This window comes from Loxodonta africana, chromosome 25, assembly GCF_030014295.1.
Source record: "Loxodonta africana isolate mLoxAfr1 chromosome 25, mLoxAfr1.hap2, whole genome shotgun sequence".
NCBI lineage: Eukaryota > Metazoa > Chordata > Mammalia > Proboscidea > Elephantidae > Loxodonta > Loxodonta africana.
Window position 1 is genome coordinate 41375339 of NC_087366.1, and position 288358 is coordinate 41663696.

The window sequence follows — 288358 nt, forward strand, 5'->3', positions numbered from 1 at the left end:
GAGGACTCAAGAGGTTCACATATAAAACATTTTTCAGCCCTTTCCCAAGAAAAATAAAATAGGACAAGTAAAGATAACTTAATTCATACTTGTGACATCAAAAACCACTGTCCTGATGGACGGTGAGGGAGAACTGGCAGCATAAAAGGCTAGAAAGAGAAGATGACTAAATTTGCCATCCCTGGCTTTATGCAGTCCAGAAATGGAGAATGAAATATTCAAGCACAGGAACAATTAAAAAGAAAAGATTTCCAGGAAGAAATGACAAACCAGGATTGTCAAATTCATTTTATAAAAACAGGCATTAAGAGGTAATTATTATTTTGTAGGAACGTGCACCATGACAGGCCTTATGAATGCTCTGATGTCTGTACTTGCCATTACTACATAATTAAGAATAGATTATTTCAGTTCTTCAGAAATCACTCTCCTATTTCCTCCTCAAAGGCCATTATTCCTAAGTCATCAATCTAAAATGAAATATTACAGCACTTGTATAGCATCTATGAAAGTACCTTGAAATTTTAAATTGGATTTATTCTTTATATCCTGGCACGACTTAAGTTTCATTGTTATCCCTCAAAGGGCAGATCCAAGCCTACTTAATGCACCTCACATTCAAGAGTTCTACTCAACACTTCATTGACTATTTCTTTTCTTGAAGGTGAAATACACATCACTTCGAGGCTATTAAATTGTTCAGCAGTATATATGATTTAAAACATAATAATAATAATTGACTTCCAGTCAAGTATACACACATTTGGCCAAAGTTAATTTTTCCGAGGAGGAGAGCCTAAGTAACTAAAGCACAGAGTCTTGTTAGAGTGGAATCCTACTGATTTCACCATTGTCCACAGTAGCCCTGAGCCATTGAGCTCAACAAGCTTTTACTTACTGTGTGTGGACTGTGGTATCGAACTCCGCAGATAACCAGTTCTGGCTGTCCATGTCTTTCTTGCCCTCTAGGACCAATTGTATCACAAATTGTATCAGTTCCTCTTGATGGTTAATTAGCGGACAGGTTCCCACAAACTTAATTCTTCAAATGCAGTTTTAAAACTGTACATATACACTTACTGAAATCTAAACAAAATGTTTAAAAAGAAAAAAGACAAAAATGAAAACCATCCACAGCCTTATCACGCTCAGACAACCACAGTTAGCATTTTGGCAGCTTCCTTTGAAGAGTTTTTGTTGTTGTTCGCTCTTATGTCTAACATTTTTTACCATTATTTTAATAATGTGTAAGTTTTGCATCCTCTTTTAATTAATGTATCAAATAAATTCTACTTTATCACATAGTCTTTGTAAAACTTACTACCTAATGGCTATAACATATGTCAATGGTTCATTTCTCATTATTCACAGCAATTAATATCATTGATACACTTGTATGTAAAGTGTTTTTCTGCATTTCACATTACTTCCTTTATATAGATTCTTAGAAGTGAAATTATTTGATCAGTCACTGACAAGACCGCTTGCTAAGTGTTTTACAAATCGGTCCTACCAAATTACATAACCAAAGAAACTACAGACATAGCACTGAACATGTAAACATGACCACAACTCTCTGAACAATAACTAGAAATTTACAACTGTTTGTAACCTTAGAAAATAGGGATGAGCTTTACATTTACTTTCTGTTATCTTTCCTTTCTCCTACCTCAGATTTCTTCCCATTTGACAGGACTGCATTTTCTTTCATTCCAGAGGGAGAATAAAACCCAGATCCCTACGCCTTTGGGTTTTTACATTCTTTCTTTCAAGTAAGGAAGTTGATATCTGATAAGCAGTTTGTCCTGAAAGAAACGTTAAATAACAGCTACCCGGGGGCTCTCTCCTCATCAACCTCTGTACATTTCTGTCAGGGTACCCAGGTTCTCTTTCATCCCTCCTCACTTGAAACCTTGAAATTATCCAATCTTATAATCTGAGATTTGGAAAGGATCTTATAACCAATCACCCTAATTTCCCATCTAATATGTATTATTCCCTTTATAACATCTCCCACAAGTGTTTATTTAATCTCAGCATGATCACCTTTGGTGATAGGGAACTTTTATCTCACAAGTCAGTCTTATTTGCTGATATCCATCTCTGGCTGTTGGGAAATTTCCCCAAATAAAAAGTCCAATACTCTGAAGCTTCTACCCGTGAATACTGGTACTGCCCTCTGGTGGGATCGTGGAGAAAAAATCCAATTCCACTATCCCTTGGTAACTCCTCAGAAATTTGAAAAGAGCTGTCAAGTGAGCCTTCTCCCAGGTAAATGCTGTCAGTCCATCTCCAGTCCCCTGTGTGATGTGGTTTTGAGTACCATTACTGTCCTGCACATCCAGAATGCTGCCATTGTGGGGATGTCCCAACAGAAGCTGAGATCATAAGCTTGTAGTCAGCAGCCTCCTTCTTGGTCCTCGAGTGTTCCGGATGAAAAAAGGAAGAAGCTGAAAGACTTTTTTCCTTTAGTTTAGCACACCTCTAACCCATCTCCTATTTTATTTCTCCTGGAAGTTTTTACTCATCTAAGTCACCTGACTCCTGGAAGCATTTCAGCTTTTCTTAAAAGGCAGCTCCTTCTGCTGAACACTGTACTGTAGGCATGATCGGAACAGCTTGGAGTAAGAGAGCGGACTCATCCTTTATTCTAATTACATTCCACTAGGCTACATTAAATTGATACTTTTAGCAACCATTTTTATGCTTGACTTTTATTTATCTTTCTGTTGTCTTAATAATAGTTAAAGTGCCTGTGTTTTTTTTTGCACTTTTAAACAATCCTGGTCAGTCATTTTCATTATCTTTTGTTTGTACAGTTCATTTGTTGAATCTAAGAGTAGTACAGTTTGTCATACTGTGGGGGCTTGCATGTTGCTGTGATGCTGGAAGCTAGGCCACAGGTGTTCAGATACCAGCAGGGTCTCCTATGGAGGACAGTTTTCAGCTGAGCTTCCAGACTAAGACAGACTTGGAAGAAGGACCCAGCAGTCTACTTCTGAAAAGCACTAGCCAGTGAAAACCTTATGAATACCAGTGAAACATTGTCTGATATAGTGCTGGAAGATGAGCCCCCCAGGTTGGAAGGCACTCAAAAGATGACTGGGGAAGAGCTGCCTCCTCAAAGTAGAGTCGACCTTCATGACGTGGATGGAGTAAAGCTTTCGGGACCTTCATTCGCTGATGTGGCACGACTCAAAATGAGAAGAAACAGCTGCAAACATCCATTAATAATCAGAACCTGGAATGTACAAAGTATGAATCTAGGAAAATTGGAAATCATCAAAAATGAAATGGAACGCATAAACATCGATATCCTAGGCATTAGTGAGCTGAAATGGACTGGTATTGGCCATTTTGAATCAGACTGGGAATGACAACTTCAAGAGGAATGGTGTTGCATTCATCGTCAAAAAGAACGTTTCATGATCTATCCTGAAGTACAACGCTGTCAGTGATAGGATAATATCCATACGCCTACAAGGAAGACCAGTTAATACGAATTATTATTCAAATTTACACACCATCCACTAGGGCCAAAGATGAAGAAATAGAACATTTTTATCAGCTGCTGCAGTCTGAAACTGATCTAACATGCAATCAAGAGGCATTCATAATTTCTGGGGATTGGAATGCAAAAGTTGGAAACAAAGTTGGAAAATATGGCCTTGGTGATAGAAACAATGCCAGAGATCAAATGATAGAATTTTGCAAGACTTCTTCATTGTAAACACCTTCTTTCACTAACATAAACAGGGAGTATACACATGGACCTCACAGATGGAACACACAGAAATCAAATTGACTACATCTGTGGAAAGAGACAATGGAAAAGCTCAATATCACCAGTCAGAACAAGGTCAGGGGCCGACTGTGGAACAGACCATCAATTGCTCATATACAAGTTCAAGCTGAAACTGAAAAAAATCAGAGCAAGTCCACAAGAGCCAAAATATGACCATGAGTGCATTCCCACCTGAATTTAGAGACCATCTGAAGAATAGATTGACGCATTGAACACTAGTGACCGAAAACCAGACGAGTTGTGGAATGACATCAAGGATATCATACATGAAGAAAACAAGAGGTCACTGAAAAGACAAGAAAGAAAGAAAAGACCAAGGTGGATGTCAGAGGAGACTCTGAAACTTGCTCTCAAACGCCAAGCAGCTAAAGCAAAAGGAAGAATTGATGAAGTAAAAGAACTGAACAGAAGATTTCAAAGGGCCTCTCGAGAAGACAAAGTAAAGTATTGTAATCACATGTGCAAATAGCTGGAGATGGAAAACAAAAAGGGGAGAACATGCGTGGTGTTTCTCAAGCTGAAAGAACTGAAGAAAAAATTCAAGCCTCGAGTGGCAATAGTGAAGGATTCCATGGGGAAAATATTAAATGATGCAGCAAGCATCAAAAGAAGATGGAAGGAATACACAGAGTCATTATACCAAAAAAGAATTAGTCGATGTTAAACCATTTCAAGAGGTGGCATATGGCCAGGAACCGATGGTACTGAAGGAAGAAGTCCGAGCTGCTCTGAAGGCACTGGCGAAAAACAAGGCTCCAGGAATTGATGGAATACGAATTGAGATGTTTCAACAAACAGATGCAGCGCTGGAAGTGCTCACTCATTTATGCCAAGAAATATGGAAGAGAGCTTCCTGGCCAACTGACTGGAAGAGATCCGTGTTTATGCCTAGTCCCAATAAAGGTGATCCCACTGAATGTAGAAATTATAGAACAATATCATTAATATCACATCCAAGCAAAATTTTGCTGAAGATCATTCAAAAACATCTGCAGCAGTATATCGACAGGGAACTCAGGGCAGAAATTCAGGGCAGTTTCAGAAGAGGACCTGGAACCAGGAATATCATTGCTGATGTCAGATGGATCCTGGCTGAAAGCAGAGAATACCAGTAAGATGTTTACCTGTGTTTTATTGACTATGAAAAAGGCCTTCGACTGTGTGAATCATAACAAATTATAGATAACGTTGTGAAGAATGGGAATTCCAGAACACTTAATTGTGCTCATGAGGAACCTTTACATAGATCAAGAGGCAGTCGTTCAGACAGAACAAGGGGATACTGATTGGTTTAAAGTCCAGAAAGGTGCGCATCAGGGTTGTATTCTTTCACCATACCTATTCAATCTGTATGCTGAGCAAATAATACAAGAAGCTAGACTATATGAAGAAGAATGGGGCATCAGGGTCAGAGGAAGACTCATTAACAACCTGCGTTATGCAGATGACACAACCTTGCTTGCTGAAAGTGAAGAGGACTTGAAGCACTTACTAATGAAGATCAAAGACCACAGCCTTCAGTATGGATTGCACCTCAACATAAAGAAAATAAAAATCCTCACAAATGGACCAATAAGCAATGTCAATGTCATGATAAACAGAGAAAAGATTGAAGTTGTCAAGGATTTCATTTTACTTGGATCCACAATCAACAGCCATGGAAGCAGTAGTCGAAAAATCAAGAAACGCATTGCATTGGGTAAATCTGCTGCAAAGGACCTCTTTAAAGTGTTGAAGAGCAAAGATGTCACCTTGAAGACTAAGGTGCACCTGGCCCAAGCCATGGCATTTTCAGTTGCATCATATGCCTTTGAAAGCTGGACAATGAATAAGGAAGACTGAGGAAGAATTGCCGCCTTTGAATTGTGGTGTTGGCGAAGAATATTGAATATACCATGGACTGCCAAAAGAACGAACAAATCTGTCTTAGAAAAAGTACAACCAGAATGCTCCTTAGAAGCAAGGATGACGAGACTATGTCTTACATACTTTGGACATGTTGTCAGGAGGGATTAGTCCCTGGAGAAGGACATCATGCTTGGCAGAGTACAGGGTCAGCGGAAAAGAGGAAGACCCTCAACGAGGTGGATTGACATAGTGGCTGCAACAATGAGCTCAAGCATAACAACGATTGTAAGGAAGGCGCAGGACCAGGCAGTGTTTCGTTCTGTTGTGTGTAGGGTCGCTATGAATTGGAACCCACTCGATGGCACTTAACAACAACAACAAGAGTAGTACTTTGTACATATGACTAATGAGCATATTCGTTCTAAAATCAGGCCACCAAGACAGAACTTTGAGAACTTGTGTGTGTCCTTGTTCTGTCAGTCCTTTTCAGGACAATGATGTCTGTGGAAGGTTTTCAGTCTCCATCATGTCTTGATACACTGATGTACCGGAGGTGCCAGAGGCAGGTTCTGGAAGCCCTCCTCCTCCCTCTGGGTTCTCCATGCTCCTGCCTCCTCTTTGATTCTTCTTTCCCCAGGACCTGTTACCATGGTCTGCAAGGTCTGACTTTAAAATGTCTATCAGGTTCTCCTCTTCATTCTCATGGTAGAGAGCTGTCCCTCATCTAGTTAGGCCAAGAGTTTTGCCAGTAATCACCTAGCTCTTCTAGTGGCTCTTATCTCTGACTTCTACTCCATTTTGCAAAACACTGCCAGTTCATTTTCCTCAAATACCACATTCATCATGTCTGTTCTACTCATGATATCTTCATAGTTTCCTCCCTATGGAGGGCATAACCTCAATCATCTCATTCCTTCTTAACCCATCCCGTGTTCTCTGCTGCCCCAGATAACCTGACCTCTTCTAGCCTGATACATACTTGCTTGTTTTCATCCCATCCCTTGATCATGCTGTTACTTCCACCTAGGACATTCTTCATTCCCCTTATTAACTATCCAAATCTTGTGCATTCTTTAAGGAAAAAATTCAATCCTTTTTCCTCTGTCATTTATTCACTCTGGTATACGCTAATCAACCTTAGTCAACTTCTGATGTCCAAGTAATAATTATTCTATTACCACTTCCTCAGTTTTAATTGTTCTAGTTGTGTTAGAATAGTTAGCTTCGGGGCTGCAGGGTAATCTCCTTGAGAATGGGTCATGCCAGTTAATGCTGTGGTGTAAACCACTTTTCCTGAAATAACATTAAATGCATGTTGATGCTTGGTAAATATTGCCCTCTAGTTGATATAAACCAGTTGCTATGGAATCATTTGACTCGTGGTGACCACATGTGTGTCAGAGTAGAACTGTACTCCACAGGGTTTTCAGTAGCTGATTTTTCAAAAGTAGATTGCTTCTGGGTGCCTCTGGTAGACTCAAAACACCAACTTTGTGGTTAGTAGCCAGATGTGCTAACGGTACCATCCAGTGACCCCTTGGTTGGTATGTTCGCCTTTAAAGGAAGATGGTGTGGAAACCCTGGTGCCGTAGTGGTTAAGAGCTACAGCTGCTCAGCAAAAGGTTGGCAGTTCAAATCCACCAGGTGCTCCTTGGAAACCCTGTGGAGCAGTTCTACTTTGTCCTGTAGGGTCACTATGAGTCGGAATTGACTCGACAGCAACAGGTTTGGTTTTTTTGGTTTTTGGGTTGGTGGGGAAATTAGTCAGTGATGGTGGAATTTCAGGCTGAGGATAATATTCTAGGGCAATCAAATTACGTCCAGCCCTTCTAACAATACTTCTGCAGAACCGCCTGCTTAGCCCATAAATGTGGCTATCTCCGATTCAGTTCTGGCATTTCGAACAAGGAGTACACTACAGGTAGTTCTTGTTTTTTTTAAAAAAAAAAAAAAAACCCTCTGTACATAAATTCTTCCCTTTTCTGAATAAATCCCACTGTGGTGTTTACTCTGAACTAACTCAGAAATGCTCCTTTGCAACATGTCTCACATGTTTTCACTTTAAGTCTAGAAAAGCAAACATTGGCTTTTGCTCTTTGAGTTCTCGTTTTTCACTTTAATTCCATAACAAGAATACCATTTTTTTTTATTAGTATTATAACAGGAAAGCTGGATGAGTGGAAATGGGTAACCCAAGATCTAGAAGAGGGGAGTGTTGACATGTCATAGAGTTGGCAACCAATGTCACAAAACAATATGTGTATTAATTATTTAAGGAGAAACTAACTTACTCTGTAAACCTTCATTTAAAGCACAATTAAAAAATAGTAATGCTACGTTAACACATAGGTACAAAATCTCAGTGGCATCCAATAATAAACATTTGTCATGTGTCTAAGGGCAAAAAAATTAGTATTATAATAGCAGAAATCTGCATTGTGTATTAAATACAATGTTTAACATTTACAAAAATAAAATCCACCACATTTTCCTACATAGTAACATCTTAAGAGTCAAACGGAATCCATTTAGTGGTAGATCTCTAAGAAGACCTTAACCTCCATTCAAAGGAAGTAACCTGTATCAGGTAAACTTGTTACCCTGCGTCATACTTTATTTTAGCAATGGTTATATGTGAACTGGTAACATTTCAGAACGCTTCCAAAATTCTACATGTTATCTCATTCTCCTATATCACATTTTGTTTAATTTAATTTAAAGTTGTATCATCACCCAAAAATATATTGATTCGGTTCCTAGTTATGCACTACATGGGGCCCAAGGTCAAATAAAGAGAGCAACGTGGGTAAGCCATACTTGTACTCTCCTGGGAATTCCTTTCTGCTGTCTTCTCTTGCAAGTTTGCATCAGTCCCTGGTTCCTCAGATGACAGAGGAAGTTCTTAAATGGCCTGGAGATTACATGTTCCCACATGTGGAAATCCTCAGAGCTGGATAGTTGAGTTTTCACTATCGCTGTGTCTATGGGCAAAAAGCAAAATGGGAGTCACTTCCAAGGGCTCAGTCATGTTTGAGAAGTGTCGTATTAAGGGAAACATTCATAAATGAATATTCCTTAAACTGTTTTAATTTTTGTTTTGGAGAGAAGTGTGGGAAATAACCACAGTACAAATAAAGAGAGTCCTAAAGGCAACCAGCTGATGACTGTTACCTGGTCATCCGCCGTCTTCTTTTTGCGCTGAGACATATGCCCTCTTATGCTTGTGAGAAAAGACAGGCAGTTTACAGTAGTGGGGAGCAGAGACTCTGAGGTCTGGTAAGCCAACTGACATATGAGCCTACACACTATTTTCTGGGTAGCTGTGGACAAATGATGGAGGCCCTGGGTTTGTAAACAGTAACACACTCAGGCTACTAACCAAAAGGTTAGTGATTGGAGTCCACCCAAAGACAGCTCAGAAGAAAGGCCTGGTGACCTACTTCCAAAAAATCAGCCATTGAAATCCCCGTGCAGCGCAGTTCTACTCTGACACACGTGGGATCCCCAAAAGTTAGAGTCAACTCAATAACAACTATCTTGGTTTGGGTTTTTGGTGGACAGATGAACTATTCATACAAACAAATGGTTAAAGTGGGATGTAAGGTGGACATAAATATATCATGTAGTTGTCTTGAGGATTAGATGAAATAAGGTATATAAAGATCACAATTAATGATGCGTATCCCTTTCATTACTATAAATTCTGATTTTAATAACCAAAAGAATTCTAGAAGTGTCTCCCCATAGATTCAAGCATACACTTATGCACATACTAATTTGCTATTTTATTCGTAAGTTGAAAAAAGTTAGATAATAAAAAATAAGTCAGAATTTCTACAGAGAGAAAGCCACAACTATTTCCTTGAGACTGTGATACATCTCAAAAAGCTGGCAGCTGCTGTTGGATAAAGTTTCTTTCAAACTTGTTTGGTTATGTAAACCTGGATGTTCTGAATAATGAGATATCTGTTTTGGAGTTAAATAAAAGTCTGCATTTTCAAATGAATATACTGTGTTGGTTAAAAGTAAATTTAAGGCACAGTTCTAACCTTTTATGCAAATGCATGATACTGGGCCTGCAAAAACATGTGATAACACTAAAGGGTGATTTAGAAATAGGATGTAAGTAAAACATTCAACTTTTTTTCCTTGACTTTTTTTTTTTTTTTTTGCACTCACTTATTCCAGTAGACATTTTCTGGGCAAAAAGGTTTGCCAGCAATTATTCTGTAGAGAATATAAAAAAGAAAACAGTAATTAAATACCTTCACTTATCCTATTTTATCCCTGTCTCTGTAACTAAACGGAAGCACAGATTGAAAATAAACATACCTTGAGATAACTTAATATAGAAAAATATGGGGTATCCTTGGCCTTGAAGCAATCTTTTACACTGTGATGGACTTTAAATGCCTTTATGTGTATTATCCTGGCTCTTCAATCTGTCTCTATCTTGGTAAATAAATATTCTGGAATATTTCACGAAGAGAATTACCCACTCACCTCCCTAGTGGCTGCCTATCGCAGTAACTGAAGGTAGTAATTCTGCAACATGGGAGAGGATGTTGTCTGCAGTATACTGAGTCTATGTGATAACACTTCATGGGTTAAAAAAAAAAAACTGTGTGAACAATATGACAACACTACACATCTTTTAGAAAACAGAAAAGAAATACTCCCAATTTTATTCCGTTATTAACATTTTAACCTTTTTTTCCTGTTTATAATCAGAGTATAAAATTTTACATTATAGTTTTCAAACTTAAATTTTACATTTAGCATCATGACTTGAACTTTTATTTAAGCAAATAAAAAGTCTTTTATTTAATTAAATATTTCTCTGTGGTTGGGCATTTATAATAAAGCTCTGTGTTTCAATATTTTCGTTGAGTTCCTATTATATGTATCAATTTAGAGTAAAATCCGTTGTGTTGGATTATTCAGGTTTCTACATCTCAGAATCAAGAAAGAAAATATATTTCAAAGTATACAGATATCTTGGCAGAGTTAATATGAATGTGTGCGGGTTTTTTTTTAAAAAAAATGTGATTGCGTTCTATAGTAAAAGACTCATATTTGTTGAAATAAAGAATGAATGAAATCCTTCTTATAGCCATTGAGCTGCCAAAAGGGATATACAGATCCCTTTAGCCTGCTCTGGCTTCTGAGCTCTCTGACCTATGAGGCAATTTCTAACAGTTTCTTATAACTTTTGAAGGTCTAGTTAAATAACTAAATCCCAAATAAGTTGAAATAGAAAAACAAAGGTATATCTAAAGTCTTTATTACTGGCAAATGTTACTTGATAACCTTATTTTATATGACCTGTAAAGCTGGAATGTTTTCGGGAAAAAAAAAAGAAGAAGATATCATAAGTCTCAAAAATACCCACATTGTAAAAGTTAAAAATGATACTGCCATTTGACATGAAATGTCACTGTGTCATCAAACACTGCTGTAAAGAAACTCACAGATTGTGATGCTTAAAATGGCAATTTCTTTTTGCCAACATTGACTCTAGAGGCTAGTTCGTGTTGTTGAATTGGCCGCGGAAGCCCAGAAACAAATCATTATGAATTAAACAACTGAATAGCCCAATGAAAGATGAAAAGATAAAAAAAAAATTCTATTGATATCTGTCTCAGTCGATATATTATCTATCTATAATGATACTCATATAAGTGGAGAGCAGTCATTGCATGATTTCCTGAGCTAAGTTGAACAAACATTTCATAGAAGTTGAGTAATTTCTTATCAGTGGGGAAGTTGATAATGCAAGGAAAGGCATTATGACAATCTAAATAGTATCAGAGCATTATAAAATATTAAGGTTGTTAAAACCATAGAGATAGATGTCTTATGGATCTGTGTATGTGATATATAAGGAGGGGATATGAAAGGGCCTGTGGTTTACTTCAGACATAAGCTGCAATTAAGAACTTAATTTGCTGAGACCTGAAACTAAAAATATCCCTTGAAGTCTTCTTTAAACTAAACAACTGTTTAGCTTGATTAGTAAAGAATGTCTGCCCCAAGCGTTGTGCTTTTTTAAAATTTATCTATATGGGATCAATTGACAATAACAACTCGAAAGGTTAGACAAGAAGCTTGGGGGTGGGTGGGGCAGTGAGTTTATGTTAATGGGGGAGGAACAACTCAGAAAAAGACGGTGAGAATGGTTACACAACTGGAAGAATGTAACCAATGTCGCTAAATTGCACATATGAAAATTGTTGAATTGGTTTATGTTTTGCTGTGAATATTTTCAACAATTAAAAAGGAAGAAGAAGAAAATGGACTGAGAAGTCACAATAATCTGGTTCAAATTCTGTTCTGTTGTGACTTTAACTTTCTAGCTTTCATTTTCCTCTTCTAGAAAACAGATTATAGTCACCCCACAGAGTTGTTATCAACAGTAAGTAAAATAATGTTTGTATTGTGAAAAAAAAAATAATTTACTGAGTACCGTTTAGTCATTAAGCCAGGTGTAGTGCAGATAAGCAAAGATGTCACCTTGAAGAGTAAGGTACGCCTGACGTAAGCCGTGGTGTTTTCAGTTGCCTCTTATGCATGTGAAAGCTGGACAAGGAATAAGGAAGACTGAAGAACTGACAAGTTTGAATTGTGGTGTTGGCCAAGAATTTTGAATATACCATGGACTGCCAATGAACAAACCTGTCTTGGAAGAAGTACAACCAGAATGTTCCTTAGAAGCAAGGATGGTAAGACTTTGTCTCACATACTTTGGATATGTTATTAGGAGGGATCAGTCCCTGGAGAAGGATGTCATGCTTGGTAAAGTAGAGGGTCAGTGAAAAAAAGGAAGATCCTCAGCAAGATGGATTGACCCAGTGGCTGTAACAATGGGCTCAAGCTTAACAAGAATTGTGAGGATGGCACATAACTGGGCAATATTTAGGTCTCTTGTACATGGGGCTGCTATGAGTCAGAACCAACTTGACGGCACCTAACAAGGAACAGCAGTGCAGATAATTTGATGACTATACCAAATTTAGATTTTAAGTGATTTAAGAAATTCTTCTTATCGATCCTTGAGAATTAGCTTCTTCCTGGGCATAAAGAGAACACATACAGCATTTAAGTGTCACCTCTGACCAGTCCTCATCTGCGCACCCTGTACCTCTCTCTGTTCCCAAACAGCTTGTGGGTTCCTGGATGACTTCATGCTGCGCGTACCACCTAGAAAGCCCGTGTCCTTGTTCTCCAGTTTTCCTCAGCCACATTTTAGGAAACTGAAAGGAAATTGTCATGAGTTCCAAAACTATCTGACCACTCATTCTCATTCTGCAAGACCTAATGAAAGTGCCACCTTCCCTGTGACAGCCCCCTGAATCCCCAGGTGGAATAAGCTAATCCTTCTCGGGTGCTCCCGTTACACTGTGCTCACACAGCTGCTGTGGCACAGGGCAGGTTACATAGGTTTGGGTAATTGTTCGCTCATCTGTCTCCCACCACATTGTGAGGTTTGGGGGTTATATGCGAATAGTGTTGTAACCCAGATGACATGGAGTTTCCCTGCTCTTCTGAGATTTGGTAAAATTTATTCACCTCCATTCAATTGTTCATCCTGTTAAGAGTACAGGGCTCTCCCCACAAGTCCTGAAAATTACTCAAGAGTATATTTGTATGCAGCCACCGATGTCACAACTCCTACTTCCATATGTCTCAGCCCTGCTGTGCCACCCACACCTAGAACTGAACCTCTGCACAATTTTCTGGGAAAATATCTACTTTCTCCACATTTTGATAAGTTTATTGATTAACAGAAACTTAAAAGATTCTGAGAAGGGGGCCACAAGCACAACAAACCTCCTTCCACCTTATCTTCAGTCCTCGCCACTCGCCTTTTCTGTCTTCCCAATACCCTCCTTCCCCTCTTAAAAGATTCAGCCAGACTCTTCCCAGTCACTCACACAAGCCAGATCTCCCAGGATTAGGCTCCTAAACATCTCAGCATAGCTTAGCCATAGCAAGCCTACACAGAAATGTTCTCAACGAAGAAAGGTCTCCTGTATGATAAACCTGCAGATTACCCAAAAAGAGAATAGTTTTTTTCCATCTCAATTGCACTTTGTCATGAGCACAGGACCAAGAATTTGGTAGATGTTAGTAAAAACAAAAACAAAGAAACTTTTATGGACTGCTATTGTCTCAGTTATCTCAATCTCTAATCTCTTTCTGTGATTGTGGTTTGCACACCTTAATTCGATTTGTGTGCTATTTCAATTCTCCTTTTGTCCTTTACAAAAGTCTTCTCAGATCAGAGGAGAAAAAAAAAAAAAAAAGATTATGTGCAAGTCATCTCTTATTTAGGAAATATTTCTCTAAAATAAGTGAAATGCATTAAAGCCCAGTGCCATCAAGTTGATTCCGACTCATAGCGACCCTATAGGACAGAGTAGAACTGCCCCATAGAGTTTCCAAGGAGCGCCCGGCAGATTCGAACTGCCGACCGTTTGGTTAGCAGCTGTAGCACTTAACCACTATGCCACCAGGGTTTCCGTATTACTGCATTACTGAAAAGCATTACTTAAAATTAAAAAAAAAAACGAAGGTCTCAAAACTCACTTTTGAGTTTTATCAATAAGATCTTACATTAATAGATCCATGTAGTCAGAATGAATGAAAACCCAGAGGTCTTTGTAACTTGGTGTATGCTTGACTAGTGAAAATAACATTTTAATGAGCTCTTCTTGTCAGCATTTAGGAGGATATAAGCATGATGGCACATTCCCATTAACACTCTAATTGAAACCTCAGCAACCATTTCCCTTAAGAACCAGAGAACAGTGATTAATCTATTTTGTAAAGACTGAAAAAGGATCCCAAAGCAGTGATAAATTAAATTCATCTGCTAATGGTAAAGTAAAATGCTCCACCATGGCTAATATCCATCTTCTGCATGGTAGAGATGGCCTGTTATCCCTGGGAAGATAATGACCATATCTGGACTATTTCATTACTCCTCTGAAGTGGAATTTGACTATAAAGTAAAAGGACATATTTCTGGCCTTCTGATTTACCCCAGATCTAAACATAGGTATGATACAATGACGAGCCAATCAGAGAGCCACAGATGTGGTTGGCATTCTAAAACTCCTTCGGAATCCTTGTCACTGGGCCAGCTCACAGTGCCTAAAAAGGAAGTCCACACGGGCAGCACAAACACTGCCTGCTGAGCCTGGGCACAGCCTGCTTCTGCTGAGATCTTATAAACGTACTTCACAGGCTTGTCTGCGTGGCAGTAGACAAGAGCATAAAACACATTTAAGTGTGTCATCTCCACTTAGGGAAGCGGCTGAGTGAAATGAACTAACTGAACTGAAAGTCAGGAGATCTGAATTCCTATGCCATTTTTTGTCTGAATCATCTTCACCAAAACATTTATGAGTTTGGGGTGTCAGTTTCCTCGTCTACATACGGATAGCATTACTTGTCTCATAAATAGACTGTATAGTCTCTGCTGTTGTTAGTTGCCCTCAAGTCAATTTTGACTCATGGTGACCCTACATGTGCAGAATAGAACTGCCCTGCATGGTTTTCAAGGCTGTAACCTTTTGGAAGCAGATCACTAGACCCGTCTTCCCAGGTGTCTCTGCATGAGTTTGAACCACCAGCCTTTTGGCTAGTAGTCGAACGCTTAACAATTTACACCACCCAAGGATTTCTGTAGATTGTCTACAGATGGCCTGTATGTTTTTCTTCCTTCAGTTGTGCAGTTGTGCTTGGCCCAGTGCTCAAAAAATGCCTTTTGAGTAATTTAGTTTTATTATGGAGATCAAGTAAAGTGATAAATGGGACAAGTGCCACCAACTATAGTTCCCCATGGACAGAGAATTTTGCATTTACCTATTTCTTTCTGCTATGTCAGCCAAAGCTACCATGTGACCCAGTTTGCTGGGGACCTCCACGCTTTCCCTCTGTCTTCCTACCATCATTGTTAATAGCAGCACCCCCTTTCACTGACAGGCATGAGGCAGTTTGGATGATAAATTGTGTGGTCACCTTATTTAAGTATAGATAATGACATTCTCTTCTAGCTTTTATAGAGGGGAGACAAAGTATGAAACTAGAGAAATAGATATACCCCTTTAAGGTTTTAAACTTTGCTCTTTAAACTAGACATAATGTTAAGACAACAGATTTCCTCTTGTATCATTTGGGTAGCTCAGCTGTCTATTCCTAACCAGCAGTGCTTACAAAATCAGGTCATATTTCTATCACAGCCTTGATTTCCTGGCTTAGCACTGCTTTGTGTTGCCTGCAATAAATCTAGTCCTCTACGAGTTTCCCTACAGAGGAAATTCCCAGAATGTGCATTCATTCATTTAGCAAATATTTAAGGGCCTACTGTGTGCTAACACAGCATGAGCCTTCAGGTGCAGTGGTGAGTAAGAACTGATAGGTGTGTCCCCCATGGAGCCCAGCATCTAGCGATAGAAACAGATTTTAATAATCATAGAAACACAAAGCTGCACCTCTGATAATGCTTCAGAACAGAAATGGAAGTATATGGTGGTCTGAGAGGCAGTAATGGAGAGAGGCGAGCAGGTCAAGAATGCTCAGGGAAAGTTTCTTTGTGGAAGATCCAACTGAGCTGAGATCAGAAAGATAAATCACAATTACCTGAGTGAAGAGGGCAGAGTAGAAGAAGAAGACAGCTTGTGCAAATGCCCTGTGGTAGGAGGGAGCATGGGCACAGAACTGTAAATATGGACACTATTGCTTGCCTACTAAATAGACTGTAGTAGATTCTCTCCTCTGTTGTTATTTGCTCAGAAAAGGCCACTGTCGCTGTCACACAGCAGGTGGGGAAAGCCTCGTGGGAAATGAGGCTGTAGAATTACCTAGATAAATAGGAAAGCAACTGCAGTGTTTTCAGCCAGGAGTGATGCGATCAGATTTGTGCTAGGAAAATAGCAGCTCAGATTAGGCAAGGTGACAAGGTAGGCGGCTTTCATGGGAAGTTCTTACTGGAGATGCACAAGGAGGAAAGATTTCAAAAGGAGAGAAGTAGACTTATTTTGACACTCAAGAGGTAAACTCTGCATGTCATGATGATGGATTAGATCAGAGGTAAAGAAGTGGGAGGGGCACAACATGACTTCTGATGACTACCTTGAGCGTTTTCATAGTTCACAAATGCATCCTGGCTGCCTGTCACCTTCCCCCTTGGCAGCCATCTGATGCCAGCCTTTTGGTCACTCTGCTGTAAGGCATCCAGTGGGGTCCCAAGAGGGGACAGGATGATAGCTGAGACATACCTCTTTCCTTTACAAGACTATACTGAAGTTCAGGGAAAATAGAAGAGATTTATAACACAGAGAGTAACTTAAAAGTACCTATATAGGTTGTATGACAAGGTACTTCCCAGCTTGCCTAGAAAATGCCACCATGTTATAAGGGTCGCCTTACCTTATCCGTGAGGAGCGACCGCATGTATGTAGATGCTTCTTTAAGTTAAGGTCCAATTATCCAAAATTCTGCAGGAAGACAATGTCTTTCTCCCCCATTACAAAGTTCTCAGCCGTCATTTACTTTCCCAGAATCACCCTTTTCCCATAATTGATTATGCAAATAAACACTTCCATCAAGGAAAAACTAACCACCCAGCCATAGGGGCATGACCTTGTCTTATGACAATTAGATGAGAACAGGACATCAAAATAGTTTGGGATGTTGAGACTTAAGTAATACCTTGTAGTTGAGTCTTGCAATTTTGTGCGTCATGATCAAATTTGCTTTTCATAAAGCTTTCTTTGGCTGAAATGTAGAAGATGGTCTGGAGAGGGACAAGGCTACATGTACGGAAATCAATAAGAGACTTCTATACCAATCCTAGCAAGAGAACATGAGAACCTGAACCAAGACAGGCTAGTGGTGGTGAAGAGATGCAGTAAAAAACAGAATCATTAAGGCTTAATGAAGGCAGTACATCATAATAATTAACAGTCAAGACTTTGGAGACAACAAATCTGGTCTCCAGATATGGTTTATTACATTCTAGCAACATGACTTGAAAAAATATTTAATTCTGCTAAACCCCAGTTATCTAATCTGTAAAGTGAGGATGATAATACCTACTTCATTAGATTGTTGGGAAAATTGAATGAGATAATTTTACAAAGCGCACTTTGACGGGAGATTAATAAATAATATTTTGAGGATGTGATGAAGTAAGTGATGACATTGGTGGTTCGGTGGTAGAATTATCATCTTTCACGTGGGAGACTCTAGTGTGATTCCCAACCAATGCACCTCATACGCAGCCACCACCCATCTGTCAATGGAGGCTTGTGTGTTTCTATGATGTTGAACAGGTTTTAGAGAATCTTCCAGACTAAGACAAACTCAGAAGAAAGGCCTGGTGATCTACTTCTGAAAATTAGCCATTGAAAATCCTATGGATCACAAAGGTCTGATCCACAACCTATCAGGTGGATGGCACAGGACCAGGCACCATTCCATTCTGTTGTGCGTGGAGTTTGCACAAGTCAGGGCTGGCTCAAAGGTAGCTAACAGCAACAAGGAAGAAATCCAACCAGTGAGTGCTGTGGTAGTGGGGTGGTGGGGCTTAAAAAACTGAATAGCCTGTACTTTAAAAAACATTCATAGATGCTTAAGGAAAAGCACAGATCAGCTATGATAGAGAAAGGGGGGGAATGAAAATATACGAGAGGGTGTGTATGTATGTGTGTGTCTTGGTTTAGATTCATTGGTTTGTTTGGATTTGAATCACACATACCAGTAAATCTGAAGACTTTATGTTTCAGAAGACAGTTATCGAATGACACATTTTTAAGGAAAAATAATCAAAATGTCTTCAGTTCCAGAAAAGCATAGGTGTTTTTAAACATCTTCATTTATTGCCTAAAAAAAAGGTGCCATGAGTACACCTTCCAGAAAAGAAAAAGTGCAAGTGTGAGATCGAGGTCAATTGTGAGGTGCTCAAATAGTATTTTTGAATTCACTTCTCAACTGCAAACAAATGGGACCCTGTATGAGGCTTATACTACATGTGTTAAACCTGTATCCTTGCTGAGGAAGCAGCCTTGGTCAGTGGCTGGCCTTGAAAGCACCCAGCTGTGTTGACTTTGTTATGCTGGCACCAGAAAAGTGTCTAGCAGAACCTGTTGAGTAACTGGAGTCTTACTGGACAGCCAGTGTTACAAAGGGGAGTAGAGACTATTTCTTTTGCAGAAACTGAAATATTTTTCTTAAGAGATTGTTCCATCACCATTGGAATATACTAATACAGGACATGAGAAAGAATGCACACACATTTTTTACTGTTGTTATGTTAGAAAAACAATGACTTTAACATCAATTGGCTAAGGGATTGGACTTACGATTCCTCAGATCTAAGTAGTGACTTATGTGGCAAGATTCTTGTAAGACAAAAATTTGGGTAAGGGCGCTTATCTTGCTTTCTGAAGGTATGGTTTACTCTTTAATGGATCCTGTCATTTCTGGCTTAAACTCTGTCCAGGAAACTCATCCACACTGAACAAAGCTTCCTTACTTGAGTTTTATCTTTCCTCCTCTAGAACTGACATTCCTGGAGACCATGTTCGGAAGTGACTTGTCTTGCACTAACTAAATGGTAGCAATCTGTTTTTAACTCCAGCAGTTGATCTGTCTCATTTTGACTGGGCAGTGTTTCGTTCTGTTGTACATAGTGTTACTATGAGTCAGAACCAACTCGATGGCACCTAACAACAACAAATATATAGAGTATGGCATAAGATGCAGCAGGATACCAAACCAAACCCGCTGCCACTTAGTCAATTCTGACCCATAGTGACCCTATAATACAGAGTAGAACTGCCCTGTAGGGTTTCCAAAGCTATAAGTCTTTATGAAAGCAAATTGCCACATCCTCCTTTCATAGAGCAGCTGGTGGATTCATACTCCCAACCCTTTGATTACCTGAATGCTTTAACCACTGTGCCACGAGGGCTCCCATGCAACAGGATAGGGAAGTTGATTTCTCTGCATTTGAAACTTGATGTGTTCATTTGATTTTGTTTGCTGGCAAGTCAATAATATAGGTGTGGGGGAAGAGTAGCAACCATCATAATGCTTTTCCAGATTTATGTTACAGTCTCAAAAAATGACAGTGCATATTATAATGCCCATTTCAAGAAATAGCAAAACTTTAATCAGCTGATTCACAGATGCCTTTGGGATTGAAATGCAGCCTACCGGGGCAAAACATGACATATGTGGTTCATTGAACACTGCACAGAAGGTAAATGAAGTGTGTATTTTCCAATCGCAATTGGAATTTTAAGTGAGTGGAATGGAATAAACTCAGTTTGGAATCTGAAATAAATTCAGTTTGGAATGTGTCTTAGAGACCAAGGTTTACACAAGAGCTGTACAAACTTCTCAATGTGAAACATGACACAATGTGAAATTTTCCTGGCATCCTAGAGCCAGATATGGATTTCTGAAGGACCGGGGCACAGACATTTGGTAAAAAGCTATTTGTTTCTACTTGGGAAAGGAAATGTAAATGTTTATATAATACCCTGGATTGAAAGTAATGTTCCACCTGGTAGATGGACTTGTGTACACTTTTTCAGAACCTGGTATTTTCAGTTTGATGTTATCAATAACATATTTTCATCTAATTCCCCTTTTTTTGCCTCTTAATTTCTGCTTCTGTAGTTCTAGGAAGATTCATATATCACACAGAATAGTACTGATTAGTAAAAGTGGGAAGTGGTTGAAGGAAAGAGTCCTCGTCTAGTAATTCAGAAGGAAACACTAGCTGCAACTTGCCTACAGGGTTACCAAAGCTGTTTTTCAAATTATGGATTCTCATGAACCAGTAACTTTAAAGGGGGATCATGAAGAGGAATAGGCTGTGTATGCAAAGCTCAGGAAGCAAGTGAAGACATCTTTTTCTAAGGTAAGCTTAAGGGTATAAGGTGACTTTTAATCTGCAGAAAGTTGGAAAAAAAAATTGGCTAAGAAATATTGGGTTAGTTGGGTCTCCAGGGAGATGCAAGGTACTAGACTCCAAAGAAGAGATCTATAGATTAACAACCTGGAGAGAGGGGATGGCTTGGGAACAGAAAAGAAAGTAAAATGGGTACAGGACTGTGGATCAGACATTCAGAGTGAGAGAGCGTGAGCGTTCATGAAATAGTGAAGCAGGCTGGCTCTGGGGATGCAGGATCTATTGAACTAGTAACCAGGTTTAGTGGTTTGTTTGTTCCGAGTTGTTGGAAGTGGGGTGAATTGAATTAGTCCTCTGTACTACGTGTTACACTTTTCCACTTTAAACGGCACCTGGTGAATATTTAGCCCTAGTTTTCATTGAGGTAAAACCAAGATAAACCCAAACCAAAACCCATTACTATTGAGTTGAATTCCAACTCATAGTGGCCCTTTAGGACAGAGTAGAACTGCCCCCACAGAGTTTCCAAAGCTGTAAATCTTCACAGAAGCAGACTGCCATATCTTTCTCCCATAGGGCAGCTGGTAGGTTCGAACCACTGACCTCTTGGTTAGCAGGAGAGTGCTTACGCACTGTGCCATCAGGGCTCCTAAAACCATGATCCACCCTGAAAACCCCGTTTCTATAGAGTCAGTTCTGACTCATAGTGACCCTATATGACAGAGTAGAACCACCCCATTGGGTTTCCAAGGCTATAATCTTTACAGGAGCAGATTATCGTATCTTCTTCCTGCAGAGCAGCTGGTAGATTCGAGTCACCAATCTTTCGGTTAGCAGCTGAGCCCTTTAACTGCTGTGCCACCAGTATCTCTTAAAGCCAAGATAGTGTCCCATAATTCAGCAAATATTTATTTTCCTGGCAGTGACAAACCTGCCAGTATTACAGTTTTGGGGGTAGTTCTACAATGTTTACAGTTTCCATTGCTTGGAGCTTTCTGTATATTTATCCCTGGATTAGACTCAAAGTAAGCTGATTTTATCAAGCCACTGGGTAATTCTGACCATTTCATCTGGTGATTTTAGTACAGTCTTGTTGCAACTGACCTGTATACGTAAAGAATTACTGGGTCATCAGCTCGCGGAAATGTCTTTTAATTATGAACACGCTTTCAGCATGTGTCCACTGAAGGTAAGGGGAAAAGAAGAATTGCATGCTTTACTTTAATACCATATTCCGTTAAATGAAAAGGGACATGGCCAGGTTGTATCTTCTTAAACGTACGTAGCGTAGCAGCAACTCGGCGTAGAGACAAGAGGCCTTTGAGGAACAACTAAACATTCAGATGAAGCAAGCGTGTCCTTCAAACCACATCCTTCCTGTTGCCTGTGGGAAAGGGATGGTATTTGTGTTGCATGCTGAGCACATGCAGAGTAGATCTGTGTGTGTATTTCTGTAAATAAAAGGACATTGTGTGTGTGTTTGGCACCCATAAGGGCAAGAGCAATGGATTGCTTCTGAAAGCTTTTGTTCCAGCTCAGGGATCAGCAGCATTGTTAAGAATGGTGCTAGGAAGTGGGCTCTAAAAATACATCTGGAGGAGACCTACGATAGCACCAAGTTTTGAAGAGCAGAGCTGACACTTGCAGACCGTGTTGTATCTGTGTCGTTATTCTAATTACTGTGGATCAGTGGAAGGGTTTGGCGTGCCGTATGTCCAAGCCTGTAGCCTAATGAGCCACGCTTATTCATATTTTGAGATATTTTGTGTTGCTTCAATCAGGATCATCCAGAATACATAGGGTAAGAACATATGTTGCACTAAAACTGAAACTTTCCCCCAGCCTATTTCCTTTGCTTGTATTGTTCGTATCTTATTCATATTGCCAAGTTAATAAATTCACTGATGATGAATAATTTTGTCACTTATTCAGAGACAAAAAACAAAAAAGCTTAAAAATAGAATAGGAAATTGTATGAAAGATTAAGCTCGGATTATTAAAATGAAACAGTAATGCTGTCGGGCCATGTAACTCCCCACCTTCAGCAAGTCGGAATATTTCTACGTTGCAAATAGCTACCAAGCAAACAAAGACTTAAGCATGAACATATTTTAAATGCTCCTGATATTTTCAATTGCTGAATTCCAAACTGAAAGGGATTTTGTCTGTAGAAATATGGGAAACTTTCATGTTTTGTTTTGTTTTGCTTTTTTAGATTTTTCTATTAAATTTAAAGAGGAACCAAAGTTTTTGTAATTTATGTTAAAAATGAGCATATTAAGTCTCCTGTCATACAATCAACTGGTCATCTCCTTGAACATAATGAAAACAAAAATAACTGATACCAGCTTAGGTCTCTCTGAGTACACTTTTTTCTGGGTGAATAACGTTTCCTTCTTTTTGAAATTTTAAATAACCATAATTTTATTCAAGTGAATCAATTAAAGGGGTGCTCCATTAAAAGTTGGAAATGTAACAAAAATCCAGAGTCAATGCGGGTTAATGATGACTGTTTCTCAGAAACCCCAGTCAGTTTTTAGTGCTTAGAACCAGTACAGTTTTTAGTTCTTAGAACCGGCACTTACCTACTTCTGTGAGTGAAATTCTCTTTCGAGGAAACACCGAATACAGAAGATGAGATTGGTGATAGATATGAAAGAAATACCGTTCTCCAGTTCACCTTACTGTGGGAGTCACCTTCCCCCCAGCTCAGATACCTCTGTGTGGATCAGAATCCCATGTATTTCAAGATCAAGTAGAATCTAACACATTCAAGTGCTAGGAATAGCATTAAACACGATGCATGACATTTTAACTGCATAATTATTGTCTTCACGGCTTCTAAGACATAACAAAGAATTTGTATTGGAATGGATAATATAAATGCATTTTTCATTAACAGGCTGTTGAAACATTCAGGCTAAAGTAAGCAAAAAAGAAGTTTATATTTTAATGAAGTGAAAAAAAGAAAACAAAAAACAACCTTTCTAGCAGGCTACAAAGGACAGAAAAATTATTTTTACATAGTGTCAATCCAAATGAAGGACATTTCACTGAAATGGTCCCTTTATTATAAATTCATCAAGCAATAGAAAGTGTGTAATATCTTTCTACAGTGTGGGAAGTTCAAAAGGAGTGTTAAGTGTATAATTTGGTTGAGGAAATGGGGATTGCACTCATGAAACAATTAGAAAAAATATGAAATAGGACAAAATAATATAACAGTGTGGCATGAAAAAAATAAACATTGCAGAGGATGAGGAAGGGAACCAGAGCTGATAAGAGGGGACTCCAGAATGATGAGATACGTTTAAGATGGACTTTGAAGATGAGTAAAATTTGTCTCCTCAACAAAGGGTAGGGAAAGGGATTTCAGACCGTGGAATCATAGAAGAAAATGAACAAATAATTAATTTGGCAATTCACATTCAGCTTTTGGTTCAAGGGACAAGCATTTAGATACATGCAACTCATTTGCTGTTCTCCTGCATAAATCATTCCATTTCTTTAATGTTTTAGCCAAAATCTGTGAAGCAATGCAACCACTTGGTTTTGCCAGGGGATTTTATGAAGATGTAGTCACCTGGAAAATGCTAAAAGGATTGACTGAAATCAATTTTCTTCCACTCTTGTGAAATGTGCCTTTGTTTCCATCAGGTTCACTTGGTCGCTAACAAAACCAATAGACCTGAAGATCATGTTACTTAAATCCCATTGGCCCTATGTGCCCATCCACTCGCTTACACCCCGTTAGTTGCATGAACAGATAGTATTATTATTTTTACAAATTTAAGTGTCATTCTTACCAACTTACAGAATCTTTCCTCTTATATTTTAGTAGTTAAAATGACACAAATAACAAAACTTGGAGACTTGGATTCTAGTCTTGGCTTCATTGTCTACACGATTTGTGACTTTGGTCAAGTCAGTTAACATCTTGTCTTATGTTAAAGTATTAATTAGAACTGTGTACAAATGATACATTTTATTCAGATCTAAACTAACATATTCAAGAGTGACATTTATATTGACCAAGTCAACACTTCCTGGCCTGGACAAACTATGCATTTATTGTGAGAACTTTCATAAATATGTTTGTGCCTTATTGAAACTCATCTTTGTTTTATGTTGGTTTCTTAAGCATCTTGAAGGGTAAGTATAGCGATATCAATTAGGGATTACAAAAATTAAAAGGGAAATAAAAGCAAAGTTACGTTGATTGTGTCATAACTGTATTAATTTGTTTTAATTAAAACTTGACAGTTCCTTGTTGATATGTGTATCACATTTAGATTAGCACTCAGAGTCAATAGAGACTTATGAATTTGGTCAATATCCTCTACTTTCTAACTCTTATTTCCTCGGTGTAATGCGAGAAATATTACTTAGTTGGAATGTCAATGATATTTAAATCTGCTTTCAGAAGGATGAGACCATTACTTCAATTTATTTATCCCTATACAAGGCATCCTCACTAACTTACATGCCAGAAATGCTAAACGCATGAAACAGCTCCCTTGAGTAAGCATAAAACAGTGCTTAAGTTATTTCTATAAATATTCTGTTATGAGACTAAAAGGGAAAAATAAGTGTTTTCTAAAGTATAATTGAATTGTAGCTTTTATTTATTTATTTTTTTAATGTACTGTCTTGTGAATATTTTTCTCTTAAAGGTCAATATTTTATATTATCTTTAATAGATGCTATACAAATAGAATTAGATTTCCCTTATTTTGGAGCTGCTGTTTTCCACTTTTTCTTTAAAATGAATAATTGTTCAGTAAGGCCTGGCAAGGTCAACAATTTAGCAAACGTTCTGTAAGCTCCCGTATTGGCACTGCAACTAATAACAGTAACAGCTAGCATATGTTGAACGATTCCTGTGTTTTAGGCACTGTGCTTAGTACTTCATACGCTCTGTCTCACTACACCAATCATTTGTAGGATTTAAGGTGACTAAATATGATCCCTGTTCTTTGGGGAAAATTGTATAAGATATTTCTACAGCTGGATTGGAAGTTACCATGGATCAACTTAATTGACCCAGGACTAAAATAGCTTTTTTGGGGACCATTGACTTCTCAACACTGAGCCTCTGGTGGCTTTAGAATTTTTCATTTTGCATCCTGGCAGCACCATTTCAATTGAGTGCCAGGTTGTGGATGCTGCCAAAAACCCGGAGATTTTCACCACAAGAAGTTGGGGAACAAACTCCACTTTATGAATGGGTATATTTTGGCCCTGAGTTAATATTCACTGCAGCCAAGCTATATAGCCTTGGTTACTTTCAAACATGGCTGAAAACCCACAAATCTGCCCCTTTGTCTGTTCCCAAATTGATATTGACCCAAAGCCAGAGCCTTGCTTTTGCTGGCCATGTTGTACGTGTTGGATCACGGTCAAGTTGGCAAGAATGTTGACTTAGGAGGACTTGAACACATCCGGGGCCTTATAAACCTCCCAAACTTAGATGTTAGTGAAATGAAGAAAGTGTAATGCCCTCTGTCAAGTCTTCTATTGAGCAAAGACACGTGATGAAGGCCAAATAGTATTGACAAAAGCAATGATTTTTTTTTTTTGTAGTATTCTTCAGATTGAGCCTTTTTCTTTTTTTTTTTTTTTTCTGTAGCAATATATGACAGTGGTTAAGAGTCCATTTTATAATTATGAATTAACGAGTTCAAATCCAGGCTTTGCCATTAAATGTGTATACTTTGAAGTTACTTTAACCTCCCCTCTGAGGGCAAAAGTTAGGATTCAATGAGATGATACATATAAAGTGCTTAGCACAGTGTCTGATATGTAGAACACATGTAATAAATGCTGAATTTTAGAATAATTTAATAGTGATTCACATATCTAGCATTTCCTCCACATGGATATTCCAAACACACTTCAAACCTAATCCTTACAAAGAAATCTCCTTAATCTTCTCCCTCCCCCAAATCCTTTTGATCTTCAGCATTTCACCAAATCATCTAAGCTAGAATTTGTAGTTGCTTATTTTTCATTCCCTATGCCCTGGTGGCACAGTGGTTAGGTGCTCAGCTGCCAGTCAAAAATTGGCAATCCAAACCCACCAGCCACTTCAAGGGAGAAAGATGTAGCACTCTGCTTCCGTAAAGATTACAGCCTTGGAAACCTATGGGGCAGTCCTGCTCTGTCCTGTAGGGTCACTATGAGTTGGAGTTGACTGGAGGGCAGTGGGCTTAGTTTTTGGTTTTGGTTTTATGCCTCACATATAATTAATTACCACGATCTGATTCTGATCATGAGTATGTAAATATTCTTAATTCTATTTTATTTCTGCATTCTTATTTCAGGCCCTTATCATCTCTGGGCCTGATTTTTTAACAGCCAACTACTTATTCATTCAACTAATCTTGCCTAACATACTCCAGCCCCCCACCCCCCCCATCAATACTGTCTTCCAGAAGCAGTGTCCATTCTGTCAGTCTTCTTGGCATCTAGAAGTGGAAGCCTCAGTGCCTACCTTAGGGTGGTATATTCTTGACTTAGCTGCAGCCCCCTCGCCAACTGATTTCCTCCCACAGCCTACTTTACACTTTGGAAGGTAGTTAGTATATGATTATTTTTAGATTATTTTACTTTTAGAAAAATTCTAGCCTTATCCAGTGGCAATGTATTTCCCTGTATTTTTTGTGGTATGATATTGGTATACTTTACCAAGTGACTATGCCCTTTGCTACCATCATAAAGGTTAATGAAAGCCTGGAAAAGAAACAAACAGAAAACCCAACCAGTTATCATGGAACCCAATCTGGTGACCCCACATGGGCCAGAGTAGAACTGTGCTCCGTAGGTTCTTCAGTGGCTGATTTTTTGAAAGTAGATTGCCAGGCCTTTCTTTTGAGGCGCCTCTGGGTAGACTCAAACCTCCAACCTTTCAGTTGGCAGCTGAGCACTTAACTATTTGTGCCACCCAGGGACTCCAGAAGCTTGGAAAACTAATATTAAATAAGAACCTGAAATCAGTAAATTATTGGTCATTTGTTTCCAAAATATTCTAAGTCCAATAAGTAAGCATATTAAACATAACCTGTAACCGTAACCTGTTGCTGTCAAGTTGATTCTGACTCATAGCAACCCTACTGGACAGAATAGAACTGTTCCACAGGCTTGCCAAGGCTGTAAATCTTTATGGAAGCACACTGCTATATTTTTCTCCCATGGAGCGGCTGGTGGGTTCGAACCACTGACAGTTCAGTTAGCAGCTTAGTGCTTAACCGCTGTGCCACCAGGGCTTCTAATACTAAATAAAGCATATTAGGTGGAGATAGATAGATAGATAGACAGACAGACAGACAGACATATATACGTACTTACACATATACTAAAGTTGAATGTACTTCTATTGAAAATAGGTGCAGTGAAGATTTTTACCACCCTGTGCAACGTGGTAGTTCTTTGTTTCTTGTTACTGGACATGCTGGTTGTTTTATGGCTGCTCTTTTTGTGCCCAGTGTTTCGCCACATAAATAAAATCAATCCAGTTGCCTCATCTATTAGATTTTAGCTTCTCGGACAGCAGGAAAACTGCCTGACAGGTGTGAATCCCCACTGTGCTGATAACAAGGCAATGTACTTTGTAACCGGTTTGTAAATGCTTGTTAATTGACTGATTGATGGTCAGGTCATGAATTTTGAATTGTTTAACCAACAAGGGTGAGAGTTTTGCTGGCTAGCTGAATATTTTATACGGATTCCTTGCCCTGAAACTTGGCCTTAATTTGCAGATTATTTCAAAGGGAGAAAGGTAGATTGAGTGAAAAAATAGCTGATAGTTTGAGTTCAAGTGAGCTAATGTGTAGCTTGATTGATGAGATGTGTACATTTTCTCCTTTTAAAATTTGTTGTTAAACACTATTATAAAATATTACTAGAAACACTAGTGTAAATGTCTTTAAATTCCTTCAGAATCTACTATTCTAGCATAGGAGTCAGCAAACCATGGCCCTCAGTCCAAATCGGATCCTCCGAATGTTTTTGTAAATAAAGTTTTATTGAGACACAGTCACACTCATTTATTTACATATGGTCTATGACTCTTTTTGTGCTACTATACCAACACTGAGTAGTTACAACAGACACTGTAAAACATTAACTCCCAGAGTGTTTATGGAAAACATTGCTGACTTCTTATCTAGAACATTAACTATTGTAACTATTTTTGTTTAGGTGTAGTTATATTAATTTGTAATTTTGGTGAATTGTGAGTTTTACTTATGTATTACAAATAATTTCCATGTTGTTACTGGGTGTTTAAATAAAAAGTGATGATTAATTCATAATATGAAGTTAATGTGCCACGTATTACTAAACAAGGCTGCATTTATTTTTTTCCCCTTCTTTTCTTATATTTTCACTGATCCTAATTTGCCTTTTTAAAAAATTAATCATCGTTTGTCTTATGGCTGGGTTAAAGTGTAAAGTATTAAAGTAGCTTCCCTATCTAGAGAGGTCTATCAAGTGGTTGTACCAGGTTCTTTTGGGCTCTTTATATCCTCAAATGATACTTTCTTGGCCCCCCAGAAGACATATGGTGAGGTCTAGTGGACAGAACACTTGCTGAAATCAATGGACAGTAATTCTGCTTTCCACTGAGTGTCAAGTCCTAGACATCCCCTATTGTAGTTTTCCTTCTGTGAAAAGAGCCATGACAATAAATATCTTACCAAACCAATTCCAAGAAATGATGTGCTGATGAGACAGACTGTTTATTGAGGGTAAGAACTATTTCTTGTTCATATACTGGCAATATCTAGCAGTACCTGATACCTAGCAGTAGTAGATATTTATTGTCTAAATTAATAACAAAGCAATAGAATATCATAGAAGTTCTAGGAAGCTACTATAAGAATGTAGTTTCTAGAATTAGGGATTCTGGGTTTGGATACTGTCTCCACCATGTTTGTTGCTGTTGTTAGCTGTCATTGAGTTGGCCCCTGACTCATGGCAACCCCAAGCACAATGGGATCAGACTGGTTGTGATCCATATGGTTTTCATGGCCTGATTTTTGGAAGTAGATAGCCAGGCCTTTCTTCCTAGTCCATCTTAGTCTGGAAGCTCCTCTGAAATCTGTCCTGCATCAGAGTAATTTAATGCCTTAATAACTTCAGGCAAATTCTATAAACTATAAGGCATAGTTTTCTCATCTGTATGTTAGGAATAATAATGCCTACCTCATAGAGTTATTGTGAAAATCAAATGATAAAATTCAAATAAAGCACTGAGTATGTACTTGGCACATAGTCAACAGTCAGAAAATACAAGTTATTATCGTGCATTAATATGAACATTTAGAGGAGGGCTATACCCTGCTTTGAAGGTAATTCTTCCTGGAAGTTCTTCATCTTCTGTTTGGATATAATTATTATTCTGAGTCGCCTGCCCCTGACCCCAAAAGAATGAATATTAAAATGTTCTCTCATTTCAGAATGTCAGCTTCATAATTTCTCTGCCGATTGAACCCTGCACCATGAGGCACTCTGTCTGACCTTTTTTGGTATCACCAATTGTCTAAAAGTCTCCATTTAATTTTAAAAAGCTTTTGTGCGGCTTTTCCTTGGTGCTTATTATAGGTTTAGAGCCGCGTGCTATAAAAAGTATTTGGCTGTATGTGCTTTTATAATGAAAGTAATTTAATTGGGCACTCTGCCTCCACAGATCAGCAAGGGTCAAAACGACTTTTTTAAGAGTACATGAGAGAAGTATTACAGAAGGGGGGGAGAAAACCAACCTCGCCGTTTGCTTTCAGCACCGAATTATGCAAGCTTCATTAAGGCCAATGGCAAATCTCACTTCTCCTCCCTTTGCAAACAGGTTTCACTGACAGACAAGTTCTCCACATGTGTTCTCCTAGAGAGGATGGCTGATCACCTCACATCTGTTTAGTTTGTACCTGGACAGTTTGGCAATCATGGTCCAAGGGCACCTAAGCGCCCTGCACAAAACATACTTACTCTATTGTCAGGAATCCTTGTTGTCCTTGAAGTTTCCTTGTTGAACTTTTTCAAGTTTACACTTGTCATGCTACCAGGATACAAGTTAAGAAACACACCTTTCGGAAAGAGAGGCTACACCAGCCATGTTAATTTACGTAATCCACTTCCTTTTCACACAGTGTCAATGGGATTGCAGAGCTAACCACTTCTCCACCCAGTGCTGATGAGGATTTTCCACCGGTGGAATAAGCACTATGCTTTCCTCTGATTGTGCACACACTTTATGGCACACGTACAGACAGAAAGAAGCTGGAGTTAGCATTAACGTTTGGGCTTGTATGGCATTAGAATGAGATTAGGATATAAGCAAATGAGGCCTCAGGGTTGCTGGCCAAAGTTCTGCATTTCTGTGTCATATAAGGTTTTAGGACATAGCTACTCTGTGGCCTAATCTTTGATAAAGGAACGAATACAGATAGGCTTATTAGGGGGTAGGAGACTGGATCTCCAGAGGACACACCATGTCCGTCCTTCAATATTCCTGACTCAATTTGGTTTAGTAGAGTCATTTTAAAACTTTGAATCTTTGGTTGTCCCTTATGTCATCGATGCACAAGGGTAAACCCAGTGCCGTCAAGTCGATTCCGACTCATAGAGATCCTATAGGGCAGAGTAGAACTGCCCTATAGAGTTTCCAAGGAGCGCCTGGTGGATTCAAACTGCCAACTCTTTGGTTAACAGCCGTAGTACTTAACCACTACACCACCAGGGTTTCCATGCAATGGTAGTTCAGTTAAATATTGTGTAGACTAAGTAGTTGCTCATGGAAACCCTGTTGGCATAGTGGTAAAGAACTACGGCTGCTGACTAAAAGGTGAGCAGTTCAAACCCACCAGGCACTTCTTGGAAACCCTGTGGGGCAGTTCTACTCTACCCTATAGGGTTGCTATGAGTCAGAATTGACTCAACAGCAGTGGGTTTGGTTTTGGGTTTTAAGTAGTTGCTCTTCAAAATTATTAAAGTAACCTCAATTAATAGGTCTCTCTAAAATGAAGCAAAATGTTATGATAATCCCTTGAAGGTGGTGCAGTTAATGGAATAACTTGATCTTTTCTCTTTGGGCTTCCATTGTATATTCCCAAATCAAAATGGAAATTTTGGGCACTAAATCTTTTTTTATTATTATTATTATGACTTTTGAATCAAGGGTCTGCTAAACCTTCTCATTAAGCAGGTGAGATCTTCATTGTGTGTAGACACACATACACACAGAGAACATGCAGTCTATCTACCTACCTATCTATTCTTTAAACCATCAAAAGGCGTATCGTTATTGCTATAGCTGAAATCAATATGGATGCATTCATTCAATACTTTATTCAAAATGTTTTAGGCCTGCATGATGTTTTAGGCATTGTCTAGATCAGCATTTCTGGAACTGTGGTTTCTTGAACCCTGTTTCCAAGACTCTTTCAAGGAGTACATGAGGTCAAATTGTTTTCGTGATAATACTAAGACTATACACGCTGTGTTGATATTTGCACTGGTGTAAAGGCAAAAGTAAGTAAAGCTGCTGATTCCTTAGCAGGAGTCAAGGCAGTGACACAAAACTGTACTAGAGGTCATTATATCCTTCACCGATACACACCTACTCATGTTTCACTTTAGAATTTTCTTGATAAAGCAGCAAGAAAACTAATTTAGTTCATTAATTTTATTAAATCTCAGTCCTTGAGTTCACATCTTTTTAATATTCTACCTGTACAATGTGAAGTAAGCATGAACTTCTCTTTCATACTGAAGTTCAATGATTGCCTTGAAGAAAAGTACTTGTGTGATTATTTGACCTGCAAGCTGAACTTTTTCCATGCCACACGATTAAGTACTTGAAAGACCAAACACTCGTTACTCAGACTTGGATATCTGGCATACATTTTCTCAAAAATAAATGAAGTGAGCTGTCATTATAAGAAAGACAGTTGACAATATTTGGTGCCAATGATGAAATTAGAGTTTTCAAGCAAAAATTAGAATTTTTGGAAAAGTTGTATTCCTCGTCATCAGCTTTACAATTTTCTTATATTTGAAGAGTTTCCTGATGAGATTGGTGGGGCAATGAATGTTATTTTTTTATATTATATAATGAAATGTGACAAAATTTGGAATATCTGAGTGACTCTGTAAACCATTATTTTCCAGAAAAAATTTTTTTGGTGTTACAAAATCATATATGGATAAATGATTCATTCAAAACAAAAGGTAGTCCAGTGCATTGTAATAAAGCGTAGTTTGAAAACTTTATACATTCCACATTGCATCTCATATATAAAAAACTTTATTTTGAGTTTGGGTATATTTTCAAAGTAAAATATACACAATTATTTTTAAAGAATATTAAAATATTCATCTCCTTTCAACTGTATATCTGTATGAAGCTGGATTTCCTTCATTTATACCAACCAAAACAAGACATTTCATAACATTGAATTCAGAAACAAAAATGAGAATCTAGCAGTCTTCGATTAAGCCAGATGTTAAACAGATTTGCAAAAACTAAAACAATACCACTCCTCTCATTAAATTTTTGTTTTAGAAAATATAGGTACTTTTCATTAAAAAGGAGCCCTAGTGGCATAGTAGTTAAGAGCTCGGCTTCCAACCAAAAGGTCAGGAGTTCAAATCCTCCAGACACTCCTTGGAAACCCTATGGGGCAGTTCTACTCTGTCCTATAGTGTTGCTATGAGTTGCAATTGACTCAAAGACACCAGGTTTTCTCATTAAAAATGAGTTATTTGTGTTAACATGCTAATAAGTTTGCTGTTGTTATTTTAAAATATCATCTTAAATTCTGTTTTAATTTTTAACATCTTAATATTGATATACATAGCCCCACAAACAAAAGCTCTTTAGGGCTCTCAATAATTTTAATAGTGTAAAGAGGACTTGAGATGAAAAACTTTTGAGAATCAGAGTTTTAGATAGTGGGAATGCAAAGTCAAAGACACGGTCTCCTCTCTCACAGTTTAATAGGAGGAGGCAGAACAGACAGTGCAAGAATACAATCTGTGGGGTTGTATGATGGCAGTCTACAAAGGGGGCTATGGAAGACAGAGGCAGAAATTAACAACTCACCAAGGTTGGACAGGGAAGGTTTCTTAAAGGAAATATTGTTATATCTGAATCTTGAAGTTTATCTGAACCTTGAAGTTCAGGTACATATTAGGCCAGTACTCTTCTAGAGAGAACAGTCTGTTCAAAGAAACTGATTATAAGACAGCGTACCATGTTCTGGGAACTGCAGATTTGTGTTGCATGAGCTACTCATGGGTGCTGAGTGTGGAGCAGTAGACTGAGAGCTGTGGAACTTGCACATGGCCGTAATGACAGGGAGCCACTGAAAGATCCCTATTTAAGAGCAATGATTCTAGCAGTAATATAGAGGTCCATATGGGGGTTGGGAAGGTCTGGAAGAGAGAAGTAATTTAGGATTCTATAGCAATGGTCTTAGTGAATATTGTTGAAAGCTTGCGCAAAGGCAGTAGCATTGGGGAGGAAAATGAAGGAGTGGATTTGAGCAATGTTACTAAGGCAGAATTTGTGGGACTTGGTGGCAAACTGAATGCAGAGTATGAATAAGATGGAGAAAAAGAATAGCTTTATGTTGTTGGCTTAGATGGCTGGCTGAATGGTGCCATTCTCTGAGTGAGAGTAGAGAAGATGGAACAAACTAGAAAATGAGGATGCTGATAAATTTGCTTAAACATTTTGAGCTTTCTGTAACTGTGAGTCATTGAGTAAAGATAGCCAGTGGGCAACTCAATGCACAGATTTGTTAGTGAAGAGAAACCCAGAGGCTAAAACATAGAGATTTGGGAGTCATCAGTATAGAGATGTCAGCTGAAGCCACGGGTCTGATTGAGAGTACCCAGGCAGTGGGTGTACAATGAGAACGTAGCAAGGCTGAGGATATTGACAGTGCACAGATGCACAGGAGAAGAGAATTATATTGCAAGTGATATTATAATGGTTATTGTAATGCACATAATCTTATTTTTTTCAATATCACATAACCACTATATTTATTTTAAGTAGATAACTAGTTCAAAAGATTTTGAAGATAATGCCTTAAAATATAATGCCTTTCTGACAAGACACAATACAGGGGAGGTCAGCACAACTGGAATAAACCAAAACCAAAGAAGTTTCCTGAATAAGCTGAATGCTTCAAAGGCCAGTGTAGCAGGGGCAGGGGTTTGGGGACCATGATTTCAAGGGACATCTAAGTCAATTGGCATAATAAAATCTATTAAGAAAATATTCTGCATCCCACTTTGAAGAGTGGCATCTGGGGTCTTAAACGCTAGCAAGCAGACACCTAAGATGCATCAATTGGTCTCAGCCCACCTGGATCAAAGGAGAATGAAGAACACCAACAACACGAGGTAATTATGAGCCCAAGAGACAGAAAGGGCCACATGAACCAGAGACTATATCATCCTGAGACCAGAAGAACTAGATGGTGCCCAGCTACAACCGATGACTGCCCTGACAGGGAACACAACAGAGAACCCCTGAGGGAGCAGGAGAGCAGTGGGATGCAAACTCCAAATTCTCATAAAAAGACCAGACTTAATGGTCTGACTGAGACTGGAAGGACCCTGGTGGTCATGGCCCCCAGACCTTCTGTTGGCCCAGGACAGGAACCATTCCCGAAGCCAACTCCTCAGACATGGATTGGACTGGACAATGGGTTGGAGAGGGATGCTGGTGAGGAGTGAGCTTCTTGGATCAGGTGGACACTTGAGACTGTGTTGGCATCTCCTGCCTGAAGGGTGGATGTGAGGGTAGGGAGGGTTAGAAGTTGGCAAAATGGACACGAAAAGAGAGAGTGGAGGGAGAGAGTGAGCTGTCTCATTAGGGGGAGAGTAATTGGGAGTGTGTAGCAAGGTGTATATAAGTTTTTATGTGAGAGACTGACTTGATTTGTAAACTTTCACTTAAAGCACAATAAAAATAATTTTAAAAAATGCCTTTCCCTAAAGTAATGACTAAAAGACGTGTGTTTTTCCTCTATCGTTTCTATAAGGCACCTTGAGTGAAAGAACAGAGAGCATTTCCAGGGGAAATGGCAAGGTGTCCAGGAAAGCGTTTACTGCGACTGAGCACAAGGCCCTTACACATCCAAACATGCCCCCCAAGACACATTTAATAGTTGTGTGACCTGAACTAATTATGTGGCTCAATTTTCTCATCTGCAGAATGGAGATAATAGTAGTCCCTATCTCATGGGCTGATGTGAGGATCAAGTGAATTAATGTATGCAAAGTGCTTAGAACAGACCTACATGGAAATCACTCGATATGTGTTAGCTGAAATAATGCATTTTTTCAAGGCCTTTGTACACGGAGCGTTATTTAAAGTACGGTGTTTTTTTTGTTTTGTTTTTCCCAAATGTCAGTTAATATAATGTGAGCTTAGGGAAGATCTCAGTTGATGGCCTGGTCATTACTGAAGAATTCGATGACAGATTCTCTGTCACAGCTAGTTGTCATATGGTGTTACCATACTGGTGTTCATGCGGTTTTGTATGTGAGTAAGGGGACAGGGGAGGGAGGAGAGCATGCAGAGAGTGTGAATGTATATGGAAACTGAATATTTTCTAGTACAAGCCTTCCCGTTTTTAAATATCTGGCAGCATTTAGATAATTGAAAACATTTTAATTTTGGTTTAGACTCAAATGCATCTTTTGCCAACCATTTACGGTCTAAAAATACCCATTAAGATTGTTCTCTCAAAATCACTAAAAAATCTTTACTGCTGGCCTCGATGGCTTGGCAGAGAAATGACAGTCCAGAACTGAAAAATTAACCAGTAATTAGCCATACGGCTTTGTGTTCTGTATTTTAAAATATGCATGAAACTGTTCTATGAGAATTGTGTTTCTAAAAATCTAAACAGTAAATGTAAGTAATTAGGCACAAATACAATTATTTAGCAAACTGTAATTTTTAGCTCTAATTTAGAAGACTCTCAGAGTCTATAAAATGCTCAGTGACAGTGATGAGACAGCTTGCTTGAGTAGAGGGCTGTCTTCCATAGATTGTCCACTTGGTCTACCTTCTACCCATGTACTGGTGAAATTCAATGATTCAAATAAACAGTTGTTTAAAATGTATAATGTTTAAAAAAAAAAATTAGGCAGCCATAATTAATCTCTCCATTTTTGTTGCATTCTGTTTGTTTGATAAGGCTGGCATTATTCAAAAAGAGGATCAAATGTCACTTTAACATTGTTTATATTCTTAGGAGGGATATTTTTTCTCCAGATGTCTTCATTGCTTAGATGCCATTTTATTCAATAAAGATTTTATGGCACCTTATCCCTTTACTTTCTGTTGTCTTGGTCATTTAATCAGGGTAATCAAATTATTCTGATCCCTCATCTCTCATACTTTTTGAGCTACAGACTTCTTTGTGTCCTCTGATCCCAAACATTGCTACCAATCACCTCTATCAGCATTGAGCCAAACTGGAGGCTGGGTCCAGTTCCAGCATCTGGACAGCTCCCTGAAGACATTATATTGCCTAGCGGCTCCAAGGGTAAGAAAGTATGCAGAGATTAGAAATGAAAACTTCAAAAGTTTCCCCAGCTCTGTCTCAAAGGAGAGCAAATACCTCCTTGAAAAGGCTTAAGAACAAAAGGGGAGAATTTAGACAGAAAAGTTCTGTGAACAAGTGGCTGTTTGTAAATATATGTCTGACTTACATAAGTATCCAAGACATGTTACATAATTATCATTACTATTATTGTTAGGTAGTAATTTAAAAATTAATTTTTCATAAGTTAGAGATTATTTATATTTTCTTGTTTTGCTATCAGCCTCTGTAGGGGCATATAAAACTACTGTAGCCTTATTGCAAAGAAAATTTATTTTCATTTTAGAGAAAAACATAATTTGAAATACAATTGAAGGACAAGGATTAAATAGGAATTACAGGTTTTGGGTTCAGTAGGCAAGTATAAACAAATGGTAGTTTATGATTTCACTACATTTTCCACATGTAGTGGGAGGGGAAAGGGAAGGAAAGGAAGTAAACTCTTAATAAGCATATATTATGTGTCAGCTACTCCTAGATCGTTTACATATCTTATTTCACGTAATTCAATTTAATATAAAGTATTTCCTTTCAAGAAGCCCTGTTGGCACAGTGGTTAAGCACTAGGCTGCTAAATGAAAGGTCAGCAGTTCGAATCCACCAGCCACTTCATGGGAGAAAAATGGGGCAGGCAGTCTGTTTCCATAAAAATGTACAGCCTTGGAAACCCTATGGGGCAGCTCTACCCTGCCCTATAGTGTTGCTATGAGTCGTAATCGACTTGATGGCAATGGGTATATAAGTTGTACTAAATTGTACAGAATTTTATTCTAGACATTGTAGATCCAAATTTTATTTTTATTGAAGATGTTTTACAAATGACAGCAATTATTGTACACTAGAGACGTTTGACAAACTTTTACTCAGTATGAAAGGTTTTAGCCAGTTATCATTTTCATCCATAGCACTATCGTTACCTCCATATCTGACTGTGCAAAGTGAAATTTATATTCAAGAAAGACAACCAACCTAGTAGCCATGAGCATCCCAAACATTCAGTCCATCTCATTGTGGGCCTTCCTCTTGTTTTGTTGACCCTCTACTTTACCAAGCTTGATGCCCTTCTCTAGGGACTGGTCCCTCCGGATAACATGTCCAAAGTACATGAGACAAAGTCTCGCCATCCGCACTTCTAAGGAGCATTCTGGCTGTACTTCTAAAAACCATTTACCATTTAAAGGAAATAGGTCTTCTTGGGAAAATAGCTGTCTCCAAGTCTAGGACAGGAAATATTCAAGGTCCAGAAAACAAGGACTCAGAGCCATCCAGAAATGACTTCCATCAATGGAAGCTGGAACAATTGGAAAACCAAAACAAATATTGACACTGTATCCAGGCACATTAAATATGTTGAGATTCTATAAATAATAACACAAGAAAATGAGTAACCTTTGTAGAATACTAGGAAACCAACTCAATAGAAAACTGGTAAATAAAGGGAAAGAACTGATCATTTTTTCCTGCCTTTCCTTTGCAAACTGTACCTCAGGCTGTACTAGGTTATCGTTGAGAAAACATCTCCCTTTTAGAAGAATTCCAATTAATAAATGGTGAAAAAAATTATAGACTCAGAATACCACACTTTCTAAGCCTTAAGTAAAAGAATGAGCCTGGGCCATGACCATCGATCACTGTCAAAGCCATTAGCAGGAAAGCTAATGAGAGACTTACACATGATAAATAGATCAGGACTTTCAACAAAGGGAGAAAAGAAGAAGGACTTATAGATTAAAAGAGAACTAAGAAATATGTCCAAAAATGCAATGTGTAGACCCTATTTTGATCCCTATTTGAACAAACCAGCTATAAAATACCATCACGTAACCAGAAAAATTTTATTAGTGAATCTTTGTTAGCTTTTTTAGCTGTTATACTGGTATGTTGTTGTTGTTGTTAGATGCCATCAAGTCGGTTGCAACTCCTAGGGACCCTCTGTACAACAGAACGAAACACCCTCCGCCCACGCGATCCTCATAATTGTTGTTATGCTTGAGCCCATTGTTGCAGCAGCTGTGTCCTTCCATCTAATTGTGGATCTTCCTCTTTTTTGTTGACCCTCTACCAATTGATGTCCTTCTCCAGGGACTGGTGCCTCCTGATAACATGTCCAAAGTACTTGAGATGAGGTCTCACCATCCGCATTTCTAAGGAGCATTCTGGCTGTACTTCTTCCGAGACAGATTTGTTCGTTCTTTCGGCAGTCCATGGTATATTCAATATTATTCATCAACACCATAATTCAAAGGCATCAATTCTTCAGTATTCCTTATTCATTATACAGCTTTCGCATGCATATGAGGCGATTGAAAATACCACAGCTTGGGTGAGATGCACCTTAGTCCTCAAAGTGACATCTTTGCTTTTTAACACCAGACTCACCCAAAGCAATGCATCTACCTTCTATCCATGGTGTAGTAGTCATGTATTTTTAAGACAGCCCTTATCTTTTAGAGATACGTACTTAAGAATTGGCAGATAAAATAATGTGATATCTGGGATTAGCTTCAAAACAACTCGAAGTGGAGAAATGTAGGTGGGAACTGAGATGAAAAAGTTGGACTAAGATGGTCATATGTTGGAAACTGCTGAAGCTGAGTGATAAAGAGTTCATTACAAAATTCTGTGTACATTTGTGTATGTTGAAGATTTTTCATTATTTAAGTTCTTCACTATTCTAGCTACTCCTTTGAAATATGGAGCATTTGTATTTGCTCCAAACGTATTGTTATGTTAGAACAGGAAAAGAATTATCATACATTTTATTTAGCTATTCTTGTTGGTGAGAAAATGGTCTGGTTATATGTGAATATCTGTGTTCAGAGACAGAAACAGAAAAATACATTATAAAATCAATGTAACTCGAGTTTTTCATCTTTAATGTCAACTTGGCTAAGATCAGTGTGAGTGAAGTATAATTCTAGTTGCCTTGCATGGATCTTCTTTTTTTTTTTTTCTTTACTGAAATTTAGATGAAGGTTTACAGGACAAACTAGTTTCTCATCAAACAGTTAGTACACACATTGTTGTAAAACATTGGTTAACAACCCCACAACATGTCAACACTCTCCCTTCTCAACCCTGGCTTCCATATTACCAGTTTTCCTGTTCCCTCCTACCTTCCAGTCCCTGCCCCCAGGCTGGTACGCCCCTTTAGTCTTGTTTTGTTCCATGGGTCTGTTCAGTCTTCGGTTGAAGGGTGAACCTCAGGAGTGACCTCATTACTGAGCTGAAAAGGTGTCCAGGGGCCATACTCTCAGGTTTTCTCCAGTCTCTATCAGGCCAGCAAGTCTGGTCTTTCTTTTTAAGTTAAAATATTGTTCCACAATTTTCTCCAGCTCTGTCTGGGACCTTCTATTGTGATCCCTGTCAGAGCAGTCAGTGGTGGTAGCCGGGCACCATCTAGTTGTACTGGTCTCAGTCTGTTGGAGGCTGTGGTAGATATGGTCCATTAGTCCTTTGGACTAATCTTTCCCTTGTGTCTTTAGTTTTCTTCATTATTCCTTGTTCCCAAAGGGTTGAAACCAGTGGAGTATCCTAGATGGCCACTCACAAGCTTTTAAGACCACAGACACTACTCACCAAAGTAGAATGTAGAACATTTTCTTTATAAACTATGTTATGCCGATTAACCTAGATGTTCACCGAGACCATGGTCCCCACAGCCCTCACCCCAGCAATTCTACCCCTCAGGGAGTTCGGATGTGTCTATGGAGCTACCATGACCTTGCCTTATACAGTTTGTGCTGGCTTCCCCAATATTGTGTACTGTCTTAGCATGGGTCTTCTTTCAAAGCCAAAGTCAGATGGTTTCTAGCGCTCATATTTAGATGGTGCTCCTTTGCTCAGTGCATAAATAGGGTATTCAGAGCACGTTGCCTTGACCGTTTCTGGCACTGCTAAAGGACCATGTTCAGCAGTTGCCTCTGTGACCGTCTGCTACAACTGCAAATGTTTCATGTAGCTGACAAGTTTTATATGAGAGGTGAATTTTTCCTGCTTCTATTATCCTTTTAAAAGTGGCAAGCCAACTCTAAAATCATAGAATAATTTTGACCGTTTTTGTCAAAAAAGGTCACTGTCAAACTTTTGCTTTCCAGACACGAATTCATTATTTTTGGATCAAATAAAGGTGGTGAATAAAAACAGTAAATAATAGATGAAGCAGTACTTCGTCTAGAGGTATAAATTGCTGTCACATTTTCATTTTTTGACCAAATGTAGTACATTATGTGATCTTTGCCTCTTGAAGACTGAATTGGGTTCAATTATGTCTTTGGTCCTTGAGAATGTGCCATCCAGAGAAAATCACCCTCTCCCTCCCACTCAAAAGAATGCTGACAAATTAACATTATTCTACAATATATGGGAGCCCTGGTGGTGCAGTGGCTAAAGCACTCAGCTGCTAACCGAAAGGTCAGCCTTTCCAACCCACCAGCTGCTCCACAGGAGAAAGATGTGGCAGTTTGCTTCTGTAAAGATTTACAGCCTTGGAAACCCTATGGGGCCGTTCTGCTCTGTCCTGTTAGGTTGCACACTATGAGCTGGAATCAACTCCATGACAGTGGGTTTTATACAATTTTTTTACACTAACAGGAACGCATTAGAAAAGCAGTGTTGCTGAAATAATTTAACAACCAAGACCACACAGGAGAGTTTTCTTGGAGATACATGGATGAGTCATAATACTTTCATGTCACATGCCTCGGCAGTAAGGGGTCCTCCTATAAACACTGAGGAAAATCAATTAATGATAACGTAATTCCCATCTTCACTACTCCCATCCACGAGATTTGAGCCTAGAGGGCAAGAAAAAATTAAACTGACTAGCCTATTATTTATTATTGTAGGTGTGTCTGTCCTACAAGGAACTGGTAGCATAGAAAGGAAATGAATTTCCCCAAAACCCACAAACTAGTAGATCAAAGTCGAACCAGGGTTTGAACCCTGTAGTCTGATCTGAACCCTACAGTGTCAATCTCTTCTCAATACTGTCAACCAAAGAACAACAAATTAAATAAATAAATAATTTTTAAGAAACCTAACTAATCGCCAAATAATAACAGTCATTTAAAACATGTTTACATATTTAAATTCCTCTCTATTTTTAATACTGGCCTGAAAACAAGTGACGCTTGCTTCAATTGCATTAAACATAGGAGGCGTTGGTGTTTGCACAGTTATTGCTGTGGGACTGAAGTATTTATTTTAGGGTATGTTGTCAGGTGTTGAACGTAATGACCAAAAAAAAAAAAAAAAAAAAATGCAGAATGCTACAGATTTGGTGTTAACATCATGGGGTTGCAATTCCATCCGAACTTTCCTTTGAAATTTTTCCAAGATTAATTGCTGATCTTGTTGATGTTAGTTCCACAACCAAAACCAAAAAACCAAACTCATTGCTGTCAAGTCGATTCCGACTCATAGCGACCCTATAGCACAGAGTAGAACTGCCCCATAGGGTTTCCCAGGAGCACCTTGTGGATTCAAACTGCCGACATTCTGGTTAGCAGCCGTAGCTCTTAACCACTATGCCACCAGGGTTTCCATAGGTGCGTAACAGATGATGCCAATAAAATTCACAGTTCTAGTATTGCGTTGTTTTTGTCTGGGTTAGTATTGTATTGACAGCATTATGGTGTTAATGTTTTGTTTCCTTAAATACAACAAGGTGTAATAAAGTAACTCTTTTTTAAAGAATTTGCCTATAAAAAATGGTTGTAACTTAGAATTCATTTAAAATATCCCATTAGGTAATCACAGAAATTGATTCTCTGCTCTTGGTTTAGTTTTGCCTGAAAGTTAAATCTTGCTGAAAATGTGTGAATATACTTATATAGCACATTTGTATTTGTATGGAATACTGCCACTGCAGAAATATTTTAAAATAGTTTATTGTTTTAGGTTTATTTCAGGGATTTTTTTTTTTTTTGCCCCAGAAATTAACTTCTAGGCAAATTAGTATATATTTAACTTAATATCTACCTTTTCCACATATAGGTTACTTTCTAAATGTATCACACTAAAATATACATATTTAGACTGATGGTCCTAAAGCCACTTAATATCACTAGTCATCCAGGTCTTAGTCACTTTAGTACATTATTTACCAGAGTTTTCTACCACATTTTAGTAAAATGACAGAATAACTTTTATGGTTTAATTATTATCCCATATCACCATAACTGAGTAAAGCCACTTTGCAATGACCTGTTTTAACCAATTAACTTTCCATAAAAAATTTTGAGCAAACCACTGTATCCAAGATCAGATGTAGAAAGTGTGGTAATGTTACTGTTGGGATTGTTGCTATAAATCCTTTAAAGAAAATACAAAATACCCTTAAGCAGAGCTACAGGTTTTCAGATATCTCAAATGCCATTTTTTTCCAAGTTCCAAACATGTATTTAAAAAAAAAAAAAACCTCTTCTATGTCCTTGGTGCCTTGCTTGCTTTTTCAGATGCTCTCTGCTGCTGACTGTTAACGTATACCCACTCTCTTCCCGCACCTTTGTGTCGCTGTGTCTTTGCTGTTTAGATCTGCCGCTGAGGGTTGACCTGGGGCAGAGAAGTGCTTTCCAGAGTAGAGCTGGCACTGTTTGCAATGCAGTGCTGCCCTCTCTGTTTTTGTGATTTGTTTGAACTCATGGATTACTCAGATTCCCTAAAATATACTGGCTAGGAGAGAGTCGTGATGGATTGCAAAGACACCTGTTAGGGTACCTTTGGGATCACACCTCAAAGAGCCAGTTGATGAAGTAAGCTGGACTTTCAAAACATATGGGAAAATAGCCTGTATTTTCTTCTCAGGCAATTAAAAAAAAGTAACAACCCGGAAACTGTTGGCAGTCGATTCGATTGACTACTTCCTTTTGTTCCTGTGATACAAATCTCTGAGTGACAACAAAGAACAGAAATAATTACTCATGGATGTAGCTTCTTTGTCTATTTTATTAGCAAGAATTATGAAAACTACCTTTAAATACTGCAATGGTGTTTGAGGTCACATGTATTGTTCCCTGGCATTTTTTTTTTTTTTTTTTGGCAGAGAAGCCTCAGAGTGGTTAATTTTTTTTTTCTTTGACTAGACCTCGTATCTACATTTTGGAAATAAGCTTTTGGTCCCATCTCTCAGCCCCCACCTCATCCCTAGCACCTCCACACGCTTCCTTTCTCACTGTGAACACCTTTTTAATTGGGGGACCCACCTCTGTTTGTACAGGATTAGGGAGAAGCTGGATGGGCATCTGAGCCCGTCTCTCTATTTGAAAAGGCTTGGCTTGCAGTCAGCTCTGGGGCTTAGTGACCATGACAGCAGGTGATCCCAGCTGCCAGATGGGGATTTCATTCCCCAGGGTCAGGCTCAGAGAAAGATTCAGAGCCCAGAGACCTGTATAAATGGGAGATTGGGGATAGCCTAATCCCAGGGTGGCCAAAAAACCTCATCCTCATTGGGAAACTGAGACTGATCTTGGGTAAGTGAATGTACCTGGTTTAAATGGATGGTTAGACAAGAATAGTAAATTGAGAGAGTAAGCAAAAGTCAATTGGACCAGATTGTGATTTCCTTTTCCCAGTTCTTGTGCACTGGGAGCAACATAAAATTAATTTTTGCACCTTTTCTTCTCTCAGAGGGTCCATAGGGTATACCCTGTACACTTGGGAAAAAGAAAACAAAACCTGTTGCCATTGGGTCAATTCCAACTCATGGTGACCATGTATGCAAAGTAGAACTGTACTCCATAGGGTTTTCAAGGTTCTGACCCTTCAGAAGCAGATCACCAGGCCTGTTTTCTGAGACACCTCTGGATGGATTTGAACCACCAACCTTTCAGTTAGTAGTTGAGTGCTTAACTGTTTACACTACCCAGGGACTCTCGTGTTCTTGGAAAAGCACTGTGTAAATAATAGATATTATTCAGAGAGCCGGATATCTATTAGAAAATAATTAACATGAATCCATACATCTATGGCCCTGGAAAGGATGAGTCTCATCTAAGATTTCCTTCTGCGCACAGCATTGATAAAGCACGATGCATATAATGTCTCTTCTGAGGTTGTCCCTGGGAGATTTAGGCACCTCCCAACACACACACACACACACACACACACACACAGGTGCACATACACACCATTCCTACCTGTTTTCATAGATTTCAATAGTTTTGCTCATGTTCACTCCAGGAAACGCCTAAGAATAGACTTGCTGCTCTGAGCAGATTCTATCTTGAGACTTCATGGGTGGAAAATGACCAAGAACATTGAAGCAAATAGATGCCTAGTCGGGCTTTTCAATATTATGTGTTTGACAGGGCACAGAAGCACCAGCATGCATCGGTATTGGAAAAATGCACTGCCCAGTTGTGTTTGAAAGTTCACTGTCATTTCAGAATCACTTGAAAACGGGCATGCACCAGGCTTTGCTACTGCACTGGCAGGGACTATTAATAGGAGTTCAAGATTTGTACTTGGCATTGCCCTTTTTATCAGAGAAAAAAATCTGAAAGATTTTTTGTTCCACAACAGTACCAATCAAAGCAATGGTAGCAATCTTTCAACGTAACAGCACATAGCTGCTAAAACTTTAGTCAGGTGAGCTAAATCACAGTGACTTTTAGGCATGAAGCTTCCTTCTTGTACAGGGTGTTATAGGATTCATAGCGAATGAAGACGGTGAATGCTGAGGTTCCCTACCCAGCCTGGGAAAGAGCCAACAGCCAACGCAACCCTGATGCCTGCATTGTATTATTCTGAAGAGCTCAGCATTGTGTTATATACTCAGACAGCCACAGTCATATGCAGGAGGAATTTTGGGGGGGCCGGTTGTAAATACTATACTGAAAAAATAGGGCATGTCCCAATCACCAGTGAAAATCATGAAAACTGTGTCAGAAAACTTAGTGTCTATTTTCTTTAGCAATGTAATGTGTTTCAAAGATATTGATACATTCAATTTCTCTTGTACCCTGCTGCTAGCTGGTGGGTGCTTGGCACCTGGAGGCCATATGGCTTGGCTGTTTGTCTTTGAGCTTAATGAAAGGACTTGAGATACTTTGTATTGAGAGAGTTGTCCAAGGAGATGTGTGTTTGTGTGGGGCTTCACTCTTTGTGGTCATTGATGTGGCTTGAACTATGTCCCCCAAAACGTATATTGGAATTCTAACCCCATTACTGTGGATGTGACCTGGTTTGGAAATAGATCTTTCTTTGGTAAGTTAATTAGATCATGCTCAAGTAGTTTTTGTTGTTGTTGGGTGCTCTGGAGTCGATTGCAACTCATTGTGGCCCCATGTGACAGAGGAAAACTGCCCCATAAGCTTTTCTTGGCTGTAATCCTTGCTGAAGATGGCCAGGTCTTTCTCCTACAGAGTGACCGTGTGGGTTCAAATCACTAACCTTTTGGTTAACAGCGGAGCACTTAGCCGTTTGCGCCACCAGGGCTCCTTCACCCAGGAGGATCACTTTGTAGTTATAAAAAGAGCAGATGAGACACAGAGCCATGCACACACTGAAAATAGAAGTGATGTGAGGATCATCTACAGACCAAGGACCCAAGGAAAGCCAGGGATTACCTAGAAGGAAGGATTTGGCATGACTGAGTCCTTGATCTGGACCTTTAACCTCTAGAACTAGGAAAAGATAAAATTCTGTTCTTTAAGGCCACCCAGTGGTGACATTTGTGTTACAGCAGTACTAGTAAACTAAAACCAAAAAACCAAACCCACCACCGTTGAGTCGATTACGACGCATAGCGACCCTATAGGACAGGGTAGAACTGCCCCATAGAGTTTCCAAGGAGTGCCTGGTGGATTCGAACTGCCGACCCTTTGGTTAGCAGCCGTAGCACTTAACCACTATGCCACCAGGGTTTCGATAGTCATTAATACAATAAAAGTACTAGCTGCAATAGTAGCAACAGAGAAATAAAATATTCCAAAAGGTACAGAACACGATGGGATAGCTGTCAAGGAGAATTGTCGGCCTGCTTCAGGGCATTTGGGACATTCCTTGCAGGGTCACTTTCTGTCACACAACCTTCTGCTTCCCGTCAGGGTAAAAATAATTCAAAAGAATAGGATGTACTCTAGTCCAAGAATTTTAGAGGTTGAAACTGAAGTTAAGAAAATTATTATCTTTTAACACAATTGGAAATGTCTCCAAAATAATACTGTGAAGTACCTAGGATTTTATAAAAGATAATTTTTTTTTTCCTTACTGTTGTTTACTGATTTTCAAAGCTGAACATTTTGAATTTTGACAAGATGTTCCAGGCTCAAAATGAGCTTCGTAAGCAGGAAACGTGAGAGCTGCTTGCTCTGAGGTACCTCTGTCTACCAAGGAAGTTAACCTTGAGGATGTTTTTACAAACATGCACTGAGGTGAGGGCGAAGGTTACGTTTGGTTAAATAAATCATTGTTATTTTTTAAAACCATGTCCCCCGCTTCATCTTATTATCATTCCCTGATTGTCTTTTTTTCTGATGTATTCACGTATTTTCTTCTCGGTTGTTTGTATGTTGTTGTAAGTCATCTCATATCCTTTTAGTAAGGCATCTGGTTTGAAAAAACAAATGAACAGAATTCCATTACTGAAGCCAATTAAATATTGGCTGAATTCACTCAGTTAAGACCTTTCTATATTTTTAAGATTAAGAGCCCCCCCCACACACACACAAAAGTTGCCATCAAGTCAATTCTGACTCATGGAGACCCCATGTGTGTAGAGTAGAACGGTGCTAAAGGGTTTCCGAGGCTGTGACCTTTCCGAAACAGGTCACCATCCCTTTCTTCCAAAGCACCCCTGAGTAGGTTCGAGCATCAACCTTTCAGTTAGTAGTCAGTGGCTTAACAATTTGTGACACTCAGGGACTTCAGCACCCACACTACACACATGCATACTGTATACACACACACACACGCACACACAGAGACATACAAGTGCACACACTCATACATTTTATATTCAGAAGCTACATTTGCTTTTGTCTTTAACAAAGACAGAGTTTATTAGCGTTGTGGTAGATTAGAAGCAAGTAAGCCCTGTTGGTTGAAAATGAATCTGATTTCATTTTCCCCACCAACCTCACTTTCAGCTATTCCCCAAACACCCTTCATAACAGGCGACGTCATTCCCATACACTGTGGTAGTTCTGGCTTCTGCACATCTTTTAATCCTTTGCCTTCCTCCCATCAAGGTTCTATCACCTTGCCATCCTTTTCAGCCACCCTTGCTGTGACTAAAGCTTTCTCACACTGCTCCAATCCCTACGGCGTTCATTCTTCTGAAAGTTTCCTGCATTTAGGTTTTGACCATTGGGCCCTAGCTGTTAGCATCATTTATTCCTGTGATAATGAGATAGTGCCTTCTAATTGGAGTCCCTCGGTAGTGCGAATAGTTAATACACTTGCCTGCTAACCAGAAGGTTGGAGGCTTCAATCCACCCAGAAGCGCCTCCGAAGAAAGGCCTGATGATCTACTTCTGAAAAATAAATCATCGAAAACCCTGTGGAGCACAGTTCTACTCTGACACACGTGGGGTCGTCATGAGCTGGGATCCATTCGACAGCAACTGTACTTTTATTTTCTTTCTTATTATCATGTGGAAAAGTATGCACAAATTCTGTCTTATGCTTCTTAGGTCAAGGTACACTACCAGGTACCTAAAAGGTACTTAACAATTTCAATTAGTTGAGAACAAATAAAAAAGTTGGCTTTATGGTGCACTCCTGGAAAATTTTCTCCAGTGTGTTTAATTTCTTCGGTGATGTGGTGAATCCATTTTTTTCCTGAAAAAAAGGAAAAAGGATAATAGATCAAAACAGTTGCCATATGTATTTGTCCTGAACAGAATGTTACGATGCTTACCTTACCACTGAAGCATGCATACGTTTTTACTCCTAAAAAAAAAAAAAAAATGTTTTTTTTTTTTTTATTTATGTAGCTTGGGCTGAACTTGATACTAGGGAAATTTGATATCAAAATGACATAATTATGTTAGAAAACATTTATGACATTGAATGCATAAATTACTCAGAAGTGTTGACATCTCAATCATCTGTTGATGCCTAACAAATCACCCCCACAATTTAGTACCTTAAAGCAAAAGCCGTTCATTTGCTCACATTTCTGCAATTTGGGCTGAGCTCAGCTGGGCAGGTCTTGTGCTGATCTTACCTGGTGTCACACACGCAGCTGCAGGCATCTAGAGATCCAGCTGGGATCAGATGGTCTAAGGTGATCTCATGAACCTGCACAGCAGTTATGGGGCCGTCTGTGGGTGGTTCAGTTCTCCTCCACAAAGCTCAACCAGCAGGATATCTGGGTTTCTGAGGGTTTTCTGGCAGCGCCAGAGGATGAGAACAGAAGTTACAGACCTCTTGAAAGCCAGGATTGGAAGTCACATATCTCATGTCCTTCAAATCCCGTTGGACACATCACAGCAAGCCATGTATTTATTTGCTGAGAAGCGTTTTTCCCCCTCTCACCACCAAATTAAAGGTGTTCTTGATTATAAATTTATTACTTCAGTCCAACTGAAAAAAAGCCAAACCCGTTGCCTTCGATTCCGACTCATAGCTACCCTATCAGACAGAGCAGAAGTGCCCCATAGGGTTTCCAAGGAATGCCTGGTGGATTTGAACTGCTGACCTTTTGGTTAGCAGCCATAGCTCTTAATCACTACACCACCAGGGTTTCCTACTTTAGTCCAGATAAGTAAGAAGTCATTTCAAGTCAGTAAAAAATCTGAATATTTTATCTTAAATCTGAATAATTAGGGAGAATGTTCTTAGAGAAATAACATTGTATTATATTCATTTCATTCAATAACCAAGAAAACTGCACAGAGCTATTGCCAAGGAATCTCTGCTTCATTCAACCACGTCTATTGAGAGCCCACCATGGGCCAGACTCTGAACATGGTGCTTTCCTTGCATCCTACAATTAACTTAGATTGACACAGCCAGCCTGGGAAGAACCATTACCATCCTGTGATTCAGATGAGAACACTGAGCCTCAGTGTCACCAAGTAACTTGCTCTATGTCCCGAGCCAGTATGTGATCGATGGACTAGGATCTTAACTCAGGCATATCTTTTCCACCAAAGCTGTATGTCACAGTTCTAACCTTTTACTTTTCAAGGTTTATCCATATGTTCCCTTCCTAAAATGCACTTGCTTTTATTGCTATATGGTATGACAACTATTCGATGTCCTTCTATCCAAGTCCCTCCTTCCTTGAATTTTTTGGAAGGAATAAGCCTGCTTAATTAACATCACAAACAATTGTGCTTTGAGCATCCAGACATGACAGACCCTTAAGGAAAAAACAGTTTGTTAGAGACAGCTGAACAAGTAAGTCTGGATCTGTTCCCCTAAGTTCTTCTTTTCTCACTTCTCTTTTCTTTTAACCCTGACCCAGGCTACAGTGGTTTTGTTCATAAACTCTTTCCTGTTTCTTTCTTAAAGGAATTTCAGTTTCATTTATTTAAGGTTTTATTAACTTAGCTAATGATGAAAACAATAACAATGGCTTCTATTGCAGCTAATGTTTATTAGGTATCTACTCATCATCAGCTGACTTTAGAATAGCAAGGGGTTAGGTGATCACTCCTTAAATAGGTGGTGCATTGGTTAAGAGCTCGGCTGCTAACCAACAGGTTAGCAGTTCAAATCCAGCAGCCGCTCCTTGGAAATCCTATGAGTCAGTTCTACTCTGTCCTATAGGCTTGCTAAAAGTGGGAATTGACTCAGTGGCAACAGGTTTGATTTTTAGTTCATTGTACTTTCAAAAGGAGCCCTGGTGGTGCAGTGGTTAAAGCAATCGACTGCTAATTGAAAGATCAGTGATTTGAAACCACCAGTGGCTCTGCGGGAGAAAGACATGGAAGTCTGCATCGATAGAGATTTATAGACTTGGAAGCTTATATTTTGAGTTGGAATCAACTCCAAGGCAGTGGGCTTGTTTTTTTTTTTTTTTGGATTGCACTTTCAACCAGTTAACCCATTTAGCCAAAGTTTGCAGAAGAAGAATCTTGAGGATCATAAAAGTGATGAAATTTTTTCAGGGATATGCAGAGCCTAGATATGGACCTGCTACTCACTTCTAAGACATAAGGTCCAGCAACACACCTTCCAATAGACTTCCTCTACCATCCCTTCCTGGATTTTCATTATGTGCCTAACTGCCATGGCACCCTGCTCCAATTGTTGGTTTGTTTGTTGGTCTTTGCCATTGTCTAATGTCAGCTTTCTGAGGGCAGGGTCATTTCTCACCTGAATTTTAGTTTCCAACATCTAACAACTGATTTATGTTACACTTGTTACCAGTTGCCATCGAGTTGACTCTGACTCGTGGTGACCCTATGTGTCTCAGAGTAGAACTGTGCCCCGCAGGATTCTCAATGGCTGATTTTTCAGAAAGGAATCACCAGGACTTTATTCCAAGTTGCCTCTTGGTGGACTCCATCCTCCAACCTTTTGGTTGGCAGCCAAATGCATTAACCGTTTGCACCCCAGGACTTCCTCCTTAATAGTAGAACAATAGAAATAGATAGCATGGTTACAATGGGGGAGGCCAGAAAATAAGAGTCCTGGGAGCCAATTGTGATCATATAAAAGCTGGCATTGACTGAGCACTTACTTTGTACCAGGCTTCATGTGGGCACTTTACACATATATCCCACACAACCCTCCAAATGAGGTACTATTATTTCACCCACTTCACACATGAGCAAACAGAGGCACTGAAGCTAAGTCACATGCATAGGGTCATAGATCTAGTATGTGGCAGAGCCAGGATTGAAATCCAGATATAAACCTAGACTCTTAATCACCATGTTTTACTCTTTTTTGGGGGGGGGTGGGGATAGTCATTACTAAGAATAACTCAATTTCTACCTACCTTGGTTCCCTCCGTTTTAATGGCAAAGTTACTGAACATATATTCTTTGAGAAACTGTATGTCTAAGGCATTATTTTAGGCCCTGGGGATTCATAAGTAAACAAAAGTGACCTAGCCCCGACATCAAGAAGCTTATATTCTAATGGAGAATACAAACAAAAAACAAGTCAGTAAGTAAACTATATAGTACATAAGTAAATGACAAAGATCAAGGGGAAAAATAGGAAAAGGGAATAAGCATGGGGTGGGGTAGGGGAATCAGTGGATTGCTGATTAGATAAGGAGGCCAAGAAGAGCTTCACTGGGAAGGTGACAGATGAGAGCAACCTGGAAGAGGGAGGAGCCTTGTGACTATGGAGGAAGGATGTTCCAGGCAGAGGGAAAGACAGGTGCAAATGTCCTGAGGCAGGAGCGTGAAGGGCTTGTTCAAAAAAGAATAAAGATACCAGTGGTTGGAAGATAGCCACCAAGGGGAGATTTACTGAGACTAGGAGAGAACAGGTTGGGAGAATATTTCAATTTTGAGATGCTTATTAAACATCCATGTAGAGATGTTGAGGGAGGCACATAGATAGATATGAGAATTTGGAAGGCAGGATGATGTCTGGACTAATGTGCATGTCAAAGCCATACTCTTACATGAAGAGTATTTAAAGCTCTGTAAAGTCAGAGAGGAAATAAAATAACAAATTTAGGGGGGAAGTGTGCATAAAGATGATATTTGGGCTAGATCCTAAAGAACTTGCATCAATTCAAAGAGCAGAAATTGGGTAAGAGGACATTGCAAGCAAAGAGATAATCTTTGTGCAGCAACACTGGATGAGGAATGGTTTGGTGTTGAAGGAGCAGGGAGTAGCTAGAGGTGACTGTGCTGCAGGACACAGAGGAGAAGAAAGGGCATGGGAGAGGGGGTGGTGATAAGGCTGGAGAAACAAATTGGAGAGACAGATTGCTAACATCTTTGTATGACATGCTTCGGAATTTCGGATGGGAGTCACTGAAGGTTTTTAAGCAGGGATGTGACATGATCATTTAGAAAATTAATTGGCAGTGAGGGGAAGGTTAAATTGGAGTGGAGAAAAGACCTGAGTCATGTACATAACTGTCGACAAGGTTGAAAGTGATGGCCACAAAGATGTGTAGGTCAAGTGCTATGGAAAATGTATATGTGCCTCTTCCTATTGAAAAAAATGTTCCTAAAGGACAGATAGTGGTGTGTGCTTAATGTTCTTTCTCTTAGAGTTTGGTTACAGCATCATCTGATATGACTGCCTTCCTTTTCTTGACTGCCTCTCTTATCCTGGTAACTTTCCTTCTAAAGTTATAATCTACTTTGGAATGTGAGGGCATCATAAATATTCACATCTGCTAACCCCAAAGCTGGAGACTCAGGTGTCCCAGTAACTCATCATTTAGCTTGGTTCCTAAAGAAAGAGATCAACCTTACTTTGATTAAATCCTATTTTAATATAATATGTGAAAAAGAAAAATGGCAGCCCTCCTGTTCTCCATTCTGGAACAACATTGCCTGTGTAATAGTGATCAAATTGCTGCCTCCCATTTTGGAAAAACAGTGAAACATTCAGCCCCAAAACAAGCTGTGGGGACAAGGAACCTGCACACCTGAACACTTGCTAACAGGAATTCCTCATAATTCAAACATGAATTTATTCTTGGTGTTGATAGAGACCGAGTGGAACACCGTATTTCTCACGTGTCTACTCTGTCAGACACTGAGACACGAGTTTTCACTGAATTTTCAAAATCCTATGATACAGGTATAATTTTACAAGTGACAAAAAAATTGAGGCTCAGAGGGTTCAATAACTTGCCTAAGGACAAGCACATATCTTCCCCGAAGAGACTGTTACTTCAATTTTACCTTTGCTTAGAAGCCCTGGTAGTACAGTGGTTAAGACCTCAGGCTTCTGAGCAAAAGGTCGGCAGTTTGAGTCCTTAGAAACCCTGTGGGGCAATTCTACTCTCTCCTATAGGGTCACTATGAGTTGGAATCAACTGAGTGGCAACAGGTTTGGTGTTTTTTGTTGTTGTTGTTATTGTTTTTTTTTTGTTTTTTTAAGTAGCTTGTTTTAGGAAAATTTACTTGATATATATATATATAGACAGGTAGAGGGCTCCTATCGGGTTTTTTCCCCCATAGAAAGTTTTGAATACTGTTATGAAGACTTATTTATCTCTTAATTCTTAATATTTATATTAAGTAATAAGTATTTCTTTCTGTCCCTGGTCAGGCTACAGGTATTGGTACAAAGGATCAAAAAAACATATTTTAATAAGATTACTTCTCTCTCTGTGCCTTCCTAGATTTTAAAAGCCTTGCTATGGCTTAGCCTCTATTACTGTGAATATTTCTATCCATTAATAAAGTATTTGGTTAGTTTTGGTGAATCATTGATAAAATTAAAACATAAATTAACTCTTGAGCCCATTTTTACTGTTGTTTTCTTTTTTTTTTTCTTATAAAAGAACTCAGTAATTTGTTTGTTTGTTTGACAAATGTTTATTGTGCTCCTCATGTCTGCCCCATACTCTTCGGGGAGCGAGGTAGAGAACAGTAAACAACATAAGCAAAAATCTCTGCCTTTTTGGAGGATACGTGTAGTTTACACTTGCGGTATGTCCAACCAAAGATATACATCAGAATCACCCAAGAAGCATTTTAAAGCTGCAGAAAACGTCCCATCAGAATCCTAGGACACTTGTATGTTTTTTTTTAAAAGCATCACAGACGATTATGATTAGGAATCTCTGAGTGAGAAATTTTTGTAGGAAGATATGGCAGCTGCTCAATTCCTCCCTCCATTAAAACCATGCTTGGACCAGAATGACTAGTTTAAGCTCTTTTCTTATCAAATCTCTTCCTTTTGGTCAAACCAGAAAGCAACTTGAGAAAATTTAGAGCAGAGAATTCTTGCTTTGAGGGTATGTGGTTTGCTCTGCATTTTAAGTGTGTTCATAAAATATTTTAATTTTATGAGTAGAATAATGCTTTTCATCCATTAGAAAGTGATGTTTAAAGGAACACTATCGAAACAGGACCAAGGAAAAGATCTTATTACAGTTTGCATAGGCACTTATAGAATTCACCGTTTTGTAAAATTGGCCTGGATTATCAAATGTTGGGATGTTTTAGAATCAGTTTTCAAGAAAAAAGCGTATACTCACTATCTTAGGTAATTTAGGGTGTACTGGGTATCACCTTTTGTTTTTGGGTATTACCTACTTTTTACCAGTAATTTCCATTTTGGGAATCACATTCCTCATTTTTCATTTTATTTTGGTTTTTCAAACATCGATACTCTCTTATTGAACTATAAGGGTATAGTTGACTGGCACTTCTTTCTAATTCTGACCATTCCTCCATCACTGCCACTCCATGGTGGAAAAAGAGTAAGTCATAATACCCATCTGCACTTGGCTCTTTTTAATTCCATAGAATTTTAAAAATATGCAGTGCTTTGCAATTAATGAAATGTCTGGACTGTTGAGTAGTAAATTCTGTGCAGAAGTCATTTTCTAGGTCAGAAAATTTTCAGCTATGAACTTATTGACTAGAATCAATCTGGATATATCTTGATTCTTTTGCAGATAGGAGGAAGGAAGGAAGGAATAGCCAGGGAATATGGGATTAATTCAGAATGAATGGATTTAATTCAGTTGATAAATATAATTAGTCTTTAAACACCAACTTAATGTAACAAGGAATAATTTGTAGAAGACAAAGGAGGTTATACAAATTCTGGACTGCCTTCTACTTTATAGGTTAGCTCTTCTCTAGATTTATGCAGGCCTGAGATTATTTGACCTTCATATTGAGGGAATGTTTTTAAAAATGTCTTTAGTGAGGGATAATTATTTCTGTGAACCACAAGGGCTTTACATAACTCCTTTACGTAACTTTCTGTGAAGATATTTGAATCTGTGATCCTGGTGCTGAAATGAACATCAATACTGAAATAGTAAAGATGGCTTCTCATTAAGATGCAGGTAGGGAAACCCTGAGGAAATGAGCAATGTAGTTACCAAGACCACTGCCTCTCTAGTGCCTCCAACTAGTTCAGAAGGTCAAATACAGACTGATTTTTCTCTCCTCAATGTCTGCTTTCTTTTTTGGTAAAATTTGGGTTAAGCACTATTTGGTAAAGAATGAGGGATCATCACCAGTGGTAAAACCTACCTTTTGAAGCTTGCAGTACTTTGTATTAGTGAATTTAAACTGAATCTTTTTTTTTGTGTTGTTTTTCTTTTGAAAGACTGATTGTGTTCAGACTATGGTACTTGGCTTAGCTTCCAGATCAATTCAGACAGCAGAAGTATTCCCCTTGTCACTCTAAACTCTGGAGAGCTCTGCACGAAGTTTTGAGGGTCTCTCTGCATCTTGTGTGAGCTTCAGGGTGCTGAATGCTCCTTTTTACAAGGGCAGTCTAATCACTAACCAGAATTACTGTATTTGGTTAAATGAGAGTTTCTGTTGTAAGCACATTAAAACTAGGTCATGAATCCCAATCTCAAAGTATAAAATAGTCCCTTTAGGGTACTGAAGATGTTCTTTGGCCATATGGTAGAAGATACTTGAGTTTTAACCAGTTGTGTAAATTTGATAGTGATGGCATGCCTCTGAGTCTCAGTTAAGAGCTTAGGATACTCCGTAGCTGATGCTTAAGAGATGATCATAGATTGAATCTTGGGAGGATTTTTGTTTTGGTTTGTTTTCTCCTTTCTTAATGGGGATAATCTCATTCTGTTCCATCAACTTTTATCTTAAACATTATCTATTTCATGATGCCTCCTCTTACAACTTGCCCTCTTTCCTACTACTCTGAACTATATATATACCTTCATCATTGTACCTGTAACTCAGCATGGAACTTGCAACCTTCTTGATGGGTTGGCACAGGATTTGGTAAATGTGTATAGCCTGGCTGGTGGAATAATGATAGACAGATACATATAAATGCATTTGGAAGAATGTTCATGAGAGGCTATAACAACAAAATAAAAATTATATCGTATATAGGCCCTATGATGAGTGAATGCTCTAGGAAATTTCCAATGACAGGTATTTATTGTAGTTAAATTTATTTTTGAAATTTATCTAGAACTTTCTTTGCCTGCCAACTTGTCATGCTTCCATCATTTAGTCAACTCTTCACATTCCATTTCCATGAGAAGACTTTTCCCTGGAGAAATGTATATCACCACTACCCCAAAAATGTTCTTCTCGCCAATTATCTCCTGATGGATGCTTCATCTTACCCTTCACAAAGGATGAACGGGCCCTTTTGGAAGTTCTTCTGACATCCAGATTTATCATGTTGTCTGATTATTCCTTGAAGAGATAGTTATGGATGTGATATTCATTACCATATCCAATATGCATCATTTATGTTGTTCTAGGGCAAAACAAAAGTAAAGTTTCTGAGCTAAAGGTGGCAACATACCAGTATTGCTCTGCAACTTAAACCTACATCAGTCATCTAAACCTGACTTGTACCGCTGAGTGGACAGTGATCATCTAACTAAAGTTCATATTGTACTGGAAGTCTTATGAACATTTTTTTTAAATGTTTTTACACATAATATTGTTTCTTTTAGATCCTGGACCTGTGGACCACTGATCCTTTGCACAACTAGCTAATGTAACTGCAGAGAAACAAAGAATTAGCAGGTCAAAACACAGAGCCTAGGTACTCAGATTGACTCCACCAAGTTATTCAAAATAGGGATGTTCTCATCTGCAAAATGGGTATAACAGTAGGATCAGGTTTGTAGTGATTAATAAGATGATCCAAGTAAAGTGCTAAGCATTGGGTGTAGCGCAGTCTAAAGCATTTAAAAAATAGGAGCTATAATAATGTTAATATATTATTATTTTAAAGGTACGTGAGAAGATTCAAAATAGAATTAATTTGCTGAAGAGCTCATTAGGATTATATATTAAATAGGGAACACTAAGCTGCTTTAACAAAGATGCTCAGTAGTTTAGTAACTTAAGGAATACAGTAGTGTATGTATTATTCACTTAATATTCCTCAGTAGGTGTTCTAGGTTCATGAGTTCTGCTCCCTGTGGTCATCTTCAAGGTCTCTGGTTAGTGTCATTCCAGCTCATGGGAAGGGCAAAAGAGCAAGAAGGAGCAAATCTGGGGGTCAGGCATGGAAGTAACACCTGCCATGTCACTCGGATTGCACTTGGGAAAAACACACACAACTGCAAGGGAGGCTGGGAAAAGGCATGTTGCTGGGCAGCCATATACCCAGCCATAGTTCTGTTTCCATGGGAGGAGAATGGATTTCCTGGGCTTTTAGCCATCAAAGAGAGATTGCCAGAGCATATACAGGTCTTACAAAAATGCCCTGCTTTCAGAGTTTATGAGCCAATCCTGTCTACGGTTCTTAATCTTATGGTTTTCATTTTATTAAATGAGGAAGTAGGAGTACACAGTTTCCAAAATCACCTCCGGTTATCAGTACTGTAGAATTAGATAATACTGACTGGTTAGAAAAATACCACCACGGATAAATATTTTTCCCAATTGAAAAAAACTGACTACACAAACATAGGGTAAGTTCTTTGTAGATTCATTTTTTGTTTCCTTTAAAATATTAATAACATTAAATCAGGTTATGAGAAACAACTGCCAAGTATATTCATTCAAACATTTTTAAACACATAGACTATTTTAATTATGGAGGTTTTCTTAAACTGCTTTTCTGATACCGAAGCTCCTGAAATCTGCATAATTATCTATTGAATGTGACACATATACCCTTTTTAATATTTTTTTCCATTAGGTTTTAACTATTGTGCAATTCACATTAGAAGTCAAAGAAAAAGGATTCTAAAATTTAGCCTTTTCATATCTTGTCAAAAACAGTATGATGCTTTGAGAGATATATCATTTTTATTGCTATTTCCCAAAAGCCAAAACCAAACCCAGTGCTGTCGAGTCGATTCTGACTCATAGCGACCCTACAGAACAGAGTAGAACTGCGCCGTAGAGTTTCCAAGGAGCGCCAGGCGAATTCAAACTGCCGACCTTTTGGTTAGCTGCCATAGTAGTTAACCACTACACCACCAGGGTTTCCTTATTGCTATTTAAGGATAAGAATATAGGTGATTTCTTTAAATTCCTCTTTGGGCAGCACAGTATTTGTTTGGAAGATCTATTTTGAGAAATTGCTTAAAGTAGAGGGCAAGACTTCAAAGACATAAACTTGTATGCAGAAGATTAAAATTATTTACATGCTTTCTGAAATCTGCTAGAGTGAGAGCATGAACCTCTCCCAATAAGATTAGCACCTGCCATGACCTTGAGTCGAAAGTATAGAAAAGTCATTATAGCTCCCTGAGGACTAGAGTATACCTGTCGCTAAGGTATAGCCCCAGGATTGGGAGGGATGCCTGACATAAATATAGATTATAGATATAGATATATAGAGTTAGAGATAAGATATATAGATGTAGACATAGACATAAGCATAGACATAGATATAGATGATATAGAGATATATGTATATGTGTATATATGTACACTAGGGCTCTGCATATATGCATACATGCAGAGCCCTAGTGTAAGTCATTAAAAGCTCATCTGCTAACCAAAAGGTTGGCAGTTCAAATCCACAAGCTGCTTCTTGGAAACCCTATGAGGCAGTTCTACTCTGTCCTATAGGGTCACTATGAGTCAGAATCGATTTGATGGTGATGGTTTTGGTTTTGGGTTTGTGTGTGTGTGTGTGTGTGTATGCATGTATATGTGTGTGTGTGTACATGTATATGTGTGTATGTGTATATATATATATAGTAATTCCTCATATTTTGTTGAATGAATATATGCAGAATTCTGAGCCTCAGAGAGGCCTCAGCTGACACCTAGTTTATAAAAGCAAGCTGCCAAATGGGAAGATATTTAGTAAGTGACCATAGTAGCCCCAACATGGATATTTCCCAAGAGACAGAGTAAGAAAAGTAACTCAATATAAGTAGACAATTTCATGTGCTTATCTTTGCACACCATAAATCATGTGTGACAGAGCCTGTTCCTATTGTATTTTAGGCATTTTGGATAGTAGAGACCTTGCTTTATTCATTTACTTATTTATTGGCTTTTTCAATATTTATTTATGCCAGACACTATGCTGAGTACTGTGATTGCATTGGAAAACAGAAGAGACAAGGACCCTGGCCTCATGGAACACACAGTTTAGAGAGAAATACTGATAGGTCACCAAGCAATTATGTATGTGTAAACTATGTAATACAGAGGCTCTAAGGAAATTTCTTTCAATAAAATGCCTCTGATGACCACAGAGTGTAAGTATTTGTGTTGCACATGAACAAATAACTTACAACTTGAACATCTTCTGCGTATTAACTAAGCAACTATTGAATGGGATTTCCATCAGTGCTGGCCTTGTTTTTACCTGTATATTTCTGTTGGGGAGATAGTGATTGTTGTTTCTCTAGATGTTTCAGTGCAGTGTCTAAAACCAAACCCACTGCTGTCGGGTTGATTCTGACTCATAGCAACCCTATAGGACAGAGTAGAACTGCCCCATAGAGTTTCCAAGGAGCCAAGTTGCGCCTGGTGGATTCAAACTGCCTACCTTTTGGCTAGCAGCTGTAGCACTTAACCATAATGCCACCAGGGTTTCTAAGTGTCTAAGGTGGTTTTCAATTGATGGCAGTACCATCCTCTAGCTGGGATTTGGAAATATGTTGGGGTATTTTCTATTCTCACAATGACACCTGGGCAAGGGGCCATGATTCCTATATGCCCTACGGCACACAGGGCAGCACGGTACCAGGGAGGGTTGTTCTAGTGCAAATATCATTAGTCCTCCTACTAAGAAGCACTGGAAGAGCCCAAGTCATTTTTTTTTTTTTTTTTCCATTCAGTGTGTTTTGAAGATCTTGCTTTAGACATTCACCCTGGGCTGTCATTAGCTGCCATTGAGTCCACTTTGACTAATGGTGACCTTAGGTACCAGCAGAACAAAATGTTGCCCGATCCTGCATCATCCTCACAATCGCCAACATATTTGAGTCCATTGTTGATGCCGCTTTGCCAATCCATCTCACCAAGGGCCTCCCTCACCCTCCTGGCCCTTCACTTACTAAGTGCGATGTCCTCCTCCAGTGATAAATCCTTTCTGACGATGTGTCCACATCAAGCAAGTCAGACAATGCTCTGTTGTGATCCATAGAGTTTTCATTGGCTAGAGATCACTCAGCCTTTCTCCCTAGCCTGTCTTAGTCTGCAATCTCCACTGAAACCTGTCCACCGCAGGTGTCCATGCGGTGTTCAAAATACCAGTGGTATAGCTTCTAGATTCACAGCAACACATAAGCCACCGCAGTACAACAAACTGACAGATGGTGGTGGTAGCCTGGGCTAAAAAAAAAAAAACTGGGCTAGGCTTGTAAAAAGGCAATCCACTCACAAAGTAGCACACGACAAAAAGACCCACACCAGAATCTATGATAACTAGCACTGTGTTCATATAAAAAAGAAAAAAAAAAAACACTGCCTTCAAGTCGATTCATAGGATAGTGGTAATCCTTGGTTTAACCATACCCAGAAGACAGTGAGAAAGAAAAAACTTCAATCCAAATTTTTAATCCTCCAGAGGCTGTAAGAGACTGAAGGTAGGACAGGAGATTTGTTTGGATAATTTGTCTGATTTCTGGAAAAAATACTCAACCCAATTCTCATGTTAAGATCATGAATTAATTAAAAATGTACAGACCCAAAGCTGTCCTATCCTGATTTAAGAAGATTATGGATTGGATTAAGGGACTTTTCCATTTCATCAAAGCTTGTAAGAGCTTTCCTATTTTATTGAGGTAGAATTCTCTTTCCTTTTAATGAGATCTGTCCATTTTTTGTTCTCTTAAAACTGAATTCAAAGCATGGCCTTATCAATGCTTCTATTGCCCAGGTTTTAAGTATTCCAGAGGACTCTATCCTCCTGTTTTTTAAAGGAAATCTGTCCAAAGCCACTGGGGATGTTATGATAAACATTCTGAAAGATTTCATTTACCTTCAGTGTGTCAGACAGCCGCAGGCTAAATTTTTAAACCATTGTGCTTTATTTCAGTAACACAATAAAACCTCACTTATCAGGAAGTGACTTATCTGTGAACCTCAAATATCTAGGACACAGTAAACCCAAGCAACAAAGTTCCTGATGTTAATGCCAAAAATGGAAAGGCTTCAGGCACTTTGGGAAGTCTATTTATTCGTTTACATACAGGTCTAAGAAACTGGGTTAGCTGGTTCTCTAGCTCACAGCAGATGGAAAAAGACCAGCTGGAGACTTACTTAGTTCCAGTTGACCACAGGACCAGGAGACTGTCTGTAGCCCAGCCATAGTTATGTCTCTATGGAAAAAAAAAAAAAAAAGCCCAAAACCAAACCTGTTGCTGTCGAGTCGACCCTACAGGACAGAGTAGAACTGCCCCCATAGAGTTTCCAAGGAGTGCCTGGTGGATTTGAATTGCTGACCTTTTGTTTAGCAGTCGTAGCACTTAACCACTACTGCCACCAGGGTTCCTGTTTCTACGGAAGGTAGAGAGAAAAGGTACTGGACATTTGGACATTTATTTGAAAACAGTAGAGGTGCCTCAAAACCATAAGCGTCTCAGACCAGCTCATTAAGAGTCCATCCAACTTGGTGGTCCCTGAGAGCACTGCTGATTCCCACTCAGAGACAGTCATTGATTCTCATCATATTCACAGTGTAAGGAGCAAGAGAGGTTTGTAGCACATTTCAAAAGGTTTCCCTCAAAATTAAAAGAATTAACAAAACCTTAAAAAATTACAAGCTTGAGTGAAACCTTGGGAAATGAAAACTGTGAGGAAAAAATCACTTGTTTAGAATACCTAGAATATGCTAATAAAACTATAAATTAGGTAGTTGTAAGAGATTCAGTTCAGAAATTCAGCTCTGAAAGTTGAAAAAGCAGAAAACAGCAAAATCTGTATTTCATTTTGCCCCCAAAAGCATGTGTCTCTCTGTCCTGCAGACCTCTCTGCCTATCCATTTGTTTCACAGAGGGATTGATCAATGTTGATGACATAAAATGTTTTTATATACTGGACAAAGGACCCAACTACTAGCCAAAAGGTTGGTGGTTCAAACCCACCCAGAGGCACCTCAGGAGACAGGCCTGGCCATCTGCTTCCAAAAGGACACACAGCTTTGAAAATGCTATGGCGCAGTTCTTCACACATGGGGTCACCATTAATCAGAATCAACTTGATGGCAACTACCAACAACAACAGCTATTGTTTTAAAATTTAGTGAGGAAGAGGAGTCCCTGGTGTGCAAATGGCTAAGTGCTCAACTGCCACCTAAAGGGTTGGAAGGTCGAGTCCACCCAGAGGCACCTCCGAAGAAAGACCTGGTGATCTATCTCCAAAAAATCAGCCATAGAAAACCTTAGAGAGCATAGATCTACTCCGATGTACCTGGGTCGCCATGAGTAAAAATTGACTGGGCAGCAACTGGCTGTTTAAGAGATGTAATGAGGAAGAAAAGTGGAATAGTTACTGAAGTCATGATAAACCACAGAAGTGTTCAGAGGAAATGAACGGGGTCCTATAAGAGCAAAACATGTTGAAGAAGGAGCTGACCTGTTTTCTGTATGAAGCTCTGTGTTATAGAGTCATCCCGTTGTAATTAAAATTTTGATACCCACAGTGGGCGGTGTAGGTGATCTGGTCTCCTTACCCAACGCCGCCTCTTCTTTCTTATTATTTCCCGAGTTTGTTACATGACATGTCTGCCCTTTTACCACACTGAAGTAAATTTTAGGGATTATTTATATTAGGTTTATGAGAGAATCCTGAGATATCTGTTATCATTTCAGTTTTTAAGCGTTAAATAACTTGTAGTTGTCTAAGTCTTATGATTACGCATAGTCTATTTAATTAAATCTAAAATAGACCACATATGTTTCATTTGAGAATAAAATTTACTTACCATTTTACTCTCACATTACAATGTTGCAAATATTATGTGTAAAAAGCTTTCAAGACAAAGGTGCTGTAGGTTTTTAGTACAAAAGTAAGTGTAGTTATAATTTTTTATTTACCTCCCTCATCCATGAAATAGTTATAAAGTAGTATTTATACCCAAACCTCATCTACTTGTTAAACCAAGGAGTGAAATGCTGCGAGTTCAACTGTTTACATTTCTTATCTTTTCTTGTCTTATTAAGGAATGTATATTACATTTATACTTGGTATATAAAACCCATTTTAAAATAGCTATAGGGAAGCTAGAGGAATGGAAGTGGGGAACCCAAGGTTCAAGAAGGGGAGTGTTGACACACAAAAACAATATGTGTACTAATTGTTTAATTAGAAACTGATTTGCTCTGTAAAACTTCATCTAAAGGACAATAAAAAAAATAAAACAGCTATAGGGAAGACATCAGTATTAAGAATGTCTGAATCTGAAAGCATTTTTTATGCACTTGCCAGTGGCTGTGTGAAGTAGAAGTTCAACATAAGCGATCCATTTTTATCCTTTGCTTTCCTTACTTTAATGCTCAATAAACATTTGGTAAATGAATGTTGAATGTTAATGCATTCTGTTTGCCCATCTCATGAAACAGACAAAAGGAATCAGGAACCTTAACAAAAGCAGCAGTGATTTAAGCCCTTAATCCTGGTGGTACGAAGATAGTGAAATGCAACTCACTCTTCTTGAGTGACTGTAGGGCAGAAGCAGTCAACTTCAGACATCTTACGTGTGGTTAAGAAATGCAGTTAATATGCAGAATTAAATAATTCCCAACGTGCCTACCAAAGCAGTACTAGATCTTAGCAGTTGGTTGTGTAAACAGCAATTACTGATATTGGTTTATAACCTTGAGTCTCTTACACAACTGTCCTTAACTTACCATACATGCCTGAAACCGCCCGGTCTCATTGGTCATTATATTCAAGAATGATAAATTTCAAAGCAATCCTTGCCCTTGCATATCACCAATATAACTTTAGGCTCTGACTACATTTTCAAAATACCCAAAAAATGAATACAAAAATGTAGCAAATTATGTAGATTTTTTTTCTAAATATAAAAAAGTCAAATATCTGGATTTGAGTCCCCAGTGGGGACGGGGAGGTCAGGGAACTTGCCTTGACCTACTGAAATTATTTCAAAGGATTATAGCTCTTAAAACTTTAGGTAAATAACTAAAAGTATTAATTAGGCAAGAGCCTCTTATATCCAATATTTTTAATAAATGTCTGCTTATCATTTGAGTTTATCTCAGCATGGTAAAAGGGCAGACATGTCATGTAACACTCAGGCAGGAAGTGTATTTTCTTCATCTTCCTATTTCTCTGCAGCGTCTAGCTCTGCGCTTGCATGTTACCAAAGCCAAAACCCAACCAGTTGCCACCTAGGAGACTCAGACTCACATTGACCCCGGGCGTGTCACAGTAAAGCTGTTATCCGTAGGATTTTCAAGGCTGTGAATTTTCAGAAGCAGATCACCAGGCCTTTCTTCCAAGGTGTCTCTGGATGGGATTGAACAGCTAATCTTTCACTATTTGTACCGCCCAGGGATTCCTTTGCACATAAAACAGCTCTACTTAAATGGGTGTTGAACGAATCCCTGAACAGTCAGGCGCAATGGTGTCTCCCATCCTCACGGCCAGCAAGTAAGGTTGTATCTAATGATTTTAATGCTATCGTATGGAAACCCTGGTGGTGTCGTGATCAAGTGCTATGGCTGCTAACCAAAAGGTCAGCAGTTCAGATCCACCAGGCACTCCTTGGAAACTCTATGGGGCAGTTCTACTCTGTCTATAGGGTCTCTATGAGTCGGAATTGACTCAACGGCAATTGGTTTGGTTTTTGGTTTTGGTAGGAGAAGCAGCATATTTACGTTAAAATTGTTGGCAATTGCTTATCGGAATACAGCAATATAAATAGCAGATATGTAAATGATTCCAAATTTATCCAACATTTTAGGAGTTGTTTTCATGCTTCATAATTTTTGAGTTAACTGAAATTTTAAATGTCTGAACATTTATGTTTTTTCGATTGGCTTGTCTATTAAAAGCAGTGCTGAATATAACTGGCTTAAAGAAGAGATAATTTTTTATAGTACTTTGATTTTTTCTTTCTTTTAGTCAGCAAAACTCTTCGTTTGCAGAACCTATTGACTCTTTTGGTGAATTATCGTGGATATTAATGAATTTCCAAAGTAGACAGCTTTGGTTTATGGATCTTCACGTGGTGTAGCCTGGACTTCATGAAAATAAAGTGGGAGAGTGAGGTGATGTCTGATTTTGTGCATCTGGTTTTGTAAGGCCTCCTGCCAGGAAACTCAAATCCTGAGGCATCTTTTCTAAGAAGCCGGGGAATCCGCAGTACAGATTGGTCTTATCAGCAGGTACTTGACTCTTATATTTGTGAGTTTTTCTACAGTGTTTGGAGTCAAGCGTCCAGATTTATTAAATGGCTCCATACCTAAATCACCAAGACAGAGATGGAAGACCAACCAGAACTTGGGCATTTTCCTTCTGAACTCTATGTTTAGTTTAAAAGGATTATCGAGAATGTCTGCAGGCTTTAGCAGAGAGGAAACTCATATTTTAAAATATATGCATATACACTTTTGGCTGAATTTAAACTCAGTACAAGTATGTTATTGTGGAACAAGCCCTTTAAGGTATGATCTGTTTAATTTTACCTAGGATTTCAGTTTTAGATTAATTTATCAAAGTGCAAGTGGGGGAGAATATGAATGCCATTCATACTTTGAGAGAGAACTTCAGCAAAAGTAATAACAGGCTTTTTGGTATACCACATAAATCTTAACCATACAGCGTCAGAATGAAAGAGACTAAAGAATTAAACTGCCGAGTTAGACGGCCCGTTTATCACCTAAGTGGCACTGACCATGTCTATTCAGATTTACTAAATTTGTACTTCAGTCTGTGTACAAAAATACTTAGCAAAAATAATCATATTGTTATCTTAAATTTGTTTTGACATAAATTGTAAAGTTACAAGATTTGGGAACTGAAAAATGGGTGTGGCTCTGCCATGTTCTGCGCGTTATCGCACAGCCAGTAAGTAGCAGAGCAAATGAGTGCAGGGCCCCTGCCCTTTCTACTGACAATAAAAAGTTGTGTATTAGCTATTTAAGGAGTAAAAACATTGTTTTTTTAAAGCACTCGGACAGGCTAAGTTGAATAATTTATAATCAACTTCTTCCTTTAATATCTATTAGTATATTTGCACTTAACGCTTATATTTTAAATAATTTTGTAATTCTTCTGTCCAAAATTGACCTCACCAACCAGCTCTCCCTTCTTTATTCAGAACAGAAAAAATTTTAAAAAAACAGAGATTTAAAAAATACTGGGGATCATATCACTCCATTTAAAAATTTTCACTGACATGTCCATTTTGCCTGGAAAAAAAATTAAGTTTCTGTACGGTGGCAGTGGGTTTTTTAGTGGTATTGTAGAAGGAGCTCTGGTGATGTGCTAGTTAAGAAGAGCTCAGCTGCTAACCAAAAGATTGGCAATCCAAATCCAACAACTGTTCCTTGGAAACCCTATAGGGTGGTTCTACTCTGTCCTATAGGGTCGCTATGAATCAGAATCAACTCAGTGGCAGTGGGTGTTGTAGAAGAATAGTCAATAACCTCTTTGATCTGCTGCTAATTTATCATTCCAGCCTCACACCCAATCCTGTCCCTCCATTTACTCCATTCACTGCCAGTCTTCTCCTGGTTTCCTGTCTCCTGCCTGAATTCATAGTGCCTTTTCCCACCTCCATATCTTCTCTTAGACTCTCCCCTTCGACTGTGAATTCCTTTTCATCTCTATTTTGTCTTTATTTTTGAAGTATGTTTATTTTCTCTAGGCATAGAACTCTATCTAGGTTGACAGTTTTTTTTCTTTCTTTCTTTCTTTCTTTGAATAGTTTAAAGATGTTACTCTACTAAATTGTGGTTTGCATTGTTTCCAACAAAAGACCTCTGTTACCTTTGGTCCTCTGTACCTATGTTTGTGATTTTTTTTTTTCTCTGACTGGCATGTTTTCTCTTTATCACTAGTTTTAAACAAATTGATGAGGCTCTTCCTTGGTATAGTTTTCTTAATGTTTCTTCTCCTTGGCATTCATTGAGAATTTGTGGGTTTGTAGTTTTATCGAATTTGGAAAATGTTTAGCCATTATTTTTTTCAAATATTTTGTCTCTTTCACTTCCCCTCCCCTATCCCTGTCCTCTCCAGTTACTCATATAGTTGGCCACTAGATATTGTCCCACTGTTCACTGGAAGCTGTATTCCTCTTTTTTTTTCTCCCCCAATCCTTTTCTCTCTGGTTTGATTGGGGTAGTTAATAGTGCTGTGTCTCCAGTAAACATTTCTTGTATACTTTTTAATCTGCAGCGGATCCCAAACAGTGTTTTTGTTTGTTTTTTATCTCAGACACTGTATATTTCATTTCTAGAAGTTTAAGTCAGTTCTTTTCATTTTCTCCTTGCCTTTACCTTCTGTGAATACACAAAGTGCCTAGAGTAATACCTCTTTTAGTGTGCATGTCTGCTAATGTTGTCGTCTATGTCATGACAGGGCTCCTGCCTCCTGATTATCGGTTGTTTTCCTTCTTGTTTGCATGTCTGGAGATTTTTTTTTTTTTTTTCTATTCATTATTCGATGCCAGACATTGTGATTTTTATGTTGTCAGGTACTGGATTTCTTCTTCTTTTTTTTTTTTAACATAAGCTCAAGATTTTATTTTCTTGATAATAAAACAAGATGAAGCTTAGAACTGGATCACTTGGCCCTTTCTCTTCTTATCTCCTTCCAGTTCAAAATGTTTGCATCTCTTAATAGTTAGCATTCTCTTAGATCTGCAGTTGGGCTCGACACATTCAAGCCTCAATGTAATCTTCTTTATAGTTTTATCCTTCTTCTGGGAAATCACCTTAGTCTGCCCATGATATCCACTTTGCTTCCTGTCATAACACTTCCTCTGGGCATATAGAGAATCTTTTCCCTTCTTGTACTGTGTCCACTTTGTGAGGTTGGTACTTGCCACACTTCTTAAAAAATGTCTGCCAGATTTTAGGAGCATTCACCATGATTGGGGGAGCACCACCAGAAGGAAAAAGCTACTGGATTTTTTTTTTTTTTTTTAATTTTCCGGTCTTTGTTCTGGGATGTAGCTAGGCTAAAAACAGTTCAGTCTTTTTAAGTCTTGCTTTTAATTGTTGTTGCTGTTTTTAGTTGCCATCATGTTGGCCCCCAACTCATGGCGACCCCACGCACAATGTGATCAGACCATCATAATTAATAGAAATTGCATTGGCTGTTTTTTCAGAAGCAGATGACCAGGCCTTTCTTCCTAGTTAAGCTTTGTTAAAACCAAAAAAAAAAAAAAAAACTCTGTGCCGTCGAGTCGATTCCGACTCATAGCGACCCTATAGGACAGAGTAGAGCTGCCCCATAAGCTTTGTTAGGAGGGACCTAAAAGCCTTTAATCTAAGGCTAACTTGGCCCTACTTCTGATGCAGTGCTTTTCAGAGCACTCTACCTGATGTCATGTGTGTAAGGCAGTATTCCACTCTGGCCGGTGGAAATCCAAACTATTCCTGTCTTGTGTGAGCTCTGGGGTTGTTCTTGCTGTTCCATCCCAGCGGATCTGTCTTGGCTTCAGGTAATCTCCTCACGGGGTTCACTGATGAGTCACAGCTGAAGTCTGGAGGGGACTTCGGACAGTTTTCTGGAACTCCTTCTCTCTTTGCAACTCTCCCCTCTCTGGTGCTGTGCCTTGCAAATTCTAGCTGCCGTGGCCTCAGGATTCTCAACTCCATCTCCAGGCAGGATGCTGAGGCCATCGTAGGGCTCTTCTCTTGGCGGTTACTGTCCCGTACTATCTATAGTCCAGTGCCTGAAAACCATTGTTTCATATATTTTGTCCAGTTATTTAAGGCAGGAGAATAAATCCAGACTATCTTAATCCATTGTGGCCAAAAGTAGAACTTTAACTTATCTTTTTCATATTTTTAAATCCTAGTTCAACTACCACATCCCTAACGAAAGTTTGTAAACTCCTCACCTCCCCAGTAGAATTATTACTTCATCTACAGTCCTTCAGTTTTTCACTTCCTCTAGCATTATAGCACATCTCCATTCTATCTAGCCTTATAGCACATTTTCGTTCTATTTTGTGTTATTCCTTGAGGCCTGCAGGTTCTATCTCTCTACATTGCAAGCCTTTTGAGAGCAGTGGCCATGCTAAACCCCCTACTGCAGAGTATGTGGTACATAGACTGTCTCTAATAGATGTCAGTTGAATGAATGAATAAAATACCTCAAAACTTATTTATTATATGATAAAATTAATTAATATGAGAGAATCTGCATCTGTTTTTAACACTGCAGACAAATGAAATACGTTTGCCTCCATTTGCATTGGCTCTGCTTTTCCCCTTTATTCTTTCTGCACAGTTTTACCAGTGACAGGAATGACGGAATAATAAATAAACGTGTTAATTAAAACTTTAGATGATACCAAAATCCAAAGGGTATCATAATCCCAAAACATAGGATTAGAGCTAATTATATCCTTGGCCAGCAGGATGAGTGATCACAAATAAAGTAAGTAAAATTCAATGAAACTAGAAGGTTTTAAATTTTAGAAGGAAACTAAGCCCCATGTCGTGATAGATATGGTTGGGTTTAAGTAAGATTGTAGGAACCATAATGCATCACAAGTTGAAAAAAAAAAAAAGTTGAAAGTGAGTCAAAAATGAGATTTCCTGCTGTTATAAGATGCTGGGTAAGAACAGCAAAGGTGATTGTCTTTTAATAGTCATCACTGAAAAATCCTTATAAAATGCTGTGGTTTGGAAGTCCATTTTATTTAGTATTAGGACATACAGGGTTCTGAGAGGAAAGCTATTAAAATGCTGCAAACAGAGCCCATGAGGAAACCTTATTCCTTTCTTCTTTTTCATTTGTCTGTGAGAAAAAGGTGCATATGAGAAAATTAGCAAGTTGTAGCAAAGAAAAAAAAAAGCAAAAGAGAAAGAACAACCACTGGCTTAAACTGAAAAAGAAGCAAGAGCCTTAGTATTGAGAATCAGTAAATGAAAAACATGACAAATGGTTATTAACGTTCACTAGGTCTCCAATGGGCACTGTTCTCACTGCTGTTGAGGCGTGCAAAAGAATGACTAGCATTCAAAGCCCTTTTGACTTTTCAGTGAGTCATGAATCTAGAGTATCATCCAAATCTCACAGCTATTCTAGGAAATATTACTTCCATTGTACAGATGATAAAAATGAGTCCGAGAGAAGTTAACTCATTTGTTTCAAGTTGGGCAGTTAATTAGTAGCAAAGCCTAGACAAATGTAGAGGTCTTTAGAATATTATGTAGAGCAAGCAGTGATCCCATATGCATGACTATATGGAGAGTGCTTTGAAAGCACCAATGTGCTATAAAATGTAAGGTCGTGAATATCATTATCTGTGCTCTGGAGGTCTCCCTCTCCTGAAAAAGTGCTGTTGTGAACTCCCAGGAATTCGTTCAATATTTAGGGGGAATAAAAGCACTTATTATTTTCCATGTTCTGGCAATAGGAACAGAAAAGATCATCTGAGACCTTTGCCCTCAGTGAGCTTGTATCTCATTAAATCTTTTGAGGGAATAGGGATAAGATGGCATTCATATAAGCCGATGATGCTGCTAACTCCTTTGTCGTTGCACAAGAATTAGTAGTTTACATCATCAGGCTACCTCCACTGGTTTATTGATTTTTACACTACTTTGTATTTCTCTTAAAAAATTCTAAGTTACTAAGAGGGTCCCTTGAAGTAGATGTTGGAAATTTGAGCAAGAAAATGTACAAATGATGCTGAGTTGGAAAAATTGTCCTTAGCATGAAGAAGGGTCTCCTCTTCCATGGAAAGGAAGGGACAGAGGAAAGAGCACAGAAGCTATGTGGCAGATGGACGTTGAGCAAGTCCCCATTTGTGGTCTTTGCTTTCTCAGTGATTACAAGGGGAGGCACCTGGTCAGAATGTATGTGTTGGGCTTAGGATATGGGTGTGGGCAAAGTGAGAAGTTGAATAGTGGTTGCGGGAAATCCAGTGGAGTTCTAAATAACTGCTGGGGAAAACCCCGTATCTCTGAACTGCTTTATCTCCTTTCCCTGTTTACATACAGATACTTATTGCAGTGTTTCATAACCAAAAGTAATTATGTGAACATCTATTTATCCAACTGTAGGGTGACGGCTAGATACATTAGACTACATTAAGTTAACAGAATAATTGTGACAAAAAAGGTTTAGAGGCTCGTCCCTAGCCACTTCTTATCATATTTATCTCTTGACTTGACAAACTCTGAGATGGTAAAGACATCTTCCATATAATTACTGTTTGGGCCAGTGAGCTAGAAATTGCCTTTTGTTTGATAATAAGCATGATCATGTGAAGGAATATAGTTATGAAGTTGACTGGCAATGCCTCAGGTGAAGTTACATGGCTGTAGGAAGCCTGCTCTACCTTTTCCATGTTCTGCAACTCAGGATACTCCAGAAGGAAAGAAAATTACCAGGTCTGTCTGGAATCAGAGACTTACAACATTCTGGGAATGAAAGGTACCTCTAACCAACTTGGTGTCGCTGAGTTAATTCTGACTCATGGTGACCCCATATGTGTCAGAGTGGAACTGTGCTCCATAGAGTTTTCATTGGCTGATTTTTTTGGAAGTAGTTTGCTGGGTTTTTCTTCCAAAAGGACACCTCAGAAATTATCGTGTTAGACACGAGGAACTGTGCCAGGCAGGGGGCACCTGAATCTGAGTATTTCAGAAGGCCCGAGTGGTGTTTCAGTTCTACCGTCCAGTCTTCTCATGTATAGAGGTTAATCTTGCTCTGTGAACGCCAGCAAGTATCTTTGCAGATCTCTCCCGTGGGAAGAGCCTAGGAATCTTCTCTGTCCTCCCCCTTGCTCTCCGTTGCCTCCCAGGCCACACTGGCGGTCCGTTTGTCACTGGTCCCTATGCTACGCCTGCTGTTTAAGGCCTCATCACTATGGCAGTAAGTCCTGCTCCGGGTCAGGTCTGGTTAATGCTTTATTATTTTCTAGTTATGTTGTTTGTAATGATAATGTTCATAGCAACGGACGGTAGGAACCTGTGCAGACTTTATCTTCACAGTCTGTGAAGTATAACAGAAATAAACTGAACACAGGCTATTAGGACAAAAGACCAGTAGCTGAATCTCTTGATGTTGTGAGCATCAGATTGGTAATTAAAATTGAATCCTCCTTCCTTCTTTAACAAGAAATGGCTTTGTAGGGGAAAAGCCCAACTCCATAATGTTACCTATTTCATTGGATCCAAGAATGTGTGACACATGTAAAAAGGCCCTTGAGAGGTCAGTATATTTAGCATGCATTTATATGGTCAAACTGGGATAAATGATGAAATATAAACTTATGAATTGAATGAGTATCTTCTTAAAAAAAAAAAAAGTTGGGAATAAGAGAGATACGTAAGAAGAAATGGGATGTGTAAATAAGTGAAGCCCTGAGGGCTTATCGTGAAATGTAAGATTACCGTAGATAGACGTTATGCCATATGAGAAAAATAAAATGGAGGGAAAACAAGAGCAACTTGTAGATGTCTCGGAGTGTGGTGTGTCACAAGGCTTGGTGAAGTACAAGATGAATAACAAGGGTCACTTAAGCATAATAAGTAAAAATAAACGAACAATACTGTGGATGAAGAAGTGTAAAATATTGCCCTGTTAATTTAGGATGTTGTAAACTCTTGATGTCATTTTTTTTCACTTGACATTTATTACACATATATAGGAAGCTGTAGAGAGCTTATAAAATAGCAGGCCGTTCTTCTCACAGAGTGTGATCTCTCTGTGATATTGGGTATGGAAAATCCAGAAGGAAGAACACCTGTGCTCCTGTAGACATGAATTAACTGTCGTCGTTGGGTGTATGAGCAAACGGTTTGTATATAATGTGGTCAAGCTTCCAACCATGTAGGCTACCAGACTCCTACACTTCAGAATCAAAACTTTTCAAAGACATAATGTTGATGGAGTAGTAGGTTTAGCAAAGGAATGGAATGCCAAAAAAAAAAAAAAAAAACCTAAATTCTTATCCTGGCTTTGCTTGTAAAACGTTGTGTGTTCCCTAGCAAAGCACTTAATCCTCCCAGGCCTCTGGTTTGCCCTATTAAAAAAAAAAAATGCTATACGTTTCTGCTACCTCTAGGGAATACTGTGAGATTTAAAGAAAAGTAATTGTGAAAGAAACTTCTGAGCATTTAAAAAATATATGTGTGTTTATGTATATTAATACACACATATACTGTACACAAATATATAGGTGTGTTATATGTATATGCATATATGATATAACATGTTGTTCTTAGGTGGCATCCAGTTGGTTCTGACTCATAGTGACCCTATGTACAACGAATGAAACACTACCCAGCTCTGCACCATCTTCACAGTCATTGCTATGTTTGAGCTCATTGTTGCAGCCACTGTATCAATCCATCTTGTTGACGGTCTTCCTCTTTTTTGCTGATCCTCTACTTTACCAAGCATAATGTCCTCCAGACACTGGTCCCTCCTGATAACATATCCAAAGTATGTGATATGAAGTCTTGCCATCCTCACGTCTAGGGCGCATCCAGGCTGTACATCTTCCAAGACAGATTGGTTTGCTCTTCTGGCTGTCTGTGGTATATTCAGTATTCTTCGCCAACGCTATAATTCAAATGCATCAGCCCCTCTTCAGTCTTCCTTATATATAACGTATGTTTAGCTAATGTAGAGAAAAGATTACATAAAGTATAGCACATAATTTCTAGAACTTTATTTATAATCTTAAGAAAAAATGTGGTTTGGCCATTTAAAGCATTTATGGGTACAAAATACAAATGAAGTTCAAGGATAAATGGCAAACAATATAGTGAAAATACAAGATGTAGACAGAAAGGACTTTTGCTTGCTAGTCAAATGATGTTTTCGTCTCATTTACTTTCACCTCTTCCCCAGCAGACTTTTGTATTTTTTCTTTCGGATAATAGTTCAGTGAATCTCTGCTACATGCAACATGGAAATCAGGCTGGTGTGATTTTTAAAAAAATGGATATTGTTTATACATGCCTAAGACAAATTGAAAGGTGAATTGCTAATTAAATATAAGGATATTAATTTTATGGCATAAAATGTGTGGTCCTCAGGAATCTGAACATTTCAGACGTGAGACTTGAATTCCTTTCTGTGTTCTCCATTGCTATTACAGCAGAAAAGGGGAAAACTACCAAAAGAGAAACATTCTGCGATTTCCTGTTTCTCTAAAAAGGAGCCCTGAGGGCGTAATGGTTAATTCCTAGGCTGCTAACCAAAAGGTTTGGCAGTTCGAACCCACCCAGCAGCTCTTTGGGAGCTGCTCCCTTAAAGATTACAGGAAACTCAATGAGGCAGTTCTGTTCCATCACATGGGGTCACTGTGAGTCAAAATCAACTCCAGGGCACCCAACAACAACGCTCCTCTAAAATTTAAGTCCCTACAAAGAAAACAACTCCTTCGAAGCCCTTTCAACCATACCAGAGTTTCTTTAAGAGCGTTCTGCAAACTTTGATGTGTGCATGAGTTCCCCGGGGATCTCGTTAGAGTGCAAGCTCTGATTCAGGAGGTCTAGGGCGAGGCCAGAGATTCTTCATTTCTCACAAGCTCCTGGAGGGTGACAATGTTGCTGGTCCACAGGCCACACTTTGAGTAGCAACGTTTAAGAAAACAGTAATTCCAGAGTATGTCAATAACCCAAACCAAACTCATTGCCTTCGAGTCGATTCTGACTCATAACAACCCTATAGGACAGAGCAGAACTGCCCCATACAGTTTTCAAGGAGTGGCTGGTGTATTCGTATTGCCAGACCTTTTGGTTAGCAGCCCAGCTCTTAACCACTGCACCACCAGGGCTCCAAGTATGTCAGTAGAAATGACTGAAATCAAGAAGTGTTCCTGTTCAACATAGTAGGAAAGTCTGAGCTAAGCAGGGTTGAAGTGCTTCCTTATTGCAGGTCTTCTCAGAGCCTTTAATTTGCTAATGTGCATTGTGACTCTCCAGCAGGAGAATACAGTGTGCTCCATTTTTCAAATCTACTTGACAATAGAACTTTTTTCCCATAAATTATATCTCAGGATTATTGTTCACTTTGGAAGCATCACACTTGATCATGCTGGCTGTTTAAAGGTAGTACTTTTTTGGGGGAAAGAACTGACATAAAGACTTAGAAGAGTTCAGGCAGGGTAAAATTATATAACTGTTAGTGTGCCTAGTATATGCCAGGTAGATACTGGAGTTGGGATGAAGTGAGTGGATAGTGGATACAAAAATGCATAAAAACAGAACTGCTGCCTCAATGACAGCTCAATCTACTGGTGAAAACAAACAGGTAAAAAATCATCTGTGGGACTGAATTAAATAAATTGTAAATGCAGGCAGAGAAAAACATGCTGTAAGCAGTGGAGGGAGAAATGGGTAATTCTAAGCACTTGTTGGTAGTTTGGAATTCTCCTTTTCCTTTATCTGACTCTTCCTTTTTTGAAGTTCTTAGGCCTGTGGTGATTGCTGGTGCAGAGATTTAGTGGGCTGAAAATATTTTCCAGATTTCTCCCATATTATAAGTGTGTTCTTTAGCTTCTTTGCCTTACTTCCCCATTGGGGCCAGGCTAGAAAGTCAGCGATTTTTCTTTTTTGCCTTAGAATATGGTCTGCATGATTTTCCACATGCATGCTTTGAATTTGTTCTTTAATTCAATATGCTTTATGGAAACTGTGATACATTTGCTTTCCCCTCCCAGGATAAGGAGAACCACAGGCAACCAGAGGCAGACGACTGCTGCGTGTGGCCACCTTGGCTAGCCTAATAGAATTTCGGTTGGCCCCATCTGCAGTTCTGTCTAGTTTGTACCCCTGCTGAGAATTTGCATCTCTAACAAGTTCCCTGCTGAGAATTTGCGTTTTCACCCAGATATACTGAATCAGAATCTGCATTTTAACAAGACCCCCAAGTGATTCTTATGTATAACTTCCTGGAAACTTGTTAGAATTGCGAATTCTCAGCCGGGGTTCAAACCTGAACATGCTCGAAGCTCTGCCTGGATCTGATCTCCAAGGTTTCAGGCGAAAGCATCAACGAAATTGTTATGTCAAACCTGAAAGTCTTGTCCCCATAGTTAAGAATTTTACTATTGAAGTTGCTGGATCTCGTAGAGTAAAAGAACCCTAAGATGTTCTTTTGCTTTAGAATGTGAAATTTGGTAGTGTGGTCACAGCCTAGGGAACAGTTGTCTAAGCACCATGTTCCAAGGAGGATCGTGACATTTTGCTACCAGCTGTGTTGTGCTACCTCTTCCCCTTCTAGCCTACTCCGTTAGTCCATTGTGCCTTCTCCTCAGAAAATTTGTTTAGGATCCACCTATCCATTTCATGGCCACACTTAGGTTTTTTGTTTTTGTTTTTTGTCAAATTCTGTTATAGGCTATCCTTTCCTCTTAAAAAATTACAGTGAATACATGAATACAAATGAAGTAATATTACCTTATATTTGAATACTTTTTTGGATTTTAGCGCAGTCTGGTTTAATACCCACAAGAACCGTATATTAAAACACTTTGAATATGCCGCTGTGGAAAATTCTACAGCACTTGAGGAAAACAGCTGACCTATGGCATTTCCAGATTTATTAGCTGAAACTACATTTTGCTGTTCTCAAAATTAATGGCACTTAAGGTTATGGAAGCCTGAATCTAAATGGCATGGGCTTCACGACTAACAGGTACGATTAGATGGTGTCCATGTTTGCATCTCCGTGTGGCTTCATGGCTCTCTGATAGTCTTTGCTAAACCAGCCATACCTCTGGCATGGCAAATTTACTTCTTTATGGAAACTGGCCATCAAGCAAAAGGGATGATTTTAGGGAAATATGTAAATATGTGTAACCTGTGGTGTGAGGATATACACAGGAAATTTGTGACTTTCCATGGAAACACGATTCAGAAGAAAGCAAGGAGCCTGTATAAGCATTTCAATAATCATGAATTTAAGCATTCAAGGATGTTGCCTCAGGCATGTAGTCTGCTGTTAGAGTGGACGAGAGGAAGGAAGGTATGAAATGTGCCTGCCAGGGTGGCCAAGGAAGGGCACACGGGGCACAGGAAAGTGGGGAGGACAGCAGGATCGTGAGGTCAAATCTGGAACTATTGCAACTAAAATGTAAACACTAACATTGGTAATATAAAGGATCAAGAACCTCTGTTCACAGCCATCCTACCTCATAAATAAATTGCAAAGTACAAGTACTCACATGAGTCAAAAAAAGTGACATTCATGTGAAATATCCCTTACTTTCACATTTCTGATAGTCTTTATCCTTTTCTTCCGGTGGGCAAAATTCCTCAAGCTTTTGATCTCAGAATCATGTTTACCTTCTCCTTCCCTTGTTGATGTCATCCTCAGTATTTCTTCCTGAATATCTCTTCAATTCTAGCACCTCTGCCCATTCTCACCTTTAAGGTTTCCTCGTCTCTAGCCTAGATTATAGAAATAGCCTCCTAATTGATCTGTTTGTCCTCAGGTTGCTTGCTCCAGGTCGTGTCCACACTGCCACCAGGATGCTATCCCAAAAAAGAAAAAGTTTGTTAATACAGCAAATCCACTTCTGGGAAACTCTCCTACAGAACTATGTAGGAGCACAGAGTTATATGTATCAAGGTGTTCATTGCAGCTGTATTTATGCCAAAGCAATTGGATGACCTCAATGTCCATCAATCCAGAAATAATGAAGTTTATTCTAGTACATAGACCAAGGGTTGGCAAACTTGTCCTGTAAAGGGCCAGGTAGTAATATTTTAAGCTTTTCAGGCCATACAGTCTCACAACTACTCAGCTCTGCTCTTGTAGAGAGAAAGCACTGTATCCAGTACATAAATAAATTGATGCAACTATGTTCCAGTAGAGCTTTAATTATAAAACCAGCATGCTGGATCTGGCCAAGTGAAATGTGCAGGTTTAAGAATAATGAGGTATATCTGTGTGTGCTGACAAGGAAGGGTATCTATAATATACTCTTAGATAAAGCAGTTATCATTTGCTGCCCTTCGGTTGGCCCCCAATTCATGGTGATCCCAACCAAGCATGATGGAACAAAATGCTGCCAGGTCCTTCACCATCCCCATGATCGAGTTACACAAATGATCCATAGATTTTTGTTAGCTGATTTTCAAAAGGAGATCACCGGGCCTTTCTTCTACTTCATTTTCGTCTGGAAGCTCTGCTGAAATCTGTTCAGCATTACAGCAGTACGCAGGCCTCCAATGACAGACAGGTCGTGTTTGCACATAAGGTACATTGGTCAGAAATTGAACCTAAGTCGCCAGCACAGAAGGCAAGCATTCCAACAGCGGACCACCACTACCCCCAAATAAAACAGTGTGCCGCAAAAATGCCCCGTATTTGTGATCCTGTCTTTCTTTGTCATTCTATCTTTGGTAAAAAGATATAAAAACATAGACTGACAGAGATAGAGATATGAATAAATAGAATAGATGGATAAAATAGATGATACAGTATGCATAAAAAAAATCAGAAATTAATGTTAACCAATTATTAACAGGAGTTATCGCAGGGATAGGGTAGGTGTGAAGGCATAGAGCTGTCCACGTTTGTGTATATGTACCACATGGAACCCCTGGTGGTGTAGTGGTATATAGTCAGTTCACTGGCATCACTGTTTTTTGTATAGTTGTGGCTGGATCAGTTAGACATAAATCAGTTGTTTTTAAAATGCTAAGAATATATTTAAATAGTGAGAATAGGGATACTCAGGCAATGTGTATATTCAGAAACAGGGCCTAGGTGCTCGAAACACACAACAGTTCCTGTGTTGCTTAACCACAACAGCCAAATAACCTTTCATGGTGGGGAAAAGAAAGATGGGCATGATCAGGATGTAGAAAAAGGAAATTTAATTTAGAAACCGAAGAAAAATGAAATCTCTTTTCGGGTTGAAGCCCTTGCATGAATAAAAAAAAAATGGATGAATAGCTTGGATAAAATAAATTTCTTCTATTCATCAGTAATGACAGGCATTGTATTAAATAAAATAATGAGTCTGTGGGATTGTATTATGTTTCTGAATAGTGTTGACAATCCTGAGCAGTCCATCCAAACAAAGAGAATGGCAGGATTCTCCAGAACCTGGGATTTCATTGCATCATGGAAGGGTGTGGAGGAAGTCCCTCAATATGGAAATAGGAATTATCTCACTCCCACTTTGGCAGATATTTCCGCTACTCAAAAGGATCAGGCAGTTTTTCCTTCCACGAGGTAAGGGACACCATTTATCAATACCAAGCATTTCCTCATAGCTACTGTAGCTGCTAACCACAAGGTCAGCAGTTTAAATCCACCAGCCACTCCTTGGAAACCCTATGAGGCAGTTCTGCTTTGTCCTGTAAGGTCACTATGAGTCAGAATCAACTTAACAAACAGCAACAGGTTTGTTTATTTTTCTTTTCTTTAAACTCTGGGATGCAGAGAGTAAAGGATTTGGGCGAAGGGAAAAGGGCTCCCTTAAAACTTAGTGTAGACATGGAGCCCTTCTTGTCATAGGAGAGATAGTGAAGTTCCATGGAGAAAAAGAATCTGAAAAAACCAAATACCTACTCTTCTGGGTGGAATTGTGTCCCCTAAAAAGATATGTTGCCGTCCTATCCCCCAGTACTTGTGAATGTGAGCTTGTTTGGAAATAGGGTGTTTGAAGGTGTTATTAGTTAACACGAGATCACACTGGAGTAAAACCAAACCCTTTGCATTTGAGTTGATTCTGACTCACAGCGACCCTCTAGGACAGAGAGGAACTGCCTCATAGGGTTTCCAAGGCTGTAATCTCTACAGAAGCAGACTGCCACATCTTTCCCCCAAAGAGAGGCTGGTGGGTTCAAACAGCAGACCTTTTGGTTAGCAGCCGAGTGCTTAACCACTGCACCAGTAGGGCTCCTGATAGTGGAGTAAACCCAAACCAAATCAAACCCATGGCCATTGAGTCAGTTCCAACCCATAGTGACCCTACAGGATAGAGTAGGCCTGCCCCATAGGGTTTCTAAGGAGCGGCTGGTGGATTCAAGCTGCCGAACCTTGTGATGGGCAGCAAAACTCTTAACCATTGTGCTAGAGTAAGGTGGGTCTTAATCCAGTATGACTAGTCCCTATAAAGACTGCAAGAGACATAATGAGACAGACAAATGCAGTAGGCCATGTGAAGACTTATGTAACAAGCAACTGAAGAGTTCGGATTAGTTTTGAGAATTACTCACATTTCAAAGAGTAGTTTTATCTTTGATATCTACATTACTAATCCAGTAACGGAAATCCTGGTGGCGTATTGGTTAAGTGCTACGGCTGCTAACCATAAGGTCAGCAGTTGAACCCACCAGGCACCCCTTGGAAACTCTATGGGGCAGTTCTACTCTGTCCTACAGTGTCGCTATGAGTCAGAATCTGACTCGATGGCAACGGGTTTGTTTTTTGGTTTAATCTAGTAACATTTTTATACTTACTGTTGAAGAAGTTGTTGGGGGCTTGAAAGTTTTCCCACTTAACATCGAGAATATTTGAGCTGCAGTGTTGCAGTTAGGTGTTAATCTCTGGAAAGCACTTACCTGGGAAACTCCAGGTACTCTTTATGTTTAATACACTCAGCTTTTCAAGAGGTGCAGGATTGTCAGTGAAAATGTTCAAGATTCTATCCAGATGAAAGGGATTTTTCAGTTTTCAAAATGTTAACCTGAAAGAATTCTGCTATGAAAAAGGTTTAAAAACACATTTTATCTTTTGTAATATGAATAGAGAACTGCCATGGGGTCTCCTTAAACAGACAATACAGTTCAACTTTAACTTGCTCTTTAAGAACTACCAAATCTCAGCGCAGAGTCACCGTTGCTGCTTTCCTGGGGCTGGTGCATAACTGTGGCAGAGCCCGGAGCGCTTGATCCAGATTCCGTTTTAGGCTGCCTGATGGAAGGACACACAAGGTATTGTGAAAAATAAATCGTAGAGTAGCATCGTGTTATGAGACAAAGGAGCCTGTGGCATGTTGCAGGAGTCATTATATAATCCAGTGAAATGGAGGGGAGAAACAAACTCTTTTATGGCAGGGTTGGAAGAGAAGCAGCCTGAGGCTTAAGGCTGCTGCTAGTGATGACTGAAGTGGCAGAAAAGGACATTTCTCATTCAGTACAGGTAAGATTATAAGAACACTTTCTAGGAAAGATTGATCTGGCTGTACTCTCCTGTTGCTACATCTAGTCCTAGGGAGAGATTTTGTTTCTGTAGGTATTTCTAGACCTGAAGTCCTGTAATGTTTTCTAGAAATACAGATCTAATGGGTTTTTAATATCCTTGCTTTCTTTTTTGTTTGTTTGCTTGTTCCCTTCTTTGTATCGTCGTCTCTGTCGAGAGAGGTATCAAATGGAGGTTTGACCCCTGTGGACTTTTTTTCTATTACTTCCATAGCAGCCTAGTACAGTGGCTAAAAGCACAGACCCTAGAGGCAGGCTTCATGGGTTTTAATTCAGGCTCCACCACTTAGCAATTGTGTGGGACCTAGGGAAGTCACTTTCATTTGTTTGTGCCACAGTCTTCTCATCTGTAAAATGGGAATAATAATTGTGCCTACCTCATAAGGATTACATGAATCTATGACTGTAAAGTCCTTAAAATAATGTCTAGCTCATAGTAAGCATTATATAAGTGAATATTAAATAAATTTGATAAAACACAGCACCAATTATTAAATAGGATAATATAAAGGATTGTTCAATATATTCTCATCTCCCTCAATGTGACTATTCAGAACTAAATGCCATACTCCATATTTCTCACCCTTCACAAAAAGTTTGTAGGAGGAAGGGAGGGAAAAGGAAAGGAAGGGAATGAGAGGAAGGAAAGAATCTGCCCCTGGAAAAAAGGATCCACTAAATGAGAACCATGCCAGGGCACTGATCATAGAGCGAAATAATGTAATGTAGCAGATCCTTCATCCATGAGCTACAGCAATTAAACAAATAATTTCTTTTATAAGAATCAGCACAAAGCTAATTCCTATGAAACAGAGATTAAAGATGTCCCAAATGTCTAACTTTTCCAAGCTGTTCTACCATTCCACCATCTCTAACATCAGCTACACCCTCTCACCTCAGTACTCTCCCTCCTGTCTTTGGCTTCCCTAATTTCTTACAAACTTCTCACGGAACTCACAGACCATAAAAAGGAAGTGGTGCATGAGGATTTGGAGGCTGGCAAGTCCCAAATTCTTAGGTCAGGTGTAGACTTCCCCTAGCCCTTGGTTTCTGCCCAAAGGCACTCAGCTTTCTCACTCCGTGGCCTGGGAAGCCCACTGTACCATCTCCTGAGGGTCTCTTCTTCTTTGGTGGCGGTAGGCTCTCCTCTTTGCTCTGAAATTGGCTCTCTTTTAAGGCAAAACTGACCAATCCTTTCGGTAGGCCACAATTACCCTATCACACAATCACCTGGGTGGGAGTTATAAGACCCCAGCTATAAATGCCACACACAAAAGTAATTAATCCACCACAGCTATTATTCACTCAAAGCCAAGATTTTTCACCAGCTACTCTATGTAATGCACTGTGCTATTTGTATTCTAGAAAAGGTTATTGAACAGGTGGTTGTGAACAATGAAAAAATGAAAGATGTACCTAGAGACCACCAAAAGAAAGTCAAACCAAACCAACATCATCATCTATTTGACAGAGCAGACAAGTAGAGTTGAACATTGCTATAGACAAGTACATCTTGATTTTTGAAATACATTTGGTGAAGTTTCTCAGTGTACCATGATTGGGAAAATGTGGGATGCTTAGGAATGCAGTGAGGTAGATATTTAGCTCAGTAACTATTTAAAAAATAAATAAAAAGAATGCTAAGATGATTCTGCAAATCTCTGTTATGGCATCTATGTTATTAGGGGTGGAATAGTTACAACCAACTGAATAGCACTGAAGACTTCAAGTAGATAAAACATTAAATCTATCATATTTAAGTCAGTAAACATTAAGACCCCAATTTGGACAAAGCATAAAGCTTTAATTTAAAGCAGTTCCAAAAAACCAAACCCATTGCCATCTAGTTAATTCCAACTCATGGCCACCTCACGTGTTACAGAGTAGAACTGCTCCATAGGGTTTTCTTGACTGGAATCTTTATGGAAGCAGTTCACCAGGCCTTTCTTCTACAGAGCGTCTGGGTGGGTTCAATCCACCAACCTTTGATTAGTAGCTGATGGCAAACCAATTACACCACCTAGGCTCCTCTTAGAAGTTAAGGGAGCAAAAAACAAGGGAACAAAAAAAATAACAAACTAATTGCCAGTGAATCAATTCCAACTCGTGATAGCCCTGTGTGTGTTAGAGTAGAACTGTCCTCTGTAAGGCTTTTAATGGCTCTTATCTTGTGCCTTTGGGTAGACTTAAACAGCCAACCTTTCAGTAAGTGTGGGCTTAACCGTACAGCTTTCTCCTATTCTTTGCCCAGACAGACAGTCTATACAGCTGTCTTAGTCATCCAGTCCTGGTATGACAGAAATACTATAAGTGGATGGCTTTGACAAAGAGAAATTTGTTTCTTCACAGTAAAGCAGGCTAAAAGTCCAAATTCAGGGCATCAGCTCCAGGGGAAGACATCCTCTCTCTGTTGGCCTTCTCATCAATCTTCCCCCAGACTAGGAACTTCTGTGCATGCGGACCCTGGGTCCAAAGAACATGCCCTGCTCCTGGCACTGCTTTCTTGGTGATAAGAGGCCCCCCCTCCACCCCCCTCATCTCTCTGCTCACTTCTTTCTTTTGTATCTCAAGAGATTGCCTCAAGATACAATCCAATCTTATAGCCTGAGTCCTGCCTCACTAACACAACTGCTGCCCATCCTCCCTCATTAACATCATAGACGCAGAGTTTACAACATATAGGAAAATCACACAATACCGGGAAACATGGCCCAGCCAAATTAATACAGATATTTGGTGGGGGAGGAACATAATTCAGTCCATGACAACAGCTGACTAATGATTTCTTTTATTCAAATACAAATGAAGTACTGGAAAACAAACATATCCTGGATTGTGTATAAGACATTAAGAAAAATCTCAATCCTTCCAATAGTTGCAGGGTTGTATTTCTGGATACCTATATAATATGCCTTTGGCCAGTTTCTTTTCTTCAGGGAAATAAATATAAAAAAGGCTGAGCTGGGTTTGACCTTCGGCGTCTATCCCAGTATTCTCCTTAACAGCAGCATACTGAGCAAGACCAAATCCCTAAACTCAAAAGTATAGGCATAGAGTCTCAAAACTACTTTGCCTTAAAAATAAAACATGCTATAATGTGACAACTCAGAAAAAGAGGGTGAGAATGATTGCACAACTCGAAGAACGTTACTGACGCCACTGAATTGTACATGGAGAAACGCTTGAGTTGATGCATGTTTTGCTGTGTATACTCTCAACAACAAAATAAATGAATAAAATTTTAAAAAATTAATTGAAGCATTAGAATTGATCTTATCCAAATCATCTTTTGGCGTGCTTAATATTTTCAATTTGTACCAATTCTTGAGGTAATGAGTGACAAAAGTGTGCTCCATATTGATTCAGTAGTACTTTGATTTGTCTTCAATTTACTTCTGAATTCTCCAAGACATCACCTCACCTCCCTCTCCCTCAACTCCTGGATCTGACGAAACAGCATATGACTGAAAGGCCTGTGTTTACCCTACCTGTGCCCTTTGATTTCAGAGACTTCCACCATCTCCCTCCTCCACATTCATCTTGCCAGACGAGAGTTGATATAGGTTTAACAGGCCCAGCCTGGTCATGATCTATTCACCTGCCTTGCTCTGGCCCTGCTCCAGCAACATTATAGCTCTCTCTTGGGGCAATAACAAGAAACACATGTCCTTTGCTCTGAGGTAGATGATCGTGAATCTGTTGGTTCGCATACAGTGTTTTCCCAATAGCAGCAAAGGGCCTTGGATTTGGTTCAGAAAGGATTTGGACATTACCCACACGCAATCCTGTAATTCCTCTCTTTAAAGCCACAATTACAGGGGATGCCAGGTCCTATCCATTTTGGCCTTTTTTGTCCAACTTTTCCTTCACTGATTATAAACACTTGCAATGACCATATAAAGTCCTATCCTTAAAAGAGACTCACTTATAGTTTCAGGAAGGTGATGTTTCTGCTGGTGGTTCCATGTCCCTTCTTATTCCTTTAAAAGGGTAGTCTAGCATTATTTTCTTGTCACGACTTGGGTGGAAAGAAGGAGAAGCAGACTTTTTTCTTTCGTTCTTCATATTTATAGTGTTTTCTTACTAATGAATCTTGATTTGTGGGTTGTTGGCTTTTTTTTTTTTTTTTTTTGCATTCAACGTGTTTATATTTTTAGTAACTGAATTAACTTATTAGCAATAAGACCTTATACAAGTCGTTTGAGCCTCTCTACCTCTTTCTTCTCCCTGGATAAATTGGGAAGACTAAATGATCTCTAATGTCCCTTCCAGCTCTACTTTTCAGTGATTTTAGTTTAGTTTTTCTTTTATTGCTTGCAAGATCCACATGCTAAATTGTTCATTAAAGCCAAGTGGCTTAGTGTCCTCCAATTGTCTAGCATTTCCATTGTCTCCGACATTCCCTTGTGCTCTTTCAATTTGCCATCTGTCAGTTTGCTGATTTGGCAATATCTTCACTGTCCATGTGGCAGCTTCGCAACCTCTCAGCAAGCCCCACTGCTCCTTCTGCACGATTTGAGGGTCTGGGTATAAATAGGACCGGGGGTGGGGGAAGGGCCAAGGGAAGACTTCCAGCTCCTGCAGCGTGCTCCTTCCCCTGGGAAGCCAAGGCCCACTTGCCATGATTATAGATGAACTCCCTGTGACTTAATTTAGGAGGGTTTCATTTATCCAGCTCAGTGAAGATACGAAACATAAAGCCTAGTTATGCGACTTCTTAAAGTTAAATTCTGAGCTATGAGGGCGGCCTTATTTTAAGTAGATTTGGAATTTAGTTGAGATGAGTATTTGAGGACTTAAACGTAGACAAATAAACCATTTGTACCCCTGGCTTCTGTCGGCTTGCAGGCTTGCAGGAAGATCACATAGAAGGCTTGTTTTCTTCTGCTGCCAACTCAGTGACTTCTCTCTTCTCCTTAATTTTTCTCTCCAGGTTTGCCCTGCTCCTTTCTCTTCTTTCTTTACTTTTGATGTCCATCTCCTTTCTTCTTATCTCTATTGATGTTTTCTGGATTTCTCAGCTCCTTTTTCCCATAGATAGCTTCCCCTAAGCCCACGTGCACCATCTGGGATTGACCAGGGTTTGTTTCTTCATGAAGAAATGGGTACTAAACTGATGGGTAGAAGCAGTGCCATCAGTAGGCTGTGGGTTTTGTTTGTAGATCCTCCCTGCCTTGAGACTTAGGAGCCTTTCCTGTGCAAAGGAGTGAAAATGTTTTCTTTGGATAAAATTATACATATTTTAAAAATACTATGGAGTGTGTGTGTGTGTGTGTGTGTGTGTGAACATGTAGGTATAAATGGTCTTAAGAAGTACATTCAAGTAGCTTAATGATATTGACCTATCGAATATTTTGAATATTTTATCCCAGGTGATGTACTTGAGTACACTGTAATCGAAAGGCTCATTGTCTACACTTGTAATCCATTTTCTCCTCTTTCATCTACAGTAGCATGTCTGTAGTTTTGCTGATGTCCATTTAATTTCAGGAGGACTGGATATTACTTTAGTCAAGATGCCATCTGATTTCATTTTTTTTATTTAATACGAAACCTAACGACACTCCCCTAGCTGTGTATAATGTCTTAATATTTCCTGTTCAGGGTGCTAGGCTATGGTGAGGCAAAGACCAAGTTTAATTACTACCAATATTTGCAAAGCACTAACCATGTGCAAAACACACCATTTTAATTCTTTTATAAGTATCTCATTTAATCCTCACAAACATTCCTATGAGGTAAATACTGTTATTATTCCCATTTTGTAGATAAGGAAACTGAGATACAGAAAGAATAATTGATTTGCTCAAGGTCACACAGCTAATGAGTAGTAGATGAAGAATCCAGGCTGTCTAGCTTGGAAATATGTGCCTAATCTCTAAACTAAAGTGCTACTGAATGGTTCTCAGATGGGTTTTGTCTAAGAAACTCAGCAAGGAGGCCAGTGCCTGTGACCATTGTTCTTACAGAGATGTGCTAAGAGTACAGAGGGCCCCCAGGTGCAGAGGCCTTCCCACACAGGGTGATACTACTATAGGAAGTGGCAGGCCAAGCAAAAAGAATAAGGCTTTTGAGGGAAAAGACACAACACTATAGTGTAGTTTGACTTCAGGGAGTCATTTTGCAAAATGGAAGGAAGTGAATGGAGTGGCAGGAGGAGAATTTGAAGAGGAATGCCAGGTCATGGAAATCTTGTAGCTAAACCAGGGAGCTTGACGTTATAGGGGGCCATTGAAGGAGATTACTCAAGCAAATCCTATGACAAGATATATATTTTAGAAAGATCCTTCTGGCTTCAGTGTGGAGAATGATTGCCAGGCAGGAAAACTAGTTACTGGGTGATAGGAGTAAACCAGGGGGAATACCAAAAAAAAAAACCCACTGCAGTCGAGTCAATTCCGACTCAACTACCCCACAGGGTTTCCAAGGAGCGCCTGGTGGATTTGACCTGCCAACCTTTTGGTTAGCAGCTTTAGCACTTAACCACTATACCACCAGGGTTTCCACCAGGGGGAATATGAGGAGAAAATTCATATCCAGGCTATCACCCATCATTTTGGCTTTTGTAAATAGGTGTATCATACAACCCATAGAGAGGACACAGGAAGACAGGTTAAAAAGGAAGGATTGCGTGTTCCATTTTGGATTCCTAGAGCCTTAAGTGCCAGAGTCGTCAAATAACAGTGTCCACCAGGCAGCTAAAGAGCCATGTCTGGAACTCAGAGGACACCTGATTTAAAGACGCAGAGTTCCACCTAGAGGTGGTTGGTAAAGGCGTGGATACATGCACACATGTATGCAGTGAGAAGTCCAAAAGAGTAGAGAATGGCGCCTTGAGCAGTGAGGATACAGCAGACACTGTATAGAAGCTTGAAAGAAGTCTGATCGGAGGAAGGAAAACCAGTAGGGAATCATGTCTTAGATACGAAAACAAGAGAGAGTTTGCAGTGGAGGACATGATCAATAATTGAGATTCTTGAGAGAGAGGTAAAATATAGAAAAAAGTTTCTGTTAAATTTGGCCATTCAGAGCCCCTTGTGATGTTAGACTAGGTCAGTGGAGTGAAATAGACAGAATCCAGATTGTAGCATGCAAGCACATGGTGAGAAGAAGTGGGAACCATGATATCAGACTGTTCTTTTTATGGGAATAGACGCGATAATTGCATTCACGTCACAGCTCTGTCATTTATGAGTTGTCTGATTTTAGAGAAATGACGTAACACACCTTGTTCGTAGTCTTCCAACAGGAAAGTTAATAATTTGTACCTCAAAGAATATTTTGAGCATCAAATGTGACAATGTATGTAAAAGAATCATGTACACATACATAAAGTACATTGTTAAAGTGAACAGTTGTTATTTTCGCTGTAAAGTCTTAAATAGCTAAGTGCTTCTTTTGCCTTGAATCCCAAGCCGGGCAAATATTTTAATATTGGGAAATCAGACAGCCACTGAGCTCCAGCCACTGGCCCTTTTTTTTTTTTAATTTGGATTCCCATGCCATTTTGTATGTCAACAGGTTTTATTCTAATCTCCTCTAATGTCTGCTTTGACTGTCCTTTCAAGGGAATGAATGTTTCAAGTGATCCTGAATGAAAGATACTGTAGTACACATTAAATCACCAAAGAAAGAGGAAATTTCCTTCTATTGCAAAGTACATTCATTTTATTTAACTTCTTCGGAAATGATATTGAATATGTATTACTTATGGTAATTCTAGCTGATGCAACTGATATGCTCCAAAATCTCAGCAAATTACAATAGAATTAGCTTATATTTTGTTCATGTAAGGGAGTCCATTTTAGGTCTTCCTGGTGGGGCATCTCTTCTCTGAGCAATGATTTGAAGATCTTTCCCTTTTCTGGCTCTGCCGTTGCAAATATGGTATCCAAGATGGCTCTAGAGGGTATCTCCACCGCACCATTTGGCATAGGAAAACAGCATGTAAGATTGGTCATGGGAGAGTGCTATGGGCTAGGCCTTGGGGTGAAGCACATGACTCTTCCCCACATCCCACTGTTCAGCACTCTGGCCACACTTAGTTACAAAGGAATCTGGGAAATGTAGTCTACTGCATACTCAGGACAAAGAGAAAATAAATTGGGTGAAGATTAGCCAATCTACACCACAATAGGTAAGTGATAAGAATTAGGGTGCATATTTTTACTGTCATTAACCAGAATACCACATTCCCAGCCACACTGGAAAAATAGAGTTAGTTCCATTTTGCAGATTTTTTATTAGTCTTTTGAGGATTGCTGGAGATGAATATCCTTTCTCTAGCCTAGCAATTATAGAAAAGAAAGCAGAGGCAACCACAAAATGGTTAGGAGCAGAACTGAAGGTGAAAGTTAATTCCCTGATATCAAGATATTAGTGGCTAAAGTCACATTAACCTCCTAGAGCACAAACATGGTAGAACTGGGTCTGGGCTTGTGCCTCAAACTATAGCTCTCCTGATGTCGTAGTCAATCACAGGGTAAAGCCTCGTCTACTCTGTACTGCACTAAACATGTAATTTTGAAAAAAACTGTTAAAAAGAAAATGCACTGTGCAGTTATGCACAGATTAACTACACAGGTTTGGTTTCAATTTTGTTTGTTTGTACTAGCAAAATTCCACCAAAAAAATACAGGAAAATATCCACAAGCATCTCTCCTGAAGAAGAGCAGAAGATAGCATGGTCCTACAGCTCATCAAGATCGATAGCAATTTCTTTAAAAGGAGCAAGTTGAGCAATTTCAGTAATATCATTAAAGGATCTGCTGAGCAAGGAGAATTGAGAAAAGTGACAAGGCTGGGCATCTTTGCATCTTTAGCAGCCATAGAAATGCTATGCAGAAATGCATTTCAGTTTTTCTAATCATTTTTATTTTCTGATGTCTGAGGCAATGATACATTGTCTCTGCCATCCTATGGCTTGCTTTGTCCTGGGAGATCAAAACTGAAGAGAAGGCCCAAACCCAATACAATCTCTACCAGTTCTGAGAGTTTGAGGGAAGAAACAAAAACAAAGTACTGAATTGGGTAAAAACACTAAGACGGTGTGGGGGAAAGAGGAAACAGACCCTCGTGGAGTTAGGTAATAAGAGAGAATGAAAAAGACTATGGATTCCGCTGTGAACATAAGAAGGTGATGGGGGTACGTGGATGGATACCAGAACCACAGTTACAAGTAGGCAGGTACAAGGACTCGTAGGTAACATGAGTATGTGTGTATAAACATATGTCTTCTGTCTGATAAATCCTCCTCAGAATACTGGTTTAAAAACTGAGTTCGGTGAGAAGGAGAGGCACTTGTCTGGGTCAGGGTGCAGAAGAGGTTCCCCCGCCCCAACGTGCACCTCACAGCCGCTGCCGTCCCCAGCTCACACTGTGTCCTCCAGCATCTCTCACTGAGTTTCTTAGCCTCGGTGTTTCAAGGTTAATGGGAAGAACATCCCATTTCTTTCTGGGCCCTTTCTTCCTCCCTGACTTGCCTTGCCAGGGAGAAGTGGAGGGGGAAGTGAAAGTGGAGGGGTGAAAGCGCCCCTATATTTGTTTGTTTATTATTGAGTCCCTATTATGTGCTGGGCATTGTAGAAAACACCAGAGAAACAATGATGAATGAGCTGAAAGTCCCTCCCCACTGAGGACTTGCAGTCTATTCATCAAAAAGCTTCCAAAAGGACAAATATCGTATGATCCCACCTATATGAAATACCTAGAATAGGCAAATGTATATAGAGACCATGAAATCTATTAGTGGTTCCCAGGGGTGGGAGTGAGGGGAAAGAGATAGTCATTGCTTGGGGAACCCTGAGCTTCTATTAAGGGTGATAGAAAAATTTGGAAATGGATAGTGGTGATAGTGGCACAACATAATGGAAGTAATGGTCCCTGAATTGTACATGGAAAAATGTTGAAATGGCAAATTTTTGCTATTTATATACACACCGCAAAAAGTTACTAGTCAGTTAATTTTTTTTTTTTTAGTTTCAAGTTGCAGAATTAATTTCCATGCATCAGCTAAAGAAAGCCTATCTGCCAGGCTTTGGCCGAGGGTTTGGGGTATTCAGAGACAAAGTCACTTTCTTGCCCTTAAGAATTTCCAGTCAAGACAAATGCTGAGCAACTTTCAATATTAACAAATATTTTACTGTTGACAGATGAATGACGTTGTTTTATTGAGGTGTCCACGCATTCAACATACTATGAATGAAATGACTTCCGAATTCATTGTTCTCTCTTTTGTAGCAATTTGTTAAAACCAAAATGTATTCATACAGTGTCACAGGGTGTTGAATGGGTTTTAAAGATGGTAAAGTTCAAGGCTCAGAGAGGCTAAATGGCTCTTCCCAAGGCCATTTATCTGATGGACAAGAGGATCAAGTTAAAACCCAAGCCTCGGAGTGGAGGCTTGAGGTTTTCTCATCATTTTATGTGTTGCTAGCGCCTTCAAAAAATTATGACATACTTGAATGATACATCTGTGATTTGCATTTTATAGCAAGAATCTAGTCTTTGTATGTGAATGGCCTAATTACAGATGTATTTAAATATAAAATGTTTATCTTTTATTAAAAAAAAAAAAGTATCAATAGGAAAATAAATCCTGAACTTGCTGGCTGTTCTTCCCTGCTAGATACAGAGTTTGATTGGCCTCAGAATTATTTTTCAAGAAATACTACAAGTGCCCATGAATCACTTCTCATTATATGTCGCATATTTGGATCTTTTCCCTATATTAGAGTGATATAAGTTATTGAACTTCAGTAAACCACTATTAGTTTTTTCTTTGCTCTTTTAAAATAAATAACCATACTAAAAGGTATAGTACTATAATACCAGTTTCTAGATTCTCTAGGGATTAATTTAGGTTTGTTTATTTAAGATAGTTTTGTCTTTTATTTCAAGAGGCGAAGATTTTGCCTGCCCCTGGAAGAGTGAAGACATAAAATCCCAATGACCCCATCACTCGCCAGGATAAAGTGGTCAGGAAGGGTACCAGCAAGAGCTGCGGGCTTCCTTTTGATGGCAACTGCCCCCTCTGATTCTTCACCAAGTTCTCCTTCCAGATAATAATGAGAAGGAGCATGTCTCCATTGGAGAGATTTTGAAAATGAATAGTAATCCGTAAGTCCGTAAATTTGAAAAAAAATTGATTCCTAGTACATCCAATTTTTATCTAAGTGCTCAGGCAGAAGAATTACACATATCAGATTAAGAGCCATAGAGTCAAAGCTGCTGGAGCTGCTCTTCCCATGTTTTGAACTTATAAGCACAATAACATTTCATCAGCTGTCAATAAAGCCCAACACTAAAATGGCGGGGAATTGGCATATCTCCTCAGCTTTTTTGAGGAGTTCAGGGAATTTTCACTTTGCCACAATCTTTTGTTTTAGAAGTAAGCAGTGTATACTTCGGAGATTACCCGCTGTCACTGTAAGGTGTTTAGGTCAGAAAATTTGTATTTTCTGCAGGGCAAATACTTCTGAATGGAGCATATAGAGATTACAGGAAAATCAATTCACTCTAAGATTTCTGCCTAGAGATAGTACATCACACAGTGGAATAAACGATGTGCTAACTTTTTGCTCTAACAATGGCATGGACATGGTTAGGGAAAATATCTCAAGTATAGCATACCTCTTAGAATAAACTATTGTTTTGCCTCTTCCACTTATTAGCTTGTTCCTTTTGTGTCTTTTTCCCTTGGGCTGACCTGTAATTTGTATTTGATTTGTTGCATCTCATGTAACCAAAGGGATCTACCAATAATATGCAAGATCTCAGACTTTAGAGGAAGAGAAGCAAAAACCAAAAATCATGCATTATATGCACCTGTCTTTTGTTTAAATTAGCATCACTTGGACACTGCATACTCAATATGTCTGTATTTTTATTTTCCCACAAATAAAATGTGGGAGTTGGGCTCAATGGATCCAGAGATTTCTTTTGGCTCTGCATTTAATTACCACCTTTTGAGTAAGTAGGAGTGTTTATGAACTTGGATGTTCCATTGAATGTTAAACCACCTTTGGTATTAACTAAGTAATTAACTTTACATTGATCAATCTCACTTCCTTCACAGTTTTCCTCCTTTACATATTCTTGAGATCTTGCTGACAGTGATATTAGTAGGTCTTTAGAACAGTAGAATAGCCAGTATGTTGGCCATATAACAGGCCATATAACAGTATTTACTTTGTTATCACATCTCTGTAAATATCTGATATTGGATGATTTCCAAGGGTACTTATGTTATCCATGCATGAGAATAGATTATTAAATCATCATTTAACTCATACTTGAGAACTATTGATGCTCAAAATCTTTACAATATTATTATTTTGGTTATTCTTAAGAGGATGGAATTGTCTTTTTTAATTTTTTTTGTCTTTTTTTCTGTGAAAACAAATTAATATACATATTTGCTGCAGCAGCTACATTTTGTTTTGCTGAAAGTTAAGGAAATATTAGCTTTTCTGGAGTTAACGTGTTTAAAGTCTTCTGACTGATTTGTTGAGTAGCATTTTGAAAATGAGCTGCCATAAAAAGTAGGTGGGGGATAATGGAGATTTTTATTGATGATCTTAAAAGTGATTTTTTCTCACAATGTCCAAGAGAATATTTGTCTTTGACTCGTGTGACTTTAAATCTGATCCACTAATGGAGTTCAATTGCATTGAGAGTCCTGTGTACAATTGCTTGTCATTTCAATCCCTTTTGCTGTAAGTTAGTACATCAGTGTCTCAGGGAACGTTTTCTGATTAATCTTTTGTGAGCCAGATTTCCTCCATGTGCCTAAGTTGGCCGTCTTTCAGGCCTTGTTAACTATCCAAATACATGCTTGATGAGAGGCAGGCAGGAACAACTGCCCATTTCAGAATAAAAATGAAGGTCTTTCCCTTAATTCCTGCGTATGGTTCCATCTTGCTATGATGCACTTTATTAATCTGTGATGATAATATACCTCTTGAATGAATTTCCAGTAGCTTTAAAAGTTGGGAAAATGTTGAAATGACTCACAGTTTTTATTGGAAGTCAGTCATCCTTATGTTTATGTAGACAGGAGGTATTTCTTTCTGATTCGGAGGAATCGTGTTTTGAAATAACTGATTTTTTTTTCATTTGCCTACCAGACAACACATTAAACCCACTGCCTCCGAGCTGGTTCTGACTCATAGCGACGCTATAGGACAGAGTAGAACTGTCCCATAGGGCTTCCTGGGCTGAAATATTACGGGAACAGATCACTAGGTCTTTCTTCTGTAGAGCAACTGGTGGGTTCAAATCACCAACCTTTCGGTTAGCAGCCTAGAGCTTAACCATTATGCCACCACGGCTGCTTGGGGGAGAGCGAGACTACCAAAATGTACTTCCAATATTCCTAGTAAGTGACTAGTCTATTTAGCCAAAAAGAAAAAAAAAAAAAAAAACTAGTTGCCTTCAAGTCAATTCTGACTGATAGCAACCCTATAGGACAGCGTAGAGCTGCCCCATAGGATTTCCAAGGAGCAGCTGGTAGATTCAAACTGCCAACTTTTTGGTTAGCAGCTGAGATCTTAACCACTGAGCCACGAGGGCTCTGACAACACATTAGATCCAACGAATTCATCTTAGTCTGGGCTGAGTATAAATAAACTGTCATCTCCCACATGATTAGGGGAGTTTGTGCTGACATTTTTACATTGACTGTTCTTGGTGATATTTGCACTCTGGCGTGGAGAACACAAAGAAGGTATTTCTTAGATTCTTTTGGCTAAGTTTTTATTATTATTATTATTATGCTTTAGGTGAAAGTTTACAGCACAAATTAGTTTCTCATTCAAAAACTTAGGTAGAAATTGTTTTGTGACATTGGTTGCAATCCCCGCATTGTGTCAGCACTCTCCCCTTTTTCCCTTTCCAGTCCAAGTTCCCTGTGTCCGTTCATCCAGTTTTTCTGTCCCTTTCTGCCTTCTAGTCTTTGCTTTGGGGCTGGTGTTGCTCATTTGATCTCATATACGTGATTGAACTAAGAAGCACGTTCCTCATGTGTGTTACTGTCTGTTTTATAGGCCTGTCTAATCTTTGACTGGAAGGTAGACTCCAGGAGCAGGATATTCAGGGGCCATAGTCTTGGGGGATCTTCCAGTCTCTGTCAGACCAGTAACTCTGATTTTTTTTTTTTTTGTCTGTGTGTGTGTGATTTTAATTTTGTTCTACATTTTTCTTCCACTCTGTCTGAGACTATTTTGTTCCCTGTCAGAGTGGTCAGCGGTGGTAGCACCATCTAGTTCTTCTAGGCTCAGGCTGGTGGAGGCTGTGGTTCATGTGGTCCATTAGTCCTTTGGACTAACATTTTCCATCCGTCTTTGGTTTTCTTCATTCTTCTTTGCTCCAGTTAGGATGGAACAAACAGATGTATCTTAGATGGCTGCTCGCAAGCTTTTAAGACCCCAGATGCTACTCACCAAAGTAGGGTGTAGAACATATTCTTTATGAACTATGTTATGCCAGTTGACCCAGGTGTCCTGCGAGGCCGTGTTCCCCAGCCTTCAGACCCAGCAACTCAGTCCCTCAAGGTGTTTGGACATATCTAGGAAGCTTCTATGACATTGCCTTGGTCAAGTTGTACTGACTTCCCCTGTGTTGTCCTTCTCTTCACCAAAGTTAACACTTCTCTACTACCTAGTGATTTCCCCTCTCCACCCCTCCTCTCCCTCATAGCCGTCAAAGTTTTTTTTTTCTGTGGGAAATCTTTTCTTGGGTTTTTATAATAGTGGTCTCATACAATATTAGTCTTTTTGCGAATGACTTATTTCACTCAACATTATGCCCTGCAGATTCATCCATGTTGTGAGATATTTCACGGATTCATCATTGTTCTTTATTGTTGTGTAGTATTCCATTGTGTACCATATGTACCTATTCCATAAGGTACCATAATTTGTTTATCCATTCATCTGTTGACAGGCACTTAAGTTGTTGGTGTCTTTTTGCTATCGTGAATAATGCTGCAATAAACGTGGGTGTTCAAATGTCTATTTGTACGACAGCTCTTATTTCTCTAGGATATATTCCTAGTAGTGGGACTGCTGGATCATATGGTATTTCTATTTCTAGTTTTTTAAGGAGGTGTCATATCGTTTTCCACAGTGGTTGTACCATTTTTCACTCCCACCAGCAGTGCATAAGTGTTCCAGTCTCCCCACAACCTCTCTAACATCTGTTATTTTCTGTTTCTTTATAGTGTCGGTAATATAAGGGTAAGATGATAATGTCATGGTAGTTTTGATTTGCATTTCTCTATCGGCTAATGATTGTGAGCGTTTCCTCATGTGTCAGCCACTTGAATGTCTTCTTTGGTGAAGTGTCACTCCATATCCTTTGCCCATTTTCTAATTGGATTATTTGTCTTTTTGTTCTTGAGACTGGCTAAGCACATTTTTAGCTTCATCGAAGAAATGCAAAATATTGAAAATCCTTTTTTTTTTTAGTTCTATTATAGCTCCTTCTAGAACACTTGTTAATGTCACTGCTTTAAGCAAATATATATTAAACATGCACCTGAATGGAACCTCATTTTACTACAATAGTAACAAACACTGCATTTATATATGTTGTTGTTGTTAGGTGCCATCAACTCAGTTCCAGCTCATGGTAACCGTATGTACAACAGAATGAAACACTGCCTGGTCCTGTACCATCCTCACAGTCATTGCTGTGCTTGAGCCCATTGTTGCAGCCACTGTGTCAGTTCATCCCCTTGACGGTCTTCCTCTCTTTTGCTGACCCTCTACTTTACCAAGCATGATGTCCTTCTCCAGGGACTGATCCATCCTGATAACATGTATAAAGAACATGAGATGAAGTCTCGCCAACCTCACTTCCAAGGAGCACTTCAGCTGTACTTCTTTGAAAACAGACTTGTTCGTTCTTCTGGCAGTCCATGGTATATTAAATATTTTTCACCTTTTACATATAAGGTGCTGGATTTTTTTATGTTTTGTTCCTTCCTCTCTATTCCAGCTTTCCTATGAGCATTGAAGAAAGAAAATAGAATAATAATGAAGTTAAATGGACGGTAGTCACAGAGAAAAAGGGATGTGGTTAACCATGATTTTACCAGTATGTATGTCACATGGGAGAGAAAAATCACAACAATTTTTAAGGGGACAGAGGTCTCCTAAGTGAACATATATCAGATATGCAGAGTTTCAATGTAACTTCCTAATAATTTAATAAATAATAAATGAAAACTAGAAGTCCCTGGGTGGCACAAACTGTTAAGCACTGGACTACTAGCTGAAAGGTTGGTGGTTTGAGTCCACTCAAGAGCTGCCTTGAAAAACAGGCCTAGTGATCTGCTTACAAAAAGTAACACAGCCTTGAAAACCCTATGGAGCAGTTTTTGCATGTGCATTTTGGTACAAGTAGTTCTCTAAGTGAGACTCTAGCCTGTACTAGCAGATGGCCAGGGTCAGAACGTTGGACTCATCCACTTCGCAGAGGCCTCCTCTTGATTGTTGTAGAGAAGATGTGCTCCCAGTATGCTTCAGCCATTTCAGAGTTGGAGGTATCACCAATTAAAGCATGTCATCTGCTATTGTTTGCAAACAAAATAAATGCATTTATGGACTATATGAGTATTTCTGGAAACCCTGGTGGCGTAGTGGTTAAGTGCTCCGGCTGCTAACCAAAGGGTCGGCAGTTCAAATCCACCAGGCGCTCCTTGGAAACTCTATGGGGCAGTTCTACTCCATTCTGTAGGGTCGCTATGAGTCGGAATCGACTCGACGGCACTGGGTTTTTTTTGGTATGAGTATTTTACTTTAGATTACAGTGATACTTTCTTTTACACCAAGAGTAAAATAAAAGATCTGAATTGCTCCAGGATATTGATTTTAAACTATGAAAATGGCTAGGCCTGTTTGAAGGAATTGTTCGTTTATGTAATAGCCGCTGTCTATGGTGGATGGCTATTTTCAGTGTAGCGTGCAGAAGACGGGTAGCAGTTTGCGTGAGCTGCATTATTCCTTCCCCTCTGGGATCTATTTCCTTTTGCTATAAAGCCTTTTAAAAGCTGTATTTGCAGCGCATTAGTCTAAGAGTGAGGCAACTAGGGCATATATAATAAATTGTTTTCTTGATTTTTTTTTTATGTCTAATATGTTCCTCAAACTTTAAAAGTCCAAACTCTACGTTCCCATAGCCCCAAACCTACTTCACCTTCAATCTTTTAACACCTGAATTTTTCCAGTTTCTCAGACCCAGAGGTCATTCTTGTTTCTTTTCCCCCCCTTACCGTTGTTGGTTGTATCTTTTAAAAAATGCATATCTAATGAATTCTTACCACCTCCACACCTACCTCCCAGTCCAACTCACCATCACCTGTCACTGGACCTATCTGGGTAATCTCCTAACTGCTCTCCCTGCTTCGCCTCTGAATACACAAGACCCCCAGCCTACCCTCAACACAGCAGCCAACATGATCCTTTTAAAACGTAACCCCAATCACATCACTCAAAACTCTATAATGGTGTCTTCTCTCACCCAGAACAAAATCCAAAGTCTTTTCTGGGACCTGAAGCCCTCCATGATCAGGCCTCTGCTGCCTCCTACCACCTTCATGCACTGCCTTGCCCACACTGGCTTCATCACTGGGTCCCCTACACAATAAGCATGCTCCTCTTTCAGTGTCTGGAATGTTCTTCTTGCGGTTGTCTTTATGACTTACCCTGTCTTCCTTTAGATCTCTGCTCAGTATCAGTCTATCAGAGAAGTCCTCCTTGACAACCCTAAATAAATAGCACTTCCACTACAAATACATCATTTCCTTCCCCCTTACTTGTCATTATTTTTCTTAATGGTGCTATTGTTACCATCTACTCTACTTGGTGGCACCGGGTTAAGAGCTCAGCTGCTAACCAAAAGGTCAGCCATTTGAATCTACCAGCCGCTCCTTGGAAGCCCTACGGGGCAGTTCTACTCTATCCTATAGGGTCGCTGTGTCAACTTAATGGCAATGGGTTTGGTTTTGGTTTACTATATTAACCCAAAACCCAATTATACATAATTTTTATTGGCCTGGTTCCCTCTCCCATTCTAGAATATATGCGGTTTAATGCAAACACTGTCTGTTGACAGTTTTGTCCTTAGTACACAGAACAATGCATATCACAGAGTAAACACTCAATAAATATTTATTGAATGAGTGAATAATGCAAGGTAGAAATGTCACTCAGCACATCAAGCTGTATCTGCACAATGCTGCGATGTTTGGGGAGGAGTGATGGCTCAGCGGAGTACCAAAGAGCCTTTATTCCTTTGGCAATCTCACCTGGCACACTTCAGCAGCTAGAGAACTTATTCTTGGCTTAGAGGCTGTTGAAGGCTTCATGATGCATGCAAGACTTAGGCTCATCCTGGGATTATGGGGAGTGTGACTAGACAAATGCAGGTAAATGAAGGGGTCGTCAATCATAATGACAATGTTTGACAGGCAGTGGGAGATTGATTATTTGATACAGAAAAAACTCAGGTTTTTGTTATGTGTATTTTGGAGGCATTTGCAGCATTATTTGAAGCTATTGGAGTGGATGGGTACTAGGGTTGGGAACAAGATCTGTTCCTAAGGGTGCCTTTAAGTCAGATTTGGAGGTAAGTAGGAACAGGTGCATATGGTTCTTATTTAGCCTTATTTTAGGTGTAGTGGTTATGAGCTACATCTGCTAACCATGAAGGTCAGCAGTTTGAATCCACCAGGTGCTCCCTAGAAACTCTACGGGGCAGTTCTGCTCCATTCTATAGGGTCTCTATGAGTCTGAATTGACTTGACCGCAACAGGTTTGGTTTATTTGGGTTTTTTAGTGTGAGAAAAGACTCGAAGCCTTTCCAATAATCTAAAAGCTGCACGTGCAGCAAGAGAAGGTGGTTACGATGAAGAATTTGTTATGACTCAGGGTCGGCTCAGTCATTTCAAAGTGAGGGCAAATTTACATAATACTAAAGTGCAAATACAAGTATTGGTGAGTCAGACATTCTTAATCCAGGAACTTACTGTATCTAAAAATGGGAGTGTAGTTAGAGGGAGCCCCTGGTGGTCCAAATGGTTAATTGCACTCAGCTGCTAATGGAAAGGTAGAAGGTTTGAGTCAACCCAGAGGTGCCTTGAAAGAAAGGCCTGGAGATCGACTTTCAAAAAAATCAGCCATTGAAAACCCTATGGAATACAGCTGTACTCTCACACACACGGTGTTGCCATGAGTCAAAGTGACTCGACGACAACTGGAATATATATAGTTAGAGGGAGGCAGGGATTGGGCCTTGGAAGCAGCTCTGTTTAACAGACAAGGAAGGGATCATGCCATCAAAGGAAACAGAGAAGAGAACAGATAATATTGAAAAGCAGCAGAATAGTGAGGTGCCAGTGGAAGAGAGAGCATTAGAAAACAACAAAAAAATTCAAATACTGAAGTAACATCTAGTAGAAGAGCTACAGGAAGGCCATTGTTGGGTCTTAAAGGCCATTGGACTTGGACTTAGTGCAGTTTAAGAAACAGGAGGGTATAAGCCAGATGGAACGGACTGGAAACCAAGTGTATGGAAAAGAGCAGCCGGTACTGATAATACGTTCATGAAGCTAGACAGGAAGTAGAATGCAAGACATCATACATGCCATGGAGGTGTGGTGCCAGAATTAGGCATCTTCACTTCTAATGGACAGGATACAACACCCTCCTTCCAGAGGGGTAACTAAGGTAAGGCAGGTAGAGCATGTGCCCTGGGCATGGCTTGAGGAGGGGTGCTAATGAGCAGTTTCTATTGGCCATGACAGTTTCCATTGCCAGCTGTGAGAGCTCATTTAGCACTTTAAAACTAATTACCATAGGTGCTATTTTCCTTAGATAGACCCTGCTCCTTCAGCTCCGGGTGCCCTGGGACCAGCGGCCTCCTCAGAGAATCCCTCAGGCCCGCCCTCTCAGGTAGCCCACTGGTTCCGTTGCCATCTTCTTTTTCTCCAACATGCCTGTGTCCACAGATGACGCTCTGCCCCCATTGTCACTTCCAGTGACACAGCTCCACTTGTAGACTTCAGAAGAAAAATCAGATTGGGCATCTGCTGACTATATGCTTCCTCTGCCTTGACAATCTTTCATTACAGTGCCGATCCCGTTGTCTTCACGCAAAAGTGTCACGCTGCACAACATCAGATCAAACTTTTACTGCTCCACACTCTACTGTATTGGGGAGAAAATGAAAGCTACACAAAATACCAAAAAGCAGCTCTCAATGAACCCATGAATTATGAGCAACAGAGCCAAATGAGACGCTTAGACTATAAACAGGTGTCTGCAATACACTGATTTTATTCATCATGCACCCTAAAGGTTGCCTGAGGAAACCTGCTCATTATGAGTTGAGTTAAAATGGGCTTTTATTTCTTCTTCATACCACTTTTTTTTTTTCTACATGAATGCTCTGTGTACTAGTTCAGTGGTAGAATTCTTGCCTTCCATGGGGAGACTCAGGTTCAAGTTCTAGCCAGTACACCTGTAAAAACGGCTTGGGGACAGTGTCTGACCTCCTCCAACCACACAAGGGATGAGGAGAACCAAGATTATCAGCACGATGCTGACTCCCATGTAGTGGAGGCCAGTCAAGCCTCCTCTCTCCACCATCTTTACTGACACCAACCGTCCCTCAAACAGCACTCTACTTCTCCGCTGGGTTCAGTAGTTCATTGCAATGCCCACACAGAACTCACAGACTCAAAATTATGGGGTTTATTAGGGAAGTAACAGTTGCAATCCAGGATCAGGAACACTCAGTATACAGTACTTCCATCAGGATAGCCTCTTCCCAGCCATGTTTTCAGACACACCTCTCCCTGGCCCTCAGTCTCTGCCCAAAGGCTCTCAGCTTGTCTCTCTCCATGGGCCAGGAAGCCCACCTCACCATCTCCTGCTGCCAGGTCTCTCTTGCTGGTCTCTCCTTCCTTGGTGGTGGTGGGCTCCTCCTTGTCCCCCTCATTTTGAGTGTAAGCACAACCGTGAAAGCATGTAAACCAGCCACTTCATGCCTTTATCTTTCCCTGTTTTACATACCCAATGTTTAAATTGCCCATCCCTATCACACCAGTGCTCTGAGGAGACAAGCATGTTCCTTGGTCTTGAAGAATCTTCTGTTCCGTTGGAACTTTGAGCATCTACATCCATAAGCAAAGTCCAGTCCAGAGTAAGCCATCAAATTGCAGCAGTCTACACCAGTTCATGGTGTCAAACTTCTTTCTCTTCATTCAGTCGGGTTCTGGTCAGCTCACCCCTAGCCATCCAAGCTAGGTCACAAATGGGTAGCAGCCTCAGGCTTGAAAGTTCACACACACCTCCAGGCACTTCAGACAGCCCCTTCACACACTTTCATCCCTACTCCATTTGGGCTGGGTCAACAGGTTCCACCTGTAAACTTAGGCATCCCCACACAACTCCCTTTACTTCTGACCAGCCAGCCCTTCCTTTCTGTCTCATCCCTAGTCCGCTGGGGCTAGGTCAGCGGGTGCCAATGGAACATGTCCAAACTCAGTCCCTCTCTTCACTGCTGCACTACACCTCATGCGTGGCCACCACTCATCTATCAGTGGAGGCCTTCCTGTTGCTATGATACTGAACAGGCTTTAGAGGAACTTCCGTACTAAGATGGACTAGGAAGAAAGGCCTAGTGACCTACTTCTGAAAATCATCCAGTAAAAACCCTACAGATCATAAAAATCTGATCCACAACCAATCATGAGGATGGTGCAGGACCAGGCAGCATTTTGTTCCATTGTGCATTGGGTCACTGTGAGCCAAGAGTCAGCTCAATGGCAGCTAACAGCAACAGCAGTGATATGTGTAGTAATGTAAGAATAATAGACTAGAACACTGAAGAATTTTCTAATTGGGCTGGACATACGTAGAGGGGTAAATAAAGTGATGTTAGGAAAAGAGAATTATGGTCATTTTTCTAAGATCTGGAGGTTAAGGTCATCGATCCCCTTTACATTCATTTCTCTTTAAAGGTAGACAATCTCTGTAAGAAACCAACTACTGCTCATGTGGCAGATGGGTTTTCATGAGATCAAGTCACCGCTGCTCCCTTTTTAACATCTGGGAAACTACAGACATTAGGTTTTTTCATAGATATGTAGACCCCCAAGGGGAAGGAATATATCACCTTCATCTCTATACAAGTTGCCGTCACGTCGATCCTGACTAATGGTAATCCCATGTGTGTCAAAGTAGAATTGTGCTCCATAGGATTTTCAATGGCTGATTTTTCAGAAGCAGAGCTCCCACCCTTTCTTCTGAGACATCTCTTGCGTGGACCTGAACTTCCAGCCTTCTAGTTAGCAGCACTGACCATTTGTACCACCCAGAGGCTCCTCCATCTCTATATCCCCCCCATATTACCTACCATAGCACCAGGCTCCTGTTAGATGCCAGTGACTGTTTCTGAGTTCTGTGCCTAACTTAATTATAGCATGTTAGCACTGGAAATTCCCTGAAGATCATCTGGTTCAATGTTTCTCAATGTTAGCACATACAAATAACCTGGACAAAACCAAAAAACCTTACCCATTGCTATGAGTTGATTCCTACTCATAAGTATTCTATAGGACAGAGTAGAACTGCCCTCATATGGTTTCCAAGGTTGTAAATCTCTAGGGCAGGAGATTGCCACATCTTTTACCCTCAGAGCTGCTGGTGGGCCTGAACCGCCAACCTTTCAGTTAGCAGTTGCACAGTTAACCACTGTTCCAGCAGGGCTCCTTGATGAACCCAGAAGTTTCGTTGAAATGTAGTTCCGATCCTATGGATCTATGGGGAAGCCTGAGATTCTGTATTTCTGACAAGCTTCAACACGGCGCTGGTGCAGCTGATTCAGGGACCGCACTTTGAATAGCAGGATCTAGTGAAGCGCACCTCCAAGAGTATGTCTACTACTGTAGGTGGGCTGGAGGACACGCCCACAGGATGATCACAGCTCATCTTCCTGCATGTCAGATGTGGTCGAAGAAAATCTGAACTATATCTTTTTAAATATTTAAACAATTTATTAGAAGGTAGAATGTAAAATTTGACTAAGAAATATAAGAAAAATGTAAGCTTTGAAAGAGATTTTTACAGTTGAAGACTCCCCCTCCAGGTTACACACCCAATTGGCCTTCAGAAAATGCACTCATTATAATATGCGATTGAAGGAGACTTAGTGGTACAGTAGTTAAGCACTCAGCTGGTAACTGAAAGTCAATGGCTTGAACCTACTAGCTGCTCCAAGGAAGAAAGATGTGGCAGTCCACTGTAAAGATTACAGCCTTGGAAACCTTGGAAGCAGTTCTACTCTGTCCTATAGGGTCATTATGAGTCAGAATCTACTCAAAGGCAGTGGGTTTGGTTGTTAGTTTTGGATCATCTGCTATTAACCCGTCGCAATCAAGTCAATTCCAACTCATAGCCACCCTAGAGAACAGAGTAGAATGGCCCCATAGAGTTTCCAAGGAGCAACTGGTGGATTTGAACTGCCAACCTTTTGGTTGGCAGCTGTGGCTTTTAAGCACTGCACCACCAGGGCTCCTATATTAGAGGTACTTTAAATGAAAAGATGTAGAAGCACTAATCTAGTCCCAATGAGGAAACAGGGACCCAGGGAGGTAGAAATAGCTAGTTAGCCTAATAATAACATTGATGACAACAACTAACATTTATTGGGTTCTTATCATGAGCCATGCTCAGTGGAAAATTCTTTAAGTATGTTATCACATTTAGTAATCATGGTAATCCTCTGATATACATATTATTGTTCTTATTTTTTTTTAATTGTGGTAAAATATATATAACAAAACACTTGCCATTTCAACCATTTTTACATTACATTCACCATATTGTGAAACCATCACCACTATTCATTTTCAAATGTATTTATCACTCTTAACAGAAACTGAGTGCCCCTTAAGCAATAACTCCCCCTTTCGTCTTCCCACTTGTCCCTGGTAACCACTAATAAACTCTGGTCTCTATGCATATTCTAGGTATTTCACGTAAATGAGATCATACAATATGTGTTCTTTTGGGTCACTAGCATATTTTCAAGGTTTATTCATGTCATAGCATTTATTAGAACTTCATTTTTCTTTATGGCTGAATAATAGTCCATTGTATGCACATATCACATTTTGTTGATCCGTGCATATGTTGTTGGACATGTAGGTTATTTCCATATTTTAGCTATTGTGAATAGTGCTGCAGTGAACATTATTGTATGAGTGTCTGAGTCCCTGCTTTCAAGTCTTTTGGGTTTATACTTAGGAGAGGAATGCTGGGTCATATGGTAATTCTATGTGTAACTTTTTGAGGAACAACTAAACAATTTTCAACAGTGGCTGCAACGTTTTACAATCCTACCAACAATGGATAAGAGTTCCAATTTCTCCACATTCTCTCCAGCATTTGTTGTTTTCCTTTTTTCTGTTGATATCCATCCTAGTAAGGATGAAGAGGTATCTCATTGTAGTTTTGATTTGCATTCCCCTAATAACTGATGATGTTGACCATCTTTTCATGTGTTGATTGGCCAGTTCTGTATTAAAATGTCTATTCAAGTCCTTGGCCCATTTTCTGATTGAGTTGTCTTTTTGTTGTTGAGTTGTACTTTTTTATATGTATATTTTTGTATACTGTGTATATGAAATTCTTATCAGATGTACCTACCATTTCCAAATATCTTCTCCCATTCCGTAAGTTGTCTCTTTGTTGACAAAGTCCTTTGATGAGCAAAAGTTTTTCATTTTGATGAAGTCCAATTTACCTGTTTTATCTTTTGTTGTTCATGCCTTTGATGTCATATCTAAGATTCTATTGTCAAAAACTAGACCCTGAAACATTACCCCTATGTTTTCTTTTTTTTTTTTTTTTCTGGGAATTTTATGCTTTTAGGTCTTTCATTTAGATTGTTGGTACATTTTGAGTTAATTTTCATATATGGTGTGAGGTAGGAGTCTAAATTCATTATTTTGCATATGTAAATCCAATTGTCAGAGCACCACTTATTGGAGAGATTATTCTTTTCTCCCATTGAATGGATTTAGCACCCATTTTGAAAATCAACTGATCATAGACATATGGGTTTATTTCTGAACTGTCAATTCTACTCCATTGGTCTATATGTCTCTCATTGTACCAGAACCAGACTTTTTTAATGACGGTAGCTTTATAGCATGCTTTGAAATCAGGAAGTGTGAGTCCAATTGCTCCCAGTTTTTTAAATGAGGAAACTGAGGCTTAGAGCAGCCCCAGAACACACATCTGTCTACCTGATGACAAAATCAGTGCTATCAATCACAGTGTTTTGGTGCCTCCAGAAGTAGGTACAACCAGTGCTGGAACCCAGACCATCTCACTCCTGTCCCGGACTCGTTTGACAAACTGGCAGTGTTTTCTATAGAGGAGCTGAGATAAAGTAGGTTGATGTGATTCAGCAGCACCTGGTGTTTCCAAGGAGTGCCTTTTAAAATTACAGGAATTTTTCTTATATGAATATGCGTATTTACTCCTACTTGGTTTCTTTCACGATAACAATAAACAGATTAGCTACATTTTCTGTTCCTTACCTGAGCCATGGTTCTAGGCTCACAAAAGTCAATTCTTTCTCACTAATGTGTACTTTTCCTGCTGAGCAGCAATCAGAGTTAAATGAAAAGTGTGTCTTTAGTGAGCTTTTATAAATTGCATTACTAGGTGACAATTAATGGGTTTAATTTCTTACACAAATGAAATATTAAAAGGTGGCACCTGGGATATCATAAAGAATAAATTTTCTACTTCTGTGCATTTCGACTCAGCGTTCTAGAAGCTATCCAGACAAATCCTTCAATTTTTTTTTCCAGGTTTGCGATACTATTATCTTTGTGTTTGTAATCCCAAATATGCATTGAGCTCATCCTGCAACAAGCACAAAATGCCCACTGACCACAGATATCCCCAGTGACCAAGAGCATTTGCACAGTAGCTCCAGCCCCAGTGGCAAGCCAGTTTCTCTTCTGTATTACGGGTCTCCATCCTATCAAAGTAGACTTAAGCCTACACTCTTCCCTTTAATCAATCCCTGGTATTTCCAAAAATGAGAGAATCTGTATCATTGCTATTAGTGAGACTTCGAACAAGTTTGGGTTTAGAAAAAGCCAACAGTCTTTGAAATTATGAAAGCCAACATTGCTGACACCGTGGGTAGACCCCAGGGTAAGCAGAAAACCTCAAGTTTTTCATCTCTCTTTTTGAAGCTAATCACCATTAAACCATATGCAAAAGACAAAAATGGTGTTCTGAATTACACAATATATTCTTTTGCATATCTTTCCATACCAATGACTAAGAATATGTAAAACTTTAACATAGCTCATTAAACTAGACCACAGGAGTTGAAAAATACCACCGTGGTATTTTTCATGGTATTCAAACCCCAACTACCTCTGTGAGTTATACAGTCAAAGATCCCAACTCAGAGCTTAGCACCACCCTCTGTTGTTTAACAGCAGCAGTAAAGCAACACACATCATTTGTGAGGACAAGAAACTGAGGGTCACAGGAACGTCTTTACATGTAAATGGCACATGTAGTCCTCTCTCTGGGGCTTTGGTTTGAGAGATACGGAGGAGCTGCTCCAAGGGAAAACCTCTCCTCTACTGAAGCCCCAAATCCACCACATACACCCTATGATTCATGTTTCTTCTTCTTGTTAGCTACTCTTGATTTGGCCCCTGACTCACAGAGGTACTTGCTTTATCTGAACAATGGAACAAAATACTGTTGGGCCCTATGCCATACCCATGATCAGTTGTGAATCAGACCGTTGTGACCCATAGGGTTTTCATTGGCAGATTTTCGGAAGTAGATCACCAGACCTTTCTTCCTGGCCCATCTTAGTCTAGAAGCTCTGCTGAAACTTGTTCAGCATCATAACAGCATTCAAGCTTCCACTGACAGACAGGGGGCGGCTCTGCATGAGGTATATTGATGGGGAACCGATCTCAGGTCTCCCACGTGGAAGCCAAGAATTCTACCACTGAATCACCAATCTTGCCATATTCGTACCATCGTTTTTAAAATGCAGATAGCCCTGAGAAGGGTAACCCATGAAGTTCCTCACATCACAGTCTGAATACACTTTTAGATAGTTTTTTTCATAGAGAAACCAGGTTGCTCTATGTCTTTTCCTAATAAACAAGGAGTTAAGGAGACATGCATATCATTTCTTTCCAGTTTGGGGTAGGTCAAGTCTCTATTGTGACAGTCCAATTTGATAGTTCATTATTATATCACAAAAGCCTAACACAAGGCAACAAATTCAAATAACAGTTTCCTTAGAGCACATCCTCCGGGTGAACCTGTGTATGTATTTGTATAATATTTACTTGTTTGGCTATGCTGGCAAAAACTAAAAGAATAAGTACTTTAAAAATACAGGTCAGACATCTCCTAGATCACATTTCCTTCAAATCCAAGAATTAATTTGCCAAATCCTGTTTTTAAAAGATGCACGTTTCCCTGAAGAGTATATTATATATCACTGTGTTTGGCAAGAGTTCTAGGAAATGGCTCCCTTTTTTTATCAGCTAGTGCTGATACAAAGAACTTCGGATTTCATCAGTTTCCTGATTTCTCTATCCATCCTCACCAATGGTCAAAGGCCTGATGACTTCAGTGTTAAACTTAATCATAGATGAAATTCTTGTAGTACAACTTTTCTTAGTATGAATTTTATGGTTTTGGACACTAAAATCAAGTCTTGGTGACATAAAAGTAGGTGATCGGGGTTAACAAGTCCCATGCTGCAGGTAGGCCAAGCATATGTGCCACCTGCCCAAGAAAAGCAGGCCTCCCACCAAATGGAGAAGAAACACAGGGCACCAACCACTGCTTCAGAATTGCCTATTATAGATCCTGGTAACTGCATTAAGTCAGAGCAACATTTGTCTGAATTTAAGTTAGAGGAGATGGCCTTGGGTACATCAGCAGACACACTGGTATCTTGCTGTTCAAAGACTTGGAAGAATTGCCAACCAAACCAATTTACATCTTAAACTGTAACAATAAGAGAATTCATAACCTCCAGGAGTAGTAGGCTTTGTTGCAACTGAGAGAAGCGAATTTACCCTCTCAGGGAACTTTTCTTTCTCCTTAGTGATAACAGCATTACAGTTTACTGTGAAAATCCACAGAAGGTGCTTTTACAAAATCCGTAGCCTTCTGAGACATTTCCAAGGGCAATGGCACAAGAAAGAGTTACCATGTTATAAAGCAGATCTGAGTCAAACTCAGAAGTAAAAAATTAAATGTCATTATCCTGAAGGGAAATTGACTTCTTTCTCTAGATTCATCTCATTGTATACTCAAATGTCATTTATTATATTTTTTTATTCACAGTGGATCACAGTGTAGAAGTTGCTCTACCTGTAATAAGATAGGTGGATGGATGGATGGATGGGTGGGTGGATGGATGGATGGATGATGGATGGATGATGGATGGATGACAGAGGCTGTCCAGTCAGCTCTAATTCCTGGTTACATTATGTACAACACAACAAAATGTTGTCAATTCCTGCATCATCCTCATGATGGCCCACATACTGGAGTCCATTGTTGTAGTTTTTGTACCAATGCATTTCACCTAGAGTCTCCATCTCGCTCGCTGGCCCTCTGCTTTACCAAACATGATGTCCTTCTCTAGTGACTGATCCCTGCTGATGATGTATCCAAAGAAAGACAGCTGGATAGTGTTCTGTTGTGGTCCATAACATTTTCACTGGCTAAGTTTTGGAAGCAGATCTCCAAGCCTTTCTTCCTAGTCTGTCTTAGTCTGGAAGCACTGCTGAAACCTATCTACTACGGGTAGCCCTGCTGGTATTTGAAATACCACTAGCATAGTTTCCAGCATCACAGCAACACAAAAGCCACCAAGATATGACAAACTGACAGATAGGTAGTGGACTTCTGATAAAGACCCGTGTATTTTCTGATTGATATTCTCTCCTGAGAAATTCTCAAATTAGGGGACTGGGCATCTACGTTGCTCTTATTCTACATAGGTGGAGGACACCGGTTATTGCTGCAAGTCTTGTTTTCATTTGGATCAGAACTGCCTTTGTATTCAAGGGCGTTTATTTCAGTCAGGTTTTAAAGAGAAACAAACTGATAGTGACTATGCCCTCCACCGACTCCTTCCTATGCCGTCATATCAGACCACAGATCATGTGCAAGTTCATCTCCAAGTCCTGTGACTCAGCTCGAACTAAATGCAAGCCTCCTAATTGGTGCTGAGGTGGCAACAGAAGATAGAGCTATCATCCTTCAAAATCTCCTTCCTGTGCCTCTCACATTGATCCTTTGCTCTCTGTGTCTCTTTTGTGCTCATATGTTGTTCCCTTAATTTCTCTCTGCCTGGATGTGACTAGTGCAGGCACTTTTCTTCTCTCTACAGTGACCCCCTCTTCCATGTCCTTATATTCACATTTCTAATGTTTAGTCTCTACTAATATTCCCCAAAGATCATTAACTCATTTCCTACTCCTTCACAAATCTGAAATGACCATCTGCCAGTTTCCTTAAATGATTTGCTTTCTAGACCCAAAATAGATAATGATGGCAAGAGTAATAGTTACCATACATTGAAACCTACTGTATTTCAGGACACACTGGGCTACACACTTCGCATTTGTTATCTCACTTAATTCTTGCCAATGAGAGAATGGTGTGGTTCACTTTTAATGGGTGAAAGCCAGTGAGGTTCATACAAGGATTGGCTGGCAGGGCTGCTGGCCCCACCCAGGTTTACCTGCCTCCTGGTGTAGGAAGCAGCACATGTTTGCTTCATGATGGGGTGAAGTTTGAGAAATATTCACACCGTTTCACTCAAGGCCACTCGTTGACCCATATCTATTCACACAGATACATTTATTTTACTGCAAATCCATCAGTGAGTATCTACTGAATATTTCTCTTGAGAAACTCAGAAATTTAGATATTATAGGTAGACATAATGGGGGTTAGAGAAAGAGAGAGGGCAACCAAAGCAACTGGGAAAGAAAAATAAAAACAAGGGGATCTGGTTCCTCCATGCTTTTGAAGCCTCTGACCTGGTAGAGCTCCATGAATGGGGCAGGTGAGAGGGCTGGCAGGAACTGTACAATGGTTGGGCAAAGAGTAGACTTGGTCTTTTCCATCCTCTCCCCACAAAAGTGGAGAATATTTCTTTCTGCTGTGGAGAAAGCTACAAATATATTTTAAAATTGTTTAAATTGTGTTAATAATAATGAGGCCCAGATCGACCAGTGATGGAAACTTTGAAACACAATTTGGAGCAAGACATATGTCAACCAGAAACTCCTTTAACATTTATCTTATGCAAAGAATTTAACTTTAGATAATTTCTCTTGTTTCCTTAAAAGATAGCCCTAAATTTTTCAAGTCTCCTGAGTAATTGAGATGCCTTCATTCTGCAAATGAATGGGGCCTGGCCAGGCCACTGGGACCACCTAGTCACCTGATGTCAGGTGATCTCAGAAAGGGGGGCATGATTCAATTAATCAGGTCAGGAGTAGCCCATGATTGATGTTCTACTCTATTTCCTCCTTTTCTCCTTACGGACCTCATTGTAACTTCCCCCACATTGAGGCCTCCTGTCTTTCTGAAATAGGTCTCCCTTTGTATGTGTGCAGATTAACTGCTTAAATTAACTCTGTAATTTCTTGGTGTTTTGATTATTTTTTAACAGTTGGTTTAATTAAGTATAAAAATTCACAAGGTTGATTCATTCAAAATGTACAGCAGGCATAAACCAAAGGGGAAAAAAAAAAGCCCATTGCTGTCGAGTGGATTCTGACTCAAAGTGACCCTATAGAACAGAGTAGAGCTGCCTCATAGGGTTTCCAAGGAGCAGCTGGTGGATTCAAACTGCAGGCCTTTTGGTTAGCAGCCAAGCTCTTAACCACTGTGCCACCAGGGTCCTTATGTAGTCCAAAGTCATACTACACTGACCCCAGCCAGCATGGTGGGCCCCTTCTGTCTCTCTTCCCCTCAGCTGTAAATGTACCCAGTTAAATTCTAAATGCATCATAAAAGCACCAAATAGGTTAAAAAAAGGAGGAGGGGTGGTGTCCTGTAAGGAAAGGGTTAAGAATCAAGGTAAGTGTTAATGGAGAGAGCACCTGGGTTTGAGTTCCAGTGCCATCACTTCTGCACATATAGCCCTTAGTTACCTATTTTGAATAACGGGAATACTGGTGCTGTACATCTGATCCCATTATTGTAAGAACTAAAGGAACTAAGGTACTTTAAAAATGCTTCCTAGATTGCAAAACATTCTCCAAGGAAGATTATAATTAGCATCATTATTTTTATTAACTATACTGACTTCAAAGTACTTAATTTCCCTTATTGATTAATTCTAAAGAGATTTTCTTCCAGTCCATTTCTTTCCAGAATCTTAATAATGCTATTTCACTACCAGGAAAAAAGGAAAAGAGGATCTTTCCCTGAGCTTGTTTCTGTATTTTGAAGGCTTTTTATTCCCTAGGCTGTAGGGGAGCCCAGTCTGCTCAAACACCTTTCTCCTGGCTCCACATCAAGGCCTGCTCCTGTCTACAAACTCGAGGAGATGCTGTAATGAGCTCTCAGCTGCCCCCCTCCACTGGTAGCTTGTGCTTAGCTTTGAGCAACTGTGTAAAGAACAGAAGCAAAAGCCTCAGAATGTCTGCACTTCCAGTGTCCTCCCCACCTGCCTGAAAGTGCTCTGGTGGCATTCACTAGTAAAACCATGTAAGCTTCCTGGTGTCACCCAGGCCCTGCAACATCAGCTGGAGTAAGCACGTAGCACACACATCTGCGGATATCCCAGAGATTATCACTGTTGAGTCAGTCAGGAGCAGATAAGTGTATTTAGCAAGAGAATAGGATTGGCAGTGGGAATCGAACTAGCAAGCCAAGCCCTATGCATCCGGCCTTAGGAGCAATGGCTGTGAGTGTGTCCCGAAGTGCTGGGGGGCGGGGCTATCTCTGGGAAATGGCACGTGACTGAGTTCACTTTCAGAAGTATCATGTCGTGGGAAACACTGTCTCTCCTAAGAACTGGGTTATTTTTAACCTTTTCTCCCCTTTAGTTGTTCCGAATAGGCAGTGCTGGTAGAAATTCTGAGGCTTTAGGTCCTTTCGTTCATTAACAGTCGCTTAGCAAGAGAATAGGAAGGAGAAACCCTGAAAGAATGCCTGGAAACAAGAAGTATCTGGCAATATTAATTGCACCTCCATTATCTTTTGAGGCATAAAGGTAATAAACTGTTCCCAGAACAATATAAAAGAGCATATATTCTGTTGTGAGAGCATCACCCGTTACTGCTCTTATTGCCGGTTGCTGGGGAGTGTGTATAACAGCAGGAAGCATTGCCCAGGTCCTATGCCAGCTTCATGATCATTGGTATGTTTGAGCCCATTGTTGTGGCCATTGTATCAATCAGTCTCACTGAGGCTTTCCTTTGTTGTCCCTGACCCTCTACATTACCAACCCTGATGTCCTTTTCTAGGGATTGGTCTTTTCTGATGACTTGTCCAAAGTAAGTGAGCCCAAATCTCACATCCTTGTTTCTAAGGAGCATTCTGGTTGTATTTCTTCTAAGACTAAGTCATTCATTCTTTTGGCAGTCCATGTATATTCCATATTCTTCTCCCATACCATAATTTGAACGCATCGATTTTTCTTCTCGCTTCCTTTTTCATTGTCCAGCTTTCACAGTGAATATGAGCCATTTGAAAAGACCATGACTTGGGTCAGAACCACCTATGGGTCACTTCTCTAGCCGGGGTGGAAGAATATTCCATATAGTGGTGACTCCACGTAAGTTTCCTTGTTGATGATAACAAAGAAAACTCCTATTAAAAAAAAAGTTGTTTTTTTTTATTTAAAGTTAGTGTTGGATGGTTGTGTCTAGCAAAAATGCGAGGCTTTTACAAATATTAAGTTGAAATATCAAGAATATTTAGTAAGAAAAAAGATAAAAGTCATATTTAGGTAGAAGATTCTGTGATTTTAGTTTTTTAAATTTCGGTTCTTTTTTTACTTCCTTAAAAGAAAAGTAGTTCACACTCCTTAATACATCATTATAAATAATTATTCTTCTGGCCTTTTTATTAGTAGGTTTTAGTTTATAGTTTTATGTCAAGAATAATGTTTATAGACTGGCACAACCTTAAAAAAAAAAATCACCTTGTTTAAAATTGACCTACCATTTAAATGTCATCATCTTGGCTAATGAACACTTTCTAGACTCATCCTTCTCAATTGTGGGCATTAAGCCCATAAACAGGAATGCTAAAGGGGGAAGAGTAGGGGAGTTACTTCCAGGAGAAGAGAAGCCTTGGAGAAGTGAATGGAAAATGTTGCCTCTGTTTAGCATGAATGAGCCTGAGTTTTAAATAACCTTCTTCAGGCCAGATAAATAGTTTGTCTTTGGCTTAGTAATCATGCATTACATTCAGATATTTAAGTGAAATGTTTTCTGGCTTTCCTCACTTCAGCTTTGAATCTTTACATGCTTTGTTGTATTTTAACTCATCAACTTCGTTGAATAAAATATCTAATTTATACCTTTTAGTACGTGTAAGAGAGGCAAGTTTGCAGTAAGACAATGGGGGGGAACATATACTTGAGCTTTTGTTTTGTTTCGTTTTGTTTTGTTTTGTTTTGTTTTGTTTTAGACACAAATGTAATTGGGTTGGGTTTTTTTTTTCTTTTCTTATTTTTTAGATGCACGCACACACACACACATCACAAAATGCTGCAGTATACCAGAATGATAAAAGTAGTTACTGCTTGGTGATTGCATCATGAGCAGTTGTGATTATCTCACTTATTCTTTTCTTTCCTCTGTTTTCAAGCTGTTCTGCAATGAATATGCATTACTTATATTTTTAAAAAATGAAGATTTTTTTAAGAAACATACTCCAAAATTCATTTGAATTCTTTGTCAAAAATTATCCACCTTTTACCATTTTGAGAAATTGGTTGTTTTGACCCATATCTGGTAGCCCCAAAGTCCTATTGAACTGGGTGCAGTCCTCTGAAGTGCCCACTCCGTGGGAGTAAGAGGAAGACAGCCTTACAGACAGCTCTCACGCATGTATGCATCCATGACAAGTAATAGGTGAAGTCAGATGAGCAGAAAGACATTGTAATTCTTTTTCTTGTTACTCCTTCTGTGTGACCTTGAGGCAAGGTAAATCAGTATGGCCCTGGTATCACTCAGTAAAGTGCCAGTTTGTTTTATGGGCAGGATTTATCTGCAGCACAGAAGGTGGGAATTCACAATGGATATTGGAACAAAGGGAGGCAAATGGAATTTGCCTTGGAATGGTACTATGGGTAAGAAGACAACTTCATGCTGCCTTAATGACATGCTGAGTAAACTATACAAGTGATCTTAACTAGGTATAGTGGCCTATCAAGTTTAAAGGAGTAAAAAGGAAAGCCTCTTATTTGTCACCTAGATAGGCACTTCACCATCTCTGCAGGATTGAATAATCCAGGGTGACAAGAGTGCTGGCCCCTCTATTTCATATAACTAGAAGTGGATCATGAAGAAGAACCTGGGTGAACCACCAATTGTATTCACAACTTTATACTTTACATAAACTCTTTATAACAGCCTTTCTAAAAAGCATTTCCTAGAAATACACTGATTATACAAAGAATAAAATCAGAATTCTTTTATAAAATCCATTGTCGATGACTTCTTGTGTTGGTGCAGTGGACAAGCAGTTATTGAAAAATCTTATTTCTAATACTGCTTTTCCCATGAGTAACATGACAAGCTCCCAGTAAAGCATTAAATGTCTATTACAAAAGGGAGGAATAGGGAATTCTGTGAGTTGATGGCTCCCTCTTCCCATCAAGGTTTGTTCTAGGGGTCTGACAATCTAAAGTCCTTCTTTCTCCCAAGGTCTTGGGAAATTCAACTTTTTAACCCTTAGGATTTCAGCAGTAAAGCCAATATGTCTTTTCAGTCTCTCTCTCTCTCCCTCCCTCCTCATACCACCCCTCCATGTCCCCTTCCCAGGAGTAAATCTTCTGCCTACTCATTGTTGTCATTATTGGTTTTCTTCCCCTTTTTCCTTTCACCAGAAGTTCATTGGCCCTTTTGACTGAGTCCGCATACCATTGAGAAGATAAAGGAGCTGTACCCTTCGCACCCGGCCCATTAGAGAGACTCAGGAGAGGTGTAGGAAGTAGCTGTGCAAATACAGAGAAGCAGGTGCTTGTGGCCACTGCGATTTGTTGATTTGGGGACTAACAGAGTTTCCTCATCTGCCTTCATATTAAATGTGCTCAGAGGAGGCTGGTGAGTGGAACGTGGCCACTGTGATTATTGTGGTGATCAGCCAGTGCCAAGCCACAAGCTTGGGGGACACAAGCTGATCTGTGCACTGCAGCTGCCAGCCTGGGATGACTGTTCATGCAAATACCATTTTGCAGTCCCTGGGGCTGTGATCAAGTGCCAACTGTGAGGTAATCCTCACTGAAGAGGGATCTGTGCTGCTTTGGATTCTCGAGCAATAACGGGGTGCTGCAGAACTTGAGGGTATGCGGAAGCTCTGTTGCAGAAAGGGCTCACAGGCACATGGCCGAGGGGACTGCACTGCGCTTCTTCCCAGGGACAGCAATGCTAACCAGGGGCATGTCAACTTCCTGCGGTGAGAAGAAAGAAAAGGCTCTTCAGGGATGCGCACCCCAACGTATTCAAGGGGAACCACCTGAAGGATTGCGAAGGAGGGGGATTTTCAAAGCATGAGTTTAGTAGCACACCAGGATTTAAACCAAAAAAAAAAAAAAACCCATTGCCGTTGAGTTGATTCCAACTCATAGCAGCCCCACGACCCCACCAGGGTTTCCAAATTTAAACCAGTGCCACTTAATTCGCATGTTATTTTCCTGGGATTTACTGGAAGTCTCATTTCCTAGTAGCCGGCTATCACTGAAAGTTGAATGATAAATGTTAAAAGTAATTATCATCTGAAGCCATTAGTGTGTCCTTGGGCAAGTCAAAAAGCACCTTGATCATGTGTTAGTGAGAGCTAACAAATGGAGCTGGACCCCTGAGTTGCGATTAAACACTGCCACCTGCTTATCAACCCTTGGAGGCTAGCATTTGTCCTCATCTGACCGTTCACAGTCTGTAATATGATCTGGAAGTCTTTCGGAAAACTGACATCTGTAAGTGTAAAGTTCACTGCCAAGTACCTGTACCTGTGGGTGGCTTCTCACTGAGCCACTGTTTCCGAAGAAATTCTTAGAATCACCTTAAGAATTTACTTTTAAGGGCATAGATGTATTCATGTCTTGCATATTCAGGTCAATCAAACTGCAAATATATATGCATGAATTAAAAGTCGTTTTGTTTTTTGTGAAAGACAGTTTATGAATTTGAACTTGCCTGTGACTTTATTTTGTTGGCAAAAGCCATCTTGATTCAATGTCTGGATAGCACTTTGAGGAGTCTCGGGAATGCTTTGTCCCTGAACTGTGAAGAGAGTGACTCTACAATAAGACTCTTGCCTTTGTGTTTCCCAGGTAGTCTGAGATTAAGTTTATTTTAGCACTTACGATGTGGCAGCTCAATTGGCACCAGACAGCATGCTGACCACAAAACCCATTGTCTCCCATTCAGGCAGTCTAAAAAAAAACACTGTGAAAATTATCTTCCTTGGCAGCCACTTTGATCTTGTCACTTCTGCACTGAAAGCTTCTCGCTGTTTCCCAAAGCCCTTCATATTAGCCTAAGCCTCCTCACTCTGGCTGTTGCAGCTTGGCTCTGCCTTAATCACAGTTTTTCTCTGCTTTCTCCTGATCTTCGGCCACCTCCTCGGCTCCAGCCAAACAAAGCTGTTCTCAGGATCCGTTGACACTGTCTGACACTTCTGATACTTTCCTTTCACTAGTGCAGTCCACCAAAATTGAGGACATTTTGCTAGTTTGATACGCTACCACCTAACCTTCAGAAGTTATGAAAGGATACCCTGGAATGAGACCTGCGTGGTGACTAATGCTCTGCTTATTTTATATGACTATCAGGCCAACTGGAGTCCTTGAGTGGTGCAAACCTTTAACACTCTTGGCTGCTAACCAAAAGGTTGGAGATTCAGGTCCACCCAGAGGTACCTCAGGAGAAAGGTCTGGTGATCCACATCTGAAAAGCCAGCCCTTGAAAACCCTACGGAGTACAGTTCTGCTGTGACACACGTGGGGTCACTATGAGTCGAAGGTGACTTGAAGGCAACTGGTAACTGATATCAGGTCACATAAAATCAACAGTTGCCACCGGGGAATCTTCTAGGGAGAGAAGGAATTGTTCCATACTATTTTAAACACAGTTTATAGATATTTTAAGCCTTTTTAAGAACCAGATAAAAGAGACAGAATTTATAGCAGAAAAAGGTGCTACAATATGAGGAAGAAACAAAATTAATCAAAAAAGCTCTTCCATAACTGATGAATGAATTTCGCATGTAAGCAACCTGGAATGGAGTACAAGGCCCAGATCACCTTCTATTCCATGTTCATTTATGCACACATTTACCTACTTAAGAAAAAAGTCATGAGAGTCTGATATATGTCAGATTCTTTTTGAACCCCTGGGATTTAAATGTGAAAAAGGTATAGTCCTTACCCTCCTAAGCTAAAACCAAACCAAACCAAACTCGTAGTGACCTATAGTACGCAACAGAACTGCCCCATAGGGCTTCTAAGGCTATAAATCTTTACGGAAGCAGACTGCCACATCTCTCTCCCACAGAGTGGTGGGTGGGTTGGAACCACTGATCTTTCATTTAGCAGCCAGGCGCTTTAACCACTGTGCCACCAGGGCAAATATTATTTCCTGGGAAGAACAATATGTAAGATACACTGAGGACACAAACCATAGTGGGGTCCCCATTTAAGCCTTTCTTACTTTAAGAAGGGTGGGACTGTGGTTGTTCAGTGGTAGAATTTTCACCCTCCATGTGGAAGACCCAGGTTCGAATCCCAGCCAATGCTCCTCCTACACAGCCACTACCCATATTTCAGTGGAGGCTTGCATGTTACTATGATGATTTCAGTGGAACTTCCAGACTAAGACAGACCAGGAAGAATGGCCTGGCAACCTACTTCTAAAAATCAGCAAATGGAAATTCTATGAATCACAAGGTTTTGTTCTGAAGCCAGTCATGGGGATGGTGCAAGATCTGACAACATTTCACTCTTTTGTGCGTGGGGCTGCCATGAGTCGGGGGCTGAGTCGATGGCAGTTAACCACAGCTTTAAGAAGTCCACTTCTTTTAACTGAAATTTGAACTTTTTTTTTTTTTAATTTTGCTTTAGGTGACAGTTCACAGCTCAAGTTAGTTTCTCATACAAAAGTTTATACATACATTGCTATGTGACCCTAGTTGCTATCTGTATGATGTGACAGCACACTGCTCCTCTCCACCCCAGATTTCCCATGTCCATTCAACCAGCACCTATCCATTTCTGCCTTCTCATCTCACCTCCAGACAGGAGTTGCCCGTTTAGTCTCATGTACCTACTTGAACTAAGAAGCACACTCTTCACAAGCATTATTTTGTGTCTTATAATCCAGTCTAATCTTTGAATAGTTGGCTTCAGGAATGGTTTTAGTTCTGGGTTAAAAATCCGGGGGCCGTGTCTTCTGGGGCTCCTCTAGTCTCAGTCAGACTGTTAAGTCTGATCTTTGTACTAGAATTTGAGTTCTGCAGCCCACTTTTCTCCTGCTCCATCAGGGACTCTCTGTTGTGCTCCCTGTCAGGGCGGTCATTGGTGGTAGCTGGGCACCAGCTAATTCTTCTGGTCTCGGGCTGATGGAGTCTCTGGTTTTTGTGGCCCTTTTTGCCTCTTGGGCTAATATTTTCCTTGTGTCTTTGGTGTTCTTCATTCTCCTTTGCTCCAGGTGGGTTGGGATCAATTAATGCATCAAAATTTGAACTTTTAAATTTAGTTTATACTAATACAACTTTTGAGTAAGTTTTATAATATTGGTTTCTTTGCAACTGTATCTGTGCATTATTTTTCAGTGTTTTTCTTAGGTCTTTGGGTATCTGCTCCATAGAAACTACACCTAGGCTTGATGTTGGTGCCTGAAACTGTGGCTGTCACCTCAGCAACACAGATCCTGGGCTCAACACAAGGAGCAAAGCTTGATTTCATTTCAATTATGCCTGAGCTGACCGATTGCCACCTTTCTAGGGAAGGATTCCTGTCCCCTGGAGTTTCTTGCTGTAATTTTTTGTACCTAAGTGTATGGAAACCCTACTTCTCACAGAGGAGAGACGACCTGGTTCTGCCGTTATGTTCAAGGGCAGTCGTGTTATGGGAAGGGCAATCAAGTGGTGACCGTGACTGCTGAGAACAGGAGCCTGGGTTACACCGAGGTGCCGTCAGAACTGGTGGTGAAACTAGGGGAAATCCCTTAACCTCTTTTTGTTTGAACCTCCCTTGCCAAATGAAGAATATTCCTGGAAACATGGACTTGTTTACTTATTAGTTGTACGCTGTAAGGCTTCCCAGAAACTATAGAGAGAGTATAGTGTTAAACCTTATACAGACAAAAAGATACTAATTTCGTGCTTTTTATAGAGGGTTCAGTGTGTGCTGAGTGAAATACCCAACATCGCTGGAGCAATGAGCACATGAGGTAATGATAAAGAAGATACCCCTAACTACTCCGTAGGATGACTTCAATGCTACTTAAAGTGAAAGAGAAGTACAAGGAGATTTGAGGGGCCACTGTGTAAGTTTGGAGCCCTGGTGGTGCAGCGGTTAAGAGCTCAGCTGCTAAACAAAAGGTCAGCAGTTGCTATCCACCAGTCGTGCCTTGGAAACCCCATGGGGCAGTTCTGCTCTGTCCTGTAAGGTCGTTATGAGTCATAATCAACTCGACAGCAACGGGTTTGGTTTGGTTCGGTTGGTATAAGTATAATGTAGGAGCTCTTTCTGTTGTTAGCTGCCATCAAGTTGGCCCCTGACTCATGGCAACCCCATGCACAAGGGAATAAAATGTTGCCTGGTCCTGGGCCATCCCTATGGTAGGCTACGGATGCAACCATCGTGACCCGCAGTGTTTTCACTAGCAAGTAGATTGCCAGACCTTTCTTCCTAGCCTGGAAGTGCCACTGAAACCTGTTCAGCATCATAGCAACACCCAAGCCTCCACTGACAGATGGGTGTTGCTGTGCATAAAGATGCGTTGACCTGGAATTGAACTGGGGTCTTCCACATGGAAGACAGGAATTCTACCACTGCACCACCATTGCCCCCAGGAGTGCTGCGGAGGATGGCTTACTTTTCAAACACTCTATTTAATGTGAATTTGTGTAAAAGTCTATGAAAGGCTCATTTAGCTAGCAACTAGTCATATTTTTCTACAACTGCAAAAATGTGTTTTCAACTACATGATCGTATGATCATAATGAGTAAATAATAAATCCACCATGTAAATAAGTATAATGCTGCGGCCTCCATCTGCCAAGTACCTCCTGTGCTAGCATTCTGCCAGGCACACCTACACTATTTCCAGCAATCTAAGGATACAGAGTATTTTATTTTATGGAGGAGGCAAAAGGCTCACAGGGGCTAGATAAAATGCCTAAGGTCACATGAGCCAGAAATAACAAAGTCAAGATCCGCACTCAAACCTGTCCGCCTCCTAAACCTACCCACTGTCTAGTACTGTACCATTTCCTGGAGGGTCGCTGCAGAAAGTTACGGTGCCGCTAAATTCTCTAAAACAAACAAACAAAAAATTTGTAAAGGATACCCACTGTATTGTCCTGCTAAGGGATTCACAGCATTCGTATATTAATTATTCTAAGTAAAACCTTCTAAAAAGTTAACTTGTAAATAAAAACCAAAAAATCCAAACCCATTGCCACTGAGTCAATTCCTAGTAGAATTGCCCCATAGGGTTTCCAAAGAGCACCTGGTAGATTTGAACTGCCGACCTTTTGATTAGCAGCCATCGTTCCTAACCACTATGCCACCATGGTTTCCAACTTCTAAATAGTTAAATAAAAAGAGAAAAATAAATAATCTGGACTAACCAGCATTTCAGAATCTTGTTTGACCAAAAATCCTTTTTTTTTTTTTCATGAAATTTAATTTTGGCAAATATTATTCTTTCTCGTTTTGTCAAATACCTTATCTCCTACTCCCTAATCTTGTCCGACAAGGAGGAGTATACATTGGGAAATCCCAACCAAATGAGGTAGCAGCTATCAACCCTACAGTGGTGGACTGCCTTACTATTAACAAAACCCTTCATTTTCTTCTCACCCAGTTTTCACAAGAATCCTGTGAAAAGTATTCACTTTTTTTTAAAACGATGAGGAAACATCTCAGAAGGCCAGTTTGGACAGTTTTTGGCAATTTAGGTCCAAAAATAAATGAAGGATTATTATTATTTTTAGGTCTTCCTATACTAGAAATCAAATGGGTAATTTCAAAGGGCGAATGAAGTTTACCTTGGGTTCTTTCTCTCTTTCTCTAAATATCATAAAATTCATACGCCTTATCTAGGTCTTGCTCACGGGAGACAAAATGAAGCTCATTTTTTAAGAAGGGCACCGTAGAGTTTCTTTGATGTATTTCTGGGTGAACCTAGCCTTCCCTGCTTTACAGCACTGGGCACTTTCACCCTTAGTCACATGCAAGAGAAAGAGCAGTGAGTCACATCAAAGCTGCAGGTGAATATAATGTGCATTTCAGAGAAGCCCAAAGCTTCCTCTACCTTACCCACCCCCGCCTCAGGAGGGAAGGCCCCTGTTTTCCTTTTATCTGGTAATTGCCCTGTGTAACTGCTGATGCCTCCAGCAATATGGATGCCAAGGAGGTTGCCTCAGTCCTCCAAGAGACCAGGCAAGCTGGTTAGTGACTATGTGAGTTAGAAAGAAGTTCCACAGAAAGCAACACACAATAATCCTACAAATGATACGTGTTTCGGCCCACCAAGTGGTTTCTTAGGTGACTCACAGAGTCGGCCTCAGAGGTAGAAACATGACTGCAGCTCCGTTTGAATTTTTACGTTACGGTGCACAGTTGTTAAAGGAAGGCACGGACTCCTTGCCTTCATTTCCAATTAAAAACCAGAAATGTTTATCACGCTGGCAGCTGGTTCTTGCTAACTCATGAGCTGATGAACTACTTTTCAGTTAGGCCATTTGCTTTTCTTTCTCTTTCCACTGGCAAACCACTTATCAATCTTTTTCTTTTCTAATTGTGGCGAACTACACACAACATAAAATTTGCCATTTTAACCATCTTCAAGAGCACAATCCAGTGGTATTATTCACGCTGTTTTGGGCAACCATCACCACCATCCATTTCCAAACCATTTTCATTACCCGAAACAGAAACTCTGTACCCAGTAAGGAATAACACCCCCTTCTCATGTACCCCCAGCCCACGATAGCCCCTAATCTACTTTCTGTCTCTCTGCACATATCTTTTGCAGATCTTTCATATAAATGGAATTATACAGTATGTGTCCTTTTGTGACAGACTTATTTCACTCAGCATAATGTTTTCAAGATTCATCCATGTGGTGGCAGGTATCAGGGCTTTGTCTCTCTTTATGGCTGAGTAACACTTCATCGTGTATATAGACCATATTTGGTTTATCCATTCATCTGTTGATTGACATTTGGGCTGTTCCCCCTTTTGGCTATTGGGAATAGTGCTACAATGCACAATGGAGTACAAGTATCTATTTGAGTCCCTGCTTTCTGTCCTTTTGGCCAGATACCTAGGAGTGGAACTGCTAGGTCATCTCCCATTGATCTGTTTTTAGATATTTTAGCAGTTTAGCATGTTCTCAGAAGGCAGAGACTGAGTAAATGTTGACAGTAGAAGCCAGTTGGAAAAGATGTATGTATAAAATTAACGGTGACTGCTGGTTTATCAGAAACCCTAGTGGCGTAGTGGTTAATTACTACAGCTGCTAAGCAGAAGGTTGGCAGTTCAAATCCACCAGGTGCTCCTTGGAAACTCTATGGGGCAGTTCTACTCTGTCCTACGCGGTCACTATGAGTCGGAATCGAATCAATGGCAACAGACTGGACTTTTTGGTTTTGGCTTGTTTATCTATGCTTTCCTCTGCACTGTTGCAGCAAGTCCAAGGTTGCCCATTCTCATGACTCACCCACTAAAGGGAATTCTGTGACTTTGGGGTCGGTGTTAAAACGCTCTTGACTTTGTTTTGTTGGGGTCTTTTCTTGCATTTCTTATTAATTTTTGTGATTTGTAAAATGAAGGGGCTTGTGTAAGACTCTCTAAGGCCCCTTCTGCCTTTTTCTCTGATACCCTAAACCACGTGTAAATACATATCTTCACTTGAATAGCGTTCTGCTAGCTTTGGGAATTACAATAATTAAAACCAAGGCTGTAGTACAATCCTTCAGCAGGATTACATTTGTAAAAAAACTAATTTGAAAGTTGGAAGGGGTGAGTTCATAGACCCAAGTGTACAGAATAGGCGGGAATGTTTACCACAGAATGGGTATAACTCAGTCTACGGGCAGGCAAAAGTAGAATAAAATGATGAGATTTGGAAATGGAAAAGGGCAGTAAATCGGCTCTGGGAGGAGGTGGAAGAAGTTTTCATCTTGCGACCTGTATTTGATCTTTGGGCAGGTGGTGCCTGGACTAGCCTACACCTCAGGTCTGGTTTTATGTACTTTACGTTGCACCCTGAATTGACACTTCTCTAGGTGAGTCATGTGCAGTGACAGCACTTCAGCAAAATCGATGTGGCACTTGTATCTCAATGACAAATTGGACAGTGTCTCTAGGTCATTGCCATTCATCAGACATCATATATCTCAGCCTGGTTTGTCCTTTCTGCTGTTGTTGTGAAGACTTTCTCATTCTGAATAAAAGCAGGCTCCCATTCCAGCTTCCTTCCCTCGATCCCTCTTCCCGATATCATTTAACTGGAGAATTCACCCACCAGTTGCTTCCACCCAAATGGCCTGGGAGCTGGCAGATCCGCAGAGCTGCAGAGAAGCATCTAGAATGCAGAGAAGGCGGCACCCCAGCACAATTGATGTCTGCTGCCACCCTTCACCGTGCAGCTGATTCAGGCTCAGGGAATGTGTGTTGCTTCAAAGAGATGGTCTTTCCTAATACAGTCGTGTTACTACTCCAGTGCAGCTAGTCCTTTTTTTTTTTTTAATCCACGTAATCCTGTTTCCCTGAGGAACTTTATTAATAACTTCTAAGCATTCCCTCCCTAATCCCCACAGAGAGTCTATAAGTAGGACCTATATTTAATGACATTGTTTAACAAAAGGCAAACTGAGACACAAGCAAAGTAAAAAGGATTCCGTCTCAGGCTCCCTGATACCAAGCTCCCTCTGCCTTTGCCCCCCATGCCTGACTGTCCCTCCAGTACCCAACTGTCCCTCCTCTCCCTGCCTGTCCCTCCTCTACCTGACTGTCCCTCCTCTCCCTGACTGTCCCTCCTCTCCCTGACTGTCCCTCCAGTGCCTGACTGTCCCTCCAGTACCTGACTCTCCCTCCTCTCCCTGACTGTCCCTCCCATACTTGACTGTCCCTTTTCTACCTCACTGTCCCTCCAGTACCTGACTGTCCCTCCTCTACCTGACTGTCCCTCCCATACTTGACTGTCCCTTTTCTACCTCTCTGTCCCTCCAGTACCTGACTGTCCCTCCCCTACCTGACTGTCCCTCCCATACCAGTCTCTCCCATACCTGACTATCCCTCCAGTGCCTGACTGTCCCTCCAGTACCTGACTGTCCCTCCCGTACCTGACTGTCCCTCCCATACCTGACTGTCCCTCCTATGCCTGACTGTCCCCTCCCCTACCAGACTATCCCCCGTGTAACTGACTTTCCCTCCCATAGCTGACTGTCCCTCCCTTACCTGACTGTCCTTCCAGTACCTGACTGTCCCTCCAGTACCTGTCTGTCCCATACCTGACTGTCCTTCCAGTGCCTGACCATCCCTCCAGTACCTGACTGTCCTTCTTGTACTTGTCTGTCCCCATGCCTCACTGTCCCTCACCGTACCTAAGTATCCCTCCTCATGCCCTCTCCTGCCCCAGGAAGTACAGAGCAAAGTGGATTTCTTTAGGAAACCACCAGGTGGTATAATATAGTGGTTAAGACCAGTGGAGTAAGACCTCCTGGGTTCAAATCCTGCCTAAGCTTTTTTGCTGGCCGCGTGATCTCAGAAACAATATCCGACCTCTCTGTCCCTTAGCTTCTTTATCAATAAACTAGGAATAATATTAATATCTACCTTACAAAGGTTTATGTGAATTAGATAAGCTGATGTATGCCAAAGCATCACGCAATACCTCGATCATAGATGGTACCACGTAAGGTTTTTCTATGACTGTTACTCTCCACTGGGGCAGGATACCCACCACCTAATATCAGAGCCTAAAGGCCCTGAGGCAGTCCTGGAGCTGAAGATACCCACAGAGGGGTCTGTGTTACCCTGGGAGCCCTGGTGGCACATCAGTCAAGTGATAAAGCTGCTTACCAAAAGCTTGGCAGTTCAGATCCACCAGCTGCTCCTTGGAGACCCTACAGGGCAGCTCTACTCTGTCCCCTAGGGTCACTATGGGTTAGAATTGACTCGTCGGCAATGGGTTTTTTTTTTTTTTTGGTGTGACCCTGAGACCTATTTAAACCCAGGACAGCCCTTCCTTCAAGGCCTCCTTCCTTAACTCATTTGCAGAACCACCTTTCTCTCCTTCCTGTTCTCTTTACATCCACAATTCACATTCCCTAATAGAGGAGGCCTGAAATTTCCCCACCCCTAGAGCTGCCCATATCTTCAAGACAGAACACAGCCCCACTGCAAGTCACTATGGGCTAGAGTGTCCCCTGCGGCCCTGGTCCCCTAAAACCAGTCAGCCAGTTGCTGTAGAGCCAACTCCAATTCATGGTAACCCCCGTGTATGTGCGAGGACAACTGTGCTCCGTAGGATTTTCAATGGCTGATTTTTCAGAAGTACATCTCCAGGCCTTCCGAGGTGCCTCTGGTGGGTTTAGACCACCAACCTTTCACTTAGCAGTCAAGTACTTTAACCCTTAGCACCACCCAAGGACTCCTGGGACCTCCGACAACTTCTCAAGGGCGTGTGAAAGCTCCCAGTGGCTCTACCTTTTGGGTTTAGGCATCCAGCTGATGCCTAAGGCACATGGGCAGACACCCATGTGCAAACTCCCACCCCTCGCCCACAAACCCACAGCTCCTCCACCCCCCACCCCCCACCCCCACACACAAGCACCCAGATCTATAAGCTCAGACCTTAAAATTGGAAACAGCTTGCCCTTTCCGGACTTAGGGACTGCGGTTCAGCACAATTACTGTGCTCCTAAAAAAAAAAAAAAAAAATTTTTTTTTTTTTTTTTACATTTCTGCCCCCTTCCCCATTCAAGTGTCAGCCACCACTTCCTATGTCTGTGACTTCAGACAAATTGCTTTCTTCTTCTAAGCCTGTTTCTACACACACACACACAACAAAAAGTACAGATGATAAAGGCTGCCCCACAAAGAGGTCTTGAGAATTAAAGGAGCCACCAGAGGCTGTCGTATTTGTGCCCTAGTTGCACCGTAAGTGACGTTCGCCCTCTCCCTTGCTGCGCTCCTCCCACACCTACTTCTCAGACCAAATGCTTGTGTGCCTCTCATCTTGGAGTCCAGCCTCAAGTGTGGCCCATTGACTGAGATGCGAGCACCAGACCCCTGCCTCTCTCGCATCACCACCTCCCCACAGCTGGAGACCAGTTGGTGTGTTCCTGGGGGCCTGTCATGTCCTGATGTGGCACGTGTCAACCATCACCTCAGCTCTGCACCTGCACCTGCCTGACGGGAGCTTCTGGCCGAGCTGATGGACTGTACCCCATACAGGCTCTGCCTCAACCTTCTTCCCACCCCCCACCCTCCCTCCAGCCGGTATCACCCTGAACTAGATGAGGCTGATGGGCAGGGACCTTGCACTTAAATGTGGGTGTCTTACGTGCCCCTACAATAAGTCAAGGTAGAAATTTGTCATAAGAACATGAAGTGCTCAAGTCAACAATTTCCGCATTTTGAAGTTTCTTCTATTTCTAGAGGCATCACCCTAGTGCCTGTCATTCCTTCAGAGAGACAAAGGTAGCAGGCAAATGGGTCCACTCTCCTTTGCCTGGCTCAGCCTGCACCTCACCACAGTTTTCTATTATTTTCTATCCATATTGAGAAAAATAGTTAAAGGCACTAGCTGCATACATGTTTAAACAATCAGGGAAATGTCAATTAGGAAGTTAAATAAATGTATAAAAGCCTGTAGGAAGGATAAAGAGAAAATTTAATGACGTGTAAGGGCCATGGAAGTATATGCTGTATTGAAATGTTCATTGAAGAAACTTGTATGGCAAAAAATGTCAGTAAAGTGCTATCACCAAGAGTTTAAATGTACATATGTACATAGGGGGCATTGCTGGTTCAGTGGTAGAGTTTTCACCTTCAGTGTGGGATACCCGGATTTGATTCCTAGCCAATGCACCTGATGAGGGGCCACCACCCATCTGCCAGTGGAGGCTAGCATGTTGCTGTGATACTGAACAGGTTTTAGCGAAGCTTCCAGACTAATGCATACTATGAAGGAAGACCTGGTGATTTACTTCCAAAAATCAGCCAATGAAAACCCTATGGATCACAATGGCCACGGGGACGGCACAGGGCTGGGCAGCATTTTGCTCTGTTGTGCATGGGATCACCATGAGTTGGGGGTCAACTTTATGGAAGTTAACACCACGTATGTTTTGTGAATGTATTGTTTGTAATGAGGTGTGAAGTACAGAGCAGACTCACAGATGTGTGCAGCTTTTCCCCCTGCCAATCATCTTCTGGTTTCATAGAATAAGAGATGATATGACTATGTCTGGTACTCCTTACTCCCTTCCCACTTCACTGCCCCCCTCACAGTCTCACCAGCACTGCCCATGGCTTCATTCACCGACCACACTGTCTAGGCACAGCCTCTCTAAGGAGTGGCCCGAGACCTCTGCCTGCCCCTGTGTTCCCTGGGCAGTGAGAGTGCACTGAGGCCGCACTCGGTGTTTAGCACCTGGCTAAAGCCTGCAGCAGATTCACATAAAGCATTTCTGAACCCCCAGCCCTCTACAGGGCTCTGACGCAGTAGCTCCAACACGCAGGAAACAGCGAAGTACCTTTTCAAGACAAACGTACAGCACAAGGTGCCAAAAGTTGTGCCCTTGCTATTCTGGATTGCAGAAAAGACTGTGTATTTCTTTAAACAATTTCATTGATACTGATCAGAAAATGACGGTTTAAAAATGGCACTGTTTTTGTTTGTATGTTGTTCGTTTGGGCCTCTCCCACTGGAGCCATCGAGGGGGGTTCTTCTTTTCTCTCCTTATATATCTTCCTCTTACAATTTCCTAGATGGCAGACTAGGGAAATTGTAACCTATTGTGATTTATGTGGGCATGTTACTCTGTTAAGGTCCCTGGGTGACACAAGAGGTTTGCTAATCAAAAGGTTGACAGTTCAAACCCACCCAGTGGTGCTACAAATGAAAGGCCTGATGAACTGCTTCCATAAAGATTACAGCCAAGAAAATCCTGTGGAGCAGTTCTGCTCTGTAGCACATGGGGCCGTGATGATTCGCAATCAACTTGGTGGCAGCAGGTTATGACCGTTTTATGATGCGCCTCTGTGGTGATATCTCCAGACCATCCAAGGAAGAGAAAAACAAGAAGAGCCACATGCTCGGACTTAATTTGTTAAGTAGCCATTCCAAAACTAGAAGAGAGCATCTCTAGCGCAATGGTTTTTAAAATTCAAAGCACTTCACTTACTTTATGGCATTTCCAACATTCAGGGTAAAGTCGGTCAATAGGTTCAATGACAGTATAGTTAGACTCTGCAGTCAGCCATATAAATATTGATCTTGGTTTGACCTAAAAAAACAATGGCACTTGGGGCCTTCCACTCCAGCTAAGCTGCTTTAGCATATGCAGCAGATCTGAGTTGCCTCTTAGAAAGCAGGCCCAAATGGAGCCCCAGCTGCTTTCTTTACTTGGGTTTTATCACTGATCTTCAAGTGACTCTCAGCTACATCAGTCATCTGGACATGCTTCCCGGAGAGAGTTCCTAGTGCACGATCTGACTACACCCACTTTCCAGGCTCAGCAGAGGGTATGAACTACCAAGTGCAGGCTTGAAAACAAGAAGCAAGTGACATAAAATGGGATCCTGGGCAGGGGCCATGGGAGGATCCGTGGTGAAGGGGCCTAGGGGTGGGAAACAGGCCAAGTCTGTGCAGACTCCCAGACACCGAAATGAGAAACCACGCTCCCACCATGCACACTGATACTTAATTCCTTATAGAATAAAACTTGGTCAAATTTGAAACTACTTTATTGAAGGTTACACTTTGCTGGAACAGAATTTTTAAATTCCAAAGTCAAATTACAGTTTTCTAGAATATATTTTGAACATTACAGACATAATGGATTAGAAGAGAGGCATTAGCTGAAAGGTTTCTGGGTGTAAATCTAATTCATTATATTGTCACATCATTCATAAAAATTATGGCACCACAACCAACACCATTAAATTAGAAATTAGTACGCCTTGCCCTGATATATAACCAACAAACTGTACTCTTAGTTCTGATGTTGTGATTCCTGAAGAGTGTCTTGTAATATGTGTTTGCATTTCTAAAACCAGGATAGAGAACTAGCATAAAGAAAACTAAACTGAGTACTACTAGTTCTAGGAGGGGCCCTGGTAGCACAGTGGTTAAGTGCTATGGCTACTAACCAAAAGGTCAAAAATTCAAATCCACCGGCCGCTCCTTGGAAACCCTATGGGGCAGTTCTATTCTGTCCTACAGGGACACTATGAGTCAGGATCGACTTGATGGCCATGGGTAGTTCTAGGAGAACGGCTTTCAAATCTAGCACTTTCTAGCATTTGTTTCACTTGAATCTACTTCAGCAATTGGGAAGGTGGCTGTGCAGTAACGATTGATTCGAAATGAAATGTGAGCACGTTAGAAAATCATTATTCTTCAGAAAGCCGACCATTATTCTTCTATAACTTTCACAACTAGGAAAATTAATGACACGGATTAAAGAATTTAGGCCGAGACCCAGATCCTGCTTTTAGATATCAATCCAAGAAGGTAATTTTCTGGTTGTTGTTAGTTTCCATCGAGTTGGCTCCAACTCATGGCGACCTATGTATACCAGAACAAAATGTTGTCCAGTCCTGCGCCATCTTCAAGATCACTGGTATGTTTGAGCTCATTGTTGTGGCTGTTGTGTCAATCAATCCATTTCATTGAGGGTCCCCTTGCTTTTGTTGGCCCTCTGCTTTACCAAGCATGATGTTCTTTTCTAACAATGGGTCTTTTCTGATGACGTCTCCAAAGTGAGCAAGCCAAATTTTCTGGTTACATTTAAATAAATTATCATAACCCTAGTAAACAAAGCGATTCCTATTATCTAACTCCACATTTGCTGTAAAATGCCAAGCAAGAGAATATAATTAATTAGTAGAAATTAAATTCATGTTATGGACACTCATGCCATTGTTGATAAGTGAGACATGGAAAAGGGATTTTTCATTCACTTGTGCCTTTAAGGAACCCAGGGGATTTCAATGTTTCCATCATGACCTAAATAATACAGGTATTTAGAGTAGCATTGTTACAGAAAGAATGGGCATGCTTGCAGAACCAAACCCAACAGTGGTTTTTCCCCATAGTTATACCGTGGAGAAGAAATAGACTAGAACTCTGGTCTTCAAAAAACGAAACACTATCAGAAAGAATTGTTCAGCCAGTTACTCAGGAGCTTGCGTTTGAGATACAACAAACAAATGGTGAAAAATTTATTGCAGATTTATGTCAAAGCGAGATAATTGTCCTTTATATAACCTGATAATCAGTAACACTTGAACAACATTCTCTAAATTTCAAAGTGCTGTGTCATACATCATCTTATCTGATTGTCAGAGAAACTCGGTGAGGGAGGTAGATTAAGCAATATCTCTCAGGAAACTGAGATTTGGAATCGGTAACATATTCACATTCAACTAGGAATGTAGAAACCAACAGCCTTATGGAATAATAGAGTTAAAAGAGGCCTCCGGGTACCGCATGGTCATGCCTCATGCCTTTAAGCAGCAGAGAATCTAATGCTCCCAGGGAGGTTGACAAGCTGATGATGATAAATTCTCCCAGCCTGAGTCTAGGAAGGCCTCCGAGGTGATGCCCAAGGCAGAGCACAGGCTTGCCCTTACTTCATATGCGCTCTGTTTATCCAGAATATGGAGAGAACCCCGCTGCTCCTGCGCCTTTTCCTCCCAGCCTCAATTCAATATATTCAAAAGAATGCATTATAAATGAATATTTTAAATATTCCCAATTTAATCATTTACTAATGAGTTGAGGGTCATCTAAGAAACAATTCAGAAAGTAGTTATAAATTTATTACAGTTAAATTATTTCATAATTATAATTTCATAGATAAATGATTATTTCATGAATAAATTTATTTCTTTATTTTATGATAAATTTATAAGTTATTTATTTTATTTAAAGATTTTATAGTCTAAAAGATTTTCGAATAGGAAAAGCAAAGCAAGTGGACAACTCAAAAACACAGGAGACCCTTTTGTGACTTTTTGTTAAGTAAAAGGAGAAACTACAAAAAACAATTAGTTTTTCCAAAGGAATCAAAGAGAACATTGGCAAGAAGATAGAACGTCAAATGATGCTCAAAGAGTGACAAATGTAGTCAGGAAAACTATCATGGTTCAACTGTGGGTAGAATCAGATCAGTTGCTGACCTTTCACAAACACCCAAAAACACCCAAAGGAAAAAAAAAAAATAGCTCCCAAATAATAACTGGTTAGCGTCGCTTGAGAAGTCCAACCGTGTCCCCATGCTTGTGACTCTGAGCATGTCTGTGGCCATCTGCTGCCCACATCCCCCTCAACCCACACCACTGAAGACATCATCTCACATCATCTCACTCTAATTCCTCATGCCATTGTGTCAAAACATCTCCGTTCTCTACTCTAAAATATGTCCGTTTGTTTTATATCATGAATCGAAAATCAAAAGACTTTATATAATTTTATCACCAATAAACTCTTGCCAGTGATAAGACAGAGCAAAGCACAGCAATCAGCATATATTCATCTTTTTCCATTTAGGAAGAAAGATTACTCAAGGTGGGCTTGATGCCTTGAGCTGGGGTGTTTCACTGTGGAGGTGTAGACTAAACTTCCCTCCCTTTGTTTATTGCATAAAAAAAAAATAAGACCATCAAATCCCAACATTCAATACTTGTAAAATGCTAACATTGTTGCTGTTAGCTGCCCTCAACTCCTGGCGACCCCGTGCACAACGGAAGGGAGTGCTGTCTGGTCCTGTGTCATCCCGGCAATTGATTGCTGATCAGACCATTGTAATCCACAGGGTTTTCATTAGATGATTTTCAGCAGAAAATCAGACCTTTCTTCTTAGTCCATCGTAGTCTAGAAGCTCTGCTGAAATTTGTTCAGCGTCATAGCAACATGCAAGCTTCCACTACCAGGTGGGTGACGGCTGTGCGTGAGATGGGTTGGCCAGAAACTGCAGCTGGGTCTCCTGCATAGGAGGCAAGAATTCTATTGATTGCTGGAGTGTAAAAAAGGGTTGGTAAAATAAATAAATAAAAGCCTCTGTTGTTTGTAGATGAACAGAAGATAATGATTGAATGTACTGATTCGTTTTCCCCGTAAGAGATACAGACTGGACTAAGAAAAAACAACTTATCCATTGGTTAGGGTTTTGTTAGGTTTTCTGTATCCCTTATGCTTATGAGTATCTCAAAGTGAAAATATTGACTACAAGTGAGCCTGTTAAATAAAAGTACTAATTAAGAACACAGCAGAGGGAGAGAAATTAACACCTGGTAAATAAGTTCTAAACGTTATAAAATGTTATAAACTTATAAAAGCTTATAAAAAGTTACAGTAACTTGGGGCAAACTGACATGTTTTTGGTATTAGCAGTAGATATGAACAAAATCCTAACCAAAGAGTTCTAACATTTTGTCCCCCAGAGTCTTTCTACTTTTGATGTATTTCAGATGCAATACCTTTCTTATTTCTTACGGCTATTCCAGTCAAAACCAAAACCCTCAGCTTCCCACAACTCCAGCTTTCTCCCTGAGCCCATATTCATCAGCAACAGTCATCTGTGGAGTTTGTTCATTCATTCATGTGTTTGACAAATATTGACTGAGCCCTTACAGGTGCAAGCCCTGTGCTGGGCTTGGTGCAGCGGTAAGCTTGGCAGACATCAACGAGGCCTGCCCTCATAGGAGGTACAGTCCCAGTGTGCCTCTTTATTCCTGAGAAACTCAAAGTTCTTGATTGTCTTGATTGCTTTGCAAAAACATTAAAATCACCATCTTTGATGATTTATATCAATAAGCTGGCATTCTACTCCTTGATATGTTCTAGCCTAGAAAATGTCCCACACATTTCTCGACTTTTATGATTCTTTTGTGCACAATACTGACATGCCAGTATTGTGCGTACAACAATCCTCTCTCTCCTCTTTCAAATCTTATCTCTTGGCCACCTTGAAAGTGCCACTCAACAATTCCCTTTTCTACAAGGTTGCCATCTGGCAATTCAGTACTTCCCACAGCATTGTTAGCATTTAAGTACAGCTGTAAGTTTTCACTGTGTACACATGCTGTTGTCATTCTGTTCTTTTCAGTCTTTTGGAATTACTTCTGCTAATGATAGGAGTGAGATGGCACAATCGGCTAAGCACTCAGCTACTAACCGAAAGGTTAGCAGTTTGAACCCACCTGGCAGTGCCTCAGAAGAAAGGCCTGGTGATCGGCTTCCAAAAGATCACAGTCTTGAAAACCCAAAGGAGTGCAGTTCTACTCTGCACATATGGGGTCTCCATGAGTCAGAATTGACTCGACAGAAACTGCTTTGTGTGTGTGTGTGTGTGTGTGTGTGTGTGTGTGTGTGTGTGTCTGTGGTGATCATTCTCCCACCCCATTCAGTTGTGAGGAATTTGAGGGACCCTGCCTTTTGCTGTCTTAAAATCCTGGTTGTCACTTTGCTATCTTATAATCCTGGTTGTTATGTTCTGTAAACACTGAAGATGTTAGGTAAAGTGTCTGATAGACATTCTTGAGCAGGACTGCAAAAATGGCATTGCTTAAAAGAGAGTGAGCTAGAGTAAGAGCGAGTGAGAGAAGTTTTTTCAACATCAAAGCATCTCTGGCCTTCTTCCTCTGTTGCAGTGTTATATGGCTGTCATGATTCGGGTTAAACCAAGGTCATTGTAGCCTAAATCTTAAAGAAAGGAAGATGGAAAACAACCAAATAATTAAAAATTACCTTAATCTACAGGATTGGAAAAATGAAAAGAAGCAGGTAGAGCAACCAACAGAAAAGCCATGAGATAAATATAGATATAAGGTACTTTATCAAAGAGATTTTTTATAAAAGGGGGAAGAAAGCATGATCACAAAAGAAACCGATGAAATAGGAGAGAAGTGGGTGAACTAATAAGATGGAAGAAAGTGCATCAATATTTTGAGGGGAAATGAAAGAAAACGTCGTTTCTAAAAGAGAGGGAAAGACCTGCATCAGTGGAAACAATGATATATTTCTTTCAAGGCCAGTGCTCAACATAAGTTGCAGAGCTGGCCTGTGGTGGAACTCACAAGTTTTACTGGCAATATATGTGAGGAGACAAAAAGCAGCATATGGATAAATACAAAAATATACTCCCTGGAGACACTGCCTCTTCAGATGTCAAGAAAAACCTGGATGAAGTGCAGCAAGAGTGGCAGGCTGTAAAATAACACAGCCAAGGCCACCCACAGAACCAAACATTAAGCATTAGGCAACTTATTACTGAAACAGTCCCTTTCTTTTCAGGCTTCAGTAGAAGACTCTAGAGGACTAAAAGGGGAAATCTGAGATCACTCTGTAATCCCACTCGGGATATTTAGTGGTGGATAACTGGCCCCACCACTAAACCAAACCCAGTGACATCGAGTAGATTCCGACTCATAGCGACCCTATACGACAGAGTAGAACTACCCCATAGGGGTTTCCAAGGAGCAGCTGGTGGATTTGAACTGCCAACCTTTTGGTTAGTAGCCAAACATTTAACCACTGCACCACCAGGGCTCCCCACCGCTGAAAGGAGAATTAAAAATGAGAGGCAAGACTGCATTCCCGGTTAGGTGTTCCTGGTGTTCACCTCCCCGGGTGGAACTGGTCTTGAGTAGCCGGGACACCTTGTCTACCACTCTGGTGCAGAACTAAGATCACCGTAAGGGTAGAGCTTACATCATTATTTTGTATCCTTGTTACTTAATTCAGTACTTGGCATATTGTAAGTTCTCAAAAGGTGTTTCTGATGTTATTTGTTTATTTTTCTAATAATAAATGATCAAATGGAAAAGTGGACAAACTGCCATTTGTATCCTGGTTCCCCTGCTAATTAGCCGTGTGACTTTGCTTAAGATATTTTAACTCTATACATGTTTCTTCATTGGTAAATTGGAGGTAATAATAGTTTTTATCTCAGGGGATTTTTGAGGATTAAATGAATTAGTCTAGGTAAACCTTTAGACCAGTGGCTGGAAATAGCATATCTCAATAAATGTTATCATCACTCATATTATTTTTGCCAAACTAGTAGATAAATCTAATAACCACTATATTTTTTTTTTTTAACACAAAAACAAGAAAGAGAAAAAGTACATATTTAATCAACTGAAAAGATCCATGCAGTTACCACCTAGGAGTAAAATCTCAGCTCTTCAGAAACTTTAGGTAGTAAGTCACACTGAACCACAAAAATTTCCATGGTTGGAAACCACTCCATGGCAACAGGTTTGGGTTTTTTTTTTTTTTTTGGTTTAAGTGTTAAATACCAGGATCGTTTTAATGTGTTTTAAATAAAAAATCATTATAAAGCACAACATATAATTCTTTACATTCTTTTTCAGACTCTATAGGAGGTAATGTAATCTCATCTTTGTGTTTTCTATTCACTATTATGATCATAAATTACTCAGTCCTCCTTCAGCACATTTTTATTAAGTACCTACTATGTTCCAGGTACTGTTCTAAGCACAAGGGAGGCAGTGGTGAATTAAACATAAGCCACGCTCGCATGCATTTTATAATCTTGTGAGAAAACACGCACACACACACACACAATGTTATGGGACGATAATTGCTATGAAGGAAAATTATTACAGAGCCCAGAGCATGAATAAAACAAAATATGGTAGAGCTAGGGATGGACTCTTAGATAAAATGACTTTTAAGCAAAGACCAGTTCAAGGAAGAGAGGACAGTAGGTACAAAAGTCCTGAGGTGGGAGCATGTTTGGTGTGTTCACAGAAGTGAGTGGAGACTTTGTGGCTAAAGAGCAATGGGTGAGGGGCACAGAGGGTGTCTTAGTTATCTAGTGCTACTATAACAGAAATATCACAAGTGGGTGGCTTTAATGAACAGAAATTTATTTTTTTACAGTTTAGGATGTTAGAAGTTCGAATTCAGGGTGCTGGCTCTAGGGGAAGGTTTTCTGTTGGCTCTGGGGGAAGGTCCTTGTCTCTTTTCAGCTTCTGTTCCTAGGTTCCTTGGAGCTTTGGTAGCGCACTGGTTAAGAGCTTGGCCACTAACCAAAAGGCCAGCAGTTCCAATCTACCAGCCACTCTTTGAGAACCCTATGGGGCAGTTCTGCTTTGTCCTTCTGGGTCTCCGTGAGTCAGAGTGAACTCAACAGCAGTAGGTTTGGTTTGGTTTCATTCCTAGGTTCCGTGGTGATCACGTAACATGTATTTTCCTCTCCATTTGCACTTGTTTGCTTGCTTATTCTGCTTTTATGTCTCAGCAGAGACTGATTTAAGGTACACCCTGCACTAATACTGCCTCATTAACATAACAAGGAAAGCTTATTCCCAAACTGGATTATAACCACAGATGTAGGAGTTCAGATTTACAACACGTATTTGTGGGGGACACAATTCAATCCATAACAGAGGGGTGAGAGAGAAAATCAGGAAAGTACCTGGGAGCCATGTTAAGAATTTGAATTTTGCTCTGAGTAAGTGGGAAGATATTGAAGGGATTTTATGCTGATGGGTGACATGATCTGATTTATATTTTAGGAGTATCAAGATGGGAAAGGGAGACCATTACACGATGGCTCGGACTAGGGCTTTAGATGTATTTTGAGGTAAAGCCAAAAGGATTTGCTGATGGATTAGACATACTTAGGGTGGTACAGGTTCTGCTGGACAACACCAAATGGGCCCTATCCCAGTGGGTAGGTTAGGGGCTGGCTTTCTTGGAAATGTCCTTAATGTCAGCTAGCTAACTTACTTAATTTTTCTACCTTTCTTCCTTTTTTATGTAATTCATTTTCTCCCTCTCTTTCTGATTAAGGGAAAGTGACGTAAATGAACCTGTGTGGTGAATTGGATGGTTTAACTGTAGATATGGGTAAAACTAACAGCTCTAAGTCTCATTCCAGCAGTTTGTTTGTTTGTGTTTGTCACCAATGAATTTTAGAATTTCTGAAGTTGATTGGCTTAGTTTCCACTGAGGTCAAAAATTATTCCAGAAACCTTAAGATTCTAAAACTCCTGCTATCCTTTACCAGAGTTTACTTTCTGTATTTAAAAAGGCATATGCATTTTCAGATAAATTTTAGTGCGTCATTCTTTGGTGTTCCTTCTCGTACCAGGCTTACTAAAAACAGGTTGACTCTCTTTGTCTGCAGGTTATAGAAGGACTAGGAAAGGCAACACAACAGAGTGATTAAAGCAAGGTCTCTGCAGTCAGACTGACTGGGTTTGAAATTCAGCTCTGCCACTTACTCACTGTGTGACCTCAAGCAACCTATTCAACCTCTCTGTGCTTAGTTTCCTCATCTCTAAAATGAAGATAACACTAGTACCTCTCTCAGGATTGCTATGAGGATCAAGTGAGTTTATACCTGATAAACACTTGGAGCATTGCCTGGCACACAAAAATGCTAAATAAGACTTCCTTGTAATTATTGCACTCACTTCGATTTCTAAAGAATTTTTGAAATGCTTGACATTCAACCTCTGTGTTCCTTGCAAGGATTTGTTTTTAATGGGAAAATGATACCCATGCCCTGGGAATATGGTTTAAGATGGACTCTTTGTGATATCTGCCCTTTTTGAAGTACCTTTAGCTTGATAGCAATGGGTTTGGGGTTTTTTGGGTAGGGGGGGAGGTGGGTGTTTTCAAATCAGAATGACTCAGTTAATCCTGCCCCTCTTACTTATTAGTGCTATGAATTGGTGAATTCTTTCTGAACTGCAATTTCTACATCTGCCAAGTAGATGTTAAAATATGGACTTCTCAGGGCTCTTGTCAGGGTTAAAAAGGAAATGTATGCAAAGTGCCAGAAAAAAATCTTCTCTACCCCTTCACACCTCATTGCACATATATGTGTGAAATTCAACATGATCGCCCTGAAAGTCAGAACTGCCATGTTTCTGTGAAGCAGGCTTAGATGAGAGTTGCTGACAAGAAAATGAGACTATACTTGGCGCCATTGTTCATGTGGGCAAAGGGGACGACAACTGATATCCCTGTGCTGTGGCTCCTTCCATAGTCTCCACAGGACCACGCTGCAGCCTCTCACCACCCTGCAATAACCATCGTTTTGTTTAGTATTCCTTCAGCCTTGCCTAACTATAGAACATTTAGTACCAATTGGCTGAAAAAAAAAAAAACTGAAGGGGAGGAAAATGCCCCTATTTGTTTCCTTAGGGGATTTTCAAAATTGTCTTTCTTCATATTTGAGTTTTTTTTTTTTAATATAATGTGGGTTTTTTGTATTTTAAAAGTCCGTTTAAGAAGTAGTAATGCTACACAACGTTGTATTGCTTTTCTGTTACATGTCACTCAGAGATGCAAAAAGGCAGCATGGCTTACAGCAAAAAGTGCAAAGCCAGGGGAATTTAGGTACAGCTAGATCCCAGCATCGTCAGGAAGCTCTTGGACGAGCCGCTTGACTTCTGTTTCCTCAGCTCTAAATGCGAAATATTGAATGAGATGTTTTCTAAGGTCTTTTTTCCATCTATAATCCTTTGATTCCCTATAAGTTTCTTTAAAAGGTGGAAGTCAGAGTAAGCACCCGTGGCCCCACCCCACATCCTAGATGGACCAGAGGAGAAAGGGGAAGCCGGTGGTCTCTGAGGTTCACTCCTTCAACAAAGTTGTATCAGTCAGGGCTCTCCAGAGAAACAGACCAATAGGAAAATATATGTGTGTGTGTGTGTGTACGCACGCGTATACATATATATATATATATATATATATATATATCTCCTAGAGAGAGAGGGCAATGGTTGTTCAATGATAGGGTTCTCACCTTCCCTTCGGGAAACCCTGGTTTGATTCCTGGCCAACATACCTCATACACAGCCACCACCCATCTGTCAGTGTAGGCTTACCCATTGCTATGATCCTGAACAGGTTTCGGTGGCGATTCCAGACAAAGAAAGTCTAGAAAGAAAGGCCTGGCAATCTACATCTGAAAATCAGGCAGTGAAAATCCTATGAATCATAACTGTCCAATCCGCAATGGATCATGAGGAAGGCTCAGAACTGGGCAGCCTTTCATTCCCTTATATATGGGGGTGGCTACAATTCAGTGGCTGAGTCAACGGCATTTAACAACAACAACATATTATATATGTATATATATATATATATAATATATATATATATATCCCATTGCCCTCGAGTCAATTCTGACTCATGTCGACACCACGTGTTTCAGAGTAGAACTGCCCTCCATAGGGATTTCAATGCTGTGATCTTGTGGAAGTAGATTACTAGGCCTTTCTTCCGTGGCACTGCTGGGTAAATTCAAATGCCAACGTTTTGCTTAGTAGTCAAGCAACAACTGTTTGCACTATATACATTTGATCTCAGAATCACTTGAGACAACACTGCTGTGGATGAACCTGCATGCTCCCTACATCATTCCTGAATTTTGCAGGAAGAAAGACTCTCCAAAGGTTAGTTGCCAGCCAGTTACCTTTTGTCATAGTTTTGTTCCTCATTTATAATTTTGTCAAACAGAAAAAAGCTGTCACATCTTGTGAAAAACAAATGATTATGGGAGTCTGTTGCTGCCCATGAGGACATCTAGAATTTCATGGATATTTTTTCGACTTTGAATTATTTTTTCCTTCTTAGGAATTGGGGCACTCTGCACTATATCCATTTCTTACTAAAACATGCTAAGAAGACACCCCAGCCTTCTCATTCCCTGTTCCCTACCAAGAGGGAAGCTACTCCTCAGCCCGTTACTCTGGGCATGATTCCATAAGCTTCAAAGACTTGTGTTCTCAGTCCTCACAGAGATTGCAGAGAAGCAAGTCTTTCGTATTGGATCCCCCTCTCTTGTTGTAGAACCGAGCCGGGGCTTCCAAGAGGCCAAAATGACTTGACCGTTCCCCTCAAAAATGAGACGTTTTTCTTGGATACAGATTATTTACCTGGAGTCTTTCTTCAGTAAGGATGAGTTCCATCTCAGCAGATTTCTTGGTTGCACATGAAAAACTACCCTGGCCTTGTCTCATTTCTAAGATGAATACAAAAAAGCTAGGCTCAAATGGGGTCTCTTCAACACAGAGTTTGAAGACCACAGAAATCAGAAGCTATGCCACCTGAAAGAAAGGCAAGTGAGGTGAAGAGTTTCTCAGATCCTTCTTGGTGGTGACTGTCCAGAGCCTCTTCCTGGGTGGCATCTTCCTATGATTCCAACAGAGGTTGATGCAGGATACATCCAAGGAGGTGATGATCTCAGACTCAGTGTGTTCGTGGGATTCAGCCTCTATCCCAACTTCATTGTTACCAACAGAGGGATCCCTGGATGGTGTCAACGGTTAACAGACTCCACTGGGTTGGAGGTTTGTGTCTACCCAGAGGCAGACCAGAAGAAAGGCCAACGATCTACTTCGGAAAAACCATCCACTGGAAGCTCAAGAGAGCACAGTTCCAGTCTGACACACATGGGGTTGCCATGAGTAGGAGTCAACTGGTCAGTAACTGGTTTACTGGTTCGGCTGAGGAGAGTGTTTTTTGTTTTTTAAATGCTCGGCCTTCTATGTGTGTTGAGCATAACTGACTGTTAAAGGTGCCCTGGTGGAGTCTGGAGGCTCTTGCTTGCAATTACTTTTGGTGTAAAACTGCCTCATTGCCAAGTCCTTCTAATAGTTCTGTAGTTCAGTTCCCTTGGAAAGCGTCCAAATCAAAGCTACCTTTATAGCACATTCCTCCGGGTCCTGAAGAGTGAGATTATTGGGCACACTCACTGCTCCCACACTTCCTTCCTGCTCATTTTAAATAAACAGCATGCTGCTGTTTTTCTTTTTGACTAAAAGCCCGTCTATACAACAGCAGCAGGAAGATTACTTTCTATCTATATGCAAATGGGCTGAATTCTCTCCAGTCCCTGGGAAAAGACCCTTTTAACCAAATGACTTATACTTCTGTTTCTTCGTGTATAAAATTAGCAGTTTGAGGATACATAATCTAAGTTCCCTTCTGGCTGTCTAATTCCACGCCATGCTCCCTGGGGAGGCTGAGATTTGCACACATTCAACAATTAGAGAATTAAACAAAGTGGTAAATGTTAAAATGCCCAGTAAATACCCAGACTCCCTACCATGATACTCAAGTTTCTTCTCAACTTGATACCAGCTCATTCCTTCCTCACCTGCACCACAAACCTTAAGCACCAAAAATACTAGCCCATTAAGCAATCCCCAAAGTATACTGCATTTACATGTTTCTGGCAACCAGTTTTATCTTGTCCCCCCTAACCTGAATGCCCTTTGCCCTTCTACCCTTGGTGACTGCTTCTCAGTCTTCAAAGCCCGGCTCAAATGTCATCTTCTTTGTGAGTCCTCCCCCAGAACTCTACCTCTTACTCTCAGCAGAAAGAGTAGGTTTCTCTTCTGTGATTTCATGGCTCTTTGTTTAGACCTATGATATGGCACTTGAATTATGGTAGCGTGGATTACTGTCTACTTGGCTGCACAAGCAGCTAAGTGCTCGACAGCTAGCAAAAGCCTGGCAGTTCAAACCCACCCAGGATACCACAGAAGACAGGCCTGGCAATCTTCCAAAAGATCACAGCCTTGAAAACCCTATAGAGGAGTTCTACTCTGCACATATGGTGTCATCATGAGTCAAAGTCAGCTCAGTGACAACTAACAATAGCCAATGAGATGCGGAGGTCTTCAGATTTTACTTACCTTTCTGCCACCATCATCTGGCACCACAGCTAACGTAGAGAAGGTTCTCAGTGACACTTACTGAGCACAACTTGAGTAAGTTCCATTAGGGAAAGATTCTTAAATATACTTTGGCTGAAGTTTAATATGGGGGCAGTGGTGGTTCAATGGTAGAATTTTCACCTTCCATGTGGGAGACCTGGGTTCGATTCCCAGCAAGTGTACTTCCTGAGCAGCCACCACTTGTGTGTCAGTGAAAGTTTGCATATTGCTGTGATGCTGAACAGGCTTCATCAGAGCTTCCAGACTAAGACAGACAAGAAGGGAAGGCCTGGTGATCGACTTCCAAAAATCAGTCAGTGAAAATCCTATGGATCACAACAGTCCAACCTCCAATCAATCAATGGCGTGGCGCAGGACAAGGCAGCCTTTCGTTCAGTTGCGCATGAGATCGCCATGAGTAGGGTGCCGACTGCACAGCAGCTGGCAACAACAACAGAAGGTTAATACAGGTGCTCAGTTGTGTGTCTAAAGTCAACACCTAGGAGAAGCAAATGAAGATAAGGGGAAGCTTTGGTTTCTGGCTAATTTGTTCATTTTCATTACTTGGAGATGTTAGCAAATTTGCTGAAGATTCAGGCGATAGGGTTGGGGTCAGGGAAGGAGTGCTACTGAACCTTAAATTGCCATTTTGATGTGACCGTTTTTCCCTGTTAGCAGTGTTTTGTCTAGCAATGATAAAACATAAACACCCGGAGCTCTCACTGGCCAGCATGAGGCTCGGTAGATCTCGGTCTTTCCGGATTCTCAGTGCCAGCATGTGTCTGTACCTTTTGTTTGAAGATGAACAGAGTTGGCTCTGCCTTTCTGCCTTGTTTTCTTTTCCTGTTCCTTCCTTCAATGAAGACAATGAAGTATGACTCTTTGATAGGTTTCTGTACTTTTCAGCAAGTAACCGTCGAGTGCTCACTGTGTTCTCTGCGTTGCATGAAGCACGGTGGGCGAAATCAAAAGACCATTTGGGCACTGCCGTCTGCTTAATCTTTCCACTGAGGAAAAAAATAAAATATTTGCTTAACAAATTTCTTCACTTTTTCCCCTATGTGAAAGTACTATAAGAGACAGAGATCTCTGCCTCTAAGTGGCTTTCAAATTTCCGGTCAGGAAATCAACTTAGTGGATCAGGAACAGGACTTGTATTTATTTACAATAACAGAGAAGAGAAAATATCAGCGTGCGCCCCATATAGTTGGGGGTGTTTCTCAGTTGGGTGTGTACATACGTGCACTGGATCCCAACGTAGGGTGTATTCTTACTGGAAGACACAGCCCAAGAAGTTAAAATCCCACTGATTCAGAGGGATCAAGGGGCGTGTACACAAATTACTGCAATTCAGATTTTAAGAAATTGAAGGCTAGAAGAGAAGTAGGAGTGGGGAGAGCTCAATGTCAAACTAATTACTGTCAAGGATCCAAATTGCCAGAAATGTGTCCCACTTCTACCACTTTGAAATTCCCGTCCCAGGGCCAGGGTACTCTCTACTAATGTTCTCCCTAAGCATCCCGTCATGTATGTTGGACTTGGTTGAAGTAATTCTTTGAATGTTCTTTTCCACTTGTTATTTTCACAACAAGCAGGAAGGCACTGGTGAAAAGACCTCACGTATGTCTTCAGTCATATGATTAATGTTTATTATCTTTGTTACAACTACCACACTAACACATGTTCACCATATTACACTGCAATATGTAGGGGAAAAAGTTACCAATAACTCCGTTACCGTGAGGTAGTGATTTTTGATATTTTCTTTGCAGTCATATTCTGTACATATCATGTACTGTATACATCTATATACAGTCCAGTTTCTTGGGTATCTAAGTAAAACTCATGCATTCACCATTCTTAAAGAAATAACCATGGCCCCTGCAGGTCTTTTGCAACAGCTTAAAAAACTTAATGATTTTCAAGATAATAATAAGCACTAAGAATACAGAGATATATAAGACATATGTCTTGCCTTTAAAGGGCTCATAATCTAGTCAAGGAAAGAGAGAGGTAAATCACCCAAGTAAAATGCAATTCGGTAAGTGCAATAAAAGAAGTATGTGCCAGGTGCAGAGGAGAAAATGATCCATCTTATCAAAGTGGTATCACAGGGAGCTTCCCAGAGAAGGTGAGAGAGGTGGAGAATGTGTGGTTGGAGTGGCCAGGCAGATAGGATACCTTTCTGATCAAAAATCAATTCAAGGGTCACTTTTAGTCCTAGGAACAAAGTTAGAAACTAGCTAAGAAGAGCAAAACCAGAAAGAGAACATATACGAGACTCTTCATCTCACTTTTGGATTCGGATAACCCTGCCTCTGTCCGTGGAAACCCATTCATTTTCCCTGCGCAAAGTCAATCTGCTATATACAACCCATAAAGTCAATACAAAATGATATATGCATACATCCACATTAATGTATTCAGTGCAGGAAGAATGCAGGCAGGCAGGGTTATTTAGAGAAAGGCTTTTTTGTGTGTGTTGATAGAGATAAATTAGTAGAGAAGAAGAAAGCCAGTGCCTTGTACGACAAGGGCATTTTATGGATGGAGCCGGCTGCACATACCAACCAACCTCCTGGTTGGTGACCAGTTCCCCATCCAACAAATCCACAATTAAGAAGCAGGAACACTTACCAAAATATCAGGAAATGCAAGTTGTTTTAGTCTTGTCCCTTTTAGCTAGTTCAAGAGCAAAGTTTTATCTTCTGACCAAGAAAGGGTATAGCTTTAGAGGAAGTGTGTTTTTCTGCATTTGTTGCAGAACCCAGCATATGAACCTGGCACAGCATTTGCTGAATGAAGGCAAGCACGTACACCATTTGCCAATAAACCGTATCAAATATTTCAAGAAAAAAAAAAAAAAGCAGGCAGAATATAAATACATCTCCATTTACAAAACTATAAGAAACCCTGTGATTATGTTATTCCCATTCCAGTATTTTTCTTGGACTGGTGAGCTGTAATCGGAGCCAACTCTGCCCTTAACATCCTGCTCTGCTAGAAGGGTAGGATCCAAATCCCTTCCCACTCTTCTTGCACACAATCGTCGAAGCTCCTTTTCACCTGAGAGCAGAGCCACATAGGATTCTTAGAACATATCAACTTGAGCAAGAGCCAGTGTGAAGAAGAAAGGTTCTTAAAGGACAAGACTGAGATGGGGGATGGGGGTGGGAGGAAGGTCTCTTGACCACACAATGAATAAAAGTCTGTTCCTGCTGTCAGAAATGCATAATAAATAGGATTGTAAGGAGAAGAAATGGAAGACTTTTTCTTCATGCCTCATAAATCATCCACTGAGATGCTAGTTAAACCACGAATTGAGAATATGCCATTCCTCACAATGTATGAGGCAGAGAGAACACATCTGACTTTTCTTGCTTTTCCATGCTAGCCTTTTCAAGAGTCTGTTTAGAGACAGTAGGATGATACATTTGACACATCCTTAATGGTAGATCCCATCAGAGCCAGAGAAATATCCAAGAGTCTAGAAATGCAAAATTAGAATGGGGCTATAAACCTATTACCAGTTGCCCTCGAGTTGATTCCAACTCATGGTAACCCTACATGTTACAGAGTAGAATTGCTCCATAGAGAATTTGTGGCTGTAATCGTTAGAGAAGCAGATCACCAGGCCTTTCTTTGACAGCACCACTGAGTGAGTGCAGACCGCCATCCTTTAGGTTAAAAAAAAAAAAAAATAGGAAACCAAAAAAACCGAACTCGTTGCCGTCGAGTCGATTCTGACTCATAGTGACCCTAAAGAACAGAGTAGAACTGCCCCATAGGGTTTCCAAGGAGCGCCTCGTGGATCTGAACTGCTGACCTTTTGGTTAGCAGACATAGCTCTTAACCACTACACCACCAGGTTAGTAGTTGGGCACAAACCATTTGTGCCATCCAGGGGCCTCCTTGAAGGGAGCTGTAGAGATCATCAAATCCAGCCTCCTCTCTCCAGACCGCCATGTTCCTGACATAACGGATGCCTTTTAAGCTGGGAGGGACCCTAGAGCAGGGATCAGGTACAGGTCTGCACTGTTTCTCTTTCAGCCCTGCTCTCATTGGCAAGCTGCAAACCCTGACAGGAACAGAGGCATATCTAAGGTAGGGCAGATATGTCACATGCCCTGGACGCCACTCAAAGGGGGGGGGGGGTGCCACTGAGCAGTTTCTGCTGCCAGCTGTGAGAGAACATTCAGCATGTTAAAATGAATACTTTTCGTAGTTGTGAGCCTCCACGGGTCAAGGGGAGCCCTGGTGACACAGTGGTTAAGAACTATGACTGCTTAACCAAAAGGCCGGCAGTTCAAATCCATCAGCTGCTCCTTGGAAACCCTATGGGGCAGCTCTACTCTGTCCTGTAGGGTCTCTATGAGTCAGAATGGACTCAATGGCAATCAGTTTTCTGGCAGGGTCAAGGCAGACTGTGTGATCTTGCTCTGCTGAGTGTAGAAAGAGAAGAAACTGAAGAAAGTGACTTTAAGCACATCATGGACCAATTTTCATCAGTAAAAGCAAGGAAGATGCAGTTGTAATTTTCATGTAGTGCCATAAGGAGTTAATTAAAAGATCAACAAGCCTGTCTTGTATTTTTAAGCTGATACTATGGTAAAGTTATCTAAAGAATGAGTGCCAGATGTTTGGGCAGGGGTGCAATTTCAGTGCTTCCCATAAGCACTACTTTCCGTAGATACACCTCTGCTGACAGATATTTGCATCCAATTACTGTCCTAGGCTTAACACCTCCATTAGGTTATATATGTTTTAAGAACTTAGCATGAAACACAGCAGTAAGAACTGTTTGATAGTGAGTTTGGTTATCAGAAAAATATCTTCACACTTAAGTGCTTAACTACCCAATTAGTAATCATTACTAGACATCCCTCTTTCAGAATTTCTTAAGTTGATGATTTCACTTGTTTATCTCAAATCTCTACTCACCTAAAGAAGGTTGGAGTTGAGGTCTCCTTTTGATATTTTCTTATCTATAGCCACTGAATTCAGTCTTTCTCACTCATTCATTCATTCATCACACATTCACTGAGTCTCTATTAAGTGCAAGGCATTGAGCCAGATTCTGTGAGTACTATGAGAATGAAGCAGACTGAGTTCTTCCCTCCAGAGTTTACCTTGTAGTTGGGAGGATAAATTGTGTACATAGAGAACAATGCTACGAGGTAACCAGATGCCGAGGCGTAGACTCCTACTCATGGCAACCCTTTGTGTGTCAGGATAGTACTGTGCTCATAGCGTTTTCAATGGCTGATTTTTTGGAAATAAATCTCCAGGCCTTTCTTCTGAGGTGCCTCTGGATGGACTCAAGCCTCCAAACTTTCAGTTAGCCCCTGAGCACGTTAGCTGTTTATACTACCCAGGGACTCCACTACGAGGTAGAAATAGTGAAATAGCAAAGCCTGTGAGATTTTGAAGAGTGTCCTTCAGAATGCAGAAGTCAGAGAAAGCTCCTGACGGATGCGACATTGGAATGAGTCTTAAAGGCCAGGACATGTAAAATGGAACAGGACATACTAAGCAGTAGATACAGTGAGGGAATTTCAGGGAATTTGCGGTGAGTGGGAAGCAGTTTATTTTGACTAAAGAATGAAGTTTATAAATGGAAGTATGGCAAAGGTTGGAAAGGTAATTTAGAGTCAGAAAATACCAGGCAACAGAGCTTAGAGTTGATTCTAGATTGTGGGAAGCCATCGAAGGAGTTGGAAAAGGAAGGAGTGATTTGATCAGAGACAAATGTTTCTGATTAAAGATTCCAACCTACATCACTAACACCATCTGTTCTCATGCAGTTTTGGACAGTTCTGCGATATATAGGTATCGTGCTGGCTGTAATTGGCAAGCAGCACACATGGTAAACACAGTCCTTTCATTGCTCCTCTTAACATTTGTAGAACTCTTTAAAATTGCCCTGCTGATTTTGTGTGCAAATGATTTAATTTGTTCCTTTACACAATTCCGTAAACTTTTAGGTCCATTTTATAGATAATGAAGCCCATGCTCAAGGAGGGCGGGTAATATATCATCTGGTCACATAACTAGTTAGTGGCAAAGTGGACACTGGTCTTGTCCCTCCAGATCCAGGTGATTTTCCATTGTATGACAGGTCCGCAGCACACAAGTTCCATTGTATTGCTAACCGCGAGCCCTGTAAAATAGGAAGGGTCCTTTCATGGATAAAGCATAATAAGTAAAAGAAGAAAGCTCTTATTACAGGAATTTAACAGTCTTTACTGGGAAACTGACACCTTCTGAAATTGCAGCTAGTTATTCGTCCACATATTCAGAGAAGAATTAAGAGAATTCAAATTAGATTAAGAAAAATGTCAAGCAAGGTGTGTGCATGGCATGTCATCTAGAAAATTAAAGATTGGTTGGGGATGGAAGTCCTATGAGGACAAGAAAAGGAGCATCACACTCATGTTATAAAAATACCCCCTCCCATTAGATGGAGCCCCTGGATAGCACAAATGGTTAGGCACTTGGCTGCTAACCAAAAGGTTGGAGGTTCTGCCGAGAGGTGCCTCAGAAGAGAGGCTCAGTGATCTAGTTTTGAAAAATCAACCATTGAAAACCCTATGGAGCGGGGTTCTAATCTGATACACGTGGGGTCACCATGAGTAGAGATTTATTCCGCAGCAACTGGTTTTACTGGTTTCCATTTGATTGACCCTTCGGGGCATTTTCGAAACACTTGATCCTCCCAATAACCCCGTAAAGCAAACAAGGTAGTATTGCTATTCTCCTTTGGCAAATGAGAGTACAAAAGCTAATTGACTTGCCCCAAATCATAACGTTAGTAAATAATCTTACTAGGATTAGAACTCAAGTAGGTCTTTTAGTTATTACTTCAAAGCCACTTTCGCTACCCTTATGTCTACCTCAGGAGCCCTAGTGGTGCAGTGGTTAAGAGCTTGGCTGCTAACCAAAAGGTCAGTAGTTAGAATCTACCGGCTGCTCCTTGGAAACCCTGTGGGGCAGTTCTATTCAGTCCTATACGGTTGCTGTGAGTCAAACTCGGCTTCACGGCAACGGGCTTGGTTTTTATGTCTACTTCAAGGAGCCCTGGTGGTGCAACAGGTAAACGCTCAGCTGTTAACTAAGAGGTTGGCAGTAAGAATCCACTCGGCAGCTCCACGGGAGAAAGACCTAGTGATCTGCTTCCATAAAGATTACAGCCAAGAAAGCCCTATGGGGCAGTTCTGTTCTGTCACATGGGGTTGCTGTGAGTCCAAATCAACTTGACACCACCCAGGGACAACAGAAACATATCTCCCTCACCACTGAGGGTGTCTGAGATGATTAAATAATAAGATCTTGTTATGAACTGTATATTTGGTTTAAGATATATAATTCACTCCAGTCGTTTTGCATGTTGGTCAGCCACATCTATGAGATTTTAATGGCGCAGATCTTTGTTTGGCCTTTGAGAACCGCTATCCAATTCAGAATATGATGCTTAGGAGCAACGTTACCTTTTTAAATACCCTGTTAAATGCTTTTAAATATTTACTGTCAATGGTGAGAACTTCCTGAAGGTCCACTTATTCATATGCATCCTTTATATAGAGAGAGGCAAGCGTGGGATGGCATACAGGAGGGCCAGCTAGCGCCATAAATGCTTGAGGACATTTGGTATTCAATTCAGTGGGGTGTGAGCAGGCCGTTTGCATAACACATTCACAGCTCGAGTAGGAGAGGGAACGAGGAGTGGAGGCAAAAATAGACTCATATCCCAACACACACGAGGAGGAGCTCCCTTCCCTGACACAGAGCACAATCCAGCCTAATTTTTACAAATGTTATTAATTTTTAATTTCGACAATAATGCGTGAACACATTCTTACCATAAAAACTTCAAACAAGAAAGATAGAACTGATTTCTCCCATGACCAACTCTCAATCTCACTGTCCTCCCCAGAGAAAACCACATTCATCAATTTAGTGTTTATCCATCCAGACAGTTGTCTATAAGTTTAGCTATTATATGTACACTTACAATTACAGAGATTTGTTTTGGTTGCCAGCCTTGTTTTAAAACCCATGAAAGGTACTAAGAAGTTAATTACCTCAGGACAGTGTCAGTTAAAGAGTTCACCCTAGTAAACTGATCTCCATGCCCCATAACCCACTGAAAAGTGTGATCACCGGCCAACAGCACACATACACCTCACACAGCGTTGATTTTGTATTCTTCATCATGCCCAAAGAAGCAATCTGGTTCTACTACACCAGTTTAAGTCTTCATGAGCTGACATTTGGGGGAAAGAGACAGATAGCAGGCAAAAGAATATTCCAATCCTGTGAGCCAGAAAATGGCATTTAATGTTAAAATGTGGTTTAGTGACCTTAAGAAAACTGCTTTAGCATCAGCAGTGGACACCATTAACCTATGGCAGAATGTTAGATTTGGAATTATTACTGACCAAGGGTTCGACTGCTATTCTGAGATAAAAAAGATAAAGCTTTAATGATCTGATTCTAAAAGCCAAGGCAAAGAAAGTCCTTAGGAATACAATAGAAATCCCATTTTTGCTTTGGTCTTGCCCTCTGATAACTTGAATATCATCAGTTAGCATAAGAGTTATCATGGTATTTTCTATTCAAAACTGCCAAGATTATTTCAACTTGTAGTATGTTATTCAGAAATTGAGCACAGTCACTGTTTGTTCCATTTCTTTGTGATTAGTATTCATTGCTGTCACCCTGGCATATGAAGTGATTATCCCTTGATTCATTGTGCACGTGTGGGCAGCACAGATACTGAGAAAACGTCGTAATTTTAGGCCAATTACAAAGGCCCAGTTACCAGAGCAGATTGCTCAGGGGCTGTCCACCCACATTGTACTTTCAAGACACCCTGTTTCTCTCTGTCTTCTGTAAACCTGACCTGAGGTGTCTTCTTTATTAATGATCAAAGATTAAGTGAGAATGTGTTGTCTCACCTTTCACTGATCCTTAAGGACTGAGAAACGGCTTCAGATACAATAGAGACTCCATACATTTAACTCTGATTTTTCTCATGGATTCAGCCTCTTCTTGAGTAACACCAACGTAGTATGTTAGGTATTGGCACTTGGGGGGCAGTTTGCTAGAACTTTCTGAAGAAGCCTTGAGCTAGTGTGCTCTGGAGATGAATTTAGAAGAAATGTAGGTTTGGTGGGGTGTGATGTTGCATTTTGGTAAAAGAGAATCATGTTAGTTTCCTAGTGATCTACTGGAATTCTCTGGGAAATTTATTGTGTGCAGATTCACTAATCACCAGCTGTCTCTAAGGAGGAAAAATAAAGAGCAAAACTCTCTTATTTGTTGACTTGCTATTTTTCATTAATCCACAGGGTTCATTTTTTTTTTTTTCTTTTTTTCACAACAAAATGAAGTTCCACAATGTTAGGAACCTGAAAGGTGATGGGACTTAGTATCCTAAATCCATTGATAATTAAGATGGAAATTGAATTCCGTAAGTGAGGTAGGCAAGACTTAGGGAGCTGACTAGGTTTTCCTCATTCTTCACCAATTCATGAGTGGTATGTGACTCTTGAACAATAGCTTTCAAGGCATGAGTGTACTGGTTTCTTATATTCTCCCATGCCAGGGTGGCCTCAAATAATCAACCAGAAGTCTCAGAGAGTTTTTGCTATCTTTAGTAAGCAAAGTAGAACAACGAAGTGACTTGGAAAGAAAGTCTGCAAAAGAAAATTATACAACAATTAGATTTTACATCTGAAGGAAATTTGGGGTTCCTTCAGTCCAGGGAATTCTCAGCCAGAGTGGGTATTGGCGTGGAAGAGTTGGAGAATCTTGGGCCTATATAGTTTGAAAATCTCCGCAGGAGAGCTGAAATGGGCTACGTCTCATTTTACTAATGAGATTCAGAGATAATGAAATATTTAAGGTCATACAGCTAATAACAAAGCTAGAATTTAAATCCATGTCGTCTGTCTCCAAATTCTACGGTTATTGCATTTCATGGAATTATATTTTACCTTTAAATCCTATTTTCTTCTTTTTTTTCTTCTTTATGGGTAGAGAGAGTTACTGGAGAGCTGAAGGAAAGAAGAAAGGGGAGGGACTGATAAACACATTAGAAGAGTACAGAGTGTTATAGGCATCTTTTTTGCTCCAAATTTTACTGGCTTTGAGATATAAGGATTTCAAGTATTTTCATAACATCTTAGAGTTAGATGGATCGCCTAGGCCACCCCCAGCATGTACACAGATATACATGTACTTTAAACACAAAGGCGAAGAGCAGATTTGAAAAAATGTTCAAACCGTGTCACCACATGTCAAGAACTCTTCTGTTTTCATTCCCATGGCTACCTTCCAGAATTCAGCTCTTCATCACCCCTAAACCAGCAACTAAGTGGTCTTCCTGCTTTCGGGCCTGCCATGTTTTGTGGCCATCCTTCACATCACAGCCAAGTTATTCATCCTGAAATGTTGTTGAGATCATCTCACTCTTCTCCTTTGTAAACTTCAGTGGATCCAATCCCACCGCTTACTAAGGACAAAACCCATTAGGCTGGCTTTCTGGTCTCAAGCTGCTTTTGTTGCTTTTTAGGTCTTTTTTTTTTTTTTTTTTTGTCTCCACTGCTTTCTATTTAATATCACTTTTCTGCCCCTAACCAAGGGTTATCCTTTGGTGACCCAAATCCTCCTGCCTATAAAGTCATTATCATACTCCCACAGCTCCAATTATCCAATTCCTGCCCATCCTTCAAAACCTAGCACAAACGTAGAATGTGATACCCACCTCAGCTAAAAATTCTGTAGCACTCAAGGACCCCATGTTGACTTCTCTCATAATTATTATGGATATTTCTTACCTACTCCATTAGATTATAGACTCTGTTGGATTCTCGTCTTTCTTGGCATTCCTCTGAGGTCTTACCATTTGCCTTGTACATAGCAGACTACCTGGAGGTATGAATTATTTAGCTCTGGTTTTACGTAGGCAGAAGAAATCTAGCAGATCTAGTTAGTTATCAATAAAAAAGAGCCTGTATCCCACATTGAAAGTTAGATTAATCCATCACTTTACTCTGATAGAAAGTGAAGGATCTTAAGATTAAGGTGGCACTTCCACATGTTAGCAACTAACGAACTTTAATTGTCCACATAGATAGCACTGTATCCCTCCTTCTGCCAAAAAGAAGGTGAAGCAGGTAAATATTTAAAAATCAGAGCCTAAAGGTGCTAGTTTTAGTTTCTTCCCTTTCAACATATCTAGAGGAAGTTATTTGCCAAATTTTTCTGAAATTATATATATATTTTAACTGACGCTTGGGAGGGATAAAAATAAGGTTATACACTTGGATATAAAAATCAACTTTTAGTGATTTGGTATATCAGTGAGTTTAGTATGAGTCATTAATGTGATGTGGCTAGTTTCCTTCATGGCCAGCGTGATCCTGGACTACAGGAAAAAAAAATACCGTGTCTAGAATAAAGGACCAGCTGCCTTCGAGACAATTCCAACCAATGGCAATGCCACGTGTGTCAGTATAGAACTGTGATCCATAGGGTTTTCAGTGGCTGATTTTTCAGAAGTAGATCATCACATCCTCTGGATGGATTCAAACCACCAACCTTTCAGTTAGTAACCAAGACTTAACTTTTTGCACTATCCAGGGACTCCAACATACCAATAACATGAAGATGGCACAGGACCAGGCAACTTTTGTCAGTGATCCTTAAGTTCGCCATGAGTCCGAGCCAACTCTTTAGCAACAAACAGCAACAGAATAAAGGAAGTGAGAATAAATCCTGTCTCTACATGAATCAAGCCACATTTGTTTAATTTGAGATTATATTAAGGGCGAAATTTCATTGATTCATCCCCAGTCATAGCACTGGGGTCATGGATGGCAGTTTAACTGAAATTAAGGAAGAAATTCCTGAGAATCAGAGCCACATAATGATGACATGGGTAGCCCTTGCTAATATTTAGTGAATGCTTTATGATAGGGCAAACTATGATTTTTTTTTATTCCATTTAATCCTCTGAGTAAATAGATTCTATTATCATGCCCATTTTACAGATAAAAATACTAAGATGCACAGAGACTGAGTAAGTTACCAAGTTACCGTGGGTTAGTTGGCGAGTAAGTGTCAGAGTAGATGATCCACTCATGCAGCTGACTTTCAAGCCCACGTTCTTATCCATTTGGAGGCTAGTTGAGGGTGGAAGAGAGGAAGGGAGAAGAGGGACAGAAAACGTTGTAGATGAAATACAATTCAAACAAAGGAAAGGGGCTTATAGAAGATGTCTTAAAATGCCTTCCAACCCCCAGATTCAGGCAGGATTTCATCTGCCTCTAGAGGACACGCCGATTTTAAAATGGCAGAGATCGCACAAGGGCCAACTGGCGTGATATTGGCAGATTTGAGATTGTAATTCATTCCCAATTAGTCTTTCCTTACTCTCTACTTAGTGTAAAGCTGCATAATGCCTAGGAAAGAGCCAATAAACAAAGAAATACTAGAAAACTGTTAAAAAAAAAAATGCTTCCTCAATGACATAATGAGTGAGTATATGGGATGATATAAACTAGAAGTATCAAACTGGTGGCTCATGGGCCAAATTAGGAATTAGCTGACAGATTTTTTAAAGTTTCATTTGATTTTTACTTGGCTAGGGTGTTCTTTTGTTTGTTTTTAAATAATTTTTCAATATTTTAAAATTGGCATAAAGTCAACGCTGGTACTGCTGGGCCTGAATCCACAGGACAATAGTTTGCCGTGTCCGGAAGATTCCCACCATATCCTATTGTCTTATACTTTGTCTGCTTCACCTGGGTAGATCACCTGCCCAGGCATTGTAGTTATTTGAGCTTGAATCTATGATTTTTACCAACTTTAAGAATATTTTGAAAGTTGCAGGAGTTCACTAAATGAACATCATTTCATTTCTGAAGCAATTTTGCTTAATGAGGCATTACAAAAAAAAAAAAAAAAGCTCAGTTAATCTAAAGAATAATAGCAACGACAAAAACAACAGTTAAAAGCTTAGGTCTTGCATACTAAATTGTAGCTTCTGGCCTGTTGTACACACATATGCTAAAGCTTCAAGAGTGGATATTTATGTATTCACTGTAGGAAATACACTTCCAGATGGTACTTGCTTACTCTTTTTAAACCAAAAAAAAAAAACAAAAAAAAACACCAAACCGATTCCCACTCATAGCGATCCTATAGGACGGAGTAGAACTGCCCCACAGGGATTCCTAGGAGCACTGGTGGATTTGAACTGCCGACCTTTTGGTCTGCAGCTGAGCTCTCAACCACTGCACCACCAGGACTCCCTTACTCTTTTTAACCTTATTTTTTTTAATTATTTTTGCTTTCCAAAGAAGGGCCGCTCTTATGCATTGCCTTTATGCAAATGGATCTTAAGTTTTCATTGATTTTACAGAATAAAGTTTTGATAGAAAGCAACTTGTCAATAGAGGAATGGGAGATTTTTTTTCATTTTTTTGCATACTAATGAAATTTTATCTGTTGAAAAAGAAAATGTATCTTGATAGGCTTATCTTTTAAAGTTAATGTTATAACTTTAAAAAAAAAAAAAAGATTTAGTAGACATTTTCTGGGCCTGTGCTCTGGTTGATATAATAAATCTGTGTTTTGTTTCCTTTGTGAATTTTGTTTCTGACATAGATGATAGTGTCAATATCATTCTAAAAGTAAATTCCAGAAAATACTTTCTCTTGAAAGGCCTATGACAAAAATTATATTCCTGGGACTACTATTGTTACTGGCTGTTTGAGATGAGAACATTTATCTAGACATAAAGGAAAAAATTATTATTCCTAGTAGCGATCTAGTAATTTTTTGTTACAGACCCAAAATACTTTATCTAAATTCAGTCACACTAATCTCCTCCATATCAATGATGGAACGAGTTTTCAGCCTAACTCACCAATGGACAAGACAGTGAAAAATACTACAGGAGTGACAGCTTCACCAAGCTCTGAGGAAAACTGAGAGACCTACCCATCCCCCAAGCAGCAAGTAAGCAAAAGGCAGAGTAATACGGATGATTGAGATAAATGCTAATTCATAAGGACATCAACATAGATTGACACTTTCCATAGTGCATTGTGTGGAAGAAATACTAATAACTGAGGATATTAATAAGTGTTATGGGAAAACAACAACAACAAATCTGTGATCATAGAATTGTAGAAAACATCAAGGTAATGAAGCCAAACATTTTCCTTTATTTAGGATATCTCTGAGTTTTTATCATGTTATTATGTTAATGTGTAAATATGATGATGAATTCCTAGGAAAGATATAAAGCACACAGTAATTCTTAAAAGGAATCCAGTTTGGAGAGAATACCATCTTCTCCCTCATATTAGAAATATCTTTAAGACTTTTTGGCATAAATTTGCCTAATTGCAATAGCTCTATCCTTGGAAACTCTATGGGGCAGTTCTACTATGTCCTATAGGGTCGCTATGAGTCGGAATCCATCCACTCATGACTAGGCAAACATTGTCCAAATTCAGACAGCTTTTAGGTCATTCAGTAATGAAATTAGCTCTGACTCAAACTAAGCAGTAAATCACTACACAAATGTTTTTTCAAAGGAGAGGAAGAAGTTCTGGTAAATCTTTTCTGCCATTGAGAATTTTTCTGGGAAGTTCAGAAAGGTCCCAACATTTGTCGGCCTCAATATTATCTCCTAATTATCTCAGTCATTTATTCTGTTAGGTTTAAATCCATAGTAAATTACAATATCCTTTACTTGTAATCACAACTTTCTGAATATTCTCATAATGTAGTTGATTTTAATGATTCTGAAAAAAATAATTATAGAAAATAGTTACCATTTGCTGACTGCTAGGAATTGTGTTAAATGTCTCTACACCTGATCTCATTTTATCTTCATAATATTTCATCCCCACTTTTAGAAGTGGAAAGTGAGTCACAGAGAATCTAAATAACTCGACTAATGTTCACGTCTAGAAAATAGCAGGGGCAATCTTTGATCCTCATTTCTGAGCCCCTACACTGTATCCCCTTGATTTTGAAGAGAATGTATTCATCCGTTAAGAAGTACATATAACTATTTGAATTTATTTCTGCAAAGGAATTTCAATACGCAATGGTTTATGTATAACATAGCAAAGTATGTCTATTGTTTACTATCAAGGATAGGTAGAGAGCAGCTTGACTCATTAAGCTAACTACAATATAAATACGCTGTGGTGTTTTAGATATACAGGAATGCAATTTAGAACATCCTTAGCCCCATAAGACTGAAAATAATTCGACCATCTACAAATAATTCCACCAAACTATTGTTAAATAATAGTTAAACCCAAGCAGTTGCCGTCGAGTTGACTCCTCATGCCAACCCCGAATGTGTCAGAGTAGAACTGTGTTCCATAGCATTTTCAGTGCCTCATTTTTCAGAGTAGATTGCCAGCCCTTTCATTCAAGGCACCTCTGGGTGAACTCGAACCTCTAACCTTTTAGTTAGCAGCCAAGCGCATTAGCCGTTTGCACCAGCCAGGATAGTTAGAGTTTTTTAAATAAATCATTCCATTTTCACCATGGAATCTTGAGGCTAAGTCATGGTGGGTAAACTTCAAACCATTTTAAGAAAACAGGTTGAATGCTAGTTTCAGCTGATTATATATAAAGGAAAATAGTAATGGATAAATGGGCTTTTCAAAAATTAACATATGTTCCCTAGGTATCTTCCAATCATATGTGCTTAGTGTTTACAAATCTGGCAAAATCTGGGCAGCTTTCAGCAAAGCCAGCCCATCAATAGATGAAGATACTGAATACCGTTCCGATTTTGCATATCGACTTCACTGGCCCCAGGACTCCTTATTACTGGGGACGATTCAAGGATGGTTGTAGCACAAAGATAAAACCGACAGCTACATTATTTCATCTACAGACAGTTCCTATTACAGGTGCCCTGCACTTGGGGAGGAGAGGAGGGCTGAGTCTTAAATCAGACCTAAGATCCTGGCTGCATATTGGAGCTGTGGCCTTCACCTATTTGAGTACTGGTAAAATTCTTACATGAATTGGTAAAAGTTACAAGAAATGAAATATAGACCTTTATTGTGCAGCAAAAGACAAAAGAATCCTATTAAAATATTTTGGCATGTTCCCCATATTCTAATGGACTGGTTAAAAGCACAAGCTTTTGAAACAAGTCGATCTTGATATGAACACTGGGCTCCCCTTTACACTATTTGTATGATTTTGGACAAGTGAATTCACCATGTTTCCTCAGTTTACTCACCCATAAAATGGCATGATAATGGCACCTGCCTCGTAGGATTTTGGGGAGAAGTAAAAGAGTTAATATATGGAAAGGTCTTGGGAAGTGCCCAAAGAATGTTAACTATTCTTGTTAATATTAATAACAGGTGTAATGAATATCTTAAATTCATGAAACTTGGGTTTTTTTAATTGGAATGCAGCTGTTCACTTTTTTACACGTGAAGTACAATCTTAATATAAATATGTTTAAGTTCCTGGAAAAATACCTAAGAAATACAAAAGAATTTCAAAATGTTTACATCATTTGTTGGGAAATCTGTTTTATAACCAGTCATCTAATGAGAGTACAGAAGGTGGTAGCATGGTTCAATGGTAGAACTCTCACCTCGAATGGAGGAAACCCGAGTTCCCAGCCAGTGTACCTCATGCCCAGTCGCCACCCATCTGTCACTGGGGGCTTGTCTGTTGCTATAGTGCTGAACCGGTTTCAGCAGAGCTTCCAAACTAAGATAGACTAGGAAGAAAGGCCTCGTGATCTACTTCTGAAAATCAGCCAGTGAAAATCCATGGATCACAAAGTCTGATCCACAAACGGTCAAGGGAATGATCATTCACTCAGTGTGCATGGGGTTGCCATGAGTCAGGGTTGACTCAACAACAGTTAACAATAATAACATCATGGAGAATAGATTTCCAATTATAGGATGCGCCAGCTTCTAAAAGTGTTACTCATCCTATATATATTCTGACTCATAGCGTCCCCATAGGACAGGGTAGAACTGCCCCTTAGGGTTGCCAAATCTTTCTCCCATGGAGCAGTTGGTGGGTTCAAATGACCACCCTTTCAGTTAGCAGCCAAGCACTTAACCACTGGGCCACCAGGGCTCCATGGGCTATAATAAAAAACCAAAACCTATTGCCACCAATCCAATTCTGACTCATAGTGACCCTATAGGCTATAATAAATCTTTTGTTGTTGAGTCCATTCCAACTCACAGGCTATAATAGCCAATATTAAATGAAGAAACTGTCTACCGTTATATCAGAAACAGCTTCCATGATTTTAATCTTCAGCCCCTCTAAAAATGGAATAACTACAGATTTATTTATAGTATTCATTCCTTTGTCAAATACTTATTAAGCTCTTGCTACATGCCGGCCACTGTTCTCAGTGCTGGTGACGCAGCAATGAAGAGAAGAAACACTCTGTCCCTCGTGGGGCTTACAGGTGGTTTCGTGAGCAGAAAGAAATAACTAGGAGCTAAAAAGTGCAGCATCATGAGAGCTTTACCCATGAAAGTACAAGTAAGAAAAAAGAACACAGAAGAACAAATAATTGCCAGCAATGGTAGGATAAATAAGTAGTAAACTTACCCAGGAAACAGAGTCCTGAGAAGAGAAAATCAGTGGAGCAATGAAAGATCACTGGAAACAGAAGAAAATAAACTGTTTTTTTATCTTCATAAACTTTCATTCTAACTGTTAGATTTGGAGGTGCTTAAGAAGAACAATCACAAGTATTGTTGTTTCTTGAATCTTAAAATGGATAAAATGGAAAGCATTTGGATTGAATGCTGGAGAACATCATGTGAGTGATGAAAATATGGAATAGAAAATGAACTAAGAATGTTATGCATATGTTTCAAGAGAATGATATTTCAGGAGAAAGGTCTAAAATAAACTGACCAAAAAAGACATTGTGTGTGTATAGATATGTTGTTGTTGTTACGTGCCATCAAGTCGGCTCTGACTCATAGCAACACTGTGTACAACAGAATGAAGCACTGCCTGGTCTTACATCATCCTCACAGTCATTGCTATGTTTGAGCCCATCGTTGCAACCACTGTGTCATCCATGTCATTGAGGGTCTTCCTCTTTTTCACTGATGCTCTACTTTACCAAGCATGATGTCTTTCTCCCGGGACTTGTCCCTCCTGATAACATGTCCAAAGTACATGAGACGAAGCCTCACCATCCTTGCTTTTAAGGACCATTCTGGTTGTACTTCTTCCAAGACAGATTTGTTCATTCTTCTGGCAGTCCATGGTATATTCAATTTTTTTTCACCAACACGGAAATTCAAAGGCATTAATTCTTCTTCAGTCTTCCTTATTCATTGTGTAGCTTTTGCATGCATATGAGACAACTGAAAATACTTTAGCTTGGGTCCGGGGTACCTTAGTCCTCAAAGTGACAACTTTGCTTTTTGAGGCTTTAAAGAGATCTTTGCAACAGATTTGCTCAATGCAGTAACACATCATTTGATTTCTTGACTGCTGCTTCCATGGGTGTCAATTGTGGATTCTAGCAAAATGAAATCCTTGACAACTTCAGTCTTTTCTCCATTTATCATGATGTTGCTTATTGGTCCAGTTGTGAGAATTTTTTTTTTTCTTTATGTTGAGGTGTAATCCATATTGAAGGCTGTAGTCATTGGTCTTTATCAGTAAGTGCTTCAGGTCCTCTACTTTCTACAAGCAAGGTTTGCATCATCTGCATATCACAGGTTGTTAATTAGTGTTCCTCTAACCCTGATATCACATTCTTTTTCATATAGTCCAGCTTCTCAGATTATTTGCTCAGCATATAGGTTGGATAAATATGTGTATAGATATACAATATACATATATATTATGTGTATAGGCATATACACATATAGATAAAAATACATCACACCAATGTAATTTATCATCAAGGGTAATTTGAGTCACAAACAGATTTATCAAAGTGGAATACTTTCAAGATGATTTTTTTAATGAAAAATATTGGGTCAAGAAATAAATAAATGTAATTAAAATATAACTTTACATTTTTAGAATGCTGGAAAATTTACACAATCTTATGTGAACCTATATATAAAATTCAGTAAAAGTAAATTAGCAAATGCAAATTCATTCATGTATCATTCCTTTCCAGTTAACATCAAAGAGCCAAAATAATGATAAATCCACAAAGATGATTTGAAAACTGAGTTCCCTCATGTTCTGCTTTTTTCTGTCATTATGTAGCACTGGAGATATCCTTCAACAGACAAACTTGACAATTCAGTTCCTATGTGAGTTACTTAATGCATGTATTGCCCAGTTTAAGCTCTTTCTTTCACCAGCTTTCCAACTCTCATATTCCCATAGAGGTCTATCCTTTACAAAAATCAGTAATTCATTGATAACTGTTCAGATAAAACCAAACCAACAAATCTGTTGCTGTCCAGTCAATTCCGGCTCACAGTTGACCTTATAGGACAGAGTAGAACTTCTCCACAGGGTTTCCAAGGCTATGATCTTTAAGGAAGCACACTGCCACATCTTTCTACCATGGAGTATCTGGTGGATTCAAATCACCAATCTTTTGATTTGCAGCCAAGCATTTAACCTCTGTGGCACCAGGGCTCCTTCTTACTATTAGAATAAACCAAAACCAAACCTGTTGCCGTCAAGTGAATTCCAAATCATAGACCCTATAGGGCAGAGTAGAACTGCCCCATAGGGTTTCCAAAGAGTGGCCAGTGGATTTGAACTGCCCATCTTTTGGTTAGCATCTGTAGCGCTTAACCACTGCACTACCAGGGCTTCGCTGTTAGAATGGGAGAGTTTAAAGTAAATATATCAATTCTATACACTTTCCAACTCTCACAAACAATAAATTTCTGTAGTCTATGTTACCCTCATTAATAGTCTTTTATACTGGATCTTTTATTCTTCACCAGTTGTTTCCAACCAGATTGTAAGCTCCTCAAGACCATGCAGTGTGCTTATTCTTTTATATTTCACCATAGCACTGGGCACAGAGTTGGCCCTTAATAACCAAAATGGTTGATCATTTGAAATGCATGCAGGGTATGAAGTGAGCTGTCAGTGGCTTATCAAGGCTTAAGTGGGTTGTTTCCTGGTTACCTTAGAGATCACACTTTCTTCTATGTATGAATCTCTTTGTTGATAACAGCTGGAGAATTCTTGATCATAACCTAGAGGTCCAAATGTGAAGAAGCGAACGGAGTAGTCAATGCATTTGAAGGCTTTTGTCTTTGAAAATCATCTGTTCTCTTATTAAGCACCTCTAACACCTCTATGGTCTGAGGGCTTTAAACACCATCATTTGCGATGGCGGGCACATCCCTATAATAAGGGCATTTGGCAAGATGTATTGAGACAATGAGCATTTCAGGTTGCATTTTATGGCCATGTGTAAAATCCTCCACGGCATATTAAATAATAATAATGAAAATAGCAAAGTACTCACCATTTCTGGGCTCTGTTTAGCCCGTATATGATGTACAGGCACCCTTTGATAATGACCATAGACCACCTGGGTTCAAAATGAAAAAGGCTAAATCTTGAGTTTTTCTAAACTGCTGGTTGCCTAGTCTTTCACGCCTATGGAACCCTATCCGGCATGAAACGTGGGCTATCTGCTGCTATTATCTCCAAGGAAGAAATCTATTTCCAAAAGATTTTACCAACCTGTTCCTCCTATATCACTGTGGCTACTCGAAATCTCAGAAATATTTTCCCATGAGAAAATATAGAACATTTACTTTAAACTCAAACATGTTTCATTCATTATATTAAAGCTTAATACTGGATGACTCAAAAGAAGATAAGTGGAAGGTATTTTAAGGCTAATTGCTTAATTTTATAAATTGCATTGCTCAGAATCAAGAGTAAAAGCCATTTCCTAGTTTTTGTCACATATTTCTTTTACTGTGTATCAGATGTCATGTCACTTCATTCATAGTCTGCAATGATTGAACAGCCTTATTACACAGTTGTTTCAGATAATGCCCTTCACTCTTGACTTTGCAGATTGAAATGTATTTTATTGATGCAAATGCATTAAATGTGTCAGGCTCTCTTCAGCATATTGCACCCTGCTAGCAGTTAATTTGGAAATGCTGACTTGAACATCAAGCACCCCTTGAATAAATTCTTGCTTTCTAATAATGCCTTTGTAATGGTCAAAATGACCATGAGTCATCACACATTCCCAAACCATTTCTTACCATTTGAGCAAAAATTGCATAGGGATTTTCAGGTTAAAACATGACCATTAGCAGCTTCATTGTGAAACCCATTCAGAAACTAGGTAACACAGTTGTAAATCAATTATTTTTATTTAAGTTTCACATGGATTACTATTTCCAAAACTCAGTCCCCTCAATTTTCTTTATCATGCTTAGACAAGACAAAAAAATGAGAGGAATGCATTTTAGTCTGATATATCAATATGTCTCATAAACCTACTCAGCATTAGTGGGGTTTACTAATAAGTAGATCTTTTCTCAAATTCACAAAACAAAACACACCCACAGCCACATGCTCTCTCTCTCTCTTTCACACACACACACACACACACACACACAGTTTTCTTGACAGAACAGTCTATTTCTAGGTTGACCAGTAGATAAAATAAGGAAATATCTCTTTTTAATGCCCTTTTACATCATAACTAACATTGATTATAAAAATTTCCAAACATACAGAAAAATCAAAAGAAGTTTAAAATGAACATTCCTAAGCCCATCTCTGAGAGTCTATAACATTTTGCTACACCTGCTGTATCACATACCTGTCCCTCTATCCATCCAACACTCTATCATTTTTATTTGATGCATTCCCAGGTTAGTTGCAGATATCAGTGCACTTTCCCTAAATACATCAACAGGCCTATCACCATCACTAGTTTTTTGTTGTTGTTTTGTGCTTTTTTAGAAAAGTTTCCCAGAAGGAATCATTAAAATATATATATATATATATTATAGGCTGCTCAAAAATTTATTCTAGTTATTGTACCTGCAAAAATCCAATATTCTCCCTTCTCTTTGTCTTCAACCATTACTCCCTTGAGCCTGCTGCTAATTGCCCTATCTCTATGCCCCCATCTCTTTCCCTTTCACTATACCACATTAACTTGTTTATACAACCATGAATTACACAGAGTTCTTGAACTCAAGGTGCTCATAACTGTGTAGGTGATATGAGATAGCAAACGGTAAGGCAGTTAACAGCCATGCAGTATTACAAACCATGAAAGATGGGGATAGTTACGAAGTGCCTAGGATAGTGTCCGGCATACAGATGGCACTTGACAAACATTCATGAGAGGAAGGAGGGAGGAAGGGAGAGAGAAGAGAGGGAAGAAAGCTTGGTCACCACTAGCTAGGATGGTAAATGGAGGCTTCTTGCAAGAGCTACATTTATTTGTGTGGGGTCTTGTAAAGAGGGTGGGTAAAACTCATCTTGGTAGGAAGATTTAGCCCAACCCCCAATTGAACATAATCTCTACAGCACATTAATAGAAATAAATCATCTGCTTAGAGATGGCCCATGTGTTCTTGTATCCTTTGTGGAAAAAACTTGGCTGAAATTGAAAGCAGGGCCTCAAGCAAATACATGTACACCCATGTTGATTGCAGCATTATTCACAATAGCCAAAAGGTGAAACAACTCAAGTGTCCATCAGCAGATGAATGGATAAACAAAATGTGGCATATCTATAAAATGGAATATTATCCAGACATAAAAAGAAATGAAATTCTAAAATAATGAGACTACAGCATGGATGAACCTTGAAAACATTATGCCCAGTGAAATAAGTCGGACACCAAAGGACAAATAGTATATGAACCTACTTATATGAGATATTCAGAAAAGGCAAATGCATAGAGACTAAAGTTTACAAATGGTTACCAGGGGCAGGTGGGAGGGGGACTGAGTTCCTGCAAAGGGTGATGAATAAATTTGGAAACAGATAGTAGTGATGTTTGCACACCATAATGAATGTAGTTGATGTCACTGAATTGTACATGGAAAAATCATTGAAATGGAAAATATCATATGTATTTCACCACAATAAAAAAGATCTTTTTGGGTGAAAAAAAGCTTCTTAGTAACAAGCAGCATTTGAGGAGTGTCTTAAAACTTAGCTTATTCTGTAGGATACTGTTTAAAACCAAAAACTCCTTGCCATCGAGTCAATTCCAACTCATAGAGACCCTATAGGCCAGAGTAGAACTGCCCCATACGGTTTCCAAGGAGCACCTGGTGAATTTGAACTGCTGACCTTTTGGTTAGCTGCTATAGTTCTTAACCACTGTGCCACCAGGGTTTCCAGGAGGCTATTTAAGAGGCTTGAAATTCAGACAGAAGCCAAAATAGTAGAAATGAGTGAGTGGCAAATTTTGGTCATGCAGAAAATTGAAGTAAATAAAACAGACACATAACTTTCGGTCACTGATTCCAATATTTATAAGGAGAATTATAATGTCCCAACACATACCCCATAGGGAAGAGCCAGAATAACACTATTTTTAGGTATTTCCATTTGAACCCCAAATCTGTCATATTTAGTATATGAAAACTAAGGAGCCTTTCCCAAGCTGATTTCTAATGGCACTCCAATCAATAGGCAAAATATTAGTCTGTTCCCTAAAAGATAAGGTTTATTGCTTGCAAATATAAAAAATACAAAATAATCAAAAATTCTGTACGTATATAATAAAAATCAAGATAAAAACAAAACATCGTTCTAAAATTTATTTTACAATCCAAAAATGTTGAAGTTACAAACTAAGTCTCTGGAAACTGAACTAGCATGTACCATTTCTTTTCATATAAATCATTTGTTATTATTTCTCTTATTTAGTGATGCCAAAATACTCTCTTGGGGTAATTTGGAATATCACTCAAAGTGCCTTTGTTTTACCTTGACTGGGTCCATGAAGAGACCTGGAAAGCAGCTGGGTAATTATAATGAATAAAATTCACAGGTAGACTTTCTGGTTCAGTCATACACAAAGGATAAGATAGTTTATCAGCTACAGAGGAGTTCGTTCACTTGTTCATTTGTCTTTAATTGTGTTTTACCACTATTGCTCCTATCTGAAATCTTATGTTCTGTGATAAAGTGATCTGAACTTGCTTTGGACAGTGTCTACTGTGGTCCCTCAGAGAGGCACTTAAATGATATAGATGATAATTACAAAGTTTATTCTATAGTTATATGGCTATAAATATGTACATGTGGTAAAAAAAAAAGTGGTAGAGATTATATAATTCATATTGTGGCTCATCATAACTCTTATTGGTCACCAAAAAAGCAAGATGATCTCAAATTAACTTACTTGATGATTAATTGGGTCATTTTATTAGATAGTAAGAAAAGCACCACCAACTAAATTCATTGACCAGTTTTCAACAACTCTCACAAACTTCCATCTTTGTTGTCATTTCACGATATTGCACAGCAAGTGATATTTTTCTTGAGTCATACACATGAATGTATTCTAAGTGTATATCTTTCCTTCTCCACAGTTCCACCTTAGAGCTGGCTCTTAGCTTTTATTGTCACTTGTATCAAATCAGAGGATTTCAGGAGGGAATAATAAGAGAAATATATTTTTTTTTTTTTTGAGTGTGTGTTCTGAAATCAGACTGCGTAGATTTCTATTTTGGCTCTTCCTCTAACTAGCTGAGAGATCTGGAGTAAGTTTTTTGTTTTTAATTATGGTAAAATTTACACAACATAAAATTAACCATTAACATTTTTAAAATGTACCATTCAGTGGCATTTAGTACATTCACAATGTTGTGCAACCATAACCTCTGTCTGATTCCAAGACATTTTCATCACTCCAAAGGAAACTCTGTACCCATTAAACAGCCACTCCCACTTCTTCCCCCCTTCATCCTCTGAAAACCACTAGTCTGCTTTCTGTCTCTATGGATATACCTGCTCTATAAATGTCATAGAAATAGAATCATACAAAATGTGACCTTCTGTGTCTAGCTTCTTTTACTTAGCATAATGTTTTTGTGTTTCACCTACACAGTACTTCATTCCTTTTTATGGTTGAATAATATTCCATTATATGCAAATATCTCATTTTGTTTACCCCTTCATCAGTTGATGGACATTTGGATTGTTTCCACCTTTTGGCTATTATGAACCACATTGCTATAAGCATTCACATGCACGTCTTCTGTGGACATATGTTTTTATTTCTCTTAGGTATATACCTGGCAGTGGAATTGCTAAGTCACACAATAATTCTATGTTTAATCCTTTAAGCAGCTGCTAGATTATTCTCCACAGTGGGTGCGCCATTTTACATTACCACTTGAAGCATACGAGAGTTCTCATTTCTTCACGTCCTCACCAACAATTGCTATTTTTCTTTTGTTTTCTTTAATGGGCAAACAACCTAATATGTGTGAAGTGGTATCTCATTGCAGTCTTGATTTACATTTCCCTAATAATTAATGACCTTGAGCATCTTTTCATGTGCTTGTTGGCCTCAGGCTATTTTTCAACAAGGATTGATTGAGCAAACAATAGATAATCCTTGTGTAGTACATACCACATGCCAGGCCTTGTTATAAGTACTTTACACACACACACATTAAATTGTTTAATTTCAAAATAGATATTGTATCATTATATGTAAAATATCTAAACAGTACTTTGCAAATACTAAATTTGAGTTAGAAGGGAAAATCAGAAGGAACAAGCATAGAAAAGAACTCTATCTTCCTTTTCGTATTACTCACACCATTCTGTAACATTTCTGATAAATAAAATGATCGTAATTTTTATTCCATTCATAATTAAATACCTAAAGGATATCCAAGTTAATTTTCCTGCCCTCACGCCATACTGGAATACTCTATGAGTACAAAATCACTTCATTTACTATAGCTAATTTTGATTTGTCAGCACTGAGGATTTTGTTCTTAATGTAAACCAAAACTGCTTTTAAGCCTTTGTTTGTACATAAACATGAAAGAAGCATTATTCTATTTATGTGTTCATTTATTCATTCATTCATTCATCCAACAAATGTGTATTATAACTATGATATGCCAGGTGCTTTTCTATGACCTTTATAATACCAACTTACAAGTAAAGAGGGATCTTCCTTTTGGAGCTTACATTCCAGGAGTGGAAGACAAACAACACTCCAGTGACTATCTAAATATATAGTATAACATGTAATGGCAAATAAACGGAGAAAAAGAAAGCAAGGAAGGGGAAAATGAGTATAGGGAAGTGTGGTGAAGGGTCAGCATATGGAGTTATCATTTTAAATAGATGATCTGTTAAGACCTTATTGAAAACATACCATCGAGTCTTGACCCAGCACTCCTTATCCAGGTGTCTCCCCCTTACCTTCCTTTTTCTTTCGAATCCCCAGTCTAGGAGGCAAAGGAAGCATGGTGGGGGTAAGAGAACCAGCTCTGGACTGGACAGGGTTGTTCTAGAGTGTTTTTAAGTTGTTGTGATTTTATAGCCAATCAAGATAAAGAGAAGAACTTCAAATTCAGTCACTCCTTTAAACAGCTATGGGGAAAATCCAGGCCTCCTTTTTCTCATACCCAATAATTTTGAGAAAGAGTGAGAACATAACTAGTTTATTCTCTCTTTAGTATTTACATATAACTTGAAAATGTGGTTGTTCCATCTACCTATCACAGCCCATTTATAGTAGCCAGAAATACATGCTTTGCCACGTGCAGGGACCTTTCAAGAAACCAAACCAACCAAGTATTTTTCAGAAATGTCCAGTTCAGCTAGGAACAGATAATAGTATGTACATAACGTCAGGGGTTAGAGTAAAAGTGTTTACCAAGAGGCATGGCTTCGTTACTAACCAACCAAAAAAGATGCTGGCCTTGAACAGCTGGTATGGCTGTAGCATTGTGTATGAACTGGATGCCTGCCTTGACTAAGACCCTTTTTTATCTTTTGTATTTACATCCTATTGTATAAATTAAAAAAGCAGGAGCCCATTGGCAAGAATTCAGACTCAGACAGACTTAGTTTTGCTTCTTGGTTCTAGCATAAGCAGCCTGGCCTTGGACAACTCTATTTCTTTGTACGTAAAATGGATAAAATAATACTTACTTTGCAAGATTGTTGTAAATTCTATAAATAATGCACGAAAAGGATCCAGGAGAGTATCTGAAACAGAGTAGGCACTCAAGGCATTATAATGGTAGTAACCGTGGTATAGGGTCCCTGCGTAATGTAAAAGGCTAGCAGGCTCATGCACTAACCAAAAGGCTGGAGGTTTGAACCCACCTGGAGGCCCTTGGGAGAAAGGCCTGGTAATCTACTTCCCAAAAAATCAGCCATAGAAAACCCTATGGAGAACACTTCTGCTCTGACGCCAATGGGGTCTGAGTGGACTTGATGGCAACTGGTAACTGGTCTGCAGTAAATCAGCTTCTCCCTCTGGTTTCCAGTAGGTAAATGACATGAGACTCTCCAGACACCAGTTTCTCCATTTAGAAAGGATTGCTTGTTTTAACTAGGACTACAAAGTCAGGGAAGAAGTTGCAAAGCTGTCTGAAGTCTATGGAATTCTCCCATGGTTTTATGAGCATCATCTATCCTGTAAACACAAGGGGAAGACTGCTAAGTTTCTCAATAATTATACAGACACAGAAAGCACAGTTTTTGTGCTCATGTATTTCCCTCTTATGTGAGGAATTTAGTCTATTAGAAGGAAGATGTGTCAGAAAATTGAAACATCCCAGCAAACCATCATCCTTTGACTTCATTTACAGATTAAATCAAAAAAACACACTTATAAGCACAGTTTTTTCAAAGAAATCAGCACAGCGATGGCTAGAACTTGAAAGTCATTAAATAGCAATTCCAATGACATGGTTATTTTGATTTTTTTTTTTTTATTTGCTCAGTTCCAAGAGGGAGTAGAACATAAAAATAAAAATGGAAATTTAAAAATGGCAGGTAAAAGTAGAGATTTTCAGGTAAAATAAGCAAATAATTAAATTTAATATATTCATATTTATTAACTTGATTTCTATAAGTTGCCTGTTAGTACAATGTGAAAATAAATATGACTAAGACTCCCGGTATGATGTCCTTCTCCAGGGGCTGGTAAAGTAGAGGGTCAGCAAAAAAGAGGAAGACCCACATTGAGATGGATTGACACAGTGGCTGCAACAATGGGCTCAAACATAACAATGATTATGAGGATGGCACAGTACCAGGCAGTGTTTCAGTCTGTTGTACATAGGGCTGCTATGAGTCAGACAGAACCAACTCGACAGCACCTAACAACAAGACTCCCAAATTGCTTCATGATAGAGAACGAATTAAAGAGGTCATAGCCTGAATTACTTAAAATGCAGCCTACGTTCACAGAACTTCCTTCCATTTGTTTGATGATAGGTCAAAGCCTAGATTCCAATGAAATTAAGAGAAACGTTCACAACAGTTTTCTACTTTATGCTCAGCCTTATAATTCTAAATGAAAAGGTTGTGATGAAAGGCCTATAGAAAATTTTCTCAAACTTTCCAATCATTCAGGTGGATGTTGGGTTATTCTTGAACCTCAGGATACTTGGAGGAGTTTTGCTTACAATCTAGCTACGAGCTGAGGGTGGCTAATAGAGGCCCAAGCCAGAACTCAAGCCTGGGCCTGTTCAGCTCCAACCCCTGTACTCCTAATGGCTATACTACACTGTCTGTTTTTATTTAGGTTCTTTCAAGTTACCCAGAAGGGACACAGTACATATTACTCAGGTCTTGTTACTTTAGCAAATGTGGGGATGCAGGGGGACGTTGATGTGTTCAGCAGTCCTCCGGGAGGATGGGACAAGGGCTCGTCTTTACTCTGGTTGTGACAACAACTCCAGAAACGCTCAGGGTTCAGCACCTGCAGTGCCCCAGCTGTCATCCCACAATGCCCTGAGCAGCCAGGGTCACTTTCTCTCTGTTCTTTCTGTGTGGGCAGCTCAAATTCAGAATCCCCAAGAGAAGATTATATCCAGCCATATGTCACTTTGCAATATGAAGGGCCTTATCGGCCAGACCCTGGCTCCAAACTGCCTAAGTCCAGCCCTTCAATGGTCACCCCATCAAACCAACCCATCTACTCAATAGCTGCCAGGATAGCAGGTAGAAACTGCCTCCAGGGGTCAGTTCCTTAGAACACGACAATGGAAAGTCCAGGCCTAGATAGTTTCAAAAGGAAATTCTACCAAACCTTTTAAGAACAGACCAGTTCAGTGCTCTTAAATTGGTTCCAGGGCATAGAAAAAGTAGGGGGAAAAGGAAGAGTTTCCAATTTTTTTTTCTTTTTAGCAAAGAAAGCATGTGATACAATGTTTTAAAACTCACCAAAGAAAGCAAGCTACCAAATAATTTTATTTGTGAAAATTGGTGGACGAATCCTGATTTATAATAGTAGGAAGCACAATACAGCAACACACTTGGAGGAAATACCATGAACAATGAGAGTTATTCCAAGAACATGAGAACGGTTCACCATTGTGAAACCTACTAATACAACTCAATGTACTAAGAGATCTAAGGAGAAGAATCATATGATCTTCTGCATAGATACTGAAAAGGTATTTGATAAAATTCAGTCCATTCTGGATTAAAAAAAAAAAAAAACTTAAAGAACATGTTTAGCTAGAAACATAACATCTTAGCCTTCAAACTAGCATCATGTTTAAAAGGGAAAGACTAGAAGCATTCCCATAAAACTTAGCAATAAAACAAGGATAGTCATCATTCCCATTACTAAAATTGTTTTGAAGTTACTGCAATCAGAAATGAAAAAGAAATTAGAAATATAAGGGTTTTTTCAGTTGGTTTTTTTGGATTATGTAGGTATAGAATTACGTGCAAATTAAACTATCCTGAGATATCATTTTTTACTTACCAGATGAAGACTAAAAAGTGTAATAACACATTATGTTGTCAAGAATGTGAAGAAACTGGCACTCTGAACTGTTGCTGGTGGGAGTGTAAATTTGTACGTCTTCTAGGATAGAGAATGTGACAATATCTATCAAAATTATAAATGTATATATGCCCATTGACCATCAATTCCACTTCAAGGAATACTTAAAAATGTCAGTGACATATGTTACATATATACAAAATGAAGAATATATGTTGCGACATTGTGTATACTAGTAAAAAAACGGACACAACTTAAATGGCCTCCAGTTGGCTAAATCACAGTCCGTCCATACAGCGGCGGCTGATGCAGTTATAAAAGAGGAGAACCCCCTTGTGAACACATACGGAATATCTCCATGGTATACAATATAGTATACTCTTATTTGCGAACGGAAACCCTAGTGGTGTAGTGCTTAGAGAACTACAGCTGCTAACCAAAAAGATGGCAGTTTAAATCCACCAGGTGCTTCTTGGAAACTCTGTGGGGCAGTTCCACTCTATCCTATAGGGTCACTATGAGTCAAAATCGACTCAACGTCAACGGGGTTATCTGTGAACAGTGTGCTGCAATTTGCATAAAAAGAAGGAAATGGGATATATAAACTTCTTTATGCATAAAATATTTCTAAAAGGAGTCATAAGACACTGAAGGCATTGGCTGGCTTTGGGCAGAGCACAGAGTGTCACGGGGGTAAGAATGTCAGGGAAATGCTTTCATTGTGGCTTTTGAATTTTGAACCATCTAAATGTATTACCTTTTCAAAAAAAAAAATAAAATGTAAATTAAGGAAGGGAGAAGGGGAGTATGGTAAGAACTTAGAGTTTAGTGGCTTTTCCAGCACTAGTACTTAGAAGGACACGTTACTTAGGGCAGGAGGCAGAGAGGAGCAACGCCAGAGCAGGGCTGAGAATGTGCGGGTATTCAGCAGACTACAGAACCTAGAGTTTAACCAGAAAGAGAGTGGAGCAAAAATCAAAGGTAGAAATATTTGAACAGCATTGCATAAGGCATTTGGCACCAGGCTTGAGGAGGCTACATTTTATCTGACTGAAAATGGGAAACCATTAGGAGATTTTTATTAAACGAATGACATATTCTCAACCATTCCATTAAAAATGTAATTTGTTAATGTGTGGCTGGTTGTCTCCATGAACAACTGCCTTCTTTGCCTTGAGACCAGAAGAACTGGATGGTGCCTGGCTATTTGAACATTTTGATCAAAGATTTTATAGAAAAGCCCTGATTAAAACGGGAAAATGTAGAACAGGATTTCAAATTTTCATGGACGCCAGACTTTCTGGAGCCATGGGGGCTAGACGAACCCCTGAAACTATTGCCCTGGGAGAATCTTTAAAACTTAAACCAAAAAATATATATATTTAAAAAATCCCTTGTTTTCACTAGTTAAGCTTAGATAGGAACCTTAGGGGACAGTGAGTTTATGTTAATGGAACGGGAACAATTCAGAGAAGGAGGGTGAGAATGGTTGCACAACTCGAAGAATGTAATCAATATTACTGAATTATGTCTGTAGAAACGGTTGAATTGGTGTATGTTCTACTGTGTATATTCTCAACAACAACAACAACAAAAGGTGTACTCTGTTAACAACAGGAGGAATGAATTTAAAGGAAAGGACATTACATATCAGTTCCTTTAGGCAGAGATTTGGGCTTGTTATACCAATGTAGTCCCCATACCTAGAGCAGAGCAGAGATGCAGGCAGGGGTCAGGCATGTACCAAATGTCACGTGCCAGACACTGTTCCCAGATGTTACGTGTAGGACCTGATTTAATCCTGGCAACAGCCATAGGAAGTGGCTTCTACTATTGTACCCATTTTAAAGATAAAGAAATTGAGTCTGAGAAGGAGAGATTAAACAGCTTGCCCAAAGTCACAGGCAGCAAGGGTTGGAGCTTGGTTTCAACCAGTCTGACTGTAGAATCGATGCTATGAAAGAACATTAAGCTACGTTGGAAACCCTGGTAGCATAGTGATTAAGTGCTATGGCTGCTAACCAAAAGGTCAGCAGTTCAAATCCACCAGGTGCTCCTTGGAAACTCTATGGGGAAGTTCTACTCTGTCCTATAGGATCTCTATTAGTCAGAATCAACTCAACTGCAACAGGTTTGTAAATGCCTCTGTAAACTAGGATTGTGGCAATAGACATAAAAAGGAAAGCCAGGATTCAGAAGAAATACAGCAGCACACTAAGATATTAGGGTCACATCTTTAGATTTATTTTTAAATTGGATAATGAATGTGAAAGTATTTTAAGAAGAAAGAAATAATATTGCAGTATATCCCTTCATTCATTCGACAAATATTATTAATTATTGTGTGCAAAGAAATTCACTTGACTGGATAGGATGAATAAAATATTAACCTACTTTTAAGTGTTGTCCTTTAAAAATAACGGTAAATACCATTTCTTAAGCACCTGGGATTAATAAATACTTCCTTGGGATTTTGCATACATCATGCCATTTGATCCCTACAATCATACTGTAAAATTGATATCAGTACCCCCACTTTAGTCCCTGGGTGCACGAACAATTAAGCACTCAGAAGCTAACCAAAAGATCGGAGGTTCAAGTGTATCCAGGGACACCTGGCAAGAAAGCCCTGACAATCTGCTTCCAAAATGTCGCAGCCACTGAAAACACTATGGAGCACAGTTCTGCTCTAAAACACATGGGTTGCCATGATTCGAAGTCGATGACAGTGACTGATGGTTAGGAGAAATGGATACTTGTCAATGAAACAGACTTTGGCAAAGCTCACACGGCTAGCATGTGGTGGAAGCACACGGCAGACCTGGATCTCCCTGACTGTGGGGGCTGTGTCCTTTCCTGCAGCCCCAGCGTGGGCTGCCTCCTGTGGTTTTTCTCCTCCCCCCATCCTGATAGCAGCAGTATTTACACAGGGAGCCACATTTTCTAGCCCAGAGCTCAAACCTTAAGTGTCCATCAGGCACTCACAGTGTGGAGGGACATTGCTCAAATCCAAATAGAGTTGTAAAATAAATAAATACAAAGCTTTTTCCTGACTCCGACACCGGAGAGGATTTTTTTTTTAAATGATTGTGCTGAGGATGGCAATACTTTTACATAACCAGTGCTCTTTGAGTATTTGATATTGCTCAGCATATTTGAAAACTGAATCAGATTTTAAGATGTAGGACTATATCCACCAGGACTAGGGCATTTTCTAAGTGTCACTAAAGATTGTGTAACAGATTTGCAGGGTGATATAAGAACCTAAGGCCATTCCCAGAGAAATACCACATGTCCTTATGGATATTTCTACAGTCCTGCCTGTTGGGGCCCACAACACACTGCCTCCTATTTTATCTTCCATCTCCCCACCAGAGGTAGGACTAGATTAGCTGTATTGTTGTTGTTAGCTGCCACAGAGACAACCCACGCACAACTGAATGAAACGCTGCCCACTCCTGCGCCATCCCTCAGACTGTTGTGATCCATAGGGTTTTCGTTGGCTGGTTTTCAGAAGTAGATTGTCAGATCTTTCTTCCTTAGTCTGGAAGCTCTGCTGAAACCTGTTTAGCATCATAACAGCGCACAAGCCTCCACTGATGGACCGGTGATGGCTGCACACCAGGTGCACTGCCTGGGAATTGAGTTTTTTTTTTTTTTTGTCCTTCATGGAAGGAGCCCCAGTGGCACAGTGGTGAAGCACTTGGCTGCCAACCTAAAGGTTGGTGGTTTGAACCTGCCAGCCACTCTGCAGGAGAAAGATGTGGTAGTCAGCTTCCATAAAGATTTACAGCCTTAGAAACTCTATGGGACAGTCCTACTCTGCCCCATAGGGTCGTTATGAGTCGGAATCTACTCAGTGGCAATGGATTTGGGTTTTTGGGTTAGATTCTCCTTCATGGAAAGTGAAACTTTTACCCATGAGCCATCATTGCCCTCACTAGATTAGCTGCATAACTGGCAAAAGACACTAGCACCCAGAGATGACAGGCCAGATTCACCTGGTAATCAGTGTCATTCTGCACGGTCTGAAGGAGACTGCTGCCATCTGTCTGCATTAGCCTGTCATGGGCGAGCTGAAGGGGAAAATGAGCCAGGACAAAAGACCTCTGGCCCCGTGCTCGGGGCACCCCTGCTCCAAATGCTTTATTATCTTTTCTTCTGGTGTCTTCCACGCACTGTAAAGACATATGAAACACAAACCTCACAGGTAGTTCTCAGAAAAGTACTATTATGTAGGGGAGAAATTAAATTGCTCAGCAACAGCCTTGGGTACTTTCAGAGAACAGAAGGGAAGTACTGTAGCATGACGCTGTTAAGTGGCCTCCTGTGACTTTCAATGATAATGCTGCATCAGGGTGCCCTGTACAGATTTCCACCAGGCGTGTTTATCTTACAGCTATCCCTAAACACCGAATTTACTTATTCACATTGTGTAGCTGGATTGCCCCCCAAGGACTGTGCGGGAGCTGCTATTCTCATTCTCTCTCAGCCTCTCTCTCACTCTCTCTCTCTCTCTGCCTCTCTCATTATCTTGCTTTCTCATTCTCTCTCTCCTTCTCTCCCTCTCGTACACATTCTCTCTTTCCCTTTCTCATTCTGTCTCACTCATATTCTATCTCATATACGTTCTCCCTTTCTAATTCTCTCTCACACATGCACACATTTTCTCACACATTCTCTCATACACACACATTCTCACACACACATTCTCTCTCTCACACAAACATATTTTCTCTCACACAGGCACACATTCTCTCACACATGCACACATTCTCACACATTCTCTCTCACACACACATTCACACATACTCTCACACATGCACACATTCTCACACATTCTCATACACACGCATATTCTCTCATAAAAAAATTTTTTTTTCTCTCATACACACACACATTCTCTCACACATGCACACGTTCTCTCTCACACATTCTCATATACACGCACATTCTCTCTCTCACACATTCTCTCACATTCACACATTCTCTCTCATACACACATTCACACATTCTCTCACACATGCACACATTCTCACAGATTCTCTCTCTCACACATTCTCTCATACACACACATTTTCTCTCACACAGGCACACATACATCCTCTCACCCATGCACACATTCTCTTTCACACATGCACACATTCTCTGAGACACACACGCATTCTCCCTCACACACGCACATTCTTACACATGCACACATTCTCACACATTCTCTCATACACACACATTCTCTCACACATGCAGAATTCTCTCACGCATTCTCTCAGACACACACACACATTCTCATACACCCACAATTCTCTCACACACACACATTCTCTCACACATGCAGAATTCTCTCTCATGCACACATTCTCTGTCTCACACGTTCTCTCACACATTCTCCCATGCACATTCTATCTCTGTCGCACACACACATCCTCTCTCTCTTGCTCTTTCAGTTAGTGGACATCTCCCAACTTAAATGATCGTTGAGATAAACACACATATCGCAAAGTAGACCCCCCAAATAAAGTGCATTTTACTATTCATTTTAAGCTACTGTTTCCCCTTACCTACGGCTTCAGTCCAACAGCTAGGACATTTTCAAGTCAGTTCTCAAGCACCATCAAGTATGAAACAAGCTCTACTTCTTGGAACCTGACCTTGTGGTTTAAAGACGACTTTGTGGTTTAAAGAAATTACTAGGGGAGTGACCTCAGGAGAAGGATAAGGAGAGCAGGAGAAGGCAGGGATGAGACTGAGCAAGACCTGTTCTGGCTGGAACCTAGCTTCACCAGGAAGCTCTGGAGATCAATTGGAGCTGGTCCCCCCAGGTGAGGCCCCAGACACAGCAGCTCTGAGTTGATACCAGCCGTCACTTACAGCAAGGGTGGGTGGGGGGAAGGGGTGTGTACGTCCAGTAAATGGGGATCTGGGTGGGGCACCAGCAGCATCCACTAAAATACCAGTTGCCATGGAGTTCGACTCTAACTCATGGCAACCCCGTATGTGTCAGAGTAGAACTGTGCTCCATAAGGTATTCAGTGGCAGCTTTTTCAGAAGTAGATCACCAGGCCTTCATGACGAGGCATCTTTTGGTCAGCAGTCTAGTGTGTTAACCGCTGGCACCACCCAGGGACTCCATCCACTAAAAGAAGATGTATAAATGCGATACCTGCAGACTGCCAACCATGTGTGAGGCAGTATGATACGAACTGAAAGCCCAGATAGTCCGCCAGAGGTACCGAAGATGAAGGGGGTAAAAATGAGGACCCACTTGATCCCGACAACAATGAGGGAAGGCAAGCCAAGGAGTTGCCTATTCCAGCCCAGAGAACAAGCCAACAGTTCTTTCTCGCTTCCGGCTTTAACTTCTCCTTCTTGAAAGTATCCGAAGTCAAAAAACAGTCCTGTAAACCTGGAACGTGATAATTAAGCAGTTAGGTGGGACACTGAATGCATTTAACTCTGTGGCCTACAGCTTCTTTAGTGGAGGTTCGTCTCCATGTAGCCCCCTGCCAGGGCTGCAGAATCTGACCACAGGAGGCAAAGTCCCTCTCAGCTGGGCTCACTCTGGAGTCTCCAGACCATACCCCTCTGAATGAGCACACCCCTGACCCCAGCTCTCAACCATCAAGTGTTCCTTCCCTCCTCTGACCTCTAGAGCTCTTAATTTGTACCTATTATAGTATTTATTGCCTCTCGTTAGGAATGATCTTTTCATGTGCCTATGTCTTTATTTCCCCAAATTACAAACTCCTGTAGGGACAGTCTGTGTCTAAATTTCTTTTTACGCTTTGTTCTCTACTCTATACGTTATGTGGGTGTTTGGTGACTATTAGTTGATTGGATCATTCATTATTTGATTATTAGCATGCCAGAGGTTTAAGTCAGCAGGAAAGAATGGGAGATACTATGAAGGGAACTAGGGCTTGGAGTCACTTTCAACTCATTGATTTGGGGGTTTTGGTACATTGTCTCCTGTTCAGAACAGGTCTTTTGGGGCTTATTGTTTCAACTTCCATGTGTCCATTAAGTTTGGGGGCTGTTCTGCAGTTCTTGTTAGTGAGTCATTCCTTGGTACTTGAAGCTAAATAGGATTAAAGCACATTCTAGGAGGTGCTCCTGGAAAGGTTCTAAGTGCAGAAATGGCACAGTCTGTGTACACAAGGAGTTTATTATCTAAAGAGAGAAAGAATAGGCATTGTGTGCAATGCTGACAGAAGGAAACAGGCCGAGAAGCCACATCTCTAAATGGTCACATGTTAATACATAGGGAAGTGAAGAGAGGCAAGAAGTGGAGCACTGAGCAGCCTTCCGTTTCCCAGGTAGGTTACAGGTGTTCAAATAAGGAGAATTACACCTTCCAGGCAGGGAGGACAGATGAAACCTTGTCTGTTAGTTTCCTGTGCAGGCCTTCGATTAAGTCATATATATGATAAGGATTAATATTGTTTGTTGAGTGTCAGCAATGTGCAGACATATGACACCAGTCCTTCCTGTGGGACAGGCGAACAATTCAAACATAAAATGGATCAGCTGACAAGACGGCTCAGTCTCAGAGGTGAGCAGATTCAGAGTTTTGTGAGTTGGTTTTATGGTTTGTTTGTTCTCCGAATATTTTTCCCCGAAACTTCACCTGGTGTTCTGGGAAGGAAAAAAAGGGCCTCCTCTGTGTTCTGCCATGAGCATTCACGCTGTGGTTATGCTTCTAGAGTAGCTGTCAACCTTGTTCGCCACCTTCCTTCAAATTAAAAGCTGTCCCAAAGCGAACTTCTCCAGGAGACCCTGCTTTTCGTACTTTCTCACTGTGCATTAAATAGGTGAGCATGTGCAGGTGTTGGGCCTGTTTATCCTCTTTTTGTCTCAAACAACATTCATTAGTTTTCACTTGAGGCATACCTGAAAGCTAGACTTACTTCTACCGAGCAGCGATAAAAAATGATAAACTACAGAGGCAACTTTGTTCTTTATTTCTCTGTGTATTATCGATTCTCACAGTGACTGTGCTGCCCGTTTAATCTAAGGTATCATGTTGGACCCACCCCTAACAGTATTCCTGCTTTGAGATATGTTTCCGGTGGGTTTTGCTAAATTAGAATTGTGGAATCAACCCAAGCTTGCAAGCAAGATACATACATGATCACGGAAGTGGAAAGTGAGCATTATAATGGCATTTATTTAAACACATATTATGTATTGTGTTGTTAGCTGCCATTGAGTCAGCTCTGACTCATTTGACTGCGTGTACAACAGAACAAAAGGCTCCTCAGCCCCATGCCATCCTCATGATCACCACCATTGTTGAGTCCACTGTTGCCTTCTAATCTAGAAGGCTCATCTTCACTATATTGAACAATATTCTGTTGTAACCCACAGGGTTTTTATTGGACAATTTTCAAGTCTGTTGCCAGGCCTTTCATCCTAGTCTTAGCCTGGAAGCTCCATTGAAACATGTCCTCCAGGGGTGACCCTGCTGGTATTTACAATACCAGTGGCATAGTGTTATGGGTGTTATGGGTTGAATAGTGTCCCCCAAAAATACGTGTTGTAAATTCTAATCTCTATGCCTGTGGTTATAATCCCATTTGGGAATGGGTTGTCTTTGTTATGTTAATAGGACAAGATTATCATAGGGTGTGTCTTAAATTGATCTCTTTTGAGATATAAAGGAGATTAAACAAGCAAGCCAGAGAAGCAGAGATGGGGAAAAATTGATGCTAAGCCACACAGAGCTCTTCAGGGAACCAGGAAACAAACTGAAGAGAAAAAGATCTTCCTGCAGAGCCAACAGAGAAAGCTTTCCCCTAGAGCCAGCACCCTAAACTGTGAGAAAATAAATTTCTGTTTGTTAAAGCCACCCACTTGTGGTATTTCTGTTATAGCAGTACTAGATAACTAAGACCAAATTTGGTACCAGGAGTGGGGTGCTACTCTAACAGACACCTGAAATGTGGAAACAGTTTTGGAATTGGGTAAGGGGTGGATGCTGGAAGAGTTTTAAGGTGCCTAATAGTAAAGCCTAGATTGCCTTGAAGAAACTGTTGATAAAATTATGGACATCAAAGGTGATTCTGGAGAGGGCTCAGAAGAAAGTAAGGAGAGCTATAGAGAAAGTCTCTGTTGTTTTAGAGAATACATACAGTGCTAGTGACAGAATGTTGCTAGAACCGTGGATGTTAAATGTGCTCCTGGTGAGGCTTTAAAAGAAAATGATGAACATGTGAATGGACAATGGAGGAAGGGTGAGGCTTTTTGTGCAGTGCCAAAGAACTTGTCTGAATTATGCTCAAATGTTTGGTAGAAAATAGAACTTGTAAGTGATTAAGTTGGATATTTAGCTGAGGGATTTTTAAGCAAGATCTTAAAGGGGCCATGTAATTTCTCCTTGCCACTTACAGTAAAATGTGAGAGAAAAGAGATGGACTTAAAAATGAACTATGCAAAATGAAAACAAAACTTAAAGATTTGGAAAATTCTGTTATACAAACTAAGGACACATGTCCTAAAATGTTCACCAGGGACATGGCTACACAGTCTTTTTTCTAAGCCTGTGACTGATGGATCTAACCAACTACCACAGCAGAAAACCCATCTGCTTAGAAAGAAGAGGACAGAGAAAGAAAGAAAAAAGGAACGCTGTCTGCCTCTTGGAATTCTACGAGCAGAAAACATGCCAAAAGAGCTACATCTGTTGTCCTGCAAGAGAAGAAAAGAACCATCCCTCGAACAGCTCAGAGATCAGCAGAACTGTTGGAAGGAATATGAGAAGCAAAGCTGCCTCAGTCTGAAAGGTGGCGGGGGTGGGGGTGGGGGTGGGGGGGCACAGCCTCTGTGGTCTCCAAGTGTAGGGCCACAACCTCTGGGGTGTCAATGGGCAGAGCCACAGCCTCCTAGGTTTTAAAGAGTCAGATCTTCACCAATTGGGTTCCAGAGTGTGGGGCTGCCATTCAGTTTGGCCAAGAGGATGGGGCCACTGCCCAAAGCTGAGGGGGTAGGGCTGCCATGTGCAAGGGGCAAAAGAATAGAGCCTGCCAGGGCTGAGGGGATGAGGTTGCCACCCAGATGGACTAGGAGAATGAGTCCACTCAAAGCCAAAGGAGCAGAGCGGCCATCCCACTGAGCCTTGAAGGCTGAGCCCAGGGCTGAGGGATCTCCACCTAGAATCCAGAGAGCATGGCCAACATGTCCGGAAGGTCAAGGCATTGCCCAGATGGTCCCAAAGAACAGAGGATTATTTTCAAGCCTTGAGAGCTAATGTAAATGGTTCTGCTGGGTTTTGGGCTTGCTTGGTGCCTGTTATTCCTTCTTTCCCTCCAATTTCTCCCGTTTGTAATAGAAATGTCTACCTTATAACTGTTCCGCCATTGTACTTTGGAAACAGATAACTTGTAGTCCAGATTTCACAGGTTCACAGATGAGGAAAAATTTTGCCCCAGGATGGAATATGCCTAAAGTCTCACCCATATTTGATTTAGATCATTTAGAAGATGAGATTTTGAACTTGGAGCTGATGATTGGAGTTTGGTGACTTTTGGGATGATGTGATGTGATGATGTGTTGGGGGGAGTATATTTTGCATTGTGGGAAGGACACGAACTTTTGGAAGCCAAAGGGTGGAATCTTATGGATTGAATCGTGTCCCCCCCAAATACATGTTATAAATCCTCATCTCTATGCCTGTGGTTATAATCCCATTTGGGAATGGATTGCCTTTTTAGGTTAATGAGATAAGGTTAGTGTAGGATGTGTCTTAAGTGAATCTCTTCTGAGATATAAAATAGACTAAGCAAGCAAGGAAGAGAAGCAGAGATGGGGGAAGATTGATGCTAAGCCACACAGAGCTCTTCAAGGAACCAGAGAAAAAGCTGAAAAGACAAGAACCTTCCCCCAGAGCTGACAGAGAAAGAAAGCTTTCCCCTAAGGCCAGTGCCCTGAATTCTAACTCCTAGCCTCCTAACTGTGAGAAAATAAATGTCTTTGTGTTAAAGCCACCTGCTTGTGGTATTTCTGTTATAGCATCACTAGAAAACTAAGACACATAGCTTTCAGCATCATAACAACATGCAAGCCACCACAGCATGACAAACTGGCAGAGGAGCGGTGGAGTATTACAGAGAAAGAGGATATATGGGTTTGAAAGATTGCAGGATGGCTGAGCAGCACCATAGACTAGCCTCTAGTGTTATGATATTATTTTCTATCTCTTATGTAGAGTTTGTTTGAGAATAAGTACTTGAGCAAACTTGAATCCAAACACATGACCAGTGGCTTATTTCTTTTTCCCCTGCTTTTAATTGGTTTGTTCATTCGTAATATCTTCCTGTTGTATTTCGTGTAGGTCATTGCAGTTAAAATGGGCTAGATAGCTCTTTGGCATAAAAGGGATTCAGAAGCTCTAATGCTGATTCTTTAGACCCTAAATAACCACCTTAACCTGGGACAGTTTCTCCTCTCCTCGTTAGTAGAAGGCAATGTTGTCAAATATTGGCCAAATATGAGGGTGCCAGAACATTTTAACTGGTCTAAGAGTGGAAAAAACTTTTCGGCCACAAATATGCCCCTATTTATAAACACGCTGTATCCTCTAATTATTTTTAACACTTGACCGAATTCTGAAAATAGAAATAAAAAACAGTCCGTGTTTGTCCCGATAATTTTAGTAAATCGCCCCTACCCCGACACACGCATTCTAGTCACATTGATCTGATGGGGTTCACCATATAGATGTGGCCCAGTCTCCCCCAACTTGAAGCTACTCTTTGATACACTAGAACAAGGCAAGACTTGAATGTCTAGAAAGGTAGCAACACTGTGTGGTCACAGCATAACCATCCTGTAGTCAGATAACCTGCACTTTCGTCTTCTGCTGTTTTTCAGTTTTGAACACATCCGCTTAAAAGCCTAGAGGCCTCAGTCTTCATCTCTGTAAAACAAGGTGATGGGTTGGCATATTCCAGAGCTACCTTCCAGCCTTGGTACTCTATGACAAATCATGGCTCCAACATATAGCTAGCAGACATGCAGGGACAGCCCACGCCAAGAGGAGGAGAAGCTAAGGTAAGAAGTGGCCCTCCTCCCAAAAGAAACTAACTCACCTCATGCGTGAAACAGGCTGAACCCCAAATCACCTTCCCAAGGAGCAGTTGGGGCTAAATGACTTATCCAGAACAGCTGAGAAATGGCAGAATACAGCACAAATCCTTTTCCGAGGCACCCGCCCTTAAGCCTCAGTCCACTGCCATCTACTTTTATAAAGAAGAACAAAATAGTGGTAAACATTACACTTGTGAATATGTCCAAATATCAGCAGGAAGTATAGAAATCAGAATAAGGCATTCTGACAGCCTGCAGTCATGCTAGACTGCCGAGTATTTTTAGCATAGTGGGTATGTTTTTCCAAGTAATTGACATGCTGTGATAGATGTCACGAACAGACCTCAAAACCCAGCAAACTCTGAACCCCTGAGAGCATAAAGCCACCTGCATAAGACAATGTTTTAGTCAAAGTTTCTCTCGTTCAGCTTAAGAGTTTGGCAGAAAAATCCTCCAGTTATTATTTTTTTCTTCATAAACTGCTTGCAGAAGTTAGGGCCAGAGAAGAATATCTCCAGAAAATATTTTTGAAATGACCCCGATACAGGAACTGCTGGGGAAGCACAACTATTCGTGGGATCCCCAAATAGTTCTGAAAGTCATGACGGTGCCAGAAAGTGCAATCAGGTCGTAACACATGTTTGTAGGCTTTAGGCGTATCCAAGGCTAGAATTGTGAAGAAGCTAAGAGCCCACTCTGGTAATAGGAAAATATGAAAGAAAACTTTCTAAGCACTGCTTTGCACCTCTCTTAGGGTTCTCTAGAGAAACAGAACTAGGAAGATATATAGAGAAAGAGCCCAGGCCTATTGCCATTCAGTCGATTCAGTTTCATGGCAGCCCCATGTGTTACAGAGTAGAGCTATACTCCATAGCGTTTTCTTGGCTGCCAAGACTTTCTTCCACAGATCCACTGGCTGGGTTTGAACAGCCGTCTTCTCAGTCAGCAGTCAAGTGCAAACCATTTGTGCCACTCAGGGATCTCTATATATAGAGAAAGAGAGCTATAGATGGGAAAGAGATAAAGTAATTTATTTGAAGGATTCGGCTCATGCGATCGTGGGGGGCTGGCAATTCCACAACCCATAGGTCAGGCAACAGGCTGGAGATTCCTGCAGTCTTGTTTCCCGAAATCTGTAGGTCCAGAGACAGAAAGAGTGAAGGAGTTCTGGCAAGACGTCTGTTTATAGTCTGGAGACAGAATACACTCTAGGGAAGACTCCATTATTGCCCATAAGGCCTTCAACTGTTTGGAGGAGACCCATCCACATTATGGGAGGTAATTTGATTTACTTAAGGCCAGCTGATTTTACCACCTGTAACCACAGCGTAACTGCATCTAGACTAGTGTTTGGCCAAACAAGTGGGTACTGTAACCTCACCAGGTGGACACGTAAAATTCACCATCACAGCACCTACCACATCCCATTGAAACCTGTTCAGCAAATCTTAATTATTATTAAGTGCAAGTCAAATGCTTAAACCAGGCTTGTGGGCCCTGCACAGTTTGGTCTTTCTCTACCTCTCTAGTCTTTTTTACATGTCCTTATCCGTGAAGCCTCCACAGCTGCCACCGTTGTCTGGTTTTCCTCTGCATGTGCCAAGTTCCTCCTTTCCCTGCCTTCCCTCTCCCATCCGTGAGCTGAAGTCCCTCCTCCTCTTCACGGCTCAGCTCAGCCTCTCTGCTCATAACGATCATGCCCTCTCCCTCTTTCTCTCTCTCTCGTGGGTTTGCTCTCTGTGGTGATCAGTGAACTCTTAGTTGGTGAGGAATGTCATTTATTTAATACTTCATATTATTTTTCCTCACAATAACCCAAATAGGTAGCTACTATACCCATTTTATAGAGGAGGAAACTGAGGATCAGAAAGATAAGTGACTTTCCAAAGGTACCATTAATATATGGAACGGATCATATATTCAAAACAGATAGTCTGTTTCTGCTTCACTGTGGGTAGGCTTCCTCTGCATAGATTCCTTGCAACTTTAATTTCATATATATATACATACTTTTTTTTTTTCAAAGCCCCTAGTTAAATTTAAACCTAAAGGCAGGGTCAGTCTATTAAATATTTTTGTATCTCCTCCTTTTGTACACCCAAAAGATAATTTATGAGGAGTCAATCATTCAACAAATATATTTGAACGCAGCTATGTGCCAAGCACCAAGGTAAGTGCTAGGTAAACATCACAAACAAGGCAGATGTGATTTCTGCCCTTCAGGACCAGTAAGACTTGAAAAAAGCAGCCCTGGTAACACAAAGGTTAAGTGCTTGGTTGCTAATGGAAAGGTTGGAGGTTTGAACCCACCCAGCAGCTTCATGGGGAAAAAGACCTGGCGTCCTACTTGCATAAAGATTACAGCCTGGAAAACCCCATGGAGCAGTTCTACTCTGTCACATGGGGCCTCTATGGGTCAGAATCGACTCGATGGTGCCCAACAGCAATAAACAAGACTAGAGAGTAGATGAGTTTCTCAAAAATGACCCCAAAATCTTAAACGCTAGCAAGCAGCCATCCAAGATGCATCAATTGGTCTCAACCCACCTGGAGCAAAGGAGAATGAAGAACACAAAAGGCATAAGGTAAAGATGGGCCCAAGAGACAGAAAATACATCAGCCTGAGACCAAAAGAGCTAGATGGTGCCCGGTTACCGCCAATGACTGCCCTGACAGGGAATACAACAGAGAATCCCTGATGGAGCAGGAAAGCAGTGGGATGCAGATCTCAAATTCTCATAAAAAGACCAGACTTAATGGTCTACCTGAGATAAGAGGGACCCCGGAAGTCATGGTCCTTGGACCCTTTGTTAGCCCAAAACTGGAACCATTCCCAAAGCCAACTCTTTAGACAGGAATTGGACTGGACTATAAGACAGAAAATGATACTGGTGAGGAGTGAACTTCTTGGCTCAAGTAGATACATGAGACTATGTGGAGGCAAGATGAGAAGGCAGAGGGGGACAGAAGCTGTCTGAATGGACACGGGGAATACAGGGTAGAGAGGAGTGTGCTATCTCATTATGGGGAGAGGAGCTAGGAGTGCGTAGCAAGGTGTATATGAGTTTTTGTATGAGAGACTGACTTGATTTGTAAACTTTCACTTAAACCACAATTAAAAAAAAAAAAAAAACCCCAATGAACATGATTCTATGGCAGGGGTCAGCAAACATTTTCTGTAAAGGATCAGATAGTAGATACGTTAGGCTTTGTCACCATAGGGTCTTGGTAGCGACCATTCAACTCTGTTGTGCTAAAACAGCCCTAGACAATATGTAAATAAACAAGCATCTCTATAGTCATTATTTGTGGGCACTTATTTGTGTATACTATAACTTGAATTTCATCTAGTCTCCATGTATCACAAAATGATATTCTTTTGATTTCTTTTCCAACCACCTAACAATGTAAAAACCATTCTTAGCTCACAAGCTTACAAAACTAGGCAGCGTGCCAGATTTGTTCCATAGCCAACCCCTGTTCTATAGGATCATAAAGTAAGGAGGACCTATGGAATTGGGCTAATATTGACAATGATGATCAAAGGGGCTATATCATAAGACAATATCGTGTTGCCCTTGCTACTTTGCATTCAGTCCGCCTTAAATTGTTGGTCGTCTTATCCTGGTGTTGATTTAGCATATTGGGTGGAATGAATAGCAATTAGTCAAAATTAATTGAAAGTTAATATTTTTCTATGTAACACTTCTTATGGTTTCTCCAAGGAGCCCTCATGGTGTAATGGTCAAAAGCTTGGCTACTAACCAAAAAGTCGATGGTTCAAACCCACCATCTGCTCTTCGGGAGAAAGGACCTGGCAATCTGCTCCCATAAAGATTCCCATTGCCATCAAGTTGATTCCGACTCATAGTGATACTATGGGATAGAGTAGAAGTGTTCCATAGAGTTTCCAAGGGGTCGTTGGTGGATTCCAACTGCTGACCTTTTGCTTAGCAGGCAAATTCCTAACCACTGCACCACCAGGGCTCCCCTGTAAAGATTACAGCCTAGGAACTCCTATGCGGCAGATCCACTCTGTCATATAGGGTCACTATGAGTCAGAACCAATTGACTTGATGGCAGGTAACATGGTTTCTCCAGTGTTCTTCTAAGACAGTATCAATGAATTAAAGTACAGTGATTTATGATTAAATCACTCTCCTCACCTCCAAATCAGAGCTCTTATTGCTACTCTTGGAGGTAGTTTTACACAATGTTGTAGAATTATATAGTATCTCCAATACTTGACTACTTCTTAATCCTGTTGGAGCTAGGGGGCATCAAAATGCTGATTTCCATACCTTTCTATTAGTAGCATGCTGAATAGTTCCATCATTGGAAACCCTGGTGGCATAGTAGTTAAGTACTACAGCTGCTAAGCAAAGGGTCGGCAGTTCGAATCCGCCAGGCGCTCCTTGGAAACTCTGTGGGGTAGTTCTACCCTGTCCTATAGGCTTGCTATGAGTCAGAATCGACTCCATGGCACTGGGTTGGGTTTTTGGTTCTTTTTGGTAGTTTATTATTCGAAACCAAAATACTGGTGAAAGCGGTATTTGCTCAGTTTCTACCCTTTTTTTTCTTTTTTTTTTTTTATCTTAATACCATTAGCTCATTAGATAGGAATTATTTAAATAATGAGCTTCGTTTTACAATGGCACTGCAGAAGAAAGGCCTAACGACCTGTCTCCGTAAAGATTAAAAAAAAGAGAGAGACAGTTGCCTTTAAGTTGGTTCTAACTCATGGTGACCCCGTGCGTTGCAGAGTCAAGCTGTGCTCTGTAGGGTTTTCATTGCTCTGACCTTTTGGAAGCACATCACCAGGCCTTTCTTTTGAGATGCCACTGGGCCCTGGGAGGGTTCAAACCACCAACTTTCCAATTAGTAGTCCAGGGCTTAACCCTTGGCACCACTCTCCTTCCGTAAATATTACAGCCGAGAAAATCTTATAGAGCTCAGTTCTACTTTGCAACACGTAGGGTGGCCATGAGTCAGATCGACTTGACGGCAATGGGCTTGTTTTTTTCTTGATTTTCATGCTTAACTCAAATCAGAGTAATGGACAGAGATAAAGAGCCCCACACCCTTAACATTGATCTGATTCCTAGATGTTAAAATACTGGCATGCATTTATTGTTGTAGGTCATGTGGTTATCAGTTAGAGAAACCAGATGGAGGGTAATGTAAGCCAACAGAATAATTGGGGATATTGAGATAAGGTATCTCAGGAAACCTGAGGGACAGAAGAGATTCAGGCTTGTGCGGGACCCTAGCTGGTATCTGGAGGCCATTTGGAACCAGAACAAGACTCTATCTTCAGCTGTGCCTTAGTCTTCTCACTCTGAGACCAACTCAGTCTACATCTCTTTGTAGATGGTGGACAGAAGATGACACCCATTGCCCAGAGTGTACATCACCACTGTGCATGGGTCTAGCCTCCTCACACTGACCAACTGCCTTTCACTCCCAAGTAAACATTCCTAGGAGAGAGAACATCATGGAACCTGGCTTGATCAGCTCAACCCTAGCCAATCAGCATGCCAGTGGGGACAGGGTTAAAGAGAAGAAACTAGGAAGCCAAGAAGGTTTTTATTGAGGTTATTCTACATTTGGTGTATAATAGATGCATGTGTATATATATCCCAAAACTCAGTGCCCTCGTGTATATATATATATACACATATACATATATATATACACATTTGGAAACCCTGGTGGTGTAGTGGTTAAGTGCTACAGCTGCTAACCAAGAGGTCTGCAGTTTGAATCCGCCAGGCACGCCTTGGAAACCTATGGGTAGTTCTACTCTGTCCTATCGGGTCGCTATGAGTCACAATCAACTCGACAGCAGTGGGTGTATATATATATATATATGTATTTGTGTTTCGGTTATGCCAACAATCAGTTCCCAGGAGTGTTTATTCAGCGCGTGCTTCATGACTCTGGGTTCTATGAGCTTAGCTTGCAGGTTCGCCAAAAAGTTTTCACAAAGAAAGCACATTTGAAAGAAGTCATTTACTTATTGAACAGCTCTTAGGGAAAGACATAAACATCATCTTGTTTTCACCTTCCATGAGTCATAGTTGATATTTTCAACAGAGAGGGCAAGTGCAAGATGTCTGGAAAATTGCACCATTAGAAGGGTTTACAGAAAATGAAGCACATTTATGTTAAAATTGCCCCCCCACACACATACACACACACACACACACTCCCTTCCTCCCTCCCTCTCCAAACCCTTCTCTCTCTCACTCCCTGCCCCTTTCTATCTCTCTCCTCCTCCCTACCCCCATCTGTTTATGGCTCAGAAACACGGACATAAAAACACACAGTTACTGAGTTTGCTTATAGTTTTAATCTATATAAGACACTCTCAGGTAATTTAGATTTCAGTTACAGATTCTATTACAGTCATTCCTTCAGAACCTAATAGGAAAGGTTTATATTCTGAAACACCCTGCTGTTTCTCTTTAACATTCTGGAGGAAGTTGGGAGTTTTGTGGGAGCCACATTCCTTTTCTTAAAAAAAAGAAAGAAATTGCTTTCAAGTAACTAGCAAATAAACTCTACCTTCTGGATAATAACATCAGATGCCATTTATTTGGCACCTATTATGTACTAGATGCTATTGTACATTCGCTCTAACTTTCAGAGCTGTGCAGAAAGCTAATCTCTCCATTTTATAGATGAAGAGAGGAAGGCTAAGAGGGGCGAGTTGAATTGCCTAAAGCTACGCAGTTTTGTGAAAGAAATCAAACCGGGAGCTCAACTAACTGTTCCATGCTTCTTCCCATGAAGGGAAAACCCAGAAAATTTCTCTTTAACAGAAAATGTTATATGATGACTCTCTTCTCAGTATTTTTATATCATAAGATTTCCATAAAATAGCTCTCTTCTTTTTCCTCCGCACCCCCATGTCCAACCGTCTACTGCCCCTGCCAGGCTGTGCGTTAGACATAAGGGAAATGAGATGATTAAGACAGGCGTCTGCCCTTGACATGAACACAAGTAGTAAAAAATCACCAGCTGCCTTGGAGTTGACTCCAACTCATGACAACCCCGTGTGTGTGAGTGTAAATTTACAGAAGTAGATCACCAATGCTTTCTCCTGAGGTGCCTCCGGGTGGACTCGAACCTCCAACCTTTCAATTAGCAGACAATTTCGTTAACCATTTGTACCACCCATGGACTCTCACGGGTACCAAAGAGGCAGGGAGTCAGACCGCCAGTTAAAATGCAGTTTGCATTCATCGTTGCCCTGTGAGGATGTACGCTGGGTACTCTATGCCCGACTGTTAGGACACCTGACTTAGTCTGAGGAGGAGGGGCATCCCAGCATCTACCTGGGGTTGACCAGGTGACAGTGAAGGGGAGGCGGGACTTTCCAGGTCAAGGAAGTGCAGAGGAGCAGTACAGACAAGGGTTACAGACTTCTTTAACCCTGGGGCTCTAAACTGCAGCCTGCATCGGACTCACCTGAGGGCTTGTTACAATACAGGTTGCTGGCCCCACCCCAAGAGTTCAGCAGGTCTGGGGCAGGGCCCAAGAACGTGCATTTCTAAGGAGTTCCCAGGTGACGCTGCTACTGCTGCTGGACCACACTAGAGAACCATTGCTTTGGACATCGCAGCCAGAACAGCCCCCCTGCATCTTTAGAACCTGGCTATGCTTTCCAGGTTTCCTCAATTTTGTTTTTATATTTATGTGCTGTCTCAGAAACCCGCTTTACATTGCTTATGTTTACTAAGACATCCATAACACTGTCAGGTTTCATTTTTTTCGTTCTGAAAAATCCTCAGGCAAGCCAGCCATGAGTCATCTAATTGAAAATCGGGCTCCCGGATGAACTGGCTGGTCCAGGAGCATGTCAGCAGAAGCAGGAAAAAAAAAATCAGTTGCGATCGCATTGACTCCGACTCATGGTGTGTGAGAGTGGAACTGTGCTCCACAGGGTTTTCAATAACTGATGATTCAGAAGTAGACCGTCAGGCCTTTCTTCCGAGGTGCCTCTGGGTGGACTTGAACCGCTAATCTTTCGGTTAGCAGCCAAGCCCATTAAGTTTGCACCACCCAGGGACTCTGTTCAAGCAGAAGAGAGAAAAATGCCCTCTTCCTTCTGCCCCCCACCCACTCCACCCATCACCCCCCGCAATCCCCTTAGAGAAGTCCTTGCTGGCTCAACATGAAGCCAGATGCATGCTCGCATCTCTTGGTGTCTGGTTGCTTTGTTTCAATAAGAATCTCCTCCCTTCCAGTCATAATAACAGCATTAGACATACTCAGAGTTATATCTGGTTCTGGAGGCCATGAAAATATAATGGACAATTTCAGGCATCTGTGTTGCTATTAATTTGTGTGATATTCTTCAGAAGAGGAAACATAGCAGCAATCCTATTTTTCAGATGAGGGAGCAGAGGGTAAAATAGTAATGACAACAGCAGGCAACTGCTAGATAAAAGAATAGCAACTCCTGGACCAGGAGTTAGTGCTGGCTAAAGCTGCCGCCAATGGGCCTAACAAGTGGAAGCAGAGAGGGGAAAAGACAGTTAAAGGGGAAAAAAAATCGAGGAAATGGGAAAAAAAATAAAACGGAAAGACAAACTGATTGGGCTGCATCTACAAATATACCTGGACTGTCATTCGGGTAACCATCAGGGCCTCACTGGGCCAGAGATGACATTCACCAGAGTTTCTCATGTTTTATGAGCACGGAGCTCACTCTCAACCATCTGCTTCACTTGCCCTTCGAATAACTATTTAAAGTAAGTTGTTTGAGCTCAAGTTTCACCATTGGAAGAAAACCTTATCTTTGAATTTCTTTTGAATGCAAAGAACCTCTTGTTAGGCCCCCTCCCCCACTGTAATTCCAAGCCTTTGTATGGTTATTTCCTTGCAAAACAGAAGGGAATTTGACCTGTGATGAAGTACTACAGGGACTTAAACTGAGGAATTTAGAAACTCAGAGTTCTACAAAGTTACAACTGGAAAAGAACTCAACGTTTCTAATGTCCTCATTGTACTGCTGAGGTCTACAGGGAGTAAACTCCTTGCCCAAAGTAATGTGCTAACTAGTGGTAGAACTGCTCCAGAGTGCTATTCCTGGAGCTTCATTGTTAGTTTTTGTTCTGTTTTATTTTGTTTTGTTTTGAATTAAGAGGTTTCCTGGTGATACTAGTAGTAGTAACAGTAATCTTTGGGCACATTGAGTCTGACTCTATGCCAGACACGGTTGAAGTACATCAGTTAATTCATTTAATCCCGTCGCAATCATCTGAGGTAGGTGCTAGCATCATCCCCACTTTACAGGTGAGGAAACTGAGGTACAGAAGCCTTTGACATCACTAGTTATCATTAGCTGCCTTAGCGTCAGCTGACTCACAGCGACCTGATATAGAACAGAACAAAAATGTTGCCTGGTTTTCTGCTGTGTTCACCATCACTGGTGTACTCAAGTCCATTTGTGCAGCCACTGTGTACTTGGAGTGCCTTCCAACCTACGGAGCTCTTCTTCCAGCGCTGTATCAAACAGTGTTCTGTTGTGATTCATAGGGTTTTCACTGGCTACATTTTGGATGTAGGTTGCCGGGCTTTTCCTTCTAGTCTGTCTAAATCTGGAAGCTCCACTGAAACCTGTCCACCGTGAGTGACCCTGCTGGTATTTGAAATACCAATGGCCTAGCTTCCAGCATCACAGCAACATGTAAGCTACCACAGTGCGACAAAATGGTTGATATCACTAATTAGGAAAAATTGAGAATGACTCAGTCGCCAAGGAGCATGGGAACAATAACTGGCATGGCAAATTTGAAGAAAGAATAGAAATTATGCTAAGTTATAACCTCAGATGTACATACCTTGGTAATACTATGCGACTGATACTACAAGACCACATGGCCTAGTGTTTTCATCTTGGGATGTGAGCTGACGGAAGGTAGGTAGGGTCCCTGCAGCCCCTGGTGTAGGGCACAATGACTGCACAGCACATAGAGAGTGTTCAATAAACCTATGGCGAATTCATTCAGATTTACTGGTGGGTGTGATTTATATCCAGAGAGACTCCCCATTTCAGGACCCTTCTGCATTGAAAGAATTATTTTCAAGATTCAGGGTCATCTTGTTCCAGGGAGTTAAGAAATATGTGTCTAAGTATTTCTCCGTACATGGGATATTTTCTTTGTGGTTCAGGAGACTTCCACGCCCATTTCCACCCAGTCTAGTCTAGGTTCTGTTGAAATATACAAATAACAGCATTTAAAAAGTGATTCAATAGAATAAATGCCCCTCCTCCTGACTCATCATCATAACATATGGAACCAGCTGTTTTATCAAGAAGTGTCTTCTCTGTGCCCACAGTGCTCCCCCACCAACCCTGTGCCTGGCTTCCCTTTTTTTTTTTTGCTTTGGTCCTCAGGCATTCTAAGTGTGTTGCTTAATCCTCATTATAACCCCTCATTCAGGTGCTCTTATTACTCCATGTTTTACAGATGAGGAAACCGAGGCACAGAGCAATTAAGTAATTTGTCCGAAGGTAAAAAGCCTAGAATGTGCTTTTGAACCCATGCAGCCTAGCTCTGAGTGTGTGCTCTTAACCATTACCTTTAATGAATATGTACACACTCAATTCTTATTCGTGGAATATATGAATGAATTAATGAAATGGAGATGTAAGTAAAGGAACTAGGAATGAAATGTTTCCTACCTACTACATCTGCGTTGTCTCCACCTGACTTCAAACATCTTTTTGTTGTTGTTAGCTGCTGAAGTTGTCCCCCATCCCACCCCCTACCTCCCACCCCCCACTCTCACCCCCAACCCCCCCCAGTCTCATGGTGGCCCCACGCACAACAGAAGGAAATGCTGCAAGGTCCTGCGGTATCCTGATGATGGGTTGCAGAGCATACTATTGTGATCATAGGGTTTCCACTGGCTAATTTTCAGAAGTAGATTGGCAGGCCTTTCTTCCTAGTTCATCTTTGTCTAGAAGCTCCGATATCTAAATCTATATTCATTCTCACCTCCAATCTTTAGGTTTTCATTTGTTTTATAGTGAGTACTGCTGAAAATGTACCTCTCCTCTTAAAATTGTTCTAATGCAAATGAAAACAGACTAATCTTAAACACCGAAGAACACTGAGTTCCAAGGGAAATACGTTTATTACGTGAAAAGAGAGCCTTGTCAGCATGATACCTGAAAACATCAGCCCTGATTTGATAAGAGGCCTGTTCCCAAGAGGACAGCCAAACTTACCTGTTAACGTTCTGCTAACACTTGAAAGTTGCGCTAACTGCCTCTTAGGTTTGTTAGTGACGCTTTTTTGAGACTGATTTGGTTCCCCTTTCTTGTGAAAATGGACAGAAAAGGGTAAGAAAAGCAGTTAGCTTGCCACAAGCATCTTGAAGTAGTTTCATTTTTTTTTTTTTTTTTTTAAGTTGCTCTAGTTTTAATGCACCAGACATGTAGATTAAACTCAGTGAGTGGATAGTGCTTCCTGGCCAGTTTTACTCTTCCCAGGAGGTCATTCTACAGGTGGTTACTGAAGGTCTGTCCTGGCCCTTGGCTGCACTAGGCGTTGTGAGAGAAACCAAAACGGAAGCCTGTTTACAACTTAAATAGTTCTGATTCTTTCATTCTTTCAGTTGTGCCATAATTCTTAGAGCTAAAAAGCCTGTCTTGAAGTTTGCTAAATATTCCTTAAAGCCTTAGCATGCTGAATTCATAAGAAAGGTGTACAGTGAATTCTTGTTAAATGGCTGATAAACAATACTGTGCTTTGGTTGCCCCCATCAACAAATGTTTTATGGACACCCATTGCCGCCGGGTCGATTCTGACTTACAGCACTTTATAGGACAGAAGTGCCCCCTAGGGTTTTCACTGCTGTGGTCTTTACTGAAGCAGGCTGCCACATTTTTCTCCCATGGAGCAACTGGTACGTTGAGACCACCAACCTTTCGGTTAGGAGCCCAGCATTTAACCACTGCGCCTCCAGAGCTCCGTTTTATGGATAAAAGAAAAAAAAATGGATAGAAGGTATAAATCATGGCACCATTCTTGGTTCCTTCTTATCGCCAATGTGCTTACAATCTGTTTAGAATCTGATTGATAAGAATTGGGGGTACAGGAGGGGACCGGGAGAAACCCCTGCTGACAGTTTTTAAGACCACTGACAAAATTTTAACAGGCAAGCATCTTAAAAGAAATTGAAAATAAATGATATATACCACACCTGACAAACTGCCTGGGCTACCAGTTTGTGTTGATTTTGCAAACAGGGAAGATGAAAGACACGTGATACTCATCTACGACAGTGGGTCTCAAACTCAGCATGCATCGGAACCACCTGAAGGGCCTGTTAGACCACAGATTGTTAGGCCGTACCCCCAGAACTTCTGATAATGCAGGTCTTGGGTGGGGCTCCGGAAACTGCATTTCTAACAAGTTGTCAGGTGACGCTGATGCTACTGGTCCAGGGACCACAAGCTGAGAACCACTGGCCTAGGAGACTGATCTACATCAAGTAAATAGTGATTAGTTAAATTGATGGATTTGTTGACAGTTATTTGCGATCATTTTTTTCACCTTGAGAGCAATATCACTAATTTTTTTTTTTTCCTGCTAAAGCCCTCAGTATATTTTTAGCAGCAGATGGGTGTATTTGGTGAAAACTTTGGTACCAAACAATTACTTCCACGACAGGCACTCCAGCCAGTGCCTTGTGCTTTCCTTAAGCAAAGGGCACACCTGCTCCGTGCTTCCCAAGTACAGTGACTAAGCAGTTAATCTTCATAAACCCAACACCTGCCGTGGCTTTTCCTCTAAAGGCCCCATAGGATATCTTCAGCTTCGGATTAGATTAGATGCATTATAGAGTGAAAGGCCGTTCTCATCTAAAACTCTAACTGAGCCAGATGCACTAGTTAAAATTTTTCATGAGGTCTTCTCCTTCTGTGATCTGAAAAATGGAAACCAACCCCTCTCTGATTCCTTACTAGCCTGTTGAGGGGAATGCTAATTAAAATGCTCTCAGAAGCTATTCCTAAATGATCTTGTAACTGTTTCTAAGTGATCAGCAAAGTTCCATTAAAATATTTAGTATTGCCTCAGCTGCCTTCTGATTTCTCGTAAGTGTGCATTGTTTATTATTTCAAGCCAGAGTAAGTCACGCGATGATGATACTTTTGAGGGCACAAGGAAGATTTAGAATGACTCCTGATGCTGGTTGAGGTCAAGTCTTGAATTTCATCTTTTTCCCATATCCAAATCTTTTGAAACAAGGAAGGAGAGTTCTGGATTCCAGTTGTCAACAGGACAGAAGTAGATCTTGAGTGGCAGATGACCACCACAGGAAAGGAGAGATGCTAAAAACCACTGATACTACTTTCTGATATGTGCGCTGAGGGCTTCCAACCCCGACGGGTATGTATTCTACTTTGAAATATCACAGGGGAGAAAAAATAGACGTTCCCATGGAAACATTTTCTCAGGGCTAGCTCTTCTGGCTTATTATCATATCTTATTTAAATATTTCCTGGAATCAGTTTAAACTCAGTCCTTCTGTGAGTCTTCTATCTTCAGTGGCCATGGTTAACATAACATCTGGTCAGAGGTTTTCCTAAAATAAATTGCATCATTGTAGGCAGGTCCATCTATTTCCAAAGTCTGCTTGAGCTGGCAGTAGTCGCAAATCTAATACCATGTGAAAATGTTATTAACATTCATTTCCAGATCTCTAATTAAGCATTTTAAGTTGACTGAACCCAACATTCCTTCAGGAACCACAGCAGACACCTGCCTGCAACTGGGTATGGTACCATTTGTCAAGACAGTTGCTAATTACATTCCAGTCGGTTTCCGAAGAGCACAGCTGTGCCTCTCTAGGAACAACATTGTGCCAAAGGCAAGGGGACAATTTTCCTATAAACATTACTGGGACATAGGATTTTATCAGAGTGACCTCTTCTTTGTTCTTCTTTATCATTCTCAGAAGAACCAAATCCCCCCCTCCACCCCCATGCCCAAAGTCATGTTTGCGTGTCCTGATCTCTTTGTTCTCTCATTGAACAACTGCGTCTGTGGCTCTCAACTCCTTGATGTTCCCTGCGTTTACAAATTGGCCCCTTTTTTCTGGCTGTGCATCTACATCAGGTTGCCAGCCAAGGGAATTCCCTCTTCCCTCTTTTTTCTTGTTTGAGTGTAATTTGATGGCAAGCAGTGGGAACTCATGGGTTCTCACACCAGGGCTTTGAATTGATTCCTTCCGATTGGAACCCCTGCTGAGACTTTGCATGTCTCACAAGTTCCCAAGTGATAGGTAAGAATCACCTGAGGATCTTGTTCAGAGGTAGATTCCTATTCAGTATCTCTGGGGTGGAAATGCAAGTTCTCAGCAGGGGAACTTGTTGCAAATGCATATTCTCAGTAGGAGCTCAACCTGGAACAAACTGGTTGGAAGTCTTGACTCAAACAATTTTTTTTTTTTTTTAACTTTTATTGAGCTTCAAGTGAACGTTTACAAATCAAGTCAGACTGTCACATATAAGTTTATATACACCTTACTCCGTACACCCACTTGCTCTCCCCCTAATGAGTCAGCCCTTCCAGTCTCTCCTTTCGTGACAATTTTGCCGGCTTCCAACTCTCTCTATCCTCCCATCCCCCCTCCAGACAGGAGATGCCAACACAGTCTCAAGTGTCCACCTGATATAAATAACTCACTCTTCATCAGCATCTCTCTGCTACCCATTGTCCAGTCCCTTTCATGTCTGATGAGTTGTCTTCGGGAATGGTTCCCGTCCTGGGCCAACAGAAGGTTTGGGGACCATGACCACCGGGATTCCTCTAGTCTCAGTCAGACCATTAAGTATGGTCTTTTTGTGAGAATTCCCACTGATCTCCTGCTCCCTCAGGGGTTCTCTGTTGTTCTCCCTGTCAGGGCAGTGATCGGTTGTGGCCGGGCACCAACTAGTTCTTCTGGTCTCAGGATGATGTAGGTCTCTGGTTCATGTGGCTTTTTCTGTCTCTTGGGCTCTTAGTTATCGTGTGGCCTTGGTGTTCTTCATTCTCCTTTGATCGAGGTGGGTTGAGACCAATTGATGCATCTTAGATGGCCACTTGTTAGCATTTAAGACCCCAGACGCCACATTTCAAAGTGGGATGCAGAATGTCAAACAATTTTAAAAGCTAATAAAAGTTCAGAAACCTAATTCACTGGAATCAGGGGCAGATTAACCAGTAAGCAAGGTACACACAGGCTTACTGTAAGCAAAGTACTCAGGGGCTTAATTGTATTTACTTACTAATTTGTAGTGCATAATTTCACTTAGGTTTCACCACATCGCTGATATGAAAAACAGGTGAAATTGTGCACTACAGACTAGTAAGTAAATACAAGTAAGTCTGTGCCTACCTCGCTTATCCCTTTCAAGACCTAATAATTTTCTGATTTGGATTTTTTTGGACACCATGTGTTTTCATTAATAGAAGCATGCTGACTCATGCTCTGGTGATGCAATGGTTAAGAACTACAGCTGTTAACCAAAAGGTCAGCCGCTTCTTGGAAACCCTATGGGGCAGTTCTACTCTGTCCTACAGGGTCACTATGAGTTGGAATCTACTCGACGGCAACCGGTGTGGTTTAATATGGGTTTTGAGAAATATTATGTGGGAATACATGTTACCACAAAACTCAGGAGTTTCTCGGGCACCATGATTGATGTGCGCTCGTCTGTCCCACTGGACCCCAGGTGGCAGAAAGTATTGTGGGGCACTTTTCCATTGAGGTGTACATTGGGCACCTCTGGTTTTCCAAATACAAAACACACACACAAAACCCCCTACCAGGGCTCCCCAGCTATCACACAAGAAACCATAAATATGCTTACAAGGCTTATCTAGCTGTGCAAAAGCCAAAAGAGACAAAATTTTTACCCAATCATTCTTCCTGGATGCAGTACCTCGCTTTTAAGCCTGATGCCCCAGCTATTTTGCTTCAATGAACGTTTCTTTCCCCTTTCACTGTTCAACAGGTCCCTGCTTGGGGATACTTTCATAGGAAAAAGTGGAGTCCCAAGAAACCCAGAGCAGAAAAAGTAGGTGGGAAACAGTGTATCCCACAGGTAATATATCCCTGATTGGAATTCATTACACCTGAGAAAGTTCAATTTATTTCCTTACAGCATCAGAATTTCCAGCCATGCTATGTGCATATTTTTGTTGAGATGTTTTTGAAAAGAATTTCATTATCTCTAAATATATGAATATAAATACACAAACACATACACATATATACATATGCTCATTGGTGTGGAGTCAATTTCAACTTAAAGCAACCCTGTAGGACAGAGTAGAACTGCCCTATAGGGTTTCCAAGAAGCAGCTGGTAGACTTGAATTGCCAACCTTTTAGTTGGCAGCCATAGCTCCTAACCGCTATGTCACCAGGGTTCCAGGCCTCCAATATGAGTATATGTACATCTTTAATTATCTAGTTTTTTTTTTTTTTAACTTTCAACATTTCAACAATAGCTAGGTCATCTCAATTTTTACTGAAATCAGGAGTGAAACTATAAAGCTAACACTTCAAGGCTCCTCATTTGCATGTGCCCCTGGGGGCAAGGGAAGCTATGATATTTAATATTCGTAATTTTATATTACTTTTGTTAAAGGAGAGCACAGAATTGTATAACCGTCAGTCCCCACAAAAATCTGTATTTGCCCCTGATTGGAATATATTGAAATATAAATTTTTATAAAAGACCTTTTCTCCCATAGCCTGTTTTTATACTTGAGAGGTTTTGTTGTTGCTGATGTGGTACTTTTGATCGTCATTGTGTTGTTTTTCTCTGGAGACACATATGTTCTGTCGCCAACACTTGTATGTCAATAAAAATGGCAACAAAAAATAGACTAGATAAGGCAGGGTCAGATACCTTCTATAGTTCCGGTGTAATCGTCAGAGCCTCCGTGGAGAAGCCAACAAACGTGTCAATCAGCTTCCCTCAGCAGTTAATCTTCATTAGTAGTTTCCCACGGCCAGCTGCTCTAATTTGCTAGTGTCAAAAGAAGGAATGAAAAAACCTGGATCTCAGTTCCTCTCTCACGTAAAGCCTGCTCAGTGGACTTAGCTCATCACTTCAGGGCAGGACTCTGATTTTTCAGAAGTAGATGGCCAGGCCTTTTTTCTGAGGTGCCTCTGAGTGGACTTGAACCACTAACCTTTCAGTTAACCATCTGCACCACCCAGGGACTCCCTTATTTTCCTAGTGCTGTTGTAGCAGAATACCATGAGTGGTGGCTTTTAAGAACAGAAATGTATTTTCTCACAGTTCTGGAGGTTAAAAGTCCAAATCAGGGCCTCGGCAGTGTAGACCCCTTCCTTGTAGGTGGTCCCAGGCATTCTTTGTCTCGTAGAAGATCCTCACATCTCTTCTGTCTCCTTTCCCCCTTCCAATGTGTGTGTGTCTCCGTGTCTGATCTGCTCTTTAACTCAGAAATGATTAGATATAGAGCCCACCTGGGGTATAATCTAATTAATAACAGAAAAAAACCTATTTCCAAACAGGATTACATCTACAGGTGTAGAGGTTAGGATTCTAACACATATTTTGGGGGAGACACAATTCAGTCTGTAACACACTCTCACAGTGGCTTGTACAGGCCGATTCTAGCCAAGCTGTACAGCAACTGAGAGCAATGAGGTGCTTCAACATCTCCGTTGTCCCCTGGTAACTATAAGCTGATTCATCCACTTTTTGGATCATTCAAGGAGTGTGATATTGGAGCCAGTCAATCCCGACTACTGCTTTTGGGCTGGGGATGTGCTGAGCCTAGGCTGGTCACCCCTGTCAGAAATTTAGCAAATTCTAAATGTCAGTCCTGCCAAAGGCATCACACTTAATAAAAAAAAATGGTGGTAAAAATGAGAAAGACAAAGCTTGCAACCAGGAGTATAAATTCAAATTCAGGAAGGGCCTTTAATCTTGAATCCCTTTGTGACCTGTGTCCTGGTTCATCTATTGCTGAGTAAAGAGAATTCAAATCTGTGTTGATTTCAGAAGTAGGCATGTATGAACCTAACAACAACCATTTGATTCATGCCAAACTCAAGAGAACCCACCATAAAAAAAAAAAAAAAAAACGGTGAGTGTGTTTTAGTGAAAAGAGTTTTATTAGAGTCAGACATACAGAGTCCATAATTCCAGAAATACTCCTTAACTAATTGTTATATGCATTGGGCAAGTTTCTTAATGTGTCTGAGCCTCAATTTCCACATATATAAAATATTGAGAACAATGTGTATTTTATGGAGTTCTTTTAAGGATTTAATCTAATGAACGTACATTTCATAGGCACATAGTAGGCACTTAATATATGATGGATAATAACGATTATTATACAGAGTTGGTTCTACCAGGGCCATAGTGTGCTCCCTGATATATAGCAATTTAACAATATACATAGCACTGTGCACTGCAGCTTCAAATATTAGTATGACATGGTATGTTCAATCTGTCACTGGCGTCAGGAAGACTTAAAAATCATGTGAATCTGGGAGTTGACAATTACTAGAAGAATTCCTTCCGAGAACCATGGCCACTCCATTGTGGCATGTTAATTCTAGAAAGTGTCTGATGCTCTATCATTGGCAAGAAATGGTAATAATATTTACCACAGATGGAGACTCCATCATATCTCAGTCACTGAATTATATGCTTTACATGTATGTTTTTACATGTATTATCCCAAAAAAACAGTTACTGTCGTGTGATTTCTGACTGAAGACAACCCCATGTGTGTCAGAGTAGAACTGTGCTCCGTAGGGTTTTCAACTGCTGATTTTTCTGAAGTAGATTCCCAGGCCTTTCTTCTGAGGCACCTTTTGGGTTAGCAGCTAAGTGCGTTAACCATTTGCATCACCCCAGGAAATGGAAATACAAGCCTCAGAGGGTAAACTAGCCTGCCCAGCTAACTTACATGCACACAGTTTACAGCCAGGTGAATCTGGCTCCAGCTGGTCCACTGGCTTATATCCATATGAGCCCCATTCCTTGCTCTCAGGTTGCTGAGGGGCAGGTGGAGGGACGTGATGTATCTGTCTTATCAGGGCAAGGTACCTTCCATGCCAAGATCCCCAGGTGCGTCCCAGGCAGCACATGCAGTATATCCCAGAGGTGGTGCAATTTGATGGGGACTTCGGAAAATAACTCCAGGCACCAAACCTCAACATTTGACCTGCAGTCATTTTTCATTTGTTTTTATTCATAAGCCTCAATATAATTTCTCCTCTTCTGCCTGAATAAATCCTTTCTTATGTATTGATTTCATACTTGCAGTGTTTAATTTTTTCATTCATATTCCTCTCGTGTTTTTAAATAAAGATTTGCACTGTTTTATTTAACCGGTTCAACTTTCTCGGCCTCTTTGTTTTTAATTCCGTAAAGCCAGAATTAACAGTGATGTGAGCTTTCGTTTCCATTTGGTTTCAGGAAATTCAAAACAAGAGATCATTGTTTTCTAGTAGTTATACAAACTGTGCCAAAATAGACTTTTTATTATGATTTTATTTTGATCCTAACCATTTCTGAATTTATTGTTTCCTTTTCATAGATAGGTAGCGCCTTCAATATAATTACCATCTTTTCTCTGTGTATCAAGTTTAAAGAATTTAATTTGCTTTGTTTTTTAATAGAAATCTGCAAATGCCTTTGAAGTTTAATTTTTTAAGAAAAGTCATTTATGCTCCTGAGCCATCTTTCATGTTTATTCGTTTGATTTTCTACAGAATTTCATGATGTGTAGAATTCACAGATATTCAATGACTAGTTCCTTTAAACACTGGTAAACTGAGGCATTAACTCATTACTAAAATTATAGGAGAGTTAGTGGAGAAAATGAGTCTGGACACCAGCTTTTTTATTTCTTGAAGTATCTTAGAGATTTGCATTGGCCTCCCTGATGCTGAGCGCTGAAACATTTCACTAAAAGAGTCTTCACCAAACAGTTTCTCATGTACTTTCCTACCCTTAAAATTCTATTTGAGCCTAGGACATTACATGCCAATTGCTGAATTCTGGACACTCCTTATGTTTTTAGGCTCCTTTTAAAGTAGGTGTGACATATAGATTTATTTGCACTGAATGAGAAAGGTGTCTATGGCATATTGTTAAATTTAAAAAGGAAGTTTGAGAACATAATATACATTGGATAGTTAAATGCAAAAATCTTGAGTCAAATTGCCTTGGTTCAATCTTACTCAGCTACCTAGTAACTGTGTGACCCTGGCCCAGTCACTTAACGTCTCTGTGCGTCAGCTTTCTTATCTGGCGATTAGATAATAGACTCAACTCACAGGATTTTTGTGAGGATTAAATGACTTAATATGTTGTGAACACAGAGAACAATGCGTGCACATAGTGAGAGCTTAAAAAAACACACATACAATTTTGCAAAAGAACTAATTCTGGAAGGGCATATCCAAATATTTACTTACTAAATAAACTTTTGCTAGCGGTTACCTCTGGGGCCTGGGAATGAGAGAGGCAAGGGCAAGAGGACTGAGTTTTTGCTTATACACTTAGCTATTGTTTGAAAAGTTTGCTTGTTCATGACAGATCTGCTTACTAGGATAGTGGCGAGGAAAAGACTTGGGAGCCTGAGTTGGCGTCTTGGGTCCACATTAGCTGTGTGACTTTGGACAAGTTATTTAACCACTTAGTGGTAACAGTAGTATAAAGGAAACAGTGACAACAAAACCTGCAGGGCTCTCAGGTCACTGTGATGTTTGTCTTTAAATCATAAAAAAAAGAAGTTAAAAAGCACATCCCTGAAAGGACAATAAGCCAAAAAAAAAAAAAAAACCCAAACCCATTGCCATCGAGTCAATTCCAACTCATAGCGACCCTCCAGGACAGAGTAGCACTGCTCCTTAGGGCTTCCAAGGAGTGCCTGGTGGATTTCAACTGCCGACTTTTTGGTTAGCAGCCAAGCTCTTAACCACCGCGCCACCAGAGCTTCCTAAAGCACAGTAGAAATCAAAATAAAACTGTAAAGTCTCATTTTCATTTCCATGGTTTCCGTGTGCTCTCCACAATACTCTTTTGTCTCTTAAAATGTATCTCCTCAGCATTTATAAAATACTTTACTAAATATCCTGAAGTCATCTTGCTAGTTCCGTTGTTCCTATTTCTGGTGGTATTTTTCCACTTAGCATCATCACCTTCTCCTCTGCCATTTCTCTCTTTTCCATAGAATTCATTTTGATCTTAAAAGTTTTTAGTTTTCAAGGTGTTGAGAGGTATCACAATTCTTATGTCTTTTTCTTGGCTAATTTGATTTTGTAAGGAAAATTAGATCATATTATTAATAACTCTGTGCATCAGATAAATGGAAACCCTGGTGGCTTAGTGGTTGCTAACCAAAAGGTCGGCAGTTCGAATCTACCCGGGACTCCTTGGAAACCGTCTGAGGCAGTTCTACTCTGCCCTCTAGGGTCTCTATGAGTCGGAATCAACTCGATGGCAATGGGTTTGGTTTTGGTTTTATGAATCAAATATTGATCCACTAAATATTTTATCTACTAAGGAACTATTTTATTTTAACCCAGTTAGGGATTCTCAGGCAGATTGGGAAACTAAGAAAGAAAGGGGGAAAAAAAAAAAAAACACTTTGATACTGTCCTAAAAAGACTTGAAACCTAACGGTAAAATGAAAATACATATATATGCAAGGAGTGATGTTTCAAATATTTAACCACAGAAGGGCACAGGTACCTGCCAGTGCCAATGGACACCTCGCTGTGGCCACCTTGCTGGCATATCCCAGGGGACCCCACCCTGGCTGTATGTAGGAAGCAGGCAAGGGGAGGGCTCACCTACTGAGCGATGGCAGTGTGTCTGATGCATCATGTATTATCTCACTTAATCCTCTTAACAACCATATGGGTATTTGTATTTTTAATTTTCTGATGAGGATGCCGAGGACCTCAGAGCTTTGATAACCAACCTGAGGTCGCACAGCTTGTCAATGGTGGACTAGGACCCAACCACAGGCTGTCTAACGCCTCTCAAGACCCTCAGTGCCCTGGGGGGCATGTGACATGGGTTACATGTGTAAGGCCAAGAGTAAATTCAGGGCAGACAAGCGTGATTTACAAAGTAATGTGTGCATATATGTGATGCTGTTTTCCTCAGAAAGCTTCAACTGTGTTGGGTCCATGACCAGATGACCATTCTAAGAGATGTGACAATGACAGGGTTCTTTGTGAATTCCCCTTGCTTGCCCTGTGGTGATAGAAAGTAACCGAAGGTGTTGCTAGATCACTGACCAGTTATCTAGGGAATACTCCTCTTTCCAGGCTATACCTCCTTCCTGTCTTGAAAAACAGATTCCACTGAACTGTTTCTTTTCTTGGATAAGTCCCAGTGCCTGAGTTTCCTCCAAGTAGCTTCTCAGCCTTCCATACACCTGCCTCTGGAGCTCTCACTCCTTTGTGCCATCCTTTCCAAGTTGTTTTTGTTGTTAGTTGCCTTCATCAAGTTATTAAAATTAGAATTCATAATCATGAAAGGGATATGCACCATGCATTGTGTTCTTTATGTAGCTTATTTCCTCTAACCCTCAAAACAATTACATGATATGTTTATCCCCACCTCAGATCCCCCTTTATCCAAAGTGTGTAAGGTTAGTCCATTTCTCCACAGACACCCAGAAGGTACTTTGTAGACCTCACGTGCAAGTCTGCCTGCCAGACCCCAGGGTCTGTGCTGCTTCAACAACTGTAAACTGTCTCTCTTGTCTCCTGATGTTGTTAGGTGACCTTGAGTTAGCTCCGACTCAATGCTACCCCATGTATAACAGAACGAACTTTGGCCCTGTGTCAACTTCATGATCCTTGATGTGCTCCAGTCCATTGTTGTGGCCACTGTGCCTTCTGACCTTGAGGGCTCATCTTCCAGCAGTATATGGGACAATATTCTGTTGTGATCCATGGAGTTTTCACTGGTTAATTTTCAGAAGTAGATCAACAAGCCTTTCTTCCTAGCCTGTCTTAGTTGGAAGCGTCACTGAAACCTGTCCACCAGGGGTGGCCCTGCTGGTACTTGAAATACCAGTGGCAGAGCTTCCGGCATCATAGCAACACACAAGCCACCACAGTACGACAGACTGACAGACGAGTGGTGGCCATTCAAGTTAGTACTTATCAAATATGACCCCTACTTCTGCCACCTTTTCTCCAACTTTGTCTCCTTGAGCACTTCTATTACCAGTTCTCCCCTTCCAGAACTGTAATCTCAATAAGGACAAAGTGGAGGAAATCCTTCTGAGTCCATTACTAGAAAAGAAGTTATACTGAATCCTAGAGTATGAGTTAGTAGGAGAAAAGGGAACCTTCCTTCAAGGGGCCCGTGGAGTGATGGGAGAAACAAATAGAAATACTGTGTGCTCTAACACAAATGCATACGAGGCGCTCTGGGAGCACTAAGGAGTGGCCTTGGCAGGGACTATTCCCTCTACTTGGAATGGTGTGCTCTCTTTTCTCTTGGCAAAGTCTTATTCCTCAAAATTCACAAAATATCCTCTCCTTTGCCACATCCTCACCAAATCAAGCCAAGCTAATTATTCACACTACTGAATTTTGTATGCATTTTCTTTTTGGACTTAATGACCTTCTCTTGCACTTATTTTGACTACTTGATGGTGTCACAAAAAGTGATTCCTTGAGAGCAAGGACTATATCCTCAGTCTAAACACTCAAACTCAATTATTATCTGAAATTATGATTGAAAGTTTGAAGAAATGATTATGAGACTCATTTGGGGGAGGGCAAAGAATACGATTTACAGAGTAACGAAGTCAGAGCTGATTCTTGAAGAGACTAAAAGTTTGCCTGGTTAATAAGTATAAGGACATTTTCCATATTTTTCTGGAAAACTGAAAGCTGCCACATTTTTCTGGACCTCTAACCATTATCTCTTTTTACACCTGGGTTTCTCAAACTCAGAACTATTACCTTTTAGGCCAGATAATTTGTTGCTGTGGGCACTGCCCTGTGTATTGCAGGCTGTTCAGCAGCATGCCAGGCCACTATCTGCTGGATGCCAGTATTACATTCTCCCCAAGTTGTGACAACCAAAAATGTTTCCAGACATTGCCAACTGTCCCCTCGAGGGCAGAGTCACCCCAGTGGAGAACCTGTGGTTTACACTCAATAAATATTAGCTTTTGTTAACTATGACAAAGGCTATTCTATAAAATCAATCAATCATAGAAAATTTAAATTAATCTTACCTTTTTGAGAAATTGCTACCTTATTTTTATGCAAATAATGCACACCTTCTATGTTTGCCAACTGCGCCCTCCCCCCACCAGGTATTTTTGTGTGTTATGCTAATTTTTTTACAGCAGCATGTAAAAGAAAAAAATTGGCACAGCAGTACTTGTGAAAATACCTTGATGGGGGGAAGGCACGGTTGGCAAAGAAACATAGAAGGTGTGCGTTATTTGCGTGAAAATACAGTGCGTACCAGCCAGGCTACACTGTTTTGAGTAAGCTCTATCTACTCCTCAGGTATTCCCCGTTTTATAGATGAGGAACCAGGACCGGAGCGCTTAGGTTGTTTGACCATGTGGCAAGCCTGTAAAGTTCCCTGATTCTCACGCACTATGGTCGTGCCTGTTAAACGCTGTTTTCTGCATGCTTCCCCATTCACTTCTACTTTCTTTTGCAAACATACAGTTGTATGTATGAATTGGGGGGAGCAGATTGACGTTTAAAAGGAAATCAGATGGGGATATAGGTCCAGATATAAAAGTAAGTAGTCTGATAAACGTGGACCTTGAAAAACCGTAACTCAGGTAACTTAATCCAAAAAGCTTTAGTATTAACCCAAAAGAACTTTCTTCACCAGGTGTCCTTTCAGTATATAAACTGGCATGTTAGAAATATTTAATCCGCACGACTGTTTTCTCTAGAAGATTTTTAACCAGAATTGTTTCTACATGTATATTAGCTAGAATGTTATTTTAAAGGCATCGTTCCTTATCCTCCATTACAAAAGCACAGTATTCAAAAGAAATGGCAATAAATAAATCTTCGGAATGAAGGAAAATAATAAAAAAGTCTTAGATCATTCAGATTTTCAGTAGAACGGACTCTGTCTCCACTCTTTCCCTCTTTCTCCCTCAGAAATGCCTAACTTCAGGGACGGTGAGCTGGTCCCTTTCTCGGCAAATGGCCTAATTGGTTTTTAATTGTTTTACATTTGTTTACTTCCTGCCATTTCTTGAGAAATTCTAATAACAAACCGTTTTAGGCTTGGGAGTGCTAATGCAGATGATCATTAATCCTATTTAGATTTTTGGTTTTTGAGGTAAAACCGTTATTTTAGCAGCAACTGCTCTCCATAGGCAGTACTCCTGCAACTACGTTTCCGAGCATCTTTCATTGCTGTCGTCGAAATGAATAAAACCTATGAAAGAGAGTAATGAAGGGAGGCAGCATGATGCTTCCACTTTTTAAAAACAAGCTTTCTCTATTTTAAATGGGATTTCATTCCCGTTTTGGCGTTCTGCAACGTTCTATTCACAACGTGAGCAATTGCACCATATTAGGGCACATTGTTCCTCCTTGCCGCTTGAAATGAATAGCAAGAGCCAAGTTCACCAAGTTTGATTCTGACTGAGCAGGTTTGAAAAAGTTTGATTCCCTTTGAAGGCACATTTGATGGCAAAGGCTTTATTGACCCTCTTTGATACGCTCCAGGGACTGCGTGACTGAGCTAAGCTGAAGCTCCCAGTCACCAGCTTGGGAAGACAGGCTGCTGCTTTGCCGCCTGGTCGCATAGAGGTTGTTCTCCGAGTCTGCTTTGCCATCTAGTGGCCGATCCTGGTATTTCCTTTCACCGATCACGAAATAACCTTTGGAAAATCATTTTAGCTGTTGATGCGGTAATGAATTACGACAGAAAACAGAGACAGTCTTAGCAAGAGGGCAGTGGAAAAGAGACTCAAAACAAGCCCTGAAAAATTATGGATACTGGATTCCAAATAGGGAAAAAGCATAATAGTCGCCTTAAGAAAAAAATATTATGGCAAACTGCCAAGAATTTCACCCTCCCCCTTAGTGATTTACAAAAAAAAAAAAGTAGAATTAATTTAGATTTCTGGAAAACAAAGTAACTTACGCGTTTTTAATCAGCTTAGGTGGTTTAAAATTTGAGAGCCCTCGATCCTTTTTTTCACAATGGGTACCACCAGCGTGACTTAGAGGGAATAAAATTTAACTTGTCTCCCTGGAATTCATTAAAACGAAAATACCTCCCTTTTGTATTGGCATTTTAGATTCTTGTAAGTACTACCACATATGTTTTCACAGTGGATATTTACACTTTTTTATTTTAAAAGGCTACCTGTACATTTGGGAAGCCCTGGTGGTGTAGTGGTTAAGAGCTACGGCTGTTAACCAGAGGTGGGCAGTTCAAATCCACCAGGCACTCCTTGGAAACTGTACGGAAAGTTCTACTCTGTCCTATAGGGTCGCTATGAGTTGGAATCTCCTCAGCGGCAGTGGGTTTGGTCTTTTGGTTTTTATCTATGCATTTTAGGTCCCTTGGGTGGTACAAACAGTTTTCACCTGGCTAGTAACTGAAAGGTTGGTAGTTCCAACTCACCCAGCTGCACCAGGGAAGAAAAGGCCTGGCGATCTGCTTCCATAAAGACTACAGCCCCAAAAATCCTATGGAGCAGTTCTGCTGTGTAACACATGGGGTCGTTATGAGTCAGAATCACCTCAACAGCACAAGATAAGAACATCTATATATTTTACAGATTTACAACCCTGGAAAGCTTTTATTCCATAACTAGGAGGGAGGGGTAAATTTTCCGTAATTATCCTTCACTTTCCCCTAAACTCAATCCTCTCAAATTCTTTTTTTTTTTTGTATTTTCTGTTCCACCCTCTTCTTTTAAATATTAAGAAAAGAGGTCAAAATAGCCACTGAAATACATTCTGCATCGTGACTGTATACATGAGAGTGTGTGCGTGTGTGTGTGTGTGTGTGTGTGTAAAACCAAAGCCTACTGAAACCGTAGTCTCATTAGGTGGTATGCGTTCAGATACGTGATATTCAATTTTATTTCTTTTCTTTTGTATTTTGGTGTTGAATGAGCTAATGGATTCCTGACTTGCATTTTTTAAAAAATTGAGGGGATCCATTCTGTATCTGTTCCTAAAGGTAATGTAGTGAAAGTGGTCTGGAAAAATATGTACTTAGAAATGAAATCAAGAGCCAACCTATATATAACACAGATGTAACTAACCCACATCTTCAACCATGGAAGGTTAAGGTTGAAGTACTTTCAAGGCCCTCCCCTAGCATCCATCAGTGCCTTCAAAGTCGCCTGTGTGGACGGCCACCCGCGGGATTACGTTCAGTCTTGTACTCCTTGGCTGACATCTGGAGCTGGGACAGTTAATAGCAATGCCCTGAAGAGTCCACCCATCTTCCACAGGCCCCAATTTCCAGGATTTTTAATCATTTTGGAGCAGTAGCACCTGACAAAGAAACCAGCTGCTCTGGATCCCAGACAAGAGCCAGCCACCTGCCCCTGTTCTGTTCCTGCCCGACCATCCCGTTCACCCTTCTCCAGGCTATAATCTGAGAATCCCATGCTTGGGATTACGTAAGGAAACCCTGGCGGTGTAGTGGTTAAGAGCTACGGCTGCTAACAAAAAGGCTGGCTGTTTGAATTCACCAGGTGCTCCTTGGAAACTCTATGGGGTAGTTCTACTCTGTCCTATAGGGTTGCTATGAGTCGGAATTGACTCAACAGCAACGGGTTTGGGTTTTTTTTTGAGGGGAGAGATTACTTACAAAGTGCTAAATTCAGGAGGCTTAGAAGCGGCCTCTGTTCCCACTACCCATTTCTTCCTGAGCATTAAAAAGAGAGACTCCCTTTAGGTCTCCTCACAGTATAATTCAACATAGAAAATAGGATGTTGCGTCACGATGAGAAAACCGTATTAAACATAGAAATGATAACTTTTCCTCAGAAAAGCACCTTAAACTGAGGGCTTTTAGCTCAGGTTTATTATTCATTTCAGTTGGGTCTACCCTGGAAGCCCTGGTCCTTAGAAAGTTACATATTACCTATGAAATGACAGATGCATGAAGAGTGACATTCATTTCTAGTAAGCATTTTTGTAGGTATTCTATTTTCAGTTCTTCATGACCTGCTCATCAGTTTCTTCGGATGTGGTTCTTTGTGTCAAGAAAGAACCGCATCCAAAGACCTCCCTTGTTGAGCCTCTAAAGAGCAAGGATCCTTTTAATGAGGTGATTTTGGCACTGTGGCACAAGGGCCATGGAGAAGCTTGTAGAAAATGTCTCAGTACATGTAGCTGAATGAAGCAAGGGAGGTAAACCTTGTTTCCTGCCCACACAGGGACACCCGTTTACTGGTACAGACTGGTGTGACCACGTTGGGGAGGACCAGATGCGTGCCTCACCTGGGCTGTGGAGAAGGCAGACATGGTGGGTCATGAAGAGGCATGCCAGGCAGCGACTCTCTCCTCTAAGGAAAAAAAAAAGTTACTGTGGAGTTGATTTCAACTCATAGTGACCCCTGAGCTGTAGCTTAGAGATCTACTTCCAAAATATCAGTCACTGGAAACCCTGTGGAGTGGAGTTCTATTCTGACACACTTGATGCTGCCATGTAGCCATGAGTAGGAGTCAACTCCAGGGCAGCTGGTGACTGGTTAATGCATCTTTCTGTATTTTAATGATTATTTTAAATATATATTTACATAAAATGTATCTATTGTTTTATGTGTTTTAGTGTTACCTAAGTTATATTCATCACCCCACAAACTCATTACCAGTGAGTCAGTTCTGACTCATAGCGAGCCTACAGGACAGAATAGTACTGTGCCATGGAGTTTCCAAGGAAAAGCTGGTGGATTCTAGCTGCTGACCTTTTTTTTTTAGCAGCCGTAGCTCTTAACCACTATGCCACCAGGGGGCTCTCTGGCTCACACAGTCTCCCATGCGCACCCTCTCTCGCACTCTCTTTCTGTCATTACTTTTATCTGCTGTATAATACTTCCCTGTGTATATTATCATACTTTTTTATCCTTTCCCCAACTGATGGACTTTTAGATTTTCCTACTTTTTGTCATAACATAAATGTTTCAGCAGACATCCTTGTTCATTATTTCCTCATCTATGTTTGTAGACTTTTTAGAAAGTAAATATTTAGAAGTTACATTGCTGAGTCATGGTGTATATACATTTTCATTTTTAATTGGTAGTGGCAAATCACCTTTTTATAGTGATTATATAGCGATATCAATTTATTTAGTCTGGGTGGGGTGGGGAGAATCTTTCTATTTGCCTCATGTTTAGGCCAGTACACCATTTCTTAATACTCAAAACTCCTAAGCATTTACATCTCAAAAGATATTATTTCTAAAGCTCTTATCTCTACCAGGGTCTTTAAGGTCTATTTTAAAAAGCAAAACTGGAGTGTGGACTGGTTTCTTTCAGCATTTCTGCAGTAACTGCTCAACTCTGAGAACACAAGAAGCTAGCATACGGGGGAGGGAGGCAAATCAGTTAGTACGTCAAAGTATCAGCCCACCACACCATGAAGCTTCTTACCTTCTCCATAACCTACAGAGTAGGTGGTGGTATTCCAGTTTTATAAACGAAGAAATGTCATCTCGGAGAAGCCAGGCAATTTGACAAGTTCATACATCTTCTGACGACAGTGGTGGCTCAGTGGTAGAATTTATACCCTCAAAAATCTTTTTTTTTTTTTTATATGGGAGGCCTGGGTTCAATTCTTGACCGGTGAACCTCATACACAGCGCCCCCCATCCATCAGTGGAAGTTTGCTTGTTACTATAATCCTGAACAAGTTTCAGTGAAGCTGCCAGACTAAGACAGACTAGGAAGAAAGGCCTGGCAATCTACTGCCAAAAACACTATGGATCACAACAGTCTGATCCCGTTGTGTCTGGGGGTGGGGGGTCTCCACAGTAGCTGACAACAAACAGTACGTCTTCTGGGCCAACTCAGATTCAATTCCAGGTCAGCCTGATTCCAAGGTCCATGTTTTCTTCACTGCACTGTGTTGCTTTCCAATGAAGAGTTTTTAACGATGATGATGAGAGCAGCGTATTCATCAGTCGAAGTGGCGTACGTTTATTTCATTCATCGTAGCGTCGGATGCGCGCCCGTGATTTCCTAGACAAGCAGTAACGGGTTTAGTCATGCGCTTTGCTCATAATTCCTGCTTCCTACTCAAAAGGCTTTCTTTTTCTCATTGTCAGGTTCATCTACCAGATTCACTTCCTCTTTTTGTTTTCATACATGAGGTTATTAGCAGTTGGAACCCGAGTCTAGTCATCTGGAGTGACCTGGTTATTAACTATTAACTTCTTAATTATTGTCTTTTGTTTGTTGCATCAGATGTGTAGGCAAGTGAATTAATTTCCTAGGGCTGTTGTAACAAAATACCACAAACTGGGTGGCTTCTGAGAACACAGATTTATTGTTTCACGGTTCTGGAGGCTAGAAACCCAAATCGGTGTATTGGCCAGGCCGTGCTCTCTCTCTCACTGTTGGTTCAGGGGAAGAGCTCCTAGTAGCCTCAGATAGTACTTGGCTTATAAATGCGTCTTCACCTGACCCTCCTTCCTCTGTCTGTCTTTCTGTGTCTCCTCTCCTCTCTTATAGTAGACCACTCATACTGAGCCCCAGTGGTGCAGTGGTTAAGCACTCAACTGCTGACTGAAAGTTTGATGATTAGAACCCAGCCAGTGGCTCCTCAGAAGAAAGACATGGCCATCTGCTTCTTTGAAGATTACAGCCTAGTAAACCCTATGGGACAGTTCTACTTTGTCACATGGAGCTGCTGTGAGTCAAAATTGACTCCCTGGCAACTAACAGCAATAACTAGTGTTGGAATAGGACCCACCCTCCTCTGGTCTGTCCTCATGTTAATTTAGTGGATAACATCTTCAAAAATCCTATTTCCAAACAAGGTCATGTTCACAAATACTAGGGCTTAGGACTTCAACCTGAATTTGGGTAGGACACAATTCAACCTGTAACACAAGTGACTACAGGCCGTTGTCCTTTAATGCTTCTAAAATTTTTGTGATAAATATATATATAACATTCACCAACATTCACCATTTTTTATATGTACAGTTCAGTGACACCAATTACGTTAATCATGTCACACAACCATCACTGGTATCCATTGCCAAATTTTCCATCACTGCTGACTGGTGCTCAATGCTTCTTTTGTGCATTAGAACTTTTGCTAGCTCAAAATCTACATCCATTGTATGAAGGGCAGAGACTATTTTTAAAATAAGAATAAGCACACCTCTGAGACTTTCAAGAAGGTATTAGATGTTGAATTATAGCAAGAACGATGGTAGATATACCAAGAATACAGGCCAAAGATTACCTGTCTGGCCGTTGGTGATCCAAAGATTTTCTAATGATTAGTCAAGAAGGCCCTAGACTCCAGGAGTGAAAGGGCCCAATATAGAGAGCTAGATTTATCCGTAGGCATCTTTCTTCAATTTGAGTTTCTTTCAGCTTTTATATTTCAACAAAGCATAATTGGACTGTAATATTGAACATATTATGGTGCTTTATGGATTCACAGAATGAAATGAACTGAAAGAAAAAAAATTGACTTTAGTTTATTTCCAAATTTTTTACTTATATTTTTCACTAATGTCACTCAACTGCACACATTAAGTTGCCTTTGAATTTGTACAAGTAGAATGTGAGTTCCCACAGGGAGCATTTGACGTTGCCAAAATAAATTTGTGTTTTTTCAAATATTTTATTCGTGTCTCATCCCCCACCTAGGAGGAGTTAAGTTCACAGAAGGCAGAGTTTATGACTCAGTGAATTCAACAGCACCGGTAGCAATAACGTGAAGCCAACAGATGTTCAATAATAGTGTATTGATTTTATTCTCTTGTGTTTTAATTGAAAGTTTACAACACAAATTATTTTTTCATTCAAAAATATAATGTGCAAATTGTTTTATGACATTAATTTCAGTCCTCAAAATGTGTCAGCACTCTCCCCATTTCCATATCCACTCTGGATTCTCAGTGTCCATTCATCCAGTTTTCCCATCCCTTCCCACCTTCTTGCCTTTGCTTTTGGCCAGGTGTTGCCCATTGGTATCTCATATACTTGATTGAACTAAGAACCATATTCCTCAGGTGTGTTATTGTTTGTTTCATAGGCCTGTCTAATCTTGGCTGAAAGCTGGACTTTGGTAGTGGCTTCAGCTCTGAGTTAGCAGGGTGTCCGGGGTCCATAGTCTCAGGGGTTCCTCTAGTCTCTGTCAGACCAGTAAGTCTGGTCTTTTTGTGTGAACTTGAATTGTGTTCTACATTTTTTTCCCTGCCCTGCCCTGGACCCTGTACTGTAATCCTTCTCAAACCAGTCAGTGGTGGTAGCAAGGCACCATCTAGTTCTCCTGGGCTCAGGCTGGTGGAGACTGTGATTCATGTTGTCCATTAGTCCTTTGGACTAATATTTTCCTTGAGCCTTTGGTTTTCTACATTATCCTTTGTTCCAAAAGTGCTGGGACCAATAGATATATCTTAGATCGTCTCACCGCAAGCTTTTAGGACCCCAAAAGCTACTCACCAAAGTAGGATGTAGAACATTTTCTTCATCAACTGTTATACCAGCTGACCTAGATGTCCCCCAATACCATGGTCCCTAGCCTTTAGCCCCAGTAACTCAGTCCCTCAAGGTATTTGGATGTGTCTAGGAAGCTTTTATGACTTTGCCTTGGACCAAGTTGTGCTAACCTTCCCTATATTTTCTGTTGTCTTTCCCTTCAACAAAGTTAACACTTGTCTACTATCTAATTAGAGATTTCACCTCCCAACCCCTCCCTTCCCTACTAACCATCTGAGATTTTTTTTTTCTGTGTGTAAACCTTTTCTTGAGTTTTTATAATGTTGGTCTCATACAATATTTGTCCTTTTGTGATTGACTTATTTCATTCAGCATAATGCCTTCCAGATTCGTCCACGTTGCAAGATGTTTCACAGATTCATCATTGTTCTTTATTGTTGCATAGTATTCCATTGTGTGTATGTACCATAATTTTTTATCTATTCATCTGTTGATGGACACTTAGGTTGTTTCCATCTTTATGCTATTGTGAATAATGCTGCAGTGAACATGGGTGTGCATGTGTCTGTTCATTTGATGGCTCTTATTTCTCCAAGATGTATTCGTAGGGATGGGATTGCTGGATTGTATAGTACTTCTAGTTCTAGCTTTTTAAGGAGGTGCCATATCGTTTTCCATAGCGGTTGTAACATTTTTACATTCCCATCAGCAGCACCTAAGAGTTCCAGTCTTCCCACAACCTCTTCAACATTTGTTATTTTCTGTTTTTTGATTAATGTCAGTAATGCTGGGGTGAGATGGTATCTCATTGTAGTTTTGATTTCCATTTCTATAATGGGTAAGGATCGTGAACCTTTCCTCACGTGTCTGTTAGCCACCTGAATGTCCTCTTTGGTGAAGGGTCTGTTCGATTCCTTTGCCCATTTTTTAACTTTGGATTATTTGTCTTTTTGTTGTTGAGGTGTTGAAGCATTCTATAGATTTTAGAGATTTTGTCATAGCCAAAATTTTTTTTCCCAGTCTGTAGGTCCTCTTTTTTACTCTTTTGGTGAAGCCTTTTAATGAGCAAAAAAAAAACCTGTTGCCATCGAGTTGATTCTGACTCATAGTGACCCTATAGGACAGAGTAGAACTGCCCCATAGTGTTTCCAAGGAGCACTTGGTGGATTTGAACTGTGGACCTTTTTTGGTTAACAGCCATCGCTCTTAATCACTGCGCCACCAGGGTTTCCTTCAACGAGTTGTAAGCATTTAATTTTAAGGAGCTCCCAGTTGTATAGTTTCTCTTCTGTGTTTGTGCATTGTTAGTTATGGGTTGTATTGTATTTATGCCATGTATCAGGGCCCCTAGTGTTGTCCCTATTTTTTCTTCCATGATCTTTATTGTTTTAGGTTTTATATTAAGGTCTTTTATCCATTTTGAGTTAGTTGTTGTGTATGGTATGAGATAGGGGTCCTGTTACATTTTTTTTATACATGGGCATAGTTGCACCGACATGCTTTATTAAAAGACTATCTTTTTCCCCATTTAATGGACTTCGGTCCTTTGTCAAAGCTTAGCTGACCATAGGTGGATGGATTTACATCTGGGTTGTCAATTCTGTTTCATTCGTCTATGTTTCTGTTCTTGTGCCAGTACTAGCTTGTTTTGACTACCATGACTGTATAGTAGGTTCTAAGATCAGGTAGTGTGAGGCCTCCTACTTCGCTTTTTTCTTCAGTAATGCTTTGCTTTTTCAGGGACTCTTTTCTTTCCATTTAAAGTTAATAATTAGTTTTTCCTTCTCATTAAAGAATGCTGTTGGTATTTGGGTAGGGATTGCATTATATATGTAGATCACTTTGGGTAGGATTGACATTTTCACAATGTTGAGTCTTCCTATCCATGAGCATGGTATGTTTTTCCATTTATGTAAGTCTCTTTTGGTTTCTTGCAATAGTGTTTCGTAGTTTTCTTTGTATAGTCTTTTTAAGTCCCTGGTGAGATTTATTCCTAAGTATTTTAGCTTTTTAATGGCAATTATAAGTTGTATTTTTCTCCTAATTTCCTTTTCACAGTTCTCTTTGTTGGTGTACAGCAATTGTCTTAGGCTGGGCTCTCTAGAGAAGCAAAACCAATAAAGCATAAAATATATAGAGATAGAGATTTATATCAAGGCTCATGCAATTGTAGAGGCTGGAACGTCCCAAGTCCATGGATCAGGATAGAGGCTTCTCTTGATTCACGTAGCTGCAGGGGCTGGCAAACCCAAGATCAGCAGGTTGGAGAGTGGGGCTTCTGCTCACAGCCTGTGAAGATCAACGAATCCCAAGATTGGCAGATAAGCTGATAGCTTATCTATCAAGAACCGGATGTTAGATGAACAGGAGACAGCTGCAGGAGTGAGCAAAAAAGCCAGAACATCTGCTTGTATATGGATGCAGGTCACAACCCCAAGGAAACTCCCTTTCAACTGATTGGCTACTCACAGCAGATTCTATCATGGGAGTGATCACCTATAAACACTGAGAATCATGGCCCAGCCAAGTTGACACACAATCTTAACCATCACGGCAATCCAACTGATTTTGTATGTTGATCTTGTATCCTGCTACTCTGCTGAATCTTTCTATTAATTCTAGTAGTTTTTTTGTGGAAGCTTTGGGATTCTCTACATATAGGATCATATCATCTGTGAATAAGGATAGTTTTACTTCTCCTTTCCAATATTTGGATGCCCTTTATTTCTTTTTCTTGTGTTATTGCTCTAGCTAGGACTTCCAGCACAATGTTAAATAAGAGTGGTGATAAAGTATCTTATTCCTGTTCTTAGGTGAAAGCTTTCAACTTGTCTCCAGTGAGAATGATGTTGGCTGTTGGTTTTGTATAGATGCCCTTTATTATGCTGAGAAATTTCCTTTCCTTCCTATTTTATTGAGAGTTTTTATCAGGAATGGTTGTTGGACTTTATCAAATGCCTTTTCTCTGTCGATTGAGATGATCATGTGATTCTTTTCTTTTGTTCTGTTTGTGTGGTAGATTATGTTGATCAATTTTCTAATGTTGAACCAACCTTGCATACCTGGTATGAATCCCACTTGGTAATGTGTATTATTATTATTATTTTTATATGATGCTGAATTCTATTGGCTAGGATTTTGTTGAGAAGTTTTGCATCTATATTCATAAGAGATATTGGTCTGTAATTTTCTTCTTTTTTTTTTTTTTTTGTGGTGTCTTTGCCTTGCTTTGGTATCAGAATTATACTTCCTTCATAGAGTGAATTTGGGAGTATTCCTTCCTTTTCTATGCTCTGAAATAGTTTGAGTAGTACTGATGTGAGCTCTTCTCTGAATGTTTGGTAGAATTCTTCAGTGAAGTCAACTGGACCAGAGCTTTTTTTTTTTTTTTGCTGGGAGTTTTTAAATTATCTCTTCAATCTCTTCTCTTGTTATGGGTCTGTTCAGATTTTCTATCTCAGCTTGTGTTAGCTTAGGTAGGAAGTGTGTGTCTAGAAATCTGTCCATTTCTTCTAGGTTCTCAAGTTTGTTGGAGTACAGTTTTTCACAGTATTCTGTTAAGATCATTTTTCATTTCAGTTTGGTCTGTTATAATGTCCCCCATCTCATTTCTCGTTTCCTCTCCTCTTTTGCTTTTGTAAGCTTGGCAAATGGTTTGTCAATTTTATTGGCCTTTCCAAAAAAACACTTTTGGTCTTGTTGATTCTATCATTTTTCTTTTCTCTATTTCATTTATTTCTGCTATAATTTTTATTATTTCCATTCTTCTGGTGATTGTGGGCTTCTTTTGCTGTTCTCTTTCTATTTGATCAAGTTGTAGGGCTAACATTTTGACTTGTTCTTATTTTTTGATGTGTGCATTTTTTGCTGTAAATTGACCGCTGAGAACTGTGTTTGTTGTGTTCCAACAGTTTTGGTATGATGTGATTTCACTGTCATTTGATTCTAGGGATTTTTTTTAATTCTTTTTTTTTCCCCCTCTTACTCAGTTGTTTTTAAGCAAGATGTTGTTCAATTTCCATGTATTTGATTCTTTTTTCCTTGCTCTTCCAGTTATTGATTTCTACATTTATGGTGTTGTGATCTGAGATAATGCTTTGTATCATATCAATGTTTTAGATTTTATTGAGGGTTGCTTTGTGACCTAAAATATAATCTATTCTGGAGAATGTTCCATGTGCATTGGGAAAGAATGTATATTTTGCTGCTGTTGGGAGAAGTGTTCTATATATGAGGTCAAGTTGGTTGATTTTGGCCTTTAGATCTTCTGTATCTTTGTTGAGTTTCTGTCTAGATATTCTGTCCTTCACCAAGAGTTGTGTGTTGACCGCTCCTATTTCGATTTCTCTTTTCAGTGCTGTTAGTTGGTTTTATGTATTTTAGAGCCCTGTTATTGGGTGTGTACATATTTATTAAGGTTATATGTTCTTGGTGGATTGTCCCTTTAATCATTATATAATGTCCTTCCTTATATTTATGGTTGATTTTACCTTAAATTCTATTTTATCTGAGATTAGTATTACCATTTATGCCCTTTTTTGGTTACTGTTTGCATGATTTTTTTTTCCATTATTTTATTTTTAATGTATTTATGTCTTTGTTTCTAAAATGTGTTTCTTGTAGACAGCACATGGATGGGTCATTCTTTTTTATGCATTCTTCCACTCTCTGTCTCTTTACAGGTAAATTTAAGCCTTTTACGTTCTGTGTGATTATCAATAGATTTGAGTTTATTGCTCTCATATTGTTGTGCCTTTTGTGTGTGTGTGTGTGGTGCTGATGTTTTCTCTGATCCTCTTACTTTTCTATGCTGAGTTCCTTTTGTTTGTGGATTTTCTTTTCTTTTGTTATTACAGAATTTATGTTTGCTGAGACTTCGTGTTTTTCTTCTTTTTCATTCTGATGAGTAGGTTTTTTAACTTTCTTTGTAGTTCCTTTGAAATTTATCTTTATCTTCCTAAGTTTGAACCAGTTTTTTTTATTATTTGATATCGCCTTGACTTCATCTCCATTTTAAAGTTCATTTATTCCCCCTTTTATTTTTTTGATGTTCTTATCATTTACAGGTTGATGTCTCTGTTTCCCTGTTTTAAGTCTTTTAGCTTTGTTTTATTACCGAGAGTTCTTTTCCTAGGTTGGTATCTGGCTGATGCTATCTATCCTGTGTCCTAGACTCTGGTTGTTATCTAATGTTATTGGTTCTCTAAACAAATGACTCTAGTATTTCTTGCAAGTTTTTTTTTTTTTTTTTACAGATTCCTTTAACTTCTGTTTATCTGGAAATGTCCTAATTTCACCATTGTGTTTGAGAGAGAGTTTTGCAGAATATATTATTTTTGGTTGGCAGTTTATTTTTTTCTTTTGAGGTTTTATATATGTCATCCCATTCCCTTCTTGCCTGCATGGTTTCTGCCAAGTAATAAGCTTAGTCTTATTGTTTCATTTTTGTAAGTGGCTTTTTGTTTTCCTCAAGCTGCTCTCAGGATTCTTTCTTTGTCTTTGGTTTTGGCAAGTGTGATTATGATATGTCTTGGTGACTTTCTTTTGAGGTCTATCCTATGTGGGGTTTGTTGAGCTTCTTGGATGGTCAGTTTTTGTCTTTCATAATATTTGGGAAGTTTTATGCCAGCAAATGTTCAACAATCTTCTCTGTGTTTTCCTATTTCTCCTCCTGTTTTGGTATTCCGATTGCATGCAGATTTTTGCTTTTAATTGTGTTCCACGTAATTCTTAGGTTTTCTTCATTCTTTTCTCTGATTTTTCCTCAAAGTGACATCCATGGATTTGTCTTCAATCTCATTAATTCTGTCTTCCATTGTTTCAAATTGGCTCCTAAACCCTTCTATTAAATTGTCCATTTCTGAAATTTTGTTATCTCTTGGATTTCTAGTTGCTGTTTTTGTATGCTCTCTAATCGTTTGTTTATTTTGATGTGTTGTTTTTGAATTATTTTCCTGAATTCTATTGGTTTATCTGTGTTTTCCATGATTTTGTCTATTTTTTTCCTTGGATTTGTCTGTGTTTTCCTTGATCTCTTTCCTAATCTGTTAGAGAACCCTAAATATTAGTCTTTTGAATTTCATGCCAGGTAGTTCCACTGCCTTTTCTTCTACCAGAAGGTCATTTGATTATTTTGGTCACTTTCTACAGCCATCTTGTCCTGCTTTGTAATATGTTTTGATATTGTCTTTTTTCTTTGAGACACTAAGGTATTATTTTCATTATTTATTGACTTTATGTTTGTTTGTTTCATCCTGCTTCTTTGTTTTGTTTTCACATGTCAGGGTGGGTGAGACAGGCGTGCTTTGCTGCTTGCTCATCTGTAGACATGATAACTCTCACCACCCTGTCTGAGTAAGCAGGGCAGCAGCAGGCGGGGTGAGCCTACTTTGCTGTACACTGGTTTTGCAAGGTTGCTTAGGGCAGACTGGGTGGGCATTGTCTGCCTCCTAATATTGGTCCAGGAGTGTGGGAGCTTTCATAGCCCCTCACCAGATAAGTGGGGTGTTGGACAGGGAGTGTGGTATAGGCATGCTTTCCTCTATTCAGCAGCTGGTTGAGTGGCAGGAGGGGAAGGGCAGTGCAGGCCTGGTGCAGCAATGGACCTGAGCCAGGGACCCTCTAGCCATGGTGGTGTGGCAAGGGCTGGCAGGAAGGGAGATGGAGTATGGAGCTCGGTGGGGGGAACAAAGGAAAGAAAAGAGAAAGAAAAAAAGGGGGAACAGCCAGTGGGTGGGGGTAGGGCGGACCTGGGGACTTGCGAAGGTGGGGAGGTGGCGTTGGGGCTACGTGGAAGGGAAAGAAAATAAATAAGATAAAAAATGGCATGACAGGGCTGGCAGGTGGGGGCAGGTGGGACCTAGGGCAGCAGCGGGCCAGTAGCTCTCTACGTGCAGTGGTGCAATGAGGCTTGGTAGGAAGGGGTAGAGGTGGCATACAGAGCTAGGTGGGAGGGAGAAAAAAAGGTAGAAAAGGGAAAAAAAAAGAAAAAAATGGCACAGTGAGAACCATCAGGTGGGGGTGGGGTGGACCCAGGGTGGCAGTGGGCTGTTGCCTCTCTAGCCAAGGCAGCACAGTGTGGCCCATTGGGAGTGGATAGAGGTAGGATACTGGGCTAGGTGGGAGGGAGAAAGAAAAGGAGGAAAGGGAAAAATAAGTGAAATAAAAATAAAATAGCACAGCGGGAGCTAGCGGGAGGACCTGGGCTGACAGCAGGCCAGTAGCTCTCTACCTGCAGTGGCATGGCATAGCTCAGTGGGAAGGGGTAGAGGTAGGATACGGGGCTAGGTGGGCAGGATAAAGAAAAAGAAAGGAAAAAAAAGAGAAAGAAAAGGCATGGCAGGTGGGGAGGGTGAGAGTAGGATGGACCCAGGCTGATGGTGGGCCGATGTCTGTCTAGCATTGTCCAGCCAGAGCAGCACAGCATGGCCCAGCAGGAAGGGATAGAGATGAGGTATGGGCTAGATGTAAGGGATATAGAAAAAGAGGAAAGGGGGAAAAAATGGCATGGCAGGAGTTGGCAAGCAGGAGTAGAGCAGAGCCAGGCTGGCAGCACGCCAGTAGCTCTCTAGCTAAGATGGCTCAGCTAGGCCTATCGGGAGGGGTGGAGGTGGAGTATGGAGCAGAAGGATGAGGTGTGGGAAAACGTGTTTCTCTGGTTATGGGTGTGCTGTCTCCTGTCGGGAGCTCTGCGAAGTTGCCTTCTTGTACTCCCTGTCCAGGGTCATTGATGGCTATGCTCCAAAATGGTGACGCTGTACCATGTTAGTTGGTAGAGAACCTCCATTCATTATCTCTCCTCATTATCTGTTTTCCTTCAGTTTCTTCTAGTCAGTGTTTGACCTATTTCTTTATCCCTTCATTTGATGCTTAGGGTTCCAGGATTGATGTTTGTGTTTGTTTTTCTTAGTTTTTTGGGTCTTTGTGACAAGAGGGATGGCATGATGTGTCTGTCTAGGGCACCATGTTGGCTTTGCCTCAATAGTGTATTGATATTGATGATGACAAGTATGTTGTCAGCATTCTTTCAGTTGCAGGTGACAGAAACCTGTCTCAAGTCTCCCAGCAACAAAGGAAATCTGTTGGCTTACATAACTGGCTTCAGGAACGACTAGATGTAGGGCTTCAAAATCACAATCATCACACACTCTCTGTCTCTCACATTCTTTCCTATCCATAAAAGAGCTGCCACAAAATTCAAACAATGGAAAAGGAAACTTAGCTACTGTGTATAGGAATATTTGGAGTAAAGTAAATGTTGGGAAGGTAAAGGCTATTCAGAGAGTATATAAGAAATTATCAAGGATCTGGTACAAGAAAAAGGGCAATACTTGAATAAGGGTGACCATGTAAAGAAGACAAAAGTAGCACTTATCTGAGCATCTACAGTAGTAGACATTGGAGAGGCATCCTAGATTCCCCAATTAAAAAAAAAAAAAAACCCACTGCCATCGAGTCAATTCTGACTAATAGTATAGTGGTTATTAACCTCAGAGATAGGAGGTTGAACCGACATGCCTGACTGAAGACGAGTCTGTTCTAATCCATCTACATAGTTGCAGGTGGGGATGAGGGAGGTATCAGGGCAAATACCTTTGGAAGTATTGTAAACTGGGACCTGGGTGGAAAGAGAAAGGACAGATGGATCTTATAAATATAAATATCTTGGAAGAAACCATGTTTTTATCAACCAAGTGCAACTGACTATCCCAAACAGTATGTAGCACTCTCCAAAGTACCTGAGACGAAGTCTAGCCATCCTCACTTCTAAGGAGCATTCTGGCTGTACTTCTTCCAAGCCATATTTGTTGGGTCTTCTGGCAGTCCATGGTACATTCAATGTTCTTCACCAACTCCATAATTCAAATGCATCAATTCTTCTTTGGTCTTCCTCATTCATTGTCCAGCTTTCACATGCATATGAGGCAATTGAAAATACCGTGATTTGAGTTAGGCACACCTTAGTCCTCAAAGTGATATCGCAGGTTGTTAAAGAGTCTCCCTCCAATCCGGATGCTCTATCCTTCTTCCTATAGTCCAGCTTCTCAGATTTTTTGCTCTGCATACAGATTGAATAAGTATGGTGAAATGATACAACCCTCACACACACCTTTCTTGACTTTAAACCACACAGTATCCCCTTGTATTCGAACGACTGCCTCTTCGTCTATGTACAGGTTCCACATGAGCACAATTAAGTGTTCTGGAGTTCCCATTCTTTGCGCGGTTATCCATAATTTGTTATGATCCACACAGTCGAATGCCTATACATAGTCAATAAAACACAGGTACACATCTTTCTGGTATTCTCTGCTTTCTGCCAAGGTCCATCTGACATGAGCAATGATGCCTCTCGTTTCATGACCACTTCTGAATCTGGCTTGAATTTATGGCATTTCCCTGTGGATATACTGCTGCAATGTTTTGAATTATCTTCAGCAAAATTTTACTTTCATATGATATTGTTTAATAATTTCTGCACTTTGTTGGATCACCTTTCTTTGGAATGGGCACACATGTGGATCTCTTCTAGTCAGTCAGCTAGGGAGCTGTCTTCTAAATTTCTTGACATAGACACATGTGCACTTCCAACTTGGCATCCCTTTGTTGAAACATCTCAATCGGTATTGTATCAATTCCTGGAGCTTTGTTTCTTGCCAATGCCTTCAGTGCAGCTTGTACTTCTTCCTTCAGTACTATTCATTTTTAATCATACACTACCTCCTGAAATGGTTGAATGTCAACAGAATGTTTTTGGTAGAGTAACTCTGTGGAGTCCTTCCATCTTTTTTTTTTTAATTTTAATTTGTGATTCCCCCCCCCAAAAAAAATTTTGTGACATTGGTTGCAATCCCCACAATGTGTCAGTACTCTCCCTCTTTCCCTTTCCACCCTGCGCAGGTGTTGCCCATTGGTGTCATGTATTTGATGGAACTAAGAAGCACATTCCTCACATGTGTTATTTGTCTTATAGGCCTGTCTGAACATTGACTGAAAGGTGGACGTCCAGAGTGGCTTCAGTTCTGAGTTAGCAGGGTGTCCCAGGGGCCATAGTCTTGGGGATTCCTCCAGTCTGTGTCAGACCAGTAAGTCTGATATTTTTTTCTGAATTTGAATTTTGTTCTACATTTTTCTTCCTCTCTGCCTGAGACCCTCTATTGTGATCCCTGTCAGAGAGGTCCGTGGTGATAGCCAGGCACCATCTAGTTCATCTGGGCTCAGGCTGAGGGAAGTGTAGTTCATGTGGTCCATTAGTCCTCTGAACTAATATTTTCTTTGTATCTTTGGTTTTCTTCATTCTACTTTGCTTCGGTTGGGATGGGACCAATAGATATGTCTTAGATGGCTGCTCACAAACTCTTAAAGCCTCAGACGCTACTCCCCAGAGTAGGATGTAGAACATTTTCTTTATGAACTGTGTTACGCCAGCTGACCTAGATGTCCCCCAATACTATGGTCCCCAGCCCTCAGCCTCAGTAACTCAGTCCCTCAAGGTGTTTGGATGTGTCTAAGAGGCTTCTATGACTTTGCCTTGGTAAAGTTGTACTGACTTCCCCTATATGGTATGTTGTCTTTCCCTTCACCAAAGTTAACACTTTTCTGCTATCTAGTTAGTGATTTTACTTCCCCACCCCACCCCTCCCTCTTAACCATCTGTCATGGATTAAATTGTGTCCCCCAAAAATATGTGTCAACTTGGTTAGGCCATGATTCCCAGTATTGTGTGGTTGTCCTCCATTTTGTGGTTGTAATTTTATGTTAAAGAGGATTAGGGTGGGATTGTAACACCACGCTCACCCAGGTCACATCTCTGATCCAATGTAAAGGAAGTTTCCCTGAGGTGTGGCCTGCACCACCTTTTATCTCTCAAGAGATAAAAAGGAAAGGGAAGCGAGCAGAGAGGGGGACCTCATACCACCAAGAAAGCAGCACCAGAAGCAGAGTGTATCCTTTGGACCCAGGGTCCCTGTACCTGAGAAGCTCCTTGACCAGGGGAAGAAGATTGAGGACAAGGACCTTTCTCCAGAGCCGACAGAGAAAGAAAAGCTTCCCCTGGAGCCAACACCCTGGATTTATACTTCTAGCCTACTGTACTGTGAGGAAATAAATTTCTCTTTGTTAAAGCCACCCACTTGTGGTATTTTTGTTACAGCAGCACTAGATGACTAAGACACTATCTAAGACTGTTTTTCTTCTACATGTAAACCTTTTCTCGGGTTTTTATAGTAGTGGTCTCACATAATATTTGTCCTTTTGTGATTGACTTATTTCACTCAGCATAATGCCCTCCAGATTCATCCATGTTGTGAGATGTTTCCTGGATTCATCATTGTTCTTTATGGTTTTCTTCTTCTTTTGATCCTTCCTTCCTCATTCAGTTTTTTGCCCATAGAATCCCTCAGTATTGCAACTCAAGGCTTGAATTTTTTCTTCAGTTCTTTCAGCTTGAGAAATGCCAGCCTTGTTCTTTGCTTTTGGTTTTCTAACTCCAGGTATCTGCATATTTCCTTGTCTTCTCCAGCCATCCTTTGAAATCTTCTGTTCAGCTCTTTTACTTCATCATTTCTTCCATTTGCTTTAGATACTCTACGTTCAAGAGCAAGTTTCAGAGTCTCTTCTAACATCCATTTTGGTCTTTTCTGTCTTTCACCTCTTTTAATGAACTTTTTCTTTCTTAATGTATGATGTCGTTGATGTCATTCCACAATTCATCTGGTCTTCAGTCACTAGTGTTCAATGTGTCAAATCTATCCTTGAGATGGTCTCTAAAATCAGGTGGGAAATACTCAAGGTGATACTCTAGCTCTCGTGGACTTGTTCTAATTTTCTTCAACTTCACCTTGAACTTGCATATGAGCAGTTGATGGTCTGTTCCCCACTTGGCCCCTGGCCTTATTCTGACTGATGATATTGAGCTTTTCCATCGTCTCCACAGATGTAGTCAAATGGATTCCTGGGTATCCCATCCTGCAAAGTCTCCGTGTATAGTCTCTGTGTTGTTGAAAAAAAAGGTATTTGCAATGAATAAGTTGTTGCTCTTGGAAAATTCTGTCATGCAATCTCTGGCATCATTTCTGTCATCAAGGCTGTATTTTCCAACTACTGATCCTCCTTCTTTGTGTCCAATTTTCACATTATTAATGCATCTCGATTGCATGTTTGATCAATTTCTGATGGGAAGAAGTTGGTAAAAATCTTTAATTTCTTCATCTTTTTTTTTTTTTGGCCTTACTGGTTGGTGTGCAAATTTTAATAATAATCGTATCAACTAGTCTTCCTTTTTGGAGTATGGCTAGTATCCTATCACTGACACCATTATACTTCAGGATAGATTTTGAAATGTTCTTTTGGACGATGAATTCAATGCCATTCCTATTCAAGCTATCATTCCTGACATAGTAGACCACGTGATTGTCCAATTCAAAATGGCCAATACCAGTCCATTTCAACCCACTAATGCCTAGAATATCAATCTTTACGGGTTCCATTTCATTTTTGATGACTTCCAATTATCCTAGATTCCTACTTTATACATTCCCAATTGTTAATGGATGTTTGTAGCTGTTTCTTTCCATTTTGAGTTGTACCACATCAGCAAATGAAGGTCTTGAAAGCTTTACTCCATCCATATCATTATGGCCAACTCTGCTTTGAGGAGACTGCTCTTCCTCAATCATATTTTGTGTGCCTTTAACCCTGGTGGTGTAGTGGTTAAGTGCGATGGCTGCTAATCAAAAGGTTGGCAGTTCGAATCCTCCAGGCACTCCTTGGAAACTCTACGGGGCAGTTCTACTCTGTCCTATAGGGTCACTATGAGTCGGAATCGACTCAAAGGCAGTGGGTGGGTTCAACCTGAGAGGCTCATCTTCCAGCATTATATCAAATGATTGCTATTTGTAAGGTTTTCACTGGCCAGTTTTTTTCCAAAAGTAGATCACCAGGTCCTTCTTCTTAGTCTGTCTTAATTTGGAAGCTCTGGTAAAATCTGCCCACTATTGGTGACTCAGCATCAGTGCAGCGCACAAGCCACCACTGTATGACAAACTGACAGGCAAGTGGTGGTTTTATTTTGGTGTGTGTGTGTGCTGCTAAATTGCCTTTCAAATGCCAATTTACACTTGAACCAAGACCATGAAGTCGACTATTTCCCTTACATCACCATTAACACTGGATGTATTAAATCATTTAAATTGTTGCCAGTCTTTTATGTGAGAAAGGGTATCTTGTTAACTTTTAAATATATGCCAATTCCAATGTAAACAGGTGCATAATTATTTTTAAACCAATTAGGAAAGGCTAGTTATATCCAAAGGAGCCCTGGTAGCACAGTAGTTAAACGCTCGGCTGCTAGCCAAAAGTTTAGCAGTTCAACCCCACCAGCCCCTTCCCAGGAGAAAGATGTGGCAGTCCACTTTTGCAAAAATTACGGCCTTGGAAACCCTGAGGAGCAGTTCTACCCTGTTATATGGGTTCACCATGAGTCAAAATAGACTCGATGGCAATGGGACTGGGTTTAGCGGTATCCAACACCTGAAAAGAGTTCGTGGAAAAGCCATGTAACATTACAGTTAAAAATGGGGGCTCTGGGGTCAGATTGATGAGTTTGAATCTCTGCCTCCCCTCCCCCACTTGTTAACTGGGGCCCTTAGCAAATTACTTAACTTTCTGTGTCCCAATTTCCTGTCACATATGGATAATTTTAAAGATTCAGTGACATTATACATAGAAAGCATTTTCACAATGTGTACCACACACTAAGTATCCAATAAATATTCTCTGTTATCATTTACTATTCACTAAATTTAGCATCCAGCAACCTGGTAGCCAAAGCAAAGTAAGTTCACTGTTTGATAAAAGAATAATAACTAATAATAGCAAACACTTATATAGCACTTAGAATGTGCTAGCGCTGTCCTAAATACATATATTAAAACATTTTGATGAAACAAAGTTTCTTTGACCACTTATTGAATTCTAGGAGGAACTTATCAATAATTTATTCCAGTATACAGAAAGTTTCCTTTCCCATTTTTCCAGTGAGGAAACTAGGCTCAAAAGAGGTTTAAAAATACCCAAGAGTCCACCTCCAGCAAGTGGTCGAACTTAGGTTTGAGCCTAGACCTTTCGGATACCAGCATCTTCCAATCACACATAAGGCCTTTCCAAAAGCTCCTTGTGAATTTGCCTGCACTGCTGCAAAAGAGTCTATAGCATGCAACATCTGAAGGCTTCAGCTAAGACCCTTGTCGTGTGCATGTGTATACATATTTATATGTAAAAATTTGCACTTGTAGATGGTTTTTAACCAAGAGCATAAAAACAACAGGATTATTCTAATTAGGTTTTTGCTATGTAGAATGGTACTCCTTATGGAATAATTTACTAAATAGAGCTCACAGCAATTGGTGATGTGAGAATTCCTGGGCCAGTAGTCTTCTGGAAGCACAACCCAACAGCACCAAGAGGATGGTACGGTCACGCCAAGGCTGGCAGTGACACCATGGGGTCTCGCTGGTGACACATTAACTGTAATGCTTCTTAGTCGTTTCTATATTTTGGTATCAAGTATTTGAAAGGACTAATGGCAGTTTTGTTGCTGTTTGTGTTCAACTGTATGTGTATGTGTAATGTGCTAAAAGTAAAAATTACTTTTTTCATTACTAGAGTTAAAATATCTAAATATAAGCAATAATCAAACCTGTTCAAACACTCCAAAATACTCTGGTAGCAGTTCTTCTGCGTGTTACCAAGCATGTCTTGTAGACAGTTATATTACCAGCCATTACAGGGAATCAGTGCATTACTTTTGTATCCTTGTTTTAAGGAGTTCTTATTGGGTTTGTTTTATCATTTGTTTTAAAGAGAATTTGCATCTGTGCTTTAATGTAAATTGATTTGCACTCATTTTTCCCCTTGATCTGAGTTGGCATTGCTCGTTCCAGTGAGGCTTACATGGCTGATACTGCTTTACAGTTGGGTAGGTCTGAAACCTAGAATAGGTAAATACCTGGATGGATAAAATACTAATGCATAAAATTAATGTAGAACGTAGTGTGATGATAAAGCCATATTAGATAAGTATCGTATAAGTATCTAATATTTCCTCCTTTACAAAATTAGGAAGATTTTGCTTGATCACAGCATTATGAAAATGTGAAAGAAGCACTGTACATATCCAATGTATGCCACAAACTAATTATGCTACTTTGAACAAATTCATTTCTGCTTGCCCTACTCTCTTCAATTTTACAATAAATTAGAGAATGGACTTGATTATTTGGGGCGTCTTAGAGATCAGCACCCTATAACAGATTTTCCATGCCTTTTAAAGTATGCAATGTAAAGGACACTTCAAATTAAGGCCAAAACTTCGCTAACTCCTTCTTTTCTCTCTTTCCCCAGACTATGTCAGAGAGTCACAATGACCTTGCACAACAATAGTACAGCCTCGCCTTTGTTTCCGAACATCAGCTCTTCCTGGATACATGGCCCCTCGGACACAGGACTGCCCCCAGGAACAGTCACTCATTTTGGCAGCTACAACATTTCTCGGGCAGCTGGGAATTTCTCCTCTCCAAATGTCACCACCAGTGACCCTCTGGGAGGCCACACCGTCTGGCAAGTGGTCTTCATTGCATTCTTAACGGGCTCCCTGGCCTTGGTGACCATCATTGGCAACATCCTAGTCATAGTGTCATTTAAGGTCAACAAGCAGCTGAAGACAGTCAATAACTACTTCCTCTTAAGCCTGGCCTGTGCAGACCTGATTATTGGGGTCATTTCAATGAATCTGTTTACTACCTACATCATTATGAATCGATGGGCTTTAGGGAACTTGGCCTGTGACCTCTGGCTTTCCATTGACTATGTGGCTAGCAATGCCTCAGTCATGAATCTTCTGGTCATTAGCTTTGACAGGTACTTTTCTATCACAAGGCCACTCACGTACCGAGCCAAACGAACCACAAAAAGAGCCGGTGTGATGATCGGTTTGGCTTGGGTCATCTCTTTTATCCTTTGGGCTCCCGCCATCTTGTTCTGGCAATACTTTGTTGGAAAGAGGACTGTGCCCCCAGGGGAGTGTTTCATTCAGTTCCTCAGTGAGCCCACCATTACCTTTGGCACGGCCATTGCTGCCTTTTATATGCCTGTCACCATTATGACTATTTTATATTGGAGGATCTATAAGGAAACTGAAAAACGTACCAAAGAGCTTGCTGGGCTGCAAGCCTCTGGGACAGAAGCAGAGACAGAAAACTTTGTCCACCCCACAGGCAGCTCTCGAAGCTGCAGCAGCTATGAGCTTCAACAGCAAAGCATGAAACGCTCAGCCAAGAGGAAGTACGGCCGCTGCCACTTCTGGTTCACAACCAAGAGCTGGAAGCCCAGTGCTGAACAGATGGACCAAGACCACAGCAGCAGTGACAGCTGGAACAACAATGACGCTGCTGCCTCCCTGGAAAACTCCGCCTCTTCCGATGAGGAGGACATTGGCTCCGAGACAAGAGCCATCTACTCTATTGTGCTCAAGCTTCCAGGTCACAGCACCATCCTCAACTCCACCAAATTACCCTCATCAGACAACCTGCAGGTGCCTGAGGAGGAGCTGGTGAAGGCAGACTTGGAGAGGAAAGCCAGCAAGCTGCAGGCCCAGAAGAGCATGGAGGATGGAGGCAGTTTCCAGAAAAGCTTCTCTAAGCTTCCCATCCAGTTAGAGTCAGCCGTGGACACAGCCAAGACCTCTGATGACAGCTCCTCAGTGGGAAAGACCACGGCCACTCTACCTCTGTCCTTCAAAGAAGCGACTCTGGCCAAGAGGTTCGCTCTGAAGACCAGGAGTCAGATCACTAAACGGAAAAGAATGTCCCTCATCAAGGAGAAGAAGGCAGCCCAGACCCTCAGTGCGATCTTACTTGCCTTCATCATCACCTGGACCCCGTACAACATCATGGTTCTGGTGAACACCTTCTGTGACAGCTGCATCCCCAAAGCCTATTGGAACCTAGGCTACTGGCTGTGCTACATCAACAGCACCGTGAACCCGGTGTGCTACGCACTGTGCAACAAGACATTCAGAACCACGTTCAAGATGCTGCTGCTGTGCCAATGTGACAAGAGGAAGAGGCGCAAGCAGCAGTACCAGCAAAGACAGTCCGTCATTTTCCACAAGCGTGTGCCCGAGCAGGCCTTGTAGAACTCGGTTTTAACAATAGCAGTGACCAAACGCACACACAAACCCACACACCTTAGGAAGGAGTAAGGCGAGGGTGGGGGTGATTTCTGGTGGTGATAAAACAGTGTTATCACCCAGATGTGAAAGAAGCTGCCTGTTTACCGATCCTTTGAATAAACCAATTTTAATATAAAAAGTCAAATACAAATTCAGCAAAAAAATTACATACTACTGAACATAAAAACATTTATTATGAAATAGACTTTAAGTGTTTTTTCCTTAAAGAGGAAGAAAAAAAATTGCTTCACAGCAATGATACACCCAAATTGACCTGCCTGGGTCTTTTCATTCACATGAGCTCTGGAATCTCAGATGAGCATAGCTAGCTGGCCCAGTGGCCACCTTCTTTCCAAGGATCCCCAAAGTGTTGGTCCAGACCCCACGTGGAACCCAGCAGGCTAGTGGATCCATGGTTCTGAAATTATTTCCTGCGTTGCAAAGCTGAAACTTCATGTCCCAATACAGCTTCCTGTCTTCTCTTTGGTGTGTTGTTAAACTCTCTTTGTGGACTTGATTCTTGCAAAGTACTGTTTTGTGCAGTTCAAGTTTCGTACAAATAAAAATACATAAGTATATATATGTGTGAGTTTTGCACGCACACACATAGTGTATATAATATACTGGGAACACTGAACTGGCAAATTATCACTGCAGTATATGCTTCCAGTCCTTTGGTAACTGAAGTTCTCTAGGATCCTAATATGACATAAAAGTGAAATAAACCCAGTTTTATGTTTTTGAAACTGGAGGTGTTGTCAACAAACCACCCTGGGGAGTTTTCTATACAGAGCAGCCAGGCCTTCCTGGGAGGTCTCTGTAGAGCAGACAGGCTCAAAAGCCAGGTTCAGCACTGTGGTATGACCAGAACCCGAGTGTAAGCAAGCTCCTTTGTTGATGTCTTCCTCAACAAAGCTAAAGCGGGGCCCTGCTAAGCTCAAAGAATCACAGCCACGTGTTTGAATTTAATAGTCCAAATCTGAATATGTTTCAAAACAAAATTTCTGTTACCTACACCGCTTGAAACTTCATAATAGTGTCACGTTTGAATGTCATTACACAGCAATATATATGGCAAGACGAAAGAAAAATTGTGAGCAGGGGATAAAGGAGAACACGGTATTCGAGGTCTTGCTACCTGGAACCTTCTAAAAGAAAAAAGGGCTTAAACCTTTGTAGCAGAGCCATGGCCACTGCTTTCTGGTGTTCACCCAGGAGTAGGTGGGGTTTGTGAAGTGACATGGCCTTTGAAGAAAGGACTACACTTTGATTTCCTGACGTTTTGGAAAATAATTTTGTGTTATCCTTTGAACTGACCAAAATGATCCATGTTGTACTTGGGGGGGAGGGGCTGGGATGCTGCTGTTATGTCATCGTTGCTGCTGTAGTTGTTGAGATTCTTTCTTTTCTTTTTGCTGGGGCTGTGCGGGGAGGGGGTGGGGAGGGAGGTGGGAGGGCTGCAGAGACACCCTTGCCTTTGTACAGGGCCTTGGTGTCTGAACCCAGAGCTGGGGTAAAAGCTGCTTTTGTATTCAGTGTGAGATGGTGTTTACAGATGACCTTGACAACAGTGGAAGTGTACTCAGTGGTGTCTGTGTATCTGAACTATTTAATTTCGTGTTATGTTTATATGAAGAAATATTTATGCATACTTCACCAAGTGTTTATTTAATGTTGATAAATATTACTCTTCAGTCTTCAGCCGTGGTGTCCTTTTAAAGTGACCTTCAAGGTCCACTTGAACGATGAATAGAGCATATTGAGCTTTCATGTGGCTAAGAAGAGGAAAAAAAAAAAGTCATCCCCTTGGCATCAGCGAGCGTCTACTTTCTAGGTAGTAGAAAGCCAACTGTAACATCAACACAAATTTAAAAACCAGTCTTTAGTTAAACCTGATGCGAACTGAACAAAAGAACCCTCCACCATTGTGTTTGAAATCACGTTACAAGGAAAACAAGCAAATTTGCGAAATTAAGTTTTTTTTTTTTGGCCCACATTCAACCAAAGAACAATAAAAACCAGAGACTCTTTTCTAAAGTGTATAACAAACTAAAGAATGGTATGTTATCCACCTGCGAAACGTCTAGTAAGCAACTGCTCTATCTATATTTTATTATTCCAGTTGGCCTGGCACTAATAAATATGTGAATGCTTATTAACGGTCTCCCGGTACTTCAGTAATTCCCATCCTTTCTGAGACTCTTGCCCTGCCTCCCTCCCAAAAGGACGGACTGCTTGCTGCATTTTTTAAAAACCATTAGAGAGAATTAAGTTTGAGAAATGGAGAAACCCTGAGCTTTGGCGGGGCCACAATTCTACATAAAATTTCTACATAAGCATAATTATCTCCTGACCCTTGTCCTTGTATGATCCTGACAATGGCAGAAAAGAAACAAACCAAGATTTCTGGCTCTCCTTTTGTGTTTCTGGTTTTATTATAGGGTGTTTTTAAGCCTCTTAGGAATGAAAGTTGCTTTTAAATAGTATTGGCTAATAGGACTATTGATTGTGTTTATAGAAAGTTTTGTCCAACACTTGGGTCATTTTCACAGAAGGAAAATAAGCAAAACAGATTCTTTTGAATGTAAAGAATTTAAAATTGTATTGATGAGGTAGCAAGTGTTTATGACTAGACACTAGTTATATATGGATTTCTCCCTGGGACTGAAGAAGGTGCTCGGTATTACGTAAGATCAAAAAGTCTTTATTCCCAATTGGGAATCAAATGGTTTTATTCCATATGAATGAGGTTTTCAGAGCTTTCAAGATTATTTTCTTTAATTGAAAGAGCAAAATAATCAAAGCTGAAATAAACCACACATGTAGAGTCTTTCTCTCCCTCCCTCTCCCTTTCTATCTTTCTCTTTCTCTCTCTCTCACGCACATACACACATCAGTCATCCATTCTTTGTTTTCCAGGTTTTGCCAGAAGGAGTGGGGATGTGAGCTGCTTGCCCCCTATATCCCCTGGCCTTGCTCTCCTCTGCCTATCTCCTACGTGAATCACCCTTTGCCTCTAAAGCCCTACCTTGGCTCTCAAAATAAGTTCCAATTCTGTTGACTCGCTTACAATAGTCCTAGACTCTAACAAAGAAAAAAACATAAGCATTAGAAGCTGCAGTGGCTAAAGAGCTAGAAGGTCTGTTGGTTTTCTCTGTTCACCTCCTGTATTGCAGATGTGCAAGTCTCATGGCTCCAAGAGGAGTGGGCACCCCTTTGCATAAGCGAGGGAAGTAGGAGGGCAGAACTCTGATGCAAAGTCAGCAGCCTCAGTTCTGCCGCAAGGGTGGAAGAGTGATGCTTAGTGGAGAAGCCTGACGTAGATCATAGTGAGATAAAGAAGGAGCCCTGGGATCATGTGGGTGTCCTATACTTGCCTAAATATAGATGATTCAAAAATGAGGGCATACTGTGACAAATTAGACAGTCTGTCATTAGTAACTTCAGAGGACAAGTGAAAAAATCACAGGCTGGTCAAAGAAGCACTGGGCTTAGAACAGCCTCCCTGAGTTCTGACCCAGTTCTTTCACCATCTAGTTATATGTCTTCAAGTATGCATATCACTTCACCTTAAACTTTCTAAACTATTGCTAAACTGTTGCTTGGTTTAACGATGACTTCAGGGAATACTTTTGGTTTAAGGTTTAAAGATTATCTCAGGGTAATAGTTTCAGGTGTGTAGCCAGCCTCCATGGCTCCAGAAAGTCTAAAGTCCATGAGGATTTTAAATTCTGTTGTACATTTTTCCCCCTTTTGATCAGAATTCTTCTATGGAATCTTTGATCAAAATGTTCAGTAATGACAACAAGGCATCATCCAGCTATTCTGGTGCATGGCAGAGGAGGCAATTATTCATGGAGGCAATTAGCCATGCATTCCATATTCTCCTCCTATTCCTCACTCTCCTTCCTCCTCTTTTGCTTCAGGTGAATAGAGAGAAATTGTTGTGCCTTGGGTGGCCACTTGCAAGCTCTTAAGACCCCAAGCACTACGAAACAAACTACAAGGTAGAACAGAAGCAGCGAACACATTATTATGTCATTTAACTGGGAGGTTCCATGAAACCATGACCCTAAACCCCCATACCAAGGAACCAAGTCCCATGAGGTGTTTGCATGTACATAAGCGGCCTCAGCAGCTACTCTTCTTTTTGTTGTTGTTGTTGTAAATATATCTACCACACAACTTTTGCCAATTCAACTTTTTACAGGTATACAATTTATTGATGGCAGTTATAATAATCACCTGTGCAACCCTACCCTTAATCAATGCGAGTTTTCTCCTCCCCCTCGCCTCCCACCGTGGTAACCACAAATAAACTTTGGCATCTATAAATTTGCCTTTTCTTGCCTTTTTATATAAATGAGGTCCCACCGTGGTAACCACAAATAAACTTTGGCATCTATAAATTTGCCTTTTTATATAAATGAGGTCATACAATATTTGTCCCTTTGTGATTGGCTTATTTTACTTGGCAGAATGTCTTCAAGCTTCACCCATACCGTAGCATGTATCAAGACCTCATTTCTCCTACTGACTGATTAGATAGGAACCTTAGGGGGCAGTGAGTTTATGTTAATGAGGGGGGAACAATTCAGAAAAGGAGGGTGAGAATGGTTGCACAACTCAAAGAATGTAATCAATGTCACTAAATTGTATGGGTAGAAACTGTTGAATTGGTGTATGTTTTGCTGTGTGTATTCTCAACAACAAGATAAATAAAATTTAGAAAAAAAAAATATTTATCTGTTATATTTCAACACAACAAAATCTAAGGAATGCTCACAATTCATTGGTAACCCAAGAATTGTTTCAAATACCACTCTGATCTGGAAGCAATCACTTGAGATCTGACACCCTTATTAAGAGTTGCTGAATAGGGGTGTTCGCTTTGCTTTTACAATGGCATCTCTTGTAATAGGACTTAGTACAGAGTACAGCACTCAAAACAAATATTCTTTCTTCATCCTAAGCAACCCAACTTCTACTACCTCCTCTGAAAAAGTATTTTTCTCAAACGTAAAGGGCAACAAACTTGGTTAAACAGTGTCAGTTTCAGCCCCAAACAGGCTCAAGGACAATGTCACCATATCCCCTCTACAAATGTAAGTCAAACGCTTTCTTCTTTTGTTTCCAAGACTCTATTTTGTAAATATCCAGACTCTACCAGCATTAGTGCTATGTCAGGAAATGTATTCCAAACCTAAGAGACAGGTTCCAGGGACGGCAACCTAGGGCTCTTTAGAACTGGAGAATTCCATTTTCTTTTTCTGGCTCCAGTGCTACTGGCTGAGAAAGGAGGCTTGTGTTGAGATAATGAAAATGAATAATGAAGAGCAAGTCCATAAAATGACTATATTCAGTGTAAGTCTACAGCTGCACGATGTTTTGTTGGCTGTCTTGAAAATGGGAAAATGTTAGTATTATTGCATTACAATGTACATTACATTCACAGCCTCACGCATGTAGACAATGATGTACTTGGATACATGGAAGGGGACATCCAAAGGTTTTCGTACAACAGTAAACCTGTTTTTTTTAAACCTGTGGTCGCTCCAGTGGAACCACAGAAACTCATCACAGAGTTCTGACCCTACCAACTTGGCCTGGCTGGGCTGGGACCACCCCAAATAATCACCCAGAGAGCCAGTTACTTACACCTTAGTTGCACAAGACATTCTACGTAAAAGGTAAACAGAAAAGGAGGCCATACTCTCAATTGCAACAAAGTGTTAATAAAACTTTCCTTGCCCAAATTAGAATCCATTAGCCCAAGAAGGAGCCCTGGTGGCACAATGGTTAATCACTAGGCTGCAAACTGAAAGGTTAGCACTTTGAGGCCACCTAGCTGCTCCATGGGAGAAAGACCTGGCAATCTGCTCCTGTAAAGATTACAGCCCAGAAAACCCTAAGGAGAAATTCTGCTCTGCCACATGGACCAGAATCTACTTAATGGCACATAACAACTCTATTTTAAACTTAAAAGATTATCTACAAATTATAAATGTTTATTATTATTACTTCATGAAGTCCAAAATACTTAGCAAATCTGTAGTTCACATACCAGATCTCAAGCTATTTTATCCTGTATTATGTAAGTTCTTAAAGATAAAAAATGAGTCTTATTCATCTCTCTGTACCCTGGGGTTGGCACGATGTCAGCCCCAGTTGTTGTTGTTAGTTGCCATCAAGTCAATTCTGGCTCATGGTGACCCCTGCATGCAAAATAGAACAGTGCTCATAGAGTTTTCAAGGATGTGACTTTTCAGGAGCAAATCACCAGGCCTATCTTCCAAGGTGCCTCTGGGTGCGTTCGAACCACCAACACCAACTTCGTAGCTAGTAGTCCAATGCATAACCATTTGTGCAACCCAGGGACTCCAATATTGTTGAATGTTTAATAGCCTCCTCATTAATTAACATAAGAAATATGTGTCAAAAATATGTACACTTCAACGTGTACTACTGTGTAATACAGTGTGTATACTGCTGCTACTGTAGTCAGGAGTCATTCAGCCAGAAAAAAAACCTAATGGAAACATGGCTTATAAGTAGGATACTCACCTAATAAAATAGTGCTAAGTAATAAGGGGAAATATTTTAAATATATATGAAGTAGTAAATATGTAATTTAGAGTCCAGAAAAGGAAAAAAAAAAGTTTTACTCTGTAAAATTAATGGAAACTTTTTACTATTTATCAGCAAGGAGAAACTCTACCTGGTTGTCCCTGCTGGCCTGAGCAGAGAAGTATTGGGAGGGCCTGGAGAGTCCATAAACATAAGGTGTTTGCACAAGCTGAGATCTGTAGTTTGGCTTAAAACATCCTTGCATGTAGTTTTGCTTGGCATGGAAAGTTAACAGAGTATCCTTTCACCTGTTCTACAAGCAATGAAACAAAAGCCCTTTCTTATATTCATTCCTCATCAAGTACGTGGTCATTTTCAGTCTCCTCAGTACAACACTTCAGAGAAACTTCTCTTGGGCCTGTGCTTAGAGCTATACGAAGCGAACATTTTGAACAATGGCTTTCTTTTTCTCACACATGGAACCTGTCACTAATTTGGTGCAGACTTGAGGAATAATTAAAATTAAAATGAGCTTCCCCGCTGGAGATATCATTGATTTCACATTGATTTCTCACGGCAGGAAGCTTTCAGGGAAATTTCTATGAAACGTTTAGATGCTCACATCCTTCCTATCCATGAGGGTGTATAGACAAACCACTGTCCAAAATGAGATGAGTATGTATTTGCTTTGTAAGCAAAGGACGTGTATCAACGCTTTGTTTAAAATAGTGTCCACGCCTTGCCAAAGGCACTGAGTTTTACCTTTTTTTACTACCTAGTAGCCAGTATTTCCTCCATAGTTATTTCAGATATGTCATATGACATTTTCATTCTTTCTTCTGAAAACAAGTCAATGGTCTGTACTATCAAATGATGCCTGCAACTTTGTGGTGAATATTATCTCCTAAGTTTGACAGTGAAATAAGAAAATAAAATTATTGTTAAACAAAGAATGTGGTTTGCTTTCATTTTAATCCAATGTCTCTAACACGATGGCAGTTTTTTTGTTCTGTAATGGGTTTTTTTTTTTTTAATAGGGTTAAAGTACATTGAAAGGATAAATCTCAGAGGGTGATGGTCTGTGCAAAGTTTGACACAGACTGACTTTTGCACTGATTTCCCTTTCTCTTCTACAGACAGTAGAGCTCCCTTCAACAACTGCTGCCATTATAATCCCCAAACACTAATTGTAAGCATGGATAAACTTTACCTACATAAAACCAGAAAAACCAAACCAGTTGCCATCAAGTTGATTCCAACTCACGGGACCCCGCGAATGTCAGAGTAGAACTGTGATCCATAGGGCTTTCAATGGTTGTGATTTTTCAGAAGTATATCCCTAGGTCTTTCTTCCAAAATGCCTCTGTCTGGATGGATTCGAACTACCATCCTTTCAGATAGTAGCAAAGCACTTAACCGTTTGTACCGCATGTAGTGCGTACTCCAGGAACGCATGTGAAAAAAAATAGGTATCTCTAGATACATACATTGAAAATGAGTTTTATTTTTCTCTTTTTTAAAGAAATGCTTAGCTTTTCCTTTTTAAGAATTGCTTTTCTTTTGGATCCATCAGAAAGTGTTTACCTGTGGAGGGGAGAAAAAAATCAAACTTCATATTTTCATTGCACGGAGTTTAAAATTACTGCAAGTGTCGTAAGGACATGGACAAACTGAAGTTACTCTGGGCAAGAATGATGAAAAAAAATTTTAACGGCATGCTTGGCTACTTTATGGCTATTTTAGTCTTTCATATCCTGCATACACAGTAACCAATCCCCTGTTTCTCTCTGCTGAGACTTCCTGATTTTCAGCTGGCAAATAAAGAACAAGATCTGTCTGTCACCCTTTCATTCTATCACTCTACCATCTAGCTATCTATTTGTCTGTCTGTCCGTTGGTCTGTTGGCTTGTCTATCTGTCTCTTTCTTTTTCTTTCCACCTTTTTCTTCCTCTCTTTGTCTCCCTCTCTTCTCCCCTCCCTTTCTCCCTCACCGCTTTTTTGTGCTTTGCCCAACTGTTTGTCATTAAATCTTCAGTCTCAGCTTCCAATCTGGACATATGCCCTCAGAAGCCTGGGGCAACTCCTCTCTGCTTTACCATTTCATCGGATTATGATCGCCATTTAGATCAATGCAGGTCACCAGAAAATGAGCTGTTGTTCTCACTACCCTATGATAATAGGCATATTTATACGGAACTTATACTGAGATTGAAACAAGAAAAGGTTTCCATTATGTTAAGGTCTTCCATAACTTGCTACATGAATTTATTTAATATAAAATGTAGCTATCAAAAAAACAATGGCTTATAGTATAGAAAATTAAGAAAGCATAACAATATGTCATTGTTGAAAAGATCAACTAGATATCAGTGGATTTTTAACAGAAAGGTGCTTTGGTGGGAGCTGATAAATATCTTTTGGAGGGAATGCTACTTCCTTGTTGAAATGGTGACTTCTTGTTGTTTTTAGGGGCCATCCAGTCAATTACAACTCATAGCAACCCTATACAAAACAACAAAACACTGCCCGGTCCTGTGCCATCCTCAAATTGTTGCTGTGTTTGAACCCATTGTTGCAACCACTGTGTCAGTCCATCTCGTTGAGGCTCTTCCTCTTTTTCGTTGACCCTTTCTTTACTTTACCGAGCATGATGTCCTTCTCCAGGGACTGGTCCCTCCTGATAACATGTCCAAAATACATGAGACGAAGACTTGCCATCCTTGCTTCTAAGGAGCATTCTGGTTGTACTTCTTCCAAGACAGATTTGTTCTTCTTCTGGCAGTCCATGGTATATTCAACATTCTTCGACAACACCATAGTTCAAAAGCATCAATTCTTCAGCTTTCACATGCATATGAGATGATTGAAAACACCATGGCTTGGATCAGGCTCACCTTAGTCCTTAAAGTGACATCTTTGCTTTTTAACACTTTAAAGAGGTCTTTTGCAGCAGATTTGCCCAATGCAATGCCTCCTTAGATTTCTTGACCGCTGCTTCCATTGTCGTTGATTTTGGATCCAAGTAAAATGAAATCTTTTTGTAATGGTTAAGAGCTATGGCTGCTAACCAAAAAGTAGGCTGTTCAAATCCACCAGGCGCTCCTTGGAAACTCTGTGAGGCAGTTCTACTCTGTCGTACAGGATCGCTCTGAGTCAGAACTGACTGGATGGCAGTGAGTTTGGTTTTTGGGGGGTTTGACAACTTCCAATCTTTTCTGCATTTATTGTGATGTTGCTTATCTGTCCAGTTGTGAGAATTTTTGTTTTCTTTATGTTGAGGTGTAATCCATACTGAAGGCTGTAGTCTGATCTTCATCAGTAAGTGCTTCAAGTTTGTTTTCAGCAAGTAAGGTTGTGTCATCTGCATAACACACACAGGTTATTAATGAGTCTTCCTCCAATCCTGATGCCCCATTCTTCTTCATATAGTCCAGCTTCTCTGATTATTTGCTTAGCATACAGAATCAATAAGTATGGTGAAAGGATACAACCCTGACACACAACTTTCCTGGCTTTAAACCACGCAGTATCCCCTTGTTCTGTTCCAACGACTGCCTCTTGGTCTAAGTACAGGTTCCCCCTGAGCGCAATCAAGTGTTCTGGAATTCTCATTCTTTGCAATTCTACCCAAAATTTTTTATGATCCACACAGTCAAATGCTTTTGCATAGTCAATAAAACACAGGTAAACATCTTTCTGTTATTCTCTGCTTTCAGCCAGGATCCATCTGACATCAGCAATGATACCCCTTGTTCCACATCCTCTTCTGAACCCAGCTTGAATTTTGGGCCATTCCCTGTCGATGTACTGCTGCAACAACTTTTGAATGCTCTTCAGCAAAATTTTACTTGTGCATGATATTAATAATATTGTTCAATAGTTTCCACATTGTATTGGATCTCATTTCTCTGGAATGGGTATAAATATGGATCTCTTCCAGTCCGTTGGCCAGGTAGTTCTCTTCCAAATTTCTTGGCATAGACTAGTGAGCGCTTCCAGTGCCGCATCCTTTTGTTGAGACATCTCGAATGGTATTCCGTCAATTCCTGGAGACTTGGCTTTTTGCCAATGCCTTCAGTGCAGCTTGGACCTCTTCCTTCAGTACCATCGATTCCTGATCATATGCTACCTCCTGAAATGGTTGAATGTCAACCAATTCTTTTTGGTAAAATGACTCTGTGTATTCCTTCCATCTTCTCTCAATGCTTCCTGCATCATTTAATATTTTCCCCATAGAATCCTTCAATACTGCAACTCAAGTCTTGAATTTTTTCTTCAGTTCTTTCAGCTCGAGAAATGCCAAGCATGTTTAGTTTTCTATCTCCAGGTCTTTGCTCATTTCAATACTTTACTTTGTCTTCTGGAGCTGCCCTTTGAAATCTTCAGTTCAACTCTTTTACTTCATCATTTCTCCCTTTCATTTTAGCTATTCTATGTTCAAAAGCAAGTTTCAGAGTCTCTTCTGACATCCATTCTGGTCTTTTCTTTCTTTCCTGTCTTTTTAATTACCCCTTGTTTTCTTTGTGTATGATGTCCCTGATGTCATTTCACAACTCATTTGGTCTTTGGCCATTAGTGTTCAATGGGTCAAATCTATTCTTGGCATAGTCTCTAAATTCAGGAGAGATAATAATTTTTTTTTTTTTATAGTCGAGGTAGTACTTATGCCCTCAAGGACTTTTTTTAATTTTCTTCAACTTTAACTTGAGGTTGCAGATAAGCAATTGATGATCTGTTCCACGGGCAGACCCTGGCCTTATTCTGACTGATGATATTGAGCTTCTCCATCATCTCTTTTCATGGATGTAGTTGATTTAATGCCTGTGTGCTCCATCTGGCAAGGTCCGTGTGAATAGCTGACATTTATGTTGTTGAAAAAAGGTATTTGCAATGAAGAAGTCATTGGTTTGGCAAAATTCTGTCATGTAATCTCTAGCATCATTTCTATCACCAAGGCCGTATTTTTCAACTACAAATCCTTCTTTGTTTCTAACTTTTACATTCCAATCACAGTAATTATCCATGCTTCTTGATTGTATGTTTGATCAATTTCAGACTGAAGAAGTTGGTAAAGTCTTCAGTTTCTTCATCTTTGGTATTAGTGGTTGGTGCTGGTACATATATATGAACAACAGTCCTGTTAACTGGTCTTCCTTGTTAGCATATGAATGTTTTCCTATCACTGAGACATTGTATAGGGTCGCTGTGAGTTGGAATTGACTGGATGGCAATGGGCTTTAGGAGACATCATGCTTCAGGAGACATCATGCTTCAGGATAGTTCTTGAAATGTTCTTCTTAACAACGAACACAACGCCACGCCTCTTCAAGTTATCATTCCTGGCATAGTAGACTATATAATTGTCTGATTCGAAATGGCCAATACCAGTCCATTTCAGCTCATTAATGCCTAGGATATCAATGTTTATGCATTCCATTTCATTTTTTTTATTATTAACTTTTATTGAGCTTCAAGTGAACGTTTACAAATCAAGTCAGTCTGTCACATATAAGTTAATATACATCTTACTCCTTACTCCCACTTGCTCTCCCCCTAGTGAGTCAGCCCTTCCAGTCTCTCCTTTCGTGAAAACTTTGCCAGCCTCCAACTCTCTCTCTCCTCCCATCCCCCCTCCAGACAGGAGATGCCAACACAGTCTCCAGTGTCCACCTGATATAATTAGCTCACTCTTCATCAGCATCTCTCTCCCACCAACTGTCCAGTCTGCTTCATGTCTGATGAATTGTCTTCGGGGATGGTTCCCGTCCTGTGCCAACAGAAGGTTTGGGGACCATGACTGCCGGGATTCCTCTAGTCACAGCCAGACCATTAAGTATGGTCTTTTTATGAGAATTTGGGGTCTGCATCCCACTGATCTCCTGCTCCCTCAGGGGTTCTCTATTGTGCTCCCTCACAGGGGAGTCATCGATTGTGCTCCCTCACAGGGGAGTCATCGATTGTGGCCAGGCACCAACTCCATTGCATTTTTGACTATTTCCAATTTTCCTAAATTCATACTTCATACATTCCACCTTCCAATTATTAATGGATGTTTGCAGCTGTTTCTTCTCATTTTGGCTTGTGCCACATCAGCAAATGAGGTCCTGAAAGCTTGACTCCATCCATAACATTAAGGTTGACTGTACTGTGAGGAGGCAGCCCCTCCTCAGTTGTGTTTTGAGTGCCTTCCAACCTGAGGGGCTCACCTTCCAGCACTTTATCAGATGGTGTTCTGCTGTTATTCATAAGGTTTTCACTAGCCAGTTTTTTCAGAAGTAGACTGCCAGGTCCTTCTTCCTACTCTGCCTTAGTCTGGAAGCTCAGGTGAAACCTGTCCACCGAGGATGACCCTGTTGGCATTTGAAATACCAGTGGTAATCTTCCAGTATCAAGGCAACACCAAGCTACCACAGTGTGACAAACTGACAGACGTGGTGACATGCTGGTGACTATGGAGAAGCAACTTGTAAAATATGACTCTGCTCTCTTGGCCACATTTCATTGATTTGAGGATTGGCATTTGACTGAACAAATCAAGATATTTCCCATAGAATTTTGAATTCATTACATAGAGACTGTGGGGCCATTGTCTTCCCAGGTGGCTAAGACTATGAAACTGGCGCTCTCAGCATCCATGTTTTAACCATGTGAACAGAGGCGCATCTGAGGCTAGTCTGGAAGGAAAAGGTGAAATGAATCTGATCACAGAGAGAAACAAAGATAAGAGAGGGTTGCCATACCCCAGTTTCCCTGAGACCCAAATGCATTTCCACACTTTTCCAAGCTTGGTTGTTGAGATATTTTTGTGTATCCCCAATATTTACTGAATAAATTTAATTTTTTGTTTTAAACTGTTTTAGCTCAAGTATCTGTTACTTGAAACTAAAGCAGTACTATAAAACTTGTAAAATACAAGTAAAAAATTTTAAATCTTATAAAAATGCAAGCTGAGTGAATTGGTTGATACAATTGTGGAGTCTTAAATTATGTTTCAGTAAGAAAATGGGACTAGTCATTTCTGCTTAATTAACCAATCAATTTATTTAAATCTTCTTCACCAATATTTTTTTTTTATTTGACCAAACTGGGTATATTTCACCCTTGAAACAGATGTTTTCTATTTCCTAAAAATAGTCATCAATTTCCAATGAAAATAATAGTATTTTTAAACTATCCAGCATTGTTTTTAAAAATGCAATTGAAAAAATTATCATTACTTCAGCTATCAGCATGCATTATCTTTTTCCTAAGTTATTCTCCACAAATATAAGAGTTTGGAAAACTATATATCCATAGCACTTTTTTTTTTCTTTCATTCTAAAAGATATCCTGTTGTCTCAGGCATTTACAAATTTATGAAGAGAGGGCAGCTACCTGCTGTTTTGAAGTGGAAATTCCTTGGTCTACTTGTGGTCGTTCTGTGGCATTTTTGCCCGTTGCCCTTTTGTCCTAATTTTGCTTCAGCTTCTTGTAGATTTCATAATATTCTATTTTATTAAATTCTTGGCCCATGGATCCGAACACCTGGCCCTTGACACAACTCCCACACCCTGGGTTCGGGAACACAGTGTACCTTTGGAATCCTGACTGCTTTACCTGATTTTCTCTACAAGGGGTAGATTGTTAACTCCATCATGGTGCTGCCATATTAGCTTGCAATGGAAAGAATCAGTGTGTGCTTAGACTAAATACAGAGGAAGGCCTTCAATTAACAGGGAAGATTAAGGAATTCCAGTACTACCTATCATCTGCAGCGAGTTCTTTTAACTGTGACTTCTCAGGGAAGGGCCTCCTCTGAGGTTAAGTTCAGAACAATATAAAAAGGCCAGTCCTTGCCACTAGGCCGGAAGTAAATATTTCCCTAGATAACCATTGTGTAAAATCATTCCCACCCTTGCCATGGAATCAGTGACATTATCTTTAGTTGTTAAATTAGTCCTGGGAGTCATTGTGGGGCTGGTGGTAATGATAAGATATAAGAGGACTCCCCACACACCTCCCACCTCGCATACCAATCCACACCCCAACCAGCTGCAAGATCAGACTTAATAGTGACTTCCACAGAAAACCAGATAAAAAGCTTGCCAAAATTCTATTCCCTCTTTGATTGTGAGAAACAAACAGTACACACCTATTGGCTTTCACTATGGAAATGGGAAAACTGAGTGAAGATACCATCCTTTCTGCTCTGCTCTTTCTGCCCACACTACCCCAATCCTCTTCTTCTGCCCTACTTGTCTCTCAACCCAGAAATAAGTCTTGCCTTGTTGGGACCAAGTATATAAACTTTGTGTGTGCCTTCTTGCCCAATTTAAGACCTCCCTGCTTCTGAAGTAAAAACAATTTGTGTATTATTAAGCAAATTGCATCCCATTGTGTTAGGTAACAGGTGCCAAACTGTAGGTGATGTCACAAGGTAGAACCAGTGTGTGAAGAGAGATAGAGATAAATGAAAAGAAAATAAATACCCATTGTTTATTAAGAGATAATGGATTCCTTGCTTCTTTTGGGATTCTAAAATAAGATTAAGATCCTAATGCACTACAAGGTTTGGGCAACCCTGACTAGAATATCATAGATTCTTGAGCTGGAAAGCACTCTTTAGGTAATCTGCAGTCAACTTTATATTCAATGCAAGGATCTCTCCTTCAGCATCCTTGACAACTGACCATCCAGATTCTGTGTAAATAAGTCCAACAACAAAAAACTCATTTCATGAAGCACTCTATTTGTGTGTAGAGAGTTTTCTATTTTTTTATACTTTTTCCACTGGTTCTATCCTTGCCTTCTAAGGTGTTGGTTTTCAAAATGGGCTATGAGTACCCTAGGAACACATAAGGACTGACTAGAAGGTACTAGAGCATGGTCAGTTTAAGGAAGTTGTTTTCCATACCCTCAGCTTCCATAGGCACTCTTTCCCAAAGATGACCTGCTTGAAAAGATAATTTCCTCCTTTACAATCACCTTTTTCCTATTCTACATGACATACTTTCCCCCAGCCTGAATCTTACTTACAATGCTCCATTTCTCCAGTGTGCGAAAAGTCCAGGCAACAAACAAAAAGACAGTTTTAAAGTGCATAGTTGATGAAAGAATGTCCTGTGACAGAAAAGCAAATAGAGTTTCAGTAAGAAATACTGAGGAGAGCAGCGCCTAATTTCATCCAGAGACCAAATTCATGGCAATGCTCCATGCCTCTATCAATTGATTAATCTGCCTACATATCTATCTATATACCTATATAACTATCCATCCATCTGTTCATCCATCCACTTATCTTTTTATGAATTAAAATTCAGGATTGAGATGGTTGTCGTAAGAGCACATATTAGCACTTTTCTTTAAATTTAAGAATTAGGTCAGTTTTTTTTTTTCCCCTCACAGAAAGTAAATATAATTTGGCTGATTAGTTTGACAATGAGGACTGGCTTTGCCAATTGGCTTATATCGTGTACATTTTCCATAAATGAATGAGCAAATCTGCACTGCAAGGTTTTGATAAAAATATATCTAACAAAGAAAGACAACATAGTATGTGCAGGAAATTACGCCCTTTGAGCTATCAAACTTATGATAAATTTGTTTAGAGGATAAATTAAAAATATGCAAAAGGCATATACCAAAACCAAAAACCTAGCCTGTTGCTGTTGAGTAGATTCCGACTCACAAGGACCCTATAGGACAGAGTAGAGCAGCCCCATATGGTTTCCAAGGAGCCGCTGGTGGAATCAAACTGCCAACCTTTTGGTTAGCAGCCATAGCTCTTGACCACTGCACCACTAGGGCTCAATTCTTGGGTGTACATGAGCAAAAATCCTTAAAAAGCACTGGTCTAGAAGAAGACAGAGTAATAAACTCTCTAAGCCATATGACAATTCTCTGAATATGTGAAGACAACTCTCCTTTCTCCTTATACCACTTACTACTTTAACACTTTGGTGACCCAGTTATTTTCTGTTTTTTGTTGAGACCATGTGTTTTCATTAATGGAATCATTCTAAATCATTGAGTGTTCCTGAATTTTTGGTAGGTAGTATGGATTTTTTTTGTCTTGCCCCCCTCCAACAAGCCTATCATAAGTGTTGAGCGGTACATATGAAGTACCACCAATTATATCCCAGACTCCCCAGTGAGGTCTATTGGTACATATGTATAACAAAAATTTTCAAAATTTCTCTTTTTCCTACCACAAATTCAGACACATCATACAATACCCTGTAAAAACAGTAATTTGTGGCATATGCCCATTTCTTTGGTTTCAAACAGTCATAAAGGCCCCTGCCTTGTGGCTGCGTGCACTGTCAATGGTACAGCAGCTTCTCAATAAACCCCAGAGGCTGAAGAAATTCATGGTCACTATATGTACAGCCAGGCATGAAAGGGTTATTAAATCTCCCTGATGACCTCAGCTATTCTTTATAATGCACGTCCAAGGGCATCACTGAGGTTGGAAGGAATTAGTAATCCCAGCAAGCCTTAGCTCTGTCCGTTCTGAACTGGAGCTCTCTTTCTAACCTAACTAGCCCTCATGATACACTCAGGCTCAGTATCTGGTTCATCAAACCTCACCGCCTACATGACAAGCAGCCAACAGAAAACTGTGCAACATCTACTTCTAATAAACCAACAATTGACTTGAATAAAATTTATTTTTCAAACTCTGGCTAATTTCATGAGTTAGGAGATACTGTGTCTGCCTTATACAACCAGTAAGTACAGAGGTAGATTAACCAGTAAGCAAGGTACGCACAGGCATAAAGTAAGCATGGTACGCAGGGGCTTAATTATGATTCCTTACTAATCTGTAGGGCACAATTTCACCCGTTTTTCACCACATCTACAGGTGAAATTGTGCCCTACAGATTAGTATGTAAGCACAAGTAAGCCCATGCTTATTGGGTAATCCATCCCTGGATAACTAGAAGACAGACGAAAGGTAGGAAGCCCATAACGAAATGAACTGTACCAATAAATAAGACTATAGTATTTTAAATACACAGTAACATCACACATTGGTAAAAAAAAAAATGTGATTTTGAGATATTAAGAGGTATCTTCTCTCTCACCACCACCATAACCACCAACCCAACCCTGGCCAAATCCTGCACACAGGAACTATAGATTTTTACAAGTACTGCCTTCAAGGAAGGGCTGATGCAAAATGAACAGAGCTAAAATCTTAACTCCTGATCTACAAAAATCATAACTTTCAAAAGTAATAGCCAGGAACCTGAAAAAGAAATTTTTTTTTTGGAAATTTTCAAACTTCTCTTGGGTTTTACCCAAGAATATCTGCCTCCGTGCCCTTGGAAATATCATTCCCACTGCTTTCCGCCCTATTAATTTTGCTGAAGTATATTTCCAGGCCATCATTGACTGGCTTCAACCCTCGCTGAACTTGGGTGCTCTCCATCAATATCTTGGCTAATCTTCACATTGGCAATGGCAGCCACATTTTCCTGAAGTCTGAAGTAGAAGGTCCCTTCTACTTCAGCTTGAAACCAACTACCTTTGTATTGTTGTTATTTGTTTTTTCCTGATTCAGCAGTCCTCCACCATTTCAGCTCAACCAATAAAGTTTACCGTGTGATAGAGGCTTCCAGCTTCTTTACAGAGTAGATCCCCCCTCCCACCACCACAAATAACCATATTTCTCCTAGTGCTGGTACCCACAGCCCCAGGCACTTCTCCAGATTCACTCTGATGACTGAGTGTTCAAGTATTCCGCTGGGAAGTGCAGAACTTTCTGAAAGGTCCCTAGTTTTATCCTTATGCTGTGTAATAAGGGAGCCCTAGTGGCACTGTGGTTAAGGCACTCAGCTGGTAACCGAAAGGTCCGCAGTTCTAACCCACCAGCTGATCAGTGGGAGACAGATGGGCCAGTCTGCTTCTGTAAAGAATTACAGCCTTGGAAACTCTATGGGACAGTTCTACTCTGTCCTATGGAGTTGCTATGAGTTGGAATCAATTCATCAGCAGTGGGTTTGGTTTGGTTTAGCTGTATAACATTTTAAAAGAGATATCAAATTAATCTTACTTTTTTTTTTTTTTGTTATCAAATTCATCTTACTACTAATAAAGGGAAGGTCTCCAGAAGTCTGTCCCAAGTGCTCCCCATTCATAGTTGATGCAATACTTCAGGTATTGGTTATATATGTCCTGCCCTCTCTTTTTTCATCTTTTTCTGAGAGGAGGTTTGAAAGATAGAGAGCGCAGCAGGAATGTTAACTTTCTGGAGTCCAGGATTCCATGCCAGCCAACAGGAGACAGGAGAAACAGATTTAGGATGACTTGGGGACCCTGGTGGTGTAGTAGTTAAGAGCTATGCCTGCAAACCAAAAGATCAGTAGTTCGAATCTACCAGGTGCTCCTTGGAAACCCTAAGGGGCAGTTCTACTCTGTCCTATAGGGTCACTATGAGTCGGAATCTACTACCAGGCAACGGGTGTGGGTTTTTCTTTTTTTTTTTTTTAGGAGGGTAGTAATTTAAGCTGGGGCCATAGTAGTCCAAAATATCACCAATAGGAGAGGAAAAGCACAGAGGCGATTCCTTAGTTACAGACGAAGCTGGGTACAGAAACATGCTTTTGGGCTTACAGTGATTCCTAGCTAGAACAGGTCTCTCCCAGATGTCCATGTGACTTCTTTATGGCATGTCATCTATGCTCTGCTCAGATATCAACTAATCAGAGCAGCCTTCCCAAGTCCTTTCTGATCTTCCCGTCCCACTGTCAACTTATTTACCTTATTTTATTTTCTCCACAGAACTTACTAACTTCTGAAACATTTATAAATGTGTTTATTGCCTATCTCCCCTCACTAAAACGTAAGCTCCATAAGGGCTGGGTTCTCGTTTGTTTTTCATGTTTTGTTTTCTTTTCTTTTCCCTGATATGTACAGAACCTAGAAAAGTACTTTGACATTTGGCAAGTACTCATGCTATATTTGTCAAATGAATAAAACCCTACAGCCTATTTTCATGCTTTAATGATTCAATTGGTCTGAAATATTTTTTTCAATATATGTAGCTTTCTATCTAGTACACGATCAATAATTCTTCATGAAGGAATTTAATAAGAAATTCAGACCCCTCACACTAGTCAGTGAAATAAATTCTCTCTGCTCTGCAAGTCAAGGCCTTTCTTTGCAGAATGTGCTATGATTTCCAATATTTTTGTTCTTATTTCCAGAGCCCCAGAAATAACAGTTCTTTACACCGAAAGCTATTAAAAAAAAAAAAAAAAAAACCATTGCCATCCAGTCTATTCTGACTCATAGCGACCCTATAGAACAGAAAAGAACTGCTCCATTGGGTTTCCAAGGAGCGGCTGGTGCATTCAAACTGCTGAACTTTCGTTGGCAGCTGTAGCTCTTAACCACTGCACTACCAGGGCTCCATTGAAAGCTTAGGAGATATTTAGTATCATTTATTTGATAATGATATGAATTTTTTAATGCTCTGTATATATGTTTAGGCTCTCCAAACAAAGTTTTATATTCATTTCAAGATTTTATGTTGAAATGTGTTCATATTTGGAAGATTTCTGTATCACTGTATAAAATGTTCATATAGAGTCATTTGTTATCATATATTAATGCCAGTTCATATAAACATAAGTATATATTATTTGATGTAGTTGTTTCTATATCAGCCATAAAAACCTGAAGTTATTCCCTTTTACAACATTGTTTAAACTTCTGTTTTGATACTACTTTTTCCTTTCATCCTTTAAACCTTATACTATTCAGTAAGTCACCAAATTGTTGCTTTATTTTTCCCGCCTGACAGCCATTCTAGCTTGCTGCTAGTTCAACATCTAAACCAATAGTAATCACTGTAAACACCAGTCGTATTCCACACTTTCCTCTTATGTTTATAAGGACCCACTCCAAAGGATAATTCCCTTCTCCTGGAAATTTGGAAGACAGCTACCTGGCCAACTGGCTGGAAGAGATCCATAGTGGTGCCCATTCCAAAGGTGGTGCAACAGAATGCAACAAGTATCAAACAATATCATTAATATAGCACACAAGTAAAATTTTGCTGAAGATAGTTAAAAATTGATTGCAGCACTGTATCAACAGGGAACTGCCAGAAATTCAAGCCTGATTCAGAAGAGGATGTGGAAAGAGGAATATCATTGCTGGTGTCAGATGGATCTTGGCAAAAAGCAGAGAATATCAGAAAGGTGTTTATCTGTGTTTTATTAACTACGCAAAGGTATTCAAGTGTGGGGATCATAACAAATTATGGATAACAATGCAAAGAACAGGAATTCCAGAATACTTAATTGTGCTCATGAAGGACCTGTACATAGACCTCATTTGAACAGAACAAGGGGATACTGCATGGTTTAAAATTAGAAAAGATGTGTGCCAGGGTTGTATCCTTTTACCATCTGTATGCTGAGCAAATACTCTGAGAAGCTGGACTATATGAAGAACATGGCATCAGGATTGGGGGAAGACTCATTAACAACCTGAGATATGAAGATGACACAACCTTGCTTGCTAAAAGTGAAGAGGACTCAAAACACTTGTTGATGAAGATCAAAGACTATAGCCATCTGTATGGATTGTACCTCCACATAAAAAAAAAAAAAAATTCTCACAAAAGGACCAATAAGCAACTTCGTGATAAACAGAGAAAAAATTGAACTTGTCAAGGATTTCATTTTACTTGGATCCACAGTCAGCATCTGTGGAAGCAGCACACAAGAAATCAAAAGATGCATTGCATTGCGCAAATGTGCTACAAAAGACCTCTTTAAAGTGTTAAAAAGCAAAGATGTCCCTTTGAAGACTAAGGTGTGCCTGATCCAAACCACAGTATTTTCAATCGCCTCATATGCATGTGAAAGCTGGACAATGAATAAGAAAAACTGAAGAAGAATTGACACCTTTGAATTATGATGTTGGTGAAGAATATTGAATATACCATGAACTGCCAGAAAAAACAAAAAATGTCTTGGAAGAAGTACAGCCAGGATGCTTCCGAGAAGCGGGGACAACAAGACTTCATTTCACATACTTTGGACATGTTATCAGGAAGGACCAGGCTCTGGAGAAGGACAACATGCTTGGTAAAGTAAACGGTCAAGGAAAGAGAGGAAGACCCTCAAGATGGACTAACACAGTGTCTACAAGGATGGGCTGAAGCATAGTGATGACTGTGAGGATGGCACAGGACAGGGCAGTGTTTCCTTCTGTTGTAAGTAAGGTAACTGTGAGTCAGAAGGTCTTGAAAGTACCTGACAACAACTGCAACGCCATAACTTCAGGCAGCAGATTCCAGAAATGCGTCACAATGAAATCTCCCCAAACTCAGTCATCTAGGGTATTGACCACACTTCCCATCCAGCTGAGACTTGATCTTCCACGTATTTCATTACCATTGACTCAACATTCCTAGACTTGCTTGTTTGCAGAGGAATGCGTGTGAATCACACATTTTTTTCTTCTATCTGAAAAAGTAAAGTCCATTCAATTAAAATTTGTTTTTCCATGAACAATGAAAAGCTATAATTTTAATGCCTTGAAACCCAAAATGAAATAAAAAGGATACATCAGCCAAGATGGATCCTTTCAAGCGGGGCTTAGCCCAGATGAGGATGCTGCTTAACCCTCATCATTTGAAATGGGCCCTTTCTTTTCTTTTCTTTTCTTTTTTTAAGGCTTGCTCTTGTCTTCTTTGTTTCATTTGGTGAAAAATAATCAAAACACAAAGAGATTAAAACATAAGATTTATTTGATATGCATGCAAGAAGATCATTTTGTTTTTTAAAATAAAAGGCTCCAAGTAGGCTAGTAACAATTGTTTAAAAAATAAACCTTTGAATCACCTAAAACAATAATATAATAGTTGATTATTTCGTGATTTAATAAACAGTTTGCGAATTGAAGGAGCATGTGTGCATCTCCTTTCAAGGATAAAAAACACTCCCAAGGATTGGAGATTTCACAGAAGCTTAAATATTTTTTTCTTGCTGAATACAAGTTTCCACGGTGACCAAGTATTTAACGGTTACTGAGTTAGCATTAGGAAGCAGCTCCTGAAACGTTGGCTCTTTATCCATTTGTAGCTATGAGACCTCTTGAAATTAAAATTAAGGAAGCACAGTCTTTTTCATTACATCACAAATTAATGGGTTTGTTATTGACTACCCTTTTCTAGTGGAAAAGACAAATTGACAATGCTGCAGAGCAGTTCCTGGTGAAAAAACAAGTTGATACTCTTGCAGTTTGGGGTCGGGTTTTTACAATTAATTTTTGGTCTCGTGGATAAGAGAAACCCCTAAAATCAAAGTAAGATGTCATATGTCTATATATACATACATTTAATCCGGTAGTTTTATGTCATCATTACTAGACAAGAAAAAAATGTAAAATAAGTCAAGTTCATATTCACACACTGCTTTTTCTTTCTTTTCCTTCTCCTTTTTTTCTTCTTCTTCTGCCTTTTTTTCCCACATACTTCTTTTTCCAGATGTGTACTGAGCTGGAAGAAAGCATCTACCAAATTACTTCATAACAAAGTATGAGTGGTGAATTAGTTCCCTATTATTGTTCTAATTAATTACCACAAGTTTCATGGCTTAAAACAACAGAATTTTTTTTCTTTGACTCACAGTTCTGAAGGTCAGAAATCCAAAATGAGCCTCACTCTGCTAAAATGAAGTCAGCAGGATTGTGTTCCTCCCGGAGGCTCTTAGGGAGAGTTTGTTTCTTTGCCTTTCCTGTTTATGGAGGCCGCCATTTTCAAAGCCAGCAGTCACCTCACTCCAACCTCTGCTTCTGCCTTTCACATCTCCTTCTCTGCCTCTGACTCACCTGCTTCCCTTCTTTTTTTATAAGAATCTTTGTGTTACCTTGGACCCACCCAGATAAAAACCAAACCAAACCCATTGCCCTCGAGTCAAGTCCAACTCATAGCACCCAGATAAGCCAGGATAATATATCCCTATTTCAAGATCCTTGACTTAATAACATCTGTAAATTCCCATATGATATGTAAGGTAACAGTCACAAATTCCAGGGGTAAAGACATGGATGTCTTTGGGAGACCATTATTCTACTTACTACATAATTGGTAATATGTCATTCATTCCCCCATCTGCCTGAGAAAGATATCTGCACTTTAAAAGAGAAGTCTTTAATATTTATTGCTAAGGATGGAACTCAAGAAACGCCATCATCTGGATATGAAAGAGGAATTTAAGGGCAGATGGGGTCTTCTCAGCCTGTGTAAGAAAATAATGATCTAATCAATTTTGACTTGAGGCAACCAGATATGTGTCAGAGTAGAACTGTGCTCCATAGGATTTTCAATGTCTACGATCTTCTGGAGCCCTGGTGGCTCAGTGGTTAAGAGCTCAGGCTGCTAACCAAAAAGTCAGCAGCTCAAATCCACCAGCTGCTCCTTGGAAAACCTATGGGTCAGTTCTACTCTGTCCTATAGCGTTGCTATGAGTCAGAATTGACTCGGTGGAAGATTGCCAGGCCTTTCTTCCTAGGAAACTCTAGGTCGATTCAAACTGTCAATCTATAAGTTAGTAGCCAAGCACCTAACCATCTGTGCTACCCAGGGAATGTTGTTGCTGTTGTTAGGTGCTGTCAAGTCGTTTCCAGCTCCCAGTGGCCCTATGTACAACAGAACATAACACTGCCAAGTCCTGCACCATCCTCGCAATGGTTGCAATGTTTGAGCCCCTTGTTGCAGCCACTGTGTCAATCTATCTTATTAAGGGTCTCCCTCTTTTTCACTGACCCTCTCTTTTACCAAGGGTTATGTCCTTCTCTGGAGTGTGATCCCTCTTGATAACATGTCCAAAGTATGTGAGACAAAGTCTCTCCATCCTCACTTCTAAGGAGCATTCTGGCTGTAATTCTTCTAAGACAAATTTGTTCATTCTTCTGGCAGTACATGGTATAGTCAATATTCTTTGACAACACCATGACTCAAAGGTACCAATTCTTCAGTTTTCCTTACTCATTGCCCAGCGTTCACATGCATATGAGGCAATTGAAAATACCATGGCATGGGTCAGGTACACCTTAGTCATCGAAGTGACATCTTTGCTTTTTAACACTTTAAAGAGGTCTTTTGCAGCAGATTTGCCCAATGCAATGCGTTTTTTGATTTCTTGACTGCTGCTTCCATGGCTGTTGATTGTTAATCCAAGTAAAATGAAATCCTTGAGAATTTCAATCTTTTTTTTCTGTTTATCATGATGTTGCTTATTGGGCCAGTTGCGAGCATTATTGTCTTCTCTGTACTCAGGTGTAGTAACCCATATTGAAGGCTGTGGTCTTTGATTTCATCCGTAAGTGTTTCAAGTCCTCTTCACTTTCAGCAAGCAAGGTAGTGTCATCTGCATATCGAAGGTTGTTAATGAGTCCTCCGCCAGTCCTGATGTTGTGTTCTTCACATAATCCAGCTGCTCAGATAATTTGCTCAGCATACAGATTTAATGAGTATGGTGAAAGAATACAATCCCGTTGCATACTTTTTCTGACCAACCCAGGGAATAATAATTTAAAAATACCTATTTAATTACGAAGTTGACTTTATATATGAATATTGCATTACAAACCTAGGTTACACAGTAGCTGTCTAATTGATTTATAACATAAATGTATATAGATTTCTTAGATAATTCAAATAACACGTGACATTAGGTTTGGATGCCCAGTATATTCTCAAAGGCCATTTGAGCCTCCTAAATCCTTAGAAGTTCATCTTAGCATAAGCCCCAGTTTTTTCATAGAAGAATCCTCAAAAATTCATAGGTATACTTGAATCAATGATATATATATAGTCTAATGATCATTTTGTTGAATGCTTGCTTTGGGCAAGACCCTATGCTAAGAAATTTCCTCTACAATCCTTTAAAAAAAAAAAAAAAAAAACCCATTGCCCTCGAGCTGATTCTGATTCACAGCAACCCTATAGGACAGAGTAGAACTGCTCCACAGGGTTTCCAAGGCTGTAATCTTTATGGAAGCAGACTGCCACGTCTTTCTCCTGCACTCCTGCACAGTGGCTGGTGGATTCGAACCACTGACCTTTCTGTTAGCAGCAAAGTGCTTATTCACTACACTGTTGGGTTTCCTTCTACAATCTACTTAAGGGAAATCAAAGCTCAGAGAAGTTATTTGCAGAAGAATCACACAATTATAAAATGGTTGACCTAGAATACAAATATTGGTCTCTCTGACTCTAAATCCCAAAGTGGCTTTTAGCACTTCTTCCATAAAGAAATCATACATTATTTGTTAGTGGATCTTTTTAGCTTTCTTGAACCCTGGTGGCTTAGTGGTTAAGTGCTATGGCTGCTAACCAAAGGGTGGGCAGTTCAAATCCTCCAGGCACTCCTTGGAAACTCTATGGGGCCGTTCTACTCTGTCCTATAGGGTCGTTATGAATTGGAATCGACTCCACGGCAGTGGGTTTGGGTTTTTTTTGAACCCATTTCTGTCATTTCTCCCTTTCACTTCCTCCACACATACCATGCAGTGTTCTTTAGGTAATACTCGAATTCAGTATAACCCTAGTTGGGACTGATGGGAAGGCCTACTAATGAAGTCTGGTGGGGACAAAATGCTCTGTGCAAATGGAGATGAGACTTGAGAGTGCTGAGTCATAGAATTGGAACTGGCTGTGCCCTGGGCATGAGATATAGAAGCCTCGGTTTCAGAAGGCATTTGATTAGTGTCCACCACTGAGTCCCCACGCCTGTTGACCGGTCTCACTGTCTAGCTTCTGATCCAAGGCTGGCAAATTTCTGTCTGGGTTCTGACCCCTTGCTGTTTGTCTGTGTAATACCCATAGTTGACCCTTGTCCTCATCTGACAACAAATATGTAGGCTTACCCTGCTGGCTGCACCCTTCATCATCAAGTGCTCTTGGCTTGCATTAATCTTTCTAGGTCTCAGTCACTTGCCTTGCAAGCCCTGTCTGCCCCTGACTGCATGGTGCTGGGTTTCAGCTAGTGCAAAATGATGCCTTTTTCTTTATTGTAAAAGATTCTATGATTTCAAAATGTATGAAAACTTTCATTTAAATCACTTCCCTCCCTAATATTAAAATAAGATTATAAAATTATATGTGTGTTTCATTGTTTTACATTTTCCCCAGCCCAATCTAGGTAGGGGCTGTCTTTTTGATTGTATTGAATGAGATGAAGAATGAATTATTGTATTGAATTAATTCTATGATTCATATTTTTTCACAGCTTCACACATATCTAAAATTGTCTTGAATCTTAAAAATGCTGTTGGCCAGGTGCCAGCTGTGACCTGGTTATCATTGCCTGTGAATGTGAGTTGGCCTGCTTGAATAATGGCAACCACCTGATGTCTAAGCCACCAAAGCATTCAAGGACCATTGGAGAAAGGAGTAAGTGTTCTAGTTGACTGAAATCTTTTTTGACACCTGATAAAATCAAGAAAGGGCTAACAGTAAAGCTTGCAGAATGAGTATAAACTGGGAAGAAAATCTCAGCAATGAGAGTGGGACATGCAGTTTAGAGTTGTTGCAACACCAAGGCAGCACAGAGAGCAGAGAAAATAAAAAATGGACATCAGTGACTGTGGTCCAGAAAAGTTGGACACTGAAGATAGAGAAGCTTTGGGAATGTCCTCAACAATTTATTTTGCTTGTATTTTCTCTTTTATTTATGCATGGAACCAAAGACTGAACCCATTGACGTCGAGTCAATTCCAACTCATAGCGACCCTATAAGACAGAGTAGAACTGCCCCATAGGGTTTCCAAGGAGCAGCTGGTGGATTGGAGCTGCTGATTTTTTGGTTAGCAGTCAAGCTCGTAACCACTGTACCACCAGGGCTCCATTTACACATAAGGAGGGTGCATAGTAAAAATCCATCTCTAAAGTCTCCAAGAGCTCTTTCACTAAATGTACAATAACAATTTTAGTGGTTGAAAAGCATTGGGTTTTATACATCTAAAGCTGTCTAATATAAAAAGTTTGTTTAAAACAAAAGAAGCATTAGGTTAAAGAATTGGAGGATTCTTTCTTTTATCATGGCATATAAAATATTCTTTTAACTGATGATGACTTAGATTTAATGAAATATGATGTTTGAGGCTTGAATTTGAGTCATTTTGCCACTAGAGTTGAGGGATAATAAATTCCTCAAACAAAAGATAGTTATTTTTGAAGTTAAAGTAAAGCTAACGTTTTCAGAAAAAAAAATTCTCTTTACATAATTTTGTACTCAATGGAAAACCAAATGAATTAACTTAACAAAAGAAAAGCTATTTGAAGTCAAGAAACTGTCCTTTAGTACAGAATAAATGAGTACACCTTTGTGTTTTATGCATCTCTATATTAATAAGTCACATTATATATTTGTGTTTACCATAAAGATGGCACCCTGGATTGAATTTTGAAAATCTAGCTTAGATCAATGAAACGAACTATATCTTAACATGACACACTATTATCTGAATATAAACGCAAGTGTAAATGAAGAGTACCTCTGACAATTACAAGTTTTCTAAATATAATTTTTTCCTTCAGAGATTTCAATTTATGACATTATTTACCTGTGATCATTTTCTGTAAATATACTCATTTCCATTTTGATAGCAGTTAGTTTGGGGTTTCAAATTTTTTCTAGATACCTGAGTGGCACAAATGGCTAAGTAAGTGTTCAACTACTAGTCAAGAGGTTGGGTGTTCATGGCATTCATACCAACCCAGAGGCACCTCAAGAGGGAAGTCCTGACGATCTGCTTCTGAAAGGTCACAGCTTTGAAAACCCTATGGAGCAATTCTGCTCTGTACATATGGGGCTTCCCTGAGTAAGAATCTACTCGACAGCAACTAACAACAACAACAATGGCTTCTAATTATGTAATATTGATGCACTTCTGATCAATCAAAATCAAATAGAAGGATTTTTGTCATGATACAGAAAGCTAAAATCTTACATGTTCAAAGTTTTTCTCCAACATCTCCTTTGCAGTCATAACCAGAAAATATGTGGTTTAGGGCTAATGTTTCATCTTTACTCAACATTTGGCTATTGTAGCGGATGTCAGTTTTGCCTATCAGGAACCCTTGCTTATCAAAATGGTGTTTGAGGAACTGACAAGTGATGAAATGTGCTTATATTTATCTTTAGGTTGCCACATTTACTTACTGTTAATTTTAAAACCCCTTTTCATGGTCATTCATTCTGCAAATATTTATTGAGTATCTGCTGTAAGCCATGTACCCTATTTAAGATCACCAAACAAAGGGAGCTAAATAAATCAATATTTATATAAGGGTTAAAGGTATCAAACCTTAAACAAAACTATTAATTTAGTTACTATTAAAACAAACCATGACCAATATATTTGACTACTGTACACGTAGATAAAGCAGCCTATTAACCATACCAAAGTGATTTGATAAGTGATTAAATTCCTACTTAATTCAAAATACTTATCCAATAGTGTCCTAGATTGCCTAAAATGCCCACCATTAGACTCATTTTTTTGTTATGAATCAGGGTTTTCTAAACAGTGATCCACAGTGGAAAACTATGTCCCACAAAACCTGGAGATCAAATCGCCAGTAGCTCAGCGTGACAAGAACTGGAATTCCTTAGGCTGCAGAAACTTTTTTCTAGTTGAAAGCAGAGAATTGAAGAAAGGAATGAAAAGGACCAAAATATCGAGCATATAGATGAATATGAGTAAATATTAACTTTAAAAAATAATCATAATAATATTGTGTGGACTTTAAAACATATGCAAGAGTAAAACATGTGACAGTACAAGTTCAAAGGGCAGGAGAGGGAAATGAATTTAATAAGCCGTAGGGTCTGAGGGTTGCTTAGAAGAGGTAAAAGTACTAATTTAAGCTACGCTATTATAAGTCAGGAAAACCTGGTGGTGTAGTGCTTAAGTGCTATGGCTGGTAACCAAAAGGCTGGCAGTTCAAATCCACCAGGTGCTCAATGGAAACTCTATAGGACAGTTCTGCTCTGTCCTGTATGGTTGCTCTGAGTCGGAATTGACTCAATGCCAAAAGGTTTTTTTTTTTTTTTTGGTTATTATAAATTTTTTAAGTCTGTGTAAAATATTGAATCACTAGGGTAGCCACCAATCAAATTAAAATAATTATGTGTCTTTATGAGTAAAAATCGACTTGACAGCAATAGGTTTGGTTTATACGTATATATAGAGAGAGAACTAAAAGCTAATACAGAAAAAAATGAATTCTAAAAATAATTCATCCAAAAAAAAATTAAAAACAGGAAAAGCAAATCTCAAGCATAGCCACCAAACAAATAATAATAATTTTATTGTGGATAGAGATGATACAGATATTACTAAAATCTTTGTTGTTGCTGTCGTCAGTTGCCATCAAGTCAATTCCAACTCATAAGAATAATTAATCCAAAAAAAATAATAAAAGAAGAAATAAAGGAATAAGAAACAGATGGATCAAATATAATAAATTCTTAAGGTGGTAGACATAAATAAAATTAAATCAGCAATTATATTAAATATAAATGGGCTAATTAACAGCAAAGATTATCAGATAGAAATAAAAAGTAAGACTCAATTACATGCTGTTTACAAGTAGCACATACAGATTGACAAAGGTTGAAAATAAACGTATAGAAAAAGATATACTCTGCGTACATTAACCAAAAGAAAGCCATGCAATTATATAACTATGAAACAAAGTAGACTTGTAGCAAAGAAGTAATACCAGATACAAATAAAGAGGAATATTTTGTTGGAATAAAAAAGTAAATTCAACAGGATGATACAAAAATCCTAACTTTATGTGCACACAATAAAATAGCTTCAAAACAATAGAAGTAGACACATTCATAAATATAGTTGAAAATTTTAAAACAACTCTCCAACTGATAGAATAAGCAGGCAAAAAAACAGTAAATATATGGAAGATTTACCTGCTGCCATTGAGTTAATTCCAACTCATAGCAACCCTATAGGACAGAGTAGAACTGCCCAGTTCCATTTCCAAGGAGCACCTGGTAGACTGAAACTGCCAACCTTTTGGTTACCAGCCATAGCTTTTAACCACTATGCCACCAGGCTTTCCATATGGAAAATTACAGCAACATAATTAACCAACTTGACCTAATATATGAAATGCTGCAACCATGACTAACAATGCATAAACACTAGAAGATAAACTGGATTACTGGGAACTCCTAAAAATTAAACACTTATGCTCATCAAAGACTACACCAAAAGAGTAGAAAGAGAACATACAGAGTGGGAAAAAAATTTTGGCTATGACATATCTGACAAGGGTCTCATCTCTAAAATCTATTGAATACTTCAATATCTCAACTACAAAAAGACAAATAGCCCAATTAAAAAATGGGCAAAGAATATGAACAGACACTTCACCAAAGAAGCCATTCAGGTGGTTCACGGGTACATTAAGAACTGCTCGCTATCATTAGCTGTTAGAGAAATGCAAATTAAAACTACAATGAGAGACCATCTCACCCTGACATTATCGGCACTAATGAAAAAAACAGGACATAAAAATGTTGGAGAGGTTGCAGAGAGACTGGAACACTTATGCATTGCTAACAGGAATGTAAAATGGTACAACCACGATGGAAAATGACATGGAACCTTCTTATAAAGCTAGAAATAGAAATATGCAATCCAACAATCCCATTCCTAGGAATATCAACTTGATTAGGCTGTAAAACAAACAAAAAAACCAAACTTGCCGTTGAGTCAATTCTGACTCATAGAGATCCTATAGAACAGAGTATAACTGCCTCATAGGTTTTCCAAGGAGTGGCTTGTAGATTTGAACTGCCAACCTTTTTGTTAGCAGCCATATCTCTTAACCACTGGGCTATACAAAAATAAACAAAACCAAACCCGTTGCCATCTATTCATTTCCAACTTACAGTGACCCTGTAGGACAGAGTACAACTGCCCCATTGAGTTTCCAAGGAGTGCCTAGTGGATTCAAACTGCCAACCTTTTGGTTAGCAGCCATAGCACTTAACCACTACACCATTTTACCAGTTATTCAAACACTAATCAAGATGTTGATATAAAGGTATTTTGTGGTTGTGATTAACATCTACAATTCTTTGATTTTAAAAGTGAATGAGATCATCTTTCATGAGTCTGATCAAGTCCATTGAAAGACCTTAAGAGCAGAACTGAGGTTTCCCTGAGGAAGAAGAAATTCCACTTGTGGACTGCAGCTTCAGCTCCTGCCTAAAAGCTTCCAGACTGCCCTTCCTGGTGCCCTGCCTTAAGAATTCCAGGCTTGCCTAGCCAGCTCCCCACAGTCATGGAAGCCAGTTCCTTCCACTAAATCTTTATATATAGATCTACATCTAGATCCACCTACCTACCTACCAAAGTGTCTATCTGTCTATACATGCACACACTACAGGTTCTGTTCCTCTGGTGGAACCCTGAATGATACAACAGGAATTTGGAAAATGGATTGTAAAGGGGCACAAGGGAAATTTAGGAAGTGATAGAAATGTTCTACTTCTTGATTTGGGTGGTGGTTACAAAGATTTTTTTTTAAATAGTTTAAAAAAATTTCCAGGCGTCAGGTACATCATCTGCATCAAAAAAAAAAAAAAAAAAAAAGAATCTCCCTACCACACATCATACACAAAAATTAATTTGCTATGAACTATAAACTAAATTTAAAAGCTAAAATTATAGTTTTTAGAAGAAAACATAGACTATCTTTATGACCTTAGGGGTAAGAAGAGGTTTCTTATACAAGTCACAAAAGCACAAACCATAAAGAATAAAATGATAAATTAGATTTCATCAAAACTGAAAATATCCATCCATCAAAATACATTATTAATAAAATACATTGGCAAGCCATAGACTGGAAGAAAATAGTTGAGTTATATATATTTGATAAAGAACTTGAATTCTGAAGAAAGACAGATGATGGATGGACGGACGAACGGACGGACAGATAGATAGATGGGTGGATGGGTAGGGGGGTGGGTGGATGGGTGGACAGACAGATGAGAGACATAAAGATGTAGATATACACTTCAATAACAAAGAAAATGACCTGATATAAAAATAAGTAAATAATTTGAAAAGACCTTTCACAAAGTAAACACTAAAATAGTACTCAGCATTCATCATCAGGGAAACTCAAATCAAAACTACAAAGAGATGCCATATTCAACACTAGGATGGCTAACAATTAAAAAAAAACACCACCACCAAATGTCAGCTAGGATGGGCAGCAACAGGAGCCCTCCAATATTGCTTGTGGGAGTGTAAATGGTACAGTGACTTCAGTAGTTTCTTACAAAACTAAACATATACCAACTCTATAATCCAACAGTTCCACTCCGCAATATTTATTTACCCAAGAGAAATAAAACAAGGTGACTTTTACCAGAATGTTCAACACAGCTTTATTACTAACCGCTCCAAGCTGACAACAACCCAAGTATCTGCCAACAGGAGAATGGATAAGTAACTGTGATATACTGTATAACCAAGCACCACTCAGCAATAAAGGGAGCAAACCGCTGATAAATGCAACAAAATGAATGAATCTCAAAAGCACCATGTTATGCAGAAGAGGTCAGATACAAAAGAGTACAAAACATATGACTTCCTGTCTCCCCAGTGGATTGTCTTGGTGTCTTTGTCAAAAACAATTGATGTATAAATGTGGATCTATTTCTGGCTTCTGTTCAGAAATAGATTCATCTACATGTCATGTCTTAATAATTACACTTTTCTAGTAAGTATTTTCTTGAAATCAAGTGACATCAATTCTCCAATTTTGTTCTTTTAAGATTATTTTGGATATTCTAGGTCTTTCAGCAATGTATTTTCAACTACTTTAATCTTTGGGTACCTTTTACATAAAATTGAAAAAATATTCGCTACTTTGCAATAAATAAAGTATGTAGTGAAGTTTAAATTACCTGGCACAGTAGCAGGTAGAGATTAAATGGTGATTTCCCTCTCTTTTTTCTCTTCATCTTTTCTTCTTTCTCTGAAAACCTAGTAGATTTGCACAGGAGAAGACATCTTTTTTCAGTTTCATTGAGTTACATTTATATCCAAGAAAAGAAATAAGAGAATTAAAATAAGCAGAAGAGAGAAATTTTACTATAAATTTTCAGTTTTCCATAATTCCATAATTCATATCAACAATTTACTTATCTGACCAACTTTGTAGCAAAATTTACAGTGGATGATCATACCCACACACCCTCTCAAACATGTTAGCTAATTCCAAGTGCCACGAAGGAATTAGGGTTCCCAAACCCGGCTGAGCATAAAATCCACCTAGAGGGTGTTATATGTGTATGTCTGTGCTTCACCTCACACCTCTGTGTCAGCATCCTTAAGCACCCTATGTAATCCCTCTGCAGTCAGAGTTTGAGGAGCTCTTACCTGACCTTACTGACTTCAGGTTATAGAATGTTGGGGAGAAACCAGTAGTGCCCAGTGGAGCAAGCCAATAAGTACTATAAAAAGAAAGGTAGATTTTGAGAATACTTAGTCCTAAAATGGTGTCCCATCTACCCTTAAAGCAACTTTGAAAACATTTATACAATATACCAAATCTACCTCATAGCAAGGTGACCTTTCTGAAGCTGGCGTAAATGTCAAGCAGACAATGGGCGGCTTTCATGCCCTGACAGCATTCTCCTGGCTCCCTGTGAGTGCCTGTCTATCAGTTTCCCTCTGCCGAAGCCCATGCAGGCAATCAGCACAACAACTCTGCCTTCTGTCCTTCACTCCTCCTTGAATTTGGTCTTGTGATTTGTTGTCCCTGAGATTCCCACCTCCCCACTCCGTCACTGTCTGTCGGATGATTTCCTTTAATACCTACTTAAATGGTACTTCCTCCATAGAAGCAAATGTGGCCATATAAAAAATGGGTTTTCAACAAGTGTGCAGACTTGATATGTTGTGTTCCACTGTCCTGTTTGAAATCAAGCCTATGTGTCCTGGTTTTTGTTTTAAAAATCCTCCATCTCTTCATTTGTTCCCTCCCCAACGTACTTTCAGCAATTCGATTATTCTCGCTGGTGGCAATAATTATTGTTCTCTGGTTCTGAAGATACCTTGATGATACATGCTGTTTCTCATTCCCCTTTGCATTTTTCCAGGACCCACATAGAATATGAGTGCAACATAAATACACACTTTAAACCCCTCAAGTAACTGATACCCTCATTTTTTCTCTCTACATTTAGCAGTGTCAAAATAAAGTAAAAATTATTTTGAATCTGTTAATGTTGTAATGTCAGTACTCAATCAGTAGACTCTGCGACTTCACATCTCTAGCTGTAGGGCTTCCTTACTGCACTTCTCGAAACTCTAAGGATGGCTCACTTGTTTCTTAAACTACACTTCTTAGCAAAATAAGAAAAACAAAACCTTTTTTTTTTTTTAAAGAAATGAGGCTTAAGCAAATATGGTTTGTTCTTCCTACAATGTCTTTTCAAAGTTTTGGATCATGGTAAACTCCTATTTATCCTTTAAGATCAAGTATCTTGATTAAAATTCAACATGGCTACAAATAACAGAGAGCCCAAACTATAGTACAATTTATACAAAATTAATTTAATTTTTCTCTTACATGTAAGTCTGAAGGTAAGTAATTCATGGAGTCCTCACAGTCCCAGGTTCCTTCTAACCCACCGCTCTACCATCCCTAGGACACTTGTCCTCATGGTTCAGGGTGGTAGCTAGCATGCCAGCCATTACATCCACATTACAGAGAGCAGAATGAAGGACAAAAAGAAAAGGGCACACTGCACAAAGCCTCTATCTCTTAAGGAAGGACCCACTAGATCTCTCAAGATGTTTCTGTTGCTTATATCCTATTGGCTAAAACTGGCCACATAGACACAGCCATGACACACAAACGAAGGTGGAATATGTGTCATTATTCTCCGCCATCATGCACCCAGCTAAAATCAGACATCTTATTACTATAGAAGAAGAGAGTGATAGGTGAAGAGAAACTAGCAGCCTCAGTCACATCTAGATAAGAAGAATTATCCATGGAAATATTTTCTTTTCTGTAAATCACTTGACATTAGTAATATTCTGTCTTGGAAGAAGTACAGCCAGAGTGCTCCATGGGAGTAAGGATGGCAATACTTCATCTCTGGTACTTTGGACATGTTATCAGGAGGGACTAGTCCATGGGAAAGGACATCATGCTTGGTAGAGAGTCACCAAAAATGAGGAAGACCCTCAATGAAATGGATTGACACAGTGGCTGCAAGGATGGGCTCGAACATAGCAATGATTGTGAGGATGGTGCAGGACCAGGCAGTGTTTCATTCTGTTGTACATAAGGTCACTATGAGTCAGAACCGACTCAACAGCACCTAACAACAATAATATTCCATATGGCCTCCTCCAACATCTATAGTAGTTACATTAATGCTATGCTGGTTGCTAGAAGTAATAGGCCCCCACATTTCCTTCACTTAAATAGTAGAATTTTATTGCCCATTCACATAATAGTCCAGGCAGATATTTCTGTCGACAGGCAATTTTCTTCCACAGCGTAATTCAGAGACAAAGATTTTGTTCATTTTGTATTTGTACCAACCTCTTTAAAAAAAGTTGCTGTTAAGTTGATTCTGACTCATGGCAACCTCATGTGTTTCAGAGTAGAATTATGCTCCATAGGGTTTTCATAAGCTGTGACCTTTTGGAAGTAAATTGCCAAGTCTTTCTTCCAAGGTGCCTCTGTGTGGACTTGAGCTGCCAACATTTTGGTTAGTAGCCCAGCGTTTAACCATTTGTACCACCTAGGAACTACTGCATCAACCTCTAGGGTCTTGTGATTGTCAGAATTCAGGAAGCAAAATGATGAAGAGAGCATGGAGAAGGCACAGGCACATCTTAAAGTCATATCCCAGAAGCGACACACATCACTTCCACTCGCATTCCATTGGCTGGTACTCACTTTGTCATGTGGACTTTATTGTAAATATCAGAGATAATTTACTTGGTCCTTGTCTTAGTCATCTAGTGCTGCTATAACAGAAATACCACTAGTAGATGACTTTAACAAAGAGAAATTTATTCTCTCATAGTCTAGGAGGCTAGAAGTCTGAATTCAGGGTGCCAGTTCCAGGGAAAGGCTTTCTCCCTCCATTGGCTCTGGGGGAAGGTCCTTGTCATCAATCTTCCCCCGGTCAAGGAGCTTCTCAGCACCTAGGCCCGGGATCCAAAGGAAGTGCTCTGCTCCTGGAGCTGCCTTCTTGGTGGTATGAGGTCCCTATGTCTCTCTGCCTGCTTCTCTCTTTTATATCTCAAAAGAGATTGACTTAAACCACAACCTAATCTTGTAGATTGAGTTCTGCTTTGTTAAAATAACTGCTGCTAATCCCACCTCATTAACATCACAGAGACAGGATTCACAACACATAGGAAAACTCTGTTAGATGATGAAATGGTGGACAATCACACAATACTGGGAATCATGGCCTAGCCATGTTGATAGATATTTTGGGGGACACAATTCAATCCATGACAGTCATGCCTAAAACAAGGTACCTGGGAAGAAGAGACATCAATTTTTCTGAACAGTGAGCCATGTCTGCCACAACATTTCTCTCTGTTGGAGAAAACTTCAACATCTATGAGTCTTCTCCTTTCATAGCAATGACACATGAGTCTTCATCTTGAAAGCGGCATCCTCATCTCTCTTTGAAAAATGGAAATAGGCTTCAACAAAGAATATTAGTAGGAGTTTTGGATTCCTGAAGGATAATATTAAAGTTACTGTGACAATAAGCCACTTGTAATTATAAAAATAAAGTAAAATATCTTGCTAAGATTAGAGAGGGGGAAGAAATAGACATTTTTTGGTCATTTCTTTGAGTATGAAAAATTCACTAGCCATTAGTGTGTCAGTTTTTTTTTTAATCTTTCAAAGAACTTGTCTATTTCATCTAAACTTCAAATTTTATTGGCATATAATTATATAGAAGAGCGAGACTGAGGTAACTGCTATTTACATTTAGAAGTGGGTGAACCTCTTCTGTCAGGCCATTAGTGTGGAGAGTTGAGATAGTCTCAGTTTGCCCTTGATGACTAAACTAAAGTTTGGTGATTCGAACCCACGCAGCAACACCTCAGAAGAAAGGCCTGGCAATATGCTTCTATAAAGATTGTTGTCCTTGTTGTTGTTAGGTGCCCTCAAGTCAGTTCCAACTCATAGCGACCCTACGTACAACAGGGCAAAACACTGCCCAGTCCCGCGCCGTCCTTACAATTGTTGCTATGTTTGAGCCCCTTGTTGATGCTAATGTGTCAATCCATCTCACCAAGGGTCTCCCTCTTTTTTGCTGACCGCTCTACCCTACCAAGCACGAAGTCCTTCTCCGGGGACTGGTCCCTCCCGATAATACATCCAAAGTATGTGAGAGGAAGTCTCGCCAGCCTTGCTTCCAAGGAGCACTCTGGCTGTACTTCTTCCAAGATGGATTTGTTGGTTCTTCTGGCAGTCCATAAACTAAAAAACCAAACCCATTGCCATCAAGTTGATTCTGACTCACAGTTACTCATAGGACAGAGTGAAACTGCCCCACAGGGTTTCCAAGGAGTGCCTGGTGGATTTGAACTGCCAACCTATTGGTTAGCAGCTGTAGCTCTTAACTACTATACCACCAGGGCAGTCCACAGTATATTCAATATTCTTCACCAACACTGTAATTCATAAATAAATTCTTCTTCGGTCTTCCTTATTCATTGTCTAGCTTTCACATGCATAAGAGGCAATTGAAAATATCATGGCTTGAGTCAGGCACACCTTAGTCCTCAAAGTGACATCTTCGCCTTTTCAGCACTTTAAAGAGGTCTTTTCCAGTAGATTTTCCCAGTGCAGTGCATCCTTTGATTTCTTGACTGCTGCTTCCATGGGCATCGATTGTGGATCCAAGTAAAATGAAATCCCTGACAACTTCAATATTTTCTCCATTTATGATGTTGCTTATTGGTCTAGTTAAAAGATAACCCTAGGCTGTAATCTTTACAGAAGCAGATCACTCGGTCTTTTTTCGCACAGAGCTGCTGGCGGGTTTGAACCTCCAACGTTTTGGTTAGCAGCCAAGCATTTAACCACTGCACTACAAGGGCTCCTTGTTTTCTTCTCACCCACCTATATGAGGGCCACCTCTTCCTTCTGTACTCTGCCGAAGGTTGTGTGCTCCATTTCTCCTCAGAGGGCTTGCCACTCATCGGAGTTGAGTCCACTTAGTGTCTGGTGACCTCAGCGCTCTAATGAGCTCGAAAATTATGAATTTGTAGATTATGAGACTTTTCTCTGTAGGGTGGGAGTGACATTCTCTCACAGTTCTCTATACCCTAAGAGGAAGCCAAACATTCCAATTATCTTTTTTGGATGGTAATGAAGTAAAAACAGTTGCTGCTGCATTGACTCTGACTCCTGGTGACCCCATGTGTGTCAGAGTAGAACCATGCTCCATAAGCTTTTCAACAGTTGGTTTTTTCAGAAGCCTTTCTTCCGAGATGCCAGTGGGTAGACTCAAACCTCCAAACTTTCAGTTAGCAGCCGAGCATAAATGCCTTTCGGGTTGTGGCTGCATTGAGAATAACAGAAATAGATGTGTGCACTTTATTGTAATCTCACTAGAATACAGGTAAAACTATAAGGCATCTTCATTTTAATTTTCATTTTTAGACATCTTTTTTTTTTTTTTCTTCTTCTGACTTTACTGCCTCTTAATCCCAGTTGCCAATCTTGTTTGGAGACATGTTAAAAGTATCAGCTAGACTACGAAAAAAAAAAATGAAGCATTTTCAAATTAGGATAATTTGAGAAGCGCTTAGTTTTTAGTAAAGGTACCATTTTAGAAAGTATGGGCAGGATTCAGGGAAGACAAAGGGATATGAAATTACCTGAGCCTAGTCACAGTTGGTCTGCTAACATCCCTAAACCTAAAGAGATGAAGAAAAAGCGTAGTTACCAGACCCTGGAAAGAGAGTGGCCCGCAAAGGAAACTGCCTTGAGGAACACTGATTTTTCAAAGGCAAGACATAGCCATTCTGAGGTGACCCATAGAGGGAGCCAGGAAGCCAAATTCCCTAACCCCATTCTCCTTCTGACCTCCTGCTGGAACTCCCTAATAGCTGAACTGAGAAGCAAGGGAGCCCATACAGTTCAGAGTCCAGGGCAAAGAGCAGGTGGGAGAAACTTGAGAAGAATAGTTTCAGAGTTGATCAGCAGAGTTCACTCCTTTCACAAGCCAGCAACCAACCTCATGCTTCATTGAGGCTCGAGGTTTATGCTTCAACACAGGAACTCGTGAAGTTCCACCAGTTACAATATCATCCTAGGATAATTCCAATTCATTTCAGTCATAATTCCTCCTAAAACGAAAATGTTAGCCAGCACCAATGTCATTCCTATAACATGAGGTGAGGGGCAGGGAGAGAAATGAAACAAAATAAAATTTGCTATCCTTGCTCCTATATACGTACCATCGCCCAGTCCTGACTTATGGTGACCTCTACTTTTATGTTGTTGCTGTTGTCAGGTGCCATTGAGTTGGTTCAGACTCATAGCAACCCTATGTACAACAGACCTAAACACTGCCCAGTCCTGCGCCATCCTCACAATCATTGTTATGCTTGAGCTCATTGTTGTAGCCACTGTGTCAATCCATCTCGTTGAGGGTCTCCCTCTTTTTCACTGACCCTTTACTTTACCAGGGATAATGCCTTTCTCCAGAGACTTGTTCCTTTTGGTAACATGTCCAAAGTACATGAGACCAAGTCTTGCTATCCTTACTTCCAAGGAGCATTCTGGCTATGGTTCCAAGACAGATTTGTTCATTCTTCTGGTAGTCCATGGCATATTCAATATTCTTTGACAACACCATAATTCAAAGGCATCGATTCTTCTTCAGCCTTCCTTATTCATTGTTCAGCTTTCACATACATATGAGGCGATTGAAAACACCGTGGCTTGGGTCAGGCGCACCTTAGTCTTCAAGGTGACATCTTTGCTTTTTAACACTTTAAGGAGATCTTTTGCAGTAGATTTGCCCAATGCAATATGTCTTTTGAATTCTTGACTGCTGTTCCCATAGGTGTTGACTGTGGATCCAAGTAAAATGACATCCTCCACAACTTCAAGCTTTTCTCCGTTTATCATGATGTTGCTTATTGGGCCAGTTGTGAGAATTTTTGTTTTCTTTATGTTGTGGTGTAACACTAAAGGCTGTAATCTTTGATCTTCATCAGTAAGCACTTCAAGTAATTGCTTCTGTAGCTGATCATAAAGCTTAATTTGGTAATCACAGATGCCTTTTCAATCCTCCATTTAACGTTTCTCCTAGCCACTTATCTAGATGTGGGTTTTAACCTGGTTAGTGACTTTAAACTTCTTCTCTGAAGCATCTGAGCCTGGTCTTTATTGGGTTGTGATAATGGTGGCCTCCAGAATCCAAAGAGGCCCACTAAATGTTCTCCTTTGTTATAGATTGAATCGTGTCCCCCAAAAGATATGTTTGAAGCTCTAACCCCCGTACTGGTGAATGTGACCTTGTTTGGATGTAGGGTCTTTCTTTGGAGATGTGATCTGTTAATTTAATAAGATCATACCAGAGTAGAGTGGATCCTAGTCCCTTCTGAGTGATGTATTATAAAAGGGGATAACAAACAAAGAGGTCACGCAGGAAGAGTCACCATTTGAAATGCATCTAAAAGCCAAGGATCACCAAGAAACACTCAGGGCCACCAGGAGTTAGAACAGACAAGGAAGGGTCTCCCAAAGTGAAGAGAGAGTGTATGGCCCTGTTGACACTCTGAATCTGGACCACTAGCCTCCAGAACTGCAATACAATAAATTTCTCTTTTTCAAAGCCATCTAGTTTGTGGTATTTCATTATGGTAGCTCTAGGAAGCTAAGGCATCCTTCTTGGTGCTGGATAAGGCAAGGTGCAGCAACTTGTCTTTCACTTTAGAAGGACGATTTTAACTTTCCTCAGGCATTTGAACTCCTGGAAGCTTTGCTAATATTGCGGTTCCCTACATTTTCACAGGGTTAATCTCCCCCTTCTGGTACTCCTATGGCTTCGCAAGGCATCTAGGTACTTCTACTTTTCACCAATAAAGTTCATTTTGCATTATGTCATCAGTGTAATGGGCCAGCACATGTTCTGTGTAATATCAAGACGATCAAGCTCCCATCTATCAATACTATCTGTATTATGACAAGCAGGAGACCTGACACAATGCTGGGACAACATAGTAAAGGGCACTATTACTACAGCCTCCACCAGACTGAATCCAGCACAGTGAGATGGTGCCCGGCTACCACCACTGACTGCTCTGACAGGAAACATAATAAAGGTTCCTGGACAAAGCTGGAGAAAAATGTAGAACAAAATTCTAACTCACAAAAAAAGACCAGACTTACTGACCTGACAGAGGCTGGAGAAAGGCTGAGAATACGGCCTCTGGACATCACTTTAGCTCAGTAATGAAGTCACTACTGGGGTTCACCTTCAGCCAAAGATTAGACAGGTGAATAAAACAAAACGAGATGAAAGGGGCACACCAGGCCAGGGGCATGGATGAGAAGGCAGGAGGGGACAGTAAAGCTGGTAATAAGGAACCCAAGGGCAAGAAGGGAGAGTGTTGACATGTCACGGAGTTGGTAACCAATGTCACAGAACAATATGTGTACTAACTGCTTAATGAGAAGCTAGTTTGTCTGTAACCCTTCATCTAAAGTACAATTTAAAAAAAAGTTATGGAAAAAAAGAAAAGAAAAAGGTACTATTATCCCATCCATGTAAGTACAAATTTCCTCTGATTTTCCTTACTAATGAGAATGGAAAAGAAAATATTTGCTAGAATAATAATGGTCTATTGGCTGCAAACCCTGTATTGATTTGCTGTCATAGAGTACCTGAGTGGTGTAAAAGGTTGGCAGGCTCGGCCGCTAACCAAAAATTTGGAGGTTGGAATCCACCCAGAGGTGCCTTGGAAGAAAGGCTTGGCAATCTACTTAAAAAAAAAATCAGGGGGCGGGGCCAAGATGGCGGACTAGGTGGACGCTACCTCGGATCCCTCTTGCAACAAAGACTCAGAAAAACAAGTGAATCGATCACATACATAACAATCTACGAACTCTGAACAACAAACACAGCTTTAGAGACGGAGAACGAACAAATACAGGGAGACAGCGATTGTTTTCAGAGCCAGGAGCCAGCGTACCAGTCAGGTGACCTTTGGAGCCAGATTTGGGGCAGAGCCCAGGGGGACAGACTGCACAGACAAGGGGCCCAGCCCTTGCCCCCAAACTCATCCTGGGAGGGAGCCCAGCCAGTTGGCGTAGGCGGCGTGGCGGCACAGCTGGTGGGAGAAGTCCCCAGGAGGCAGTGACTGGTCTTGGAGCGGGGAGAGCAGCGTCCCAGCCAGGGAGCCGTCCCGTTGGAAAATTGGTGGGGAGTGGGCGTGGTGCGAGTGCGGGGACCAGCTACATTCCCCTAAATTGACCCGGGGGGGCCCAGCTGTTCGCGTGGGCGGCGCCCACCCAGTTCTCTCGAGCTGCGCGGCGGGCCGGAGGGAGAAGTCCCCAGGAGGCAGTGACTGGTCTTGGAGCGGGGAGAGCAGCGTCCCACCCGGGGAGCCATCCCACCAGGATTTTGGCATGCGCAGGTGGTGCGTGAGTGTGGGGTACAGCTCCATCCCCCTGAATTGACCCCTGGGCGGTCCCAACTGGTTCGCGCGGGCCCAGCCGGTTCGCGCGGGTGGCGTGGTGGCGCAGCCGGTGGAAGAAGTCCCCAGGACACAGTGGCTGGTCTTGGAGCGGGGAGAGCGGCATCCCAGTAGGGGAGCCTTAACTTTGGGGGTGGGGCTGACAGCGGAGGATCTGACCGTGACGCCAGCTGGCCAGACCCCCCAGGGGGCAACCTCCACACAGCCAGTACATATAGGCGACGTGCCCTGCGGACATCTCAGACATAAGAGTCATTCCAAGTAAGACAAACAACTCTGGCTATATTCTGAGGTGCTACACTCCTAGCTCTCTGATCCCTCCCCCACCCTCCCCAGGCATCTCCATTAACATCCGAATATCCGGAGCCAGAGGGAGAACTCTGATAGGGATCTGACTGCATTTTTTTTTTTTAGTGGATTTTCTGGAAAAACTAGTTTCCCAGTGATGTCTCGGAGACAGCAGTCCATATCAAACCACATAAAGAAGCAGACCATGACAGCTTCTCCAACCCCCTAAACAAAAGAATCAAAATCTTTCCCAAATGAAGATACAATCCTGGAATTATCAGATACAGAATATAAAAAACTAATTTACAGAATGCTTAAAGATATCACAAATGAAATTAGGCTAACTGCAGAAAAAGCCAAGGAACACACTGATAAAACTGTTGAAGAACTCAAAAAGGTTATTCAAGAACATAGTGGAAAAATTAATAAGTTGCAAGAATCCATAGAGAGACAGCATGTAGAAATCCAAAAGATTAACAATAAAATTACAGAATTAGACAACGCAATAGGAAGTCAGAGGAGCAGACTCGAGCAATTAGAATGTAGACTGGGACATCTGGAGGACCAGGGAATCAACTCCAACATAGCTGAATAAAAATCAGATAAAAGAATTAAAAAAAATGAAGAAACCCTAAGAATCATGTGGGACTCTATCAAGAAGGATAACTTGCGAGTGATTGGAGTCCCAGAACAGGGAGGGGGGACAGAAAACACAGAGAAAATAGTTGAAGAACTCCTGACACAAAACTTCCCTGACATCATGAAAGATGAAAGGATATCTATCCAAGATGCTTATCGAACCCCATTTAAGATCGATCCAAAAAGAAAAACACCAAGACATATTATCATCAAACTTGCCAAAACCAAAGATAAACAGAAAATTTTAAAAGCAGCCAGGGGGAAAAGAAAGGTTTCCTTCAAGGGAGAATCAATAAGAATAAGTTCAGACTACTCAGCAGAAACAATGCAGGCAAGAAGGGAATGGGACGACGTATACAGAGCACTGAAGGAGAAAAACTGCCAACCAAGGATCATATATCCAGCAAAACTCTCTCTGAAATATGAGGGAGAAATTAAGATATTTACAGATAAACACAAGTTTAGAGAATTTGCAAAAACCAAACCAAGGCTACAAGAAATGCTAAAGGAGATTGTTTGGTCAGATGACCAATAATATCAGGTACCAGCACAATACAAGGTCACAAAACAGAACGTCCTGATATCAACTCAAATAGAGAAAGCACAAAAACCAACAAATTAAGATTAATTCTAAAAAATAAATAAATAAATAAAATAATACACATAACAGGGAATCATGGAAGTCAATAGGTAAAAGATCACAATAATCAAAAAGAGGGACTAAATATAGGAGGCATTGAACTGCCAGATGGAGAGTGATACAAGGCGATATAGAACGATACAAGTTAGGTTTTTACTTAGAAAAATAGGGGTAAATAATAATAAGGTAACCACAAAAAGAAATATCAACTCCATAACTCAAGAAAAACGTAACGACTCAACTAACATAAAGTTAAACATTATGAAAATGAGGATCTCACAATCTACTAAGAAAAACGTCTCAGCACAAAAAAGTATGTGGAAAAATGAAATGGCCAACAACACACATGAAAAGGCGTCAAAATGACAGCACTAAAAACTTATTTATCTATAACTACCCTGAATGTAAATGGACTAAATGCACCAATAAAGAGACAGGGAGTCACGGACTGGATAAAGAAACACGATCCATCTATATGCTGCCTACAAGAGACACACCTTAGACTTAGAGACACAAACTAAAACTCAAAGGATGGAAAAAAATATATCAAGCAAACAATAAGCAAAAAAGAAGAGGAGTAGCAATATTAATTTCTGACAAAATAGACTTTAGACTTAAATCCACCACAAAGGATAAAGAAGGACACTATATAATGCTAAAAGGGACAATTGATCAGGAAGACATAACCATAATAAATATTTATGCACCCAATGACAGGGCTGCAAGATACATAAATCAAATTTTAACAGAATTGAAAAGTGAGATAGATACCTCCACAATTATAGTAGGAGACTTCAACACACCACTTTCGGAGAAGGACAGGACATCCAGTAAGAAGCTCAACAGAGACACGGAAGATCTAATTACAACAATCAACCAACTTGACCTCATTGACTTATGCAGAACTCTCCACCCAACTGCTGCAAAATATACTTTTTTTCCTAGTGCACATGGAACATTCTCTAGAATAGACCACATATTAGGTCATAAAACAAATCTTTGCAGAGTCCAAAACATCGAAATATTACAAAGCATCTTCTCAGACTACAAGGCAATGAAACTAGAAATCAATAACAGAAAAACTAGGGAAAAGAAATCAAATACTTGGAAAATGAACAATACCCTCCTGAAAAAAGACTGGGTTATAGAGGACATCAAGGAGGGAATAAGGAAATTCATAGAATGCAACGAGAATGAAAATACTTCCTATCAAAACCTCTGGGACACAGCAAAAGCAGTGCTCAGAGGCCAATTTATATCGATAAATGCACACATACAAAAAGAAGACAGAGCCAGAATCGGAGAACTGTCCCTACAACCTGAACAAATAGAAAGTGAGCAACAAAAGAACCCATCAGACACCAGAAGAAAACAAATAATAAAAATTAGAGCTGAACTAAATGAATTAGAGAACAGAAAAACAATTGAAAGAATTAACAAAGCCAAAAGCTGGTTCTTTGAAAAAATTAACAAAATTGATAAACCATTGGCTAGACTGACTAAAGAAAAACAGGAAAGGAAACAAATAACCCGAATAAGAAAAGAGAAGGACCACATCACAACAGAGCCAAATGAAATCAAAAGAATCATTTCAGATTACTATGAAAAATTGTACTCTAACAAATTTGAAAACCTAGAAGAAATGGATAAATTCTTGGAAAAACACTACCTACCTAAACTAACACATTCAGAAGTAGAACAACTAAATAGACCCATAACAAAAAAAGAGATTGAAGCGGTAATCAAAAAACTTCTAACAAAAAAAAGTCCTGGCCCGGACGGCTTCACTGCAGAGTTCTACCAAACCTTCAGAGAAGACTTAACACCACTACTACTGACGGTATTTCAAAGCATAGAAAAAGACGGAATACTACCCAACTCATTCTATGAAGCTACCATCTCCCTGATACCAAAACCAGGTAAAGACATTACAAAAAAAGCAAATTATAGACCTATATCCCTCATGAACATAGATGCAAAAATCCTCAACAAAATTCTAGCCAATAGAATCCAACAACACATCAAAAAAATAATTCACCCTGATCAAGTGGGATTTATACCAGATATGCAAGGCTGGTTTAATATCAGAAAAACCATTAATGTAATCCATCACATAAATAAAACAAAAGATAAAAACCACATGATCTTATCAATAGATGCAGAAAAGGCATTTGACAAAGTCCAACACCCATTTATGATAAAAACTCTTACCAAAATAGGAATTGAAGGAAAATTCCTCAACATAATAAAGGGCATCTATGCAAAGCCAACAGCCAATATCACTCTAAATGGAGAGAACCTGAAAGCATTTCCCTTGAGAACGGGAACCACACAAGGATGCCCTTTATCACCGCTCTTATTCAACATCGTACTTGAAGTCCTAGCCAGGGCAATTAGGCTACACAAAGAAATAAAGGGTATCCGGATTGGCAAGGAGGAAGTAAAGCTATCACTATTTGCAGATGACATGATCATATACACAGAAAACCCTAAGGAATCCTCCAGAAAACTACTGAAACTAATAGAAGAGTTTGGCAGAGTCTCAGGTTATAAAATAAACATACAAAAATCACTTGGATTCCTCTACATCAACAAAAAGAACACTGAAGAGGAAATAACCAAATCAATACCATTCACAGTAGCCCCCAAGAAGATAAAATACTTAGGAATAAATCTTACCAAGGATGTAAAAGACCTATACAAAGAAAACCATAAAACTCTGCTACAAGAAATTCAAAAGGACATACTGAAGTGGAAAAACATACCCTGCTCATGGATAGGAAGACTTAACATAGTAAAAATGTCTATTCTACCAAAAGACATCTATACATATAACGCACTTCCAATCCAAATACCAATGTCATATTTTAAAGGGATAGAGAAACAAATCACTAATTTCATATGGAAGGGAAAGAACACCCGGATAAGCAAAGCATTACTGAAAAAGAAGAAGAAAGTGGGAGGCCTCACTCTACCTGATTTCAGAACCTATTATACAGCTACAGTAGTCAAAACAGCCTGGTACTGGTACAACAACAGGCACATAGACCAATGGAACAGAATTGAGAACTCAGATATAAATCCATCCATGTATGAGCAGCTGATATTTGACAAAGGACCAGTGTCAGTCAATTGGGGAAATGATAGTCTTTTTAACAAATGGTGCTGGCATAACTGGATATCCATTTGCAAAAGAATGAAACAGGACCCATACCTCATGCCATGCACAAAAACTAACTCCAAGTGGATCAAAGACCTAAACATAAAGACTAAAACGATAAAGATCATGGAAGAAAAAATAGGGACAACCCTAGGAGCCCTAATACAAGGTATAAACAGAATACAAAACATTACCAAAAATGATGAAGAGAAACCCGATAACTGGGAGCTCCTAAAAATCAAACACCTGTGCTCATCTAAAGACTTCACCAAAAGAGTAAAAAGACCACCTACAGACTGGGAAAGAATTTTCAGCTATGACATCTCCGACCAGCGCCTGATCTCTAAAATCTACATGATTCTGTCAAAACTCAACCACAAAAAGACAAACAACCCAATCAAGAAGTGGGCAAAGGATATGAACACACATTTCACTAAAGAAGATATTCAGGCAGCCAACAGATACATGAGAAAATGCTCTCGATCCTTAGCCATTAGAGAAATGCAAATTAAAACTACGATGAGATTCCATCTCACACCAGCAAGGCTGGCATTAATCCAAAAAACACAAAATAATAAATGTTGGAGAGGCTGCGGAGAGATTGGAACTCTCATACACTGCAGGTGGGAATGTAAAATGGTACAACCACTTTGGAAATCCATCTGGCGTTATCTTAAACAGTTAGAAATAGAACTACCATACAACCCAGAAATCCCACTCCTCGGAATATACCCTAGAGATACAAGAGCCTGCACACAAAAGATATATGCACACCCATGTTTATTGCAGCTCTGTTTACAATAGCAAAAAGCTGGAAGCAACCAAGATGTCCATCAACGGACGAATGGGTAAATAAATTGTGGTATATTCACACAATGGAATAGTGCACATCGATAAAGAACAGTGACAAATCTCTGAAACATTTCATAACATGGAGGAACCTGGAAGGCATTATGCTGAGCGAAATGAGTCAGTTGCAAAAGGACAAATATTGTATAAGACCGCTATTATAAGATCTTGAGAAATAGAAAAAACTGAGAAGAACACATACTTTTGTGGTTACGAAGGGGGGAGGGAGGGAGAGGGCTTTTTATTGATCAATCAGTAGATAAGAACTGCTTTGTGTGAAGGGAAAGACAACACTCAATACAAGGAAGGTCAGCCCAATTGGACTGGACTAAAAGCAAAGAGGTTTCCGGGATAAACTGAATGCTTCAAAAGTCAGCGGAGCAAGGGCGGGGGTCTGGGGAACATGGTTTGAGGGGACTTCTATGTCAATTGGCAAAATAATTCTATTAAGAAATCATTCTGCATCCCACTTTGAAATGTGGCGTCTGGGGTCCTAAATGCTAACAAGCGGCCATCTAAGATGCATCAATTGGTCTCAACCTACCTGGATCAAAGGAGAATGAAGAACACCAAGGTCACACGACAACTAAGAGCCCAAGAGACAGAAAGGGCCACATGAACCAGAGACCTACATCATCCTGAGACCAGAAGAACTAGTTGGTGCCCGGGCACAATCGATGTCTGCCCTGACAGGGAGCACAACAGAGAACCCCTGAGGGAGCAGGAGATCAGTGGAATGCAGACCCCAAATTCTCATAAAAAGACCAAACTTAATGGTCTGACTGCGACTAGAGGAATCCTGGTGGCCATGCTCCCCAGACCTTCTGTTGGCACAGGACAGGAGCCATCCCCGAAGACAACTCATCAGACATGAAAGGGACTGGTCAGCGGTGGGGAGAGACATGCTGATGAAGAGTGAGCTAATTAAATCAGGTGGACACTGGAGAGTGTGTTGGCAACTCTTGACTGGAGGGGGGATGGGAAGATAGAGAGAGAGGGAAGATGGCAAAATTGTCACGAAACGAGAGACTGAAAGGGCTGACTCAGTAGGGGGAGAGCAAGTGGGAGAAGGGAGTAAGATGTATGTAAACTTACATGTGACAGACTGATTGGAATGGTAAATGTTCACTTGAAGCTTAATAAAAATTAATAAAAAAAAAATCAGCCATTGAAAACCCTATGGAGTAGAGTTCTACTCTGACGCACGTGGGGTGCTATGAGTCAGAGTTAACCTGATGGCAACTGGTTTTTTTTTTTAGAAACATCACATACAGAACAACAGCTATAGTTGCCATTGTTGCCCAATTAAGTGTGTGAAAATCTACCATCATTCACCATGATCCATCTGAATTCTGCTGGTAGCTAAATATATCTCTACCATTATATATCCTGAAATTGGGGAAATAAACACAGGATGAGTCCATGGTCCTACCGAACTCTGTTGAACGTGGGCCAAGACATTATCAGCAAACCTCCAAAAGTCCCTGCTCTAACTGATGGACCACATAGCATTTCAGACCTGAAGGAATCAGCATATGTTCAGAACCGGTACAGAAATGTCCTCAGAAAGGGTGTGTTTTTTCTTTTGGCCAGAGTATGGTCATGCTGGTAAGCGCCTTCAGCTCCTCTGGGGAAAGCTGGGGAAGAAGATTCAAAGCACACATTTGCTACCATACTGCAGGGAGGTCCTGCAAAGGGCTCTGGGCCTCCTTCGTTCTAGGGGCTCTGAGTCCATCACTGCCTTGTTGTTGTTGTTGTTAGGTGCCATCGAGTCAAGTGACCCCACGTACAAGAGAATGAAACACTGCCTGATCCTGTGCCATCCTCACAACTGTTGTTATGCTTAAGCCACTGTTATGTTGCAGCCACTGTGTCAATCCATCTCATTTTGGGTCTCCCTCTTTTTCACTGACCCTCTACCAAGCATGATGTCATTCTCTAGGGACTGGTCACTCCTGGTAACATATCCAAAGTATGTGAGACATAGTCTCGCCTTCCTTGCTTCTAAGGAGCATAAAGTACTTCTTCCAAGATATTTTTGTTCGTTCTTTTGGCAGTCCATGGTATATTCAATATTCTTCTCCAACACCACAATTCAAAGGTATCAATTCTTCTTCATTCTTCCTTATTCATCGTCTGGATTTCACATACATAGGAGGTGTTTGAGAAACACCATGGCTTGGGTCAGGCACACCTTAGTCCTCAAGGTGACGTCTTTGCTTTTCAACACATCAAAGATGTCTTTTGCAGCAGATTTGCCCAATGCAATGAGTCTTTTGATTTCTTGACTGTTGCTTGCATGGGTGTTGATTGTGGATTCAAGTAAGATGAAATCCTTGACAGCTTCGATCTTTTCTCCATTTATCAGGATGTTGCTTATTGGTCTAGTTGTGAAGATTTTTGTTTTCCTTATGTTGAAGTGTAATCCACAGGTGTAATCACTGCCTTAGGTCTTGTAAAGAAGTGTGAGACCAA

General features: G+C 40.1%; 1 protein-coding gene and 1 pseudogene across 1 annotated transcript; one reads left to right on the forward strand and one right to left on the reverse strand.

Moving 5' to 3' along the window:
* Window positions 1-20075: 20075 nt before the first annotated feature.
* CHRM3 (cholinergic receptor muscarinic 3) lies at window positions 20076-238320 on the forward strand. Its single transcript, XM_003410912.4, has 2 exons — window positions 20076-20591; window positions 235144-238320. Exon 2 carries the CDS (start codon window positions 235163-235165, stop codon window positions 236933-236935), a length of 1773 nt encoding a protein of 590 aa, XP_003410960.1. The 5' UTR covers window positions 20076-20591; window positions 235144-235162; the 3' UTR covers window positions 236936-238320.
* Window positions 67578-70405, reverse strand: LOC111750905 (ribosomal protein eL42-like; annotated as a pseudogene).
* Window positions 238321-288358: the final 50038 nt, after the last annotated feature.

Coding starts and splice junctions, on each gene's coding strand:
- CHRM3 (XM_003410912.4), top strand. CDS start 235,163: ATGACCTTGCACAACAATAGTACAGCCTCGCCTTTGTTTCCGAACATC.